This window comes from Kogia breviceps, chromosome X (genome assembly GCF_026419965.1).
Source record: "Kogia breviceps isolate mKogBre1 chromosome X, mKogBre1 haplotype 1, whole genome shotgun sequence".
NCBI classification, from domain to species: domain Eukaryota; kingdom Metazoa; phylum Chordata; class Mammalia; order Artiodactyla; family Physeteridae; genus Kogia; species Kogia breviceps.
Window position 1 is genome coordinate 1,444,690 of NC_081330.1, and position 245,765 is coordinate 1,690,454.

The following is a 245,765-nucleotide window of genomic DNA, read 5'->3' on the forward strand; positions in this document are numbered from 1 at the left end:
TCCTGCTTTGCCGGCTGGCCCCATCTTGGCTCTGCTGTGGTAGGGCGTCAGAGGGAGCCCGCAACGCCGGCAGGGGAAGAAGGCATGTGCGCCTTCCTGGGACCATCACCTCGCGAGTCCTCTTCATCCGAGCTGTCAGCAGCTCACTTGCATGGCGCCAGCTGAATCCAATTTTCAGATTTCCCAACACTTACAAAAACAGCTTTGTTGCATCCCACTTCTGAGACACCAACACCAGGCAACCAGTGTCCGTCCTCCTCACAGGTCTGGGTGCCCCCACCCCGGGGGCTCTTTTCTGAGCTCAGAGACCCCAGCACTAGCTAGGCTCTGCCCCGACTCAGACACTGAGCGTCACCGATCAGGGCCCCTGTCCAAGCTGCTAAGTTTGAGGAGTCGCAGCCCCTTCCCCCCCTTCCAGGCTTAAACAGCAGAAACGAATTGTCTTCCGGTTCTGGAGGCTGGAAGTCCGGGATCAAGGCGTTGGCAGGCTTGTGCAGGGCGCTAGGGAAGGACCTGCCATCGTTTCTGCTTCCTGATTGGACCTAGGCTGATGGAGAAACTGCTAACAGGGGTGGTGTCAGGAATCTCATCCTGAGAGGGGCTTTGGGGGTGGGTTTGTTTGCATCTTTCGGCTTGAAGGCACCTTTCACTCCTCCCCACCCACTGCCCTGCCTTTCACATGAGAAGCATGGAGAGGCTGGGAACTCATCTGACCTTGGGATTCTGCAACCCGCACAATGAAACGTTGTGCTTGATTTGCAGCACTTTCAGCTACACGGCTACAAAAAGTAAGAGAATTTTTAGGGCTGTCGTGGAAGCTCTCTGATGCTTTGCAAGGGGACACCTATTCTCCTCAAGACCCGTTGCCATTAGACCCATGACTAAGGCCCAATCTTAGCATGCTCCGGGGGGGACAGGCACGGGCAAGAACCAGGAGGAAACAGCTCATACACCAAAAGAAGAGCAAGAGTTTGGCTAGTTAATACTGGCAGAAATCTGGGAGAATATGTGTGGGAGTGGATTCTAAGGATGTTATACCAAGAGGATGCAATGTAACATTGGGTTAGACACAATTTATTGAGCTGGGTGCATTTATCAGAGAGTCAATATATTGTTAAAAACTTTTATTTATTTATTTATTTATTCTTTTTTTTTTTTTTTGGCTGTGTTGGGTCTTCGTTGCTGCGTGCAGGCTTTCTCTAGTTGCAGTGAGCGGGGGCTACTTTTCATTGCTGTGTGTGGGCTTCTCATTGCAGCGGCTTCTCTTGTTGTGCAGCGCGGGCTCTAGGCACGCGGGCTCAGTAGTTGTGGCTCGCGGGCTCTAGAGCGCAGGCTCAGTAGTTGTGGCGCACGGGCTTAGTTGCTCCGTGGCACGTGGGATCTTCCCGGACCAGGGCTCGAACCCGTGTCCCCTGCATCGGCAGGTGGATTCTTAACCACTGCGCCACCAGGGAAGCCCCCCAGAGAGTCTATATTTAATGTGAGCCATGCAGCTGGAAGGGATTCTAACGGCCTACTTGGTTGGTTGACTTAAACTTGGACTCAACTGTGGCCTAAGTTCAATGATTTCAAGATGCCAGAACAGCCGTGGCTTGATGTAGAGGAAGGAACACACAGATGTGTCCTGGGGGAGCTGCAGGTATTTGTGCCTTGACCTTGAAAGTTGCACTTGTGATAACATTGCTCACAGCCCCATTTGTCTGTTTGAGTCTGGGCTGAAGGTGGATGGATCTTGGAGAGTGACTATGGATCGATGTCAACTTTGTTTCTGCATCTTCCATAAAACCATGCTCCCACCCTCTCCCCAAAGAGGAGGGAGGCCGATTCCCAAGAGCCCCCCCCCCTTTCTTTTTAATCTTAGTTCCGCCACCAGGGATTGAACCTGGGCTCCAGCAGTGAGAACGCCAAATCCTAACCACTGGACCACCAGGGGATTCCCCCAAGAGCCTTTTTAATCATCTCTGATGGCAGCCACAGTGCTGCTGATGTTAATTTCTCCTCTATTCTTTTTTTTTTTTTTTAGTTGTATGCGGGCCTCTCACTGTTGTGGCCTCTCCCGTTGCGGAGCACAGGCTCCGGACGCGCAGGCTCAGCGGCCATGGCTCACGGGCCCAGCCGCTCCGCGGCATGTGGGATCTTCCCGGACCGGGGCACGAACCCGTGTCCCCTGCATTGGCAGGCGGACTCTCAACCACTGCGCCACCAGGGAAGCCCTTAATTTCTCCTCTAAATGTCATAGTTCCACTTTAATACCCTGTGATCCCGAGACTAAATTGTAAAGTTACGCATCAAAACAATTGCTATATAAAGTAATAAGGGGAGAGGAGAGGAAGCAGAGAATTATATATATATATATATATATATAAAATATATATATATATAATATATATATATATGTATGTATATATGTAGTATATATACCACGTCTGGGACAGTGGGAATCTCTGCTTTTGGCGGGCTAAGCTCTCTGCAGTAGTGAGGGCCAGGTCGACCTTGACCAGGGGAGGTCTATGTTGCTGAGTCCATGCATAACACAGCCCTGCCACCGCGGCCACTTTGTTCCGGGGCCTGCTGAGCGAGCGCTGGGGTTGCTGGGAAGGGGGCTGGCTGGCGTCCACAGAGCACATCATTTCAGTCTCATTTGCAGTGGATGCCCTTCTGAAAGGCCCACCCACATTCCTCTTCCCCAAACCTCTGTTGCCAAACTTCCAGCCCTGTTCTTTCCAAAGCATGATCATTCAGCCAAATCAGTAGCAGTTTCCTACGTACATTGGTGCAGGCACTTTGGAAAACAGCATGGAAGTTCCTCCAGAAATTAAACATAGAACTGCCGTAGGATCCAGCAATTCCACTTCTGGGTGTATTATATATGCAAAGGAAATCAAATCACTTCTGCACCCCTGTGTTCACAGCTGCACTATTTACAATAGCCAAGACGCGGAAACAAGTTAAGTGTCCTTCGACGGATGAATGGATAAGATGATGCAGTATAAACATACGACTGGATATTATTCAGCCATAAAAAAAGAAAGAAATCCTGCCGCTCGGGACAGCTTGGATAGAACTTGAGGACATTATGCTCAGTGAAATAAATCAGACAGAGAAAGACAAATGCTGTATGTAGAATCTCATTCCTGTGTGTAGAGTCTAAACAAGCTGGCGTGAGAGGGTAGACAGTTGGATGGTGGTTGGCGGCGTCTGGGGAAATGAAGGTCAAGGGCACAGACTTCCAGTTAGAAGAGGAAGAAGTTCTGGGATCTAAGGTACAACACGGTGACTATAGTTAATAACACCGTATTGTATACTTGAAAGTTGCTCTGAGCAGCAAAGTGACTCAGTCATACATGTACGTGCGTTCTGTTTCATAGTCTCTTCCATGATGGTTTATCACAGGATATTGAATACAGTTCCCTGGGCTCTACAGTAGGACCTTGTTGCTTACCCATCCTATAGATACTAGTCTGCATCTGCTGACCCCAAACTCCCACCGCTTCCCTCCCCCACCCCCCACCCCCTTGGCGACCACAGGTCTGTTCTCTAAGAGTAGATCTTAAATGTTCTCACTAACAACGACAACGACAAAATGACGATTCTGTGAGGCGAAGGGTGTGCTCACTAACGTTACTGTGGTAAACATTTTGCAACAAATATGTACCAAGTCGTTTCAGTTCCTCCAATGCCCACTCTTCTGCTTCCTGCTTAATAAATTCTCTGTATTAAATCCTCTCTGTTGAAGTACGTAGTGTAGTTTCCCTTTTCCTGACTTACAGCCTACTGGTTATATGTCAATTACATCTCAATTAAGCTGGAAAAGAATTAAAATTAAAATGTCAAAAACGGGCAAAGCATATGAATAGGGAGTTTACAGAAGAAAAACCCAAAATACTGAGAAGCATAAAAAGAAGATGCTCCAGCCCATGGATTATCAGAGAAAATGTAAATTAAATTCAAACAGCAATGAGGGCTTCCCTGGTGGGGCAGTGGTTAAGACTCCGCCTGCCGATGCAGGGGACACGGGTTCAAGCCCCGGTCCGGGAAGATCCCACAGGCCGCGGAGCAACTAAGCCCGTGCGCCACAACTACTGACCCTGTGCTCTAGAGCCCCCGAGCCGCAACTACTGAAGCTCACGTACCTAGAGCCCGTGCTCCGCAGCAAGGGAAGCCACCGCAATGAGAAGCCCGCGCACCGCAACGAAGAGTAGCCCCCGCTCGCCGCAACTAGAGAAAGCCCGCGCGCAGCGACGAAGACCCAACGCAGCCAAAAATAAATAAATTTTAAAAAACAACCAACCAACCAAACAAACAAACAAAAAAAGATTTACATGTAGACCCAGTGACATAAAGAGAGCCTCAAATCATGGTGCTGAATGACTTCTGTGGCCACCAATGATAGAATAAGCAATTTGAACCACAGCTCTCACTGAGAACAACAAGCTCAACAAAGTATGAAAAACATTTGCTTGAAAATGTCCAAGTGATAACAGGTGCTGAAGAATTGAGGCCAAAATATGGAAGAAAGAGGAAAGTGAAAGAGATGTGAGCTCAGCATTTAAGGGGACTTAAGTGTCCCCTAAGGCCACTTGCTGAGTCCAGGAGAGGCAGCTGAGAGTCTGAGAAGCTGAGCACAGCTGTTGACAGACTTATGTGGCAGGGGATCAAAACTTGGAGCTCAGGGCCCACCAGCTCTGTCCTGGAAGGGACTGTACTCAAGATCTGAGCTATTTAGGTCCCTGGAAACTGGATTAAGGAAATCCGGGATTTCTAGCGTCCCAACTGTCTGCCAGATGCAAATGTAGATTGTCTCTGGAGCAAAGACCTGAGTCCTCACCACGGGACTACCAGGGAATTCCCTATTTGTCAACTTTTTGGTGATGGCCATCTTGACCGGTGAGAGGTGATACCTCATTGGAGTTTTGATTTGCATTTCTCTAAAAGATTCTTTAAATTTGCCTATGACTTTACAGGATAATTGGTTGGAACTGGCTATTGACGAAAGATTGAAGGGACTTCCCTGGTGGCGAAGTGGATAAGACTCCGCACTCCCAATGCAAGGGGCCCAGGTTCAATCCCTGGTCAAGGAACTAGATCCCGCATGCATGCCGCAACTAAGAGTCTACATGCCACAACTAAGGGGCCCCTGTGCCGCAACTAGGGAGCCCGCCTGCCACAACTAAGGCCCAGTGCAACCAAATCGAAAAAAATCATGAAAAACAGAAAGATTGAAGATGAACTTTGAAAATACAGCATCACTTGCTTCATTTTAGAGAAAAGTGTAAAATGAATATCCTGAGCTTGTGAAAATTACTTTAAAAACTCTTCTTCCATTCCTGACAATATATCATTGCTTTGCTACCACGAGATTTATTAACATAAAACATTAAAACAGTTGAGATGATGGACATTATCCCCTGCAAGTAAATTGTTGTCAATCTGACCTAAATTCGATAAGATAAGCAAGAAGCAAGATAATTTACCAAACGAGAACACTTTAAATATTAGTGCATATGGTATTCACTCGATGATGGAAGGCGCAGCAACGTGGACTTCCGCTCACCGCGCCCAGCCCGGCTGCGGCCACCGCTGAGTGCCCCGTCTGCCAGCAACAGAGACCAGTACCGAGTCCCAATATGGTACCAATCCCCAGACCGATCAGCCAGCTCCCTGGTGGCGGGTTGATGACACTGTGGAAAGGGCAGCTGGTTTGATAGATGGGTGGCAGGGCCCCTTGCAGACTCACTTACAGTGCCAGCTAGGTGGAGATACCCTCTGGGGCAGGGGCAAGGTTCTCCAGAAGGCTGTATACACTCAGAGTCAGCGTTCAGTGTACGACGCTGTTTTTCCCACAGCCAGGATTCACGGTGCAGGCATCAGGGGCTGGAAATGGTGGTGGCACCACTCTCCGTTACCCCCAGTGACCCACGGGCAAAAGCTTTGCTTTCTGTTTCTGCAGCATTATGCTCTGCTGGCCTAGAGGTCTTAGCTCCAGAGGGCGGAGGCTTCCACAAGGAGACACAGCGATGATTCCATTGGTCCACACTGGAGGTAAGGAAAACTATGTCTGCAATGTCTGGAATACAGGAGATTTTATACACACACACACACACACACACACACACACACACACACACACATATACCATGAGATGTATTATAAGGAATTGGTTCATGCAATTATGGAGGCTCAGAGGTCCCACAATCTAAAGTCAGCAAAAGCCGGTGACATAAATTCCAGTCTGACTTCAAAGGCCTGAGAACCAGGGGACCTGATGGTGTAAATCCCAGTCCAAGGTCAGGAGAGACCACCAATGACACCAGCTCGTAGTCAGGCAGAGAGAGGAGATTCTCCCTGGGTCTTTGGGGTCTATCCAGGCCCTCAAGGGGTTTGCGGAGGTCCACCCCCACTGGGAAGGGCCATCTGCTTTCCTCAGTCTAACCGATTCAAATGTTCATCTCTTCTGGAAACACCCTCACAGGCACACCAGAAATGATATTGAACCAGATATCTGGCATTCCAGGGCCCACCCAAGTGGACACATGAAATGAACAGTCACAACCACCAACAATAGATGAGGGTTCCAGTCTCTCCACATCCTCTCCAACAATTGTTTTTTGTTCTGGCCATTCCAGTGGGTGTAAAGTGACATCTCATTTTTTAACGTTTATTTATTTATTTATTTATTTATTTACTTACTTACTTTTGGCTGCGTTGGGTCTTCGTTGCCGCGCGCGGGTTTTCTCTAGTTGCGGCGAGCGGGGGCTACTCTTTGTTGTGGTGCCCGGGCTTCTCATTGCGGTGGCTTCTCCTGTTGCGGAGCACGGGCTGCAGGCGTGCGGGCTTCAGTAGTTGTGGCACGCGGACTCAGTAGTTGTGGCATGTGGGCTCAGTAGTTGTGGCACACGGGCTCAGCAGTTGTGTCACAAGGGCTTAGTTGCTCCGCAGCTTGTGGGATCTTCCGGGACCAGGGATGGAACCTGTGCCCCCTGCGCTGGCAGGCGAATTCTTAACCACTGCACCACCTGGGAAGTCCTCTCATTTTGGTTTTAAATTGTTTCCCGAAAGACAAAAAAGATGAGCTTCTTTTCATGTGCTTATTATCCACTCATATGTTTTCTTTGGTAAAATGTCTATTTAAATCTTTTGTCCATTTTTTATATTGAACTTTTTCAGTTTGAGATAATTGCAGATTCACATGCAGTTGTAAAAACAACAACAACGAAAACAATACCAAGAGCTCTCCTGTCCCCTTCACCTAGTTCCCCGATGGCGGTAACATCTTGCAAAATTAAAGTGTGATATTACAACTAGGTACCGACACCGACCACGAGGTTCCCTCCTGTTCCCTTTTATAATCACACCCACTTCCCTCGGCCCCACCCCTTCCTTATTCCCGGGTAGCCATGATCTGTTTTCTTTTGTTTTTTTGGCTGCACCGTATGGCATGCGGGATCTTAGTTCCCCTACCAGGGATCGAACCTGTGCCCCCCTGCACTGGAAGCACAGGGTCTTAACCACTGGACTGCCAGGGAAGTCCCAGAATTGGTTTTTTACACTGAGCACAATTCTCTGGAGATTCTTCCAAATTATTGAGCGTATCACTAGTTCCTTCCTTTGTATTGCTGAATGCTCCCATGGTGTGGATGGACCACAGTTGTTTAACCACCCCTTATTGAAGGACAGCTGAATTCTTTGCAGTTCTTGGCTATTACAAATGAACTACATACTGCAGTAAACATTCATGTACAGATTTTTGTGTGAACGTAAGTCTTCCCGTCTCAAGGATACATACCCAGGGCTACAATTGCTAGGTCATATGGTTGCTGCATGTTTAGTTTTATAGGAAACCGCCAAACTGTTTTCCAGAGAGGCAGTACCGTTTTGCATTCCCATCGGCATGTATGAGTGACTCAGCTCTCTGCATCCTGACCGACATTTGGCTTTATCACTATTTTGTATTGTAGCTATTCTGACAGGCATGTAGTGATAATCTCATGATGACTTTCGTTTGCATTCCCCTAGTGCACAATGAGGTTGAACATCTTTTTATGTGCTTATCGGCCACTTGTACACCTTCTTTGGGAAAATGTCTTTTCATGTCTTTTGCCCATTTTCGAATTGGATTGTTTGTTTTTACTCTTGGATCTTGAATTCTTTATATATTCAGGATACTAGTCCTTTCTCAGATATGCGGTTTGTAAATATTTTCTCCCAGTCTGTGGTTTGTCTTTTCATCCTCTTACTTAACAGAATCTTTCAGAAAGCAAAAGTTTTTTAATTCTAATGAAGTCTAATTTATCAATGTTTTCTTGTATGGATCATGCTTTTGATGTCAAATCTAAGATCTCTTCACCTAGCCCTAGGTCCCAAAGTTTTTCTCTCTTTTTTTTTTCCCTAAAAGTTTTACATTTATGTCCATGATCCATTTTGAGTTAATTTTGAGAATAAAGTGTGAGATGTAGAGACTTAGGTCAAGGTTTGTTTTTTTGTCTCTGGATGTCCAGTTGCTCCAGGATAATAGCTTGAAAGTCTACCCTTCCTCCATTAAATTGCTTTTGTACATTTGTCAAAAAGCAGTTAGTTATATCTGTGCAGGTCTATTTCTGGGTCTCCCTTCTCTTCCATTGATTTATTTTACTTTCCCCTGCCAATAACATACCATCCTAATTACTGTAGCTGTGTAATAAGTCTTGAAATTGGGTAGACTGATTCTTCTCATTTTATTCTGCTTTTCAAAAACTATTTTAGCTACTCTAATTCCTTTGCCTTTCAATATAAATTTTAGAATACTGTTGTTTATATCTATAAGGAATCTTCCTGGGATTTTTATAGGAATTGCATTAAATCTGCATGTCAATTTGGGGAGAATTGAAATCTTTACTATGTTGACTCTTCCAATACATGAACAAGTTGTGTCTCTCCATTTATTTAGATCTTTCATGAGTTTTTTGTAATTTTCAGCATGTAAATCCTATATAAGTTTGGTTAGATTTATACCTAAGCATTTAATTTTTCTGAGCTCTTGTAAATGATATAAATGATATTGTAATTTTTTTTTGACCACGCCACGCAGCATGTGGGATCTTAGTTCCCCGACCAGGGGTTGCAACTGCACCCCGTGCAGTGGAAGCGTGGAGTCTTAACCACTGGACCGCCAGGGAAGCCCCTGATTAATTTTCAAATATTTAACCAGCCTGCATCTCTGGAATAAGACTCTCCTTGGTCATGGTATATGTCTTCCCATATTTTGCTGAATTCCATTCACTGGTATTTTGTTCAGCATTTTGGGGTCTATGTTCATGAGGGATGCTGGCTTGTACTCTTCTCTTTTTAAATGTTCGTTGTCTGGTTTTGGTGTCAGAGGAATACTAACTTCACCCTGAGCAAAGCATCATTCACAAAGAGTCATGTGCCACAATGTTCATTGCAGCTCTGTTTACAATAGCCAGGACATGGAAGCAACCTAAATGCCCATCGACAGCTGAATGGATAAAGAAGATGTGGCACATATATACAATGAAATATTTCTCAGCCATAAAAAGAAACGAAATTGAGTTATTTGTAGTGAGGTGGATGGACCTGGAGTCTGTCATACAGAGTGAAGTAAGTCAGAAGGAGAAAGACAAATACCATATGCTAACATGTATATATGGAATCTAAAACAAATGAAAAGAAAATGGTTGTGAAGAACCTAGGGGCAGGACAGGAATAAAGATGCAGACATAGAGAATGGACTTGAGGACACGGGGAGGGGGAAGGGTAAGCTGTGACAAAGTGAGAGAGTGGCATGGACATATACACACTACCAAGTTGTAAAATAGATAGCTAGTGGGAAGCAGCCGCATAGCACAGGGAGATCAGCTCGGTGCTCTGTGACCACCTAGAGGGGTGGGATAGGGAGGGTGGGAGGGAGGGAGACGCAAGAGGGAGGAGATATGGGGACATATGTATATGTATAAGTGATTCACTTTGTTGTAAAGCAGAAACTAACACACCATTGTAATGCAATTATACTCCAATAAAGGTGTTAAAAAAAGACAAAAAAATCCCGTGTACTCTACTGTTGTTCGGTGAAGTGTTTTACAAACGTCAGTTAGGCTAAATTGGTTGTTCTAGTCTACTATATCCTTGCTGATTTTCTGCCTGCTTGTTCTATTGATTATTGAGAAAGGGATATTGAAATATTTCCAAATATAATTGTGTATTTTCCTATTTATCCTTGCAATTCTATCAGTTTTTGATAGAATTTAAATTTATATTTTATTTAAATTTACAGATGGGTTTCGGCAGGCAAATATGTAGTTGAATCTTGCTTTGAATAAACAATCTGACAATCAAAAAAAAAAAGAAATACTCTCTCCTCTTCCATTTTTTGGAAGAGATTGTGTAGAATGGATATTAATTCTTCTTTAAATGGTTGGCAGAATTCTCCAGTGAAACCATCTATGACTAGAAGTTTCTTTTTTGGGGAGATTTTAAATCATCAATTCAATTTCCTTAATAGTTATAGGATTATTCAAAGTATTTATTTTATATCGAGCGAGATTTGGTAGTTCGTGTTTTTGAGGAATTTGTCTATTTCAATTTCTTTTTTTAATTTTTATTTTTGGCTGTGCAGCGCAGCATCTGAGATCTTAGTTCCCCAGCCAGGGATTGAACCTGTGCCTCCTGCAATGGAAGCGTGGAGTCTTAACCACTGGACTGCCAAGGAAGTTCCTGTCCATTTCCATTTCTATTTCAATTGTCACATTTATGTAAATTACTGGTAGAATTCCTTATGATCCTTTTGATGCCTGAAGGGTCTATGGTGATATCCCCTATTTCATTCCTGATACTCGTTATTTGTTTCTTCTCCCTTTTTTCTTTCTTTCTTTTTTAAAAAATATTTATTTATTTATTTATTTGGTTGTGCTGGGTCTTAGATACAGCAGGCGGGCTCCTTAGTTGCGGCACACGGGCTTCTTAGTTGTGGCATGCGAACTCTTAGTTGCGGCATGCGTGTGGAATCTAGTTCCCTGACTAGGGATCGAACCCAGGCCCCCTGAATTGAGAGCGTGGAGTCCTATCCACTGTGCCACCAGGGAAGTCCCTCCCTTTTTTCTTTGTCAGTCTTCTAAAGGTTTGTCAATTTTATTGATCTTTTGTTTCATTAATTTTCTCATTTGATTTTCTGCTTCCATTGTCCTTGATTTCTGGTCCTACCTCTATTGTTTCCTTCCTTCTGCTTGCTTTAGGTTCCTTTTGTGCTTCTTTTTCTACTTTCTTGAGGTGGGAACTCAGGTTATTGATTTGAGACATCGTCTTTTCTAATGTACGCATTTTAGTGCTATAAATGTCCCTCTCAGCACTACTTTAGCTGTCCCACACATTTTGCTCTGCTGTATTTTCATTTTCATCCAGCTCAATAGACTTTTAAAATTTCCCTCAGGACTTCCTCTTTGACCCATGGATTGTTTAGAAGTGTGTTGTTTAATTTCCGAGCGTTCAGAGATTTTCCTGTTGTCTCTCTGTTATTAATAAGGTGTTAAGCTGTTGGACGTCAGTACTGGAAAGGAGAGCAAAATGCAATATAATTCTACCTTTTTCTTGTCGCAGTGAGAGGAAAACGAGCTCTTCCTAGTTCGATGGTCAGCAAGGCTGATGCCATTGAGAAACTACCCAGGACTCTGAGGTCATCCACATGCCTTCCTGGCCACCTGATGTTACCATTTAAAGCCCCAGAAGTGGACGTCCCTGGTGGCACAGTGGTTAAGAATCTGCCTGCCAATGCACGGGACGCGGGTTCGAGCCCTGGTCCGGGAAGATCCCACAGGCCGTGGAGCAATTAAGAAACTAAGCAACTGATCCCACGGTCTAGAGCCCGTGAGCCACAACTACTGAAGCCTGCGTGCCTAGAGGCCGTGCTCCGTGACAAGAGAAACCACCACAATGAGAAGCCCGCGCACTGCAACGAAGAGTAGCCCCAGCTTGCCGCAGCTAGAGGAAGCCCATGTGCAGCAGTGAAGACCCAACGCAGCCAAAAAATAAATAAATAAAGCCCCAGAAATTGCTGAAGCACTTGGCAGCGTGAAGCAGTGTCAGTTGCTCAGCTGGAACTCTCTAAAGGGAGTGATCTCTACTCTGGCCAACCTGTAAGGGGGGAGAAAGGAAGAAAGACCCTGTCTATCTTTATCCTAAGAAGCCGAAGACTCCCAGGCAGAGGAATTTTGGAGAAAGAGATTGGAGGAGGCAGGAATTGCAGGGACCAGAGAATCAGGAGAGCCTAGAGGGCAAGACCCTCAGCTAGGAAACACTTGGCAAACGGCTCAAAGCTCACAGACTGTGGGACTTTGAGACATGGGAAGTGGGGAACCTCTGTGTCAGTAACGTTTGCTCCTTTCCTGGGGCTCATCCGTCCTTGCCTTTCCTGGCAGATACTTGTGCTGCTTATTCTGCAACTTCCTGAGAAACGTCTCGCTTCCCACCAATACGGGCTGCTGTTCCTTTCCCTCTGCAGTTCCCACACAGATACTTTTTCTGACCAAGGAATGTGTGTTCTCGCTGCCTCTGGAATCACCGAAGACCTGCTGGGGAGAGGGGCTTGCTGTGCAACTTAGAGGCTTCCATATTCTGTCCTCCAGAGGGAGTGTCTGTGTAGCTCCTGTGGGGAAAAACACCTGATCTGGTTACTCTGTGACTTCTGAAAGGAAAGGGGGATGACAGAAGTGGTCATGTCACACCGCGCTGAAACAAATTGCTGCATCTTTTGAACCCTAGAGAATAAAGATGTTAGTTAAAGTCGAGATATAGAAACAATACAAATAGTTTATTAAAGGGATAAGCCATAGTCATGTGTAAAACAAAATCCTTTGTGAAGAGCTCAACTAGAAGGAATATAACACACACGTTATAAAAGAATTCCAAAAACAAGGGATAATTTTTTTTTTGCGGTACGTGGGCCTCTCACTGTTGTGGCCTCTCCCGCTGCGGAGCACAGGCCCCGGACGCACAGGCTCAGCGGCCACGGCTCACGGGCCCGGCCGCTCCGCGGCATGTGGGATCCTCCCGGACCGGGGCACGAACCCGTGTCCCCTGCATCGGCAGGCGAGCTCTCAGCCACTGTGCCACCAGGGAAGCCCAGTATTATTTTTTTTGTTTATTATTTTTGGCTGCATTGTGTCTTCGTTGCTGCGCGCAGGCTTCTCACTGCGGTGGCTTCTCTTGTTGCAGAGCACGGGCTCTAGGCGCGCAGGCTTCAGTAGTTGTGGCGTGCAGGCTCTAAGGCGCGTGGACTACAACAGTTGTGGCTCACGGGCTCTAGAGCGCAGGCTTCAGTAGTTGTGGCTCACGGGCTCTAGAGCACAGGCTCAGTAGTTGTGGCGCACGGGCTTAGTTGCTCCTCGGCATGTGGGATCTTACCAGACCAGGGCTTGACCCCGTGTCCCTTGCATTGGCAGGTGCATTCTTAACCACTGTGCCACCAGGGAAGTCCCCAATATATGAAATTTTTTGAGAGACACATTCATCCCATAGTGGAAGGTAAATTTGGTAAAAATAATCAACCATTACATAGATTTGTACAAGAGCTCAAAGAAGTAAATACATTTGTTGTTTCATGAACTCCTGCAACTCCTCTGACTTTGGTGCCATTGTCTGCACAAGTTTTTCTGTATCTGATCATTCTCCTGCATTCTGTTTCTTTCTTTGTTGTTCCTCTAGCAGATGAGTCTAAATTCTTGTTTGCTTTTGCTTATGGAGAAAGTCTAATATTTATAGCAAGGGACTCCTTGAGGGTTTCACACTCTCTTATTATTATTATTATTATTTTTGACATATGGAACGCTTCACGAATTTGCATGTCATCCTGGCGCTGGGGCCATGCTTATCTTCTCTGTGTCGTTCCAATTTTAGTGTATGTGCTGCGAAAGCAAGCTGCACACACTCTTATTATTGTCTCTAGGTATTTATGGGAAAACTTAGAGACATGTGTCCACCAGAGAGCTCTAAGGTTATTCAGGATATAGATGACTTGCTGGCCAACAGGCAGTGCAGGACCGTGGCCAGAAGGAAAACGAACGTGGTGACCGCTACGAGCAGCCTGCCCTTCCACCTGGACGTACTTTCCAGAACATGGTGCACGAACACGGGGCTCCGGAGCGGAGCCAGTGGTCTCAGTTATGAGAGCTAGCAAGCCAACAGCAGAGAAAAACGAGAAGACCAGAAGTATTTGACTAATCCAAAGAATCAGGGGGCTTCCCTGGTGGCGCAGTGGTTGAGAATCCGCCTGCCGATGCAGGAGACACGGGTTCGTGCCCCGGTCCGGGAGGATCCCACATGCCGCGGAGCATCTAGGCCCGTGAGCCGTGGCCGCTGAGCCTGCGCGTCCGGAGCCTGTGCCCCCGGAGCCTGTGCCCCACAACGGGAGAGGCCACAACAGTGAGAGGCCCGCGTACCGCAAAAAAAAAAAAAAAAAAAAAAAAAAAAGACTCAGGAACAGAGGAGAAAAGGAACAAAGAACAGATGGGACAAACAGAAAATAAATAGCAAGATGACAGACTTAAACCCAACCATCGCATGTAAGTGGATTAAACAGACCAATTAAAAGGCAGAGATTATGAGAGTGGTTAAAAAAGTAAGACTGAGGGACTTCCCTGGTGGCGCAGCTCAGAATCTGCCTGCTTTGGGGTTTTCTTACAATTTCTCCCTGAATAAGCACATAAGCCTCACCAGACGAATTGCGGTCTTGCTAAACTCAGGTCGAATATTTAGAGCATCTGTTGTCAGTTGCCAGCCATAGAGGGTTAGAGTCTAGGAGTCGACCCATTCTGCAGATAAAACAGCTCACTCCGATGGAAAATAATTAGCCAGTTTGGGGGCTAGTGCAGTATAATCTGCAGTGGATTCACCCCAGCTTTTGCAGAGCAGACCAAACTTCAGACGGAGCAACTGCATGGACATTTTTCCGGTCTCTGCTTTGTCTCTGGAACCTGAAGAGGCTTTTTTTTTTTTTTTTTTTTTGTTTTTGCGCAGGCTCAGCGGCCACGGCTCACGGGCCCAGCCGCCGCGCGGCACGTGGGATCCTCCCGGACCGGGGCACGAACCCGTGTCCCCCACATCGGCAGGCGGACTCTCAACCTCTGCACCACCAGGGAAGCCCTGGAACCTGAAGAGGCTTTTAAACAACTGAAATTGGCTTCCACTCTCTCCCCCAGCTTTGGGGGTTCCAAACTGTGAAAACCCCAACCTGACTCTTCCGATATTCCTATTCCTATCGCACATTTGATGACGTTTACTCATGGGTCATGTACTTTGGATAAAAGTGGCCCACTTAAATCTAAAATATGACACAGATGAACTCATCCATGGACTTCCCTGGCGGTCCAGTGGTTAAGATTCCGCGCTTCCACTGCAGGGAGCACGAGTTCGATCCCTGGTCGGGGAACTAAAATCCCATATCCCGCATGCTGCGAGGTGCAGCCAAAAAAAAAAAAAAAAAAAAGAACTTCTCTATGAAACAGAAACAGACTCACAGACATAGAGAACAGCCTTGCGGTTGCCAAGGGGATTGGGGTGGGGGAGGGAAGGAGTTTGGGATTAGCAGATGCAAACTATTCTATACAAAATGGATAAGCAACAAGGTCCTACTGTGTAGCACAGGGAACAACTATAGTCAGTATCCTGTGATAAAGCATAATGGAAAAGAATATGAAAAAGAATGTATATATGTGTGTATATGTAAAACTGAATCACTTTGATTTGTACAGTAGAAATTAACACACCGTTGTAAATCAGCTGCTGTACTTCAGTAAAATGAATTTAGAAAAAAAAGCGGCCCACCTAAAGCTTCCTGTGCTGTGGTGACTTGTCAGGAAACCGTGGAGGTTTGTGTTTTGTCTGCAATTAGGCCTGCGCGAGCAGACAAGTTAACGTCAGTGACTAGGGCTGCAATTCTTGGTTCCGGACTTAAAGTGAATACATATTTTATATATACAGTTTATATACAATATATAAATAATAACTATATGTTTGGTATGAGGCCAAACCACAGGGTGACTTTGAAAAACTAGAGGATTTCTGGATTCCATGGGAACTAAAATATCTCATGGAAAAATTGAGAGTTGATTCGTCAGAGGCTTTACAACTGCCTGCTCAGATGTCAATAAATCATTGCAGAGCTCACGTGGGACAGAAGGAGGAAGTTGCCAGCGGGCAGGGGGGTCTGGCTAGAGCTGCCAAAGCTGCTGGTAAAGCGTGGCAGACTCCAAACACAGGGGCTCCGCTTTTTACAATAAGAAGCTTTTGTTCATTAAAAAAAAAAAAAAGCTCCACTGCAGGAAATGGGCAAATGAACTGAAAAGGGGGCTAAGAGAAGTTTGGGCTACGGGAATTCAAAATCATTCGTAGACCACAATCCCTATTAGCCCGCTTAGCGTTCTTGTGTCATCCACAAAAATCATCGAAGAGGGCTTCCCTGGTGGCGCAGTGGTTCAGAATCCGCCTGCCGATGCTGGAGACACGGGTTCGTGCCCCGGTCCGGGAGGATCCCACATGCCGCGGAGCAACTAAGCCCGTGAGCCATGGCCGCTGCGCCTGCGCGTCCGGAGCCTGTGCTCCGCAACGGGAGAGGCCACAACAGTGAGAGGCCCGCATACTGCAAAAAAAAAAAAAAAAAAAAAAAATCATCTAAGAGAGGAATTTTAAAGGTACTAGACTCTTACTATGTCCACTAAAAAAAAATAAAATTATTTGGGGCTTCCCTGGTGGCACAGTGGTTAAGAATCCGCCTGCCAATGCAGGGGACACGGGTTCAAGCCCTGGTCCGGGAAGATCCCACATGCCGCGGAGCAACTAAGCCCGTGCCCCACAACTACTGAGCCTGCGCTCTAGAGCCCACGAGCCACAACTACTGAGCCCGTGTGCCACAATTACTGAAGCCCACGCGCCTAGAACCTGTGCTCCACAACAAGAGAAGCCGCCGCAATGAGAGCCCGGCGCACCGCAATAGAGAGTAGCCCCCGCTCGCCGCAACTAGAGAAAGTCCGTGCGCAGCAACGAAGACACAGCGAAAACTAAATAAATTTTTAAAAAATGAAATTATTCAAAGCACATCAAAGAGATGTGCCATTTATCAGCAGACTCCTCTACAGGCAATTGCCATGTTAAGCGCAGGAAGTTCTCCCTGACCCACTTTACTGGGAACCTAGTAGAACTAATGCTTGTAAAAGGTAAGAGGTTTAAAAGTTGAAATAGTTTGCTCAACAGCGCTAATCATGACGGAAATGCATATCAACATCACAATGAGATATCACCTCACACCTGTCAGAAAGGCCATCGTCAAAAAGACCACATATAACAAGTGTTGGTGAGGGTGTGGAGAAAAGGGAGCCCTCCACACTGTCTGTGGGAATGTAAATTGGTGCAGCTACTGTGGAGAACAGTATAGAGGTTCTTCAAAAGACTAAAAATAGAGTTGCCATATGATCCAGCAATCCCGCTCCTGGGCATATACCCAGACAAAACTCTAATTTGAAAAGGTCCATGCACCCCCTATATTCATAGCAACACTATTCACAATAGCCAAGACATGGAAGCAACCTAGGTGTCCCTCAATAGATGAATGGATAAGGAAGATGTGGTATATGTATATATATATGTAGTATATACACATATACTACATATATATGACTATTATTCAGCTATAAAAAAGAATGAAATTTTCTGCAACTAGCGGTTATCATACTAAGTGAAATAAGTCAGAAAGAGAAAGACAAATACCATATGATATCTCTTATATGTAGAATCTAAAATATGCCACAAATGAACCTATCTACAAAACAGAAGGAGACTCAGAGACATAGAGAACAGCCTGGGGGGCGGGGGAGGGAGAGGGATGGAGTGGGATTCTGGGGTTGGTAGATGCAAACTGTTACATTTAGAATGGATAAGCAACAAGGGCCTACTGTAGAGCACAGGGAATTATATTCAATATCCTGTGATAAACCATAATGGAAAAGAATATTTAAAAAAAGAATGCTGGGGCTTCCCTGGTGGCGCAGTGGTTGAGAGTCCGCCTGCCAATGCGGGGGACGCGGGTTCGTGCCCCGGTCCGGGAGGATCCCACGTGCCGCGGAGCGGCTGGGCCCGTGAGCCGTGGCCGCTGGGCCTGCGCGTCCGGAGCCTGTGCTCCGCAACGGGAGGGGCCGCAGCAGTGAGAGGCCCGCGTACCGGAAAAAAAAAAAAAAAAAAAAAAGAATGTCTCTATGTGTATAACTGAGTCACTTCCCTGTACAGCAGAGATTGGCACAGCATTGTAAATCAACTAGACTTCAATTTTAAAAAAATTGGGGCTTCCCTGGGGGCACAGTGTTTAAGAATCCGCCTGCCAATGCAGGGGACGCGGGTTCGATCCCTGGTCCGGGAAGATCCCACATGCGCGGAGCAACTAAGCCCGTGCGCCACAACTACTGAGCCTGCGCTCTAGAGCCCACAAACCACAACTACTGAAGCCTGTGCGCCTAGGGCCCGTGCTCCGCAACAAGAGAAGCCCCCGCTCGCTGCAAATACAGAAAGCCCTCAGGCAGCAGCAAAGACCCAACGCAGCCAATAAATAAAATAAAAATTTTTTTAAAGAAATTTTTTTTTTCTTTTATGAAATTTTATGCAATTTTCTATACTTCAATTTAAAAAATTGGTTTTAAAAAAAGAGTGAAAAATTGTCATTTGCAGCAACATGGATGGACTTGGAGGGCATTATGCTAAGTGAAATAAGTCAGACAGAGAAACACAAATACTGTATGATCTCACTTATATGTAGAATCTAAAAACTACAACAGGAACTTCCATGGTGGTCCAGTGGTAAAGAATCCACCTTCCTTGGGCTTCCCTGGTGGCGCAGTGGTTGAGAATCCGCCTGCCGATGCAGGGGACACGGGTTCGCGCCCCGGTCCGGGAGGATCCCACGTGCCGCGGAGCGGCTGGGCCCGTGAGCCATGGCCGCTGAGCCTGCTCGTCCGGAGCCTGTGCTCCGCAATGGGAGAGGCCACAACAGTGAGAGGCCCGCCTAGCACCAAAAAAAAAAAAAAAAGAATCCACCTTCCGATGCAGGGGACACGGGTTCGATCCCTGGTCAGCGAACTAAGATCCCACATGCCTCAGGGCAAATAAGCCCGCAGGCCACAACTAGAAAGAAGGCCACGCACCACAACTAGAGAGAGGCCCGTGCGCCCCAACAAAAGATCCTGCATGCCTGGACAAAAGATCCCACATGCTCCAGCTAAGCCCCGATGCAGCCAAAAAAATAAGTAAAATCAATATTTTAAAAGTAGATAATTTAAAAACGACAACAAATGAGTGGGTATAACAAAAAAGAAGCAGACTCACAGATAAAGAGAACAAAGTAGTGGTTACCGGTGGGGAGGGAGGGGCAAGAGAGGGCTGGGGGAGCGGGAGGTACAAACTATTGGGTGTAAGGTAAGCTACAAGGACGTATCGTACAACACGGGGAATGTAGCCAATATTACGTAATAGCTGTAAATAGAGTGTAACCTTTAAACACTGTATAAACAATTTAAGAGATAATTACATTAAAAAAATTTGAAATAGTTTAATACTGGGAAAAAAATCATCCCATCAAGATCTCAGAGACCTTCACTAGAATAGTCTAGCAGCAATCAGCTATAAAAGAGCACTGAGATATCATTACTAGTTCAAAGTTCCAGGACTATTGATATTTAAAGGAACAGTTAGGTATTGGGCCACGACTTCCAAAAGAGATGAAAGGATGGTGTTGAGAAGAAAAGAATCTCATTAATAGACAAACAGAAATCTGGCATTTGCAGACAGAGGCTCCAAAAGACAGGTCTAATATCACTTGATTAACTTTCGGACACAAGCTCCCCCAATCCCAGTACGGAGGGATAAACAAAGGTTGGCTTTTATTCAGGGAGATGTAGTTGACTTAATGTTATAATACTATTGATTTGGGCTGATGCATGAAAAAAATGGCCCAAGGGACTGGTTTGTCCCAAGACTAAAAACAAATACGGCCATGGACGTCAAACACTGGAAGTTCCATCTGTGCCCTTGAATTGGTGCCACCTAAGACCTGGATGATGGCCATGGGTGTCTTTGTTCCACAGATGCCACACGGGGTTTGAGAACATAGAACAGTTACAGAACAATTGTTATCCAATCGTTCTGTAACAAGTGATGCAAATATGATGTTACCTATATATTTGATGAAAACTTAGGAGAAAGGTATTGGGCCTTACAAGAAAAACTCTTTTTTTTTTTTTTTCTGTACGCGGGCCTCTCACTGTCGTGGCCTCTCCCGTTGCATAGCACAGGCTCCGGATGCGCAGGCCCAGCGGCCGCGGCTCACGGGCCCAGATCACGTGGGATCTTCCCGGACCGGGGCACGAACCCGCGTCCCCTGCATCGGCAGGCAGACTCTCAACCACTGCGCCACCAGGGAAGCCCACAAGAAAAACTCTTAATTAAAAATGTAAATTCTAAAACTCCAGAGTTAAGCTACTCTAGACTTGGATTGGACAAGACTTTGTAAGGAACTTCAAAATAATACTCAAATTGTTAACCATTTGAAAGCTCAGTTAATAAAGAGGTCATAACAGCTACTAAAATTAATCTATGAAGAAGGAAAATGTGCATTGCTTCCCAAGAATCTGATTTAACCCTTCCCCACTGGTATGATATATTTAAAGCGTGTTCTCTTCCAAGGCAAATATGGTACTGAATTGTGAAATTCATCCTACTGTAATTTTTTTAAATTAAATTTTATTTTTTTTAACATCTTTATTGGAGTATAATTGCTTTACATTGTTGTGTTTGCTTTGTTGTGTCAATAACAAAGTGAATCAGCTGTATATACGTACACATATCTCCCCATATCCCCTCCCTCTTGCGTCTCCCTCCCACCCTCCCTATCCCACCCCTCTAGGTGGTCACAGAGCACCGAGCTGATCTCCCTGTTCTATGCAGCTGCTTCCCACTGGCTATCTGTTTTACATTTGGTAGTGTATATATGTCCCTGCCACTCTCTCACTTCGTCCCAGCTTACCCTTCCCCCTCCCCGTATCCTCAAGTCCATTCTCTAGTAGGTCTGCATATTTAGTCCCATCTTGCCCCTAGGTTCTTCTGACCATTTTTTTTTTTTTTAGATTCCATATATATGTGTTAGCATACGGTATTTGTTTTTCTCCTTCTAACTGACTTCACTCTGTATGACAGACTCTAGGTCCATCCACCTCACTACAAATAATTCAATTTCGTTTCTTTTTATGGCTGAGTAATAGTCCATTGTATATATGTGTCACATCTTCTTTACCCATTCGTCTGTCAATGGGCATTTAGGTTGCTTCCATGTCCTGGCCATCGTAAATACAGCTGCAATGAACATTGTGGTACATGACTCTTTTTGAATTATGGTTTTCTCAGGGTATATGCCCAGTAGTGGGATTGCTGGGTCGTATGGTAGTTCTATTCGTAGTTTTTTAAGGAACCTTCATACTGTTCTCCATGGTGGCTGTCATCCTATTGTAATTCTGATAATCGTTTTGCCTCACATTTTTACTTCTGGCTTTTTAGGCATCTGCAAATTGTCCCTTGCCCAGAAAAATTTAAAAGGACAATGGAGCTAATGAAATATTGTAATGTTACTATTTCATAGGAACACAGGGAAGCGATTGTAAGGACAAATACAAATTAAGAGTAAGAGCCTTAATTCTCCCGGGAGAAGATAAGGTGAGCGAGTCCCCTTCCTAGACATTTTCTTTCAGAATTTCTCCCTCTGTCCTTTTAAATGTATGTAAATCTTTTTAATGGCTGAATAAGCCTCTGGTCATTCTCACAACTCAGGAATGTTTCCCCCCCTCCAGGGTCTGGGAGTGTCTTTTTGAATTGTAATCAAGGAAGAGGCTGGCCCTGCAGACCTCCCGGCTTCCTGAGAGGAGAGGGGTCTGACTTCAGCCGACCGGACTCCAAATGGCAAAAGCTAGTGCGGGAGGCGGGGGGCGGGGCTGTTGTCCGCTACCCCTCTGGAGACGTTCCTTCTGTCTCCGCATCCCTCGGGCGGGGTGCCTGCGTTTGCACAGAGCATTCTGTTTTCAGGCTTTTTACACCCGTTTTCTATCTTTTCTGCTTCTGTGGAGAGGTGTTCCAGGTTGGGAGATTTTGCTTTTAGTTACGTTTCTCCAACACACTTCGCAGCCAGGGAGAAAGGGCAACTTTTGCTTCAATGGAGATGTGTTCATTGAATATCCACATGGAGAAAAAAACCTTCTCACTGACCTTTTCCTCGGTTGTGACCACCAGGCAGGAAAGTGAAAGGTCATAAATGTACTGGGCCTTTTTCTTCCTGAGAGCAGGAGCTAGCCCGCCTCCACGAAAGTGCCTCCGAGCACCTGGAAATCTGTACAAACCTTGTTAGTTTCACCCTAGTATTCCGAGTTGTTTCTTTACTACCTGCCGGCCAAGCCCAAACCCCTTTCTCTTGTCAATTCTTCACAAATGCAACATGCCTGTGCCTAAAAGGTAGAAAAGCTTCCCGTTCTGGTCACTTCTTCGGGTCTTCATTCTCTTGTGAAGGCTCCCAGATACATGTAAACATTTAGTGGAGTGTGTATGCTTGTCTCCTGTTAATGTGTCTTGTGTCAGTTTTATTCTCAGGCCCAGCCAGAGACCCAAAGATGGTAAAGAAGCATTTACCTTCCACCTCCCTTTGGGTCACCACCCTTCCCAAGAACAGAGGTGTTTTTGCAAAGCCTTCCCCAGCAGCAGCAGGAAAGAGTGGGCTGAGGGGACTTCGAGAGAAGGTGGGACCCAAGGCAGCAAGGAGAGGAAGGGTCAATTGAAGATCGTCAAAGCGAGAGAGTCCACAGCAGCCCCTCCCCCAGGAACTCACGAGGTGCATTTCCTCCAGGAAGGAATTGTGATCTGGCCCAGAGAATTTCCAAAGGCCCCCTTACAATAGAAAAATGGTCAATCCCCGATATGGATAAGCAAATGCCTCCGCCCTCAAAAGGGCTTGCATTTCAATGCACTTGAGTTCTTAGAGGAGTGGAGAGTAGTCAAGCTGAGAGCACCCACAACATCCCCTGCCCAGGAACTCGTGAGGTGCATTTACTCCTGGAGGACTTCGCTTAAAACTTAAAAGTGCCCGGGCTTCCCTGGTGGCGCGGTGGTTGGGAGTCCGCCTGCCGACGCAGGGGACGCGGGTTCGTGTCCCGGTCCGGGAGGATCCCACGTGCCGCGGAGCGGCTGGGCCCGTGAGCCGTGGCCGCTGCGCCTGCGCGTCCGGAGCCTGTGCTCCGCAACGGGAGAGGCCGCAACAGTGAGAGGCCCGCCTACAAAACAACAACAACAACAAAAAAACTTAAAAGCGCCCAAGACCCAGTCTGTAGAAGCAAATGCCCCACCGGCAAAGGGACTTGCATCTCAATGCTGTGTCCTTTTAAAGGAAGAGATTAGACCCTACAGAGCATCTTGAACCTGGAAGAGCCTTTTTCTTCTCTTTTAAGAAAAAAACCAAATCTTGACCACTGCCTGACAACATAAAAATCAATTTCAGTTGTACTGGAAATTAAAAATAAAAGGCAAAATAACAAGACTTGTAGAAGACGACAGGAGAACATCTTTATGATCTCGGAGTTGGGAAAGATTTCTTAGGTGGGACACAAAAAGCACTAACCGTAGGAGAAGATATTGATAAATTAGTGTTTGCTGAGCTCTGCCGGCACTGGGCCAATTTGCTGTTCTTTAACTCTTCTCCGCGCCCTGCCCCTCCCCCCGCACCGTGGCTTTCGCTCGCTCCTTTCTCTTGACCCCCATCTCCAAGCTCCTGCTTTAGGCAGGTAGGATCACTACGTCAGGATGAGCCCCTCACCTACAGAAGTGTATTTTGTTTCTGGTGTTTTCTTAGATTTTCTGCCCCTTGGCTGCTTTTCTCCGCTCTTTACCCTTTAATTGCACGTATCCCCTGGGTGGCTTCGGTCCGCCTCCTCCCAATGTCCCCCAGGTCCTATAGCTCTTGCTGTAGTTAGGGACATAGGGTTACCATCACAGAGTCAGCTCCCTACTCCCTGCTCGGACAGAGTGCGCTGGTCTATCTGGGACACGCCAGGGTGGGGCCGCCTCGCTGTGGACTCTGCCCGACGCGAATTCTAACTGCCTTGGGGCTGAGGAGATCTGTCTCTTAGTTTTGCTGAAAATGGAAGGTTTTTTTTTTTGGGGGGGGGGGTTCCATGCAACTTACTGCTTTTGTGACATCACCAGAAGAGTCAAAACGCTGTCTCAGTACCTTGAACTTTTAAAAAAAAATTTATTTTATTGTAGTTGATTTACAATGTTGTGTTAGTTTCTGCTGTACAGCAAAGTGATTCAGTTATACGAATATATACATTCTTTTTCATATTCTTTTTCATTCTGGTTTATCACAGGATACTGACTATAGTTCCCTGTGCTCTACAGTAGGACCTTGTCGCTTATCCATCCTATACATACTGGTTTGCATCTGCTGACCCCAAACCCCCAACCCTTCCCTCCCCCACCCCCCTCCCCCTTGGCGACCACAGGTCTGTTCTCTATGGCTGTGAGTCTGTTTCTGTTTCATAGATAAGTTTGCGTCATATTTTAGATGCCACGTATAAGTGATATCATATGGCATTTGTCTTTTTCTTTCTGTCTTATTTCACTAGTATAAGATCTACCTCATACTCTTCTTTAAAGGAATGAGCATTGAATTTGATCAAATGCCTTTTAGCACCTACTGATGTGATTAAGCTGTTTCCTCTAATTTGCTGGGTAATGATTTCTATGAAAAGACTTTCTCATGTTGAACTGATCTCCGGTGGCCTTGGCCTGCAGTGCCTTGAAGCAGGGCTTCGGTTCCCGGCCAGAGACTGAGGTCAGGCAGCGGCAGTGAGAGAGGGGAACCCTAACCACCAGACCACCAGGGACCAGTGGCCAGTGACAAGGCCCTGTGGCCCGTTAGCTGTGTAGGAATGAATTTCCACATAGAGGAGGAAAGTAGTGAAGCAAGTAAAGTGTTTGTTAGGAGGAAAAAGAGTACAGTACGTGTGGATAGACACACGGGCAGGCTCAGAGAGAGAGAGAGTCGCGCCCGCGTGGTGGTTTGAATCACTTTTATGGGGCATTTCTTCCGGGTTTCCTCTGGCCAGTCGTCTTGCTTTGCCTGGTTCTGAGTCCGTATTTGGTATAACTCAGGGTCCTCCCCTGTGTGCGTACACATCTCCTAGCCAAGATGGATTCCAGTGAAGAGGCCTATGGGTAGTTGGCGTTACTTACTATGGGGTGGCGCCCCCCCTTTTTGACTTCCAAGGAGCCTTTCTGAGCATGTGTAGCCGGGGAGGTCTCCTTGACTTCGGGAATGGGAATATGTGGCCTCTTATCTCTTATCTGGGCAGTGCCAGCCTCCTCCACCATCCTGTTTTAATGGAGTTGCTGCTATTATGGAGTTTCTGTCCACAGGGGAGAAACTGTTCAGCCTGGGGCCCATCTAGCTCCTGCTTCAGAACTACCTTTGTATTTCTGGACTAGATCCTACTTGGTCATACATAATATCTCGTTCTTTTGGTATATTGCTGGAATGTACTCGCTTATCTTTTTAGAATTTTTGCACTTGTCTTCAAAAGGTTTCATTCCATACTCTCTTTACTAGGTCTATATATTTGGTTTATTGTTGGCTTTACGGAACAGCAAAGGTCAAGGCTAGGTAATACACCCCGGAAGAAGATGAATGAGCAGGGGCTTCCCTAGCAAATAACAATTTTATTTATTTATTTGGCCACGCCCCCTGGCATGTGGGACCTTAGTTCCCTGACCAGGGATTGAGCCCACGCCCCCCTGCATTGGAAGCGTGGAATATTAACCACTGGACCACCAGGGAAGTCCCCAGCAAATAACAATTTAAATGTCAAAAAGGAAACTTTAAAATTCTTATAAGAAAATATAGGCAAGTTTCTTTTTGACCTTGGGGTACGGAAGGACTTCTTAAACCAGACATAAAAGGCATTAATCCTTAAAAAAAATTTTTCTGGGGGCTTCCCTGGTGGCGCAGTGGTTAAGAATCCGCCTGCCTCTAGAGACTGTCATACAGAGTGAATTAAGTCAGAAAGAGAAAAACAAATATTGTATATTAATGCATATATGTGGAACCTAGAAAAATGGTACAGATGAACCGGTTTGCAGGGCAGAAATAGAGACACAGATGTAGAGCACAAACGTATGGACACCAAGTTAGGAAAGTGGTGGTGGCGGGGGTGTGGTGGTGTGTGATGAGTTGGGAGATTGGGACTGACATATGTACACTAATATGTATAAAAGGGATAACTAATAAGAACGTGCTCTATAAAAAAATACATAAAATAAAATTCAAAAATTCAAAAAAAAAATAAAGAATCCGCCTGCCAATGCAGGGGACACGGGTTCGAGCCCTGGTCCAGGAAGATCCCACGTGCCGCGGAGCAACTAAGCCCGTGCGCCACAGCTACTGAGCCTGCGCTCTAGAGCCCGCGAGCCACAACTACTGAGCCCGCGTGCTGCAACTACCAAAGCCAGCGCGCCTAGAGCCCGTGCTCTGCAACAAGAGAAGCCACTGCAATGAGAAGCCCTCACACCGCAACGAAGAGTAGCCCCCACTCGCCGCAACTAGAGAAAGCCCGTGCTCTATAAAAAAATACATAAAATAAAATTCAAAAATTCAAAAAAAAAATAAAGAATCCGCCTGCCAATGCAGGGGACACGGGTTCGAGCCCTGGTCCGGGAAGATCCCACATGCCGTGGAGCAACTAAGCCCGTGCGCCACAGCTACTGAGCCTGCACTCTAGAGCCCGCACGCCACAACTACTGAAGCCCGCACGCCCTAGAGCTCACGCTCTGCAACAAGAGAAGCCCCCACAATGAGAAGCCCAAGCACCGCAAAGAGGAGTAGCCCCCGCTCGCCGCAACTAGAGAAAGCCCGCGCGCGGCAACGAAGACCCAACGCAGCCAAAAATAAATAAATAAATGTATTTAAAAAAATTTTTTGGTAGATTTAACTATATTAGAATTGAGAACCTCTGTTTACCAAAGACTCTTTCAAGAAAGTGAAAAGGCAGGCCACAGACTGAGAGAGCATATGTGTAATATTTGTAACTGACAAAGGATTAGTATCCAGAATATACAAACTCTTTTCTATTCCTATTAAAAGAGTTTTGGGCTTCCCTGGTGGCGCAGTGGTTGAGAGTCCGCCTGCCGATGCAGGGGACACGGGTTCGTGCCCCGGTCCGGGAAGATCCCACGTGCCGCGGAGCGGCCGGGCCCGTGAGCCGTGGCCACTGAGCCTGCGCGTCCGGAGCCTGTGCTCCGCAACGGGAGAGGCCACAACAGTGAGAGGCCCGCGTACCGCAAAAAAAAAAAAAAAAAAAAAAAAAAAAAAAAAAAAAAAAAAAAGAGTTTTGTTTGAGCCAAACTGAGGACTCTGGCCTGGAAGACAGACTGCTCCGGAGAGGCATGGTTTTCAGTGCAGTTTTAGAATTTGTCAGAACAAAGAACATCAAACAAGTCAAGGATACATTCCTTCGAGGTTTAAAAAAGGAAAAAAACACACCAGCACGTATACAGCGAGTCAGTATGGCCTTGGCACCTGGGAAGGGAGTCTTATCAAATCAAAGGAGTTCTAGGAGGGGAGGCATTTCATATTTTTATCACTGACATTCTTTACTTCTGGTCAATGCACCCTTTTCTTTAATGAAGCACATGGACAACGTATGTTCGATAGGCCACAAACAGGCTGTTTTAGCCGCAAATTCAAATGAACACATGCATAAGCCAGAATGACTTCCCCAGACCTCAATATGTGAACATTTCTTCCATCATCAGTAATCAGGGAAATGCAAAATCATAGTGATAGTGAGAGACCACTTCCACTCACAAGTCTGGCAAAAACGAAGTCTGAAAATACCAAGAGTTGAAGAAGATGTAGATCCCAAAGGATCTTTTATACCTTGCTAGTGGGAGTGTACACTGGCAGGGGCACTTTGAGAAACAACTAGGCCTCATCTGTTGGTCTGGATATGTGCAGATATTCAAGAGAACCTTCCATATGCTACACTAGGAGACTGCACACAGCCCACTGGGAGCAACTGAAATGCCCTTCAACAAGAGAATGAGTAGATAAATTATGCGTTACTACCTATTGTTACCTATTACCTATAGCTACAAACAACATCATGGGAAAAAGTCTTAGTTATATAATGTTGAGGGGAGAAAAGCAAGTCACAGAAGACTACAGATGAGATAGTTTTTGCATAAAGTTCAAAAATAAGCTAAACTGAAAGCATATATGATAAAACAAGGGGAAGCAACCCAAGCGTCCATGGAGAGAAAACTAGAGGAATAGATGTGGTCCATCCATCCGTACAATGGAATACCATTCATCCATAGAGAGGAATGAAGTTCTGATACACACACTACAACATGGACGAAACTTGAGGACATTGTGCTGAGTAAAGTAAGCCAGTCATGGGGCTTCCCTGGTGGCGCAGTGCTTGAGAATCCGCCTGCCAACGCAGGGGACTTGGGTTCAGTCCCTGGGCTGGGAAGATCCCACATGCCATGGAGCAACTAAGCCCGTGTGCCACAACTACTGAAGCCTGCGCTCTAGAGCCCGTGAGCCACAACTATCGTAGTCCACGCACCCTAGAGCCTGCACGCCACAACTACTGAAGCCTGCGCTCCTAGAGCCCGTGCTCTGCAACAAGAGAAGCCACCGCAGTGAGAAGCCTGCGCGCAGCAACAAAGACCCAATGCAGCCAAAAATAATAAATAAAAAAAATAATACTGGGCTTCCCTGGTGGTGCAGTGGCTGAGAGCCCGCCTGCCGATGCAGGGGACACGGGTTCGTGCCCCGGTCCGGGAGGATCCCACATGCCTCGGAGCGGCCGGGCCCGTGAGCCATGGCCAATGAGCCTGCGCGTCCGGAGCCTGTGCTCCTCAAAGGGAGAGGCCACAGCAGTGAGAGGCCCGCGTACCGCAAAAAAAAAGAAAGATAATAATAATACTAATAAACTAACAAATGTTATACAATCCCACTTATATGAAATATCTAGAATGGACAAATTCATACAGACAGAAAGTAGGTAGAAGTTACCAGGGGCTCAGGGACAGGAAGGGGAAGCTATTGCTTACTGGGTACACAGTTTCTGTGTGAGGTTATGAAAGGGTTTGGGAGAGATGGTGATGGCTGAACACTGTGCGTGTACTTAATGCCCCTGAATTGTACTTAAAAGCAGTTAAAGTGGCAAAGTTTGTGTTACACTTATTTTTCCCCAATTTTAAAAAGCAAGAGAATGATAAATCCAACTGTGGCCTATTGGTCACTGTGGGGCACATGGGGGAGGCGGGGTCAGCATGGTATACGGAAGTTGCTGGTAATGGGCCTGTGTCCGGGTTGGGTGTTGGCTTAGTCGGTGTTAATGAGCTTATTTTTTAAATAAACACAATGAAAGTGGGCCTTGAGTGGACAAATTTGGTGGATAGTGAGTAATCCAATTCTGTGCCTCTGAATTAAACAAAAACAAAACAACAAAACAAAACGAGAAGAGCAAACACCTTTGTTCCCATGAGGCAGGACGTGTTCTCATATAGAACATGAGAAGCTCCCCCCCTCCCCCCGGCCCGCCATTAGCTGCCTCCACGCCATCAACGGGCTTTCCGGTTTTGCCAAATGGAATCGCAGAAATAGTCCCTTACAACTACTGTCAACTGATCTTTGACGAAGAGCAAAGGCAATTCAATGGAGAATGGATAACCTTTTCAACAGATGGTGCCGGAACAACTGGACGTCCACATGCAAAAAAATGAATCTAGACGCAGACCTTATACTTTTCACAAAAATTAACTCAAAATGAATCGTAGACCTAAACATTAAATGCCAAACTATGAAATCCTAGAAGATGATAACCTCGAGGAACATCTAGGTGACCTTGCATTTGGTGATGACTTCTTTGGCTTACAACACCAAAGACACGAGCCGTGGAAAATAGAGCGGCAAACGCAAAGAATTAGGAGAGTGCAATTTCTTCATTCTAGGATGACAGACAACAAAGAGTCCAGACTCTCCAGAGATGAGAAGCTGGACAGTTTCCGGGTTGTGGGCTGGCCTCTGCTTCCCTGGGGGCTCCCTTCTGGGAATGCCAGTGGGCAAGGTTATGAGTGACCACCGGGAAACACGGCTTCCCAGCTGGGCATGTGGCAGGGCTGGGGTGGGGACCAGGCAGGGACCGTACATCCACTGGAAAAATAGGAGATTGGCTTCCTGACCTCTTTGCAGCAATCAGGGGTGAGCTGGAGTGCAAACTTCCTGTGGGGTGACATGGTGTCCTCAGCAGGACCAAGCTTCAGGGCATGGGGGGAAAGAAACACAGAGTCACAGGATAGGACCAGTCCAGATAAGAACCTGGGCTGGCTCACCTTGGTATTTGGTCTTCAGGTTAAAGAATGCTGCAGCGGCCACGGAGATGATGGCGGTGACTGCCCTCGCCACGTCTGTCTCTTGAGCCGCCTCTTATCGCAGCCTGGCTGCCTGCCATGCCTGTGGCCTTCCTGCCATGCTGGGGCACCCTTCCACCCTCCTCCTCGTTGCTGAGTTGCTGAGCTCAGATCAAAGTAGCTGCTCCTCGATCCATCAACTGTCTCCGATCTTCCTCTCCCACACTCAGGGGGTTTTGCATGTTAGGACTTTTTGATTGCAGGAAGAAACGGATTCTAACTTAAGCAAGAAAAGGGATTTATTTACCATGATGCTGGGTAGATCACTGAATCGGTAGAATGTCTATAAGCAGGTCTTGAGATGCACAGGTGTCACTGTTTTGAGAGTGGTCCAGAGCAAGAAAGGGCCCTGCAGAAGATCTGGGCTGCAGCGCAAGCTGCCAGGCCACTAGGGCTACAAGATGCAGCCGGTCTAAAGGCTCAGGGGGATCTGTCCATGGTAGATAATGATGCTGGTGGGAGTCTGTGGGAAGCCTCTGTAGAAGGATCCCAGTACAGACCCATAAAGTTCTGGAGCAAGGCCATATCTTCTGTGGCAGAGCTACTCACCACTCAAAAAAGCAGCTGCTGGGACTTCCCTGGTGGCGCAGTGGTTAAGAATCCACCTGCCAGTGCAGGGGACACAGGTTCGAGCCCTGGTCCAGGAAGATTCCACGTGCCGCGGAGCAACTAAGCCCGTGCGCCACAGCTACTGAGCCTGCGCTCTAGAGCCCGCGAGCCACAACTACTGAGCCCGCGTGCTGCAACTACCAAAGCCAGCGCGCCTAGAGCCCGTGCTCTGCAACAAGAGAAGCCACTGCAATGAGAAGCCCTCGCACCGCAACGAAGAGTAGCCCCCACTCGCCGCAACTAGAGAAAGCCCGTGTGCAGCAACGAAGACCCAACGCAGCCAAAAAAAAAAAAAAAAAAAAAGGAAAAAAAAGCAGCTGCTGTCATGCTACTGGGCCGTGGTCCAGACTTAGAGCCTGATGTCAGGATATCAAGTGCCTGTGTAACCAGAGCTGCCCATCACGAGCTGAGTATTGGCAGACCCACTGAGCCCTGCGTCCTGGCAGACACAGCAGTGATCCAATGGAGATGGCACCTTCCAGACCAGGCCCAACTGGGACCCAAGGCTACATGGGTCAGGTACATGGACAGGTAGTCAAGACCCCACGCGTCACCTGCCTCCATCACACTTTACGCTTCCTCAGCTCACACCTGTGGGCTCATGGGCGGAGGTTTCCTGTGACTAACCCACGCCAGGGAAGCACTCAGAGCCGGCTCATAGATGGGTCACCGCTGTCTCACTATGGCCCCATTCAGGGTGGCCCTTAGGGACAGTGGAGAGGGAAACCCCCCCAGTGAGCAATACATTTGCCGTCCACTTGGTAGAGAGAGCTATGGCCCGAGAGCAAGGTGCCCATGGAAAACAACGTACCTGATTGGACAGGGACGCAGGGGGAGTAAGACTGGGTCAGTAGAAAGGGTTCTGCACCCAATTCCAAGGGGTGGGGGTGGGGTTTTCCCGAGCACCAAGCAATTCTTGTACACCAGCTGGTGTCCTATAATTCAACTCAATTCTCACACTGTCTCCCTGGAGATAGCGTCACATTCCACAGGTTAAGGGCTCAGTCCCACGAGACTAGGAGAGTGCCCCGCCCCCCTCAGTTTCAGGAGCTAGTCAAAAGCCCAGGTTGATATCTGTGCTTCTGACTGAGCAGCTATAGAAGGGAGCTTCCCACGACCTCCTCTGAGGGTTCAATTAATTTGCTAGGGCAGCTCACAGGACTCAGAGAAACACTTCACTTACTAGATCACCGACTGACCATAGAAGGATATAACTGAGGAACACCCAGACGGAAGAGACGCACAGGGCGAGGCACGAGGAAGGGGCCCGGGGCTTCCGCGCCCTCACCGGGGGCCCCTCCCCCAGCACCTCCGCGTGTCCCCCGACCCAGAAGCTCTCTGAACCCAGTCCTCGTGGGTTTTCATGGACGCTTCCTCACACAGGCACGACTGATGAAATCACTGGCCATTGGCCATTGATCCAACCTGCAGCCCCTCTCCCCTCCCCAGAGGTGGATGGGGGGAGAAAGTGAAAATCCCAACCCTCTAATCACCTGGTTGGTTCCCCTGGCAACCAGCCCCCATCCTCCTTCATTTAATAAAGACACTTTTATAGCTCTCATCACTTAGGAAATTCCAAGAGTTTTAGGAGCTCTGTGCCAGAAACAGGGACAAAGACCAAGTATATATATTTCTTATCATGAATCACAACATCACAGTCAAAGACTAGGAGATTTGGAGAAGAGCGTGGGAGCTAGCTAGCACACCGAAAGGGGTGCGTGGGAAGACGGTGTGGGTCCTGTGTCTCTGCCTTGCGGAGGTCAGCTGGCTTTTCTCCACGGTGCCCTGGACCCGTGAAGGCAGTGGCCGTAGTGGAAAGGCTGGAGGCTCTGCAAAGGCCCAAGAGCTGGGGTTTCCTCTCCCCGAGGAGGCTGATCCGGATCCTGCCACCACTGAGTGCCCAACCCGCCGGAGCAGTGACCAGTACTCGGTCCTCTATGTGATGGCGTTTCTCCAGGGGACCAGCCAGCCGTTTGGAGGCAGGGTGATTACAGTGGGCTCCTTCCACCCCGGAAGGGGCGATAATCGGTTGTACCCCGGGTGTGGATTGGCCTTCCTGTGCGTACCGTGGCTGCCAGCAATCTGAGGGCTTACACAGCATGCCACGTAACAGTTACTCCATAATGTGACGAATGCACTGAGTTAATAGTTAATACACGGTGCTGTGGTGCTGTGTCCCCAATAGATAGAATCCATGGTGCTGTGAACCAAGGAATGAGAGTAGCGTTGGCTGCTCTCCCATTGATTCCCAGTGGCCCATCTGGGGAAATCTGTGTTCCCCATTTCTGAAATCTTAGGTCCTCCTGAGCTAGACGTCCTGGTTTCTGGGGTGGCGGGTACTGCTTCCATCAGGGCTCACGGTAAGGGCTCTGCAGAACTTGAAATGAAACCTACCATCTGGTCAATGGGAGCTCCTGGTACCCAGGGACCATCCACTCAAGAAAAGATTGCTGTATTGGCAGGGCAGCTGATCCTGAGTACATCACGAGCTAGCGCTGCTGCTCTCCAAGGACAGCAAGAAGTATGTCCGTGACACACGGATTCGCTAGGGTGTCTCTCGGTGTTTGTAAACAGGCGATTGCACGCTGGTGGCCTGACAAGGGGAAAGCAATGAAACGCTCTGACCTGTGGTGGATAAAGATCTGGTTCAGTCCTCCATGAAAATCACTTAGACCCATGGAGATGCCTTTTGAGGGTGAGGGAAATCTAGAATGGGTGATGGAGGAGGGTACGGTCAATGGCAAAATGTCCACAAAGCCCTCCCATGTGAGTCTACACAGACACTCACGTTCCTATCCAGTGTGACTTTGTCGCCCCTCCCACCAAGAGGCAGAGTCTATTTTTGCAGGCTCGGAATCTGGACTTGCTGATGTGTAGTGGGTAGAATTACTACGTCCTGCAAAAGTTCAAGTTCCAGTCCCTGGTACCTGTGAATGTGACCTTATCTGGAATTAGAGTTTTTGCAGATGTAACCAAGTTAAGAGGAGGTCATGCTGGATTTGGGTGGGCCCTAAGTCCAGTGACTGTTGTCTTTTCTTCTTCTTTTTTTTTTTTTTTTTTTGCCATGCAGCATGGCTTCCCACGGCAGTGAAAGCGTGGAGTCCTAACCACTGGACCGCCAGGGAACTCCCTGGTGTCCTTGTAAAGAAGAAGGAAAGTTGGACCCAGACACAGAGGAGGCACATGGGGAAGAAGTTCATATGAAGATGAAGGCAAAAATTGGAGCGATGCAGCTACAAGTCAAGGAACAGCAAAGATGGCTAAGAGCCACCAGGCAGCTAAGCACAGGCAAAGAAGGACTCTCCCCTAGAGCCTTCAGAGGGAGCATGGCCCTGCCAGCACCTTAATTTTGGATTTGGAGCCTGTAGAACTATGAAGAGAATACGTCTCTGTTGTTTTAAGCCACCGGGCTCGTGGTCCTTTGTGGTATGGCAGTCTCCTCTTTGGGTCCTGGGCAGACAATTCGATCCAGCCAGCCCCTAGCAGAGTCAAGTCCTAGCAGCTTCAAGTGCCGACCAACTTGATAACGTACCCTTAGAATGGCTCTCATTCCCCTGAGACCACTTTCGGACATATGCAACCTGCACACCAGCCCTTGTCTCAAGGTCTGCTTTTTGGAACACCCACATTCCTTTTCCTGACTCCTGGCAGGCCCACCGTATTTGATTCCTCTTCTCTAAACCAGGAGTCAGGGAGGAATGAAGGACTTTGGAGGGGCCTTCGGCCCTGTGTGGTTAATGATTCTATCACTTGCCAAAGCCTGGAAATGAAGCATGCAACAATTTAATCAAGTGATCTGCAGCCAGAGGGCTTGGGCTTTGCAGCTCTTCCTGGCACCCCATGGGAACCCAGCCCTCAATCCGATGTTGCTTCCCAGGCTTTCCCTCTCCAGGCTTGTCCAAGAAGAGAGCCAGGGCAGGTTGTGGGAGAGAAGAGGGAGAGATGGAGGGGACGTTAAAGCGGTGTGCCTGAGCGCAGGCTGTGGCTGAGAGAGACACAGGTAGGCAGCGGACCCAGAGGGCCCAGTCCTGCTCGCCAGGGCCCCAGGGCATCATCCCAAGCCGCTTAGTCGGCTATCCCCAGGACCCACCTCACCTCACGCTTTTTTCTTTTTCTTCTTCTCCTTCTTATTAAAAAATATTTGTTTGTTTAAAAATTTTAACAAAGGTGTCCATTTCAACGACAACGAGAGAACGGCTAAGTTGAAGGAGAGAAGCACTCATTACAGGGCAACCTGAGGGAGGGCTAGAGGCATTCGGGATGCGGCGCGGAGGAACTGGGAAAGGGACTGAAATCGCGCCCCCCTCCCGAGGCCCCGAGCTCTCCGGGGGATCCCGGGAGGCGCTCCTCCAAACAGGATCCCCGTCTCCCGGGCTGGCACAGGGCGGGCGGCACAAACTGTGCCGGGGGCTCGGAGACGGACGCCGGGGATCGCGGGGAACCAGGGACCCCTCCACCCCCGACAAGGCCCCGCCCCCAGCTTCCCGCGCCAGCTCCCGCGGCCTCCAGCCGCTCGCTCTCCCACCCAGCCCGGCTCCGCTCTCCCGCGCGCTTGCGCCCGGTGCCCGTGCCCCGCCCCCGCCGCCGCCGCCGCCGCCGCGGGCGCGCGCGCTGTGCCCGTCGTCACGGGCGGGAGCTGGAGACCGCGGGGCCGGCTGCGGGCCCGAGAGCAGGCGCCGGGAGCGCGGCCGGGCGAGGCGGGAGCGCGGGCGCGGGCCTGGGCCGCGGGCGGGGGCCGCAGCCGCGCCGCCGCCCCGCAGTCGGCTGGCCGGGCCGCGGCGTCAAGCGCGAGGGCCGGGCTCCCGGGGCTGGTGGCCATGGGCGGGAGCCGGAGGCGGCAGCGGCAGCGGCAGCGGCGGGCCCCGCGGGCGGGGAGGCGCGCGGCCTACGGCCCCTGACGGTCCCCAGTGGCCTGGCGCGCCCCCGCGCCTCCTGAGGGGCCGTAGCCAAGCAACGCCCGGCGCGCCCGCCCATCCCCCGCTGCCCTTTTTTTCCTGGCCGGGTGCGAGGGAGCATGCCCGCGCCTGGCCTCGGCCTGCTAAGAGTTAACCCGAGGGGCGTGGAGCTGCCCCCCCCTCGGGGGCGTGCCCCCCTCCCCCGCTAGGCGGCCCGCCCCCCACGCTAGGGTATGGCCCCCGGCCCGGCCCCGGGACCCGAGGTCCCGCGCACGGGCCAGTGAAAGGCGTTTTCCCGTTCCCGCCCTCCTTCCCTCGCCGGCCAGCACCATGGGATGTAATATGTGCGTGGTCCAGAAACCGGAGGAGCAGTACAAAGTGATGCTTCAGGTAGGGCGTCTGGGCAGCTGGGGCGAGGGGCGTGGGCGACACCTGGGGAAGAGCTGGCCCGGGGGGAGGGCCGGGGGGAGGGGCACGAGGGCTCGAAGAGGAAGAGGTAGGGAGCCATCCTCGCCCTCAGTTTCTGAGGCTGCTGGGTGTTGGTGCTCCGTGGGAACCAGGCAAAGATGGGGGGGTCCCTGCGCGGGGGTAGGGGTGCGGGGCGCATCCCTGGCTCGCCCGGGGTACATTGATTGGGACGCGAGCCCTGGGTCCATGTCGGCCCGGGTCGGGAAGTTGGGCTCAGCCCAGGTCCTGTGCGCATACACCCCGGGCCCGGGAGCCGGGAAACGCGTTGCTGCCGGCGCCGGCGCGGGATGGGGGTTGCATAGCAACGGCCTCCGTTCCCCGCACTCGCTGTAGCCCCGGTGGACCCAGGGCGGGGGAGGGAGCAGGGCGTCCGCGGCGCGGTGGGGCGGGGCAAATCCAGGTCCCCGTGGGCCCAGGGGTACTGGAGCGCGCGGGCCGCCCCGGGACCCCGCCGACGCCTGGCCAGGGTCGGGTATCTATTCCCGCACCCACTCTCCGCTCCGGCCCTGCCCAGACAAACGGTGGGCTCCCAGCCCTTGGGAGCCTCGGGTGAGTGGCTGTCGCCGGGTCTGCCAGAAGGGCCGTCTGCGGGAGTCGGTGCCCGGGCTGCCCTAGGCCCCGCAGGGCCTTGGGGTCTTGGGCGGCGGGGGGCGTGTACCGGGCAGTGCTCGGCGGGGAGGGAGGGGAGACTCCAGGTCGCGCTCTCGGACCCGGAGCTCGGCTTCCTTGCCTGTGCGTGGCGCGTCTTCGTGAGTGCGTGTCTGTGCCCCGTCTGCGTGTTCGCGGAGGCCCCTCCGGCCCTGCGTGTGTGTACTTTATGTGTGCGCGCTGAGCGGTGTCTAGAGAAACGTGCCGGATGGCGTGGTCTGAGACGCCCCCAGGGCTCTGTGGAGGGAGTTCAAGGTTAGAGGGTGTCGGGACCCAGGGGCAGGCCGGGCGCAGACAGGTATACGTTTCTACTCTGGGTTTATTGGTCCGGACTGGGGAGCACGTGCAGGTCGGAGAGGTGCTGGCTGGGGGAATGGGGTCTCCTTAGAAGCGTAGGGGGAACCCCCACAGGCATCGGCCGGGGCGCGGTGGGGACTGGGGAGCCCGCGGGGTGCTGCATTCGTGCTGAGAGCCTAGTTCCTCTGGCCGTCCTGGGCGGGAGCGGGAGGAGGGCAGGACGGGAGTCTTGCCCTCGCCTGGCGGCGCTCCTCAGCCGCTCTCTCGGGCCGGTCTCCCGGGACGCGCGGGCCCTCTGCTTTCCCCGCTCTCGGTCCTCCGCCTTCTTTCTGCCATGCACTCCGCCGCCCCCACCCCGCCTCGTGCCTCCTCCCGTCTCTCGTTCCAGCTGTTTGCATATCTTGCCTTTCCCCCTCGTGGGATCAGGTTCGGGAATGACCCAGGCTGGACCGCGGGCAGTCCCGTGGAATCCCGGCAGTGGGCCCAGGGCTACCGGCGGGAGGTGGGCCGCACTGGTTGGTTGATGAGGCCGTGGGACCCCGTCCTCATTGCTTCCTTTCTTGGGCTCATTCTATCAAATGGCAAAGCGGATTCTGAGAGGCTGGCTCTTGACTTCCTCCCAGAGGGATTGATGTAGTGCTTCGTTAAAGGCCCGTCCCTTGGGGATGTGTGGAAAGTGGAGGGCGACCTGCGCTGCGCTGCACTGCAGGCCCGAGATGAGCCATGGTTGGGAGGCGACGCTGCTGTGACCCTTCGGGTTCCCCATGGGCAGTGGCAGGGAGGCTGCCACAGGTCTGGCTGGGACGGCCTTCAGGGAGGCTTCATGTCGAAGGAAGGCTTGAGGCGAACCTGGGCTGGCAAGTCCCGGGCCAGGCTTTTCTCCTGGAGAGAGCCCCACGCCCTGGGCAGGTAGCTCCCCGGGAGGAGGGCGGCCTCAGGCCAGCCGCCTCTGCTTCTCCTCGTCTCCAGCCCTCACTGCCCAGTCCTTTTTAAAGCTAATGCACAAGTTTGCACAGAATCCGAGACTGGATGCAGTTTTATTTTATTTTACTTTTAAAATTTATCTTTTTAAGTTAATTTTTGTTGGAGTAGAGCTGATTTACTATGTTGTGTTAGTTTCAGGTGTACAGCAAAGTGAATCAGTTATACATATATCCACTCTTTTTTAGATTCTATTCCCATATAGGTCATTACAGAGTATTGAGCAGAGTTCCCTGTGCTATACAGCATGGATGCAGTTTTTTTTTTTTAAACGTGGACCATTTTAAAAAATTTTATTTATTTATGGCTGTGTTGGGTCTTCATTTCTGTGTGAGGGCTTTCCTCTAGCTGCGGCGAGCAGGGGCCACTCTTCTTTGCGGTGCGCGGGCCTCTCACTATCCTGGCCTCTCTTGTTGCGGAGCACAGGCTCCAGACGCGCAGCCTCAGTAGTTGTGGTTCACGGGCCCAGTTGCTCTGCGGCATGTGGGATCTTCCCAGACCAGGACTCGAACCCGTGTCCCCTGCGTTGGCAGACGGATTCTCAACCACTGCGCCACCAGGGAAGCCCATAGGATGCAGTTTTTAAAAAAGGAACTATCAAAAAAAAAAAAAAAAGGAACTATCCTTTAAAATTAAGGGAAGACAAAAGAGAATTGAATTTAAAAAAATCTGGAGAGCATGGAAAACCATTAACTATCCCAGATGACTCTGGGTCTGGGGGCTGGCGTCCCAGACGCAGCAGGGAGCTTCTCCTGGTCCCAGCCTCTTTTCAGAGGGGAGGGAAGCTTTTGTCTCAGAAGACCAGTCAGTTTCCAGGACCCCTTGCCTGCCCTCCGCTTAAACTCTGGTGCTTCCCAGCTTCAGAGGGGCTTCTCCATGGCTTGTCCACACCCACCTGTGGCCTCTGCACCTTACCAAAATAAGGAACCCCACCGGGATACAGTTCAGCCCAGAGAAATGCACAAGTACTCCGACACCACTTGCCATGTGGCTTCCTTATGCTGGGGCGCCCTGGGGTCCCTTCCTAGATCCTCAGAGGTCTCTGACACCCAGGTTAAGAAGTCCCAAGTCTCTTATTCTAGCCTTGAGTTCCAGACCCTTTTCTCCTGATAGTTCACAGGTACTTAAAAAAAAACCCAAACTTTATTGAGATATAATTCACATACCCTTGTAGATCATACAATTGAGTGGTTTTTAGTATATTCAGAGAGTTGTGCAATTAGTACCACTATCGAATTCCAGAACATTTTCATCACCTTGAAAAGAAACCCCATACCCATTAGCAGTCACGTTTCCCCCAGTACCTCCTAGGCTCTGGCAACCACTAATCTGCTTGTCTTTATGGGCTTTTGCCCGTTCCAGACATTTCATCTCAATGAAACCATACGATGCGTGACCTTTTGTTGTCCGACTTCTTTCCTTTATCGTGTTTTTAAGGTTCATCCGTGTTGTAGCATGTGTCAGTACTAAATTTCTTTTTATTACTGAGTAATTTTCCATTGTATGGCTGTACCACATAATATTTAGCTGTTCATCCATTGATGGACATTTGACTTATTTCCACCTTTTGGCTAGTGTGAACAGTGCTGCTGTGAACATGAGTGTACAAATATCTGTTTGAGTCCCTGCTTTCAATTCTTTGGGGTATATACCCAGGAATGGAATTGCTGGATCATATGGTAATTGTGTTTAGTATTTTGAGGAGCTGTCTGTTTTCCACAAGGGCCGCACAGTTTTACACTTTACGTTCCCACCAGCAGTGTATGAGTGTTACAGCTTTCCACACCCTCCCCCCACACACGGTTTTTTAAATTTTATTTTACTTATGTATTTGTGGCTGTGTTGGGTCTTCGTTTCTGTGCAAGGGCTTTCTCCAGTTGCGGCAAGCGGGGGCCACTCTTCATCGCGGTGCGCGGGCCTCTCACTGTCGCGGCCTCTCTCGTTGCGGAGCACAGGCTCCAGACGCGCAGCCTCAGTAGTTGTGGCTCACGGGCCCAGCCGCTCCGCAGCATGTGGGATCTTCCCAGACCGGGGCTCGAACCCGTGTCCCCTGCGTTGGCAGGCAGAGTCTCAACCACTGAGCCGCCAGGGCAGCCCGCACACGTTTTTTATTATAGCCATCCTTCTGGCTTTGCATTTCCTGAGGAGCATCTTTTCCCGTGCTATTGGCTATTTGCATATCTTTTCTGGAGAAATGTCTATCTTTATGCCTGTAACACATTGCTTTTACTAGAGCTTTGTAAGTAACTTTTGAATTGTGGGTCTTCCAACTTTGTAGTATGCAAGATGGTTTTGTCTATTCTGAGTCACTTGAGTTTCCATATGAATTTTAGGATCAGCTTGTCAATTTCAGAAAAACCAGCTGTGATTTTGTAGGAATTGCATTGAATTTGTATTGAATATTGCATTAAGTATGTATTGAATTTGCATTGAATGTTGCATTGAATCTGGGAGAGTATTACCCATGAACATGGGATGCCTTTTTATTTGGATCTTCAATTCCTTTGCCGCGCGCGTGCGCGGCTTGTGGGATGTTAGTTCCCCAACCAGGGGTTGGCCAGGGATTGAACTCCGGCCCTCAGCAGTGAGAGCGCAGAGTCTTAACCACTGCACCGCCAGGGAATTCCCCGAGTCTTCAATTTCCTTCGCCAATGCTTTGCACTTTTGTTAAATTTATTCCTGAGGACTTTATTCTTTATGATGCTATTGTAAGTAGAATTGTTTTCTTAATTTCCTCTTCATTTTTCTCATTGCCACTGTATAGAAATACAATCGATTTTTTTATATTGGTCTTGTATCTTGCAACCTTACTAAACTCATTTATTAGCTCAAATAGTTGTTTTGAGTGGATTCTTCAGGATTTCCTATATATAAATAGAGGATAGTTTTGCTTCCTTTCCAATCTGTATACCTCTCATTTTCTTTTTTTGAATTTTATTCTATTTATTTTTTTTATACAGCAGGTTCTTATTAGTTATCCCTTTTATACATAGTAGTGTACATATGTCAATCCCAATCTCCCAACTCATCACACACCACCACACCCACGCCACCACCAGTTTCCCACCTTGGTGTCCATACGTTTGTGCTCTACATCTGTGTCTCTATCTCTGCCCTGCAAACCGGTTCATCTGTACCATTTTTCTAGGTTCCACATATATGCATTAACATACAATATTTGTTTTTCTCTTTCCGACTTCATTCACTCTGTATGACAGTCTCTGGATCCAACCACATCTCTACAAATGACCCAATTTCGTTCCTCTTTATGGCTGAGTAATATTCCATTGTGGATACCTCTCATTTCTTTGTCTTGCCTGTTTGCTCTGGCTAGCACCTCCAGTACAATGTTGAATAGAAGTGGTGAGAGTGGGTATCCTTGTCTCGTTGCTGATCTAAGAAGCTTCCAGCCTTTCACCCCTGAGTATGAAGTGAGCTGCGGTTTGTCATAGATGCTCTTTATCAGGTTGAGGAAGTTCCCTTCTATTCCTAGTTTGAGTGTTGTTATCATGAAGTGTTGTCAGGTTTTGTCAAATGCTTTTTCTGTGGCTCTTGAGATGAGCCTGTGGTCTGGGGGCCCTTGATTCTACTGACGTGGTCTATCGCAGGCACTTTGAGTGCGGCATGTCAGAACCCCAGCTCCATTTCTGTTATCCCAGTCTTGTCCTCCAAGGATACTTAACCAAGTGTGGGTGCTGGGGGCGTGGGGGGGCACAGGGAGAGCTTGAAAAATCTGGAAATGACCCTGAGTGGGGAAGGATCATGCATGTTGTTAGGAAGAGGAAGAAGCCGGGTCATAAAGGGCAGAAAGGGAGGTAGCCTGGTCACCTAACACAGACACAAAAGCGCGTTCCGAGAGCCTTTCCCGGTGTCCCTGCTTGCCGGGCCTGTGTCCTTCGTTCTGACACCATGACCCCCATGACGTGGATCTGTCTGAGCCATTGATAGAAAAATTCTAGAAAATGCAAACTCATCTATAGTGACAGAAAGTATTTGCAGGGATGGGTGGAAGGGGGGGATGGCAGACAGGCGCAGGGGGACACTTTTGGGGATGATGGAAATGGTCACTATCTGGATTGTGGTGATGGCTTCACAGATGTATATGTACACCTTACATCAAAACTTTTCAAGGTGTACGCTCTAAATATGTGCAGTTGATCATATGGCAACGGTAATACCCCAGTAAAGCTTGAAAAACAAGAAACAGTTGTACACCTACCAAAGGAAGAAAAGCACTTGAGAGCACTTAGCCCCACCAGGAGCTCCTGGTGGGGCTGAGTGGGTCTTTCTTTCCTTCTACTTCAGGATCCCTGCCAGGGAAGACGGTGTGGTGTGGGGATACTCAACGGCTCGCTGGCTCAGTGCCTCATTTCTTCGCCTGCCCTGTGGGATTAAAGAGCGCCTGCCCCCCGGGGTCATTGCCATTGGGAAACCAGCGGCACTGGGTCCCCTGGGATCTCATTTGGGTGGGGGTGGAGTTGCTGCCACCAGGCCATTTGGTCAGGCGTTAAGGCGTGGAAATTGGATGGAGAAGGCATCCCTCATGAACATGGCACAATTAGTGTCCAGTGACAGAAGAATGTCCAATATCATTTTGAGGGTTTTTCTAGTAAGAAAGAAGGGGGAGGAAAGCAGAGGCACCCTGAGTTGTGAAGTGTAGTGAGGCCATGGACACGTGCCAAGGTGGAGGCACATTTGGTCCCTTTGCACGTGAGCCAAGTCAGAAGAAGAAAGATTGAGAAGCTGGGGCTCAGAGCTGGCTTTGGGTGTGACAGGCGTCTCCCCTCTTGGTAGTGCGATCTGTCTCTTCCTCATGCTCGCTTTGAGCAGTGGAAATGAAAAGCACTCCATAAAGGATATCATTTTGATTCCTGCGGGACAGGGTGCTTGCCTTTGGGCCACAGCCAGGTTAGCCCAGAGGTGGGTGGGTGGGAGGGGGTTTTCCATCATCAGCCCAGGTGCCTGGGAAGCTGTGAGCACACACCCAAAGACTGATCTTAATGATGACCTCCGGAAGTTCTTTGCTTCTCCATACTGGCCGCATGTGGGCATCCCTCATTCCCAGCTTCTCTCTCCAGGCAGGACTTCAGAGGCGCCCGAGAGGCCTGCCCTTCCCTGGAAAGGCAGGGGAGGCCAGGGCAGGTGGATCAGATTTCCGCTGGCCCCGTGGGCACCACCCACCCAGTCCCCTTTGTGGGGATGAGAGCAGGGAGGAGAGGCCCTTTGAAGCACTTGCCTGTGGTCTGAATCCTGTCAAGGTGTGTGCAAATCCTCCCTTGTTCCTCAAGGGGGTGCTCTGGGCCAGCACGACTCTACCCTGAGGCCCTTGTTAAAATGCAGGATCTGCTTGAGCAGGTCCAGGGTGGGGCCTGGGATTCTGCATTACTCACAACCTCCCAGGGGATGTCCGTGCTGCTGGGCCTCAGACTACACTTTGAGTAGCTAGGACCTCGCTCGGGACTTGCGATAAATCAGTGAAGCCCCAAATTATGTCAATATCACCTAGGAAGTGAGTTTATTACAAATAAGAGGGGTGAGGCCTCACCTCACACCTATCAAATCAATTTGCAGGGATAATTGCCCAGGTGGGGCCCCAAGGGACATAATCTGTTCTTCCGGGCTACGTGCAACTAACTGAGCCTCTTCCTATCACCCACATCCTTACCAACCTACAGGCAGCTCACCTGGGTACCCAGACACACACACCAGCCCCAAACTACTAAAAAGTCCTTTGAGATGAAGGCTTCCTGTGCCTCTTCCTTCTCTCGCTCCTGCCCCTGGGCAGAAAGAGTGGGCACAGAGTTCTGGGGGTGGATGGTATGGCCAGTCACATGTTGGTGTGTAGTGCTGTGTCCCTGCTAGAATTCTAACAAATTAAGGCATTTTGCAGCCACCAATGCAATTCATCCGGTTGGGGATCATCCTTGGACGGTAAAACCGTTAGATAAAGGTTGTTGGGGAAAAGATAGCCACTGGGTCTCATGGTGTCACCCAGATTACTTGTGCATTAGGGAGGGAAAATGCAACTTTACTAGGGAGACACCAGGTGATCAAACCGAGCCTCCCTAACAGTGGGCAGCCCGGCCCCCTGCCCCTCCTGGCCCTGCGCGGGGAGGGAGAAGGACACAGCCTGCCCTGGGCGGTGCTGTCCTCAAAACACCTAAGCTGAAGAATCTAACCAGGAAGGAAGCGGGCAAAGCCAGACTGGGACTTTCTACAAGGCGAGTGTCCTAGACACTTCCAAGAGGTCAGTGTCATGAAAGGTTTTTTTTTTTGTTTTTTTTTTAATGCATAGATTGTTCTAGATTACAGGAGACTGTAGAGACCTAATGACCGAGTGTGTGATCCTTGATTGGATCAAAAAAACACAGCTATAAGGGCCCGTGTGTGTGTGTGTGTGTGTGTGTGTGTGTGTGTGTGTGTGTGTGTGTGTGTGTGTGGCGGGGGTGGAGAGCTGTGTGTGTGTGTGTGTGTGTGTGTGTGTGTGTGTGTGGCGGGGGTGGACAGCTTTGGTGCCAGCATTCTGCTTGGGAATGTGTGTGTGTAGAGAGGAGGGAGCAGGTGCGGTGGAATGTGGACTCCGGGGAGAGCTGGGCCCGCGCTCCTGTGGGTTGACAATTTTTAAGCTCCAGAGATGCCAACACATGAATGAGGACTTCTGGGCCACTGAAAAGATGGGAGCGCACAGAGCCTGCCTGGCTTCTCCTTTCTGGGTCCCGCTGAGCCAGACACGGCTGCGTCCGAGGTGTTCCTTGGACACTCGCGACAGCAGAGCTGAGATAGCGGGTGGAACGGGGCGCCAGGGCAGAGGCTAACTCCCGGTCTGTGTTCTCACCTAGCCTAGGTTTCCCAATCCGCAGGGTGGGGTTGGGAGACTCACCCCAACCGTGGGCGCCCCTAGATTTGTGTCGTTAACCCCGTCCCCCTCGCGTTACCCTGGGTGAAAGGGGAGGTCCCTAGACCCCCCGGGGAGCCGTGAGGCCCGCGGGGCCCCCAGTCAGCCGGGCCAGGGCTCTTTTCTCAGCCTGCCCTCCCTCTTCTCGCCTGCTCAGAGGTTCCCGATCAGAGCATTTGGGAAGTACGGCGAGGACCTCCCACCCGGAGCCTCCGGCCCGGTCGCGCCAGGCCCCCTAGAGCGGGGTCCGGAGACCCGGGCCGGCCGGGAGGGGGGACGGAGGGGTGGGGGCGGAGGACTCGCGGCGGTCGGTCGGGCTGCGCCGGCTGCTGCCGCTGGAGACGCCGGCGCTGGAGATGCGGCCGCCGCGCGCTCTTTGTCTGCGGCTCCGCGCCCGGGGAGGCGGGACGAGCGAGCCTGGGCCCCGCCCCGCGCCTCCCTGGGCGCCGCCGCTTCGCAGCGGGGGTGGGGCCGAGGCCGTGCCTCCCGCTTCGCCCACCAGGCCCCGTCGGGAGCGCCGCTGCCCGCTGAGCTTCCTGCGTTGCTCTTGCCTGACCCCTTGTCCCCGAGTCCCCTCTTGCCCCCATATCCCCCTAGTCAGTCAGCCCCCATGTCTCACCTGACACCGATATCCCTTCTGCTGCCCCGCCCCGCCGTGTCCCTCCCTCCTGGCCCCGTGTTCCCCTCTCTTACTGCCGTACCTTCTGCAGGTCTTTCCCTCGCTTTCTTTGGCATTTAACATGTTTTCCTCTTCTGAACCTACCTTTCCCATCAAGCTTGCAGACGCTCTCAGGCGTGTGACCTGGTAAAACCCAAACGTAGTGCTCTCCCACAGCCCCAAGCCACAGCCCCAAGGCGCTTCCACGCCATTCTCTGCAAAAGCTCCCAAAGGCTGAGTCTATCTACACAGGTCGGCTGGGTGTCCCCCTCCCCGATTGCCCCCTTTTAGCAAATCCTGAGGACCCTCCTGCATCCTGATCCAGTCCATCCTCCCGGTCCTTGGTGCACTGCCTTTTTGCCCAGGTTCCCTCCTTAGCTTTCCTCCTCTCTGGCTCACTTCCGCTCTGTGTCTCCTCAGCTGCTCAATGTCAGGGTGCCTTAGGGTCCTCCTTGGGCCTCTTATCCTCTGCTACACTCAATCCCCAGGTGATAGCCTCCATTTCATGATTTTAAGTCAAGAACAATCCCTGCTTGAATTCAGTAGCAGTGGTCATATGACACCTGCTTTGGTGGCTTGGTTTGGGATACGTGTAAGTGGGGTGGGACACGGGGGATGTCTGCAGGTCTCAGGAACTTCAAATCAGAGACAAAGATTTGCAGTGATTAAACAAATTCCCCAGGCCCCGCCCCTCCCCCCACCCCTGTGTCTTTTCCAGTGGTTTTCACCTCTGTAAGGGCACCGGTGGTCTCTGGATCCGGGCGGCAGTTTTAATTTTTTATTCTGGGAAAAGATATATGACGTCAAGTTTACCGTTAGTGACATTGAGTACATTCACAGTGTGGTGCAGTTGTCACCAGAGAGGAATTTTAAAGGTACTAGACTCTTACTATGTCCACTAAAAAAAATAAAATAAAATCATTTGGGGCTTCCCTGGTGGCACAGTGGTTAAGAATCCGCCTGCCAATGCAGGGGACACGGGTTCGAGCCCCGGCCGGGGAAGATCCCACATGCCACCGAGCAACTAAGCCCGTGAGCCACAACTACTGAAGCCCGCACGCCCTAGAGCTTGCGCTCTGCAACAAGAGAAGCTACCGCAATGAGAAGCCCACACACCGCAACGAAGAGTAGCCTTTGCTCGCTGCAAATAGAGAAAGCCCACGCGCAGCAACGAAGACCCAACGCAGCCAAACATTAAAAAAAAAAAAAAAAAAAAAAAAAGAATAGTGTTGCTGGGAATTCCCTGGTGGTCCAGTGGTTAGGACTCAGCACTTTCACTGCTGGGACCCTGGTTCAATCCCTGGTCAGGGAAATAAGATCCTGCAAGCTGCGTGGGGTGGCCAAAAAAAAAAAGAATAGTGCTGCTATGAACTATTGTGTGCAAGTTTTTGTTTGGGTGCCTGTTTTCAATTCTCGTGGTACTGCTGGGTCATCTGGGGACCCTAGACAGTTTTCCACGTCCACTGCCATTGACATTCCTACAAGCAGTGTGTGAGAATTGAATTTCTCCATCCACATCGTCATCGACTGTTATTTTCTGTGTTTTTATTTCAGCCAGCCTAGTGGGTGCGCGGGGATATCTCATTGCAGTTTTGATTTGCATTTCCCTCATGAGGAGTGGCGTTGAGCATCTTCTCTTGTGCTTGTTAGGTGTCCCTCCTCCCTCACGGTTCCTTGGTCATTTTCCCCAGGCCAGCAGCGGCTCATGGCAGCCCGTCTCCACAACCACCCACTGAGCTGAGCCATTGCAGCTGCCTGCCGGTCTGTCCCCTGCCTCCGCCCTGTCCCCTACGTGCCTTATTCTCCAGCAAGCGCTAAGTCATTCCATCCTAGGGCTTAGCACTGCCTGCAATGTTCTTCGAAGTCCCTAGCATGGCTGGCTCCTTGTCATCTTTCAGGTCTCAGTTCAAATGTCACCGGAGAGGCTGTCCCTGTGCGTTCTATGTAAAGCAGCCCCTGTGCAAACTCAAGGCTCTGTGCGCTCACTTCTGCCCCGGCACCGGTCTCCCCAAACAACGTGGGGATCGCGTCTGTCTTGCCCGAGGTTGCTCCTCCTGGCGCTGAGCCAGCAGTGGACCTGTCCCCGACTGCCCTGTTCCGGAACACGTGCCCTCTTCCCCCCCGGTGGTTCCTGGCTGACCAGGGACTGCTGCACCCACACCCCATGTGCTGACCTCACCGCCTGGGCTCTGCCGTGGACCCTCTGAGCTGCAGCCTTGCCCCCCCTTTCCCTCCTACCTTCCCGCCAGGACCCTTGTGGGAGGGGCTGTGTGCTGGATCCCACCGGGCTCAAGCCTCTGCCCGCAGCTCGAAGCAGGCTGCCTCTCAGCTTCCAAAAGGGCAACCCGGCGTGGCGGTGGGGGGGGGGGGAATCGCACTTCCCCTCCCCTCCTGGGCTAGTCTCTCTGTTCCCTGGAGAAGCCCCGGGGAGACAGCACAGCCTGGGCTTGTGCCAGGAATCCCTTGTCCTCGGCCCCCTGGAGATAAGAGACGGGGCGTCCCCCAGGGCCCCCCTCAGCGCCTGAGCAGTGGCAAGTGGCCCAGGCACCCAGACTCCCTGCCCGGGTTCCGCCTCTGACGCTGGGGGCCCTCTGCGTCCTTGCTCAGCCCCACACCCTGGACTGTTCGAAAGGCCTTCGCACCGCACTGCCTCACGGCCCCCCTTTGGAGCTTGGGTTGAGCCAGTCCGTGAGCCAGCTGTGAGCCAGCTGTGTCTCGCCTCCTCTCCCGCACCCCTCCCACCCTCACCTCACTCCCGCCGCCACAGGCCCCTGCCCCCCGCTGGTGTGAGGGGCCTTGCCTACCTTGAGGGGCTGCGGTGGGCACGACTTCCCTCTGAAGGCAGACCTGGGGGCCTGCTGGCCGTGCTCCCCCCCTCGTAGGCTGGCACCTCGCGGGGCAGGGCCTCCACACCCAGGGGCCTCCTGCTGCCCTCTGCTCAGACACCGGGCCGGCGGAGCTCGGGGCCACCCCTTGGCCACCGCAGAACCCTCTCTGCAAAGGCACTCCTAGAGCCGGGGGTGTGTGTGTGTGTGTGACGGGGAGGGGCATGGGGGAAATGGGGGGTGGGAGGCTGTCTGCTCTGCCGTGTCCCAGGCCTGAGACCAGCTGGCAGCGCCATGACAGGGCCCTTCTCCAGCCTTGCAGAACCAGCTTCCTGATGCCCCGTGGGGTGGCCGTGGGACCCTCCTGGCCACCTCTTCTAGGGGCGGGGGCTGTGATTCATCTCCCCCACCTTCCAGGCCGGAGGTGCTGGAGTGAAGGCTCCGCCCCCATCTGGCCTCCTTCATTCCCTCCGGGGCTCCAGGCTCCTGGGAGCTGCCCCTTCCATTCTGGGGCCACCTGGGCCAGAAAGCACGTCCCGAGCTTCCTCAGATCAGATCTGGATGTGAAGCCTGACGTGACTTCATCGCCACTGCTCCCAAGGGGCCTGAGCCCAGAGGCTGTACCCCTGCAGGGGCTGCCCGGGGCAGGAGCGCAAAACAGCCCACTGCCCCCGAGCCTGGGGCCTCAGGGAAACTGAGAAAAACTCAGAACAGAGTGCAGGCTAGATTGTTTTATTTCTTTTTAATCTATTTATTTATGGCCGCATTGGGTCTTCGTTGCTGCACGCCGGCTTTGGGGGGCTACTCTTCGTTGCGGTGCGCGGGCCTCTCACTGCGGTGGCTTCTCTTGTTGCGGAGCACGGGCCCTAGGCGCGCGGGCTTCAGTAGTTGTGGCTCGTGGGCTCCAGAGCGCAGGCTCAGTAGCTGTGGCGCACGGGCTTAGTTGCTCCGCGGCATGTGGGATCTTCCCGGCCCAGGGCTCGAACCCGTGTCCCCGTCGTTGGCAGGTGGGTTCTTAACCACTGCGCCACCAGGGAAGCCCCTCCTTCCAGTCTTTAAAGAAAATATTGTGTGATAATTGATACTTACGCACGTACCAATGAATATACATAACGGGCACATCCATTCCAAATAGTTTTCAAAGTCCCGTGAGCGCCGTGGACCCTCTGAGCTGGCACATTTGTGGCATCATGAAGCGTCCGTGGGCTCACACCTCCCTCCCGGCCTTCACCCGTCAGCTGCCTCCCACGTGCTGAGATCCACGCTCTCAGAACTGGGGTCACCAGTGCTATTTTTTTTGAAGTTTGTAAACATTTTTTCAAAAAACAATTTAGCCATGGTATATAAAGTGTGGAAAACAGCAAATTCTCCGATTTCCATTTCCCTCGAACAATGTTTTTATATGTTCTTTCCCAGTCTTTTTCCATAAACGTATACTTTACATGGCGATCGTCATAGTTCACATGCCATTTTATATCTTTTTTGAGAAACCGGCTTGTTATTGGAAGACTCTGGTAGGGCAGCTGTACACTTCGACGAGGCAGACACACCTTTAAGAAAATTATTTATTTCTTTGGCTGCGCTGGGTCTCAGCTGCAGCGTGCGGGATCTTTAGTTGCAGCATGCGGGATCTAGTTCCCTGACCAGGGATTGAACCCAGGCCCCTCACATTGGGAGCTCAGAGTCTTAACTGCTGGACCACCAGGGAAGTCTCGAGGCAGACACTTGTGCTTAAGACTGTTGTAAAGTTTGGGGCATTAAAAATAATGCTGGTACCTCAATAAGTTCAATGTAGAATGACCTTATGGCCCCAAAGATTTGAAAACAGGGACTCAAAAACATGTACGCAAATGTTCACTGCAGCGTGATCCACAATCGCCAAAAGGTAGAAGCAAACCAATGTCTGTTGAGGGGTCAACGGTCTGTCCACACAATGCAGTAGTTTGGAATATGATGGAATATTACTCAGCCATAAAAGGAAGGGAAGTACCGATGCCAGCTGTAATATGGATGGACCTGGAAAACATGCTTGAGGAAAGATGCCAGGCACATCGGACCACCCGTTGTAGAATTGCACTTATGAAATGTCTAGAGGCAAAACCAGGAGATTGCTGAGTGCCGGGGCCTGGGGTGAATTTGCAGAGAATGGGCAGGGGGTCTCCTTTTGAGGGGATGAAACTGTCCTGGAATTAAATAGACGTGATAGTTGCACAGCTATGTGAATGCACCACGTGCTACTGAATTGTACACTTGAAAATGGTGAAAATGGTCAATTGTACGTTCGGTGTATTTTACCACAGTAAAAAAAATCATGAATGCTGCCCTGAACGTCCTTGTGATTCGTGTAATATCGATTCTGATTATTTTAGGATCTATTACTTACAGTCAATTTACTGGATCAAAGAGTGTGATGAACATTTTCAAGGTTCTGTATAGTTATTGCCAGGTTCCTCCAGCAAGTTTACGATTTTCTGCTTTGGGGTAACGTTCAGACTGAGAGTGTGTGGTCTGTGGCGGGGACGCAGTGCGGGGGAGTCTGGAGGCGGCTGCTGCTCCAGGGACCTCTCCAGCCCGCGCCCCAGGCCAGGCTCGCAGCTGCCTCCAGGCCAGGGATCTCCAGGTAAACGGGAATCAGGTCCTCAGCAGCAAGGGGAGCGGGAGGGCCACCCGGGCCACATTTGGGCGGAGAGGAGCCTCTGAGGCGCAGGTCCCCGCTCCCCGGCAAGGCACGGGCATCTTAATGCCGAGTCCTCAGTGGAAGCGAAGCGACTTGCAGCCCAGCTGGGTCTGGGTTGGAGCTGTGGTCCACAGGGCGGTCCCCTTGGGCAGCATCTTCGAATCGATTTTCCTGACCATGGGCTCAGCGAGCAAGCATTTGCTCTCCCTGAACTAGAAGGGTTCCTGGTGAAGCTGAGCCCAGGTCCACGTGAGGTGTGGTGTGAGTGTATCCGGCCAGGCCTTCGGGCGGCTTCCAGAGCCTGATGGAAGGCGAGTCACCCTCAGACCACCTGCTCTGCACTCTCCCTGGGTGGTGGCTAGGCCTTGAGTGGCTCTTGGGCTCGGAATGGACACGCCTGGGCACCTGGCCTTGAGTGTGGGTGACAGGAGGGGGGCAGGAGGTGATGAGCAGGTGTCCAAGCAGCAAGAAGAAGGGTGTGTTGAGGGGGCAGGAGAACGCCGAGGGGCAGGAGTAGGGGGCCCCAGAAATGAGTAAGCTTGGCTGGAGTGCTTAGGGGGAGGTGGCGAGGGGAGGGGGCCAGAGAAGACCCCCTGCAAGGAGAAGAGAGTCCAACGCGGGGTCCTAGACCTACCCCCACTGCCACCAAGCCATCCCATCACAGCCCACGCCCCTACCCAGACCGCCAGCCCTGAGCCCCCCACCTCAGCCGAAGCCCCGCCTTCTCACCCCACTCCTCCCCACCCTTCCCCCCCATGGGTACCCACCACCCACACGCCCCCAGCCCCTACTATATATACAGCAAGGAGGGGGCTTCTCGAAGCTGTCCCGGCGGAGCTGCTCCCTGCCTCTCAGCAGCCTGAGGTGCTGGCCGTGGTGGCCTGTCCGGGTGAGTCCCTTAACCTCCCCAGTTTCCTCATCTGTGAGGTGGACAGACCAGGATGGGGCACGCTTGCCCGTTAGTAAATGGTAGCTATTATTATTGCTTTGTAGCTATTATTGCTAATAATAGTGATGGCATCCGTGCCAGTGTTACAGCCACCCAGGCCAGAAACCTCTGCGCTCCCACGTCCCCAAGTCTCACCCATTCCACGTCCTAATGGGTGACGGCAGCAAGAGCTCCCCAGCTGGCCCCCCTCCCCCTGGCTGCCCCTCCACGTGGAGATATTCTGGAATATTTCCTGAGCTTGGGAAAGTATAAGCATCGAAAATGATGTCAGCACGCGCGGGTACTGCCGCCCAGCCTCGACGTGGGCCTTGTTGGCCTCGGCGTTTTTCCATCCCTGACCCCGTTCCTCTCCTTCCCTGTCTGTGCGGATTCAGGTGTGTTGCCCCAAACCACATGTATGACTACAGCACAATTTTTGCAGCCATTCTCCCGACGGCACACCCTCTAGTGCTCAGCTATTAAGGTGACGCTGCTTGCCTTCCGGCGTCCCGAAGGGGCATCAATTGAAGCTTAGGGGTGGGTTCGGGCTCCCTTTTCCTGGAATGCCCGTTTCCCTACTGAGTTCTACATTTTCCCAGTGTTTTGTAGGAGTTCTTTATTCTGGTTAATCCTGTATCAGTTCTGTGCATTTGTAAGGATCTTCTCTTAGCCTGTCCTATCTTTTCACTGTAGTTATGGCGTCTTCTGTTGTCCAGAAGTTTTACATTTTAACTTAGTCACATTTATCTTTTCCAATCTTGTTTGCCCATGTTTTTGTCTTAAGGGAATTCCCTGGCCATCCAGTGGTTAGGATTCGGCGCTTTCACTGCCAGGGCCCAGGTTCGATCCCTGGTCAGGGAACTAAGATCCTGCATGCTGCGAGCCATGGCCAAAAAAAAAAAAAAAAAGAAAGAAAGAAAGAAAGAATTGCTTCTCTATCTCAGCATCATAAAGACACTGTTCTCTCACCTCCAAGGTAGTTTTTAAAGCTCAGTCCGTTGAGGACTTTGATCCGTTTTGAATTGCTTGCTGTGGGTTTACAGCCGTGGCAGCCGGGTAGGGGGGGAGTGTGCCCCCCTGGCATGTGTAGACGGTGGCCTTAGCTTGAGGGGGACTCCGAAGGGACGCTGGGAGCAGGGCCATTTGAAGGGGGGCTTTGCCGGGGCACGCGAGTCTTTCTCTTGCCGTAGGCTGAGTGAGGACGAGGAGGGCCAGAACACCGGGTCCTTACCGCGTGCCTGGGCCCGTCGCCCCGCATTTCCCCATCTTCTTGGCAGCCTTCACCCTTCCTGGGAGGGCTCCTGTCTCACCTGTCCTGGTGCCACACACCTTCATTACCTCTTAGGGCCCATCGTGACTGCGGAGGAGGAGAGAGGAGGCTGAAGGAGCCCCAGGCGCTCTCTGCAGGAGTGGCCCAGGAGCTCCAGGCCGCCACACCCAGACGTCTGCCTCTGCTGGGCGCCACGTGGGTCAAGGGGAAGGCTGCTGGGCTGTCAGGGCCGTCACTCCGGTGGCCTCGATCTGCCCTGTGGTGTGCGCGCCCATCCCCCTCTTGACATCCCAGACCACCCTGCACTCCCCCCCCCCACTGCCTGGGCCCAGTTTCCATAGCAACGCGGTTGCTGGGTAACGTTTCCAGGGAGAAATACATCCCTGTTTCCCACCGTCACCTGAGCGTCCCACTGCACGTAGTGAAAGTGCGAAACGCCCCCCGCCCCCCACCAACCCCGGTCAAAGATCCTGAGCACAGCTCTTCGGCCCTTGGCCCTTCTGCTTCTTACAGGAGCCCTTGACTTAAGGGCAGTGGGGAGCCGGTAAATGTTCTGAAACCCAAAGCCCTCGTTTGGAGCCTTTGTCGATTTCCGTGGTGTAAATACTCCTACCATGGCCACCAGCGCCATGTCACTGAACGCGGGGATGGGAAGACATGCACAGTCGCACACCGTCCTAGGGTGTCTCCTTCCAGACACGCTAGACCAGATAAAAGTGTACTAAAATAATTAGAAAGCCATAAGCTTGGAGGACTCATTGCCTTTGTTTTTATTTTTTTTAAATTCACACGATGAGATTCTTTAATAAGTATTCCAAGGGACTGAAGAAACATGGTAGTTTAAGATACAAAAGATAGTCACTCTAGGATTAAAAACAAAAGAAAATATTTATAATGATGGTCACCATCTATATTTGGCATTTTATTTCAAAAACTGACTTCTCTCTCTCTTTTTTAACATCTTTATTGGAGTATAATTGCTTTACAATGGTGTGTTAGTTTCTGCTGTATAACAAAGTGAATCAGTTATACATGTACACATGTTCCCATATCCCCTCCCTCTCGCGTCTCCCTCCCTCCCACCCTCCCCATCCCACCCCTCTAGGTGGTCACAGAGCACCGAGCTGATCTCCCTGTGCCATGCGGCTGCTTCCCACTAGCTAGCTATTTTACGTTTGGTAGTGTATATATGTCCATGCCACTCTCTCACTTTGTCACAGCTTACCCTTCCCCCTCCCCGTGTCCTCAGGTCCATTCTCTATGTCTGCGTCTTTATTCCTGTCCTGCCCCTAGGTTCTTCAGAACGATTTTTTTTTTTTTTTAGATTCCATATATATGTGTTAGCATACGGTATTTGTTTTTCTCTTTCTGACTTACTTCACTCTGTATGACAGACTCTAGGTCCATCCACCTCACTACAAATAACTCAATTTCGTTTCTTTTTATGGCTGAGTAACATTCCATTGTATATATGTGCCACATCTTCTTTATCCATTCATCTGTTGATGGACACTTAGGGTGCTTCCATGTCCTGGCTATCGTAAATAGAGCTGCAATAAACATTTTGGTACATGACTCTTTTTGAATTATGGTTTTCTCAGGGTATATGCCTGGTAGTGGGATTGTGGGGTCATATGGTAGTTCTATTTTTAGTTTTTTAAGGAACCTCCATACTGTTCTCCATAGTGGCTGTATCAATTTACATTCCCACCAACAGTGCAAGAGTGTTCCCTTTTCTCCACACCCTCTCCAGCATTTATTGTTTGCTGATTTTCTGATGATGGCCATTCTGACTGGTGTGAGATGATATCTCATTGTAGTTTTGATTTGCGTTTCTCTAATGATTAGTGATGTTGAGCATTCTTTCATGTGTTTGTTGGCGATCTGTATATCTTCTTTGGAGAAATGTCTATTTAGGTCTTCTGACCATTTTTGGATTGGGTTGTTTGTTTTTTTGGTATTGAGCTGCACGAGCTGCTTGCAAACTTTGGAGATTAATCCTTTGTCAGTTGCTTCATTTGCAAATATTTTCTCCCATTCTGAGGGTTGTCTTTTCGTCTTGTTTATAGTTTCCTTTGCTGTGTGAAAACTTTGAAGTTTCATTAGGTCCCATTTGTTTATTTTTGTTTTTATTTCCATTTCTCTAGGAGGTGGGTCCAAAAGGATCTTGCTGTGATGTATGTCATGGAGTGTTCTGCCTATTTCCTCTAAGAGTTTGATAGTGTCTGGCCTTACATGTAGGTCTTTAACCTATTTTGAGTTTATTTTTGTGTGTGGTGTTAGGGAGTGTTCTCATTTCATTCTTTTAATGTAGCTGTCCAGTTTTCCCAGCACCACTTACGGAAGAGGCTGTCTTTTCTCCATTGTATATTCTTGCCTCCTTTATCAAAGATAAGGTGACCATATGTGCATGGGTTTTATCTCTGGGCTTTCTATCCTGTTCCATTGATCTATATTTCTGTGTTTGAGCCAGTACCATACTGTCTTTTTTTAAAAAAATAAATTTATTTATTTATTTATATTTTTGGCTGTGTTGGGTCTCCGTTGCTGCCCACAGGCTTTCTCTAGTTGCGGCGAGCAGGGGCTACTCTTCGTTGCGGAGCACGGCCTCTCATTGTCATGGCTTCTCTTGGTGCGGAGCATGGGCTCTAGGCGCGCAGGCTTCAGTAGTTGTGGCACGTGGGCTCAATAGTTGTGGCTCACGGGCTCTAGAGCACAGGCTCAGTAGTTGTGGCGCACGGGCCTAGTTGTTCCGTGACATGTGGGATCTTCCTGGGCCAGGGCTCGAATCCGTGTCCCCTGCATTGGCAGGCGGATTCTTAACCACTGTGCCACCACGGAAGCCCTACTATACTGTCTTGATGACTGTAGCTTTGTAGTAAGTATAGTCTGAAGTCCAGTACCCTGATTCCTCCAGCTCCATTTTTCGTTCTCAAGATTGCTTTGGCTATTCAGGGTCTTTTGTGTTTCCATACAAATGGTGAAATTTTTTGTTCTAGTTCTGCGATAAATGCCATTGGTAGTTTGACAGGGATTGCATTGAATCTGTAGATTGTTTTGGGTAGTAGAGTCATTTTCACAATGTTGATTCTTCCAATCCAAGAACATGGTATATCTCTCCATCTGTTGGTATCTACCTTTGATTTCTTTCATCATTGCTTTAGTTTCTGAGTACAGGTGTTTTGTCTCCTTAGGCAGGTTATTCCTAGGTATTTTATTCTTTTTGTTGCAATGGTAAATGGGAGTGTTTCCTTAATTTCTCTTTCAGATTTTTCATCGTTAGTGTATAGGAATGCCAGAGATTTCTGTGCATTAATTTTGTATCCTGCTACTTGACCAAATTCATGGATTAGCTCTAGTAGTTTTCTGGTAGCATCTTTAAGATTCTCTATGTATAGTATCATGTCATCTGCAAACAGTGACAGCTTTACTTCTTCTTTTCCGACTTGGATTCCTTTTATTTCTTTTTTTTCTCTGATTGCTGTGGCTAAAACTTCCAAAACTATGTTGAATAGTAGTGGTGAGAGTGGACAACTTTGTCTTGTTCTTGATCTTAGAGGACATGGTTTCAGTAAAACTGACTTTTCTTTTATTCAAAGTTCTGAAAGCAGCCAGATTCATTGGAGGTAGTTTTTCCTGTAGTCACATCTGCCCGACTTTATTAAATTTTCTTTTGTTAATGAATCGTGAGGGTTGAGTTAAATGTTAAATATTGGTGTTTATAGAGGGAACATGCATGTTTGCTTTTGCCTTGGTTTTTAATAAAATTCATTTAGCTGTAAGTTTGTTCCATGGAAAGGTCGATACCGGCTGTGTTGAATGCTGCCTCAAGCATTTCCTGGCAGTTTTGGCTCTGCTAAGGGCTTCAAGGCCAGTCCTCACATTCCCTTCGCACGCCTCCCCGAATACACATCAGCAGCCAGCCCTTTTCTCCCATGCACTCGGCCCCGCGGGCTCCGTTCCCTCTTCGCTTTATAGCTGCAGCCTCTCCGGCTATCCTGATCCTCTTGGGCTGTGCTGACCACATTCTTACAACTAATACTTTCGTGGTTGACAAGCTGTTTCCTTGATACCCTTTGATCCAATAGTTCCACTTTTGGAAAATTTCTCTAACATAACCACCATAGATTACACAAAGATACACATAGAAAATCGGTACAGAACATACAAAAAACGTTTGCAGTCACAAACGGAAAGAAAGAGCAGGAATGAAATATGCCAACACATTCACAGCTTTTACATCGCTGAGATGGTGGGTGATTTTTGTTTTCTTCCTTATGGTTTTCTGTATTTTTCAAATGTCCCACAATGAAACTGTTGTTTTTATAATTAGACAAGCCTGATTCTGATTAAAACAATCTTTTCTGACCATGCGAAGATTACAGAGAGGGGAACCTAAAAACTGAAACTACTATCTACAAGGACATAACCAAGTAGCAGCAAGGTGATCATTTGGGTTCCATGAATCAGAGGAGCCACTGGCTGGCCAGGGGTCCCTAGGACTCCTCGTGCTTTCCTTTGACAGCCTGTCTTCCTGGAACGACATCCAGGGCTGGCCTGTTCCTTGCAGCCCGGAAGACATGACTTTGCAATTGCACTGGGCATCTCTGTGAAGAACCCCTTCTCCGGAGAGTCCCGGGGAGGGGGTGGCATTGTGAGAACTGAAGACTGGGCAACAGTGGTCTTGTAAGGGCCACTTCCTCAGCACCTCTCTTAGGCTCGGTGTGTGTTGGCCTTTTCTCTGTGGTGAGTCGCTGCTGCCTTGAGGACAGAGACCCTGTCCTCTGAGCCTTCTTGCTCTTCCGGACTGCCCCACCTGAACCCATCTGTTGACTGACTCCACCTTGACGTGTTGGATGATCCGAGCAGATGCTCGGCCATTGCCAAGGGGGCTCCCCGCGATCTTCTCACACCAGCTCTGGCCTCAGTGCTGCTCGAGGGAGGAGGACGGCCGAAGGGGATCCAGGGCGAGGCTCGCCGGCCCTCGGGGCGTGGCACTGTGCGGGTGCAGGGCTGAGAAGTGGGGTTCACCTGGGCATGAGGGCGCCCAGGGGTAAGCAGGGCCTCAGCGGGTCCTCACGGGGACACGTCACGTCTCTGCCGCAGGTGAACGGGAAGGAGCTCTCCAAGCTGTCTCAGGAGCAGACCCTGGAGGCCCTGCGTGCCTCCAAGGAGCCCCTGGTGATCCAGGTGCTGAGACGCAGTCCCCGCCTCCGGGGGGATGGCCCCTCCCTCGACCTGCAGCTGGTGGACAGTGGCACTCAGACCGACATCACCTTCGAGCACATCATGGCGCTGGGCAAGCTGCGCGCACCCACCCCGCCCATGGTCACCCTGGAGCCGTACGTCCCGTCTGAGCTGTGAGTTGCCCTCAGGAGGGCCCCGGGCCCTGCCTCCAGCGAGGGCAAGCCACCTGGGGTGGCTGCCCCGTGCCACCCAGAGACCAGACTGTCGCAGCTCTGGGCGTGGCAGGGAGACCCCGACTGGCTGCCCCCGGGCAGGAAGCAGGCTCCTTGGCCTCCAGAGCTGACCGTCTCACCCCAGGGCTCAGGAATCTCCGGGCCTCTAGCCTCTGGCTGGACACCAGCTGGTCAATGGGCCTGGGGGTCCTGACACGCAGGCTCCCCACTGTATCTACCCCCAGGGCCAAGGGAGGACCGTCCCGGGACCTTGCTGCCGGAAGGTTGAGGTCCTCAGCTCCTCCTCCTCCATCCTTTCTCCTTCTCTGCCGCCCCATCATCTTCTGCCTCACAAGCATCACCCCTTGAATCTTCTTGCATCCTTGTCTGTCCCATTCCTCTCCCTGCTCTGAACTTCCTCCATTTCTTCGGCTTCTTTCTTTGGCCCGCTGGGAAGAAGGGCCTCTCATCCGGGCCTGGTGGCTCATGACTGTGTGAGCGCTGACTCATTTCGCTAGACTCAGCCCGGGCGGCAGGGAGGTCGTCCCGGGATCCCCTCCTCCACAGAGAGGTAGGCCTGGGGCCGGCAGTAGGCAAGTTTAACCTCGGGGCAAGGAGGGCCGCCCCCGGAGAGAGAGACTGGGCCCTCTTCTGCTCCCCAGCAATCCTCCAGGGCCTGGGTAACTCCTGGGCGCCCAGCAGGAGTGGGGCCGGTGCCAGGTGGGAGGGGCATGCGCAGTTGGGAGAAGTCGGTCCCTGCTGGCTGGCATGGTTAGAGGAGTCTGAGCTAGCGGACGGGATGGGGCGGGGCGGGGCAGGGCGGGGCGAGCTAGGCATGCCTGGGTCCTCGCTGCAGATGCCCTCGCACTCCTGTTCAAGAAACAGTCCTGGTCTTTGCATAGAGGCACGTAGCTCAGAAGGAGGGGGTACAGAAGAGCTGGGCCGCCGCCTCCCGCGGTTGCACCCCGAGCAGGGCTCCGTACCGCGTGCACTGGGACCCGCCAGCTGGGAGCCGGGGCTAGGGAGAGGGGGGAGTGGATGGCTGGCCTGACGCCCCGCTTCTCCTGGGCAGCCCCCCCATCGGCCACGAGTATTACGACCCGGCGGAGTTCATGGAGGGCGTCCCGCAGGAGGCAGACCATCTGGAAGAGCTGGAGTATGAGGTGAGCTGCTGGGCGTCTGTCTGTAGCCCAGCTCAGGCCTGGCTCCTGAAGCCCCACGCATGGCTCAAGGGCCAAACGGGGCTGAGCTGGGGAGGGCACGGGTGAGGTCCCTCTGTCGGTGTGTGCTGGTGCGTCCGTGTCCCACGCGTGTCTGTATGCTGTGCGTCCTGTGTGTGTCTCGGGCGTTTCCCAGCAGGGGACACCACAGGACGCATGTGCCATTTGGGATGGTAAGAGAGACCTTTGGGAACTCGGCCCAGGTGACGCGGTCCGGGGGGTTAGGCGGGGCCGAGGCTGCCGTCCCCGCAGCTTCTCCCCTCTGCTCGCGCACCCCCCTCGTGGCAGGAGGTGGAGCTGTATAAAACCAGCCACCGGGACAAGCTGGGCCTGATGGTCTGTTACCGCACGGATGACGAGGAGGACCTGGGCATCTACGTTGGAGAGGTATGAAGGCGGGACAGGGGGCTGGGATCTTCTAGAAGGCAGTGGAGCTCCGTGCGCCTTCCTGTGTGCCGGGACATGACAGCTGGACTTGGATGCCCATCTGTACGGCACCTCTGAGGGGGCCGGGGCACCACGTGAAGCCTCCCACGCCACCCCATCCCCACAGCCTTGCCGCGCCGTCCAGGGCTCTGAGGCTGCCCCCTAGGGGCCGGCCTAGCGTCACAGGGAGGCTGCCAGTCGGTGAGGCCGGGGCAGCCGGTGGCTTCGGGGTGTGTCCAGCCAGGCAGTCCTCCCCAGGAGACCTGTGCCCGTAGTGGAACAGTGGGGCCTTGCGGGGCAAGGCAGGCTGTGTTCTCCCGCCACGTCCGTCAGGAGCCCTCCTGGTAACCACGGGGGTTCTTCTCCGCCACGCGTCCGGCAGGTGCTGGGTACTTTCCCATACTTTGCCATGCTCAAAAACTCAGCCCTCCGTTCACGTCGGGGCCTCTGAGGCGAGGCTGCCCCTTCCTACCAGACGGGCACCTTAGGGAGGGGGCCGAGTCCCCATGCCGCGCGTGCCTTGCAGGTGAATCCCAACAGCATCGCAGCCAAAGACGGCCGCATCCGCGAGGGAGACCGCATTATCCAGGTGAGCAGGGCACGCAGGCCCCGCCGGCTCTCCTTAGCCGGTTCCAGCTCTCTCCTGCTCAGAGCCCAGCCTGACGCCGGGCTTCCCGCCGTGCCTGAGACCAGGGCTAGGACTCACCTCCCTCCTGCACAACCACGCGGGTGGCTCCCGTGTGCCCGTGGGTTCTGCTGGCGTCTCTGCTCGGGCCCCTTAGCAGCCTGGCCCTCCGTGCCCCATACGTGAGCGTGGGTCCCGTTGCACGCCGCTCTGAGCACGTGTGCTCTTGTGTGGGCCGGGCTGTCTTCGCCCCCCGGCACCTTCCACTTGTCTCCATCCTGCCAGAGCTCCCTGCCAGGGGACCCCTGTGGCTCAACTGGAGCCTGCCCCAGAGCCAGGCCTGGTGTCCTCGTTGATTGTCCCTTGGCCTGCCACAGATAAATGGCGTGGACGTCCAGAACCGGGAGGAGGCAGTGGCCATCCTGAGCCAGGAGGAGAATACCAACATCTCCCTGCTGGTGGCCCGGCCCGAGAGCCAGGTGTGTGCGCCCGGTAGGGCGTCCTGGGGCCCCTGACGTGGGGCTTGCTGTTTTGAAAGCTGCCGACTAGGCCACAAACGTGCCAACGACCTGGCACTGATGGAGGGTGGGGGGAGGTCCGGGGCCCATTTCCCTCTGTGGCCTCTGATGGCTGAGTGGGCTGGGCCTAGACGCAAGTGGGGCCACTGTCTGCGGAGGTCCTTCGGGCGGCGGGCACAGCATGGGTCTGTGTGCAGCTGGCGAAGCGGTGGAAGGACAGTGACCGCGACGACTTCCTGGATGATTTGGGCTCTGAGAACGAGGGGCACCTGCGGCCGCGGAGGCTGACGTCGCCCCCCGCCCAGCAGGTGAGGAAGGAGGAAGGGCGGGGGGCGGGGCGGGCAGCGCGGCATCCTCCTCCCCGCGGCGCCCCCACTGGTGGGTCCCAGACTGAGCGGGGCTCATCTTCCAGCTCCAGCTTGGAAATGAAGAGGAGAAAGGGACCCCTGATGCGGGCCCGGGCTTGAGCAACAGCCAGGAGCTGGACAGCGGGGTGGGCCGGACGGATGAGAGCACGCGCAACGAGGAGAGCTCCGAGCATGACCTGCTGGGGGACGAGCCCCTGAGTACCGCCAACACGCCCGGGCCCCTGCGCAAGTTTGGCCTGCAGGGGGACGCCCTGCAGAGCCGCGACTTCCACTTTAGCACGGACTCCCTGCCGGCCGAGGGCGCGGGGCCGGGCGGCGGCGACGTGCCGGGCCTCACGGATGAGGAGTGCGAGCGCTACCGCGAGCTGCTGGAGATCAAGCGCCACCTGGAGAACGGCAACCCCCTGGGCCTGCTCCTGCCCCGGGCCGCCGGCGGCCACGGCGCCCTGGATGTGAACCGCAACGAGAGCGTGGGCCACGAGGTGGCCGTGCTGGAGGAGGAGCTGCGGCACCTGGAGTTCAAGTGCCGCAACATCCTGCGCGCGCAGAAGATGCAGCAGCTGCGGGAGCGCTGCATGAAGGCCTGGCTGCTGGAGGAGGAGAGCCTCTACGACCTGGGCGCCGGCGAGCCCAAGAAGCACGAGCTGTCTGACATCTCCGAGCTGCCCGAGAAGTCGGACAAGGACAGCACCAGCGCCTACAACACGGGTGAGAGCTGCCGCAGCACTCCGCTGCTGGCGGAGCCCCTGCCCGAGAGCCCCCTGAGGCGGGCGACCGCCGGGGGCAACTCCAACCTGAACCGGACCCCCTCCGGGGCCCCTGCCGCCGCCCACCCCAAGGCTGCCCCTCCGCAGGGGAGTCCCGCCAAGTTCCGATCCCTCTCCCGGGATCCCGAGCTGGGCCGGAGACAGCAGTCGGAGGAGCGGGGCCGCCGCGGCCCCAAGGCGGGGGTGACCCTGGAGCGCGTGGGCCCCGAAGGCAGCCCTTACCTGTCGCGGCGCCACCGCGGCCAGGGCCAGGACGGCGAGCAGTACCACAGCTGCACGCAGCTGGCCCCGCCGCGCCGTCTGGAAGAGCTGGGCCACGGCCCCTTGAGTTTGGCCGGCGGCCCTCGGGGGGGTGGCGTGGCGGTGGCGGCGGCCACCGAAGCGCCCCGCATGGAGTGGAAGGTCAAGGTGCGCAGCGACGGGACCCGCTACGTGGCCAAGCGACCAGTGCGGGACCGCCTCCTGAAAGCCCGGGCCCTGCAGATCCGGGAGGAGCGCAGCGGCATGACCACGGACGACGACGCGGCGAGCGAGATGAAGATGGGCCGCTACTGGAGCAAGGAGGAGCGGAAGCGGCACCTGAGCCGGGCCCGGGAGCAGCGCAAGCGGCGCGAGTTCATGATGCAGAGCCGCCTGGAGGGCCTGAGGGAGCCGCAGAGCGGCGAGAGCAGGGCCGAGCTCAGCATCATCGCCCTGAGCCACCGCAAAGCCACGAAGAAGCGGAACAAGAAGATCCTGGACAACTGGATCACCATCCAGGAGATGCTGGCCCACGGCACGCGCTCAGCCGACGGGAAGCGGGTCTACAACCCCCTGCTCTCTGTCACCACTGTCTGAGCCCAGCTGGGCTCCGGGGCACGGGGCCTCCGCCTGGGCCCGGGGCCACTGAGCCTGCCGGGGCCCCGTCTTCTGCTCTCCCCTAGAAGCTAGCGTGCGTCTGTGTGTGCGCGTGGGCCTTCGTTACCAGACAGAAGCCCCTGAAGGAGGAGGGACGCTTCTCTCCATCGGTGACTTCCTTCTCCCCAAGTACAGCGACCACATCAACAGCTGGCCTGGGGGCAGACCCGTACCGGTCCCCCCTTCAGCCGTGCGCGCGTGTGCGTGTGTGTGTGTGTGTGTGTGAGACACGAGCCGAGACACACGTACGCACGCAGACACACGCACTTCCCTCCAGAGCGCTCTCAGCGCGGGCACTTGGGGACAGGGAAGCCGGCTGCAAAGAAGAGGCGAAAAAGACTGTCCTAAGCACAAGAGGATGTCCGTCACTTGTAGACAAAGGCAACCCTGAGTTTTGTGGTTCTTTTCCTTTTCTGTGCTTGTCAGTTGCTGTCGTTTTGGTTCGTTTGTTTTGTGGACCTGCTCCGAGGGCTGGCAGCTCCCTCAGGCAGCCTGACAGAGGTGGGATCCCCGAGTGATAGCTGGGAAGGAGGGGGGTGGGGGGAAGCAAGGGAGGGCGACGGGGGGAGGGGCGGGGAGGGGGGTAACGAAGGCAAGAACGGGAAGCAGCTTTGCAGGTGGCCTCCGCTCCGAGGTGTGGGGACTGGGAGCTTCCTTTGTGGCTTGCCGGGCTCACCTTGGAGGTCACCTCCTTCCCCGGCGACTGCGGGACTGAAGGGTCAGTGTCCGTCCAAGAAGGAAGCGAGCCCAGGGCTGTGCCGGACGCCTTCTGGAGCTCGGCTTGTCTCCTGAGTGCTGTGAGGGGGTCCAGAAGCCAAGTCCCACGAGTAGCAGCAGACCTTGGTGACACGACCCACGCGCAGCTAGGGAGCGGCCTGGAGCTGCGTGACAGGCGGGGGCCCTGCCAGGTGGGCTGACTGGGGAGAAGACGCCCTGCACCCCACTCTGCCGGTGTGGGCCGGGCGGCCCTCAGAGACCCGTGCATTAGTGAGAGCTGGCCTCCGGGGCCCTTCCCGGCTCACAGAGCCTCAGATGGAAGGCTGACAGGCTGCCCACCCCCGCCCCCTGCCGGCATCGCGAGAATAAAGCAAGCTGCCTTCGAGGGTGACTCCCGGCCTCCTCGTGTTCATTCTCCAGCACCGGGCGCTGGCGTGGGGCCGGGCGGGTCAGGGGAAAGCTGAGCAACAGCAAGGTGTTCTGAAGTCAGCCTCCAGCACTCCGGGAGGAGGGACAGAGCCACCAGAATCATTTCAGAGGTCTGCCACGGTCACAAGGGTGGTGCCCAGGTGCAGGAAGGATGCCAGAGACCTGTCTCGGGACTGGCGACTGAGCTTGGAGCTGGCGTGTGCATGAGGCCAACACCCCTGCTCTGGTCAGAGTCCTAGAGAAGCGGTTCCACCCTCTCCCTCCCCGCTCTGCAGCTCAGGGAGCGCCCTAGCGGGGGCAAGGGCCAACAGGCTTCTGGAAGGCACAAGCTTCCTTCCCTGTTTGGGGACCCCGCAGTGCCCAGCCCTCAGAAGATGCAAAGAAGTGTCTTTTGACCAGATGAGTACCCGGTGGCTGCGGGAACGCCCAGAGGTTCCATTCAGCACAGCAAACCACTGGGCATCTGCTCAGTGCCAGGAACCCTGTTAAGTCCTGGCTGGGGCCAAGGCCCCAAAGACAGCAACTCCAGGGGTACCGTCTGCACGGTGAGCCCTTGAGTAGGCGCTCAGTCTCCTGAAAAGACACAGGACGCTGCCAGCACATTAAGTGGGTGAGGATACGTTTAAAAATTCTCTTGGGGCTTCCCTGGGGGCGCAGTGGTTGGGAGTCCGCCGGCCGATGCAGGGCACGCGGGTTTGTGCCCCGGTCCGGGAGGATCCCACATGCCGCGGAGCGGCTGGGCCCGTGAGCCACGGCCGCTGAGCCTGCGCGTCCGGAGCCTGTGCTCCGCAACGGGAGAGGCCACGGCAGTGAGAGGCCCGCGTACCGCGAAAAGAAAAAAAAGAAAAAAAATTCTTGAAGGAGCAATGTAGATCTCGTTAATTTTGCTAATTTGCTGAGATTGGCGCGAGCAAGAAACCTGAGCCTGTGTTCCCAGAAGCGGAGTTCCCTGCTGTCTTAACAGCTGGGAGGGAAGACCCAGCATGTCACATAGAACAGCAGTGGCTTCAAGGGAGGAAAGGGCTTGTTGATGAAAAGGGGCAAACACGAGACGCCACCTTCTTCTTACCTCTCAGAGGCCTCTGGAGCTGGGGGCTAGGAGCGTCAACTTGTGACCAGCCCCATTCCTTGGGAGGGGACGCTCCATATAGGCCCCTGTGAAGGATGGGGTTCCAAGGACCCAGCCCATTGCAGAAAACTGGCTGGAGTTGGAGATTAAGGCCACCTGTTCCCTGAGCATCCCTCTCTGGCTGCTGGGGGCTCACTTTGGTGGCTCTAGAGGCACCTCACTTTTGCTCTGGGGTGGGGTGCCAGAGGCCCAGGATTCCCGGGGTGGGGACCAGGACAGGCCTGGATCCTGGGGTTCCTTGGCCATGTGAAAGCTGGTGCTGGGGCTTGGCTCTCACTGGCTCCGGGAAATGTTGACACCAGGAGATCTGGAAGCCCTTGGCAACCGGCGCACTGGACCAGTGACTTAACTGGGTGGAGTGGTGGAGCTGGGATCAAAAAGCCGCTGGGTGGCCAACAGCTGCCACTTTCCCCCTTAAAAGGAGGAGGAGCAGCGCCACGTGAGCCCCGCCAGCCCTGCCTGTCTGGGATGCAGAAAGCGACTCGGCCAGCAGCTCTCGCCTGGCCCCGTGGTTCCTGTTGTGCCGTTTGGGGGGGGCGGAGCGAGGACGGGGCTCCCCCCTCAGAGCCTCCCTATTCCTGCCAGTTGCCCCAGGCTGACCCGCTTCGCTCGGACCGAGGGTGAGGGGCAGGGAACAGCTGGCGCCCCCTGGCCTGGAGGAGGTCCCCAGGCGGGTCCCTCCACACTCCCGTGGAGGACAAGGCCAGAGGAGACCCCTGCCCACTCACGCAGGCTTCGGGCCTCCTTTTTGGGTGCAGCCTCCCCGGAGGCTTGTTGTTCACACAGCCGTGTCTTTGGTAACAGCTGATGGACGCTGATGCCAATGACCCCTCACCGACACTCTGGAGAAAGCCAGGTCACAGCTGAGCAAACCTGTGCAGCTGGGAACGGGCTCCCCTGGGATTTGCATGCAGCCCCTTTGAACCCCAGGCCCCCCACCTCCCCAGCCATTAGGTGGCAGCAGGGAAACTGGGCTGGTGGGAGGGCTGCGGGTTGACGTGGAGCATGGAGCCTGCACAGGGACGCCCGCCCGGTGTCTCAAGAACATCAGGTGCTCAGAGAGAGGCTTCGCTAGGAGGGGAGGCACACAGCCGGACTGGAAAGGGCTAACGATGGGCTCCTTGGAGGCCTGGGGGTCTGGGTCCTCTCTGTGCCTTTCTCCGTGCCCCACCCGACACCGCGAGGCGAGAGCATCCCGGGAGGCGCCACGCTGGAGCGGAGCTTGGAAAGGCCACCCCCAGCCCCAGGCAGCTACCTGGAGGACTAGCGTCGACCGCATAAGCTCCACGGGGACGTTCGCAGAGTCTCGCAGGAAAAGCACAGCGAATACTTCAGCGTGTGGTTCTCGCCCAGGGCTCCAAACACGGGAGCCCTTCCGAAGGCCAGGCGGGGCTGTGGCTACGTGCGCTGCTGACTGCTGGGTTTTGGGGAAGCTCCCCATGCCACTTGCCCTGGGAAGTTGCCCTCAAAATGGCAGGTGGTCAGAGGGCCCCTCCGTAAGCGGAGAACAAGGCCACTCTTTGCCAGAGACTGGGGGGCGGAGAGGAGAGACAGCCCCGTGCCCCGCCTGGAACCAGGCAGGCAGCCCTGGGAGACGGTGGCACTGGGTATTAGGTCCCAAAGGCTTCACAGGGGGCTGAGAAGGGAGCGCTAACAACGGCCAAGAGTAAAGTAAACGTACACAAGGAGGAAGGGGACCTCCAGACCTGCCCGCGCCTAGTGCCTGTGCCGTCTAGGCAGGTGGAGGGATGCCGGTCACCCAGCTCTGCCCGTGTGTGTGACACAGCCCTGGTGCTCGGGATAGCTGGTAACTGTTTATTGAAAGAAGCGAGGGGGGTGGGGGGCATCACCCTCAGGCCTGGATGTGGCTCTTGGCGCTGAAGGCCAGGTAGTAGATCACTAGGCCAATGGCAGCGGCCAGTACCTCAGTGGAGACCCAGGGCCCGTTCCAGGTGCCCTGCAAGAAAGGAGACCAAAGTGATTCTCGGGGGAGGGACGGGTGAGAAGGCCAGCCACTCCAGCCACCCTCCTTCTGGGGCGGGAAGACACACTGGTCCACTTGGCTCAGCCCCCAGCTCTCCCTAGAAGGCGAGGCTTGCCACCTGCTCCCTCCTTCCCATGGCGGGCCAGCCCCTTCCGGCCACTCACCCGATGGTCCACGCTGACTGTGAACAGAGGTGAGATGATGGAAATGTCCTCGTTATTTCTCTGAGCCTGTGCGGGAGGTGCTGGGGTCAGGGGGCGATGCTGGGCGGGGTGGGAGAGGCAGGCACATGGCCAGAGTCGTGGAAGGAGAAACGCGGGCGAAGGAGCGACACGGAAGGCACCCACCGGCCATCCTGCTCCAAGTCAGAGAGGGGATGGCAGGGTGGAGCCAGCTGGGGCAGTGGGCTATACCCCCCCTACCGCAGGCCTGGGTGGCCTTCGGGGACACTCACCTTCCTCAGGAGGCTGTAGGACTCCTCGTCAAAGAATCTGACCTCGTAGGTGCCTGCGTGGGCGCTCTTGTGGTCTAGGCTCCAGGACACCTGGGGGGGTGTGTTCGGCAGGGGGTGGGCACTACACGTGGCGCCACGGCCAGTGCATCAAATTCAAGAACCCCAGCCCTGCTGGCGCGGCCTTCAAGCCACACCCGTGAACGGGTGGCCTCCCGCCAAAGTGACCACCACAGCATCCCTTACCTGGTATCGGCCCACGTCCTGGCCCCGGGTGACAGGAAACTGTTTTCCACTGACGTCAGCATAAAGAGCCATGTTCTGCGGGAGGGGATAAAAGGAGAGTCACCTCCTCCCCTCTCTGGCTGCCGGCAGCAGCGCCCTTGGCCTGCGGGTAAGGAGGCCGCCGGGCACAGCCGGGGACTGAGGTGTGTCTGGCGGGGGTACCGTGCAGGAGCCACGGAGGCCAGCCTGCCACGACTCTCCACGTCTGTCTCCCTCCTTGGGGGCCACATCTCCCCTATGGCCTGGCCTCCCTAACCCACAGCAGGCCTGTTAACTGAACAGGGGCAGGATGAGTGAAGTGTTCTTGTTTCTTCTGAGCCTGGAAGAGGGTATCGCGGTGGCGGACACCCAATGAGCTGCCTAAGGAAGACCGTACCTAAAAGGGCCCAACTTCCTTCCTTCTCTGCGCCTTTAGGTTGCAGAGGCTGAGGCCAGGGCTGCTTGGTCTTGAAATGACGAAATACACGTGTACACAAAATTCGGCAAAGATCAACCAGTAAAGGGACGCAGGAGCCTGGGGGCTGAGCCGGGCTGTCTCTCCTTTCACACATATACTCTTTCCACACACAGCAAGGTGTCTGTCTATATCAGTGCACATAGATGCAGCAGAGCAGGCAAGCGAGAGGAATGTTCTTGCCCAAGGTCTCAGGCTCACTGCTCACCTCTCGCCCCCGCACCCTCCTGGCTGAACCCCCGCTGCCTCACCTGGACCCTGTTCTTGCAAGTCAGGGAGATCTCCACGATGAAGACAGTCTCAGTAGAAATGACAGCATCCGAGGTGGTATAGTAAGAAGGGGTGATCTGGGGCTCCACACAGGCCTCTGCTGCGGAGAGGCAGAGATGAATGGCTAAGGCCTGGCTTGTGCTTGCTGGGTTAGGGGCAGAAGGGACCACCCTAACCCCACTTCCCAGAGCTCATCAGCTGAGAATACAAAGGTCCTTTGGACCCTGCCAGGTAGGGTCTGGGAGACAGATCCAAATGATCAGTCAGAAGTACAGTGGCAAAGAGGGGTGGGATGGCCTCGAAGGAAGGCAGGGGAAGGGAGATGGGAAGGCTTTGTACAGGTGAAACCTCAACGTACAGGCAGAAGAACAGGTGAGTGTGTGTAGGGATGGGGCGGGGGCGTGCTGCCTGAATTCACTGCACAACTCGAGTCTGTGCCTGGACCTGCAGACGAGGAAGCCATGCAATGGTTTAGGGATGCAGCCTGCCCTGGAGGACCCCAGAAGCCCGGCGGGGCCAGGCTGACCTCAATTCAGAGCCATGCATGGCTCTGGACAGTTTACTGAAGGCGCCCACTGCAGACACAAAGCATGGTGCTGCTGGTAATCTACGGGAGGCTTTGATATGAAGGAAAGGGTCTCTACCCCAGACAGTTGACAGAAGGCCACGACTGGCCCCAGCATTTCCGGAGGGAAAGAAATGGCAGAGGGTCTGGGTCCATAAGAATAACTTGTCCCCTTGAACAGGGCTGCACTGAGAAAAAGGATGCTGCTGTAGTCATCTCCACACTGCCAGAGGCTAAAGGGAAGGAAAGGTGCCACCTAAATCACAAAGCGCCAACTGCTCTCCAAATGTGGTGTCCAGGCAGGGCCGTGACTTAGGCTGAAGCAGTCAGAGGAGGCTGTGGGACTGGAATGGCGGGAGGAAGATGCCTGGGAACGTGGGTGGGAGGTGGTTCTCAGGAGCCACACCCCCCCAGATCCTTCCACGCTCTGCTAGACTTGACCTTTTTCCTATGGACACGGGGGAGCACACAGGGGCTTTCTAGTTAGGTCTGTTCTTTCCAGGCATCACTGGCTATAGCATGGGGGAGTTCCTGAGCAGGTGAGCTGGGTGCAGGCGGGGAGGCCAGTTAGGCTGGTGAAACACTGCAGGTATCAAGGGCGCTGGCCTGAAGTAGGACAGGTAAAGTGGATGCACTGAAAGTGGCCCTGACCCAGTCCAGGCTCCCAGGCCCGGGGTGGGCTCCTGCAAGGACCTCCTCCTAAACAAACTTCTGGACTCCAGTCTGAGCTCAACCCTGCCACTAAGTGTTAAGAACCTCTCAAGAATGCGAAGCCATCTGACTCCGCTGAAAAACCCTATAAGGATATGGCAAGGCCTCAGGTGAAACAAATCAACCGCCTGATGTAGGCACTCTAGGCCCACTCATCTTTCCCTCTTCAGTTCCTTTCTAACTCACCCGCACTCCGGGCCCCTCTGCCTGGACCGTCCCTGCTCCCTCTTCACTCAGAGCTCTCTTCCTGGAGAGGCCTGGCCCCACCGCACCGGGACAGGTGGCTCCTCTCCACCGGCCCAGTTTCTCGCTCCGATAGCCCGGCGCTGCAGAGCTTTGCTCCTGTCCGACCCCCCTCCGGGACCGGGAGCTCCTGGAGTGGCAGCAGGGACGTGTGTCATTTTTCCTGCTGGAGCTGGGGCCAGGCGTACGGGAGAGGCTCTGGGACTCTTCCTCGCGGGAGCAGACGGGAGACAGACTAGGCTGTTTCTCCCAGCAGCCCGGCTGCTTGGTAAACGTGTGTGGTGCAGGAGCGCGTGGTGGCCTCAGCTGCCGCGACCAGAGACCACCTGCCTCTCTGAGGAAGAAAGCCCAGACCCCCGCTTCACCCGCACCCCTCCTCCCCCCACGCACCACCAGTCGTGGGTGAGAGGCTCGCCAGAAACGAGCTCCGGCCAGGCCGCTACCTGAGCAGCAGGAGAGGCCGGACACCAGGAGTAGCGCCAGGGCGCCGAGAGATGCCAGCGCCGCCATCGCCTCTTCTCTGCCGAGGGAAAAAGAGAGCGACTCCCCTGAACACGAGGAGCAGACGAGGAAGCGCGACGCGTAAGCGGCCGCAGCAGCCAATCAGGGGCCGGCGGGCCTGTGACGTCGCCGGCGGCACTGACGTGTCCCCTCCCCGGACCAGAGGCCCAGCTGGCTGCCCTCCCCCCCAAGATGGCGGCGGCGGCGGCGTCAGCGCCGGAAGAGAGCGTGAGAACCGGCGCGGCCGTGCGCATGCGCACTGCGGAACCACGCCCCTCCCGGGGCTTTCGCGCCCCGCCGAACTCTCGCGAGAGCGGCATCTGCGAGTCGGAACCTGCGGCAGTTCTCACTTTCCATCATGGCGCTGAAGGTGGCGACGGCCGCGGGCGGCGCTGTGAAGGCAGTGCTCAGGCCAGCCCTCCTCTGCCGTCCTTGGAAGGTAAGAAGCAGGAGCGGGCCACGGGAACAGCCGCGGCGCTCGCTGAGGGGTGCTTGCACCTCGCCGGGGTTAGGCCGGCGGCGGCCGCTCTCGGAGCGTCCTGGGGCCCGATTGGCTGCGGGTCCCGTGAGGGGAGGGGAGAGTGCTGCGGGCCAGGGTTGATTGGCCACCTTCGTTGTCGGTGAAGGGGTTAGCCAAAGTTGATTCTGGTTTGGCTTCTCAGGGGTCTGCATCTTGTGGCGGGGGAGCTCCCGACGGGCGGGGAGAGTGGACCCCGGCGGGCAGTGTTACCTCCCTAGTGTCCTTGTGGGACCCCCGCCTTGTTCTTGCCCTCTTGGGAATAGGTTCCTGGCCTCCCTTCCTCTTCAGGTTTCCCTTTTGTGGACCGCTTTGTCACCTCTTCCAGTGGAGGTGGCGAATCGGACTTTGCCGGTGCCCCAGAGCCTCCTCCCCGCCCCCCGCCACCCCACCGCAGGCGCCTGGAATGGGAAGGAGCTAGGATTCTTGAAGCTGGCGGGTTGGGAGGCCGCGAGGGCTTTGCTTCCGTTGTTCTTTGTTTAGGATCTTGGTTGGTTATTCGGGTCTGATTCCTCTCTCTTGACACGCTTGAATGAGGATAATTTAGTCCCTGGGTGGGTTGGAAGCCATCTGAAGCGTCATCGAGTCACGACTGGCCCTGAGGGACGAGAGGTCTGACCTCTCTGGGCTCCAGTGTCTTCTCTGTCTCAAAGGGTCCACCCAACTCTGACCTTCCAGAACTCTGTGACTCTGCTGACACTACTTGTGGACATGTCTTCGGCCATGCTTCCCCCCTCTGATCCCTGGGGAAGACTGCCCTGTAACAGCTTCTGGTTTATGACATTATGTTTAAAATGCTGACTTCTCCCACTTGCTCACCAGAGGCTTTCCAGAGGTCCCTGGCAGCTAGGCTCTTGTAGGATCTTGGTGGGGACATCTGTCTCCTCCCTGACTTCCCCTGTGTGTGTGCTTGTGTCCATATTGGGGCAGGGATGGGGGGCAGTAAAAGGTTGCTAGCTGGGCAACGCCTTGCCCTGAGATTGGTTGTCCTGGGTATGGCAACTTTTAGAGATGAAGCCCAGATCTTTGGTCCCACTAATTGGGACCTCGTGGGAAAACACGCAGCCACCATTGGTACTTGATCCAACAGAAACATGCTGAAGAGAGAAACCTCACTAGGATGTGGAGCATGGGAGCCCTTCGGCTGGGATGCATACCATTGTGGACTCCTTTCTTTCTGTGGCGTTATCAAAGGACGAGGGTAACAGTCCACCTTCCTGCTTGATGAGCAAGCTGGAGACCCATGCATATATCCCATCCTGCCTTATGCTGGGCTCCTTTGATAGGTAGCTTCACAGAACCTTTGTAACTTCCTGAAGGAAGGTGCCTGAATATGTCCAGAGCAAGGTCAGGGAAATCACTATCCTGAGAGCTCTCCGGTCTTTGGCCAAAGCTGGGTGGAACATCTAGCATTGGGACCAGGTGAGAGAGAGGTTCAGCCCTGGTGATAATGATGGGGTCCAGGGTCTGGTGGGGTGTGGTTGCGCAGATGCAGAGTCAGGCCTGATGTGAGCGCTGGCTCATCGGCATGGCCAGGTTACCTGCCGGGTGCCAGTAGACCTCAGAGGGCTGAAACCCAGGAGGAGTTACTGCTCGGAGCTGTAGGGGTCAGCCCAGCATCCCCTCACTGGCCAGCAGCCTTGAATACTGGCCTGAGGGGCTGGTGGGGTAAAGGGGGGGGCGTATGCTTTTGCACAGCCCCGTATGCCCTTCTAGCGACTGAACAGCTTGCATACCTCTTCTTGCTTAATGTTTCCAGCAGTCAGATAAAGTAGGCACCTCTATTCTGTGGATTTCAGGTAAGGGTGGGAAGCTCAGCAAGGTTAAGGTATTTGCCACCAAGAGTAGTTCATGGAGAGTTTGGACCAAGTTCTCCCTAGCCTCAAAGCCCATCATATCTTCCTTCATTTTCTGATATGTGCATTCATTCAGTAAATGTTTTTTGTGTCCCAGCTCTGGACCAGGCATTCTGTTCGGTCTTGGGGTGACAGCAGGGGATCAGACAGACATGGTGTCCACTCTCAGGGGCTTAGGGGTTGGAGAGGGAGCACAGCAGCGATAACCTAGGGAGATTGTGGTTGGGGGGAAGGGAGTGGGGTGGGTAGGGCTTTGGGAGCCCCGGGGGACCAACAGCTCAGCAACCTTAGGGCATCAGGGAAGACTTCTTGGAGGAAAGGCAGTCTCAATACAAACACCATCCACAAGTTTGTATTGAGAGCCTACAGATAAGATGAATCCACATACTGACAATTGCTTGAAGGGAAACTGAAAATTCCCAAGTGTGCATCCACGCGCAGACCCGGTGCCCCATGGATCAGCAGAAACCCCCAGGGCCTCTTGTCCTATTAGTCACCCCCTTCCTGACCCCTGTGCTGCCAGAGCCCTGTGCAAGTGGGAGCCTTGAGTGCCAGCCCGGGACACTCAGATGGGGCGGTCACCGTCTGCTTGAGCTTTCTAGACTTCTAGCAGGAAGGCACGGCTCTTTGGGAACTGGCCGCAGTGGCTCTGCCATTGGCTGGAACGACCTGCTGCTGCCCCAGCAGGCAAGTGGCAGGGCATTCCCAAGCGAGAAGGAGCACCTCGGCCCTGCCCCCGTCTCCGGATTGAAGGGCGCCCAGGTGGGGCACAACAGGGAGGAAAGTGTGTGGGCCTGTAGACGCGCTGCGGTGGGAGCTGGGACGTGGGCTTCTTCTTCCAGGAAAGTGTGGGGACTCCAGATGGGTCACTCTGAGCACCTGTCCCATTTGGCTCGGGTGGCTTTTGCTTGGAAGCTGTCAGGCGTGGCACTGATGTGACCAAGCGCGGCTGTTTCAAGTTGGGGGGGGCATCTGTCATCCATGTAGGCCACGAAGCAGTCTAGCAGTCCTTCGTGAAAGCCTTCCGAAAGATTGGCATCTGCTATTCTTCTGAAAATGGTTGCATTTTTAGATTTCTGATTCTAGAGGGCTGTTCCCCATGGTGGCAGCAGTGCTTCTCTCTGGGTGGACGGGGGCTGGGTGCTGTTTTCTTCCTTGTGGTCTTCGCGTTCTGTCCACATGCTGCCTTTGTAATAAGGAAACATGATTTTTAAAATGACGTAGATGATGGTCGTGGTGGCCCAGTGGTTTATCACGATTTCCCTATTGTACTGCGTTTGCCGTGCCACCCTTTCCAAGTCACAGACGTCACTGAGCGAGAACAGTTGGCTGAAGGAGACCAGAAACAACAAAAGGTGGGGAGGGGCATGTAAACATTTCTTAAGAAACTGACCAGGGACCTGAAGGAGGCATAAAGCGTCGGGAGGCCCCTCTGCGGTGCCCCGACGGGCCGGTCTGTGTGCTGCTGTGCGCTCGACAGTGGCGCACGGCTGAGGCACAGGGCCTGTCGGGGCGTGGTGAGGGCGCTCGCCTTCCCTGCCAGGAGCGTGGCTGGCCCTCGCCAGATTGGCTTTCTGGGCTAGACAGCAACCACTGGCGTCTGCGTTCTCTTTGCCAGGTTCTAGGTGCCCACGAAGCCCCCCGGAGGAGCTTCTCAGTAAGTACCCACCCGAGTGTGCGCATGCACGCGCGTGTGTTGATGTTCACGTGTGCCCGTCTGTGTGTGTACAGGTGCATGCGGGTGCATTCGCAGGCAGGCGTGGGTGCAGAGGTGTGTGTGCGCGTGCACGTGTGTCGTGCCTCTGGGCTCCGTGCCCTTCTGTGTCTCTCCCCCTGAGGTGCAGTCTCCAGAGCTTGCCCACCGCTTCTCCCCTGAGCCGTGCTAGACAGCGCCCCAGGGAAACGGCCCCATTCCCCAGCAAAGCCTTGTTCCTCCAACCTCGGCTCACCTGTGTCTTCTTCCTTCCTGTCCCGCGTCTAGCAACAAACAATTGTGAGTGTTCTTCTCATCTGCCTGTTAGGTTGGGGCTTTTAGCTGCTTTGGGACTGACCCGAGTCCGGGCGGGGGTGGGGCCTGCTTCTGCTGTTGTCCTCGTGGCCCAGGAGCGCCCCCCGCTGTGAGCAGCCCTGCCTGGGGTGCCTGGGGCAGGGTGTAGGGGTATGGCACCCCAAGCTGGCGCCTCCCAGTGGGCCTTCTGCCTGGGTCAGTGCTGGAGGCAGGAAGGGGACTGAAGGCCTCCCCGTCCTTCTAGCCCCCGTCGGCTAAGTATGGTGGGCGGCACACGGTCACCATGATCCCAGGGGACGGCATCGGGCCAGAGCTCATGTTGCACGTCAAGTCTGTGTTCAGGTACAGAGCCCCTGGGCCCAGCCAGGGGGACCCTGAGAACTTCGTGCCGAGAGGGGCAGCGAGCCCGTGGTGGGAGGCCCTTTGTCCCAGTGTCTGCGATCCTACCAGGCTGGCCCGAGCACGGGGAGGGTGGAACCAGGCCCACTAACGGTGTTGTGGAGTGTGAGCCCACACCAGCTGGCGCAGGTGGGCTCAGTCTCCCCTCAGCCAGGGCCAGGGCAGGGTGGGCAGCAGCAGGGGAGAGGCCTCTGCACCCAGTGGTCCGGGCAGGCTTCCCGGACGGAGGCCTGGGGCCGCCGCCCTGACCCTGCTCTGCCCCAGGCACGCATGTGTGCCTGTGGACTTCGAAGAGGTGCACGTGAGCTCCACCGCCGACGAGGAGGACATCCGAAACGCCATCATGGCCATCCGGCGGAACCGCGTGGCCCTGAAGGGTGAGCTCGGGGGCCAGGATGGGGCACCGCACGTGACTCCTTTCACCTCCAAGCTGACACTTGTCGCTGGGGCTCCATTGATGCTGCGGTTCTGAGGTCTTGGTGGCACTAGGCTCTGCGGGAGCCTGTCCAGGGATGCGCTCCCTTCCACCCGCTTCTTCCCTCCTGAGGCAGCCCTCTCTGCTGGAGTCAGCTTGGACTCTCAGAGTCTCTCTTCGCAAACCGGATGTCACAGAGATGCAGTTCTAACCCTCTGCCTGCCGCCTTAGTTCCAGTTGGCACAGCTGTGGATGTTACAGATGGGAGCTTTACCCTTTCTGAGTTTGCCTTGGTTTGGTCCAGGTCCTTAAACCGTTTCCATCACTCATTCTGTAAACTTTAGACCATTACCTGCTCTGTGTGAGGAGTGAGTGAGCAAAGATGAACCCGGCTAGAGCCCCAGGCCTTGGCAGTCACGTGGAGGGGCAGCCATGTCAACTACAGGGCGCCCAAGGCACTCCGGGTGAAGGAAGTCCGGGCGGGGTGTGAGTTGGAGGGCCGGCGGCCCTGGGGGCCCTGAGAAAGCCCTCCTCTACTTGGCACCCTCTGACTGCCTTCTCTCAGCAGCTGCTGGCCCTCTGGGTGCCCTGGTCCCAGCCAAGGTGAAGCTGTGGTCTTTTCCAGGCAACCCCTGCCTGCCTCTGAGCTGGAGCTCTTGTGCTTCCTCGACGCAGGCACTAACCCTGGCCAAGGTCCCCTTGCTGGTGCCAGCCTAGCCACCAGCCTGTTAGTAAGCAAGAGTGGTCACTTTCTGTCCAGCTAGACCCTGGCCTTGCCATTCCCCACCCAGGGTCTAGCAAGACCTTCTGGCCAGATGCCAACCCTTGTTCATTCATTCATTTGTTCAGTATTTATTGAGTGCATGCTACGTGCCAGGAGCCCATCAGTGAACCAAACGCACAGACACACATTCCCCTCTGCCCCCATGGGGCTTACGCTGCAAGTTACGCTAGAGCGTCCCATGAAACGCTTCTGCCGCCGGAAGCTGTTGTGTTCTCCTGTTGGAGTCACCCTTGGCACACGTCCCCTGGGTCAGAAAGGGGAATATGGTGGTACGGCTGAGCCTGGGGCGCCCTCTCCAGCCTGCTGGTCTTGTTCCTGTCCTGCAGGCAACATTGAAACAAACCATAACCTGCCGCCATCCCACAAATCCCGAAACAACATCCTTCGGTGAGAGCCAAGTGCGCGGGGTGGGGGCTTGGCGGGGGTGGGAGTGCCAGCAGAGAGGCGTTGCACTTGCTGGCTGCTTCTCCCTCTGTGCCCCTAGCACCAGCCTGGACCTCTACGCCAACGTCATCCACTGTAAGAGCCTGCCGGGAGTGGTGACGCGGCACAGGCACGTGGACATCCTCATCGTCCGGGAGAACACGGAGGGCGAGTACAGCAGCCTGGAGCACGAGGTGGGTGTTGGCGGCGTGAGCTCGGCCAGGGCAGCGGTCAGGAGGCCGGGCCCGAGGGGCGCCGCGTGCTGGAGGGCAGGCTCAGACGGGAACTGGCTCTCCTCCCTCGTCCCTGCTCAGAGTGTGGCAGGCGTGGTGGAGAGCCTAAAGATCATCACCGAGGCCAAGTCCCTGCGCATCGCCGAGTACGCCTTCAGACTGGCCCAGGAGACCGGGCGCAAGAAAGTGACGGCTGTACACAAGGCCAACATCATGTACGCCCCCCGCCTCGCCCCTCCGCGCTGCTGCCTGGGCCTGCTCTCTGGGACTCGGGGCCCGGGACTACGCCCCGTTGCCCGTGTCCCGGCTGTGGCCTCACCGCGGTGCACACGTAGGGGAGGTGGCGCGGGATTCTGCCCATCCTGCGCTTCGCACCGCTTAGAGTTCAGAACCCAGCCTTCTGTGGCGTCTGCATGCCCCATCCCTCCAGCTGACGGTTGCAGTGGCCAAGCTGGTGTCCTGCGTCCCCCCTAGGAAACTGGGCGATGGGCTCTTCCTCCAGTGCTGCAGGGCGGTGGCAGCCCGTTACCCCCAGATCACCTTCGAGAACATGATCGTGGATAACACCACCATGCAGGTAGTTGGGCTGCCGTGCCGCGCGGCCCCTGCCCTGGGCTCCCGGGGCTGCCCGTGCTCCAGGTGCCGGCTCTCCCCTCCTTGCCCCACAGCTGGTGTCCCGGCCCCAGCAGTTTGATGTCATGGTGATGCCCAATCTCTACGGCAACATCGTCAACAACGTCTGCGCGGGGTTGGTCGGGGGCCCCGGCCTCGTAGCTGGGGCCAACTACGGCCACGTGTATGCCGTGTTTGAGACGGTGAGTGCCACCAGCAGTGTCAGGGCCACTGGCTTTTGTGAACTGTAGCTCGCGTACTTCCTAGGTCACCCGTTGAAAGTGTACGATTTATTGGTTGCTGAGGTACTCGGAGATGTGCAACCATCCCCACTCTGTAGTTCCAGAATGTTTTCCTCACCCCCCAAAAGAAATCTTGTACTTGTGGCTGTCACTCTCTGTTCCTCCTTCCCAGCCCCTGGCACCGAAGTCACCTGCTTTCTATCTCTGGATTTGCCTGTTCTGGACACTTGACACAAATGCAGTCTACACTCGACGTTCTTGTGTTTCCCAGCCCCCTCCTTTTCGTCTCGCCTCTTCCAGGCTACAAGGAACACAGGCAAGAGTATTGCCAACAGGAACATCGCCAACCCCACGGCTACGCTGCTGGCGAGTTGCATGATGCTCGACCACCTCAAGTAAGTGGCTTCTCGATGCTGGGCCGTTGGCCCCCGGCCCGCGCCCAAGGTCGCGAGGACCGAAGTCTGCCCTTCTTCCTCAGGCTCCACTCCTACGCCACCTCCATCCGCAAGGCCGTCTTGGCATCCATGGACAATGAAAACGTGAGGCTCCCCCCATCTGCCTCCTGTCCACCTCCCACCCCAGCCCGGGTTGAGCCGATAAGACGACAGAGGGGCTGGAAATGGTGACCCGGCACTTTGTGCCGCCCCCAAGGTGGGGGGCTGTACCAGGCAGAGTGGGCCTTTGGGGCCTTAGCTGGTATCACTGCCCTCCTGGTGGTGCTTCCAGCCCCTGCGGGCCACGGGGCACTGGGCAGCCCTGGGCTGCCTGCAGGCTAGGGCGCAGGTATTGGCCGGGCCCCGCTGTGTGTCCAAGCTTGCCCGTCTCCTGCAGATGCACACCCCAGACATCGGGGGCCAGGGCACCACGTCGGAAGCCATCCAGGACATCATCCGCCATATCCGCGTCATCAACGGCCGGGCCGTGGAGTCCTAGGCCGTCCCCGGGACCGTCTCGGCCCACCCTTTCGATCCCCTTCACGCCCCTAGCACCCTAATTGGCTCGGTGGGTGGACCCAGAATAAACCCACTTCTGCGCCAGCCCTTGGCCGCGTGCTTCTGTCACTCCAGGACGCTGGTGTTTCAGTCGTCACACTTTATTAAGAAAACGGGCAGCACGCTTTCCATTCAGAGGGCCCTCTGCGAGGGTTGGGGGCAGAGCGAATTCTGAAAGGCGGGCCTGGCCCTGGTATCTGTCTGCCCTGCCGAGGGAGGGCGTGTGAGAAAGCTCGAACTCAGCAGGGTGGGTGCCCCCCCCCCCCCCCCCCCCCCCGCGGTGGGGCGGAGCCGTCCTGCTTTCCCGGAAGGCACTGAGGGCTGGGGGTGGGGCGCAGCCAGGATCGCCCCAGGCTGCCCGAAGCAGCAGCCGGGCCTAGGGATCGAGCCAAGGGTGCTGGAGGCAGTCGGCCGCGCTGGCCCGCTTCTCGGGGATGTACTCCATCATGGGCAGCAGGAAGGCGCTGAACTGCGCGGCCTGCTCCAGGGACCACTCGTATTTCTCCATGAGCACCTCGTACAGGCCCCAGTGCTTGAGGTTGTGGATGTGCCGCAGCTCTCCTGGGGGCAGGCCGGTGGCCTCGGGTCAGGCTCCACCAGGGAGGACTCTGATCTGGGACCCCTTGCTCCCCTCTTCCACAGCCCCCCGTCCCCGCCCCGCCCCCTACGTCCAGGTGGCCTGAGCCCGCTCGGGCCCCACCTCTCCGGTTGAAGAACTCCCGGGAATAGCGGCCCGACAGGGCAAAGGCCGGGGGGATGTCTCCCAGCAGCTCCACGATGTGGGCAATGTGGTCTGTGAATAGACAGGTGGCTGGGAGGGAGCCGGGCGGCCGCGAGACCCGAGGCCGAGCCCAGGGCCTGCCTCCCCCTACCCTCGTCACGACTGTAGTCCTCTCCGGAGTGTGGCTCGAACAGGTAGTCGCCAGTGGCCAACTCGAAGGCCTGGAAGCGGGGAGGGGGGAGAGGGTGAGGGTGTGGCCGGTGGGCCAGCCCTGGGTGGGGGTGGCCCGAACGGCTGTACCATGCATGCCGTGCTCCAGATGTCGGCCGGGGGCCCGTACTCGGCGCCGATCAGCACCTCCACGGCCCGGTACTGCCGCGTCTGGATGTCCTCGGTGAAGTGCTTGTGCTGCAGGCAAGGAGAGCCCTGGGGAGGAGCTGGGGCCATGGCTGGCCTCCCCTCACCGGCCCCCGTCGCCTCCCACCTCCTCGGGGCCGTTCACCCCAGGAGCACAGTGGGGCTCACTGAGCCTCAGCGTCCCCAGGTGCCCCGAGGGTCCGGCCACACGACCTGAGGCTGAGGCTGGCTGCTTCCCTGCGGCCCCCCACCCCCTGCCGTGGGCCCAGCTCTGCTGGCCAGGCGGGGCCGGTGCTGGTTTCGGTGCTGGTTTCGGCTCGGCTCTGGGACTGCGGCCCGATGCAGACACAGGGAGGGGAGGGGTCTGGTCGAGCGGGTCGCTCGGTGAGCCCTGGGGACAGGCCTGTGCCGCCTCCTTCATAGCAGGGTGCCCGCTCATACCACCCAGCAGGCGTTGCCCAGGTCTGCGATCTTGATCTTGATCTTGTCTGCATTTTGGGGCTCTAGGGGGTTCACCAGGAGGTTGGAGGCACCAAATGGTGCTGGGGAAGCAAGAGAAGGGAGAGAGACTGAGCTGGCCCAGAACTGCCCTGCCCGGCCCCGCCCGCCTGCTGCCTGCCGCTGCCTGACTTACTGCTGGGTGACAGGAGGCCCCCGGTCTCTCGTTGGTTGGACGAGCCTGAGAGGATGGAGCACGAGGCGGGGGAGAGGAGGGAGCCCGAGAAGCCTGAGGTCTGGGAGCTGGGGCTGAGGCTGCGGCTGCCCCCAGGGGCAGGGGAGGAGGAGGCCGGGGAGGGGCCGGCCGCGGCCCCCCCAGGGTGGCAGCCAGAAGAGGAGGTGGAGCCGCTGCCCCCCTCTAGTCTTGAGCCAGAGTCTGGGGAGACGGGCGGAGGTGGTGTGTGAGCAGATGCCGCTGCGGCACGTGCCAGGCGGCCCTGCGCCCCCCTGGTCCCTCACCCTCGGCCTGGGCCGCCGCCTCCATGGCCTCCAGCCTCTGCAGGTCCCGAAGCCGCTCCTCCAGCAGCCGCTTCTGCTGTTTCCGTTTGCGCCTCATCTTCTTCCTCTTGTTTTTGGACAGCTTACCCGTCTGCCGTTAGAGCTGGGGTCACTCCGGGGTGCCCGTCACCCATCCCCTGAGCAGCCCGAGCCTCTGCCCGCGGCCTGTGGGCCCGGGTGCTCCAGGGACACCAGACGTGGCACCGTCCCCTCACCCACCTCCCGTCTCCCCTCCTGCCCGCCACTCCCCAGAGCCTGAGGCTGGGGAGGAGCCAGCAGGCCTGCCTGTGGGTGCCAGCCTCCCCTAGGGGCAGCTCCGGCCCCTCCCAGCCTCGGACGCCGTGTCCTTCCGCTGAGGTGGGGCGAGCCCAGCAGCCACCCAGGGCAGTTTGGGGCAAGTGGCCCACTCTGCATATCAAACGCGTCCAGGCCACCCAGCCTCTTGGAAGCGCCACCGCAGGAGTGCTGGGGAGGGTGGAGAGGCAGGGAAGGGGTGGAACCAGAGAGGCTGAGGAAGGTGAGGCCCGGGAAGAGGGGTGCCCCCACTTACCAAGACCTCCTGGGGGGCAGTGCTGACTGGGGGGTGGGGCAGGCAGAGCGTGGAGTGACAGAAAGGAACCGAGACTCAGGCAGGGGCTGAGGCCCACGGGCCCCGCCCCGCCCCGCGCAGGCTCTTGGTACCTGTGGAGCGGGATGGGGGCGGGGCCCCGGACTGCTGCCACTCGGTGGCCTCAGCGGCCAGGCGCCTGATGTAGGCGTCACCCACGCACAGCAGGATGTTTTCGGGCTTGATGTCCGTGTGGATGATCTTGCACTTGGTGTGGAGGTAATCCAGGCCGTGCAGCACCTGGGGAGAGCACTCCTGAGCCCTGCCAGCCCTGCCCCGGCCGCCTCGCGGTGCTCCTCGTGCCGGACGCGCGCTGCTCACCTGCCGCACGATGCTCTTCACGCAGGGCACGGGCAGGCCCTGGTAGTTGGACTTGATGATCCACTTGAGGAGCTGGTGGCCTAGGACCTCCAATACCATGCACACGTCTTGAGCCGGGAGTGAAGGGCAGTCAGTCAGTGGGCAGTCAGCTGGGGCCCGGGCACTGCCCACCCTCAGCTGGGGCGGGGGAGCAACGAGCCTCAGGCGGCGCAGAGCTGGGCCTGGGAGGTCCCGGTATTGCTACCATCCCGGTGTCATAGTGTCCCTGTCGCTCTTCGGTGTGCCAGTTGGGACAGTACCTTCTGTGGTCACCCTAGGGAGAGGGCACTGGAGGAGTAGACAGCTTTCTCAGCCCATCCCCAGTCCTGCGCCCGAGTCTCCCAAAGAGCCTACGGACAGCCCCCCGAAAGGGAAGGCACTGCCACAGAGGTGGGCCCTCCCACTTGGGGGTAATCCAGCAACGCCCGTGGATAGCCAGTGTCAACCTGGTCACCCGCTCCCCGCCCCCCCCACAGAGACACATCCCCAAAGTGGTGGTGGGGCTACTTCGCAGTGTCACTGGAAGGGGTAAATCCCCATCGGGCAGATCAGCAAACTGAGGCCCCAGGAGCTGGGAAGGCGTGAGCCAGCTGGCCCCTGCACTGCCACACTGCTCGCTCAGCCGTACTACAAAGGATACGGACTCCATTAACCCCTGAGATCCTGAAGTCGTCGATGAGCTGGACAATGGTTTCTCTTTTGGGGTCACTGGGGTCACTGTCTCGGACCTGCAGCAAAAGCCAAGGGGCCACAGACGACTCCAACCTGCCGCTCGGCAGCTGCTCCCCGGTGGCCCCTCCGGGGTGGGGGCCCCCCCTCCCTCTCCAGCTGGGCCCGGGTGGAAGAAAGGCTGCCGGCCCACTCTCCCCCGCTCCCCGGGTCCTCTCACTCCGCGGAGCCAGCCGGAGCCTGCCCCTCCGGGAGCCCCGCCCCGCCCCCGCCCCTCCCCCCCCCCACGGAGCCCCGGCAGGCCTTGCACCCACATTGCCAGGCCCTGGGCGGCTCCTGGGGCGCTGGGAGTGGGTAGGGGAGGCGCCTCACACATTTCAGGAGCTTGATCTCATCCACAGCTGTCTCCGTGTAATGCCCTGCGCTCTTCACCACTTTGAGGGCCACGAAGCGCTTGCGCCTGCAACCCCGAGAGCCGCGTCGTCGGCTGCCTGCCGGCACCGGCCAGACCCGCGGGGCCATCACCGTGGCCTCAGCGGTGCCCGAGGGCAGGACCCCAGCGGGCGTTGGGCCTCGGGGGGTGGAGGGGTCACTCACTGGATGTCCCAGCAGAGCCAGACGGTGGAGAAGTGGCCCCAGCCCAGCTTGCGCACCACGTGGTACCGCCCATTGAACAGGTCCCCGATCTTCACGGGGTAGTAGCCACCTGGGGGAGGGAGCCCGTAGGGCGCGGTGCGGGTGTTGCCTTCCCCCGTGCCCCGGGACAGCCCAGCCCGCCGGCCCCCTGGCCCACGTGGGCCGGCTCTGGCCCCGCTCCGGGCGGGGGGCGCTGAGGCAGGCCTCACCCTTGCAGTAGTCCTTGGGATCCTCCTGCTCCTCGTCGTCGGAGCCCAGCAGCCCCTGCAGCACCCGGGGCGCCGGCACGGCGGGGGCCGGTTCGGAGCCGGAGGACTCGGGCCCACAGGAGGCCTGTGAGCTGTGGGCGCGGTGGGCGGGCGGTGAGCGCGCGAGGCGCCAGGGGCCCCGGGCGCCCAGGCCGAGCCCTACCTGCTGCTGCCGCCGCCGTCCGCGCCGCCGCCGCCCGCCGTGCTGGCGCTCATGCCCGCAGCGCTGCCCGCGGCTCCGGCGCCCCGGGCGGCCGCTCGTGTGGGGCCCGGCCCCGGCCTGCGCATTTATAGCCTCGGCCGCTGATCTCACCCGCCTTTATAAATAGCCTCCCAGCTGCTCGGCTGTGGGCAAGGTATGCAGCGGGGAGGGGGCGGCGACGGCGGCCTTGCAGGGACCGGCCCCCAGCACGAGCCCCCCCGCCCCCCCCAGGGCTGGCAGAGGGCACCACTCCAGGGATACGGTGTGACACAGCCTCCACAGCGAGCTCCCTCGCACCCCAGGGCCAAGGGGGACAGCCACGCTGGGACGTGATGGCCCGGGCCCCAGGCTAAGCGTTGAGTGGGCACGTGGCGGTGGCCTGGTCCTCAGACTGAATCCCTGTACTCCAGAGCCCGCTGAGGGGGGACAGCCACACAAGGGCACCGTGGGCACGGCAGGCCGGGCTTTCACCCCTTCTCGTGTGCCCTAGGGTGCCTGCGACATTCTGGGAACATTCTCTGGCTTCCTGCCCCCTCTCAGCTGGGTTCCCGCTTTTCCGATGGGTCCTTGATCCCCAAGACACGCCGGAGCCCTCGTGTCCCTCAGTGTAGCGTCGCTGGGGGCCCTGGCCAGGCAAAGGTCAGGGGCGTGAGCTGCGGGCAGCTCTTCCCACCAGAGGTGCCAGGCCTGAGTGACAGCCTGGAGACTGCCCGCCTGGGACTGTAGTGCTGCCGGTCTCTCCCGGCTCCCTGCGGCCCAGCCCTGCCTTGCTCACTGGCTCCAGCACGTGCACGTGTCCACGTAGGAGGCGTAGGGAGCTGTCCTTCCCGGCCCCGCGCTCAGGGGTCCTCGAGTGGGAAGCAAGTCAGCCCACAGCTCTGGTGGGCTAGTGGCAGACAAGTCCGGGTCAGGCAGAGAGCCCTTGGAGCTTGGGGCCTTGGGACCCCACCCAAGGGACCAGGAAGAATCAGGTCCCCAGAAAGGGGGTGGGCGGGGAAGCCTCCAGGGAGGCAGCAGGACGGGCTGGAGACCTCCGTGGCTGGCGTGGGTGGGGGAGACCAGGGGAGGCCTTGGGCGGCCAAGGAGCCCCCCGAGCCTGTGGGCACTACTGTGGGGTTCCGGCAGCGACCGGTGGGCACTTTTTGGCTCTTTAGAAAGAACACTGGCTGCTCCCAGGAGGGAATGGGGGGCGAAGAGGGGAGCCAGGAGGTCAGCTGGGGAGTGTCAGAAGGAAGCAGAGCGGCCTGGCAGCGATTGGGGACGCTTGGTTCTACGTCCCTGTGCCAAGGAAAGGGCCGGGAGGATGGGGTGGGCATAGACGGGGGCGGGAGGCCAGGGGCACCTTTCCCGCAGGGGTCAGGGGAGGGAGGAGAGCAAGGCCTCCGGAGTCCTCTTTTGCTCGGGTAGCACAAGTCGCAGCCGTGGGCCGAGGGGAGGGCTGTGCCGGGCACTGAAAAGACTCGCAGGGGAAGGTGGGGCTGGGCTTTGGGCTTCTTTTCAAAAGACGTTTCTATTTTATTCCCAGATGTGATGCTCCAGCAAGCACAGAAATACAGTGGGGGAGGGGCAGGGGGAGGGGAGGGCTGTAAGTTAGAAGACCAGGCGGGGAAGGAGGGAAGCGGAGGGGGCAGGGGGGTGGGCGGGGGGAGGCAGCAGGGAGCCCCTCCCGCTCTCTGCCGGCCACTCCCGCGTCGCTGGCTCCACCCAGGGCTCCTGGGTCGCGGGGAGAACACCCGCCGCCCGCTGAGATGGCAGATCCTGCTGCCGCCGACCTCACAGGTCAGTCACCTTGTTCTCCACCAGGGCGGCAATCTGCTGCAGGCGGCAGGCCAGTTGGCTCTTCTGCCCCACGGGGTCCCCCTCCAGGGCACTGATGATCTACCGGGGCAGAGGAGGCCGCCCCGCCTGAGGCCCTGGCCCTCGGCCCACCGGCCGCCCTGCCCTGGCTCCGTCTCAGTAGCAGCCTGGGCCCACATCGGGCCTGGGTACTTCCTCCCACCCCCAGGGAGACTCCTGGGGCCTCCCTCTGGGCTCCGGGCTCCTGGCCCCCCGGAGGCCTGCCCCTCCCCCCAGAGCGCCCCGGGCCTCACCTGGTCGTAATACCTGTGGATGTGGGTGTAGAGTTCTTGCAGAGCTTCCAGGCAGTGGGGGGCGGAGGTGTAATTCTGGGGGCAGCATGCGGCGGGTGAGGGCCCAGCCCGGGCCTCGAGCCAAGCCTCCCCCTTCTCCTCTGCGCGCCCCCCACCCCAGGTGTGGAAGGGTGCACCCTCTGGGTCGGGCCTCACCCCCGAGAGCTCGGCCAGAGCCGAGTTCATCTCCTGGTAGCTCGCCGGAGAGCTCTGGCGAATGTCCGAGTAGTATCTGGAGGAGGGGACAGAGTTAGGGGCCGCAGCACCCATTCCCTCATCCGTGACGCCCCGACACCTACCTCTCCACCATCTGCTTGTAGCGGGGGATCTCCCGGGCGTAGAGCAGTTTGTTCACGGGGGAATCCTGTTGCGGGCAGGGGTGGGCGTGAGCAGGGGCTGTGACTGCGCCACTCGTGCCCCCCAGCGCCCCCCCCCAGGGCTCTGCTCTGAGCCCCCGTGCCTCCCCTGCCAGCCTTTCTTCCTCGGCCCTCACCCGGCCCACTTTATGCTCCGACACGGTGCAGGAGTCCATGAAGGTCTGGGCGATGACGGCGAGGACGGCGTCCACGTTGTCCGACACCCGCACGTCAAAGATGAGCTGCGGGTTCTTCAGGGTGTTCACCCAGAACCGCAAGAGTAGGCTGGGGACACGGGCCGGCCGCGGCGTGAGCGGGCTGCCGCAGCTCCCGTCCTCAGCCTGGCCCCCCGCCCTGCTGCCCCTGCCCCGGCGGTGTCCTCTCTGCACCGGCGCAGCACGCGAGGCACCTGTTCGTCTTCCAGATGTGTAAGGTCTCCAGGTCCTCGATGCCGTGCTTCTCAGCCAGCTCGTCCAGGAAGCCAAACAGGTACTTGACGGCGACGGGCACAGGCCGGTCCACGCTGAGGATGGCCCGGAAGGCGTCGTCCACGAACTTCTGCAGTGTGCCCTGGAAGGCAGGGCGCGGGCGGCACGGGGGCAGCTCGCTGCGGTGCCCTTGCTGAGCCTCCCGGGGCCCAGCCCCCGGCCCACCTACCTTCATGGACAGCAGGCGGGTGAGGTAGATCTCCGGAATGGCCTTGGCCCGCGCCCGCTCCCGTTCACGCTCCCTCAGGCTGCTGCGCCGGGCCTTGGCCGCTTCTGGCTCGTCGGTGACTTTCACCAGGTGCCAGAGGCGGACCCCACCCTCCTCGCTGTCCTCCAGCATGGGGGCATCTGAGGGCACAGAAGCCGGGCCTCGGTCCTTTGCACCGTCGTGCCGCTGGCCGGGGAGGCCCAGCCTGCTTCCCTGGTGACGTGGGGCAGGGTGGGGGGCGCCGAGGGCCGCAGGGTAAGAGAGATGTGGAGGACAGGGTGGCGGCCCAGGGGCTCGCTCGGCCCAGCGCCCCGCGGCCCCGGAGCTCCCCGGCCCGGACGCGCTGCCGCCCTCGTCCGCCCCGGGCCCTTGGCTCAGCCTGGAGTTGTGGCTTTCCCCGCTGGCGAGGTCTGGGGAGACCCGGACACGGCGGACGGCGTGACCGGGACGCCAGCCTGCCCGCCTCGAACTCGGGGGCAGGTTGGCGCGGCCGGGCCACGGGACTCACTCTCCCCTGACGGGCGCCTCGGGGCCGGGCTCTGGGAGACGGCGCCTCCGTTGTGCAGCCGGGGAATGAGCCTCACCGTGGCTCCATCCGGGACCTGGCGGGGAGGGGAGCAGAGGCTGGGCTCCTTCCCCGGCCGAGCCCGAGGCGGGAGCTGCCCCCGACGCCCCCCTGCCCGGTACCTTGTAGTGCTGCAGGGTGTTGAGTCTCTTCCAGCGGTTCTGAGTCACCGAGGTCAGGTCCTCGTCCGACAGGGTTAGGTGGCCAGCCAGGCCTGAGCGCCACTCTTGGGGGGACCCAGGGAAGCCGGTCAGCCCACAGCCTGTTCCCGTAGGGCAGAGCCGGGCGGCCACAGGGGAGAAGAGCCTCGGGCGGGGCAGGGGGGGTAGGTTCTCACCGAGGTCTAGGGCGTGCACTGAGGGCCTCTGCGAGAAGGGGGTGCCCTTGTAGACCTGGTCCAGCACCTTCTCCTTGACCTGGGTGATGGTGTCCGTGTCGAGCACGCGGGCGGGCACGCGCTGCGCCGCGCCGCCCCCCGCAGCCCCGCCGGCCCCCGGGCCAGCCAGCAGCATCAGCGTCAGGGGCCGGAATTCCACGTCCTCCCGCAGCAGGCGGCTGTCGTTCAGGGTCCGTTTCGCCTTGCCTGTCACGGCGTCCACGGGGCCCTTGTCCACCTGGTACTGGATGGCCCGCAGGAGCACGTAGAGCGGCTCACCAGCTACCTCCTGCGACCGCCAGGAAGGGCTGGCGTCAGCCGGGGGGCCGGCGGGCGGGGTGAGGCTCAGAGGGTGCAGTGCGGCCGGGGAGCGAGGATGGAGGGCAGGCAACGCGACACCCCGCCCTCGAGCCCGAGGCCCCTTGGCGGAATATGGGGGCGCAGATCAGCGAGGCCAGAGGCAGCAGCCCCAGAATGGCGCGGGGGGAGAGGGGCCTCACCCGCAGGAAGGCGTAGAGACAGGTGGACACCCAGTTGGTGAGCAGCTTCTCGGCCATAGTCTCCGTCCTGCAGGGCGCGGGCCCCGGGTCAGAGGGGCCGCTGCAGGCCCCCCCCCCCATCTCCAGGCTGAGGCGGGCGGTAGCGGGTAGGCAGAGCGGCTCCGCCCGGCCACCCTTCGTGCCCGGCTCGCCGCTCAGGACGCCCATCTGCTTCCCCGCCAGCGGCTCCGGACCCAGCCCGCCGCTTCCCGGGGCTTCCCAGCCCCACCCACGCCAGGACGAGGCTGGACGGAGCCAGCGCCCCTGCTGCCGGGACGGTCAGGCCAAGGCCAACCTGCGCAGCATGAGCTTGGGGTTCTTCTGCACGTAATGGGCAGCCAGGTCTCCGAGCAGCGTCCTCACGATGTCGGTCAGGTACTCGAGCTTGCCGTGCAGCGCCAGGGACAGCAGCGAAGCCACGAGGCAGCGGTCCCGCTGGGAGAAGCTGGGCTGCTCCTCCAGGGTGTGGATGAGCTAGGCGGTGGGAGGGGGTACTGGCACTCAGTCCGGGAAGCCCTGCGCCCCACGCCTCCTCCCACGCCTGCGCCCACGCCTGCTGCCTGGCCCGCCGCCCTCACCGTAAGGAGGAAGAGCTTGCTGTTGAGCAGCTTGGAGAGCTGCACGAGGCCCTGGCGCACCGGCGCGCGGCGGCCCTCGCCCGCGGGCCCCTCGAGCGCCGGCTGCAGCGGGCAGCTGCCGCGCCCGGGGAAGAAGGCGCGCTCGGTGTACGTGTGGTAGTCTAGGAAGGGGATCCCGCTGGCCTCCAGGTCGCTGCTGAGGTCCGTCATCTCTGTCATCAGGTCTGTAGGCCAGGAGCCGCCAGGTGTGAGAGCTCAGGCCCAGGTCCGCCCTCTACCCCCTCCCCACCGCCCTCTCCCGACCTGTGAACTCCTTCCGGCACTGGTCGCCCACGCCGATCTCCAGGTTCTCCAGCTGCACCAGAACCTTCTGGTAGTCCCGCAGGGCCTGCTTGCTCTTGTGCCTGCAGCCCAGGGGCCAGGTGTCAGCCACGGGACCAGGCCTGCCTGGGCCGAGGCCACCGAGCCAAGGTGGCCGCTTGCGCAGAGGCCTGCCGTGGGACACCCTCTCCAAAAGCGAAGAGGGGAGTTCGCACGGGAGCGTGCGTGGCAGGGCGGCCCCCCCCCCCTCACCTGTACATGAGGGTCAGGAGGAGCACGGCGGCGATCAGCACGGCCACGCCCAGGCCCAGGCCCGCCTGGGCCTCCACGGGGAAGGCGGAGAGTGCGGGCTCAGCCTCGTACTGGACGGGGCCCAGTGGCAGCCGCACGTTGCCCATCTGCACCTGGGGTGGGGACACGGGGCTCTGAGCGCCGGCCTGCAGCGCTCCGCCCGCCCAGCCCGGCACCCGGGGCCCGGCCTCACCACGAACTGCGGCAGGGCCCGGGAGCCGTTGGTGGGCTGCGGGGCCCGCGGGGGCGGCTCGCAGTACAGGTGGGTGAGCGTGAGCGTCTTCACCAGGCACTCGCCGTCGCCGATGTGCACGCGCACCTCCTCCTTGCTGATGCCCAGGTTGAGACCCTCGCCCTGGAAGCCAGAGCCGGGGCCTCAGTCGAGTCACCCAGCCGCTGCCCGCAGCCCCCGCGCAGCGGCGGCCGGCAGAAGGCCTCACCTCCACGTCCAGGATGTGGCCTGGCTTGAGGCGGTAGGGGCGGGCGCGGCTGAGGGGGGCCAGGCGGGGGTTGGGCTGGTACAGGAAGTCCTGGCCCCCGCTGGCCTGGGCGAAGTCCACGTGCACGTTGTCCAGGGCGAAGAAGACGCGCCGGGGGCTCGCTCCATCCGGCACTGCAGGGCTCCGGCACAGGAGGAGGCTGGACGAGCTGACGGAGCAGGCGGTGGAGCACTGCGGGGCCAGGACGAGGCGGGCTGAGCTGGGTCTCCCCGCTCGCTCCCAGGGACGCGGGGGCCGCCCAACCCCGTCGCGGGGCACAGCGTCACCTGCTGGTGGGGCCTCACCTGCAGCAAGCCCCCCTCAAGCTGGGTGCAAGCCTGGGGCGCTGCGGCGGGGGCCTGACAGCTCCTCCTGGGGGTCGGGTCCCGGGGCTGCACGGCCACCGCCGTCTCCTCCGCGGCCTCCAGCCACACGGACAGCAGGGGCCGCTCTACCACGTCCAGGCCCGTGCCCCTGACTCGGATCAGCCGCCCGCCCCTGCGCCAGGATAGCACTCAGCAGGACCAGGGGCGGCGGGCAGCCCGGTCCAGTCCTGGCCCCCCGCCCTCCCGGCAGGGCGCACGGGTTGCCCCAGGTGGATCAGGTCCTCACCCCCGGAAGCTGACGCTGGGCTCCGCCGCCACGAGCTGGGGGTTGGTGGTGTAGTGGAAGGGACTGGCGAGCAGCGTGCGCTGGGCACGGCCGAAGACCACTCGAACCACAGCTTCTCCCGGGCTGGCCTGGGGCGTGGTGTGGCACACGATGGCCTCGGGACACACTGGCTCCCTTCTGCAGGGTGGGGAGGTGTCTGGCTTCTTGGGTTCTAGCCTCAGCCCGGCCTCCCCGCCAGAGGCCTGCTCTGCCTCCCTCACCAGGGGCAGAGACCCCTGGGGTGGGCACGGCAGCCGTGAACCTGGGACTTTCATGGGGGCCTCGGGGAGCCCCGAGTTCATTGCCCCCATTGTACGCAAGGGGACACTGGGGCCCACAGGGACCAGCTGGAACCAGGAGGAGATACTCACATACGACAGGGTTGGCTGCCCACAAAGGCACTGATGTTGCCTCCCGTCTGGAGGTGCTGCCCGTGGATGGTGAGCTGGGTGCCCCCTGCCTGGGGGCCCCACTGGGGACTCAGGCTCAGCAGGACGGGGTCCTGGGGGACAGGGCAAGCCGGGGCACGTGGAGGCCCACTTCTCAGCTCTGCCTCCTGGGCCGCGGCTGACCCTTCTCCTCTCCCTCCGGAAGCCCTGTGCCCCGCTTCTGCAGCCCCGCAGCTCTCCTGCCAGCCGCCCTGCCCCACCAGGGGGTGCTCTTCTCTCCTCACTGCATCTCCTCGTCCTCCGCCGCGGCTGGCACCACCGCTCGGGCCCCCCTCCCCGCAGCTCTAAGCCCTAATATCCAGTCCCCTCCTTGGGGCGCTGCACCTGCCCCTGCACCCACTGCTCCCACCCCGGGCTCTCTGGCCCCAGCAAGTCTCGAGGGCTCAGGCTGGCGCCTGGAGGCATCCCTGCTCTCCCCCATCCGCTTGCCCGCAGGCAGCCAGGTGGGCAGCTGCTTGCCTCCCTCCTGGACCGCGGCCGGCGGGCAGCGCCCTCGGCGTCCAGCCGCCCCCAGACCCCTGTCCGCTCGGTGGCCAGAACGATCACTCGGATTGCGTGGCTTCCCTCCTGGACGTGAGGCGACACTTCCCACTAACCTTAGGAACTTCTCACGTAGGCGTCACTGTCCTCCTGCCCTTTCTCTCTACTACCCCCTCTGTGGGGACCACCCCGGGTGGGCACTGACCTGGTAGGTGAAGTGCTGGGTTGAGATGCCCGGTGGCCGACTCTTAACGGCCACTTGGATTGGGCCCACGGTGCCGTTGGGGGCAGGAGATGTCACACACACAATCCTGGAGAGCGAAGGCCCGATCGCTGCTCAGGACCCCCGCGGGCCGGGCCCTCGCCCGTCGGGAGCCACAGGCCGCCTGCCAGCCGCTGCCCAGAGCCCACCCCTCCCCTCCTCTCGCTGCCGGCCCCTCCCTCCTTTCCCCCCGGGCTCATCTTCCTTCGGCGCATCTGACCCGGGCCGCGTTTCTTGGCCTCGAGCCTCCCTTCTGTCTGGGCGGCCCCTCTCCGAGGACCTCCCTGGGAGGCCGTCCCTCTGCCCCCGGCTGCCAGGATGCCTCACCGGGCAGAGGTGCGGTACAGAGAGGGGTCAGGGCTGCAGGGCCGGCCAGCCACGCTCACGGCGTCCTGCACGTCGGCAAAGTCCCGGCCCAGGTTGGAGCCCAGGATGGTGAGGGCCAAGCCGCCCTCAGGGGGGCCGGTCAGGGGCTCAATCTGCAACAGGGAAGGGTGGTGATGGATGCCCCCAACCCGCTCCTCCTCTGCGGTGGGGGGTGCCTGGCCAGCCGACCAGACCGGAGTGGGACACAGCTGCTAGGGCTTGGGGGCCTGGGGCAGGGCTGCTCTGACCCTGGTAAAGCTAAGACCGGGGGCGGGGGGCAGGGCGGGGCCAGGCCGACCGGGGGCGGGGATGGGGGATGAGGTGAGAGGCTGGGCCGTGGGAGAGGGCTGGGGGCTCACCGTGTCGATGCTGGGTGTGGGACACAGCGGCTCCACAGCCCCAGGCGGGCACAGCGGCCCGTAGCGACAGGTGGGCTGGCCGTGGCTGCACCACAGGCAGCCCAGGCTCCCGTTGGCTGCCTGGCAGTGGCTGCAGTCGGGGTGGCCCACGGCGCAGTCGTACAGGGTCACTAGGGAAGGTCAGGTGGTGTGCTGAGGCGCGTCCCCCCGCCGCACGCCCTGCCCCGCCTGCCGTGCCGCCGCCAGGCTCACCATGAAGAGTGCGGGCCTTGTCCAGCCTCTGGCCCTCGCCCCGGGTGACGTAGATGGGCACCGCGAGCTCCCGCTGGGCCATGGAGGGCTGGAACTGAGGGCGGGGGGCGGAGTCGGGCCCGAGCCGGCTCGGAACGCCCCTGGCCCCGCCCACCTCCCCCGGACGCTCCTCCCAGAATATGGGTGCCCTCGCTCAGGCCCCGCATCCGCCAGCAGGCCTCGTGAGTGACCACAGGCTAAAGGGGGCGAGCCCCGAGGGCCCGGGACAAGCAAGGGCTGCAGAAGGCGTCCAGCGGCAGGTGAGGCTATAGGGCAGCTGCCCACCTGCTGGGCCTGGCAGTGGATGAGGCCGGCGTCCCCGGCCACCTCCTCCAGGGAGGCCGGCAGCCTCCGCAGTTCTCCGGGCAGCTCCAGCCAGCAGTGGTAGGAGGCAGGCAGGCCCTGTGGGCGGGCTCTGTCAGCATCCTGGACACTGTCAGCCGCTACCACTACGCCTCCCCGGCTGTCCCTGTCCCCCACCCGCCGGAATGCTCACCCGGAAATGCTGAAGGTTCCGCACGCGCAGGGCCAAACGGCTCTCCCAGCCCACAGGCACCAGGAGGGGGCCTACCAGGCCCTCGACCCGGGGACAAGCCCCTGGGCCCCGCACCTGGATGTCCGCCTGGGGGAAGGAGACCCCCTTAGCGCTTCAGGAGTCAAGGGGCCTAGGCGGGCCCGGGGTAGGGTGGGTCCACGACGGAGGTGAAGAGAAGCCAGCAGGCTGGGCCCACCCACCTGCTGGGCACTGTAGATGGTCCTCTCGCCCTCCGGGCAGCGTTCCCCATACACACAGCGGCTGCTCTGGGGGCACCAGTGGCACCGCCAGAGGCTGCCCACGCAAGCACCGCACCTGGGGGACGGGGGGCTGCTCAGCAGGGGCGCCGTCGGGAGTCACCGCCCCTACCCAGCAGCCGGGCCCGGCACTCACGGAGCAGCCGCCTCCAAGGCCTGCACGGCGCTGCAGTCGTAGAAGGAGAAGTTGGTGGTGGCCACGACCACGTCCTCGAACATCAGGGCCAGGGGCAAGGTGATGTGCTCTGGGAGGGCAAAGGTGGTGGCAGGGGCGGTCACGTAGCTCCTGCCCCTCGGCCTCCCGCCCTGGGCCCCCGGCCCGGGGGCCCCTCACCTGTGCCTGGAGGGTTATGCGGCAGCTGGTCTTGGGGAGGGGTGACACAGGTCACGTGGGTCCCTTCCACGTGAGCCAAGCTGTCATAGGCCCCAAAGGCACAATGGAAGTATTCGTCCACGGTGAGTGCGGGCAGCCGGGGCACGGACAAGGTGACCTGGGACACATGCGAGGAAAGCCCAGCTCGCCGAGGGAGAGGGACCCAGGGCGGGGAGGGCTGGGAGCAGAGGCGGCGGGCGGCGGCAGGCGTCTGACCTGGCCCTGCTCCTGGCGGGGGCGCTGAGCCGGCAGCAGGCTCTGGACGTGCAGGCAGCGGCCGTCCTCGTAGCTCCATAGCCACTGGTTGGGCTGGGCTGCCCGCCCGCATTGGCCCCTGCGGGAACACCTGCGGGGCGGGGGCCTGTTGGGTCCCTGCGTGGGACTCGGGCTCCCTGGGTGATTGGCGGCAGGGGCTTAGCTGGAGCGCAGCGAGCAGGGGCGTGAAAGGGACTCTGCTCCGAGAGGAAGGGGCCCAGCACACAGGGCTTCGTGGCTGATGCGCGGGCTTTGGCCTTGCCTGTGAGCGAGGGGGGCGCCGCTGCTGCGGACGTGAGCGTGTGCACCTGACTTAGCGTTGCCGTGAGGGGTTCCTGAGGCTGCCGTGTGGGGCGTGGGCTGGAGAGGAGCTGGAGTGGGCCAGGGGACACCTGAGAGAGCGGGCAGAGGCCTGGCACAGAGGGGGCCGGGGGGAGGAGAGGTGGACAGGTTGGGCAGCGGGGGGAAGGGGATGCCCGCCAGATTCTCGGTTGGGCACACGCAGGGCAGGACGGGGGAACTCAGCGACGGCCCTGCGTCCCACCGCGGGGACACGACCCGGCCTCCGGGCCCACCTAGAAGTGCTCCCGGAGTGGCCCCTACTCACCTGCCCTGCAGGACGCACCAGCCGCACAGGGGGTCCCGGGCCTGGAGGCAGCTGCTGCAGTCGGGGAACTGGGGGCAGGCTGCCACGGGTAAGCGGTCCACCTGGACAGGCGGCGGGTGACGGAGGTGGTGGCTGCAGGGCCCCGGACCCCGTGTGCTCGCCCCCCTGGGACAGCCCTCACCTGCTGCGAAGTCAGCACGTAGAGGTGGCTGCCGCTGCTGTCCACCAGCAGGTCGGGGCTGATGGCCGAGCCCGGGGGCCCCACTTGCTGTGAGTGGTACACCTGGCCTCGGGTGCCGTTGAGGAAGACCTGGGGGGGTGACAAGGCCCGCTCTCAAGATAGCCGCAGGCTGACCGCTCGGGCAGGCGCGGTCCCGGCCGGGGTTCCCAGGGAGCGTCCTGGCTCACAGAGCTGTCTCCCCTTCCTGCCGGCCCAGGGCGGCCAGGCCGTGCCATGGAGGGTGCGGCAGGCCCACGGGCATCCAGCCTCACCCAGCTAGGGGGGCAGAGCCACGCTGGGTGGGGCCCTTGGGTGCCAGGGGGAGGAAGGGCAGCTGTGGGGAGACAAGCGGGTCACGAAAAGGCAAGGGTCTCCTGTTACCGGCTGGAGAAGTGGGGGCCGCCCGGGAGGCACCCTCAGCCATCATCACTGTGCGGCCTGGCTTTCCGACCCGCCAGCAGGTCGCGGGCCGAGAGGTGTGGAAGGAAACCGCGGCAAGCCGCCCCAGGGCAGGAGCGCGTCCAGTCAGGCCACTGAGGCCGGGCCCGGTCTGGCAGCCCTGAGGCTGGCACCGGGGATCTGGCTGAGGGCCGCCCCGACGTCCTCAGGCCCTTACCTTATGCAGCTGGCCCTGCACGTCCCCCAGGAACGCTATTGTGTGGCCGTCTGCCTGGAGGGCCGCGACTGCGCTGATGGAGTTTCCGAGCTGCAGCAGAGGCGCCGCCTCCAGGGGCTGGCGGCCCGCAATGGGGCTCGGGGTGTGCTCATCGCCACAGGGGTATGACTCGGGGGAGTCCTGCAGGGGTGGAGAGGGGGCGTCGGTTCCCGGAAGAGGCACGAGGTACCGTCCCCGGGCCCAGGTCTGCGGTCAGCACAGGGTGGCAAGGCAGCAGGCGAGAAGGGCCCGACGTTGCACCACAGAGAGGGAGAGACTGGCCGGGGAGAGTCAGACCGAGCGGGCCCCTCCTTGACATCCTCTAAACCAGAGGGCACAGGCGACTGTCCCGTGAGAGCGTCCAGCTGCCCTCGGCCAGGACCACGTGCTGCAGCCCCGGCCCCGGGCAGAGAGATGCGGCAGGTCCACGGAGGGGCAGCGGGCGGGGCTGCCCGCTGTTAGGCAGGCCGGGTAACACCAGGCCGCGGGCGAGGCGGGAGCCGCTGCCGGGTGGCGGTGCGGAGAGCCTCAGGCGAGAGGGCAGGGGTGAGGCCCAGGCCCAGGCACTCACGGGCGGCAGGGTGACGCAGCGCGACGTGACGCCGTACTCCACGGTGGCTTCCTCCGTGCCGCCGGGGCCCCGGCCGCCCGCGGTGTAGCAGAGGCGCCGGGCCCGCTCCATGGTCGCGTCCAGGTCGGCCAGGGGAAAGGCGCACAGGGCCGCCTGCGCCCCACTCGGGCCGGCGGCAAACGCCCCCAGTAAGGCGCCCGGGGCGAGGGACGCGGCCTGGATGAGGCCGTGGCCCCGGCAGGTGAGGGGCACCTCCACGTAGGAGTAGAGGTTGGCGTCCCCCAGGCAGACCCGAGCCACATAGGAGCGGTACTCGGCCTGGGCCCGGGCCCCGCGGCGGCGGAAGACGAAGTAGGCCGAGCGGGCGTCGGCGAGGGCCGCCACGTAGCTGTTGTTGTAGTCGGAGAGGTCGCCCACCACCAAGCGGCCCAGACCCTCGCTGGAGAAGGGCTGCGGCCCGGCCAGCTGGCGCACGGTCAGGGGTGGCACCCCGCCCGACAGCTTGCCCGCCAGGCCCCTGGCCACCAGCAGGAGGTCCCGGCCCGGCCCGGGCACCACCAGGCCCACCGTAGCCACGCCCGCGGCGTTGGCGGCCACGAACTGCCCGTCGCCGGGGTCCTCGGCCCGGTACAGCAGCTGCGCCACGTCCTCCAGGCGCCGCTTCTCGCACACTCCCTGCCGCACCTGCCCGCAGGCCACCAGCTCCCGGGCCCGGCCGCTCACCAGCAGCAGCTGGTTGGCGTTGTCGGTGAGCCGGGCCTGCGGGCACTCGGCCGGCTCCCGGAAGGGCACGCAGTCGGGGCTGTCGAGGACCGGGCCTGTGACGGCCACCGACTCGAGCCGCAGCGCGGGGCTGAGCTGGAAGAGGCGGTTCACCGCGCCCACGTAGAGCGCGCCCCGGCCTGGCGCCAGCGCCAAGCGGTTGAGGGTGGTATTGGGCGCCGGGAAGCGGTGCGCCCGCGTCGGGGCGAGCGGTGGGCACAGCAGCGGCAGCACGAGCAGCAGGCAGGAGCCCAGCGGAGGCCGGGGCGCCATCGCGGGGCCCTGGGGGAGGCCGGGCAGGAAGGCACGAGTCAGGGCGGCCGTGGGAATGGAGGACGAGGGGGCAGGAGGGAAAGGAGGATCCAGGAGAGACAGAGACGGAAGGGGCCGGAGAGAAGGGCGGAGAGGCGGAGAGACAGCGGCAGGAAGCAGGGAGATGAGACGCAAAGAGTCAGAGGCAGACAGGGACGGGGCACTGCACGGAGAGTCCCCAGGAGATGGGGGCGGGCCGCACGCATGCGCCAGGAGTTCCCTCCATCTTCTACTTCACAGGCATCTAGATTGTTGAAGGGGGCAGATCCTGAAAAGCCACAAGAACACCAACAGAAGGACTGAGTGACAGAGAGAGGAGAAACCACAGAAAGGGGAGCAGGGCAGGGGGGAGGTGAGGAGGTGGAGGCGGAGGGGTGGGGGGGCAGGCGAAGGGGGACAGGAGCCCAGAGACCAGGGCCTGGGGGCCAGCGAGGGTGGGAGAGAAAACCTGCCCTGGGAAGCCAGCGGAAGAGAGGAGAGAGCCAGACAGCCCGCTGCCTGCCCCAGAGAAAGCAAGGGGCCGGTGGCCCAGGGCCGAGGCAGAGGAGCACAGAGGGCCGGGAGGGCCCCAGACTGAGCTGGGGGAGAGCGGCGATGGGGGAGTTGGGGGGCACCGAGAGACAACCCAGGGTGCAGGGGCTTGGGGGAGGCCCGTCCCGTGCCCCATTAGCCCCGGCAGGCAGCCAGGGTCGGGGAGGGTTAATGTGGGGGGAGGGGAGGGGAGTGAGAAGAGGGCAGCCGGAGAGGGCGGAGGGGAGAGGAGAGCTTGAGAGGAAGTCCTAGCCAGAAGCCGGCATGGGTTCCCTTCCCCACCCACTTGGGGCCCAGCTTCCAGAGGAGGCTCCGATCCGGGGTTCTGCTGCGCCTCCCAGCTCACCTCCCGGCCAGGGCCGTTAGCAGCCGCTGCCCAGCAGCCTCCTGCGGTGCCCAGGTGACACGTGCCCTGAGTCCCTGGGCCGTGATGGCCCCTCACGCCTCCCTCCTCCTGACCCCGGCACAGAGCCACAAAGACAGGGTAGAAGCCAGGTCCTGAGTTGAGCCAAGGTCCCGCACAGCTGGGCGTGTGGGCGTGTGCCAGCCAGGAGTGGGCCCACTGTCATTCAGCAGCCTGCCAGCTCCGGTCCCCAGGGGCGTGCCAGCTGCGGGGAGAGCTCCGAGGACGGCCCCCGGGCCCTTATCTCGGGAATACAGACAGGAAGGTCAGGCCTGGCTCGGGGACAGGGCCATTTCCTCTGGACCCTGGTATCGTCGGCAGTGTCTGAGGCGGGTGAGGGGTAGACGGCCCACAGCTGGAGGCGCAGCGCAGGGGAGCCCGGGCTCCAGGCTCCCCTGCGCTCCTCACCTGCCTGCTGTGCCCCAGAGCGGGGCCTCTGGGGACGCAGGACTCAGGCACTTACCGCAGCGCAGGGCAGCAGCAGAGGCGTCTCCCGGGGCAGTGGTGACGGGCACAGAACGGCTGTGGGGGCGTTGTCCTGAGTAGGAGGGAGACAGTCCAGGCTTGGCTCCATTCACACTCAACCCGGGGGAGGACGGAGGCCAGGGGGGCCAGGGCCTGGCAGCCGGGCTCCGCCACAGCTGGCAGCTTTGTCAATAGTGGCCGGGCCAAGGCAGCCCTGCCTCCACGCCAACAATGTCCCCTCTGTCCAGAGGCCCAGGCCGGGGACCCGCTATCTGGTGTTCCTATTCCCCATCCAGGCTGTTCTGACCAGGGGGCTCCCTGCCTCTCCCCACCCCCAGAGAGACTCCCCCTGGGATCTGGGGACAAAGGGACAGGGTTTCCTTCAGCCAGAAAAATGAGACCCACACAGCCAGTCCCCCACTGCCGCCCCGTGCCAGCCAGCGTGCTCCTCCCCGTGTCCCCCCGGGGTCCCTGTGAAGGGCGGAGAGTGGGCCACGGAGCCCCCCTGCGAGGGCCAGGGCCCTGCGCCCCTGCATAGCCGGCCTCACCCTCGGTAGCCTTGGCGCCTGGCTGGAGGCGAGTCCTGACCCTCAATGCCTGCCTTTGTCCAGGCCGGGGGCAGGGGAGAGACTGGCCAAGGCAGCCCGCCTGGGAGACCTTCTCCCCGACGCCACCCCACCCCCAGGGACTGGCAAAGTCGTGCCAGGTACAGTCTGGTGCCAGCGGAGGATGCTTCTGGAGGGGGCGGGAACCCAGCCCCCAGCTTCAGACTTGGCGACTGCTCGCAGGCTGTCCCCCTCCCGCTCGCCCGGGAAATACCATCCCAGGATGGGTCTGGATCTCCCCCTTCACATGTGGGGTGGGGAAGGCAGTGGCAGCTGGCAGCCGGCTCCTCTGCCCCCCTCAGAGGTGCGGGAACAGGTGTGCTTGAGTCAGGCTCCCCGTTTCCTCCACGGGGTGCGGTAGCAGCAGGCAGGCTCCAGGGCTCGCTGCCACCTGGCTGGGCCAGTTGGGTGGCTGTAGGAGCGGAGAGCCAGGCGGGCCGCTTCCCTACCCCGTGCCCTCTGCCCCGTGGCCGGAGGCGCCAGCTCTCGCATCTGGGGGCAGCAGCCGCAGCCCTACCTCCCACAGCACTAGGGCCACCCCTTGGCCGGGGTCGGGGGGATCCGTGCCCCCAGGCATCAGGAGGTGTCGTCGCAGGACTGGGGCTGGTGCCTAAGCGCTTTTGCCTGATTCGGGCTAGTCGGCCTGCGGACCCCTGCACCCCGCGCCCTAGCCAGCCCCGGCTCCTGCCTACCTGAGCGGGCCGCCGGCCGGGCCGAGGAGCAGCTGGCGGCGCCAGGAGCGCGTCCCGGACGAGCCCCAGTCTCCCTCCTCACAATGCAGTCGCTCCCAGCCCGACTTGTCCTGGGTGGCCCCCGGACAGCCCAGCCCCTCCGCGCCCACCCCTTTGCCCGACGGCGCAGGGCAGGGCACTGCTGCCCCCTGCCGGCCTCCGTGGGCATGGCAGAGGGCCGGCCGCGCACCTGCCCGGAGGAGGTGCGAGGGGGCGGTGCCCTCCCGTGAGGGGGTGGGGGCAGGCGGGCATTCCATAGCCTTCCACGAAGTGCCCTGACCGAGCGCCAGACTTGGTCCTGGCACTGGCACCGGGTCTCAGGGGCAGAACTACTTGCCTACAGCCCGCTGCCAGGACCGCCCATTTGTGGAGGGCACTGGGGGCCACCAAGGAGGGGAGTCACGTCTAGGGGCGCTCAGGGTGTCACGGAGAGCATCACAGAGGAATGAGGTTTCAGCTGACCTTGAGCCACCCGGTGCTACTCCTACTGTCATCCTCCAGCGCACCAGGGCTGGTCTAAGCGTTCTGTGCACGTGAACTCATTCAGGCCTTCCAGTGACCCCAGAGGGGGTGCAGTTATTTCCCCTGGTTCACGGGTGGGGAAGCTGAGGCTCGCGAGGTTAGGAAACTTGCACAGAGTCACAGAGCTAGTAAGTGGCAAGGCTAAGGGTCAACCGCGGGTCCCTGCCCTTAACCATCAGGCCACGAGGCCCTGAACCATGAACGGCAGCAGGCGTTGGGCAGGAAGGGAGATGGGGACTGGCCGAGGCCAAGCCTGCAGGTGACACGCCCACAGGGCATTTTCCCCTACGTGGAGCACACGTTGGTCGAGGTGGGCTTCGAGGGTGCAGAGGTGAGCGAGTCTGGAGGAACTTGGACTTAGCTCGCCATGGACCGGCAAACAGGCTTGCATTTGAACAAGCGCGAGCTGGTGGCCCAGGGCTGGAGAGCACGGGGGAAACCTGGGTCGGGGTGGCTGTAGGCGTGGAGAGGGGAGCAGGACCCAGGAGACGTGGCGGTGGACAGGGTGTAGGCGGCGAGCGCAGAAGGATCCAGGAGATCCCTGGGCTCTTTCTGCTGGGGCGTCACTCCCTGTGGAGCAGGGGTGCCGGTGGAGGGGAAGACAGACTGAGGGGCCCACGACGCAGGAGGAGGTGGCCAGTGGGGCTGGTGGGGTCCGAGCGTGAGAAACTTGGCTCGGGGTGAAGGGCACTGGGGGTGGGTGAGAGTCACCAGAGGGAACTGGGAGACCAGGGAGACCAGGGGCGTCAGGGGAGGTGAGCAACCCAGAACCTGAAGGGCCAGCAGATCCGGAGGGTTACACCCCCCTCCCCCAAGGGGGAAGGCCAAATGCCCAAGAAGGGGCCAGGGAGGGATCTAGAAGCTCCCGGAGAGGCAGGCTGTCGCGAGAGTGATGGGGGGAAGGGTCTCTGAACACTAAGACTCGAAGGACGGTCCCCCCAGGGCCAGCTGGGCCCCTCCCCTCCGCCGTGTCCCTCCTCAGCCTCCACCCCAGCGCGCACGTGTCCTTGGTGGCCTCGGGAAAGACAGACACCTTCAGTCCCAGCGCTGGGAACATTTGTCCTACCTTTCCACAGAAGAAAATAAATCTGTCTCCAGGCCACACAATTTTTAAGAAGTACGTATGTGTATGGCCTGCGAGGGCCGCGTCCACCGGTCCCGGGCAGAAGACAGGCAGCCCCTAGTCTGAAGTCGGTGGCAACCGTGAAGGACCTTTGCAAGTGTTGTGAGTTTTAACATCTTACACAAAGGGAATCGTGTTGTTGTTTTCCTTCTGCCAATGGCTCCCGCCCCTCGCAGCTGGACTTTGGAGATGTATCTGTGCTGATCCATGTGGATGGCCCATTCGTCCAGCTGCATGGGATCCATCCATCAGTATCCCGGCGAGGGGGGGAGAGGCGGCCTTGCTGAGGGCGGGGTTCTCTAGATGCTGCAAGGGGACTCGCCGGGTCATAGGGCACGTGCGCTCCGAGTTTGCAGGGGTGGAGGAATCGCTTTCCAAGCGGGTGGCCCACGCGACACTCAAGCTGCCACTGTATAGACATTTATTTCTGTTTCTCCTCATCTTCGCCAGCACTTGGACTTAGTACTTTTACTTTGTGTTTCGTATTTGCGGTCAATACAATGGGTGTGAAATGGGGATGCCTCGCTGGGCTTTTCTTGTTTTTTGGCTCCGTCGGGTCTTCGTTGCCGCGCGCGGGCTTTTCTCTGGTTGCGGCGAGCGGGGGCTACTCTTTGTTGCGGTGCGCGGGCTTCTCATTGCGGTGGCTTCTCTTGTTGCCCAGCACGGGCCCTAGGCGGGCGGGCTTCAGTAGCTGCAGCACGCGGGCTCAGTAGTTGTGGCTCACGGGCTCCAGAGCACAGGCTCAGTAGCTGTGGCGCACGGGCTTCGTTGCTCCGCGGCATGTGGGATCTTCCCGAACCGGGGCTCGAACCCGTGTCCCTTGCATTGGCAGGCGGATTCTTTTTTTTTTTTTTTTAATTTTTGGAACTATAATGCTTTTATTACCAGAATGTACGAAACATCGATCCTTTTATAATTCTGCAATACTGCCTCAGATTCCCAGTTTCAAAACAACTCGTCTTTTAAATTTCCATAACATCTGTTTAGAACAAATGATTTCGTTGCTGTTCACAGTAGAAGACAGTCTTTAGCTTTGATGGTTCAGACCTAATTAAACAGAAATGGCTAACTTTGGGCCTAAGATAAATGTGGTATAGAGAGAAGAGCACAGAACCCTACCATACACATAAACCATACTCCATTCAAATAGTCCTGGGACCTCACTGAACGGACTTTCAAATAAGTAATTAAGCCTCCAATTAAAAAACATTTTAGGGCTTCCCTGGTGGTGCAGTGGTTGAGAGTCCGCCTGCCGATGCAGGGGACGCGGGTTCGTGTCCCGGTCCGGGAGGATCCCACGTGCCGCGGAGCGGCTGGGCCCGTGAGCCGTGGCCGCTGAGCCTGCGCGTCCGGAGCCTGTGCTCCGCAATGGGAGAGGCCACAACGGTGAGAGGCCCGCATATAGAAAAAAAAAAAAAAAAAAAAAAACATTTTAAAAGGTACTATCTGATAAACTCAAAATACAAAAAATGCAGTATCACCAATTTTGTGCATTTTCTAGCATTCATTTTAAAATTGAGGCTAATGTTTAACAACAGTATTTCAATTAAATTACGGCATTTGGAAAAGGTTATACTTCTGGGGAAAGAGCACATAAACATGCTTTTTGGGAGAAGATATGTTTGGAAAACAACAGTAATGAATAATTAATATTGCTTTAACATTTCTAAAATCATATAAAAATGATCATATTCGATTGCCATTTCAGTAAGTTTCGATACAGGGTATGTTACTGTCCACTTACTAGTAACCAAAACACACATAGAACAGACTTGTAACGAATATTCAGAATCAATTCTTTTCACGAGATAAACATTTCTGAGACTTTAAGATTCATGTTTGAGCATACAGTACTGCAATGTTGGCTACATAAAATAAAATAAATAGAAAATCTCTTTCAGAGGAAGCTCATCATTAATCAGAGGCTGTATTGCATTTAAGGATTTAACACTGGCTATATACAGAAGGGAAAGCATTTTACTTAGAAATACTTCACATTACTGGAGCTCTCTTTTTTTTTTTTAATTTTTATTTTTTCGGTACTCGGGCCTCTCACCGTTGTGGCCTCTCCCGTTGCGGAGCACAGGCTCCGGACGCGCAGACCCAGTGGCCACGGCTCACGGGCCCAGCCGCTCCGCGGCATGTGGGATCCTCCCGGACCGGGGCACGAACCCGCGTCCCCCGCATCGGCAGGCAGACTCTCAACCACCGTGCCACCAGGGAAGCCCCAAGGAGCTCTCTGTTTAATATGGCAACATATAGCAGCTTACCATTCTGACACTTAAAAATCAACAGAATAGTGCTACTCTTTTATCCTTTGGTTCCCAGTGACAAATAATGCAGTAATCACACCTCTGGTCTTCAGTTCCTCTCGAATAACATTTATTAACAGAGAGAAACCCGATGCTTTAGCTGAAATTTGGCAGCCCAAGAAGTGCACCAACTGCTCCAGAATATCCCTCATGCTCTAGAAACAGTGCTTTCAGTTGACCTTTTGACAGTAATCCAGTGCGTATGCCAAAAGTTTCATCGACAGAGTATTGACACATAAAGTTTCCAGCAAAGACAACGGTTTATTTTCTCATTAACAGCGCATATTCGTGCCACAGACCCAACGTTGTTGGGTAACTAACGTAGCTCTTGCTACGTCTTCCTTACTAACAGTTTCTCGCTTCTCCTTATAAATCATATTCCCCAAACTAGATGCTACAGCCCAACCACGCAGACCAAATCTTTCATAATCTCCTCCGTAAATAGCACGGACCAGCTTGTCAGCTTGGGTGCTGTCACCTTTGGATGCCATTTCAAGAGCCTCTTCAAAACTTTCCCAGCCAGTCAATAAACTACACAAACCCGGAAAGGTACCCCCTCCAGGTCTTGTCCCAGTTACTCGTTCACAGTTGCCTTTGGAACAGACTCTGCTAAAATACTGACCCCGGAACCAGTGTTTGCTACCGGCAGTGGATAGGGATCAGCCAGCTTGAAAGGCATATTCGGCATCTCTCAGGTTCTGAGGCATTAGCAAAATAATAGCGCTCTGCCTGGCCACGGACACCGACAGCATCCGTGCACCGCGCGGGCCCTTTGCAAGGCAGGCAGGTTCATCCGGTTTGTGCAGGGGGAGGTTTCCAGCTGTGCGAAAATCTTTTTCAAACTCGTCAGCACCACCTCCTGTAGCACAGAGCACCGTGTGTAATGTTGAGAAGTTTTTATCTCTTCCCGTCTGGATAAAAGTAGGCAGGTCCTGGGTTGGAAATCCGATAAAGTGCAAGTTCCCTCTCCGGCCAAAAAGTGTTAAATCTTTCAGTTCAAGGTGTACATCCCGAATACCGGTGGATCCGTAGGCTACATTAGAGGTCAAATATTTCCGGATACTTTTATTTATTTTTTTATTTTTTTGGTGGTATGCGGGCCTCTCACTGTTGTGGCCTCTCCCTTTGCGGAGCACAGGCTCCGGACGCGCAGGCTCAGCGGCCATGGCTCACGGGCCCGGCTGCTCCGCGGCATGTGGGATCTTCCCGGACCGGGGCACGAACCCATGTCCCCTGCATCGGCGGGCGGACTCTCAACCACTGCGCCACCAGGGAAGCCCTTTCCGGATACTTTTAAAGCTCTCAACTCCTTGATCTTCATGGCGTCGGCCCGAGGGGCGAGAGGCAGCCTCGGGTACGGCGCGCAGAGGGTTGCGGCGGCGACTCCGGAGGAAGCTGGGCCGCCCCAGCGGGGAGGCGTGGCCGGTTCTTCCCCTCGGGCCGGGCGGGGCGGGGCGGGGGGCGCCTGAGATGAGGCCCCGGCCCAGGGGGCGGCCGCCCCCACCCCCGCGAGGGGCGGCCGGGACCCAGCGAGCAGGGGAAGGCCGCCGGCCTCGCCGCTCCGGGGGCCCCCGCCCGGCAGGCGGATTCTTAACCACTGCACCACCAGGAAAGTAACCCCGTCTTATATTTTATTTTAATGTTTTAATTGAACCACAGTTGATTTACAATGTTGTGTTAATTTCTGCTGTACAGAAGAGTGAGTCAGTTATACACATATATACATTCTTTTAAATATTCTTTTCCATCATGGTTTATGCCAGCATATTGAGTATAGCTCCCTGTCTACCCCTGTTTTACTTACTACACTTTTAAAAACAAGTCTTTTTTTTTTTTTTTGTGGTACGCGGGCCTCACTGTTGTGGCCTCTCCCGTTGCGGAGCACAGGCTCCGGATGCGCAGGCTCAGCGGCCATGGCTCACGGGCCCAGCCGCTCCACGGCATGTGGGATCCTCCCCGACCGGGGCACGAACCCGTGTCCCCTGCATCGGCAGGCGGATTCTCAACCACTGCGCCACCAGGGAAGCCCTAAAAGCAAGTCTTGAAGACTAGTCATCTCTAAAATATCATTTCCCCATCTCTGAGCATAGCATCTCTGTTTATTAAGATCCTTTCAATACATTTTCCCCTAAGGACTTGAACATCACGTGTTTGTTAGAGTTATTACTAGGGACTTGCTTTTAAAAAAATATTTATTTATTTATTATTTGTTTGGCTGCGTTGGGTCTTAGTTGCCGCGTGAGGGATCTTCACTGTGGCATGTGGGATCTTTTAGTAGCGGCATGTGGGATCTAGTTCCCTGACCAGGGATCGAACCCAGGCCCCCTGCACTGGGAGTGCAGAGTCTTAGCCACTGGACCACCAGGGAAGTTCCAGCACTTGCTTTTTTATGGCACTATAAATGCTATCTTTTTTTTTTTTTTTTTTTTTTCCTGTATGCGGCCCTCTCACTGTTGTGGCCTCTCCCGTTGCGGAGCGCAGGCTCCGGACGCGCAGGCTCAGAGGCCACGGCTCACGGGCCCAGCCGCTCCGCGGCACGTGGGATCCTCCCAGACCGGGCCACGAACCCGCGTCCCCTGCATCGGCAGGCGGACTCTCAACCCATGCGCCACCAGGGAAGCCCCTGCTATCTTCTTTTTAATTCACTTTCTGATTGTGTTGCTGGTACATAGAAACACAACTGACTTTTAAAAAAATTGAAGTACAGTTGATTTACAATATTGTGTTAGTTTCCGGTGTACAACAAAGGAAACATAATTGACTTTGGCGTATGGATTTTGTATCAAGCAACCTCATAAATGCTTGTATTAGGTCTAATAATTCTTTGTGGATTCTTTTTATGTTCTTCCAAGGAAGGTGACTTTTAAAATTATTTATTTATTTATTTGGTTGCGCTGGGTGTCAGTTGTGGCAGGCGGGCTCCTTAGTTGTGGCATGTGAACTCTTAGTTGCGGCATGTGTGTGGGATCTGGTTCCCTGACCAGGGATCAAACCCAGGCCCCCTGCACTGGGGAGTTCAGAGTCTTACCCACTGCGCCACCAGGGAAGTCCCCTGTGGATTCTTTTTGATTTTCTACTTACACAGCCATGCCGTCCGGGAGGAATGACTGTTTTGTTTCTTATTTTCCAGTTCTTTTAACTACAGTTTCTTTTTCTCACTTTACTTCCCTGGACAAGTACAAAGTTGAATGGAAGCAAAGAGAATATTCTTAAGGTTTCATCATTAATTAAGATGTTTGCAGAGGGTGTTTATAGACACCTTTATGAGATTAAGGCAGTTCCCTTCCAGTCCTAGTTTGCTATATGTTGAATTTTATCAAATGCGTTCAGAAAAAGCACTGAGTTGATGACAGAATGTTCCTCCTCTCATCAGTTAATGTGTTAAATTGTGTTAATTATCTAATGTTAAACCACCCTTGCATTTTCTGGGCTAAACTCAACTTTGTCATGGTGTATTGGCTGGATTGGTTCTGTCGTTGTTGTTTTTGGAGCATGTCCTCTTTTTCTGTTCCCTGGAACAATTTATCTAAGACAAGGGTTATGAGTTCCTTAAAGGCTTGATGGAATACATCTGTAAAACTATCTAGGCCTTCCTTGTTTTTGCAGCCACCAGCCCCTCTATCCATACATTTTACATTCCCTGGTGGCGCAGTGGTTGAGAATCCGCCTGCCGATGCAGGGGACACGGGTTCGTGCCCCGGTCCGGGAAGATCCCACGTGCCACGGAGCGGCTGGGCCCGTGAGCCGTGGCCGCTGAGCCTGCGCGTCCGGAGCCTGTGCTCCGCAACGGGAGAGGCCACGGCAGTGAGAGGCCCGTGTACCGCAAAACAAAACAAAACAAAAAATTACATTGCCAATTTCTTTAATAATTATGGGACTGTGCAGGTTTCCTGTTTCTTCTTGAGTCAATTTTTTTTTTATTGTGGTAAAAAATACATAACATAAAGTTTACCATCTTAACCATTTTAAAGTGCACAGTTAAGCAGTGCTAGGTACACTCACATTGTTGTGAAACAGATCTCCAGAACTTTTTCATCTTGCACAACTGAAAATGCTGTATCCATTAAACAACTCTGCTTTCCCCCAGCCCCTGGCACCCACCCTTCTACTTTCTGTGTCTGTGAATTTGACTCTTCTAGGGACCTCACATAGATGGAATCATGCAATATTTGTCTTTTGTGACTGGCTTATTTCACATAACGTAATGTCATCAAGGGTCACCCATGTTGTAGCATCTGGCAGGATTTCCTTCCTTTTAAGGAGGAATAAGATTCCATTTTGTGTATAGACCACATTTTGTTCATCTTTTCATCAGTCAATGGACACTGAGGTTGCTTCTACCTCTTGACTATTGTGAATAGTGCTGTTGTGAACATGGATATGTAAATAGCTCTGCTTTCTATCCTTTTAGATGTATACTCAGAGGTGGGATTGCTGGGTCACACGGTAGTTCTATATTTAATTTTCTGAGGAACTTCCTTACCATTTCCTATGGCAGTTGCACCATTTTACAATCCCACTAACAGTGCACAAGACTTCTAATTTCTCCACATTCTTGACAGTATCTGATGTTTTCTGGGTTTTTTTTTTTAAACAGTAACCATTCTAATGGCTGTCAGGTAATTTATTGTGGTTTTGATTTACATTTCTTGATGATTAGTGATGTTGAGCATGTTTTCATATGCTTGTTGGCCATTTGTATATCATCTTCGGGGTAATGTCTATTCAAGGCCTTTGCACATTTTTAAAAATCTTTTTTTAAAATTAATTAATTTTATTTTTGGCTGTGTTGGGTCTTCGTTGCCACGCACAGGCTTTCTCTAGTTGCGGTGAGCGGGGGCTACTCATTGCGGTGGCTTCTCTTGTTGCGGAGCATGGGCTCCAGGCTTGCGGGCTTCAGTAGTTGTGGCTCGTGGGTTCAGTAGTTGTGACCCTTGGGCTCTAGAGCGCAGGCTCAGTAGCTGTGGTGCACGGGCTTCGTTGCTCCGCGGCATGTGGGATCTTCCCGGCCCAGGGCTCGAACCTGTGTCCCCTGCATTGGCAGGCAGATTCTCAGCCACTGTGCCACCAGAGAAGTCCCTTTGCACATTTTTTAATCAGGTAATTTGATTTGTTGTTGTTGAGTTGTAGGAGTTCTTTGTATATTCTGGATATTAACCCTTTATCAGATATGTGACTTATATTTTCTCCCGTTCTGTAGGAGGCCTTTTTACTCTGTTTATTGTATCCTTTGTTGCTACACGTGTCCCTACTGTCAACCAGAAGACAATATTCCCAATGACTTTGAGGCCCCCTTATACCCTGTTCCTCCCTTGACATAAACAACCACTAGCCTTTCCTTTTCTTACTTGTCCCATATATGCATCATCTCTAAACAATATATATAGTTTGGTTTTATATTTTTGGAATTTATATAAATGGAATCATACCGGATGTATTTTCTGTAACCTGTTGCTTTAGTTCCATATGACGTTTGTGACATGCATCCATCCGAGTGTGATACATCTAGCTGGACTTTATTCATTGTTATTGCCGAATGGTTTTCCATCATATGACTGCAACGTAGTTTGTTTATTCACCTGTTCATGGACGCCTGGGTTTTTTCTGGCTTTTGCTTATTATAAACAATGCTGCTTTGAACGCCCTGTACGTGTAATCTGGGATATTTGTGAAGGACCTTCTCTAGGGTGTGCTCAAGAGTGACCTTGTTAGGCCATAAATCTGTACATCTTTAATTCTACTAGACAACACGGAATTCTTTTCCAGAGTACTTGTACCAGTTTGTATACATACCTCCACAGCGCATGAGTCCCTGCTGCTCTGCATCACTGCCGACACTTGGTATTGTCTGACTTTTATTTTATTTTATTTTATTTTATTTTATTTTATTTTATTTTATTTTATTTTTTTGCGGTATGCGGGCCTCTCACTGCTGTGGCCTCTCCCGTTGCGGAGCACAGGCTCCGGACGCACAGGCCTAGCGGCCATGGCTCACGGGCTTAGTTGCTCCGCGGCATGTGGGATCTTCCCGGACCAGGGCACGAACCCGTGACCCCTGCATCGGCAGGCGGACTCTCAACCACTGCGCCACCAGGGAAGCCCTGTCTGACTTTTAAATTTCTGTCAGTCAGTGGATGGGAATAAAAAGATGTATCACTGTGGCTTTAATCTGCATTTCCAAAGACCCTCTGTTCTAACTTGCCAGAGAATAAAGTCTGGTCTTCTGCATGAGGTGGGGTAGAGATGTGAGCATCTAGCAGCTTCATATATATAAAGCGGCTATATATATATATATATATATATATTCAATTATATATATATATATAATTGACATATATGTGATCTAGCAGCCTCTTACACAGGTGTCCAAGCTCCCACGCTTAAGCCAGAGTCTCTCATTATGTTGGAAAGGGCTATGGTATCCGTCGTTCTACCCCTCTTTTCCTCTCCTCTCATTCTTGCCAGAGCCTTGTGTCTGTTTCACTAATTTCAAAGAACCAACTTTTGGTTTTATTGATCTCTGTTTTTTCTATTTCATTAATTTCTGCTGTCTCTGTGATTTCCTTCCTTCTACTTTCTTTGGGTTTATTCTACTGTGGTTTTTCTAACTTCCTCGGTTGAGGCTCAGCTTACTTTTTTAAGGCTATACATGTACTCTTGAGCTACACTCCACACGTTTTCAAATGTAGCGTTTTCATTGTTGTTCAGTTCTAACATATTTTTAGATTTTCATGATATTTCTTCTTGGACCAATCAGTTACTGGGAAGTGTATTTTTAAATTTAAATTTGTAAATTTAAATTTTCAAACATATGGGAGGACTTAATTTTAGCTTTTTTTTTTTTTTAAATAAGTTTTATTTGTTTATTTTTGGCTGCATTGGGTCTTTTGTTGCTGCGCGCGGGCTTTCTCTAGCTGCGGCGAGCAGGGGCCACTCTTCATTGTTGTGTGCAGGATTCTCATTGAGGTGGCTTCTCTTGTTGCAGAGCACGGGCTCTAGGCATGCGGGCTTCAGTAGTTGTTGCACTCAGGCTCAGTAGTTGTGGCTCACGGGCTCTAGAGCACAGGCTCAGTAGTTGTGGTACATGGGCTTAGCTGCTCCGCGGCACGTGGGATCTTCCCGGACCAGGGCTCGAACCTGTGTCCCCTGCATTGGCAGGCGGATTCTTAACCACTGCACCACTAGGGAAGTCCCTTAATTTTAGCTTTATTATCCATTTATGATTTTATTCTATTGCAGTTTGAGAACATGATCTGTATGATACCCATTCTTCTAGTATTTGCTGAGATTTATTTTGTGGATGAGAACATGGTGGGTTTTATTAAGTGTTCAAGGTGAACTTGAAGTGTGTAGTCTCTAGTTTGGGGATGTCTGTTAATGAAGCGTGTTCAATTTGTGCTATATTCTTCCTACTTCTGTGTGCTTGTTGAGCTACCAATTGGAGTGAGAGGTAGTGTGATTTACTGTGGTGAATTTACTATTAATTTTTCCTTTTACTGCTACTTTTTTGTTTGATGTACATTTGAGGCTCTGTCGTTAGGCAGCTACACACACATTTAGAATGGTTAATCCTTCTGAATGGATTATTTCTTTAACCATTGGGCATCAACGTCTTTTATTCCTAATAATGATTTGTGCCCTGAGGTGTATTTTGATGTTAATTTCTCTCCACTAAATTCCTTTTGAATGGTATTCGCTGGGTATGTCTCTTTCCATTTGTATCAATTAGGGTTTGGTGGCAGACCACAGAACCATTCTAGCTTTGTAAGTTGAAAAAAAAAAAGGATTTATTATCAGGTAGGCACGACTTGCACAATCTTGGGAAGAGATGGAGGAACAGCTCCTAACCCTCCAAACTGCCACTTGTCCTGTGTCAGGAACAAATCCTAACCTCAAAACTCAGCTAAGGGGCTTCCCTGGTGGCGCAGTGGTTGAGAATCGCCTGCCAATGCAGGGGACACGGGTTCGAGCCCTGGTCCGGGAAGATCCCACGTGCCGCGGAGCAACGAAGCCCGTGCGCCACAACTACTGAGCCCGCGAGCCACAACTACTGAGCCCGCGTGCTACAACTACTGAGTCCACATGCCTAGAGCCCGTGCTCCACAACAAGAGAAGCCACCGCAAGGAGAAGCCTGCACATCGTAACGAAGAGTAGCCCCCGCTCACCGCAACTAGAGAAAGCCCGCGCGCAGCAATGAAGACCCAACACAGCCAAAAATAAATTGAAAAACAAAAACAAAACTCAGAGAAAACGCAGTCTATCTCCCATCCCCCAGACGAGAGACCAAGCACCTCGTGTCCATGCGTCTCTTCAACCACCAGCTGCCTCTCTGCTGGCCAATGCATCCTCGGCCCACCTCCAGCCTGGAGCTGTCAGCCAGCCGCACCCTCCTAGCGCTTCCTCATCATTTCCGCTGGGGCCAAGGGCCTGGGCCCAGCAAGCACTTATCAGGCAGCACCTTCCCCCTGACCTGTCCCTTCTTCTGCGATGGATACCATCGCCCAACCGGCCACCCAAGCCGGAACCCAGGGGTCACCTTGACTCTCACTCCACCTGTCCCCTCCCCCAGAATCTGAGGTACCCCCCGCATGACCTTCTTCTATTCTCTCTAGTGCATCTGGGATTTCAGGCCTCAGCACGTCTGGCCTGGGGTGCGTCAAATGGTGTGCTCCTTCATCTATGTCTATGTATCTCTTTACCTGTGATCCATCCATCCATCCATCTATCATCACCAGTCTATCATCTCTCTTTATTATCTATCAATCATCGATCACTTCTACCTCTGTATGATCAATGTATCCATCATCAATTATCTAGTTTTTGAGGCGAAATTCACATAACACAAAATTAACCCTTTTAAAGTGCACAATCTGTTGGTATTTAGCATACTGACACTATTGTGCAACCATCACCTCTATAGTTCCAGAACATTCTCATTACCCCAAAAGGAAACCTTGACCCCAGCAGTCACTACCCAGCCCCTGGCACCCATTGGTCTGCTTTCTTTGTCAAGCTGAATAACACTCCATTGTGCGCACAGACCACATTTTGCTTGTCCATTCATCTGTTGATGGACATTTGAGTTGTTTCCACTTTTGCTTTACCATCAATAGTACTGTGAAGAATGTTCATGTATGAGGGTTTTTTTAAAAAAAATTATTTATTATTTTTGGCTGCGTTGGGTCTTCGTTGCTGCGTGCAGGCTTTCTCTAGTTACGGCAAGTGGCGGCTACTCTTTGCCGTGGTGCGCAGGCTTCTCATTGCGGTGGCTTCTCTTGCTGCGGAGCATGGGCTCTAGGCACGTGGGCTTCATTAGTTGTGGCACACGGGCTCAGTAGTTGTGGCGCACGGGCCTAGTTGCTCCACGGCATGTGGGATCTTCCCGGACGAGGGCTCGAACCCGTGTCCCCTGCATTGGCAGGCGGATTCTTAACCACTGTGCCACCAGGGAAGCTCCATGTATAAGGTTTGTTTTTTTTTTAAAGACTTTAAAAAAATATATTTTTGGCTGCATTGGGTCTTTGTCGCTGTGCACGGGCTCCTCATTGCAGTGGCTTCTCTTGCTGCGGAGCATGGACTCTAGGCGCGTGGGCTTCATTAGTTGTGGCACACGGGCTCAGTAGTTGTGGCTCGCAGGCTCTAGAGCACAGGTTCAGTAGTTGTGGCACACGGGCCTAGTTGCTCCGTGGCATGTGGGATCTTCCCGGACCAGGGCTCGAACCTGTGTTCCCTGCATTGGCAGGCGGTTTCTTTTTTTTTTTTTTTTTTTTTGTGGTATGCGGGCCTCTCACTGTTGTGGCCTCTCCCGTTGCGGAGCACAGGCTCCGGATGCACAGGCCTAGCGGCCATGGCTCACGGGCTTAGTTGCTCCGCGGCATGTGGGATCTTCCCGGACCAGGGCACAAACCCGTGTCTCCTGCATTGGCAGGCGGATTCTCAACCACTGCGCCACCAGGGAAGCCCTGGCAGGCGGTTTCTTAACCACTGCGCCACCAGGGAAGCCCCATGTATAAGGTTTTGATTAAACATCTATTTTCCATTCTCTTGGGCCTACATCTCCGAGTGGAAGTGCTGGGTCACACGGGAACTCTGCCTAGCTTTCCAGGACCCGCCACACTGTTCCCCAGGATGGCTGCCCCACCTCTGTCCCACCAGCAGTGGGTGAGGGCCAAGCGCAGTGCTCTTGTCTCCCTCCGAGCAACCCTCCACGCAGCCTCCTTTAAGCGTGAATCCCATGTTGTTTCCATCCTGCTGAAAACCCTTCAGTGGCTTCTCATTGCTTCTGAAGGCCAGGCTCTGGAAGTGAGGCCCCACCCTTCGCCCTGCACTTGGCATTGATATCCTGTATCTTGCTCCTGATTCACCCCTGGGCCTCTGCACAAGCGTCCCCCCCTCCTAGAAGGTCTAGAAGCACTGTGTCCCCACTGCTCCTTGCCTGGCTGGCTCAGGACTCTTCCTCCTCCGTGTCCCCTGCCAGCCCATTTGGCAGCTCACTGGTTTTCTCTCGGCATCTCTCTCGGAGCTCATCACGGGTGCACTGGACCTCGGTCCTCTCCTCTCCATCCTGGCACAAGGTCGGGCTGGGTCCCGAGTCCTCTCCGGCTCGGCCATTCTTTTTGTGAGGTGCTGCTGATGCCGCCTGCCCACGGCTGTGTCTGCCGGAGAACGCACAGGGCGGCATCTTTGGCTGGGGGCGGGGCTCAAGGCTCCTCTTCCCCACCCAGGCCACTGCTGCCCCTCCCGCCTCTCCCCCAAGCCGCGACCCACCAAGAGGCTGGGAGGCAGGACTGCACTTTCCACAGGAGGTTTTTACTGAGGAACTGAGGGAGGTTCCCCGACCCGAGGGCTGAGGGCCCGAAAGGCACACGGTGGCGCGGCGGCGGGGTCTCCCCCTCGGGTGGGGGCCGTCGTCGCAGAGACAGCTTCCCCACTGACCCCTCTTTGGCACTGAAGCGGGCGCAGCGGTGCCCCCACGCGTGGCAGCCGCAGCGTCCCCGCGCCCCGCCGCCGCCCCGGCGCCTGGCAGTGTAGCGCGCCGGCACGGTGCTCGTGTGGGCGACGGGCAGGGCTACGAAGAGGAAGCTAATCAATCAGCTTCAAGGAGAGGGCTCGGGGCGCAGCGGGACGGGGACTATATTCCTGTCATTGCTCGGCAGGAAACGTTGTGCAGCTCTTTCTCCCGAGGGCTCTTCGGGATGACTGGTGGGGAGAAGGGGCACAGATGAGGGGCCCTGCCTCATCGCGGGGCCCACCTGGCCGTTTTTATGGCAGTAAGGGTGTTCCGGGGGACGGGAGCCTCGGCGGGCCACTGGGATGACGGCAATGGAGAGGCGGGCCGTCCGTGAGGTCTCCAAGGGACCGCACAGGAGGGAATGGGGGCACTCCAGACGCAGGAGGCGCTGCCCCGCAGACACCACGGCTCCTGGGCACAGGCTGGTGCCGTGAGCTGGGCCGCGCCTCTGGCCGCTCTCCCCCCCCTCTCGCCCAGGTCCCAGTCTGCCGGGGCTGCGAAGCGGGCACAGGTTTCGCTGGCTGTCCTCTGGGAGGCCTGGGAGCACGGGCAAAGCATGCAGGGTGGGCCCGCGGCGGGGCGGGGCGGGGCGGGGCGGGGGAAGGCTTGGTGGGCAGGCGCTCCGTTTCCCTCCGTTTCCTTCCCGCGGCCGCAGGGCTCGGTGCAGGGCGTGGGCTGAGGGTGGAAGAGCCACGGCCGTCTGTCAGGTGGCTGCGGCCTGGAGGGCTCCGGGGCCGTGGCCCAGGACCTGGCGGAGCTCCTGGAGGCGGTGCCGCACCCGGGGCCCGCCCGCCAGCTGCTGCTCCAGACGCTGCCTTTCCTCGGTCAGGCTCAGGCGGGCGGCCGAGTCCAGCTTCTCAAACTTCCAGCCTCCCTCCCCGTCGAACTGTAGTAAGTGCGTGTGGTACTTCCTGGACCAGGAGAGGGAGTGGGAGGTTGTTTGGCGGCACGGCCCCCTCCCCAGCTGCAAAGCCACGGGCGGGCGCGGGCAGGGCGCGTGCCGGAAGGGAGGGCACCTACCACAGGGAGGGTCGGTGGGTGATGGAAAGCAGGGCAATGCCTGCATCCTTGGCCGCCTGGAAGATCTTGCCTTCCACGTCGATGCTCACAGCACTGGTACATTCATCCAGGAGGGCGTACTTGGGCCTTGGGGGTGGGGGCTGAGTGGGTGAGCCTGTGGACCCTCCAAGGCCCACAGCCCGGGCTGGCCCCACCCCCAGTGGGGGCGGGAAGCCTCATCTGCAGGCTGACCCCTGTCCTTGCGGCCCCATCCCTGCTGGGCCCTGGGGGGCAGGGCAAGGCCTCCTGGCGGCGCAGATGCCGAGCAGGCTCCTGGGAGCACCCAGGCAGCACCCCTGTCGCTGCCGCCGGCTCCAAGGACTCCCGGTGCCCGAGGGAGCCCAGCCGCTCAGGACAGCGTGGCTCACCTGTGGTAGAACATGCGGGCCATGCCAACTCTCTGCTTCTCGCCCCCGGACAGAACGTCCTTCCAGTCACACACGGCCTCCCAACCTGGCAGGGGACAGAGGTCGCCGTTCAGTTCAACAAGGGCCAGACAGCATGGGCTGAGGGCCGGGGCCCAGGCGCGGTGGCTGTGGTGGGAGGGGCCGGGCCACCAACAATAGCGGAACACAGCAGCGCACGGGACCTGGGGAAAGGCTGTCCGCTGGGGACGTGTTCCCTGGGTACCTGTCCGTCTGTGGGGACACCGGAATAGTTCAAAAGAGTTGGGACCAGAATTACATCCCCTTCAAGAAAAGATCCATGGGAGTCCTCATCCGCAGGACATGAGAATGCCACTGCATTTGGAGACAGGGTCTTTACAGAGGTGATCGAGTTAAAGTGAGGTCACTGGGGTGGGTCCGCATCCGATGGGACTGGTGTCTTTATAAAAAGGGGCCATTTGGAGAGGCAGACACGCACAGAGGAGAGATGACGTGAAGACACACGGAGCAGACGGCAACTACAAGCCCAGGAGAGAGGCCTGGAACGGACCCTCCCTCACGGTCCCCGGAAGGAAGTGCCCCTGCCCACAGCCCCCTGGATCTTGGCCTCTCGGCCTGCACAACTGGGAGACGAGACGTCCCTGTCGTTTGCCCCAGCCAGTCTGTGGCGCCAGCAAACTCACACAGGACCTAATGGGGTGCTAATGAGATGCCAGTGGGCATCAAAGGGTCATGGCAGAGCCCCAAGGATGGCTGCGATGGGCCCTCCGGAAGGCTTCTCGCCCACAAGCGCCAGGCCTGTGCGCCTCTGCCTGGTGGAGCGCATCAGCCGGGCTCAGGAAGCGAGTGCGAGACTCGTCAGAAACGCCTCCTCGCCTGCTCCCTCACTGCCTTTCCAGAAAACTAGAGATTTGGGCAGGGCACGTGGCCACACACAAAACAGACAAAATCCCCCAGCTTGCCTTGATGAGAGGTTTAACCACAGGACTGAATTCTGACCAATGGGGTGTAAGTGTTAAGTGTTACACACATGGCAGTTTCTGGAACTTTCTTTAAAAGACAGCCGGCATTCACTCTATGATTTGCACACTCCCCCCCTGCCCCTGCCACTTTCTCCATCCTATGGCCTGGGATATGATGTGATGCCGGAGCAGCCACCTTGGACCGTGAGGTGACCCTGGGAAAGGAAGCCACGTACAGCAGAGTGAACTGGGGGGCCTTCGTGGAGTGGGGCTTCCCCCACCAACTGCGGCCTGCCTTCCTCAGGACTTCTGTGTCGCGGTAAGATGAGCGTGGAAATTATTTCAGCCACTGTTGGCGGATGGTTCTATCACTGACAGCTGAACTCGATGCTAATGGGTGTGACAGCCGGCCTCACGGGCCCCAGGCACTCAGGGGTGTGTGGAGCCCCGGGGGAGGGGTTCGCTCCCAGGGCGAGCGAAAGAGGCCCGACCAGGCCAGGGGGAGGCTGGGGATGAAGCTTTGCAGGGACCACGGCAACCAGGGCAGGCCCGGGAGGAGCAGCCCCACCGAATCCACCGCCTGCGGCCCCCTTGCTGCACAGGGGGCAGCACCTGGGAAGGACGCTCGTGACTCATCTGCCATGTCCTGCAGAGCCCCCATGGGTCCTCACAGGCGCCCTTTCCTTTACTGCTGGCACTGAGGTTGAGACTGGTACCTGGCCCCTTCTACAGGCGGAAAGCATCTCAAGGTCAGGTTTTGCTCAAGGTCGAGCCGTCTGCCCCTTGGTAGCCTAGGTAGGACTCGGATCTCTGCCACTCAGCTTTCAGTCTGAAAATCCCAAATCTGGCAGCTGGGCCGCCCTCTCCTCTTCCGCCCCTCTGGCACAACAGGCAGTTAAAGACCAACCCGAGAAGCCCCCAAGCGATGTGTCCTCCGGGCCTCGGCCTGCCCCTCCCTCCTGCGTCCTCTTCCCAGGGGACACCCCTCCCGGGCCCGAGCCAGACACATGGGTGGGCAGGCGTCCCCTCCACCTCTGCTCCCGCCACGCCCGCTCCAGGCTGCCTGCCCACACCATGCTCTGCCCTCTCCATGAAATGCATCACTGACCTGTCGCTTCCCGGCCTGCCACGGAGCCCAAAGCCTGGAGAGGGCGCCCCACCGGATGGCCCCTGCCAGGCTTGGCTCCCTCCCGGAGTGGAGCGCACTCAGGCCGTCTGGGGCCGCCCGCTTCCTGTCGGGCCTCCCCAGGGGGCGGGGCCCTCGGGGCCACATAGCACTTCGGCCTCCCTCGGGCGCCAGGAGGGGGGCACGGGCAGGGGCGGCAGCAGGTTCCCGGCTGAGCCTTGGGACAAAGGACGGTCGATCGTCGGCTTCCCCTGTGGCACGGATGGGTGGGATGCCCCTTCCCCTACCTCCTTCCCGCTGCAGGATGTGGTTCAGGTGCACGATGTCCAGGATGGCCTCCAGGTGCTGCTCGGAAAAGCCCTTCCTTCGCATGTCTTCCACCGAGTCCGGGTAGATCACTTGGTCGCGCAAGGAGCCCACAGACATGTAGGGCCTGCAGGAGAGCCACGTGTCCACCGAGGGAAGGGCAGCCCGGCTTCCCTGCCGATGCCCTGCGCCCGAGCGGGCTCCGCGTGGGCCCCGCCTGCCCGAGGGCGGCTGGCCGGAAGGCCGCAGACGCCGCCACGCTCACGCACGCACGCGCGCACACTCAGCTTGCGCACACCCATCACGGCACATGTGCAGGTACGCGCCCCCACACGCTCACGCATGCACACGCACCCCCAGCTGTGAAGCTGCTGGGCGACTGGGTTCCGGCAGAGTGGCAGCACCTTGCCGTCCTCCGCCCAGGCCTTAGGCCCTGCCATCTCCGTAAGTCAGGTTCCGCAGGTCAGAAGGGGTGGGGGCGGACCTGGGGACCCTGGCTCCCTCCCTCTCTCCCCCCCCGCCCAGCCACCGTTGGCCCCATCACCCCACCCCTCACCTCTGGGGGACGTAGAACATGCGCTGGGGTGGGGGCTTGTAGAGCACGCCACCATAGGTGGGCCAGAGACCGCCCAGGATACGGAACAGAGAGCTCTTGCCGCAGCCGTTGGGGCCCGTGATGAGCAGGTGCATGCCTTCTTCCACCTGTAGAGGCAGCGGCCATGGAGCCCGGCCCGGGCTTCCCTCCCCTTACCCGTGGCCTGCCTGACAGCCTCGGAGAGGCCCCCACACCCAGCACATGCCGTCCTCCGTCTCTTGGTGAGGAATGGCAGGACCCCGAGGGTGAGCTCTGGTATCTAGAGCCCTAACCAGCTGCATGTTTCAGGTACTGCCTTGTCCCCTAGGGCCCCGACATGCACCAGAGAGCAGGGAGCCAGCAGGAGGAGGGTGTGCACCCCAGAAGGTCAACGTCAGCCTGCAGCCCAGCCACGCCGCTTCACCTGCAAGCCCAGCGTCAAGCGCCTGAGGCCCCCCCATGAGTCGATTACATCACGTCCACTGGCCTTCTGGAAACACCTGCTGTAGGACAAAGGCCGCCCAAGCAGGCGGGGAGCGTGCAGATGGCAGGGAGCCCGCCGTCCTCGGGGTGGGGGAGAGCATGAGGCACGGAGTCAGCGCACGTGGGGTACAGCTCCTGCCACCCGCTGCCATGTGTGACATCACAGCAGCACTAAGGGCCTCCAGCCGGTGCAGTTCTCGCGAGACCCCAGAGTGTGGCACATACGCGCGTCCGTCCGGTTTATCTCGGTCAGTGCCAGGGGTTGAACCGTGTCCCCTCAGAGAGTGCTGTGCTGGACTCCTAAGTCCCAGGACCTCAGAATGTGACCTTACTTGGAAATGGAGTCTTTGCGGATATAATGAAGTTTAGATGAGGAGCGGGGTGGGCCCCTAATCCACTGTGACCTGGTGTCCTTATAAATAGGAGACATTTGGACACAGAGACACGTGCACAGGCAGAGTGCCATGTGAAGGTGAAGGCAGGGGCTTCCCTGGTGGCCCAGTGGTTAAGAATCCGCCTGCCAATGCAGGGGACACGGGTTCGAGCCCTGGTCGGGGAAGATCCCACATGCCACGGAGCAACGAAGCCCGTGCGCCACAACTGCTGAGCCCGCAAGCCACAACTACTGAGCCTAAGTGCCGTAACTGCTGAGCCTGCACGCCTAGAGCTGGTGCTGCACAACAAGAGAAGCCACCGCAATGAGAAGCCCACGCACCGCAATGAAGAGTAGCCCCCGCGCACAGCAACAACAACAACAACAAAAAAAAAAAAAAAAAAAAAGGAAGGCAAAACACCAGAAGCGGGGAGAGACCTAGACACGCTGATCTGAACTTCTGTTGGTTGAGCCCCTCGTTTGCTGTTCCTCCTCCGTTAGACTATGAACTCCCCTGGGCAGGGCCCAGGCCTCCCTCTGTCCAGATGTGGGAGGGCTGCTTGGTCAGGCCCCGGCTGCTCTGTGTGCCCGGCTCCGGGGGAGCTGCCTTGGCCCCAGCCAGCTTCACGGCTGCCTCCCTTGTCTCCTTCCCTGCACCTCTCCGACCGCCCTTCTGACCCTATCACCTGGCTGATCAGGGCCAGGAACTGCTCCCCCTCCCCAACATCTCCCAGCCCCAGAGCCCAGCTCCGCCAGCGGCTCTGCCAGGACAGAGCCCTTGCTCAGCCCCTGGTCACCCGTTCCTCGCCTAACCTCGCTCTCTGACCAGCCACGCCCCTGCTCACCATGGCCTCTGAATTTTGCCCAGCTGGCCTTCCACTGGGCCTGCCTGGAAGCCATGCACCCTGCAAAGACTGGCCTTCAGTGGCAGCCCCACACCCCAAGGGTGACTGCTGCCAGGGGCGATGGGGATCGCACCACTGGCCTGCGTCCAGCCTCCAACTGGCTCTCAAGCCCCCCCGGCCCGTCAGCAGATCAAGGAAAGGAGCTCTAGGCGCTGGCCCTTCCTGCCTATTTCCTGCCTGGCCGTGGCTTCCACTGCCCTGGCTCCTCAGCGGGGCACGCATGGCCCCTGCAGGACCTGGGCCCGAAGTCCCTTGGCTCCCCGTCCATGCCCTCTTCTCCACCACGCTGCCCGCCCGCCCGCCCGCCCGGAGGCTCCTGGGTGAAGCTTCACGTGACCTCTACTCCCCCAGGGATGCGGACCTCTACTCTACGTTTCCCGTGGCCCTTGCTGGGCCCGGGACAGCCATCTAACCATGGATCTTTTCTGTTTTTTTTAAAGTTTATTTTGGCCACACTGGGTGGCATGTGGGATCTTAGTTCCCTGGCCAGGGATCAAACCCACGCCCTTGGCAATGGAAGCGTGGAGTCTTAACCGCTGGACCACCAGGGAAGTCCCAAATCTGGGATCTCTGTAACCCTTTGGGGTTCCCTTGATTTACCTGTGGTTTACAGTGTCCAGCCTGGAGCTCAGGGAACATTAGTCGAATGAATGAATGAATGAATGAATGACTCCGGCACCCAGGACTCCCCTTCACTCTATCACTCCCTGACCCTGTCCAAAGCTCTGGCTGGGGACACAGGTCACTGGTGGATGTCTGCCCCCAGGGCATCTTCTCCACAGACAGCTTGCGTAATGGCCGGGAGCCCTCCCAGTGGGCCAGGCTGCGCCCGGCCCACACCCACCCTGGAGGCCTCTCACAGCAGATCTGTGGGACCTCAAGCCCAGGTCGGTGGAAGAGAATCTCTTTCATCACAACTGGAGTTGGACCAGAGTCCCCAAGCCCTGGGCTACTCAGGGATAGGGGTGGGCGTGGGGTGCTGGCAACGGTAGGGCCAGGAACCTTTGGGTGACTCCAGCCCAATCCAGGTCGTCACTGGTCTCTCTTAATCAGCTCTGACTCCACTGCCCCAGAACTAACAGTCAGTCAGAGACACGCTGGTCTTTCACCTTGAGCTTAGCCTGCCTGCCACGTAGACCTGGGGTCAATGGCTACCGACAGTGCAAGCGGGCTGGCCAGGCTGGATGCTGAGGGCTGAGGTGGGTGCAGAAGGCCAGGTCCCGGGCCCCAGAGCTGGGCTCGGCCCCGCCCGTGCTTCCAGGTTGAGGCTGCCCTCCGCCCTTCGACCTACCCTGATGTTGAGGCTGGCCACCACGACCTCCCCCGTGGGCGTGACGACGGGGATGTTCTCGCACACAATGCCCTGCTCCACGTCCACCACTTGGCCTGGAGAGAGAACGCGAGGGAGAGACAGAAGGAGCAGAGCTCTCCCCCCGCCCTCCGGCGGGCGCCGAGTACCCCCAACCCGGACAGCACGCCGGCGTGTGGCGCAGGGGCCCTTGGGAATACAGCGCGGCTGCCCCCAGCTGACTACCGCCCCCTTGCTGTGCTCTGCGCGGCGGAGGGGCAAAGCCGGCTGCCTGGCCTCCGGAGCCCGCACGTGGCGTCCGCTCCTGCAGCCCCTCCGCACCATCTGAAAGGCGGCAGCGACGCCTGGGGCCTCTTGCACGGCGCCCCAGCCCCTGCTGGAGCTTCGGACTTTCTCTCGCTGCCGGCGGGGTGAGTGATCCCCTCCGCTCAGGGAACACGCCCCCCTCTCTCGCAAAGGGAAACCCTGGCTGGGGCACCTGGAAGGGACTGGACACGTGAGCATGGTGGCCAGCGGCGACCGCTCTGAGAGGGAGGGCTGCGGGGGCCGCGACGTGCCCAGGAAGCCCTCCGTGGGGCACCGGGCAGCCTGCTGTGGGAGGGCCGGGAGCAGGGCGGCCTCTCTGCGGAGGGCACCCTTACCTCGGATCTGCAGGGACCCCTCCACACGGACACCGGGCCTCACCACGGCCCCGGACCCTGCCTGAGCCTCCTCTGGCTCCCCGGGTCTCTTGAAACGGCAGTGCCGGACGTCTTCAAACACCTGGAACATCTCATGGACCCGGGCTGTGTAGCCAGCCAACTCTGTCACCTGCAGGGAGGGCGACCGTGGCTCAGCCCCTGCCAGTGGGGGCGGGGCGGGAGGGGCGAGGGAAGGGGCGGGGGCTGGGCGGGGGGGGTGGGGTGGGAGGTTACCTCCTTGTAGGACACCATGACCCGCTCGATGGCGTCCGCGGCAGCTGTGAGGAGGTTGCGGGCGATGGTGAAGGCTTCCGTGCGCTCGCTCACCATCTCCTCCTCCCTCGCCTCCAAGGCCGCCTTCTTCGCCACCTCCGAGTCTGCAGAGTACAGTGGGGCGGGGAGAGAGCAAGTCTGTCCAGCCAATGGTGCTCGGACAACTGGGTATCCATGTGCAAAGGAAGGACCCCTACTGCACACCACACACGAAAACTAACTCAGAGTGGAGCACCGGCCTGCACGGCAGAGCTAACATTACCCAACTGTCAGAAGAAAGCAGGGGTAAACCTTCGTGCCCTGGGATTAGGTATGGCTCCTTAAATACGACACCAAAAAGCACAAGTGAGAAAAGCAAAACAAGTAAGGGAGCTTCGACGAAAGTAAGTTTTGGGCACCAAAGTAAGTCATCCAGAAGGTGAAAACACAACCTACAGACTGGAAGAAAATATCTGCAGATCATGTATCTGATAAGGTCCCAGGTCCCAGAATACATAAAGAACTTTTTCAATTCAACAATAAAGAGACAAACGACTCAATTCAACAATGGACAAAGAATCTGAATAAACATTTCCTCTGTAAGATATACAAATGGCCAAGAAGCATACGGAAAGATGTTTATTGGTCACCAGGGAAATGCAAAATCAAAACTGCAGTGAGACACCACTTCACGCTCACTAGGATGGCTGAAACTGAAAAGGCAGTATAAGCGTCGGTGAGGGAGCAGGCGGCCGCATGAGACACCGCTGGTGCGGACGAACAGTGGTGCGGCTGCCGTGGAAGACAAGGTTGGCAGTGCTTCCAAATGATAAACAGAGGGTCACCAGATGACCCAGCAATTCCACTCCTAGGTGTACATATATCCCAGAGGAGTGAAGACAGAGGCCCACACAAAAAATGGTGCGTGAGTACGCGTGGCAGGTACCTGTCAGAGCTGAAAGGTGGAAACAACCCAAACGCCTGCCGATGGATGAGGGATAAGCACAGTGTGGTGGCTGCATACAGACAATGGAACGTTATTCAGCCATGAGAAGCAATGAAGGGCTGATTGATCCTACAGCGTGGGTGACTCGCAAAAACACGATGCTAAGTAAAAGAAGCCAGACACAGAAGGCCACATATTGTGTGATTCCATTTATAGGAAGTGTCTGGAGGACGCAAAGCCATAGCGACAGGAAGATTAGTGGTCGCTGGGGGCTGCCAGGTGGGGTGGGGAGTGACCACTCATGGGTCTGGGCTTTCTTGTTGGGGTGGTGACAACGTTCTAGACTTAGATAATGGTGATGGTTGCACAACTTTGCGACTATATCAAAACCCACTGAATTGTACCCGTTAAAAATGGCCGAATTGTATGGTATGTTAATTACGTCTCAATAACGCAGATATTGTGTCCTGCACTACAACGGCAGCCCCTCCCGAGCCTCTCACACAGGAATATCCCCTTTCAGACCTGCGGTCTACCCCGTGTCGCCCTCATCTCTCCCCTTGCTGCCGTATTCTGTGGCCATCCTCGATGCTATTTCTCCCTGAGAGCCTGCTCCTGTCTTGACTTGCTTTTTTCTTCTTTTGTGTCTCAGTTGAGACCCCCATGGTCGCTCACTTCAACCCTCTCTTGTCAATGGCCTTGAATCCCTTGATCGCTGGACCCCCTAGAGGGGCAAGGTTTTTACACAAGGAATGTTCTGGAAATGGTGATGGGGAGCAAGGGGGAGGCCAACTCTGAGGGCTAACTCTATCCAGGGGCATAAATGGATCTGAGGTCGGAGCCTCAAGGATGTGATGGTGGGGGTGGGCTGGGAAGCGCCCGGGAGTCAGGTCAGGGCGGGTGCAGTGTGGGGTGGATAGGGCCAGAAGGCTGGGAACTGGGCGGGGGAGTGGAGTGGTGATTCTGACAGTCTAAGGTCCTTAGGCAGGGGAGGGGGGACACAAACCCTCCTCCCCAGACGTCCTGAGAGCTGGAAAGGGACTGCGCACAAAGGGAAGGGGTCTGCGCGGGGGCCCTGGCAACAGTGGGCCCCTCCCGGGAGATAGCATAAACCTCTGCAGCTTTCCCCGGAGCCTTGGGGGCCAAGATGAGTGCCCCAGAGCCAGACACCTGCCAGCTCTTCCTGGCCAGGCCGCCATGCCGGCAGGCGAGAAAGGCAAAGGTAGCTACATCTTCCCCTGTGGATAATCGCTGGCCTCCTCACCCGGTTCCCAGCGCTCTCTGTCTCCAGTTACTGAGGACACAGCAGGGACAAAACAGATAAACCTCTGGCCTGCCTCCTTGAGTTTAAAGGGGCAGAGCCTCTATGAGGCAGCCGCAGACCTGGAGCAGACGGGCTGCTCAGCACTTTGAAGAGCAGCGAGGCAGGGGAGGGGGAGAGAAAGGCGGGCGGTGGTCTCACCTAGAGGGTGCCTGTGAGCAAAGCTCCCATAGAGGGAGGGAGGGGCCACGGGATGGCGGAGGAAAGAGTATTCCTGGCAGAGCGAGGAGGAGGAGCAAAAGCAAAGGGCCTGAGGCGGAAGCAGGCCTGGTGTTTCCAGGAAGGCCAGTGAGACAAGCGGAGTGAGCCGGGGGATGGGAGCGGTCCACATGTTCACAGGTGACTGGCTATAAGGGCCATGGGGGCGGGGACAGGAGCTCAGGGCTCTGAATCGCCCACAAAGCCCAACACAGCAGAGGCGCCAAAAAGCCTTAGGCCTTCAGAGGAGGGAGAGGCCTCGGGGACTAGACAGGCTGAGCTGTGCCCAGTGGCAGCTTCAGAGGGAAGCGGCCGCAGGCACTTCCTCACAGAAACCACGGCTTGGTTTCCTCCTGGGTCCGTTCCCATGCTCCTGGCCTAAATCAAGGCCACCCTTTGTGTAGGTCCATTGGTGGAAGCGACTACCCCCTCCAATTAGATCTTTCCTCTTGGGGGTCACCCAGAGAGGGACAGACAGCTGAGGTAGGTACGGAAGCCCCAAGGGAGAGACATCAACAGGGAGAGAATCAGAGAGACGTCTGGTTCTGAAAGATGCACGCCAGGCTCTCTCTCTTCACACATATCTGAAAGCCCTCTTACTACCAAGCTGCATAAAATAGAACACCTTTTAAATCAGAGCCGTGTTGCAAGAAAGCAAGGGAAGTTCCCAGGAGTGAGAAGAGAAGCCAGTAGCCAGGTGCTCCTGTGACATCCCCAGAGACGGAGAGGATTGGGCTCTAGGTGCAAGGACCAAAAGGTCTCCTCTAAGAATTTGTAATTATGTGTCTGGGCTGCAAATTAATATCACCAGCAAGTGCGGGGACCCCTCCTCCCCCAAGCAGAGAAATTAACATGAAAGTGGCCTCCAACTGGTTCATTACCGGGCAGCCGCTTGGCTAAAACTAAAGCAAGTGTGCGCGGGGGAACCCTACCCTCCAGTCAGGCTGCAGAACCCACAACGACCACAAACAAGGAAGACGGGCAGGTGGAAGATAAAGCCGGCTTAGACCCCCAAGGGTTCAGACAGCCGGACGGCTGCACAGAGACCATGGAATGAGCATGATTAAGACGGTCGCCGGCAGAACTTGACAGAAATAGCCATTGAAAGAAAGAACAATTCAAATTAGGGACTTCCCTGGCGGTCCAGTAGTTAAGGCTCTGCGCTCCCAATGCAGGGGGCACGGGTTCGATCCCTGGTCGGGGAGCTAAGATCCCTCATGCAGCGTGGTGTGGCAAAAAAAAAAAACAAAAAACAAAGAAAATTCAAATTAGATGCAGCGAAGAGAAAACTAGCAAATGTGTGAGCAGGAAAATCTGAGGAAACCTCCCAGAATTCAGCATAGACAGTGCTAGATGGGGAAAAGTGAAGAGAGATGGAGAGCCACAAAGGAGTGAGAAGCCCAACACGCTGTGAGAGTTCCAGAAGGAAAGAGTAGAAAGAATGAGAGAGGCAATGTTTGAAAAGATTAACAGCTGAGAACTTTCCAGAACGATGGAACAATCTTGAGTATTCAACGGCCATACAAGTCTCAAGCAGAATAGACAGAAACGCACAGGCAAACGCTTCCTAAAGAAACTGCAGAAAAAGAGAAAAGTCTAACCAGGGAGACCACACAGGCTGCGAAGAGCAGTGAAGCTGGTAACAGATTTTCCAACGGAGGCAACGGGATGTTGTCAGTGGGCTGAGAGAAACCGACCGTCCGTCTCAGCTCCCTCACCCAACTGAACTTCAGTTCGGGGGCAGGGGGAGGATAAAATAAAGACATTTCCAGACAAGAGAACAATCTCGAAGCTCCACGATGAAAGCCCCACAGTAAGGACTTCTGAAGGACGACTGTCTGAAGGAGGGTCACTGGGCCGCGGGGAAGGGCTGGGAAGCCAAGAAAGCACAAACTCACAGGTGAATCTGAACACGCACCAACCGGATAAAGCAACGCCAAACTTGTTGCTGGGGACATCAGCACATCAGGCGGGCTGGTCCTCTGGTCCACGCGTTCTAAGTAAGGGCCCAGAGGAGGAGGAGCTATTGACTAACCCAGACTGTTCTCAAGTAAGCACATTAACCTTCGAAGGGCAACCGTGAAAAGACCGCAAACAGAATAAATTCCTTGTAAACCAGTAGGGGAACAAAATGCAAATCCTTGCCAGTCCCCCCGAGGCCTTGGGGAAGAGGGCTCTGCCCTCGACAACCTGCAAGAGCTGCTGTAGGCGTGGGTGGGAAAGCCAAAGGCCAAGCCGGGAAGGGGCTCCCTCGACACACTTCCCCACCTTCCCACTTCCAAGATGAGCCGAGAGCAGGGTGAGATGAGCAAGGGTGCACGCGCCTGGAGAAGGCTGTTCCTGAGGTGCAGTCCCTGGGCTGGGCCAAGCGGGACCAAGAGGCGTGAGATGCTGTAAAGGGGAGCCGCACACACGCGGGCAGGCGGCGAGGAGCTCCGGGAGAGTGTGACCTGCCGGGTGCCCGCCGAGCCCAGAAGTAGAAATGTCAGGTGGGCCGGCGGAGCACTGGGGCCCCCCAAGCCTAGCCCAGTGGTGCAGGAGGACAGGCCCCTCTCACCTGCCTCTGAGTAGCCGGTGGCGGTGATGATGGGGACGGCCACCATGAGCAGTCCTGAGGCGCTCCACACGTACTTCATGAGGAACTGCTCCAGCATGACGTACCACAGGCGTTCCAGCAGAATGAGGTTGATCTGCGAAGCCAGGTCCTGGTAGGAGTGCTGCAGCAGGGCCAGCTCCACCTGCAGGGATCGGGCACCGGACACCCAGAGGCCTGGCGGTCAGTCCCACAGGGGCGACAGCGAGAGTCCCCGGGTGTCGCTCACAGGCCATGCTGTTTGATGACCTCAACAAGGTTGAGAGCCGGGGGTTAGGACGGGGCCGCGTTTACAGGGGACACAGGTCTCAAACTCGGGGGAGGTATGGGATCGCCACCGCAGTACTGGGGTACAGCGGCAGCGAAGGGGCTCACCCACCTCCCGAGGCCCCCGCTCATCCCCTTTCTGCTACCTCTTCAGTTGGAGTGCTCACCACACCCCTCTCTTCGCCCTGGGGAGCTTCTCGACATGGGCCGAGGGCAGCCACCTTGCCCGTTTCTTTGAGCAACTGCTGGGGGGGCTACCCTGAACTAAGCGAAGGACAGCACAGGAAAGCAAGAGGCGGTTGTTGGTTTTGAAGATCTGGGCTCAATAATCTCTACCTGCTTAGGCCCCGCCTCCCTCTACTTTCCCACAGTTCCTCTGGGTGAGAAACTTGTACTGCATTCTCCCACCAGAACCTGCAGGGCGCACTCCCAAGCTAGCTCGTGCAGGCATCGCCCTCAGTGGACAGCCCAACGCCCAAGCCAGCTGAGGACTCCGGCCCACCCGCTCAGCAGTGAGTGGCCCTCCCCTTCCTGCACTGGCCACTCCCTGCCATCTCAGGAGAGGGACCTGTGCAGGGCCTGGAAAAGAGAGAGAAGGAGAGGGAGTGGGAGAGAAAGAGGCTCCCCTGTGACGGCAGCAGTTAGACAGGTGGGGGGCTGGAGTGGTCAGGAAGCAGTCACAGCAAGGGGGCCATTGGGGCATAGATTTCTTGGTCGGGGGGCACATGCCCGAGCCCCGCCTTCCCACCCCTGACTGACAGTAGCTGCCCAGCCTGGAACCGTCTCCTCTGCCAAGTGGTTTCACAGCTGACCGTTTGATTCTCACCATGTCCCACTATGTGTGTATTCTCGTGTCCACTACAGCCCAGATAGGCAAAGTGACCTGCCCCAGCTCACACAGCCTGGAGGTAGCAAGAGGTATGGAATTTGGATCACACTGGCTGAGCCATTAGGAGGACCAAATTCTTGTAAACGATGCTTCACGCTTCCACTTATGAAGGAAGGTCTACCTAGGCACAAGCCAATAAGAGGTTGTGTGTGTTTGTAGGCACGTATCTAAATAAGCCTCCTCCTTGAGATCCCAGTAACAGCAGAATACCCTGCAGTCTGCCCTCCAGCCAGTCACCTCTGCCCCAGCCTGCTGACCTGAGCCTGGGCAACGGGACATCCGCCAATGGGACCGGGGTGAGCCACCTGCCTATACAGTAAGGGCGGTCAACCCACCCATGAAGGCCCATCACTCCACGCTGCTTCCAGGCCTTTGGCTGAGGCCTAAACAGACAGGCTGTGGACGCTCACAAGGTCCCTCCCGCCGTGGCCGGTGAACCGTCCCGGTGAGCATGCGACTTGCCGAAACTAGCCCAGAGGGAGTCCTTCAAGGAGCCAGTGATCTCTCTTCTACCCCCAGCACCCAGGTGTGCGGCACCGCTCAGTGGCTTTGCCTCAAGCTCATCTCCTGTTCCTGAAACGAGGACCCGGGCAATCCAGGCTCGTGCTGGGAGCTGGCAGGAGTGCTGGCTGGGGCTGACAATGTAGCTACGGGGAACGTGCCAAGTGCCTCACCCAAGGCCACGGCTGCCTGCCAAGGCCCTGCGGCCTGGAGGACAGGGGGTTGCAGCTGCAGACCGGGCACTTTTTCTCCTAACCTGGAGCCCAGCCCACGGCCGGGATGCCCCCTGTCTGCTCAGGAATAAACCCTTTTTAAAAATCAGAGACAAGCCCACCTCTGTGCCTGATGTGATGCGAAGCCAGTGAGACAAGGTCTGGGGCACAAGGCCACCTGACCCGGGGAGGACACATGGGCCTTCACGAGATGGACGCCATCGTGTCCCTCCCCCGAGAGGCACTGGGGAACCGAAACCAGAGTTGCAGAGAGCCTAGCCAGAGGCAGCCGCAACCTCAGGCATGAGGAAGGGGAGGGGCCGAGGCGAGATAAACGGAGCATTGGCCTGGAGTAACCTTTCCTAGGCCCAGGGCTACTGGCCGTAGCTGCCCCCCCCCCCGCCCCCCCCGCCCCCCCCCCCCACCCCGCCTGCCGGGAAGCTGCACGACTGGGACCCGGGCTGAAGGGCGGCCACGCTGGGGGCAGGGTGGCCGCTGGGCAGGCAGGAAGTGCGTCCTGCCGCAGTGGCGGCCTGGGCCCCGGCATCCTGGGCCGGGGCCTCAGGGAGGCGGCCAAGCCCACAGCCAGGCGGGCCTTCGGGCTCCGGATGGGAGAAGTCTTGACCTGGAGCGCTGAGCTCTGCCGCTGCTGCTGTGGCCGGCACGCTGCGCGCTGCTCGTTAACCTCCGCTTGGGCTGAGTCATATGCCCATAATGTCTGCCCGGCCGGCCGGCCAGCTGGGCCACAGGCCAGCCTTCAAAGGGTCTGGGGGCCCAGGAGGGGCCAGGCAGCAGGCCGCGTCCCCAGATGGCAGGAGCCTGCTCTCTGTTGGCTGCAGGCATGGGGCAACCAGGGGACTCTGGTCTCAAATCGCTAGGGTCCACAGCCCTAAGGCCAAGACAAGTGAGGCGGAGAGGAAGCAAAAGTGGCCCAGGGCAGCCCCCACCCAGCCTTCCTGCTTCTCTGTCACTGTGCCATCTGAGCTGCCCAAGGCCCTGGTTGGCCCCACACCTCTGGCATCAGCCGTAGGCAGCCCTGGCCCTCCTGCCCCTGAGCCCCCAGCTACATGCTTTCCGGCGCCCCAACCTGCCCCACCTCGTGGCCCCCATAGAAGGCAATCTCCTCCGAGTTGGCCACCACCCGGGAGTGCATGTAGCGCAACTCCCCCTTCCGCCGCGCCTCCTCTGCCACCAGCTCCCCGAACTTGGGCGAGAAGGCTCGCAGCACGTTGGCCGTGAGGAACACCACAAGGCCAGCGATGGCCGAGGGCCAGGCTGTGCCGGCCCCGCGGGAGCGGGCCACTCGAACCAGGGTGTAGGTGGTCACAGCCACGTCCAGGAGCGGCTTGGTCAGGTTGGAGTAGAGGTGGGCCACGGAGGCGGCAAAGGCCACCACGTCCTCCGTCAGGGACTGGTCCGGGTTGCGGAGCCGCCCGTCCATGTTGCTGACCCGGTAGTACGTCTGCTGGGAGAAGTAGAGGCTGTAGGCGTGGGCCACCAGCCGGCTGCGGAACGCCAGGGCCAGTCGGCCCTCTAGGTAGCGGATGGCACTGTTGACGAAGGTGGCAGGAAGCGCGATGAGGAGCCACTGCAGGAGCTGCCAGCCGAAGGCCCGGGGGTCCTTGCGCACGATGCAGCGGGCCAGCCGGCCGTCCAGGCGGGCCACGTACACCGACAGGAAAGTCCGGCTCACCAGTGCGGCTGAGTGCAGCGCCAGCAGCCCCGTCTCCCGGCACAGGATCCTGGGGAAGAGCAGCCGCAGGAGCCACAGGAGTCGCTGGAAGAACACCCGGTTGACACCGGCCTTGGCCGCTGCGCCCACCGTGGCCCCGGAGGCCTCCTGCGCGGACTCCCCAGCCGGCGTCTGAGGGCCCCTGGCCGGAGCCAGGCACTGCCGCACCAGGGGGTAGATTTTGTGGGCTCCATAGGCCGTGAGGGCCAGAACCACAGCTGTGCGCTTCAGCGTGGTCACCCGCGAGGGCCGGGGGGTCGAGAGCACCGTCATGTCACCTGGGCTGGACTCACGGGGCTGGGACTGGTGCCTGAGGCAGCAGAGGAAGCAGGTGGCTGGAAGGGTGGTGGCTCTGACCCCAGGCTCGTTGTCTAGGCAACTGGAAACCTCGCAGTGGTCCCTGAGACTGTCGCTTTAGGCCACCCGGGTGGTGCTGGGCCCCCTGGTGCGGTGGGCTCAGGGGCCTCCAGGGTCGCGGCCTCTTCAGGCAGCCGAGGTGGAGGAACTTGTCAGTCCCCTGGTCCCTGGGGTCAGAGCCTCCAGAGGTCTCGGGCAGAGAGGGCGTCTTCTCCTCTCCGCCTCCTCCTCCCCCGGGGCACCGGGCGCGTCCGTCCGCTCCGCAGCCTGGCTGAAGCGACTGCGACTCCGCCACCCGCGCAGAATCCCCACCTACCCACCCACCCTTCCCCAGGGGGGACTCGGGGGAAGGGGAGGAGGCGGAGGAGGGGTAGGAGGCGGAGGAGGGGTGGGAGGCGGAGCCAGGGCACGGGGCGCCCCACCCCGTTCTCGCCCCACGGTTGGGCCCCGCCCCCTCCCCGGACCACAGAGACGTGGGAGGACCGCTCGGGCTAGAGAAGCTGCACCTCGCCTTCCCGCCAAGGCCTCGCCCCGTCTCCCCGTGCGCCCGAGGCGCAGCTTCTTCCCCAGTCCTGGGCGTCGGAGCCTCGGCTCGGGGGCGGGGCGGAAAACCGCCTTGGGAGGGGCCTCCGGGGCCTCGCGGCGTTTGGGGGCGGGGCGGGACCCCGCGGGCGCTTCCGGTTCCGGCTGCGGGGAAGGGGGCGGGGCCGAGACTGAGGTGGGAGAGTTCGGCGACGACGAGGCGTGCCGGTTGACTGTGAGGAACTCGGTGAGCGAACCCGCGCTCCCGTCTGGGCTCTGGGGTCGCCGAGGCGCCCCGGCTCCTCGACGAGGCGGGGAGCGGCGGGCAGCGCGGCAAGGCCCGGGGCGCGGGACCAGTGCCGAGTCGGGAGTGCGAGGGCAGGGCCGGGCAGAGGGAAGTCGGGGCGGCGGCGGGTGGGGCCGTCTCCGCGGGCGGGGGGCGACGGCCTAGTCCAGCCGGAGGAGCCGCCGGGGTGGGGCTCCGGAGGGCGTGCCGGGTCGGGCCCACGTCGGGGTTCCTCTGGAGCGGGGTGGACGCCGTGGCCGACCCGGGCGGCCGGGAGGGGCTGCTCCGGCTTTTGAGGAGACAGTCTTCTAGAACTTTCTCTGGATGGGCCCGTGAGGTGCGGGGTCGAGGCCCGCGTTTGCCCTTGGCCCCGACTCCCGTTCTCTAGGAGTCGCTCTCCGGGGCTTTCTGAGGTACCTCGAGCCCTTCCGCCCCTTCGGAGGCAGACGCGGTGGTCGGGAGACCTTGGAGCCCCGCTCCTACCCCGAGAGGGGCTGCTGGCTCTGTGGGCCCCGAAGGGAGGGCCGCGGGCGCCAGGGCCCCTTGGCTTTCCCGGGGCGACGGGGGCGCCGCAGCCTCGGGAGAAAGCGCGAGGGCGTTGCGGAGGCGTGGGGGGCGGGCGCGTCCGGCGCAGCGCGCCCCTCGGCGAGGCGGGGGCGGGCCCGGGCCCGGGGCTGCGAGGGCGGCCTCCGGGCTCCACGAGTTTCGTGTCCGGCTCCCGACGCTGCCCCGGCTCCGCGGCGTGAGGAGCCTCCCGGACTCCACCGGGAAGGGATTGTCCGACAAGGCGGCCCTGGGTGTGCCAGCGCCCGGTCTGCCGGGGCTCGAGTCGGCCAGGCCTCGGAAGGCTGTGAGGGCGGGTGCGGGGGCCGCCCCGCTGTAACGACTCCTGCTTTTTCTCTGCTCCGTCAGGAACAGGCTGCCATCTCCCCGTTGGAAAGCTGCTGGCGACACGATGAGTCTGCAGTGGACTGCAGTCGCCACCTTCCTCTATGCAGAGGTCTTCGCTGTGCTGCTCCTCTGCATTCCCTTCATTTCTCCCAAAAGGTACGGCCCGTGCAGCGGGCAGGCGGGCCCGGGAGAGGTGCTCCGCAGCTTCCGCCTGCGGAGTTGGTGGGCCCTGGAACTGAGGCCAGACGGGAACAGGTAGAAGCCGTCTGGGGTAGGGGTGGCAAGGGTTGTGCTGGTCATCGCCCGCCTTCCCCACAGCTCTGCTCTGTCACATCTTGCCGAGTTCTCTTCTCGTGCGCCCTGCCTTCTGGGCTTCAGAATGTCCCAGAGGGGAGAAGACCTAGTTATGGCTCTGGGAACGATGCCCTCCTGCCGCCCCCCGGGGGCCGTGGCGTTCAGGGGATGGCATTGTGGGACCTGCAAAACTTGCATCACTGGGTCATGTTGCCGTTGATTTGGTGACTTCTGTCCTCTTAACTAGCCTCACTGGCACTGCGTAGCACCCTCGTGAGCATTACTCAGCCTCTGAAGGCTGGAGCCATGTTTCTTTTCAGTGAACAGAGCACTTGTAAAGGGTTAACTTGAAATTAATTTTAATTACATTTATTATGTGGATACGTTTACATTTAATCCGGGACATTACAGTTAAGGCTATGTTTTTACGGATATTTTTTTTAAAGTTCTGTTTTAATGAAAAAGTGTAGGCCCTGTTGTGACTTGATAGAAAGTACACAACGTTGCTTAAGGAATATTCTTGACAAAAGCGATATCTGAGTCACCTCGGACAGTTCACAGGAAATGCAGAACAGAGGTCCCCTTGGAGCTGCAAAGTCTGGGAACCTTTGTAGGACAAACAACCTGGTTTCTGCAAACAGTAAACTGGGAAAGAAAAGAGGGCAAGGGAGGAGGGAGCTTGTAGACTAAGAGAGACTTAAGGTACTTATCAGCTAAATGCAGAATCAGAATCTTGTCAGGATTCAAGCAAACCAACTAAAAATAATTGTCTCAGTTGGACTTTGGAGTTCTGGCTCTGGAGTTCTGATGATGAGAGATTCTTGTTGATATTTTTGAGGTCTGGTGATGGCATCGTGATTAGTAGTTTGGAAGGCTCTTCTCTGATAGAGCTGTATCCTGAAGTATTTATGGAGGGAAATGAAGAGAGGTCTTGGTGGGGGGGGGGGACTTCCCTGGTGGCGCAGTGGTTGAGAGCCTGCCTGCCGATGCAGGGGACGCGGGTTCGTGCCCCGACCCGGGAGGATCCCACGTGCCGCGGAGCGGCTGGGCCCGTGAGCCGTGGCCGCTGAGCCTGTGCTCCGCAACGGGAGAGGCCACAACAGTGAGAGGCCCGCGTACCGCAAAAAAAAAGAGAGAGAGAGGTCTGGGGTCTGCTTCATGCTAATGTAGGGTGGTGGGAGTCTAGGTGAACCACGATTGGTCACGGGGGAAAATAGTTTAAAGAAATGTGTACGTGGCAAGCATTTTGATACTACAGAGGGGAAAGTAAGTTTCCCATTTCCCTCCCCAGAGACTACCAGTGTTTAAGACTGGTTTTCTAGAAGTGTCTGTACGCGGACACGTATCGTTTTTTTCTTTTAACATTCTTGAATGGATGTCATAAATTGGAGAATCGCAAGCAGCTGAGGCTGAATCTGTATGAGATATTCAGCTGTTGGAGACGAGTGTAAAACTGTATTTCTGTTCTCAGGGCCCTGGATCCCAGGCGTGTGTTCTTTCTCTTCAGGCCTTAGCCTTTTTGTTTTCTTCACAGATGGCAAAAGATTTTCAAGTCCCGCCTCGTGGAGTTGGTGGTGATCTACGGCAATACCTTCTTTGTGGTTCTCATTGTCATCCTTGTGCTGCTGGTCATTGGTGAGTGAGCTGTGGCTGAGGGCAGCTACCTGACCTAGACCCTTGGACGTAGCCTCTGCTGCAAAGCCCCGTGCCATGTTCCATGAGCAGTGTACAGCTTTGGCTTCTCAGAGACAGACCACTGAAGTGCGCCTGTCTTTCTCCTGGGGGAGGAGGCTGACTGCTGGCAGGGCCTTCACTTTGACCAGCAGCCTTTGTGTGCCCGGTGATGGCCACCTCATGTCTCAGGCAGCTCCTCACATCCTTCCAGGGCTGAGGCCAAGAGAAGCTAACTGGCTCATGCTGACCTTGGTCTAAGTAGCACTGCTCCTTGGGCACTTAGCAGCGTCAGTCTCTCTCTCAGTGCCTGAAACAGGCCTCAAATAGGGGACTGAGCTACCAAGTAGATAGGGAGCCAAGCTGGGAAAGAAGCTGCCATGTCCTGAAGTATACGGGAGACAAGAGGTCTGATAGCATATCTAGGGGGCAAATCCCAGACCTCTCTGGATCTGGGTCAGACTTCAGGTTCCTCGAAGTCCTTTCACTTCTGGAGTTCTGTAAACCCTGCCTTGAGGTACACACCAGCAGGGGCTTGAAAGATGAACAGGGGTGGGGCCTGAGGCCAGGTGGTGGCATGATTGTTTGGAGACCAGAGGAATCAGTATAGCTCTCATCTGTCTGTTAAATGTGCCTTTTGCTGCGGTAAGTGATCAATATATTCCCCTGCTTGGTCTCCAAAGTATTGGCTCACCTCTGCCGTAGACAGTGGTCCTGTCTCCAAGGTGCGATGCCTGCTTAGACTCAGAGCCCTTCTGTTTCCCTGAGTCCCCAGCAGAAATGTGGCAGGGGGTGGGAGGCCAGGGGGCCATAGTTCAGGGGAACGTGCAGGGCTCTACCCACCAGCTGCAGCATTAGGCATGTCTCCTTCCTGATGTCTCAGTTCAGGCAGGACTGCCTCTGAACAGGTGAGGTGCAGCCTATCCATTCCCAGCCGTGGAGGGTGGGGGCCAGCTGCCCACAGACCTCACTGTTCTTGAAAATACTTGGTAAAGCCCCAAGAGGCAGCTCTTTCCAATCAGGGTTCTCTCCCTGAGCGGCCTCTGAGTCCAGAACAGGTAGGGATTATGCGTGTCTTCCCCTGAGCAGGAAAAGCCAGGCTGCAGGGTTTTGGAATTGGGGGTGTGGGCTGTGGGCAAGAATTGGGATGGGGAGGGACCGTGCTGAGGGTGTTCACTTGGGGCCTTGTCCCTCTGCAAACCAGACTCCACAAACTCTCCTAGTGTGGCAGAGTGGGCCGGGGGTGGGGGGGCGTTTGCAGAAGGCAGTAGTTGGCAAAGGTGCCATTCTTCTTTTTGGGGTGTCAGGGAACTGCTTGGATGTTCTAGAGAGACATCCTGCTATGATGACAGGCTGCTTTCTAGCCTAAGGGTAAGAAGCATAATCTAGACAAGCCTACCTAAATAAGTTGTTAGCTAGTAGCAAATACTGATGACATAACATAACCAGCTAGAAGCTGCAGGCCTGGCTGGCCCCTAGCCATCACTGGGAGGGGCCTAGGGCACATCTCACTGGGGGAGTCGGCTTAATGAGGGTCAAGTGCCCTGGGCTGGAGGCCTGAGATAGAGGGCAGCACTCTGCTGCGTGACTTGGGCTAGTTTGGCCCAACACCCCCATCCCCGGTCTGCTCTCTGCCATCAGCCACAGGTGGTCCTGGAGGTGCTGGGGTTTCTGGATGCAGAAGACAGTGTAGGAAAACATGGTTTTTGTTTGTTTAAATCACAAAAATAACACATCTTTAAAAATTCACAAATTCAACCTAGAACGCTAAAGTCCCCTATAATCCCATGTCTCACGGGTAAGTATTGTTAAAAGTTTATGGTGTGTTTCCACAGGCATTTTCTATGCTATCGTCTTTATTAAACTAGTAAATACTGTTTGGCTTGGATTCAGATCACAGTACACACTTACTGTATCTTAGGCTTTTTTTCTTATAGCAGTCTTATTCTTCGTAAAAATTGGGTAGTTTATTATATGGTTATACTGTAATTCCTTCTTTATAGGCATTCTCATATCATTGCACATATGTGCAAATCTTTCTGTAGGGTAAATTCATAGAGGTGGAATGGATGAACCCAAGGGCATGAACATTTAAAAATTTTTTTTTTTTTTTTTTTTGTGGTACGCGGACCTCTCACTGTTGTGGCCTCTCCCGTTGCGGAGCACAGGCTCCGGACTGCGGCGCAGGCTCAGCGGCCACGGCTCACGGGCCCAGCCGCTCCGCGGCATGTGGGATCTTCCCGGACCGGGGCACAAACCCGCGTCCCCTGCATCGGCAGGCGGACTCTCAACCACTGCGCCACCAGGGAAGCCCGAACACTTAAAATTTTATGTCTTAGTTTGGGCTGCTGTAGACCATAGACCGAGTGGCTTGAACAAAAGACATTTATTTTTCAGAGTTCTGGAGGTAGCAAGTCCAAGATTAAGGTGCTGGCAGATTCAGTGTCTGGTGAGGGCTCTTTTCCTGGTTCATAGGTGGCTGTCTTCTTGCCATGTCCTCACATGGAAGAAGGGACAAGAGAGCTCTCTGGGGTCTATAATATAAGGGCACTAATCGCATTCACGAGGGCCTCACGCTCACTTCCCAAGGGCCCGTCTTCCTAATATCATCTGGTTGGGGGTTAGGATGCCAGCTTAGGAATTTGGGGGGCCAGGAACACACAGTCCATAAAAAACATTGTTGTCCTGGTTTATGTCCCTGCTAACAGTGTTGAGAAAGGGCTTACTTCATGGTACAGATGTGACACAGAAACACCAGTAAAGGGAGGCAGATTTTTATAATGTAAGATCAGCTTAAAAAAACAAGCAGTCTCAAACCAGAAATTAAGAACCAGACAATAGCCATACAGTGATACTTTGACCCTCTCCCATGGGGGTCCATTAAGAGCCCTCTTTAGGTAGATCTTTACGTACTGATTTAAAAAGATGTCTCAGATGTTCGCTTTGGCAGCACATATCCTAAAATTGGAACAAGATAGAGATGATTAGCATGCCCCCTGCACAAGGATGGCACACAGATTGATGAAGCAGTCCATGTTATTAGCACGTTGTAGGCTATAGAGAAGTAGAAATAAAATGTTGTACACACGAAACTTATATAATGTTGCAAATCAGTGTACTTCAAGAAAAAAGAGATTTCAGGGTTGAGGGAGAAAAGCAGCAGGTATGGAATGGTTCCTTTTTTTTTTTTCTTTTTTTTAACATCTTTATTGGAGTATAATTGCTTTACAATGGTGTGTTAGTTTCTGTTTTATAACAAAGTGAATCAGCTATATGTATACATATATCCCCATATCCCCTCACTCTTGCATCTCCCTCCCACCCTCCCTATCACACCGCCCCCATCCCGCCCCCTAGGTGGTCACAAAGCACTGAGCTGGCCTCCCTGTGCTATGTGGCTGCTTCCCACTAGCTGTCTGTTTTACTTTTGGTAGTGTTTATATGTCCATGCCACTCTCTCACTTCGTCCCAGCTTACCCTGCCCCCTCCCCGTGTGATGGTTCCATTTCTATTCCACAAACGCGTAGATGTGAATATACGGGTGAACCAGAGGGCTGTGTGGCCAGCAGCAGCTCTCCAGAGCAGAGGCTGTTCACCATTCAACAGGTGTTTGTGTGTGTGTCCCTGTGCGCCTAGCACTATGCTAGGCCCTAGGGGGTGTAATAGAAAAGATTTCTGCTCTCGTGGTGTTTGTAGTCTAATTTGGAGGAGATGGACAATAAACCTGTAATTGGGGTAATTTCAGATGTGTGTATTGCAAAGAGAATGACATCAGGTAATGGGACTGAAAATGACTGCTTTTTAGCTGAGCTGGCCACATGTAGCAGGTCCTGCTGGAGGTGATTATGTTATGGGATTCTTACTCCTTCTGCATTTCTGCTATGTTTGAACTTTTGATGAGCGTGAATTTCTTTTGTAATCAGAATAAAACAGTTTAAATAATAAAATGGGTTATAAAGCTTAGAAATGAAAACCCTTGAATCTTTAGCAGGCATGCTTCAGGTCTTAACTCCTAGGCAGCTCATGCCTCCCTAGCGGGCATTTCCATAAACAGGAGTACCTTGGCTTATCAGTTGGATGGCCCATGGCCAGCACAGTTTGAGATAAACAGAACCAAACATTGGGGGCCCCATGGGAAAGGGGAGCTGCCTCTGTTGGCTGGCAACGTCTCAGATTCGGTGAGCATCTTGACACGGAGAGCAAGCTCGTGGCCTGGGTAGAATGGGTCCGGGGGGTGACGTGAAAAAAGCTGGAGGAGAGAGTAGATCCAAGGGCAGCGCTTCTGACAAGGCATCCCCCAAGGTGTGTATAGAAGGGGGATAGCAGGGGAGACAGATTCGAGGGAAGCAAGGTTGCCCCAGCTCATGCGGCCTGTCTTACCTGGACAGGCCAGCTTAGTCTGAGTGGGAGCTAAATGCCTGTATCTCTTCTCTGCTCCGCCACAGATGCTGTTCGCGAGATTCGAAAGTATGACGATGTGACGGAGAAGGTGAACCTCCAGAACAACCCCGGGGCTGTGGAACACTTCCACATGAAGCTTTTCCGTGCCCAGAGGAACCTCTACATTGCTGGCTTTTCCTTGCTGCTGTCCTTGTGAGTGGGGAGGGGTGAGGGACTGTGAAGGGACCTGTGGGCTAGCCCATGACTTTGCCTCCTCAGTCTGTGGCCTTGAACTGGAGGCCCTTTCTGTGTTAGGGGAACCACTCAGTTTCCCTAGAGGCCTCTGATTTTTCTCCTGACCTCCGGAGGCAGCATGGAGGGTGGGAGAGGGCTGACTAGAAGGTCAGAAGACCATGTTTTGGCTTTGCTGTAACCTGCAACACGTTCTTTTAGGACAAATGTCTTATTACCAGCTTGCTTTCTGTACACAGAGTCAAGTAAATGACAGGTGTTACCCTCCTCTGGGAGAGGCTCTTTGGAGCCCAGCTTAAAAGGGACCAGTTGAACAGGGGCTTTTTGTGTATGGGGTCCTGTCCTGAGAAGAGTGGGCAGAAATGGCACGAAGGGGCTGAGACCGACCCTGTCCCCAGGGCCTTCCCAGATGTAGACCTGTCACAGGAGCATGAGACCTATTGGGGCCTGGGGGCCAAGGGCTTCAGGAGTTATTGGGGAGAGCCTGCTGTGAGGTTACTGAGAAGTAGGGTGAGTGTATGGATTCTTGGGCATTGGAATGACTGTCTGGATTTCAGTTATTCAGAAAAAAAGTCAGTTGCTCAGCTGAGCCTGGCCTCTCTGGGTCAGAGTTGGAAAGTGGCGGGTGGTGGAGCTGGAAAGGGCTTTTCAGGGGGATACATTTGCTCACAGGAGTGATCTGCAAGGTTGCTGTCTTCCAACTTCTGAGAGTCAGGAACTGGGAAGGCTGGGAGGAGTTGGACACATACTTTAGAGTTTTAGGGTTTCAGAAAGCTCCAAAAAAGAAGTATGATCTTGTAGACTGAGACTCTCCTGACTGCTCTGCTTTTGTGATCTCTTCCAGAAGGAGATCTCCAGGGCAGGTATTATCTGACCAGGCCAGGGGACAGTGGATAGCCAGGTGTACCAGATGAGTGAGTGTGTGCTCAGCTCTGTCCTCTGTGACGCTATGAAGCGAGGTGTTCCTTAATTCCTGCAGTTGACTTTAAAAAACTGACATATAGCACAAATCGGCATCTGGTTCTGTGAGTGTTTGACAAATGCAGAGTAGAATAACACCACCACCCGTCAGGGTACAGAGCAGTTGGCAGGTGAATTCAAAGAAGAGCAGTCCTCATTTCTACCTCCCCTCTTCCCGAAGGGACGCATGGAGGCTGAGAGAGGAGAGTGATATTTGGGCCCACCGGTCTCATGCTCCCTTGCAGTCCCGCTCTGTGCTCTGTCGTGTCAGCTGCCTCCTTCACTTTGCTCTGACCTCTCCATTTGGCAGGCATGTAAGGAAGGCTTCATCGAATTCCCTTTGAAACATGTCGGACATAGTAACTTCTTGGGCCTGGTTGTTCCAGCAGCCATACATCTGTTGCCTGTCCATCTTAGCTTGCTGTGCCTGCCATACCCTCCCGTGTCCCTGGCCGGTAGCTGATCAAAAAAAGGATGTGAGGTTGGTCTTGTGTGACTTCTTAGAAAAGGAAACAGTGACCCCAAGGATCAGTGTGGATTCATCAGTTGGCCACAAATGAGCTGTTTAATTGTTTCTAGAATTTCCTGAGATGATATACTCCTCCCTAGTGTAGGGGTCAGATCCTGTATGGTGGCTCTGGCCCTTGAGGAACTTCTCTATTTGCATGACATTAACCATCTAAGAAAAAAAGATTACCTGTGAATTCTCTGGCCGTGGTTAGGACTCTGCGCTTTCACTGCCGAGGGCCTGGGTTCAGTCCCCGGTCAGGGAACTATGATTCGCACAAGCCGTGCAGCATGGCCAAAAAAAGAAAGAAAGAAAGAAAAAAAAGCTTATCTTGAAGACTGGATGGCCCGGTGGCCTCGCTTGTGTGCGTGTGAGCCGTTTGGGTTCTGGTTCTGCTTGAAGTCAGTAAGGACTTTAATAATCCTTCGTAATTCAGTGGGCCTTTATAAATGGAAAGGGGCAGCCCAAGAGAGATGGAGCGGCCTGAGTTGCACAGGTTCTAAGTGGTCAGCCCGAGCTCATGCCTAGTTCCAACCCTCTGTTCAGATGCCAGCTAGTGTGCATTGGAGTGAGCAATTAGTGCCAGATTGTTGGTGTATAGCCTGCCTCTGACCGTAGACTGGATAGTGGGCTGCTTTTTTCCCCTGGATTTTGGTAGGAAGATGCCTGGATCAAGTACACGATCTGTACATCAGCCTTATTAGTCTAAGTTTTAGGAGTCCAACGACTTTAATCTCTTATTTCCATTTGTACATGTGAAGATTATTAAGTAATCTGGTAGTACAAAACCTTTGGAGGAAGTTGAGGCTTTAAATAAACAAATAAGAAAATACATCCTCTAAAGTACTATCGTAACCACTGTTGACACATGCGTTTGTTAAATATTTTTCTAGACTTTTCTATGCCTAATAGCAGCTACCACTTGTTAAGCATTCAGTGTGCGAAGCACACGTTGATTTTTATAGTAGCTCTGCGAAGAAACAACTGAGGTTCAGAGACCCCCAGTTTCCAGAACTAGTCATCAGCAGAGCTGAGAATTCAGACTTAAAGTGATGGAACCTCAGCAGCCATGAGCTTCTTCAAAACAGGGTCAAGTTGTAACTACCAAGTGGGAACATGGGTCTTCCACTTTGTCATTAACATTGTTCTAGGATAACCCATCTGTTGCCAGCATTCTTAGGTGTCTACCAATTCCCCACTGGTGAACATCAGGCCGATCTCCCCATTTTTCTGATATCATGAACAGGGAAAACCCCTCTCAATTGTCACTTTGCGTGCCTCTCAGCTAGACCGCCTGGTACTCTTCAGAGTGTCTCTGCCCCTCTTACTGTCTGTCTCTTTCTCATCCGTATTTGTGCAAGTCTCACTTGCAGGTACTGGCTCAGTCCCTGGACCCCGTAGGCTGTTTGGGAAAGGGCACGTGGATCAGGGTGGATGGGTGAGGAGTGGCCAGAGAGAGGGTGGAGGGTTTTGAATGCCAGTTTCAGAGTTTGTACCCGACCTCTGTGTGGTAGAGCACTGAGTTTTTCCACTGGTGCTGCGCCATGGTCAGAGTTGCGTGTTCATACTTGGCGCCTGGGATGGAGTAGAGCAGGAGAGCCTGCAAGCAGGGGGACCAAGTCAGAGGTCGCTGAACTGAGAGATGCTGGTGGCCTGAACCAGGTTTCAGAGGTGCTGGTGGAAGAAAAGGGAGGAACTAGTGGCGATGCCAAGCCTCTGAGGTTGAGGTGGTGGTGGTTCTCCTGTGGGCGCCCGCAGAGTGGCAGCTGTGGCAGAACCCAGAGGAAGGCTGCACACCCACCCGTGTGGAAGGAAGGGAGCCGGTGAGGCCTGCTGGAAGGAAGGAGGAAGCCGGGGGAGAGGAGGGGGGTGACTTCACTGAGGGGTCGAGGAATGGGCGACAGGGCGGTGCTGGCCACTCCCTGGAAGTGAGATGGAGGGGAATGAAAGCAGATGCAGGGAGAGGCAAGACTGGGGGAGAGACAGCAGGTTAGTGGGTGAGGGGACCACAGAGGGAGAGAGCAATGCTCAGAAGAGAGGCTGGGGTCAAGAGCAGGGAGAATTCCTCTCCAAGGGGAGAACTCCCTAGCTGTCCGGTGGTTAGGACTCCGCGCTTTTTCGCTGCTGAGGGCCCGGGTTCAATCCCTGATTGGGGAACTAAGATCCCACAGGCTGTGTGGGGCGGCCAAAAAAAAAGCACCGGGGGGGGGAGCCTTGAACAGCCCTCATAATTGAAAACAGGGGCCCCAGGCTTAAAGGACGCATCATGTCCTTAAACAAGTCTGTACTTCCCTGCAACAGTCTGCTGGGGGGTCAGGGGGGCAGCATCTGGGCTTTTGTCTTGTATCTGCTTCGTGGTCGCTCTGATGTGGGGCAGCTTGCTACCTTCTCAGGTCCTCACGCTCCTTTGTCTGTGGGCTGGGCCCCAAAGTCTGAGAACAGCTGTCTCTACTCAGAAGCCTAGGGGTGCTCTGCCTCTTTTTTTTTGGCCCATGTGATCCCCTGCTCCTGTGTTGTTGTTTTTTTAATTGCGGTAAAATGCATTAACATCAAGCTGATCATCTGAACCATTTTTAAGTGTACAGCTCAGTAGTGTTGGGCCCGTGTGCACCATTGTGCAGGCAGCCTCCAGAACTCTTCGTCTTCAAAGCTGAAATTCTGTCCCCACTCCACAGCCAGGGATCTCACCTCCTGAGCCTCTCTTCCTCATTACCCAGGGAAGTGCTGCCACAGTGGGGCTGCATCATCCCAAGTAGGCTTCCTGCCTCCGGCTTTGGTCTCCTAGCCTGTCCACCCTGCCCCAGTCAAGTGACCTTTCTGGCATGTAAAACCGACTCCACCACCCCCTGCTTCCAGTGCCTTCAGAGCACCTTTGGCATCAAGGCTTGAAACCTACATCCTGCAGCCCTCTGCAGTCTCTGCTTCGGCCTCCCCGTGTTGTGAACCAGCCTTGTGGGTCCCCTTCCTTGAGTATTTCTGTGGCCTCTGCCTGGAACCCCCCAACTCATGCCTGCCGGTCTAGCCAAGACGTCCTCTTCATGCTTATTTGGGCCTTTCCTCCTGATTCTGCCGTGCAAGGCCCATGCTGTGCTGTGGGCTGGGCTACAGAGCTGTCCTCCAAGGGCCCCAGCGGTCTGTGAGGGGCTGCGTGGGGACCTGGGCTCACTCCCTTTAGTCTGGTTGGCTTTGTGCCGCCTTCACCTTAGGGACTGGAGTGTCCTGGGCAGACAGGGACAGCTTCAGGCCTATGTCCAGGTTGAACTCATCGAACTGCTGTGTTGAGTGTTTTAGGCTGGATGCCCAGCTCTTCAGGTCTCCTGAGCTCTGACAGCAGGAACGCCGGGGGGGTGGGTGCTTGTGAAGACGCACGTGTCTGGGTGCCCCGAGGATGTGGATGTGGATGCCGTTGGTCCCAGCACTGCGTAGTGGGCCTCTGGTCTGTGACGGGTGTGGTGCAGGGCCCATTTAATGTGGACTTGGGCAGCGCGGGCGCCGTGTCGCATGCTCTTGCTCGTCCGTTGCCTTAGCGCCTACTTCTCTGCTCCGGGACCGCCTCTGGTCAGCATCCCTCCGGAGATGCTTGGCGTCCCTCTGGAGCTACAACTGTGGCTGCACAGCAGCTCTCGCTGGGCTGAGTTTTGCATGTTCTGAGAGCAGTGCTCTGTTTTCTCCGCCTTTGCTAAAATGTTACTGGTCAGGACCCAAGTAGTGGTCGTCATCCAGACCCAGGAAGGTCCACCCTTGTGCGTGAGGCTCCTCGATCTGTAGTGACCTGAACTTGGTCCACAGTTACCTCTTGTTTTCTGCCTACCTCTCTGGGGCTGGGTTGTGTCACCACAGTCAGTCCAGATGGAGTTGCCTGTGCTTTGCTACAAAGTTCCTCTGCTTAACCGCCGGTGACTTGGGGGCTGGGTCATCTCCTGGAAGGGTGATTGTGCCCTTCAAACTGCTGGTGGGGCGGAATCCATCCAGACCTTCTGGGGTGAGCGGGACGTTCTTCTCTGCTTTCTTTGCTTTTGGGTCAGTCCTGTTTGCTGCCAGCGTTCAGCTCTGCAGATAGTTGGTGCCCAGGCGACTGCTGGGGCTTGTGTCGATGGCGAGACAAGCCAGAGCCACCGTGTCCACGGAGGCCACATGGGCCTAGCAGGCGGGGATGAACGTCCGACCTGGGCTCGGCCGCCTGCAGTGGCCACGGGGCGCTTTCTTCCCTTGCCCAAGGGAGTATAACAGCTCATGGTGGTCCTGAGAAGACAGATGGGCATAGTGAGAGTGGACTTTGGAATTGGCTGGGTTTGGATTCTGGGTCTGTTAACTGTCTAGCTGTGTGATCTCGGGTAAGTCACTTACTCTCTGGAGCCTTTTTCCTTACCTGTTGAGCAGGAGTTGAGGATGCCTCTTTGGAGCACTTGCTGTGAGGATGGAGGTGACTTGGGTTATGTTCTCAGCATCACGCCTGGCACGTGGGGGGTGCTTAATAAACGGTAGTTGTTACCGGTATCACCCCAAGTAGTGAGAGAGTTTTGTGGGATTTTTCCCACTCGTGTGGTAGGCTGTGCTGGGCCTAGCTAGTGAGTTGAAGAGAAAGCTGGTGTTGGCCTTGAGGGGTCTTACATTCCAGGCTGGGCACAGGGTGGGGAGAGTGGGGACGGGAGAGCAGAGTGGGACAGAAGGACAGAGAGGATGGGTACTGCAGCCAGAGCAGAGGGTGGGGGGAGGGCTGCCCCAGGGAGAGGCCGAATAAGGGTTGGAGGCGGCCAAGCCGAGGAATCCTCAGGGCCCTGGACATCCGGTTCTCAGTACTGGAGGCAGCATAGAAGAGCCAACCCCCTGTGGTGTCACTCAGCTTCAACAGTGAGCGTCTCCCTGGCCAGTCTCATTTGATTGCCGCCTTCCCCATTATTCTCTGGATTATCTTGAAACCAATCCCAAATATTATGTTTACAGGCAAAATAATATTTTAGATTATGGCTTTGAAAAGAGAGGGACTTTATTAAAAAATCATAAGCATGCTAGCATCTTGCTTATTACACGAACCTTACAGTAACTCCTTAGTAACCAACTCAGTAGTGATTGCTCATGTTTCCCAGATTACTTTGCAGGTTTTGTTTATGCTTTTTTACTGTTTGTTTAGATCCATGTCTAGATAAGGGAACCTAAGGGGTTTTTAAAATCTGATGCTCGGGGCCAACCCAAAGATAAAGTGATTTAAGTGGAGGACTGACCTTAGAAGGCCAGGTAAAGGGATTTTTGACCTTTATATCCTCTTGATCCAATGATCCATCCATCAGCTGCCATCATTTTCTTTCTTTTTAAAAAATAATTACTTACTTTTTGGCTGCGTTGGGTCTTCGTTGCTGCGCGCGGGCTTTCTTTAGTTGCGTCGAGCCAGGGCTGCTCTTCGTTGCTGTGCTCCGGCTTCTCATTGCGGCAGCTTCTCTTGTCGTGGAGCACGGGCTCTAGGCGTGCGGGCTTCAGTAGTTGTGGCTCGCGGGCTCTAGTGCACAGGCTCAGTAGTTGTGGCGCACAGCCTTAGTTGCTCCATGGCCTGTGGGATCTTCCCAGATCAGGGCTCAAACCCGTGTCCCCTGCATTGGCAGGCGGATTCTTAACCACTGCGCCACCAGGGAAGCCCTGCCATCATTTTCTAAGACTACAAAGACTACAAATACAGTAGTGTTTCACAGCTCAGCACTGGGTAAGAGCCTTTTTGATAAGTCCGTTGATTTCTAGTCCCCCGCCCCCCCAGCCAAACTCACTCCAGCTAGTAGTGTGCTGGTGTCCTGTGGGTGCTGGGCCCAGGAGGGGGCTCTGATAAGGGGGGACTGTGTTAAAGCAGGGGGAGTTGCTACGAAGAGGCCACGGAAGACCATCTGACATGCATCGGCTTCTTTTAAAATATGGATTGTTTGCTCAGCTAGTGGATTTTGGCCTAAGAATTCTCTTCATACTCTAAAGGCAAATGGTGAATGACCTCTTTGGGGGCAGGGTGCCAAATTACAGGGGTTCAGTCTTCCTGATTCCAAGGTCATCGGAAGCCTGATGTTCCAGGAGGGCCCCTTTCTCTGAAGGCAGAGGGTAGGGGGAGCGGAGAGCAGGGCTGGAGATGGGAAGGGTGATTGGCTCCTCCAGCCCAGCGCCGTGTGACAAGTTGCCTGCAGGCTGGAGACACTCTCGCTGTGAACAAATGGGGCTGGTGTGACTGAGGAGCTGGATTTTTCATTTAACGTAATTTAAATTTATTTGAACTGAAAGGGCCTCTGGTGACCTCTGTATTGGACGGCATAGCCAATGCCACCTCTCGTTCTTTGCTTTCTTGGTTCCCCAGCCCGGGCCAGACCTGTTTAGTGGGGCTTTTCCCACAGCACATCGCCATCGCCTGCTGGAGACACTGCCTTGTTGCCTTTGGACTAGAGTACCGTGTGGGGCACATCTGGGGGTCGACAGCTCCCTCCTTCCCATTCCCTTGAAATAGCCGGGGGGCCACCAACATATTTTAGCGCTGGAACATCTGCCTAGTGTCTGGTCTCTTTGGGTTGCTCTCTGTCCCCCAGTTTATACAGAATCCCCCTCTGCCCCCTGCTTTCAAGAAGGCAACGTGACAGGCTCGCTCCTGTTCGCTGCTTCTCTTCAGCTCCAGAGGGCCCCCCGCCCCCGCTCCCTCTAGCTGGCCTTGCTGTCCCCAGGGTGGACAGGCACCACCTGGGCTTAAGCTGGAGTTGCTGCAGGGCCTTGGCCTTTCCTCAACCCTGGCCCCCTCCCATTTTGTCCGACCTCAAGGGTTAAGAGGAAGGCCGAGCGCATGTGCTGAGATGTACTCCTGAGACGGACGGGGGCAGCCCTTGGAAGATTTTCCCTGGATCTTTCTGAGTAAGCTCTCCTTCTTCCCATTCGGCTGCCTCCTTATCTTCATGACTCCAGACTCTGTTAGGGTGAGAGTTTCCTGGGGCGGCTTCCAGCCTGTTATTACCGGTCTGCTTTGTCCGAAGTTTTTGCTGGGGCAGCACCTGGCTTTTGGTTCCTCGCCACGGTGGCCACCTCCCCACACCGCCGCGCCGCCGCCTCCTCAGTGTGTTTTGCTGGCGAGCTGGGCCAAGTTCACCAGGAGTCCCACCTGCCACCCTGTGGAGTGGCGCCGGAGGCAGAGCTGTAGTCGGTCCGGAGAGTCAACAGGTGGCGCTGTGACACCAGCTTCCCGCTTCCCCAGGGCAGCAGGGTGAGGGGAGTTGCCTGCCCACCTATCTTGCTGCGGGGCCCTGAGGGCTGAGTGACCTGAGGGCGTGGCACCTGGGAGATGCCTGGTAAATGCTAGTGGGCAGGATTGGCAAGGGGGGCGGGCACAAGCATAGAATATTCCATTTGGGACTTGGGAGGATCCTCCCCCTTGATCTCATCCCACTTCCTGTTAAGTCCAAGTCTGTCTCCCCCTGTTCGCCCACAGGAGGGAGACAGGATCGGTGTAAAGCACATGTGATACCACGTCTCCATAGCTTGATATGGTTGGCTCTGTTTCTCCTGCCGATCCTTGTTTACTCAACCTTTTATAAAAGCATGAAAGCCCCACTCAGCGTCCAGAAACATCTTACCAAGAAAACCCAGTTGAATTCAGGTATTTGGGGATGACATTTGTCTGCCAAGGACACATCTGGATTCTCTTATGGTTCGTGCACTGACTTCTGTCTCAGTTGCTGGGTGCATTTAACCCAGACTCTGGCCCCTCTACCAGCCCTGAACCTTAGGGAAATCCCTTCGGCTTGTGGCTTCTCACCTGTTGTCCAGAAATGGCTAGGAATAGTTACCTGCATAACAGTACTTGGGCAGTCAAGCCGAGCACGGTGGAGGATGGCTAGGAGGAGTGGGGACAGCAGTCCGTCAGCCTTCTCTGTAGGCTGACGTCTCTGGGCTGTTGAGAGTTGGAGCTTCTGAAGCTCAGCACCTTCCACTGTATGCCCTGCTCTGTCGTGGGTGTCAGTGGAGACTTAGAACACTGAGGGGACAGACACAAAAAGGGCACATTGATGTGCCTGGGAGAGGGTGGAGGCTCTCGGGGAGTGTTGGAGCTGGATCTTTGGTGAATTGGGGGCAGGCACAAGAGCATGGGGCCTAATGTGTGAGGGGCATTAAGAAGTTCTAGAAGGCCAGCTCCTGGGCAGGCCCGGTCGGCCGTGCTAGGGAATGCTGCTCTTGGCTTAGCCGGGGGCCCTGCAGGGGTACTCTTTGGACTTGGGCCGGGGCACTGGGCTTTGCCCCCAGCTTTGGTGATGAGTGTTTTCCCAAGTGCCTACTCAGCTACTGCTGCAGTCACAAGCCTGGCTGGCTCATCAACACGGGTCTGACATGGCGCCTTCCTGCTGCTGATTCTCGTCACCCTGTTGCTCAACTGACTGGCAAGCCCCGCCCGTGTCTGCCTGTGTCCCCCTCTGTGCGGCTGGGCCAAGGGAAGGCTGAGTCCGGGGCGAGGGCCCCAGACTTAACATTCTGCCCTGGGCATCACACGCGTGGGGGACGGGGGGAGTCATCTGCAGGGTCCCTTCCCGGTGGACCAGGTTGCGGGGGGGGGTGTAAGGATTGAAGGTGCATTCCCTGGTCTGAAGACGTTTGTGGCTGGGCAGCCAGTTGAGGAGCAAGTGTGATGCGGGGAGATGATTGGGAGGAGGAGAAGAGAGCAAGAACCGTGCAACCAGATGAGGGGGCACAGGGGCTGGTGCTGGAACATGTGGAAGGGGGACCTGGGAGGTTCAGGAGAGGCTTTGAGGGGAGAGTGGTGATGGAGCTAGGTCTTTTTTTTTAAATTAATTAATTTATTTGGGCTGCATTGGGTCTATCGTTGCTGCACATGGGCTTTTCTCTAGTTGCGGCTAGCGAGGGGCTACTCTTTGTTGCGGTGCGCGGGCTTCTCATGGTGGTGGCTTCTCTTGTTGCTGAGCACGGGCCGCAGGCGCGCGGGCTTCACTAGTTGTGGCTCGCGGGCTTCAGTAGTTGTGGTGCACGGGCTTAGTTGCTCCGCGGCACCTGGGATCTTCCGGGACCAGGGGTCGAACGAACCTGCGTCCCCTGCACTGGCAGGTGGATTTTTTTTAATGTCCCCTTTTTTATTTTTAAATTTTACTTATTTTTAATTTATTTTTGGCTGCGTTGGGTCTTCGTTGTTGCACGCGGCCTTTCTCTAGTTGCGGTGGGTGGGCACTCTTTGTTGCGGTGCGCGGGCTTCTCATGTCGGTGGCTGCTCTTGTTGTGGAGCACAGGCTCTAGGCACGTAGGCTTCAGTAGTTGTAGCACGTGGGCTCAGTAGTTGTGGCGCACGGGTTCAGTTGCTCCACAGCATGTGGGCTCTTCCCGGGCCAGGGCTCGAACCTGGGTCCCCTGAATTGGCAGGTGGATTCTTAACCACTGCGCCACCAGGGAAGTCCCCTGGAGCTGGGTCTTGAGTCATCAGTGAGAGTTCTCAAAGAGAAGGGGAGACACCCCTGCAGACCGGTGGGCTGACGTGCAGTGACAGGAGATGAGGCAAGTGAGGACTGGCCTGTTCAAGAGCTGCCAGTGGTTTGGTGTTAGTAGAGCAGAGGGCCGTGCGGGTGGTGAGGGGACAGGAGCCAGCTCGCAGAGGGCTGTGTGCCAGCCAGAACAGTGGGCAGGCGTCAGAGGGATGGAAGCAGAGTAGTGACATGATCAGATTGTCTTGGAGGAAGATCACTGGCTTTCCTTGGGGGCATGGATTGCAAAGCTGTATGGTGAAGGGTGGGTAGGGAGGAGTCTGCTTAGGAGCTATTAAAGTCATCCGGGAAAGAAGCAGTGAGGCCACAGGGCTGACTGGGGCCCAAGGTGGCATGCAGGCCCAAGAGCTTGGGTAGCTCAGTGACGGCGTCCACCACAGCGCGGTGCAGGGGCAGTTGGTCTGTCATGGATGGGCTAAGTCGGGCATGTCTCGGGGACACGCAGGAGCAACCGGTGAGTAGGCAGCTGGGTGTCAGGATCTGGCTGAGATAAACCCCTGTCGGGCGATGGGATTGGTGGGCGGTGAGGGTTGCTTGAGGCAAGCGTAGGGGAGAGTTCCAAGGGGGTGACCCGTCAGCTGTGCCAAGTGCTACAGAGCGGGTGTCCCAAGGGCTCCAGGGTGCTCCTTGGATTGGGCGGTTAGGGCACTGGTGATCATGCGGGTGGTGTGGCCAGGGCAGGGTATAGGTTGGTGTCGGTTGAGGAATGGAGGAAGAGAAGAGGGACTTGGGCTGGTGGGAGGCAGAGCCTTGAGGGGGGAGGTTCCTGGAAGGAGGAATTACCCAGAATCGTCTGGGGCTGGGTTGGAGGAACAGGTCTAACAGGAAGGGAGAGGACAGGGATGGATGGCGTGGGTGGATGGTGTGAAAGACATGTGGTCGGGGAGGGGCATCTACCCTGGAGGCTTTTGCCCTGCACTGAGGGGGAGACCCTGAGGGCAGGCGGGGGGCTGAGCAGGTTGAGGTGGCGGGAGGCCCCCTGGACAGCTCTTGTGCTGGGTACTGTGTGTTTGCCTGGGCTCTTGTGGGCAACCCTGGTTCTCCATAAGTGGGGAATGGGCTGGGACGGCACCGAGGAGAGCTCGGCCCCCGCTGTACTGCTGTGGTCCTCACTGCCACCACCATCCTGGGCCTGGCCTCCCTGGGTAACTGGGGCGACAGCTGTGGTCGCTCACAGTGCTGCTGGAGTCCCGCCCCGTGTCAGCCGCCTGCCCAGCCTTGTCGGGGGGGCGGGCAGGCGAAGGGGGAGCGTCACCTTTGGCTTGCCTGCTCCATCTTTGCTGGCTGGGTCTGCCAGGTGGCACATGTGCCCTCCCCACCAACCCAGTCTCCGACTGGGAGGAGCAGCCTCCTCCACGTCGCCAGGATCCGCTCAAGAGCTGCCTGAGCGCCCTGTGCCTGCGAGCTTGGGGCCTAGTCAGACTTGCCTTTCTTTCTGGGCTCCCCCGGTGACTGCCACTCTGCCTGTGTGACTCAGGCACGTTGCTTCTCTCTGGCTCCTGGGGCACTCGGGAGCTCCCTCCACCTCCAGGGCTTCAGTCTGGTGGGGGGCAGGCTGGTGGGCAGTTGCGGCTGAGACGGGGAAACCTGAGCCCTGGGCCACGAGGTCTCGGTCGCTAATTTTAGAGAGCACATGTCACTGGAAACTCTCCCTTCCTGCCAGGAACCAGTAGCCTGCCTCTCCCCATCCTGACAGGGGCCCCTGGAGCTGCTCCCTAAACCAGGAAGCGTGATGGGTGCCTCACAGCCCCTGCGAGCCACTCCCCCTCAGGACTCATTCCCAGCAGGGGCTCTGCCAGGGTCTGGCCAGGGAGAGCTGGGTGCCTTGTTTGCTCTCCCGTCCCTCCCTAGTCCCCTCGTCCCCTTGGGCCTGATGAGTAGCAGTTGTCCACAAGAACCCTGCAAAGGCCAGAGAAGACGGCTCGGGAGCAGGCGGCTTCAGCTGCTTTGTCTCCTCTGAGCGAGCACTTTGTTGTGGAAACACCCTGGACATGCTGAGTCCTCCCCTCGCCCCCGGGGCCTGCCCATTCTGTACCCTCCTCAGGGCACTGGCTGGCCAGGCCCATCCCAGGCATGTAGGGTAGTGCCCCCGCCACCCCCCACTCTGAGTCCTCCCGTCCTCTCTCCTGCCAGCTAACATCTCAGGGCAGGGTGACTGTCAGGAAACGGAGCAGCGTGTGCTCAGCTGCCACGTGCTTGCCTCTCGTGGCTGCTCTGAACCTGAGATGTGTGCCTGGGCCCTGATTTTTTTATTTTCTGTCCCCCTTGCCTGGGGAAACCTCAAGCTGGTGATGTTTTCTAACAGGTGTGGACTGGCAGCTGCCTGTAGACTGCATTTGGGAAGGGGGTGAGAAGAGTTGTTTCCATCTCTCTCATTTGGCCCGGGTAGTGGTTCCCTGGAAATCGAGAACATGTAGTGGTTGGCAGCTCAGGCCTTGGGGTCAGACAGTCAGGAGTGCGGATTCCAGCCACATTCGTTTCTGGCTCTTGACCAGTTGCTTCAGCATGCTGAGCCTCCATTTCCCCTCTGTGAAACGGGGTCAGTAGTAGCAACTGTCTCACAAGGTGGGCTGGAGGATTCAGCTGGCCCTTTGGAAGCCCCCGCAGCACTGGCTGCTCTTGTGTGGTGTTTGTTTGTTTTGCTGCATGGCATGTGGGATCTTAGTTCCCCAACCAGGGATCGAATCCACACCCCCTGCATTGGAAGCGCGGAGTCTTAACCACCACTGGACCACCAGGGAAGTCCTGGGCTGCTCTTGTTTATCAAGGCGAGCCCAGCCTTGCAGCGAGGAAAGTGGCAGCATGGCTGCTTTGGCACGTCTAGGCCCTGCCCTGTAAAGTGCCGCGTTCTAGGCCTTTAGGCTGTATCTAGGCATGGCCCCTTGTGTCCTGTCAGGCTCCTGCTTCCTGTGCCTTCTGGGTTGGAGGAGAGCCCCAGGGCTGTGAGCGGCCTTTTGGGGGCACTAGTAATTATTCTGGTGGCAGAGGACAGCTCTTGGCTCCATCTTTTCCCCTCACGTTGCCAGGTGTGTTTTGCTTCGCCTCCCTGGCAATCCAGAAGGACAGGTCTAGGCTGCAGGCAGGTGTGGGGTGGGAGCAAACAAAAGAAGTTCATGCTAGCCATTTTTCCCTCTTTCTTTTGCTCACTTCTCCCTTCTTTTTGTAAACAATTACAGCTTGGTTAGACGCCTGGTGACTCTTATCTCCCAGCAGGCCATGCTGCTGGCCTCCAATGAAGCCTTTAAAAAGCAGGCAGAGAGCGCTAGTGAAGCGGCCAAGAAGTACATGGAAGAGAATGACCAGTTAAAGAAGGTGAGGTCGGCCTTCCCAACCCCCCCATGTGACATTCTTTATGGGCCACAGCAGCTGCCGTTAGCCTATCAGGCTGGGAAACGTGCAGCACTGCTGTTGTCTGAAAAGTGGAGGAGTTGGGTGGAGGGACGAAGTTGGGAGGGGTCTGGGGGACGCGATGGGAAGGGGGGGCGCCCTTGCTGCTCTCTTGCCTCTACCCGCTGTGCATCCAGGCCAGACTCTTCCCTGATAACCTGATTCCCTAAGGAGTCGAGCCCTGTGCTGTGAACATTGGGCAAGTTAGCACAAAAGAACAAGATAGGATAGGAGCAGTCCTGGTCCCCTGCGGATTGCTATCAGCTGGGGACGAGGCGGGCCAGTCCTAGAAGGCTTGTTAGAGGAGGTGAGGTGTGAGCCAAGCTGGGAAGGAGACGGATGGACTTGGATTCATAGGCAGGGTAGAGTTGGATGGGCAGGGGGTGAGTTGGGGGCTCCTCGGCTGGAGTGAGCTGTGGAGCTTGGGGAGAGGAAGTGATGGCATTGGTCAGTTGGGGGTCACTGGCAGCAATCCACAGATGACAGCAAATGGAGGCGTTGGATGGACTGGTCAACTTGGAGGAGCTGCCGAGAAGGAGGCAGGGCTGGGGGCCAGGGCAGGCAGGGCGTGTGGCCTGGGAGCTGTAGCAGGTGGCCCTGCTGGCCTGGGCTTTGCCTGGTGTCTGGGAACAAGCAGTGGCCCAGTTCTGTGCTGACATTTCTGAAGGGGCAAGTGCCCAGGGCAGCTTGAGGAATCACAGCTCAGTGGGGAGGGCGGAACTGTACTCCTTCCCTCCCTCCCTCCTTCCCTCCCTCCCTCCCTCCCTCCTTTCCTTCCTTCCCTCCTCCCTCCTCCCTCCTGAATAACCCAGGCCCTTGGCACTGTTCCTAGGAAGCTGCCAGTGGAGTCAAGTTGGATGGCAGGGATGCTGAAGTGAAGTTGGAGGAAGAGAACAGGAGCCTGAAGGCTGATCTGCAGAGGCTGAAGGACGAGCTGGCTGTCAGCAAGCAAAGTGAGCACTGTTGTCGGGTTGCCCCCAGTCCCCAGAACTCGGGAGCCTCTGCCGGTGGCTGCCACACTTCTCTTGCCAAAGTATTAATAACAAACTCAACACGCAGGCTCAGGAGCTGCGTGAAAACAGAAATGGCTCCGTGCTCGTCCAGCCCAAACACAGCCGGGCTCGGCCCCAGCCAGCGGGGCTTAGTGGTTTAGCAGTGCACTCAGGGTCCCACCAAGGAGGGCCCAGGAACCCCAGAGGCCCATGGGCTGACTCCAGAGCATCTCATCCAGCGCCAGGCGTGGGGAGTGGCGCTCTGTGCCTTGTCACCAGGGGCCTGGTGGGTGGGGAAGGAAAGGCTGCATCAGAGCTGCTTGAGATGTTCCCATCTGCTCCCTTCCTGAAGGCCTCTCTCGACACACCTCTCGTTCTCAGCTTTGAGGCTGGGGTTCTGCTCCCTGCCTCCTGCACTCACCCCCAACCTTTTCACAATGTTTGTCCCATGCTGTCAGCCTCCCTGCAGTCACCCCTGCTGAGAGCCATGCAGGGTCACTCCATTAAAGGGGTTGCGGGGCGATCCTCGGTGTTCTCCTACTTGTCCCAGCTTTGTTGGCCAGCCCTTCCCCACTTTTGGAGGCTTTCGAGGCAGCTGGCAGAGGAGCATTCTTGAGAGGAGTGGTCTCCCAGACACCCTCACTGGGGACAGATTTGGGGCGGCTGCATCTGCTGTCTACAGCAAATGGTGTTTTTCTCCCTAATCCTCATCTTTTAATTTTCCTTCCTTCACCACTTGCATCATCCCCAGAACTGGACAAAGCTGAAACTGAGGCTCTGGCCATGCGGAAGCAGTCTGAGGGCCTGACCAAGGAGTACGACCGCCTGTTGGAGGAGCACGCGAAGTTGCAGGTCAGCATGCTCAGCTGGCTCTGTTGGAACCGAGCCCCCCCGCCCCACCCCACGCAGGCGCAGAGCAGGCCTGCCACTCCCTTAGCCTCAGGGCCAACGTGTCCCCTTCGAGAGGCCTCGGCAGCAAGCTGGCTGCTTTCTCTCCCAGTCCCCCTTTTTCCTTTGTTGCCGCTCAGTCTGGGGCCAGCGTGGGCCCAATAGCCGGAGCCCCTTCTGGAGCAGGAGGGGTTTGGCCTGGCCGATGGCAGCCACTTACTAAGGTCTCCTTGGCAGTCAGGTCAGCCCTCTGCACTGTGGGCCTGCCCAGCCTTGTGCCCAGCATCAGTGCCCTTGAGAAGAGCTCCTTCCCTTACACGTACCCCTGGTCCATGGTGTGGGGCTCCTGACTCTCATCCAGGTTTACTGAAGGGCCCCATCAAGTACCGGCCAGAGACGTGCAGGGGAAATTCCACTGCTGGCTGCTGGCCTTCCCTGCATAGGGGCTGTGGGGTGATGTGAGGCCGAGAGCTGGGGACATCACAGCCAGCCCCCACCCAGTAGGTCCGAGTCACTGCCACCACCTACGCCCACAGGCCCAGTCTGAGTCCCCAGGCTACCTGCGTCTGGCAGCTCAGGTGGCCTGGAAATTGGGCATGAGGGCTAGGTAAACACCCCTGAGTTCTGATGGTTGGATTCAGTGCTTGGCGGCCTGCGTTTGGGCACCGTGGAAGGTGGAGAAGGAGGGCCCAGCCCCCAAAGGGGGGGACCAACAGCTTCAGTGCAGGGTGGGCTCACTGGCAGGACCTGTGGAAGGTGTGCAGAGTTGGGAAGAGCCTGAACTGGGACTTGGAAGGGACTCAAGTTCGGAGGCAGCTGTGGGCACGAGGGTGGGGGTGAGTGAGGCCCAGGAGAAGGTGGTGCTGCGGGGTTGGGGCTCTGAGAAAAGAGCGACGGCAGAGGCTTGTCTTCCCTCTGCCCCTCACCCCACGCCCCCGCCCGGCTGGAGTTAGGGTTACAGCCCTCGTGGAGTGGGGCCACTCCCACCCTGGCAGACTGTGAGGTGCTAGTGAGGGGTGGGGGTCTCTTGCTCATCTGACCGCCTGGCATCTGGGGAAAGGGGCACCCCACTGGGCCTCTGTGGTGGAGGGGCTGGAAGGCGAAGGGGAAGAGTGTGCCTGCCAACCCACTGCTTTGCGATTTCTGTCCTCTTTGCAGGCGGCGGTAGATGGCCCCATGGACAAGAAGGAGGAGTGAGGGCCCCCGCTCCCCGCCCGTGGCTGGCTGCTTCCCGAGAGCCCGGCCTCCCTCGGTACTTCGGCTCGCTCCCTTCCTTCCGCTTTTGTTCCCTCACGCGGCTTGCAGTTCCATGCCCTCCCAGCATTCTGTAGGGGACTCAGTTCCCACCCAGGATGAGTAAGGCTGCGGCAGGTCTCGCTTCCCGCTGTGTTAAGCCCCTTCATGTTCCCGCTGTGTTAAGCCCCTTCATGCCCCTTCATGTTGCGCCTTGATGCTCGGGGCTCCAAGGCCTCTTTTCTCTGGTCCTGCAGGAGGGTAGGTGGAGCAGGAGGAGTAGAGTTTCTCTTGGGGCAATAAACGTTGTTGTGTTGTGTCCGTGTGCGTGCGTATAACTGAGGCTGCAGGGAGGCCTCCTTGTGATCCCTCTCCCTGGAGTGGCTGGGAAGATGGTGGCAGGCAGCTCGGACAGAGACCCCCGCTCCAGTCTTTGCCCTGGAGGCCTTCCAGACATTTTGTCTCCATTTGTTCAAACCCCTAAAGGCTCCCTCATCCCAGGCTGAGCGCAGGCTCACACTTGCCCTCTCTGCCCCTCTGCCTCCTGCTCCCCAGGCCAGGCCCCGTTTTATGGCCACATGGGGCGTGTCCTCCCTGTCGGTCTTCCTGGGGGTTGGCTGCTGGGCCCGGGGAAGCTTGGGAGGCAAGGTAAACCGCTGGGGCTTCCGGGTGGCAGGCTCGCCTGCCTTCTCTGGGTCCTGTTCATCACATCTAGGACAGATAGAGCATGGCAGAGTGCCACCAGTCACTCCCTGCCCCGCCCCCTCCCGAAGGTTTGCAGGATGACCTCTGACTAATGCTGGCGAGAGAGGAGACTTGCCCTTGGCAGTGACCTGCGACTGGCCCAGGGCAGAGCGAGGCAGTGGGGAGGGCCTCCGGGCCGGTAAAGGGCTCGTGTCTGCCACCTGCAGCGGCCTGTGAACATGTAGGTGCACCGCCCCGATCTCTGGCAGGCAGGCTCCCCGTTGGCGGCCCCCTGGGTTGGCTTTAGCAGGTGGCCGCCATTGGGCAGGCCCTAGTGCTCATCCTCCGCTGGCCCTGAGGGCGGGGCGAGGGGAATTGGGGTCAGGCCGGAGGTGTTTTCCTTTGGAATTAAGGGGCCCCTGAAGATGTTGGTGCTGACACCCAGCCTCACGCACCTGTTCCTCCTGCCAGGCTCAGGCTGGTGGCTCCCTTCAGGGCTGCCCTTTCCCCACGGTCTCATGAGGAACGCCGCCCCTTTCTGGGCAGCCTCCTAGGTGGTGTGTGCCGGGGAGGGAGCCCACAGGTGACGCTCTCTGGTTGCTATGCCGAGGCTGAGGGCCAGTCCCACTTTCCCAGGAAGTGTTCCCTGACTACCTCGGCCTCCCTGAGCTCGCTCTTCTCTGAACTTCTACAGGCCAAAGTCCAAACTGTGGCTTTAGGTTCTTCCCTGTTCAGCCCCAGGTGGTCCCTGAACCTCCTTGGCATCAGGCCCCGAGCTGGGCAGAGGGGAAAAAGCTGCACAAGGCCACTTTTGGAGCACCCCATCTAGCTGGCGATGGGAAGAGACAGTGACAGGGGCAGCAGACTCTCACAGGTGAAAAGCCAGTTGCTCGCCCAGCCTAGACTGGAGGGCCGCCTGCAGAAACTGGCCCCCTCTGGCCCATCCTGAGGGCTGTTTTCCTCCAGCCGCCTCCATTCCAAGTGGGACTGCCCGACAGTACCCCCTGTCTTGCCTCCAGCTCTGGTAACCCCGTGGGCTCCATGGGTCTGGGCCTGTTCCATTTCCTTGCCTGTCTCCCCCGCTAGGCTGCTGTTCACTGGGTTCTCAGCCCCTACTGGAGGGACAGATCCCCAAGTGAATGGGGCCAGCCCACTGATCTCGGGGCCCTGGCCAAGCAGCATGACCTCTGTCAAGTTCCCCTTTTTGTTTTTTTAAAATGTTTTAAGATTAATTTATCTGGCTGTACAGCATGGCTTGTGGGATCCTAGTTCCGCGACCACGGGTCGAACCCGGGCCCCCTGCGGTGGAGCACAGAGTCCCAACCACTGGACCGCCAGGGAATTCCCTAAGTTCCCTTTTTTTGTGCTGTTGATGTTTTCTGAGTCTGTCTTGGCCTGTGGCAGGTGGCTTGGAGGCCATTTGGTAAGAGGTGATGAGGAGCTGAGCCAAGGCATGGCGGTGGTGGTGGTGGTGGGGGGAGGGGACGGAGATGTTAAGGAGTTGGTATGAGTCAGGGTGGGGAGTGGCGAGGGCCTGGGGGTGACAGCAGGCCCAGCCACGGGGGAGGCAGGGACTGTTGATGGAGGAGTGGATGCAGGGTGGGGGCTGAGCACCGTGTGAGGGGGCTGCTCAGGAGAGCCAGGCTGCAGGTTTGGGGAGCTGCCAGCACACGGGGTTCTTGGAGATGTGGGCGTGGCGAGAGCAGAGGTTTGTAGGGTGAAAAGTCTTTTAAGAGAGGGTGGGACGGGGGTTGGGTGGAAAGAACGGTCGTCAGGTGTTGGCACTGCAGGGCCTGCAGGGCCTGGGCTGCCGTCTCACTGCTGAGGCGCCTCTCTGCGCCAGCAAAGGCTCTAAAGGCCCAGGTCAAGTTGGGGTTGGGCCTGCTCAGCCGATGTTCCTTCCCAAGCTCTGCGGTGACCTGCGCTCCATCCGGGTTCTTCTTGGTGACCATCAGAGCATGGGCTGATGGCCATGTCACAAGCCGGAGCCCATCTCCTGCTGTACAGTTGAGGGCTAAAGCCCCCTCCTAAGGGGACTGTGCCTTGCTAAAGAGAGGGACTGGCCTGGGAGGGACTGAAGAGGAGCAAGTTGTCACTTTTCTCTGAAGGGCCACCCCCTCCCTTCTGCCCAGGCTGGCATTCAGAGTGGGAAGCAGGTTCCCAACCTTGACCCCCACCCCAGGCCTACCTCAGATGATGTCCATGCCTTTCTCCAGGTCTTCCCCATCCCTTCTCTTACACTGGGCTAAAGTGTGTGTAATCTCAAACTTCTGCTTTAACCATTTTTAGGATTACCATTGAGTGACGTTAAGTACACTTACTGTGTGTGGCCTCTCTCGCCATTAAACACTAACTCCCCTTCCCTCTCCCCCCATCCGCAGGCACCCACCGTTCTGCTTTCTGTTTCTGAATTTGACTCCTAGGGCCGTCATAGAAGTGGAGTCGCACACTATTGTCTTTTTGTGATTGGCTTCTTCCCTTCCACTGAGCGTAATGTCTGAGGTTCATCCGTGTCGTAGCAGGTGTCAGGATTTCCTTTCTTTTTAAGGCTGAATATTGTTCCATCGTGTGGATGGATCACATTGTTTTCGTCTGTTCCTCTGTCGGTGGACACTTGGGTTGCTTCCACTCCTTTCCTAATTCCACTCCAGTCAGGCTTTGGCCCTTCCTCCCGCACCAGACCTCTCTCATCCAGGTCTCTGCGATCTTGTCGCGGATCTTCTTGCCAAACGCAGCTGGCGATCTGGGGCCTCACCTTCTGTGACCGACTGTGGGCAGCACCCGACAGAGCCCGTCGCTCCCTCCTCCCTGACGCCCAGGGCGGGGGTGGGGGGATCCTCACATGTGTTCCAGGACCCGTCTGGCACTCGGGGCCCCCACCCGAGCCTCCTCAGACTCTGCAGCCGGTCCCCCCTCTTCTCTGCCACCTCTGAGAGGCCCTGGGACACTCAAGTGCTTGGGCCACGTCTCCCTCTCCAGCTGCCCGTGGCCCCCCACCCGCCTTGGGGAGCTCATCCAGGCTCGGGGCTCTGGGGGCTATCTTTATGTAATGAGAACTTCCAAAATTCTGTCTCCAGCCCAGACTCTTTCCAGAACTTCAAACTCCTTGTCCACCTGCCTACTGGACATTTCTATTCAGTTGACACCACTGGCCCCTCCAAACCTCCTTTTCTCCCTGGTGCAGGGCCTGGCAACTGCCATCTTTCCCAGCATCCCAGCCATCCAAAAGCCTGTTGGCTCTGCCTTGCAAACAGGTCCCTAACCCGAGACTTCTCACCTGCACTGCTAGTGCCCTGGTCCCACCCAGTGATCACCTTCCGGGAGCTCTGCCGGGGCCTCCTCCCCAGCCTTCTACCTCGCCTGCCCTCGGAAGAGCACCTGTTCAGTGCAGCATTTGGGCAACCTTCGCAAACCTCAGCGCCCGGACTTCACACCCACCTTCCCGCTCGGCGTGCTCCTCGTCAGCACACCGCTCTCCTTGCTCCCCAAGTATGTCAGCTCCGTGGGGAAAAGGCTTCCTGCCCTGTTCCGTTCCAGGTTCCCAGAACAGTGCCGGGTGCAGAGACCCTCGGGGCGAACACTTGCCCAAGGAAGCTACTAGCTGCTCGAGGCGGGGAGGCCTCCACCCGCAGCCCCGGCACCTGACAAACAGAGGGGGGGCCAGGAGCCAGCTTTGGAAAATGACATGTTTTTATTGCTACGTTTGCAGTGGCTTTTTGAGCACAGTAAGGGTGCCCCCGCTGGACGGCCGCCCTCACCCGCGCCCCCCCCCCCACCCCTCCAGCCCACGTCAGGGCGCGAGGGAAGCCTTTCTAGGGCCCCCTCGGCCGTCTCGGGATTGGACGTGACACAGACGTGGGTCGAGTGAAGCCGCTACGCGGAGGACTTGAGACGTGGAGAGCACGTCGGCCTTAAGCTCGCAGGTGGGAGCCGCGCGCAGGATCCCCGGGGCGGGGGACGGACGCCCACCTCAGATCCCTGCCGCAGGGGCGCCCGGCTCGGGGCGCAGGGTGCGGGCCAGCCCGAGCGTGCCGGGTGAGCCGCCCCGGGTCCGGATCCCCCCGCAGAACCCTGCGACCCGCGGGCAGAGCGGGCGGTGTGCGGACACCCACAGAGGTCCCCACCGTGCACTTTTCCGCCGCCCCGGTCGGGGGCCAGGGACTACACGTGCGCATACCCACGCGACAGACTCACACTCGACAGCCTGAAGCTTCTGTTTCGCCTACGAAAACGAGATCTATAAATTCACACTCCTTGGCTGGGGCAGAGGTGTAAGAGGGGCTGAGAGGGATGGGGCGTGGCAAAGAGAGGGACGTTGGGGTGTTTCTCTTAGAAATATACAAGCAGAAATCTCCTCAAGTTTTTATAAAATGTGCAAAATACAAGCCTCGTTTGCCCACAGGCACAATTTACACCCGGGATTCACCTCGGCTGAGAACTAGAGACCTACGTCTATCCCCTACGTACTCACGCACACACGCACTCAAGCTCACACAACTGATATTGGCGGCAACGGGCTCAGGAACGGAAGGTTCCCTTGCTGGCTGGCTCTCTAAGCTTCTAGAGTAGGGACGGGGAGAGGGGTCTAGCCCCGCTGAAAGGTTCGCCGTGGCCCTGCCGCCCCTCCCTCGCCTGCCCCCACCCCCCACCCCCGCTCTCCAGTCCCCCGTTCCCCGAGCTGCCCCCGCTGCCCCTGGGGTGAGGGGCCACCCAAGGGTGCGCTGGGCAGAGCCCGGAGAGAGGCGGGCGGAGCCCGGTGGGGTCAGGTGAGACGTGACCGTAGCGGGCACTGGAGGGCGGGCGGCAGGGCCTGGGAAGCAGCGTGTGCACCAGCTTGGTTAAGGGGGGTGGGGTGGGGGAGGCATCTATTTTTGGTGGGTCGTGACATTTTTGGCATTTTATTAAAAATGGAAAAAGTTATTTTAGTTATAAGCACTCTGGTGCTTCCTCCCCTCCCCACCCCCCAGGCAGACCCCGTAGGTGTCAGGGAAAGGCAAGCCCCCTGGGGGGGTGGGGGGCTGGAGCAGGGGCTGCTATGGCTACGAGAGGGTGAGCTGGTGACGTGAGCCGGGGCACCTGTCACATGACGCTCTCCACCACCACCACCTTGCTGCTCTCAGACACTGGGGTCAGGGTGGTCAGGCCCCTGACATCCGAGTCCTGAGCTCTGTACTCCAAGTGGTGGAGGCCCCAGACGGGCTGCGTCAGGTGCTGCCAGCGCTGCGGGAGAGAGGGACACGCTGAGTCCCCGGGGAGGGGCACCCGCTTGTCCCCGGCCTGCCTCCGCTTCCCGACACCTGCCACCGACTTGGGGCCCGGGGCCGCGCCCCTCCTGACCGGGCCCCGCTCCCCACGCTAGGGAAATAGGGGGTTCAGTGGAGGGCCGAGTGGCGGCTAGAACGGAGGCTAGGGACAGGCCTCTCCTCCTCCGCCGCCACCACCTGAGCGAGGCCCTGGAGGGCCAGCTCTCCTCCCGTACACCCCCCCCTCCGAGCTGGCCCAGAGGCTCCGGGCACGACGGTCTGTCCCGCCGGCGGTGGCGGCGGTGGCGGGTGGGAGAAGGGGCGGGGCGCCCTGGAGGTCATGTCTCGACCCAGCGGGAGGGTGGGGTGGTGTGCGGGAGACAGGGCGCGGGGAACTGACCTCAGCCACGGTCCCCTTGGCCCTGAGGAGGCGGCCCAGGAGGTGGAGGGGCACACACAGCATGGAGGAGAGCGCGAAGCCCCAGCCCACGGCCTCGCCCCACCACGGGTACACGTAGGTGTTGTTGTAGACCAGCGGCTTGTAGTACACCGTGTTGAAGATGAAGATGCCCTGCGGGCGAGAAGCCCCGCGCTCAGCCGGCAGCCCCCCCCCGCGGGCCCTCGGCGCCCCTCGCCCTGCCCAGCCTCTCCCGGCCCTTACCATGCACACCAGCGGGGTGAAGAAAGACCAGCACCATTTCATCCAGGGGCAAGGTCGGTACCCGATCATGCAGGCCACGTCGTCCATGAAGCGGTCGGCTCCTGGGGTAACGTGAGGCCGGGGGGCCAGGGCTAGAGACGCGCCACCCCTGACCGCGCCGCGCCCCCGGCTCGCCCGTCGGCCCAGACCTACCGTACACCCAGGCGATCACCACGCACTCCCAGAAGGCCTGCCAGAGCAGGGTGGTGCCGCTGGCCGAGTAGTAGTCAAACAGCTGGAAGACATACATCCCGCCCTGGGGACGGAGCCCGGTCAGGGAAGGTGGCGGCCGGCGGCCTGAGGCCGGGGGCATCCCTCCCCCTGCCCCCACTCACATCGGTCACCATGGAGAGATCAATGACAAAGCAGAGGGCGCAGCAGAGGGCCACGGAGATCTCTCTTTGGAAACGGAAGTAGTAGGAGGCCGGGAGGAGGTCCAGCAGGCCGGTGATGAAGCCTTCCACACCTACAAACTGTGGCCGGGCAACTCAGGCCGTGCCCCTCCCACCCACCTGCCATCTCCCGTGGCCCGGTGTGCCCTCGGCCCGCCAGCCCCCCTCCCCGCCACCTCCCAGCCCCCTCTACCCTGTCCCGCCTCGCAAACCTGGCTGTCGAGGCCAAGCAGCAGCAGCATGAAGAAGAACAGGGCAGCCCAGAGCGGGGCCACGGGCATCAGCGTGACGGCTCGGGGATAGGCGATGAAAGCCAGGCCAGGCCCTGAGGGGGAAGGGGCAGGGCGTGGACACCTGGAGCCCCCCACCCACATCCTGTCCCCCTCCACCCTGCACCGCGGCACCGGAGCAACGGACGACGCCGGGGCACCCTGTGGCCAAGGGCCTTTCCAGTTGCGTCAAAGACACCGCCGGGCCGCTCGAGCCCCGTGCGCGCGCGCGCGCGCGTGCGCCACACCAGGGGCTGGAAGGTTCCCGCAAGCCCTCGGTAGAGCCCTACCCATGAGAGTGGCGTGTCTGGCTCGGCCTTCCGGACCTGGGCTCCAGCAGCTACTGTGGTCGCAGATCCCCACTGACCCAGAAAAGGCCGACCTTTCCCTCTACGACACTCGGGCAAGCGTGAGGACATACCCCGAGGCCCCTGGATACAGACGGACCGGGGCTCGGGGCTCCACGTGGCCTGGCCCGAGATGGCTGAACAGCTGTGCCTCGCAGCTGCTCAGCCAGGCCCCCCGGCCCAGAGTGAGCGACGTGACAAATTGAGTCGGAACGGGTCTCGTTTCTCAGAACGTCATCCCGTGCGCGTGCACGTACACGGTACGTGACGACAGCAGCTGCTGCTGGTCCGGAGGCCGGGCTGGGGCTCGCGGGGGGCTCTTTACCTGATTCCGCCACCTTGGAGATGTGCACGCCCTGCTCCGCGGCCATGAAGCCCAGGATGGAGAAGACCACGAAGCCAGCGAAGAAGCTGGTCCCGCTGTTGATGAGTGCGAGGATGATGGCATCCCTGGGGGCAGAGGGGGCCGCGCGGGCTGGTGAGACTGCCTGCCGCCCACGGGCAGGCGGGGCAGGGGTGGCAGGGCTGCAGCGCCTACTTGTAGCAGTTGTTGTTGAAGCGGTTGTAGCTGCCCAGGGCCGTGAGGGCCCCCAGGCCGATGGCGTAAGAAAAGAAAATCTGGGTCCCGGCGTCTATCCACACCTGGAGGTGAGCGAGGGGAGGGCAGGTGTGAGGAGCCCCGCCGGGCCGGCCTGCTCCCGCACCACGTCCCCCCACCTCACCTGAGGGGACGCCAGCTTCGACCAGTCAGGCTTGAGATAGTAGACGATGCCGTCCAAGGCTCCAGGCAGCAGCACGCCACGCACCAGCAGCACGACGAGGACCACGTAGGGGAATGTAGCGGTGAAATACACGACCTGGGGGGCGGGGCTGCTCAGAGGGCTCCTGCGGCACCCACCTCCCCCTTAGGTGCCCTCGGCCCGCGCAGGGCTGGCTGCCGGGAAGGCCACGGTCCCCGGCCCCACCCCCACCCCGCTGGCCGCTGTGCTCAGTGGTGAGGAGGGAGGCCAGCCAGCGGCACCCCCGTCTACTCATCACAGCCACGACTCCTCCCGAAGGAAGCTGGCTGCTCGGCCGGGGCACCGGCAGCCCCACGGCAAGCACAGGTCAGCTGCAGAGGGAGGGAGAGGCAGGGCCCTCCCCTGGCAGCGGGTGAGGCCACGGCCCGCAAGGCAGGTCCCGCGCCTCCCGTGCCGACTCCAGGTCCTCGTCTGCAGAGAGGCGGGGGTCCTCGGTGCCGAGGATGAGAACCCAGCTAGCCAGAGACAGAGGCAAGATCAAGACGACGGCAAAGGCCTCTGCCTCCCACCCAAGCGGCACCAAGCGGCTGCTCTGCGGACCCTGCTGGAATGCTCCCGCCCTCCTCCGGAGACCTGGCCGCGTCCCGTCGGCACGCCGCCTTATTGTGTGTGTGTCTGTTCACACAGCCGTCCCCGTAACCTGACGGGGAGCCCCTGAGGGAGGGATGTGTCCAGGCTCCCCGCCGGGCCCCCCAGGGCAGACAGGCAGGTGAGAGAGACAGACCGAGACGGTCAAACACTGACTCAGGGCCAGAACCCAGAGAGACCGGAAGGGAGGGAAGGCGAGCCAGGGACGCCCCCCACCCCAGGGAAGGGGCAGCCGCTGCCGGGGCCCCTCCCCCTCCACTCGGGAGGGAAGGCTGCCGGGCCTGGAGGCGCAGGGTGGGTTAGACTCTCCAGCCAGGGGGTGCGGATCAAGTGGCCCGGACTGAAGTCCCTGCCCCTCCTCGGGCTCTGGCCCTGCTCCAGTCTCCTCCTCCCGTTGCAGCAGTGGTCGCTGGCAGACTCCCCCACCCCACCCCCAGGCAGTGCTGCCCCCAGCCCTGCCGTCACCCCGGCTGTACCTTTCCTGTTGACTTGACCCCCTTCCAGACACAGAAGTAGACCAGCACCCAGCAGGCCAGCAGACACAGGGTCACCTCCCAGTTGAGGGCCCCCGGAGCCTCCAGCCCCCCAGAGAGCCGCAAGACCTTGTTCCTGGGGGAGGGAAAGCCCATGAAGCTTGTGCCAGCGAAGGGCCAGGAGGCTGGGGGAGGCCCTGGGGTGGTGCCCGCCGCCTCCCCACCGCCGCAGCCCTTGAGTCCAGCCGGTCTCCCCCGTGCACCTGGCCAGCCCGGGCCAAGCCTGCAGCCTGGAGTCGCTGCGGTCTGTGTCCCCGGAGCCTCGGAGCCCCTGGCGGCCCGGCCCGGCCCGGCCCCACGCCGTCCCCCGCGGGCCCAGCGGCAGTCCCCCGCTTCCCTCCCCAGGCGGGCAGGCACCGCCCGCTCCGCATCCCTGGCCTCATCCTCCCAGGGCCGGACCCCGGCACACGCACACACATGCAGACTTGAGCTACGTGTGGGAGGCCAGAGAGACAGGCCGGGCCCGGCCCAGAGGTGCCTGACTCACTCCCAGAACTCGATGACAGGGGACCGGCGGTCAGCAAGCTGGTCACAAGTGAGGTTGGCCAGGGTGGCATTGGCACAGTCTTCGTGGCGGAAGATCTCCACACAGTCGGGAGTGTTCCAGGTATGGCCACACGTGGCCCAGGGCAGCGTGGTGGTGAAGGACTTCACCAAATAATAGAAGCCCCAGGCCAGCACCATGATGTAGTAGGTGTTGCAATAGAAGACGATCACCATGGAGGCGTAGCCCAGGCCTGGAGAGGAGCAGAGTTTCCATGCAGGCTCCTTTCTGGCCAGTTCCCCACCGTCCCCACTATCTACCTGGCCAGGCACTGCCAGTGGCCCCTGCCGGCCCCCTAACATCCTGCTCCCTGCATCTGCCGTCCTCCCCCTCCCCCACCATCCGTGCAACTAGATCCTTCTCTGTTGCTGTCCAACCAGACCTCTCCAAGTCCCCCTGGACTCTCCCTTGCGCCGTGTCCCCAGCGCTAGGCTAACTCCTCAATCTGTCCCCCCAGATCAGCCCCTGCTCCCTGCCCCCGCCCTGCTTCACCTCCTGCATCCTCCCAGGCCCCAGAGCAGAGCACACATCCTGCCCCCATCTGAGAGTCAGGTCGTCTTGTTTCCCTAGTCTCACATACCCGTCCCCTTCTCCTGGGTCGCACCACCACCATGAGGGTTGAAAGAAGGCCATGCCTCCACCTGCCCCCCACCCAGTGGCCTCCCAAACCAGCAGCTGGAGGGTTTTCTGGGGACCTGGGGCAGTGTGGGAGACAGTCACCCTCTCAGCCGGCAACCTCGGCCAGTCACTTACTTCACCTCTCTGTGCCCCAGCCTCCGAGGACGGTAACAGTAGGACCCGCCTCCTAGGGCCCTGAGCTGATGGGGGAAAACTGCCCACACACAGAAGGGGCTTGGCGGTAACCCTGGCCACTGGTCCTTCCCTTCGGACGCTGAACTTTCGATGGCTCCCGTCCCAGCTCCTTAGGCTGGCCCTCTGGCTTCTCCTGCCATCGCGTCTCACGCCCAGCCACCCTCTTTTCAGCCCCAGCGAGCCAAGTATACTCGGCAGGGCCTGTCCTGGGCGCTGCTGGGACTGGGCTTTCTCGGCCCGGTGGACAGGCCCATCCCCCACTCTAGCCTCCACCTCCCCAAGGCCAGCCGGGTGGTCTGCGCGCCCTCCACGTTCTCCCTCACAGCTTGGGGGGCCATCCCAGGCCTGGTGCTCAGACAGGAGGTGCTCAGACTTGAGGCTTCTCAAGTGGGTGCCAGCTTTGCGCCAGTGGCGGGGAAGGGGAGAGGTCCCGGAGGGAGGGGCTGCTCACCTTTGAACAGGGGGCAGATATTCCACACGTTGATGCTGCCGGCTTTCATGAACTGGCCCAGCGAGATCTCCAAGAAGAAAATGGGGATTCCTCCGACCAGGGCGATCAGGATGTAGGGAATAAGGAACACACCTGGGGGATGAAGCTCCAGGTGGCCACTTGCACAGGGCGGCCCCTTAGCCAGGTGGGGACTTGACCCAAACTCCTCGGCCAGGCCAGGCCAGGCAGCCGGGCTTTCAGAAGCCCTGGGAGGCGGGTGGGGCCCCAGCTGCAGGCTCCACCCGGGGCCCCATCATAACTTCCCACTGAGTGAATCAGTGCAAGGGGTGGCTGCTGACTCAGGGGTCCAAGGTGAACAGTCTTGGGGAGGTGGAGTGTCAAGGGGACTACGGCAGCCCCTGGGCCCTTAGAGCCCCGTTTCCTGGGCTGGGGGTCCCCTAACAAGACTTCTGCCCCTACTCACCTACGGTGCCCTAACTAATGGGCACGGAGGACACATGCACTTGTGGACACAAGCCACTCTGTGGCCGGCGCTCAGGCCCGGGGACCTGCCGAGCTTGGGCGAGGGGAAGGGAGCCCTGGCCTATCCCGGCACCCAGACTCTTGCCTGCAAGTGTGAAGGTGCAGGGGAGAGGGTGGGTGGGTAGGTGGGCAGCAGTCGTCTGCCAGTGGGCAGAGTGGAGGGTGTCTGAAAGGGCATGTGAGCAAGGACACAGGAGACAAGGTTGGGGGTGGTGGGCAGGGCCCTCAGGCTGGGGCTGGGGGAGCCCTTATCCTCTCCGGGCCCCCTGCCCTTGCCCCCGCTCGGCACTCTCCACGACTCAAAAGCTCAGCTTGGTTGCAGCCTGCTTGGCTTCTGGTCTCAGCATCCTTCTTGCTTGTGACCTTGGGCAAAGGCCTCCTCTCTGGGCCTCAGTTTCCCACCCGTCATCTAGTCACTGCGGCTTCCCACCAACCCCGGTGCTGCTTTGCAGTCACAGGACACACGCGTGCCCATCACTGTTGCTAAGCTGGGCTGGGGCGGGCGGGCGGGCATGGGGTGTGCATGCAGTGTGTCCAGCGGCGGCGCCAGGCGGCCCAGGCTGCAGGCTTCCCAAGCCTGGCTCAGGCACCCAGTGTTCCAGGCCCAGGCTAGAGGGGAGGGAGGGGAGGGGAGGGGAGGGGAGGGAGAGAGGGGAAGAGAAGAGAGGAGGGAAGGGAGGGGAAGGCAGAGGGAGGGACAGAGTGGCCCATTGTGTGTGTGTTCGTGTGTGCACACGTGGGGGGCCCACACAATGTGCCACTTGTGTGCCTGACCTGCGGGGGCACGCCAGGGCTCCTCACCTCTGGAAGCCCCCCCTCAAGGGGGAGGCCTCGCCTGGCCACCTCGGTGGCCAATCACTTCGGGGCCGAGAGTCTGTGGGGGCAGCTCGGCGGCTTCGGCAGGAGGCTCGCCGGCCCCCTCCCCCCACACGCTGCCAGGCACATGACCGGCCGGGGCGGAGGGGGGGGGGGCGGAGACCGCCTGGCCGGGCCACCGCGCGGCGACGGCGGGCGAGGGGCAGCCCCCGGCCGTCCCGCGGGGGCCTCCCCACCCCTTGGACTTCGCGCGGGCGCCCCGGCGGGGCCGGCGGCAGGCGGGGGAGGGGCCCGCGCTCACCTCCGCCGTTCTTGTAGCACAGGTAGGGGAAGCGCCACACGTTGCCCAGGCCCACGGCGAAGCCCACGCAGGACATGATGAAGTCCATCTGGCGCGTCCATGTCTCGCGCGGCGGCACGGCCAGGTGGCCGCCGGGCGCCCCCAGGCCCGCGGGGCCGTCGGCCTTGGCCGGGGCCCCGTCGGGCCCGGGCGCGATCAGGGGACCCTTCTTCTCGTCGCCGGACACGCTGTAGATGCCGTTCTCGGCGCTCTTCTTTGCCATGGCCGGGGGCGCGGCGCCCCGCGGGAGCGGGCGGGCGGCGGGGGCGCTGGCGGCACTGGGGGGGGGGCCCGAAGGTGCGGGCCCGCCGGGGGCCGGGGGCGGCCGGACCGGGGGTCGGGGCGGCGGGCGGGCGGCGGGCGGGGTGCGGGACGGCGGGGGCGGCGCGGTCAGAAGCAGTCCACGAAGCACTTGAAAGTGAGCCTGAAGAATCTCATGTGTGTCGGGGGCCCGGGGGCGCGCGGGCGGCGGCGGGGCCCGGCCGGGCGGCGGCGGCGGCTCCCGAGGCTGCTGCCCGCAGCTCCCGCGGCCGCGGCGGCGGCGGTGGCGGCGGCGGCGGCGGCTCGGCCGGCCCGAGGCTCAGCCTACCGGGGCGCGGATGGCGCCCGGAGCCCACCGGAGCCCACTGTCTGCAAGCGGCGGCCGGAGCAGGGGCCTGCGGCCCGCGCCCCCCGCCCCGGCCCGGACCCGCGCGGCTGCTCGGCTCGCCCGCGGCTCCCCCGGCGGCGGCCTCGGCGCGTTCGCCCCTCCTTCCCGGCGGCGGCGGCTCCAGCCGCTCTGGGGGCCGCGGCGGGCTCAGCGACTCACCACTGCGCTGCGATCCTGCCTCTCCTCCCCGGGCCGACCGGCGGCCGCTTAAGAACCGACTCCGGGATGATGTCACTGTCGCCCCACCCCCACGACTGGACTGCTCCCCCTCCCCCTCCTCCGTTCCTCCCTCCCGCCTGCTCTCCCCGTCACTCCGCCCACCTCCTCCCGCCCTCCTCCCGAGGAGGCGACGCCGCTCCAGCGGGAAGCTGGATGGCTGCTACGTGGGGCGCCGGCCAGCACCTCCTTCCCAGCGGCCGAATCGCCCCTGACCCCAGGTTCACCTGGGCCTGCTTCACGTCGACCCTCCTAACCTGCCCTTCCCGGTTCTAGGCCAGCCACTACCCTGGCTGCCTCGTCGACATCCTTGCACCCCCCCCCCCCGCGCGCCTTCCCTCCTCCTCCTTCCAGCCGGTCCCATCTCGGGCCCTTCTCTGACTCCCAGCTGCGGCTTGGGCCACTGTTGGGTACCAATGCCTACGTCTTCCCAGCTCCCCTGCACCAGATGGGGTGCAGGGTGCTTCGGCCTCCTGCAGGGCTGGGCCCAGCTGGCCAAATCGGGGAACGGCTGGGGCCGGGGTGTGGGTGGATATGCCTCCAGGTGTGTGCTGTGGGGCTTTGCCAAGACCCTGTCTCCTGCCATTCGGCGCTCCCTGACGGACACAGCCCTGGTAGCTGGGGGTCAGGGTCCCAGCTCGCGGAGTGACAGGTCTCTGTGAGTCTCCTAAGCGGGCAGAGGGGAGCCCGCCCAACCGAGGGACAATGCTACACCTTTTCACCGAAGTGGAGGGTGGTAGGGGTTCCTGCCGCCCCTAACCCTGCCTGACGTGCCTGAGACTCTGGCAGGAGTAGGGGAAGGCTGCCCCCTGGTGCTTGGTAGGTGCACAGACCCTCCCCCAGAGGCCTCAGCTAAGAGGCCCCAGCTCCGCACCCTCTATGCTTCTCTCCCCAGGGACCTGCAGGCCTCCCCAGCAAGGGCAAGGTTGTTCAGCTGTTTCCCCACCAGCAGCTGAGCAGCGTGTTCGGAATTTTCCAGGGCCAAGAGCAGCCAGAGGATGGGGAAGGAAGGGGTCATTCTCCTGGCTGGAGATGTGAAGCGTGCCACCCCCAGTCGCCACGCTGCGGCCCCCAGATGGCTCATCCCGTTAAGCTAAACCCTCAGCCATCCGGGCGGCTTTAGGAAGAAAAGCAGTTCCGGCCTGAGCCAGCTTGAACCTGTTAGGTGAGGGAGGGGCAGCCTTGACGGGCCTGTGTGGGAGACAGGCGGGGTCTCCAGTGTTTGGGCGGGGCGGGGGCCCAGGAGGCTCGGGGACCCTCGAGGGGGCGGAGTCCCAGTGCTCCTCGGAAGACCCAGTCTCGAGTCTTCCCTGGCCCAGCCTACGGGTGACCCATAGACAGCCTGGGGAAGCAGGGGCCACCCTCAGGGCGAGGACTGAGGGGGAACGGGGCCGGCCCAGTGAACCGCAGGCACCCCTGTGCAGCCTGAGAGAGCAAAGAGGACCCAGTGGAGTAGGCGGAGGGGAAGGGGCAGGGCGTGCTTGCAGGCCGAGGGTGTGACGCCTGCGGGGGGGGGGGGGGGGGAGGGCGTTCGTGAGCTGTGGCCGTGACCTGGGTGAGGGCTGCTTCGATGCAGAGGCCGGATGGCGCCAGGGGAAGCTCAGGGAAGTGAGGCCGTGGCCGGGGGCAGGAGACTCAAGAATTTAGGAACTTGCTTGTCCGAGGAGCTTGGTGGGGAGAGAAGGCAGGGGCTGGAGGAGGATGTGGTGAGCTGATGGCACTTTTGAAGAGGGCAGAGGGTGAACCGAGCAAGGCCGAGGGAGCCTGAGAAGCGTGGCCAGAGCCAAGGGTGGGGACCTCGGCTGCCGTGCCCAGGAGGGGAGGGGACGTGTTCCAAGGCCAGTGGCAGGACCGGGAGGGAGCTGCCACCTGCGGCTGCCATTGTCTCTGTGGGGTCAGAGGCCGCAGAGGGCGAGGCGGCTGGGCCGGAGGTGGCTGAAGAGGGCTGCGAAGGGCGAGCCGGCTGCAGAGAACGGCTCCTGCCGCCGCATGGGGGCCACTCGGAGCCGGGCGCGGGGCGGGCTCCGCATCTGGGGCTGCGACAGGCCCCCAGGCCGGACTCGACTCGACAGGGCCGCACCCTCGCTCCCTCCCCCTCGACAGCCTTTCCCAGTGGGCAGTGAGGCCACCCCCTGCCTCCCCAGACCCCATGTGCTCTCCTCCTTGTGGCCCGTGCACCACGTGCTTCTCTCAGCAGCACAGATCTGACCGGGCCCTCCCCATATGCTCTCCCTTGTGCTTTCCTCTATGCTAAAGATCAACCTACGTTCTCCTCCGAGGCGTGCGAGATCGGGCACGAGCTGGCCCACGGGCTCTCCAGAGCTGGAGGGCGCTGCGTCTCCCCGCACCTCCTTCCCATCCCGTGGGATTCAGCTCAGCTGCCACCTGGCCCAGGAGGCTAAAGAGGAAGACTCCGGAGCCCTCGACCCCTGCACACGGCTGCACCGCCTCCCGTGTGCAGACGGGGTGAGCTGGGCTTTGGAGATGCAGGAGGTTCACGAACCCATGCTCGCCTGTGGCGGGACGATCCGGCAGGAGTTTCTCAAAGTGGCAGCTGGGGTCGCAACTCCGGCCTCTGATGCGTTGACCCGAGCAGTCCTTAGGACTGTCTCAACTGATAGGGGCGTCTACGGTGTTCAAACAGAGGCAGAGGGGTTTCCAGCCCTCGCTGGGTTCTCAGGGCTTCGCAGAGGTGTATTTGCCAACACCCCCTCCCCCTGCAGCAGAACCTCAGCCGAGGGCAGGAGGCTGCCCCCCGCCGGGCCCTGGTCTTGATGGCCCTTCGAGGCCGGTCCCCAAGCACGTGCACCAGGGGGTGGGTGTGCCCTGCCCCCCCCCCCCCCCCCCCCCCCCGCTCCGGGTGAGAAGCAAAGCGTTCCCCAGGCAGAAGCCACAGTTAGGCTGGGGGTGAGAGTCGGAGCTGAGGAGGAAGGGGAGGGGAGGAGGGGAGAGCTGGAAGCGGGGCGGGGGAGGGAGGGCGAGCCGGAGGGCTCCCATTGTCCAGGGAGGCCTGCGGATCCGGGGGCTGGGGATTGGCCCCAGTGCCTGCAGCGCCCCTGGACCTCGGAGTGGGCGGGGTGGGAGGGCGTCCGGCCGGGGTCGACTGGTTATGCCTAGAGGACCTCGCAGCTGGAGACGGGGTGGGGGGGGTGGGGGGTGCCCTCCTCCTTGGAGGCTGCCAGGCCCGGGGGAGCTTTGCAATTAGAATTAGCTGGGAACAAAGGGCCGGCTGGAGTCTACCTTGAAGGACTTTGTGCTTCCAACCGCTGGGAAGGGGAGGAAGGCGCGGGCTGCCCGGGAGGCTGCGGGGAGGGCGACCTGAGAGGCCCGGGGGGCTGCTCTCACCGCCGGCCCTGCCCAGGGCCCCTGGTCTGCCAGCTGTGTTCATCCACGCAGAACCCCCAGCAGGGGTTCGGAAATTCATTTCTATGTTTTTCTTTTTTAAGATTTGTTTTGATGCGGACCATGTTAAAGTTTTTATTGAATTTATTACAATATTGCTTCTGGGTTTTGTTTTTTGTGTTTTTTTTTTTTTTTTCTGTTTTGGATTTTTAGCCGCGAGGCGTGTGGGATCTCGGCTCCCCGACCAGGGATCGAAGCCGCACCCCCTGCGTTGGTTGGAAGCGCGGAGTCTTAACCACTGGACCGCCAGGGAAGTCCCCGTTTTTATGTTTTAAATAAACTTTTTCTAACAGACTAGCCTTAGATGCACAGACAAACTGCAGAGAAAGGAGTGGAGTGAGAGTTCCCACACACCCACACCCAGCTTCCCCTGTTACTAACACTCTCCATTGTGTGGTCCGTTTGTTAAAATTACCAACCAATATTGTACACTGTCACCAGCTAAAATCCAGAGTCTTTTTTTTTTTTTTTGCCCTGTGTCCTGGAGCTTGGAAGCTGCCAGTACCGAAGACATGACACCGAGGGGGACAGAGTCCTTACGTCACTGGACCAAGACCGCACGCCTCATCCCTGCCAGGAAAAGGAGGGTTGAAGTTCATATGTCCTTGACTTTCCCCTCACCTCTATCTTCTGCCCCAGGATCCCACACTGCATCGGCGTTGTGTCTTCTTAGGCTCCTCTGGGCTGTGACTGTCCTGCAGCCAGTGTTGTGGCGGAGGTCGTGCAGGACCCCTCAGGGTTTTTCTGGTGCTTTCTTGTCATGAGTAGACAGAGTGCTGGTTACTGAGAGGAGGGCCACGGAGGTGGAGCGCCCTTCTCGTCACATCCCAGCAAGACTCCATGCTTTGAACACGACTCCCATTGTCCGTGTCGACCTGGGTCACCTGGCTGAGGTCCTGTTTGTTCATCAGGTGTCTCCACTTTGAACTTAATCTTGCCCCTTTCCATCCTGTCCTCTTGGGAACAAAGTCACCATCCAAGGCCCACACTTGAGGAGTGGTGGTTACGTTCCTGAGGCCAGGGGGCAATGCACAACCCTGAAAGAATGACACAGCCACTGAGAAAAACAGGATATGACAAAAACTGGTTAGAACCAATTAGGCCCAAGATGGTGGAAGATTCCACTTCCAGTAGACCTTGGGCCTCATTGTAATGCATTAACATGCTAAGTGACACACCCACAGGTGCCACACCGGTCCCAGGCTGACCATAAAAGGCCAGCAAGAGGGCGATGGCCCAGTTCCTGTTGCTCTCCACCCCTCCTCCAAAATAGTTGGAATAATCCTCATGCTTACAAAGAACTCCCCACTAAGATGCATGTTAGCTAATTGGGGAAAATTTAGACAGGACGGTTTAAGAGAAAAGAAATTAGTTTTCTTTTGCAATACTACACGGCCCCAGTACAAACTAGGGGACCAAGAGATCTGTCTGGAAAATGGGCCACTGAATTACAATACCATCAGCTGGATCTATTTTGTAAAAGGAAAGGTAGATGGGGTGGGAATCGCATGTGTTCAAATGTTCATGACGCTATTCTAAGATCCAGGTCTAAAGAGCTCCTGCCCGGTGTGCCTGGCTCGCGTCCCTTCGAAGTGCCTTCTTCCCCCACGGGAGCCTGATGTTTTAGATGAGCCCCTTATGAGTCCACCTCCCCGAGGTCCACAACCGGGAACTCCTACCCCCCCCCACAACCAATTCTGAGGAGGGATAGTCTTCCGGACTGTTTACCCCTAACGCCACATCTGGGCAGCTACGGGACCCCAAACACCCCTGAATCAGCCCGCGGATTTGCCCTTTGGAGTATTAGACAATAGAGATAAGGTTGAAGAGGTGAAAAGGATTCAGGGACAACAGCGGAAAGCACAGTGATTGGCGGCAGCCCTGACCCCTGCACCACCTCGGGGTTACCCTCCCTTACAAAAGCCCATGGCATGGCGAGGACAGGATCCAGAAAGCCTGGATCAGAGCCACCGTCTCGCCAAGAAAGGATCTGTTTTAAGTGTGGCCAAGAGGGCCACTGGAAGGACAAATGCTCCCTGTATGGGAAAAGTCCACTGGGATCCTGCCCGACGTGCAAACGAGAGGGCCACTGGAAGCGGGACTGCCCCTGGTCCCGATGGGGGCTCTGGGCCCCCAAACCGATGATGGCCAAGAGGACCGAAGGCTGTCAGGGCCTGGGACCCTCCCTGGCTCCCCAAGGGCACCTGGTCCTTTCTCCGAGGAGCTGAAACTGAGCGGGGCCCTGTGGGGCTCCCGGGCACGGAGGCCCTTTTGTCCCCCGTTTCTTGTAGGCAAGACTCCAGCCTCCGTGACCTTCCGTGAGTTCCAAAGGGCAGATTTGAACAGTTGCTAATCAAGGGAGGAGCAGCCAGGAAACCACCTGAGGTGAGATTCGAGGGAGTGAAAGCCCTACACACACACCCATCTTGTCAGGAACCCCGACTTTGAACCATTGTTATAAAACCCCTCCTCAAATCCTCCCCGGCAGGGGACACGTGGTTTTTCGAGGCAGGGGCCCGCTGTGGCCCACTTTGTCCGGCAGCGCGATACAGCTCTCCTTTTCTACTTCCCCCAAAACTCTGTCTCCAAGCCTTGATTGGGCACCGGTGCAACAGAGGCCGAGCTTTCGATAAAGAGCCTCTGGGAACCCCCGACGCGGCCGGTAGGAAGCTTATTTTCTTACCAGCTCTGGGGGCCGCCTCGTCTGTGCTGCCTGATGGCTCGGGCCCGCGTCCTCCCAATGGCTTAGGGTAAGAGCCAGCAGTTCAGCGGCCCTCCCCGCGCATCAGTTCTGCTCACGCCTGAGTGCGTGCCCCCTTTTGCCGGGAAGGGACTTGCTCGCTCAATTCCAGACAATAGTCCAAGCTGCAGAGCCTCATGGAGAAGGCACCCGCCAAGAAAAACGAATGCTCTTGCCTGCGGGAGCCTGCCTCAGTGCCAAGCCATAGGGGTCTCCCTTCCACCCCAGGCGGTTTCTCAAGTGAACCCCACTGCCTGGGACACGGAGGTCCCTGGCGGAGCTGCTATCATCAGGCCACCTTTAGAAATGGAACCCCGTGGGGCTGTAAGGGCCATGGTCAGAGAGCTGCTTAAACCCAGGGAGGATGGTCAAAAGTGTTTATAAATAAATACCAAATGGGAGGCCACCGGTCTGACTAAACTAACCATCGCTGATAGGAATTTGGGGTGAGGGAGGCCCTGTCCCCTAAGCTAGACGAGGGCGAGTAAAACATTCCAACAGAGGCGAACGAGGTGAATGAGCGTGTCAGTCTTTTGATATCATGCAGGTGGCCACCCAATTCCTTGAGGGGAAAAAACTCCTTGTTTTATAAATCTAGTCTGTGCAGGGTCAGAGGTGTAGCTCCAGAAATAATCCAAATGCCACCAATCCTTTACCACTCCTCAAACCTCCCCTACTTATCTTAAGAGGCTTGTAAGTATGGAGGGAAAAAAAGTTTTTTTTCTGGCCTTAAGGGAACAAAGTCATCCTAGAAGGAACGTGCCTTGCTCCTCACGCCTTTGAGATACAAATGCTCTACCTGGTCTTCTCCAGGAACCCATAGCTCTGCCATCTTTTTTTTTTTTTTTGCGGTACGCGGGCCTCTCACCGTCGCGGCCTCTCCCGTTGCGGAGCACAGGCTCCGGACGCGCAGGCGCAGCGGCCACGGCTCACGGGCCCAGCCGCTCCGCGGCACGTGGGATCCTCCCGGACCGGGGCACGAACCCGCGTCCCCTGCGTCGGCAGGCAGACTCCCAATCACTGCGCCACCAGGAAAGCCCTGCCATCTTTTTCAAATGCACATTTTGAGCGGCAGAAACTAACACATTCACCTAATGAAGGACAGCTGGGTCGCTTCCAGTTTTTGCCCATTCTGAGTAAAGCTGCTATGAACGTTTTGTGCTGGTTTTTCTGTGGACATAAATTTTCAAATCCTTTGAGTAAAATACCAAGGAGTGTGGTTGCTGGATTGTATGGTGAGACTATGTTTAGCTTTGTAAGAAACCGCCAGACTGTCTTCCAAAGTGGCCGCACCATTTTGCATCCCCTCCAGCAATGAATGAGAGTTCCCGTCGCTCCACATCCTCGTCAGCATTTGGCATTGTCAGTGGTCCAGATTTTGGCCATTCTCAGAGGTGTGTAGTGGTGTCTCATCGTTGTTTTAATTTGCAATTCCCTAATGACATATGATGTTAAACATCTTTTCATATGCTTATTTGCTCTCTGTATTTCTTCTTTGGTCAGGTATCTGTTCAGATCTTTGCCCCCCCCCCTTTTTTTTCTAAATTTTTGAATTTTATTTTATTTATTTTTTTATACAGCAGGTTCTTATTAGTTATCCATTTAATACATATTAGTGTACATATGTCAGTCCCAATCTCCCAACTCATCCCAGTACCACCCCCCCGTCACTTTCACGCCTTGGTGTTCGTACATTTGTTCTCTACATCTGTGTCTCTATTTCTGCCCTGCAAACCAGTTCATCTGTACCATTTTTCTAGGTTCCACATATATGCGTTAATATACGATATTTGTTTTTCTCTTTCTGACCTACTTCACTCTGTATGACAGTCTCTAGACCCATCCACGTCTCTACAAATGACCCAATTTTGTTCCTTTTTATGGCCGAGTAATATTCCATTGTATATATGTACCACATCATCTTTATCCATTTGTCTGTTGATGGACACTTAGGTTGCTTCCATGTCCTGGCCATTGTAAATAGAGCTGCAATGAACACTGTAGTCCATGCCTCTTTTTGAATTATGATTTTCTCAGGGTGTATGCCCAGTAGTGGGATTGTGGGGTCATATGGTAGTTCTATTTTTAGTTTTTTAAGGAACCTCCGTACTGTGTTCCATAGTGGCTGTATCAACTTACATATCCACCAACAGTGCAAGAGGGTTCCCTTTTCTCCACACCCTCTCCAGCATTTATTGTTTGTGGATTTTTGATGATAACCATTTTGAGTGGTGTGAGATGATATCTCATGGTAGTTTTGATTTGCATTTCTCTAATAATTAGTGATGTTGGGCAGCTTTTCAAGTGCTTCATGGCCATCTGTATGTCTTCTTTGGAGAAATGTCTATTTAGGTCTTCTGCCCATTTTTGGATTGGGTTGTTTGGTTTTTTAATATGGAGTTGCATGAGCTGTTTATATATATTGGAGATTAATCCTTTGTCAGTTGATTCATTTGCAAATATTTTCTCCCATTCTGAGGGTTGTCTTTTCACCTTCTTTGTAGTTTCCTTTGCTTTGCAAAAGCTTTGAAGTTTCATTAGGTCCCATTTGTTTATTTTTGTTTTTATTTCCATTACTCTAGGAGGTGGATCAAAAAAGGTCTTGCTGTGATTTATGTCATAGAGTGTTCTGCCCATGTTTTCCTCTAAGAGTTTTATAGTGTCCGGTCTTAAATTTAGGTCTTTAATCCATTTTGAGTTTATTTTTGTTCATGGTGTTAGGGAGCGTTCTAATTTCATTTTTTTACATGTAGCGGTCCAGTTTTCCCAGCACCACTTATTGGAGAGGCTGTCTTTTCTCCATTGTATATTCTTGCCTTCTTTATCAAAGGTAAGGCGACCATATGTGCGTGGGTTTATCTCTGGGCTTTCTATCCTGTTCCATTGATCTATATTTCTGTGTTTGTGCCGGTACCATATTGTCTTGATGACTGTAGCTTTTTAGTATAGTCTGAAGTCAGGGAGTCTGAGTCCTCCAGCTCCATTTTTCGTTCTCAAGATTGCTTTGGCTATTCGGGGTCTTTTGTGTTTCCATACAAATTGTGAAATTTTTTGTTCTAGTTCTGTAAAAAATGCCGCTGGTAATTTGACAGGGATTGCATGAAATCTGTAGATTCCTTTGGGTAGTATAGTCATTTTCACAACATTGATTCTTCCAATCCAAGAACATGGTATATCTCTCCATCTGTTTGTGTCATCTTTGATTTCTTTCATCAGTGTCTTATAGTTTTCTGCATACAGGTCTTTTGTCTCCCGAGGTAGGTTTATTCCTAGGTACTTCATTCTTCTTGTTGCAGTGGTAAATGGGAGTGTTTCCTTAATTTGTCTTTCAGATGTTTCATCATTATTGTATAGGAATGCAAGAGATGTCTGTGCATTAATTTTGTATCCTGCAACTTTACCAAATTCATTGATTAGCTCTAGTAGTTTGCTGGTGGCATCTTTAGGATTCTCTATGAATAGTATCATGTCATCTGCAAACAGTGACAGTTTTACTTCATCTTTTCCAATTTGCATTCCTTTTATTTCTTTTTCTTCTCTGATTGCTTTGGCTCATTTTTAAATTGGGTTGTTTGTGTTGTTATTGAGTTTTAGGAATTCCTTATATATTTTAGATGCCAGTCCTGTATCAGATATGTGTGTTGCAAAGATTTTCCCCCAAGCTGTGGCTTGTCTTCTCATTCTCTCTCGTTTTTTCTCATTCTCTTAACAGTGTTATTTACAGAGCTAACACGTCACATTGTGATACAGTCCAATTTATCATTTCTTCTTTCATGGACCATGCTTTTCATATTGCATCCCCAAACTCATCACCAAGCCCAAGGTAAGACAGATTTTCTCCTATGTTTTCTTCTAGAAGTTTGGCATTTTACATTTAGGTCTGTGATCCACTTTGCATTCATTTTTCTGTAAGGCATCCCCCGAAAGGATTTTGAAAAGCTCTGTATCCGCCACCATCTAACACACACACATGTGTTTTTCGAAGTTGACATCTACAGTATTTCAACGGATGCTTCAACAGTCGTGAAGGGTGTCATTTCCAATGTATTGTAAATACTGATTTAAAACAAAAACTGTGAGATCACTTTTTACACTTCCACTTCCTGATTTTGATGCCACAGGCTCACTTTGGAAGTGGGTCCTTTTCCTCCTGCCTCCACTTTCCATCTGCTGCCCCCCAGAGCAGTCTCCTTTGCTGTCCTTCTCCGCGTGGGAAGCCTTTTATTACTCACGCATCATCGTACTTCTCCAAAACACCAATTACATTTCTTGTTAGGACCTGTGACCACAGGGCAGTGGATTAGACATGTGGATGCATAATTATGAAAGAAGCAGGTAAGATGGGGCTTTGGTTTGTGTCAATTTGTCCAAGTGTCCATAAACAAATAGGACTTACCGCCAGCATGAGATGGGGTTCACTGTCGGTTCCATTTTTTCTCTTTTAGATGTAAAATCTAGGAAACCCTGTTCACAGATTTGAGCAGTTGGGAGTGGGGCCCATGCTTCCGAGTGCTGAGGCCCCTGGAGCCTTCTCGAGGGAACTGGGAGGGGCGGTTGGGAAAGGGAACCTGAGGGGGCCTTCTCAGATCCGCAATTCTGAACAGAGGACATGTAGGAGCTGAGGTCTGGAGAGATGATTTTTAAAAACCTTTGCCTGCCCCGTGGACCCTCTTGAAGATTTTGTGTCAGTCCGGGGGCCTATAGACCCCTGCAAAGATAGATTCAGCAGCTTACTCCCGGGCTCTGAGAGTCCATGGAGCCCCTGCAACAATGGGCCTGTGTGGATGTGCTCTTGGCAACAGCCAGGACATCTGTTGCCCCCATCCTTGGTGGGACCTGGACCCCCTGGGAGGGGCGCCAGAACCGAGACGAGACTGGATGGGACAAATCCACTAATTGTTGGATGAAGGATTGGATTCGTTCACCAAGCACTTATTTCCTGAGTGATTCTCCTGGGCCAAGTCGACAGAGACACTCTCTGGGAGTGGATGCTTTGCTGAGGAAGACAAGCCAAAGAAGGTGATTTTGCAGAGGTGCATGCTCTTCAGATGGGGCAGGCGGAGTGTTGGAGGGGGACAGCTGAGGCCTCTTTGAGGAGGTGACATTTGACCTGAGACCTGATGGAGTGAGGGAGCAAGCCAAACAGATACCTGAGTGAAGAGTGTTCCAGGCAGAGGCAGCGAGTGCAAAGGCCCTGGGGCGGGTGCATGTGTGGCGTGCTTGAGGACCAGTTAAGAAGCCAGTGTGGCTGGAGCTGCTTGAGCAAGAGGTAGTGGGGAGTGGGTGGAGAGGGGCCAAAGTGGTGAGGGGGAAGAGGGGCCAATCATGCAGAGATCTTCGGCCCCTGTAAGTTTGCTTTGGCTTAGGGTGACACGAAGAGCCGTGGGAGGGTTTGGAGCTCAGGGGTGACATGATCTCAATAAAAGGAATGCTCTGGCTGCTCGGTGGGGAAGAAACTGCCGGTTGGAGAGGTTAAGGGTGCAGGCAGAGGGCAGGGGGAGCCCAGCAAGGAGGCTGTTGCTGCCCTCCAACTGAGTGCTGATGGGGGCACAGGCCAAGGTGGCAGAAGCGGCAGTGGCAGGGCTGGGGCTAGGGAAGAAGGCTGTTTTAGGTCAAGTGGCCTGGATGCCCTGTCTGCGGAGAGGACATTAGAGCAGAGACCCGAAGGCACCCAGAGAGCCAGGTCAACATGTGGGTGAAGAGACTTCTGTGTGGAGGACACCGGTGGTGCAAAGGCCCTGGGGCCGGCCCAGTCAGGCCGCCGGGGGGAGCTGGAGCCGGCGGGAACCCGCACGAATGACAAAGGAGGGAGGCGGGGGCGGCCGGCGCCGGCCGATTGCCTTACAAGGCGCCCTGCAGTGCCGCGGCCGCGCTCGGCCACCGCGTGCTCGGCCGCCAGCGGGCGGCGGGGGCGCGCGCGGAGGGGGGCGGGGCCGCCGGGGCGCGGGCGGGGGGCTCGGCGCGGTGGCTACTGCGCTAGGCGACGCTGCGGCTTCGCTTCGGCTCCAGGTCCGCACCCGGCGCTCCGGGGCGCGGGCGCGCGCTGGCGGGGGCGTGCAGTGTCCCGGGCCACGGCAGGCCCCGCGCACACCTGTCACGCCCGGCGCGCCCCTGGCCGGCACGCGCGCGGCCCACGCAGCTCGGGACGCGGGAGGCCCGGGCTGCCGAGTCCCTCCCGCCGCGAGGCGCCGAGGGCTGGGCTGAGCCGGGCGGCCGCGTGGGTGGCCGTGGCGGGCGGCTGTGCGCGGGAGTCGCAGGTGCATCTCGGGCGGGTCGGTGGCCTGGGGGGGCGCGTGCCTGTGGGCGCTGGGCCGTGGGTGGCAGGTCTAGGCTTGGGGGCGGCCGGGGGCGCCTCTGGGCGCTGCGGATGGGGGTGAGCCTGGAGGGGCCCGGGGTGGGGGCACGGAGCCTTCTGGAAGGCGGCCAGTCGCGGCTGACTAGGTTGTGTGGGGGCGGAGAGGGGGTCTCTGGGCGCTGATCGCCGTCGGGGTGCCAGGTCGCGGGGCGTCGGATCGTGGCCGTATCTGGGAGGGGGAGGAGTGTTTGCGGCGGCCTCGCTGGAGGCGTCCACCTGGGAGTGCGGACCTGGACAGTGGGGGAGGGGCGAGATGTAACGGGCTGGGGGAGGGTGTGTGGGACCTGTGTTCCTGAGTGGGGCTGTGGCTGAGGGTGGCTGAGGCACTGCCGGATCTGGGCTTTGGGGGACGGGGCTGCCCCTCGCCCAGGGAGCTTCCCTCCACCTCTCCCTGCACCCCCAGACATGCTGCTGCTCAAGAAACAGACGGAGGACATCAGCAGCGTCTATGAGATCCGGGAGAAGCTCGGCTCGTGAGTGTGTGTGTGTGCGCGCGCGCGCGTGCGTGAATGAGAGTGAGTGTGTGTATCTGTGGGGGGGGCTGGGTGGCATGGGACGGGGAGGGCTTCCCCATCTCCTTCGGCTAAGGGGGCCCTTCTCCCTCCCCGCCTCTGCTCTCGCGCCCCGCCCTCCTCCTCGCCTTTCCCCTCCCTTCCTGCCTCCCCGTCTGCCGCAGGGGCGCTTTCTCCGAGGTGGTGCTGGCCCAGGAGCGGGGCTCCTCACACCTTGTCGCCCTCAAGTGCATCCCCAAGAAGGCCCTTCGAGGCAAGGAGGCCCTGGTGGAGAACGAGATCGCGGTGCTCCGCAGGTGTGCGCCCCGCAGTGGCTGGGAGCCTCCTCCGTGTGCCCAGAAGGGCCTGGCCGGGGTCTCTGCCTCGCTGGACCGGCAGGGGCGGCCCGTGGTAGGGTAGGGGCAGGGGCGGGAGGAAGAGAAGAGGGTGAAGGGCTTCCCTGGGGGTCCAGAGGGGCCGTGGCGGCCCGTAAGGGGGTTTCTCTTGCTGTTGCAGGGTCAATCACCCCAACATCGTGGCTCTGGAGGACGTCCACGAGAGCCCTTCCCACCTCTATCTGGCCATGGAGCTGTGAGGAGGGCGGGCTCAGGCGGCGGTGGGCTGGGGCTGGCTGGCCGGGTCAGCTGAGCCCCTGCTCCCCCCAGGGTGACGGGGGGCGAGCTGTTCGATCGCATCATGGAGCGCGGCTCCTACACGGAGAAGGACGCCAGCCACCTGGTGGGCCAGGTCCTCGGTGCTGTCTCCTACCTGCACAGCCTGGGCATCGTGCACCGAGACCTCAAGGTGCCTGCCCTCCTGCCCGCCCGCCCGGGCCTCGCCCCGAGTCCCTGTGCACCACGGGTCTGGGGGACTTGAGGGCGCCCAGCCCTGGGGACCACGCCAGGGCTGACCCGGTGTTCTCTCTGGCGTCCGTGTGTCACAGCCTGAAAACCTCCTCTATGCCACGCCCTTCGAGGACTCCAAGATCATGGTCTCTGACTTTGGCCTCTCCAAAATCCAGGCTGGAAACATGCTAGGCACCGCCTGTGGGACCCCGGGCTATGTGGGTAAGTGAGGGGGGCGCCCCGAGGCTCGCCGGGGGCCTGGGGGCCGGGGGACCCTGTGGGGGCCGAGGTGCCAGGGGCAGGGCAGGCGGCGGGCCACTCCTGGGCTGGACTGCGCTGAGCCTGGCAGCACTGAAGGCGTGGTGTGCGTGTGCGCGGGTGTGCGTCTGTCTGTCTCTGGCCCCCAGCCCCGGAGCTCTTGGAGCAGAAACCCTACGGGAAGGCCGTAGATGTGTGGGCCCTGGGTGTCATCTCCTACATCCTGTGAGTGACCACTGGGAAGGCTCTTCTTCTGCCTGCCTGCCCCCTGCTGGGTTGGGGAGGTTTGGACAGCCGGGTGATTCATCTGTGGGTGCCAGGCTGTGTGGGTACCCCCCCTTCTACGATGAGAGCGACCCCGAACTCTTCAGCCAGATCCTGAGGGCCAGCTACGAGTTTGACTCTCCCTTTTGGGATGACATCTCAGAATCAGGTGAACTTGAGGCTGACCCCAAGCTCGGAGCGGGGAGGGACGCCGGGCCATGGGGACAGGGCGGGCTGACCTGGTTTCCTTGTCCCAGCCAAAGACTTCATCCGGCACCTTCTGGAGCGAGATCCCCAGAAAAGGTTCACCTGCCAGCAGGCCTTACAGCATCTTTGGTGAGCGGGAGCCCTGCTGAGCTGTCCTGGGACCAGAGGGTCCACACCTTCAGAGACCCCACCCCACCCCTCAGTGACCTTTGGCCTCGCCCTAGGATCTCCGGGGATACAGCATTTGACAAGGACATCCTGGGCTCAGTCAGTGAGCAGATACAGAAGAATTTTGCCCGGACCCACTGGAAGGTCAGTGTGGGGAGGGGCCTGGGGACCCGGCTCAAGGCTGCCCGCCCCGTCCGTCAGCCCCGGGAGGATGGTCTGGGCCGCCGGTGGCCTTTACGGTCCTCGAAGCCTTGGGACCAGGGCCGGGACATGGCCCGACACCCCTGTCTCCCTGCAGCGAGCGTTCAATGCCACCTCCTTCCTGCGCCACATCCGCAAGCTGGGGCAGAGCCCGGAGGGCGAGGACGCCTCGGGACGGCGGGCGATGAGCCACAGCCAGCCGGGCCTCCACACCGGCCAGCCCTCCAAGTGGTGACGCCCAGGTGCGTGGGGCCGCGCCCCGCCCCCGCTGCGAGCTGGCTCCTCGCTGAGCTCGGGCTGGCAGGCCCCATGTGGCCAAGGGCTCAGCGGGGCGGACCCCACGGGGCATCGGGCTGAGGGCAGAGAGCACAGACAGAGGGGAGGAGCCGGGGTCCCCAAGAAGTGGATGAGACAGAGGGGTGGGGGGCAGGCCGCGCCGCTGGCGGGGAGCGCGCGGGTTCTCGAGGGGTCCAGTGCCAAGACCCAGTGAGTACCTCTGCTGAGAGCCTGGGCTGGGAGCAGGGGGCACAGGGCAGGCCAGGGGCGCCTCCTGACTGCCCCCTTCCCTGTTCTTCTCTCTTCTTCTCCACCCCAGGCTGAGCGCATGGACCCCCAGACTCCCTTCCAATGGACCCTTTCAGTCCCCCCCCACCCCCCCCTCCCGCCCCGGGGCACCTCTGCGGGAGAGCCGGAGCCCTGTGGGTGTGGTGCAGGGCACTGGGGTGGGCGCCGTCGGGGCGCGTCCACAGACTTCCCTCCCCTGTCGCCGCCACACCCCGTCTAGAAAGCAAGAGGTCCAGGGGCTGTCCTTCCCGTGCTGTTCTGTGCTTTGCTGACTGTGGGTGGTCCTGCTTGTGTCGTGGCCCTCCAGCCTCCCTCCAAGTCTTCCCCAAATCAATAAAGACAGACAGAGCAATGGGCTGTGGTGAGCTGCGCGGAGGGAAGAGGGCTGGGAAGGAAACCAAGGAGGCTGGCCAGCTCGCCCGTCGCTCCCCGACCTGCCGGCGAGAGGCAGCCCCGCCGGCCAACTCTGCCACCCTCAAGGTTGGCCTGCGTGTGGCTCTGGGGCCCTGGGCCGGGCTCCGGGGCGAGTGGAGGCCCGGGTGCTGTAGCCGGGAGGGCAACCAGAGTTCCGGGCTGTCTTCACCCCACTCCCTGCCTCCCCGCCGCCGCCCCGCCGTCTCCCTTCCTTCCCCTGCTTCCCGTGGCCGTGGCTGGACAGAGCATTCCCAGGGCATGCCTTGCCCCGAAAAGCTCTGCGGCCCGTCTCTGAGGCTGGAGGAGGGGCCCCTCGGACAGGAGAGGGCGCTGCTGGGGCCTCAACCCCTGTGCTGGGTCGTGGCTTTGGCACCGCTGGGCTCCAGGCCCTGGGGAACCCGGGCTGGGTGGGTCGTGGCTTCTGGTCTGTGCAGCCCCTGCCCCTCACAGCCTCCGTCTGGATCGGGTAGGGCTCCAGAGCCCGGCCTTGCCGGGCCCCAGGCCTTTACTGGCTCTGCTCGGCCTTTTTCCCGCGCGCATGAGGGGAAGGCTCCCAGGGCCTCTCCTTGGCCCCAGTCAGGGTAGAAGGAGCGCCCTCAGAGTTCTGGCTGAGCTGGCCACCCCTTTGTCCCACCGTCACCCCTGCCCACTGGCCCCTGCCAGCCTGCATCGCAGAGCCTGCTGCAGAAGACACCTCTCCACGTCGACCTTTGGGACCTGAAGGGAGACAGCGAGGCCCAGAGCAGGGCTGGCCTGGGTCTCGGCAGTGGGGCCGGGCTTCCACCGAGGAGGGCAGCCACGCACAAGACCGTCTCCGGAGTTCTCCTCCTCCCAGCATCCTCCCACCCCCTTCCACGCACAGCCGCGCAGGCCCCTGAGCCCGGGGCAAGTCCTGAGGGGTGGGCAGCTTACCCCTCTGTCCCCACGGCCAATTCTAGGCCATCCTTTGCTCTAGGCTTTGGTGTCACGCGATGCGGTCCCACCACGCCAGCTCCCCTTTCTCTGTCCACAGCCCGGGGGACCTCAGGCTGCCATAACCTTGGCCGGTCTCTACAGCTTGGCCTCTTCACCTCCAACGACCTGTCCCGCCGCCCCTTAGCCCCCCACTTGGGGCCTTGTCATCTCCTGTCCTGCCACCTCAGATGTCCCCTTCGCTGGCTCTCCTCCCCTCTTCTGGTTGTTCACGTTGGCCTCCCAGCACACTCACGTTTTCTCGCTTTGCCATCGAGATCGATTGGGCCTCTACTCTGTGCCGGGCGCTGAGCCCACTGGCCAAGGGGCGCCCACCGTCATGCGGGAGGTCCTGCAGGGGAGGGGGAGGGCTTACTCAGGCGGTGGGAGTGGTCAGCCCGGGGAAGGTAGCAGCTGGCTGCTCAGGGAGGCCCGAGCAGGAGGCACCAGAGCCAGCCTTCCAGAAGGAATCACACTCCTTCGGAGACAGCCAGCTCTTCCAGCCCACGCTGCAGCCACATCCTCGCTGCGGAGTCAGAGTCGGGCCCCGGCTCCGGCCGCGGTGACACGGGGTGCAATTTGACCCTCCGCCAGCAGGGGCCGCCACAGTCGCATTTTTCCACGTTCATCAGCCACCTGTTGATCCTTCGGCACCTGGGGCAGCTGCTCAAAACCATTTCTCCTCCCCACCCCCAAATGCTGCCCCAAGGACGACCTAGCCTCGGGGAGAGGCCTACCCTGCCCGTCTGGGAGCAGGGAGACGGGGGACCCCCAGGTCGGGCAGTGGCGTCACCGTTCATCCCTCTGAGCCCTTCCCATCTGGGGGGGGGGCCGTTTGTGAGAAGAAAGCTTTGGGTGACCCAGGCCGTGGGAGCATTTCGGACTCAGGCGAGAGCAGGTGCTCAGGTACCGAGGCTGCGCCGGAGGGACGGGTCAGACTGGAGCCCGGTGAAGTGAGAGCCGGGCCTTAGTCTCTGAGCTGCGATGAGCTGCTGGCGGGGTGGGAGCCCGAGGGCGCCCTTGTCCGGGCTGCGGAGGTGCTGAGCTGCTGCGAGTCTGGAGCCCCGGCCAGAGGGCTGGCCTTCCCAGGTGTCAGGGACCAGACTGGATTTGAGGGGGGGGGGTCCCCTGTGGGCGTCACGAGACGAAGCTGTCTCCCTCATTCTGGGCCACACAGGGTGGGTCACACGCTCTGTCCTGGAGCGAATCTGTGGGTGTCAGAAGGGTGAGCTCAGTGGTGAGTCTTTTAAAAAATGTTCTGGCCGCGCCGCCTGGCATGCAGAATCTTAGTCCCCAGACCAGGGATCGAACCCGCACCTCCCGCAGTGGAAGCGCCGAGTCTTAACCACTGCACCGCCAGGGAAGTCCCGGCGGTGAGTCTTTACTGAGCACTTACTGTGTGCCAGGCACCCGTATTAACTCCAAGCCCGACTGCGAGGTCGCGGCTCTCGTGATCACCAGCCCCACTTTGGATCCTGGGAGGCGGGGGCACAGAGGCCGCGTAACGGCCAAGGCCACGCGGCCTCGGGCTCTACCTCCTGCCGGTCTCTGTGTAAGTGAGGGGGGCTCGCTGGGAACTTGCAGGTCGCGTGGGCACTTGGGGAGAAGGCAGGGGAGCTCTCCTCCACCCTTCTCTTGGTGAGCGCAAGCTGGGCTGGTTGGGGGGCACCCTGGATTTGAGTTTCAGCCTTGCAGGTGGTTTTGTCGCCTTTAACACCCCCTGTGTCTCTAGCTCACTGAGTCAATTCCCTGTGAAATGGGAACTGGGGTGTTGGGGCGAACCCCTCTGGGGCTCGGTGTGAGGGACTGGGGTGGCGTCAGGGACACGTCTGGGGGCCGTGTCGGAGGGCAAGGTGAGAGAGGTGTCCCGACGGGGGAGCTGAAGAGGGGCTGCAAAGCTGGACGTTGGTCGTGGTGGACTGAACGGGGGCGCTGGGAGGGAGTCTAGGGGAGAAGCAGGCCTCTTCAGGGCCCGTGGCGGCCACGTTCTCTGCCCACCCCCACCTCTGCCCAGGCATCCCGTCTCCGTCCCTGTCTCTTCAGGTGGGCAAGACACGAAGTGCCGAGTGTTTGGGAAAAAGCTGGATACCCCGATTGGGTTGATTGAAGGTATTTGGGACAAGTGGCTGGAGATTGCCCAGAAAGGTGAACTTCCTCAGGAGGGCAGTGGGGAGCCACTGCAGGGCTGGAGGGAGGGTGCGGGCAACATGAGACTTTTGCTTTAAGACAGTTTTCAACCCTATCTGGCCCCTCTTGATAAATATAAAAATCTCATCTCTAGATGCCGCCCCACCCAAGCCCCATGGAGATTTCAACAGTTCCCCTTAGGCCAGGCAGCCCAGCCTGCCTCAAGTGATGTCCCGAGTAGAGGCCCAGTTGTTTTTCCTCAGTTTATCCTTCTAGTTCTTTCAATTATTGCCTTATGTATTTTTTTTTTTTTTTTTTTTTTTTTTTTTGCGGTACGCGGGCCTCTCACTGCTGTGGCCTCTCCTGTTGCGGAGCACAGGCTCCGGACGAGCAGGCCCAGCGGCCATGGCTCACGGGCCCGGCTGCTCTGCGACATATGGGATTCCCCCCCCGGACCGGGGCACGAACCCGTGTCCCCCGCATCGGCAGGCGGGCTCGCAACCAACGTGCCACCAGGGAAGCCCTGCCTTACGTATGTTTAAGTTAGGTTATTAAGTGCACATGAGTTTAGGATTGCTACGTATTTCGTAAGTTGCACATTTGGTCAAAATGGAGCAACATGCATTAGTACTAGTAAAGCTTTTGCCTTAGAGTCGACTTATACAGTGATAGTAGCCTAGCAACTATATCTTTCTTTTGGTGAGTACTTGCCTGGCATATCTTGTTCAATTCTTTTTCTTTCAAACTTAAATTTTTCTACTGAGATGTAATTCACACGCCATAAACCTCACCCTTTAAAATGTACAATTTATTGTTGTTTTGGTATACAGATGTCCCTGACTTCAGATGGTTTGACTTAACGATTTTTCGACTTTTACGATGGTGCGAAAGCATTACGCGTTCAGTCGAAACTGTGCTGCGGATTTTGGGTTTTGATCTTTTTCCGGGTGAGCCGCATGCGGTGCAGCCCTCTCTCGTCACGCTGGGCAGTGGCAGCCACACCCGAAGCTCCCACTTGGCCGCCTGATCACGAGGGTAAACAATGGGTGCACTGATGACCATTCTATACCCAGACAGCCAGTGTGTTGTTCACTTTCAGTACAGTATTCAAGTACATGACATATCCAACACTTTATTATAAAATAGGCCTTGTGGGGCTTCCCTGGTGGCGCAGTGGTTGAGAATCTGCCTGCCGATGCAGGGGACACGGGTTCGAGCCCCGGTCCGGGAAGATCCCAGATGTCACGGAGCAGCCGGGCCCGTGAGCCGTGGCCGCTGAGCCTGCGCGTCCGGAGCCTGTGCTCCGCTACGGGAGAGGCCACAGCAGTGAGAGGCCTGCGTACCGCAAAAAAAAAAAATAATAAATAAAATAAAATCGGCTTTGTGTTAGAAGATTTGGTCAAACTGTAGGCTACTATGGCTGTTCGGAGCATGCTGAAGGTAGGCTAGGCTAAGCTACGATGTTTGCTAAGTTAAGTGTATTACATGCATTTTCGACTTAGGATATTTTCAACTTATGATGGGTTTATTGGGATGTAACCCCATCAGAAGTTGAGGAAGATCTGTGTTTACAGTTTACGTCATCACGAGCTAATTCCAGAATATTTTCCTCACCCCACAGGAAAGCCCTGTACCCGTCAGCGGTAACTCCCCATCTGGCCCGCACCCCCCAGCACCTGGCAACCACTGATCCACCTTCTGGCTCTGCGGACTTCCCTATTCTGCTATGTTACATGAATGGAATCACAGTGCGTGGCTCTCTGTGGCTGCCTCCTTTCACGCAGCATCATGTTGTCAAGGTTCATCCACGTTGTAGCATGTATCAGAACTTCATTCATTTTTATAGCTGAGCAAGTTTCCATTGTATGGATAGACCATGTTCCTTCCGTCTAGCCATGCATCCATTGGTGGACATTTGGGTGGTTTCCACCTTTTGCCTCTTGTGAATAATGCTGCTGTGATCATTTCTGTGCAAGCTTTTGTGTGGACATACATTTTCAGTTGTGTTATTTGATAGAATTCACCAGTGAAGACTTCTGGGTTTGGATTTTCTTTGTGGGAAGATTTTCAGTGACTAATTCAGCTTGTTATAAGTCTATTCAGATTTTCTATTTCTTTTAAAGTCAATTGTGGTCATTTTTATCTTTCCAGGACTTTGTCCATTTCATCTGAATTGTCTAATTTGTTGGCATAAATTTGTTCAAAACATTGCCTTATAACCCTTAACATTTTTATAGGTCAGTAGTAATGTCCCTCTTTTCATTCTTTTTTTAAAAAATAAATTCATTTATTTATGGTTGTGTTGGGTCATTGTCGCTGCGCGCGGGCTTTCTCTAGCTGCGGCGAGCGGGGGCTACTCTTTGTTGCCGTGCGCGGGCTTCTCATTGTGGCGGCTTCTCTTGTTGCGGAGCACGGGCTCTAGGCGCGCGGGCTTCAGTAGTTGTGGCTCGCGGGCTCTAGAGCGCAGGCTCAGTAGTTGTGGCGCACGGGCTTAGTTGCTCCGTGGACTGTGGGATCTTCCCGGCCCAGGGCTCGAACCCGTGTCCCCTGCATTGGCAGGCGGATTCTTAACCACTGCGCCACCAGGGAAGTCCCCTCATTTCATTCTTGATCTTGGTAATCTATTTTTTTTTTTTTTTGACAGTGCTGTGCAGCTTGTGGGATCTTAGTTCCCCGACCAGGATTGAGCCCTGGCCCGCGGCAGTGAAATCGCTGAGGCCTAACCACTGGACCGCCAGAGAATTCACAGGTAATCTTTTTTTCTTTCTTTCTTTTGTTTTTTTAAGTATTATTATTTTAAAAGTTATTTATTTAATTTGTTTATTTTTGACTGCGTTGGGTCTTCGTTGCTGTGCGTGGGCTTTCTCTAGTTGTGGCGGGCAGGGGCTACTCTTCGTTGCGGTGCGCGGGCTTCTCATTGCGGTGGTGTCTCTTGTTGCGGAGCACGGGCTCCAGGCACGCGGGCTCAGTGGTTGTGGCTTGTGGGCTCTAGAGCGCAGGTTCAGTAGTTGTGGCGCACGGGCTTAGTTGCTCCACGGCATGTGGGATCCTCCCGGACCAGGGCTCGAACCCGTATCCCCTGCATCGGCAGGCGGATTCTCAACCACTGCGCCACCAGGGAAGCCCGGCAGGAGGATTCTTAACCACTGCAGCGCCACCAGGGAAGTCCCCTCTTTTCATTCTTGATCTTGGTAATCTTTTTTTTTTTGGCCGTGTTGTGCAGTTTGTGGAGTCTTAGTTCCCCTACCAGGGATTGAGCCCAGGCCCACGGCAGTGAAAGCACTGAGTCCTAACCACTGGACGGCCAGAGAAAAGAACAGGTAATCTTTTTTTCTTGATCAGTCTAAGTAAGATCAACTTTGCTGGTCTTTTCAAAGAACCAACTTTTCACTGATCTTCTGTATTGTTTTCCTGTTTTCTATTTCATTCATTTCTGCACTAATCTTCCATCTGCCTGCTTTGCATTTAGTTTGCTTTTCTTTTTCTAGTTTATTAAGGTGTATCATTTGGCCATTGATGTGAGACCTTTTCTTGTTGTTGGTGGTGCAGGCATTTAAAGATAAATTTCTCTTGCAAACTATATGTAGTTAGCTGAATCTTGCTTTTTTGAACCTCTGATTTTTGACTGGGGTGTTTAGACCCTGCATATTTAATGTAGTGATTGATATGGTTGGATTTACATTTGCCATTTTGCTATTGGTTTCTCTATATTGCCTTGTCTTTTCGTTCCTCTCTTCCTCCTTTTTTTTTAATTTTATTTTATTTATTTTATTTTTAATTTTTATTTGTTTTGCGGTACGTGGGCCTCTCACTGTTGTGGCCTCTCCCATTGGGGAGCACAGGCTCCAGACACGCAGGCTCAGCGGCCACGGCTCACGGGCCCAGCCGCTCCGCGGCACGTGGGATCCTCCCGGACCGGGGCACGAACCCGTGTCCCCTGCATCGGCAGGCGGACTCTCAAACACTGCGCCACCAGGGAAGCCCCTCTCTTCCTCCTTGACTGCCTTCTCTTGTGTTAAATATTTTTTAGTGTACCATTTTATTTCTGCTACTGATTTTTTAACTATGTATTTTTGAATTATAGTTGCATTACAGGGACTCCCCTGGTGGTCTAGTGGTAAAGAATCCTTCCAATGCAGGGGACGTGGGTTCGTTCGATCTCTGGTCGGGGAGCTAAGATCCCGCATGCCGTGGGGCAACTAAGCCCGCACACCACAACTACTGAGCTCACACACCTCGAGAGAGCCCACATGCTGCAAACTACAGGGCCCATGCGCTCTGCAGCCCACGTGCCACAGCTACTGAGCCCACGTGCCCTGGAGCCCATGCACCACAACTAGAGAGAGAAAACCCACAGGCCACAACTAGAGAGAAGCCCTAGCAGACTGTGCGCTGTAAAGAAAAAGATCTTGCATGCCTCAACAAAGATCCTGTGTGCAGCAACTAAGACCTGAGGAAGCCAAAAATAAAATAAGGAAAATAAATAAATAAAATAAATATTTTAAAAAACCCACAAAGAACAATTGCATTACAATATGGATCTTAACTAATCACAATCCACTTCATATTAATACTCATTTAATTTTTGGTAAAATGTAGAGACTTTGCTCCAGTCTAGCTCCATTCCTTCCTTCCTCTTTTGTGCTATTAATGTTATGTATATTACATCTATATATGTTATAATAAACTCAACCATACAGTGTTATAGCTGTTGCTTTATACAGTCTTATGTCTTCTAAAGAAGTTAAGAGAAGAAATAAGGAAAAATATATTAAGAGAGACATTTATATTAACCCAGATATTAATCATTTTTGCTGCTCTTCATTTCTTCTTGTGAATTCAAGTTACTAACTGGTGTCAGCCTGAAGGACTTCTTTTAGTATTTCTTGTAAAGAAGTATACTAGCAATGAATTCTCCTAGTCTTTGTTTATGTGGAAATGTCTTTTTTAAACCTTCAGTTTTTTTAAAGGATAGGTTTGCTAGATATAGAATTTCTGATGGACAGTGTTTTTTTCCTTCGGCTCTTTTTGATTATGTCATTTCACTGTCTTTTGGCCTTCATTGTTTCTGATGTTAATTTTATTGTGGTTTTCTTCTACGTGGGTCATTTTTCTCCTATTGCTTTCAAAATTTTCTATCTTTGGCTTTCAACAATTTGACTGTGAAGTGTCTATGACTAACTCTCTTTGTTTTTTTTTTTTTTTTTTTTTTTTTTGTGGTATGCGGGCCTCTCACTGTTGTGGCCTCTCCCGTTGCGGAGCACAGGCTCCGGACGCGCAGGCTCAGCGGCCATGGCTCACTGGCCCAGCCGCTCCGCGGCATGTGGGATCTTCCCGGACCGGGGCACGAACCCGCGTCCCCTGCATCGGCAGGCGGATTCTCAACCACTGCGCCACCAGGGAAGCCCAACTCTCTTTGTTTTTATCTTATTTGGGGTTCATTGAACTTCTTGGACCTGATTAATGTTTCTCATAAAATTTTGGACATTTCTGTCATTGTTTCTTCAAATATTTATTCTGAGCCTTTCTGTCCTCTTCTTCAAATCCGCCCATTACACGTATTTTAGAATGTTTCATGTTGTTCCACAGGTCTCTGAAGCTCAATCATTTTTCTCTCTTTTCTCCAGATTGGATAATTTATATTATTGATCTATTTTCAAGTTCAGTAACAATTTCTTATGACATCTTGAACCTACTCTTTAATACTTCTAGAGGAGTTTTCATTTCAGTTATTATACTCTTTAAATCCATTGTTTCCATTTAGTTATTGTTTCATAATTTCTGTATCCCTATTGAGAATCTCTATTTGTTGATTCTTTGTTGTCCTACTTTCCTTTAACTCTTTAAAAAGGATTTATTTATTTTTTTGGCTGCATTGGGTCTTAGCTGCGGCATGTGGGATCTTTGTTGAGGCATGCAGGACCTTTAATTGTGGCACAGGCTCTGCGTTGTGGCGTGCGGATTTTCTCTCTCTAGTTGTGGTATATGGGCTCCAGGGTGTGTGGGCTCTGTAGTTTGCAGCACGCGGGCTCTCTTGTTGAGGTGCACTAGCTCAGTAGTTGTGGCACGTGGGCTTAGTTGCCCTGCGGCATGTGGGATCTTAGTTCCCTGACCAGGGATCGAACCCGTGTCCCCTGCATTGGAAGGCGGATTCTTTACCACTGGACCACCAGGGAAATCCCATTTTCCTTAACTCTTTAAACATGGTTTCTGTTAGTACTTTGAAAGTACTTATAATAAGTGCTTTGAAGTTTTCATCTGTTAATTCCAACATCTGGGAACACTCAGAGACAGTTTCTTTTTTAAAAAAATATTTATTTATTTATTTATTTGGCTGCATTGGGTCTTAGTGGTGGCACGCGGGATCTTTGTTGCTACGTGCAGGATCTTCTTTGCGGCATGCAGGATCTTTAGTTGCAGCGTGTGGGATCTAATTCCCTGACCAGGGATCGAACCTGGGCCCCCTCTATTGGGAGCGTGGGGTCTTAGCCACTGGACCACCAAGGAAATCCCCAGAGACAAACAGTTTCTATTGACTGTTTTCCCTGATGTGGGTCACACTTTGCTGTTTCTTTGCATGTCTTGTAATTTTTTTTTTGCTGAGAACCGAACATTTTATTTTATTTTTTATTTTTTTAAAACCATTTCATAGTTTTAAAAAATTAATTAATGAATTACTTTATTTTTGGCTGCGTTGGGTCTTCGTTGCTGCGCACGGGCTTTCTCTAGTTGCGGTGAGCGGGGGCTACTCTTCGTTGCGGTGCGCAGGCTTCTCATTGCGGTGGCTTCTCTTGTTGCAGAGCATGGGCTCTAGGAGCGGGGGCTTCAGTAGTTGTGGCTCACGGGATCTAGAGCACAGGCTCAGTAGTTGTGGCCCACGGGCTTGGTAGCTCCGCGGCCTGTGGGATCTTCCCGGAGCAGGACTCCAAGCCGTGTCCCCTGCACTGGCAGGCGGATTCTTAACCACTGCGCCACCAGGGAAGTCCGAAAATGGAACATTTTAGATAATATTTTCCATCAACTCTGGATTCTGATATTCCCTTTCCCCCTGGAAGTACTTGTTTTGGCGTGTGTGTGTGTGTGTGTGTGTGTGTGTGTGTGTGTGTGTTTTAACTTGTTTGTTTCTTTGTTGTGTGACTTTTCTGGACTAAGTCTGTGAAATCTGTCCCCTCCCCACCCCACAGTGTGCAGTCAGCGGTGTCTCTGCTGAACGAAAAAACAGTCCAGTTTAAACTTTAAGCCTGGTTTTCTAGGGGCGGCCCCTGTATCTGCCCAGCTTAGTGGCCAGACAATGATTGGACAGAAACTGTGCTCGAACACCTCAAGCCATTACGGCCTGTGTGCTCTGCTGATGGATCTGTGTGTGGGAAGGGGAGTTCTTGCAACGTCCAGGGTTTCGTGTCTCCTACATACACGCGCGCAGCCTCAAGGTAGTCAGGAGGGCGTGGGCGGCTTGGGGCCTCTCCTTTCTCCAGCTACGCAGGAACATGCTTTGCCCCAACAAAGCACTTTCACAACCTGCCTAGTAGAAATGAGCTATTGGCCCTTCCCCGTTGTCTGCCCCGGAGAAGTTACTTCAATGGACAGCGCCCCCTGGTGGGGATAATGCCCACCACTCCCAATCGACTTGGCCACCTGCAGACCCAGGCAGGGAAGCTGCCGGCCTTCACGAGCTGCCTCGTCCTGGCAGAACCTCCACGCAGTGTCGTATCTTCAAAGCTCTCTGGCTCCGACCCCTGTGTCCATCACCACATCTCACCTCACTCTCTCGCCTCTCTCTTTCCCTTATAAAGATGCATGTGATGGCATTTAGGGCCCACCTGGAGAATCCAGGACTATTTCCCCATCTCAAGCATCCTCACTGTTTCTGACCTTGGAGACTTTCTCTTATTTTCCCACGAGCTCAGCCATTCATTGAAAGATGTTTTTAGACTTCATCTTACGTTTTAGAGGTTCTGGACCAGGAGGGCTGCTCTGGACACGTGGCCCACGTTGCCCCCGAAGCCTCCACTGCCTTCTCACACTGCGCTCGTTTCCACCCACCCTCCAGCTTCCCGTCGCTTCCTGCCGTGTCTCCATCACCGGGAACCGTGGCTTTAGAACGACCGCTCTGGCTACAGTGTGCAGAGGGCTGGGCGGCCGGAACCCAGGCCTTCGGAGGCCAAAGTCCACAGTGTGAGCCAGAGGGACACATGCTTGGATGTGCCTGGCACCGGGGCTTGGGTTCGACTCTGCGCCGAGTCTCAGGGCTCAGCTCCCACCCCCCAGGGTCGCTTCTGGGGCCCTGCTCCCCTCCCTGCCACAGCGGGTACCCGGCGTCATTGGCTGCTTCGCAGGGTCCTAGGCCTGAGCCATGGGCCACAGAGTAGGAGCTCAATGGGTGGCGAGTGAATGGATGGCTCAGCCAGAGGTTGGGCCCACGGGCGGTGTGGAGCCCGATGGGAAGTGACATGCGGGCGGGTGGTGTGCGCGCCGAGCAGCCCGGCACACCCCCCTGCAGGTCTCCCTCCCTGCCTTCTCCCCCAGACTCTCCAAGGTGCTCAGGAAGCTGCTTCCCTGTTTACGATCTTACAGAAACCATTTATTCAGGAACAATGAAAGAAAGCAGCCGTGGTGTGGATTCCCAAGGGTGAGACGGCCCTGGGCCGGGTCCGGAAGCGGGCTGGTGCGTGAGTGGTGACGCACAGACACACACACACACACACGCACACACACGCACACGCGGCGCCCGTGAGGGGTATATGTCCTGCAATGAATGACCGTGTGTGTGTGCAGCTCGGCCCCTTCCCTGCCCCCCAAACCAACCACCGCTGTGTGGGACCCACAGCAGCAAAATCCAGGCCTTCCTCGTCCCCTCCCCCACCCCCAGCTCTTGCTTTGAGACCCCATCTCCTCCGGAGGCACTTTGACCACCCTCAGTCACAAAGAGCCCCAGTGATCCTGTCAAGACATCTGGGGGAAGAGGAAAAAAAGCATCTTTTCAAATGTCAAGTGGATAAACAGGGCGCCAGATGTGCGGCCGGGAACCGCCCAGCGGCTCCCAGGCCGGCGCCCTCCCCTCTAGTGCTGCCCAGCGAGGAGCCGCCCAGAAAGGGGCCGTCCCTGTGGACGCTGGGTGGCCGCTGCGCCTCCAAGGCCACGTCCCCGGGGAGGCCCCCGGTCCCAGGGGGCCCAAGCCCTCCGTGGAGGAGCAGGGGGTGACTACGCTGGTGGCGGCGGCGCACCCCCCCCCCCAGTAGCCATCGGGAACAGGGCTGGGACCGGGAGCTGGTCCCCGTGGCAGACGAGGCGGCGGGACAGGCCCACGGCCCTCCTGAAAGGGGAGACCGCGGGGGGCTCGGGGCCCCGCGCGGCTGGCAGGCACCGGGAGGCGTCCCTGAGGATGGGGCTCCCCAGCCCCGCCCCGCGAAGGACAAAGTAACAGTCGCAGAAGAGGCAGGTTCTGGAGCGGGGTTCCGCCCACGGGCAGCGCGGGCCAGGCCGGCGGCCCCAGGCCCGGCCCATAGGCACGTTTAATAGGATTCCCGCGGATGTTGCAAGTGGGTAGGACAGGCCTGTCCCCACCGCCACCCTGGAGGGGCTCCCGGCTCCTGCCTGGTCCCACAGCTCCGCATGAGGTATTGCGCTCCCCCCGCCCCAGGCCGAGCCCCTCGCCGCTGCCCCAGCACGCGGGTGGCTGGGCTCGCGCACCCGCTGGGGGCGGCCCGGGGCCCTATGTGGCGTCCAGCTCGAAGACGCCGTCGCTGGTGGGCGTGGTGAAGAAGGAGGGCGGGTCGGAGGCGGCCGACTCGTGGCCCCCGCTGCCCCCATCCCGGGCACGCCGCTCCTCCAGCCGCAGGCTGCGCTCGAAGTCCAGCAGCTGCCCCATGAAGTTGAAATTGGGCGAGATGTTGGACTTCTTCCGCTTGACCAGGTCGTAGGCGTCGTTGAGCGAGAGGTGCAGCTTCTGCATGAGGTAGGCCACGGTGACGGTGACGGAGCGGCTGACGCCCGCCAGGCAGTGAACGAGCACCCCGCAGTTCTGGGACAAGGCCTCATCTAGGTAGGGGCAGAGGGGGGCCCGCGTGAGGTGCGGGTGGTGGCCTGCCGGGGCTCCCTGGCAGTCCCCGCCCCGTCCTCCGAGCTGGGGAGCTGCTGCAGTGGTGCCCGGCCCCGCAGGGCCACCCCGGCCGGGGCTGTGGGGAGGCAGCTGGGCCTGGAGGAGGAGCCCAGGTGAGGGAGGGGGGAGACGTGGGAGAGGCCAGCAGCCAGGCCCGGGGCTGGGGAGGGAGGGGGGAGTGCACAGCGGCCTCACCAATGAACGCGATGGCCTCCGGAAAGAACTGGGACAAGTTCTGGCTCCAGTGGTCCGAGATGGGGATCTGCTTGTAGTGAAAGTCGCCGTTCTTCTCGAAGAGGTTAGGCAGGTTTGGGGTGACATTGAGGATGTAGCGGATGCCCAGCTTGGCCAAGCTCTCCACGTTGGCCGAATCCCGGGCACTGCCCAGGTAGAGGTTGGGCAGGATCTGGACGGGGAAGGACGGCAGCGGCCCCGCTGGGGGGGGCGTGGCGCCCTCCGAATCCAGGCCACAGCTCATGGAGTCACGGTCGGGCTCGGACTCCGCGTCGGAGCAGTCGGAGCCCAGGCACAGGCCGCCGAGCCCCACCACTGGGCCGGGCACCGGGGCTGTGCTTGGGCCCCCACGGCTGTCAAGGCTGGTCTCACATAGGTGAGGGCACTCGGCCTGGAATCTGCTGAAGCCACCTGGGAGGGGACAAGGGGAGGATCCCATTGATCGGGCCTCCTGGGTAGCCGAGTGCCCTGGCTGGGGATAGGGACCCCGACCCTGGACAATCCCGATGCCTGAGGGGGCTGGCAGATGTCTCCAAAGGGAACTCGAAAGCCAGCACTCTGACCTATACTGGTCTCCCGTGTGGTGTGCTCAGCACTGTTGGCTGCTCCTCCGAACGGCAAGTGCCCACTGCAGCTGCAAGACGCCAGGCTGGGGCAGAGCCACCCAAAGATGATCTTACACCCCCCACCCCCCACCCCAGGGCCAAGCCAAGGCAGGCACGAGGGCTCAACAGAGTTTAGAGGCATTGCCAGCCTTGGGGAGGACAGCGGCCATCAGTTAAAGGAGAGGAAAGGTTCAGATGTGAGTTCTCTGCCTGGGTGTCTCCCGAACCAGGTCGACCAGGAGCACCCCGAGGTTAGGGGCCAGGTCACAGCCATGTCTGTGCTCTCCTCAGGGATGAGGTCGACCCCAAGAGGCAGAGAGCCTGGGAGAGAGTGCAGCATTCCACCTGAATGGTCCCGAAGTCCCAAGAACTGAACATCTCCAAACATCTACAAACAACTACTATTTCCTTGGGGATGGGGGTGGGGGCCTGGAAATTGGACATTTTATGTACTTCTATGTCCCTGTGCGTTCAGAATGGAGCAAGGGACGACAGGGCAATGACCCTCCTGGATGGGGAGGTGGGGACAGCTGGCTCTGTAGGTTCATGGGAATCTCGTCCCTACCCTGGATCTCTGGGGGTGTTTGGCTTGGCAAGGAGCCAACATGCCTGTATCAGCCCATCTCCCCTCCACTCCCAAGGCCTGCCACGACCATGGCAGGCGGGGGAGCGGGGGAGGTCTCTGCCTCCTCCTGCTTTCACTGCTTCTCTCCCTCTCTCTTCCCCTCCCCCTTCCAGACCCTTTGCTGAGCGGGATTTGTCCTCTTGTGGCTCCAGCCTCCTTCACCCATGGCTGAGCAGCTGGGGGAGGGGGGGATATGATGGGATGGGGGCTGGGAGCCCGAACTGGGTATGCCATTCTCGAGCATCCAGGGAGCCAGGTCAGGGCAGATTCTCCCCATTTTCCAGACTCAGAAACCGGGGCTCCCAAGAGTGAAGGACTTCCCCCCGGTCATGCTCAGGGGAGGGGACTCTCACCTCCACTTTAGACAAAATGAGGTCAAATGAATCATGAAATGTCCTCAGAAAGCGGGGCCCGGCCCTCCCTGGGCTGGGGTCCTCCCCAGGCTGGTGCCCGCGGGCCACCACCCGCACCTACCCTGTAGGTAGTAGGCCAGGTAGCCTTCCTCCCGCAGCTTCTGGAGCAGGGTGCCCAGCACCGACTCGGCCTCCCACTCCTCGGCCTCGGCCTCGGCCTCCCCGCGCCGGTGCCGGCCCCCGCCCTGGTCGTACAGGAGCACCGGGGCGGGCGGGGGCGGCTGCAGCGGCGGCCCAGGCAGGAGCGCGCGCACCGACAGGCTCCCCCGCCGCAGGCGGCGCAGCAGCAGCGCGGGCAGGGCCACGCTCAGCGCCCCGCCGATGCGCGCCGACTCGTACAGCTCGCGGCTGCGGCAGTCCAGGAGCAGCAGCCGCGGCCGCGGGGGCGACAGCTCCCGGCGCAGCCACAGGCACGAGCGGCCCAGACCCTCCATGGGCTCGCGGCTCCTGGCACGTCGGGCCCCGAGAGCTGCAGAGAGAGGGAAGGCGCGCGACGTGAGCCCGCGTCCTTCGCGCCCGGCCGCCAGCGGGCGCGGGCCCGGGGGCCAAGACGGGAAGCCAGGCCCGGGTCCTGAAGGCGGGCTCCGAGGGTCCCGCACGGACGGCCCTCTACTGCCTGGTTCTCTTCTCGTACCCCTCCTACAGCAAGGATATGCACAGCAAGGATATGCAGAAAGGCGCCCCTTGCGCCCCAAGCAAAACGCCCCAGGCAGCCACTCGGCGTTGCTTCCCGTCCCGGGAAGGGAAGTGTGAGAGGTCCCCCAGGAGGGGAAGGCTGGGGGCCCAACGGCCCCTTCGAGAGCCGCCGTGGGTCCCTTCCTGGCCCCTCCTGGGGGCCCAAGGCCGCAGCCATCTCCCCCCCCCACCGCCTTTCTGCGTCTCTCACTCTGCGTGCCCGCGGTCACTCCCCACGTTCGAGCTGCCGACTTGGGGGGCGTGTGCGCGTGAGAGGGGGTCCAGGCCGAGATCTCCCCCATGGCCAGGCGGGCCCGGGTAATAGAGGTGGCGCCGAGGTGCTGGACCTCGGCCGGCCCGACCTCTCGGAGCTGCCCTCCTCCCCCCCGTAGAAAACAAAAGGAGAGACCTGGAGCGTGATCCCGCGGCGAGCGGCCGCGCGCGGACGTCCGAGCCACGGCCACCGCGGGACGAGGGGCGCCGGCCGCGGGCAGGGAGTCCCCGAGCCCGGCCACCGGGAAGAGGGCGGGGCAGCGGAGCAGGCGCGCACGTGGAGGCCGAGTCCACCGCCGCCCGCGCACCGGCCGCTTCCTGGCAGTGGGACCCAGCTTCCACCTTGGAAGCTGCTGCCTTTGGACGTGGAGTTGCCGTTTGGAGGGGCGGGGCGGCGGGGGCGGGCTCAGGGGGGCCGGCGAGCCAACGGGTGCCCTCGAAAGCAGTTGAGTGGGCCCTGCAAGTGGCGCGCTGAGCCGGGGCTTCCACCGAAGCGGGACTGGGCCAGGGCAGAGGCCAAGGGCAGGTCAGGGGCCCAGCAGGGGACCAGCTGCAGCTCCCCTGGCCGGCGCCAGTCAGGCCCCTGGAGGCAGGGGGAGGGGTGGGGACAAGAGCCCAGTGGCCCTGCCCCGGAGGCTGCCTCCGGCCCTACTCATTTGGGGTGACCATCGCGTCCCCTGACTGGACTTCAGTGGCCCCATCTATGTAACAGGCCCCTCATAGCCACCGCCTCGGCTACCATGGGATGCTGGTGAAATCGTGGAGGGGAGGGGGAAGCAGGACCAGAAACCCGCTGCTGCCTTCTGGCCAGAACTCTGCCCAAGGCTAGCTGCAGGGCTGGGCAGGCAGAGGGCAGCTTCTGGGCACCACAACGGCTTCCTTCGTACAGGCCAGGCCAAAGGCCCCAAGAGCTCTGTGCTCTCAGCCCTGAAGTGGGGTGCTCTGCTCTTAGCACATTATTGATCCTGGGGGTCACCCCTGGCTCCTCGTTTTGTCAAGAGCCAAGTCATTTCCACCTAAATGTCTCTCACGTCTGGGCATTCCCCTCCGCCCCCTGCACCGGCCTGGGTCACCATCATAGCTTCCAAAGGCCTCTCCCTACCTCCAGGCCTGTCTGCCTCAACCCTGCTCAGCCCTGCCCTGCAGCAAAGGCCCACGGTGTCCTCCATACCTTCCATGGGCCCAGGATGGTGAACAGGCAGGACACACCGAGCCCCTGCTTGCACGGCACCCCCAGGCCTGCAGGACAGATCACTAATAAACCGAGGGACCGAACAAGAGAACACCAGGTGTGATAAGTGCTGAGACAAGGCAATGAGCTGGGGGAGGTTTCTGAAAAGTCTGGTCTGTGTCCCTTCTCTGCTTAAAGCCCATCTAAAGCAAATAGCAGAGTTGAAGGAAAATGTACAGCAGATAAGATAAAACTCAGACAGCTTAATCAAAAGGTCAAGTAAGACTCCGACAGATCAACGGGCAAGGAACCAGGAAAGACCGCGTGAAGAAGGAAATGCGATCGGTCCAAGGCGTCTGGGGGAGCGTTCGACCTCAGGCACGGTGACAACGACAGAAAACAAGGTAACATTTCCCACCGGTCACATTAGTGACATGTTCTCAGCATGCGAGCTCCCAGCGCTGTGGCAAGGGTGCTGTGAAACTGGCCTGCTGCTCTATTGCTGGTTGCTAGAGGGTTCTCTGTTGGTATGGCCCTTTTGGAAGTTAACGTGGTAATATGCGTGCAGAGCTGGGAAGGACACCACACCCTCTGGCCGCTTTTGGTAGTCTACCCCAAGGAACTAAATAAAAGAAGGCGGAGCTGTGCACACAGGGTGGGCGCCACAAGACGGGTCACTAAGGAGTGAAGGGCGCAAAGCCGCCGTTGAGGACGGTTCAGTCCCGCGTGGCTGCCAAAGGCTGCCCTCACGGACCACAAAGTAAGATGAGAAAACTTGGGAGGCGATGCTGGGGAGAGAGAGGGCAGCTTACAGAGAGCCAGCTTTGCCTCGAAGGGGCCTCCAGTTGCGCCCTCCCTCCCTCCCTTCCGGGCCCACCACATGCATCCAGGGGCCTCAGGCAGCTGGCCTGGGTCCCCTTTGCCCCTAGTCCCGGCCTCCTCCTCTGCAGCCTGTCCTGATTCTGTTCCTTCTTCAGCCATTCCCCCCCCCCACCCCGCACCCAAGGTTTCTGTCTCCCTCCTCTGTGCTCCAGGGCTCAGTTCCCCGAGGTTTCCGGCTGGGCCAGAGCGGAGTGTGTGTGGGGGCATTTCCTTTCCCTCACATCCTAGCTCCCAGAGACAGAGGTTGGCTGCCACGTGCCCATGGACCCCAAGCCTGGGAGCTCCCTCCAGGCCTGCCGCAGCTGTGGGCAGGAGCCTGGGGTGGGCAGGGGTTGAAGGCACCAAGGGGTTCTGCAACGTGCCAGCCTGGGGTGTCTGGCTTGGCGGAGTCGTGGGCAGTTGGGGTGGCAGCACCCGACAGGGAGGTGGAGAGATACGTGTCCCCACCCGCCCTGTCCTGAGGGCTCAGTGTGGTGGGAGAGACGGTCGCCAACCCCGCTGGAGGTAGGAGCTCCTGAGGTGCCTAATCCTGCTTTCTGGAGAGGGCTCCCTGGGGGAGGTGACCGGAGCCGGGCTGGGAAGCGGAGGATGAGAAGGGAGGCGACTTCTGCAAGGGTGAGGGGAGAGGAAGCTAGGCTCCAAGAAACCCTACCTAACCCCCGCCCCCGGGCTGGGGTTCTGCGGGGCCTGCGCCTCGCAACGCCCGAGGAGGGAATCCCCTGCGCCTCGCTCCGGACCCCTGCCGGCCAGCCCTCCCGCCGGGAGAGAGCGCTCAGGAGGGGGATTCAATCTCGAAAGTGAGCGCTCGCTGCCCGGCGCCAGCAGCGCCCGCTGCGCCAGCAGCAGGACAGACTGGAACCTGTTGCCACCTCCGCACTGCAGGGCTGAGCCCAGCCAAGCCCCCCTCCCCCGACCCTCGCCCGGCCCGCCCGCACTCGCGCTCGGGCCCCCGCAGCGCCGGCCCCGCCCCGCACTCGCTCCCCGGGCGCGCCGGGGCCTCGGCAGGCCCCCTCCGGCGGGCGGAGCCAGGCCGCGCGCTTCCCGTAGGGTGGACGCTGCGCCCGTCGCCCCAGCTCCCGCCGGGCGCCCCCGGCCCCCGCCCGGCCCAGCCAGTGCCCCTCGGAGGCCGCGGAAACGCTGCTGCCCGTAGGCCTCGCGCGCGCCGCGTGCGCCTTCTGGTCCCTGGAGCCTCCCGAGAGCGGCGCCCCGCCTCCCCCTCCATTCCCCCCCCCCCCCCCCGCCTCCCCGAAACACACGGTTCCCGCCGGGCCGAGGGGCAGAATTTCGGCTGTCACGGCCGGGTCACATGGCCAGGAGCAGAACTCCCAGCAACAGCGTTCCTGCCAAATCCACTGTCTTTTCCACCAAATCCACTTTCCGCTGGGGATGGCTTTCTGCTTTTCCCGGTCGGCCTCCTCGCGGGACTGGGAGTTCCTCCAAGGCAGGAGCGGGGTGTGTGCCCGGCCCCAAGCTGGCCCCAGCCCCCAGTGAAGGGTCTGGCACGCGGCGCTCACGGAAGAAATGCTCGTTAACAAAAGAAGGCATATGAATGAATGAAACCAATTGTTGCGTGAGGGAGCCCAGGAGGGGACCGCTCCTGCTTTTTTCCTCAGCGGGTCACACACTCGCCCCCACCAGACAGGCACAAGCACACGTGCGCACACGGCCCTCCCCCCACCGCACAGGCAGAGGGGCACACGCGGCCCTCCGACTCCTGCCCCCAGGAAACCCACCTACTACGTGCGTGCCGGCAACTGGGGCCCCTTTGGTCCCAGCTGGGCCGCCTCCATTTCAGTGCCTGCCTCTCCCTTCCTCTTCCCCGCCCCCCTCCCCCCCATCTAAGTACGGTACCTTGCACCCCAAGTGCCTTCCTTATCTCTTAGGGAAGAGGCCAAGCCAGTCGCCGGCGAGCCTCAAGGTCTGTTTAGGGAGGCACCTGGGGGGTCTCAGGATGGTGAGCCGCTGCTGCGAAGGCGAGCCAGAGGCGCCTGGCAGAGATGCCACCAAATGCTGCAGCCTCCAGAGCCCGCGTGCCAGGTGTTGGGACTCGGGATGTGCTGGGGGACGTTGCGGGCTATTTGCGATGGGGGCGGGGCAGGGGGCTGGAGAGCATGAATGCAGCAGGTGTGCATATACATGTTGGGGTGCATGGGAGTGCGTGCTGGGGATGCTAGAGGTGTGTGCCTGGGGACTGGGGAGGGTCGGCCTCTGGGGTGGGGGTTAGTGTTGGGGTTTGTTCAGGGCTGCGCGGATTGCAGTGTCTCTGGGCTGGGAACGTGGGTGGGGTGTCTGTACTGAGCATATGGGGAGTTGGAGATGGTGGGGCACGGTGAGGAGAGCTATGTTAGTGCAGACATCGCAGGGATGTGTTTGGCGTGTGTGTGTGTGTGTGTGTGTGTATGTGTGTGTGTGTGTGAACGCGCGCGCGCTCGCGCTCCCGCGCCTGGGTGTGTACTGAGGCGTGGCAGCGTCTGGGATGGGTGCTGGCCTGAGTTGGGGACAGTAGTGGATGGTGACTTAGCGGCTGCTGGTGTGTGCACCGCAGGGACCTGGGTCCGCGGTGCATGGTTTGTGCACGCGCGTGTGTCAGGGGGTGTGCGTGGCCACGGACACGGGAGGTGAACGGGCAGGATGCGGGGGGTGTGCGGTGGTAGCACTGAGTGGGTCTCCCAGGGGCGCGTGCCTGGGTCTCCCAGGGGCGCGTGCGTTGGCCCTGTGGGGTGCGCTCTGGCAAGACTTTGGGGGTGCAGGGTGGAGGAGCGCACGTCGGGGGGCGGCCAGGCAGGGTGGGGGTGGGGTGGGTGCCCGGGCGCCGCGTGCTCCGCTCACCTCCGCTCACCTCCGTTCCGCTCGGCTTCCTGCGCCGGCTCCGCGCGTCGCGGCCGGGAAGTTTCCGAAGCCCGGGCGGCGGGAAGCGCCACAGCCTCTGCCGCCGAGCGCCACCGGAGCCTCGGGCGGCGGCCTCGCTTGGAGCCGAGGGGCCGCCGCCGCCGCCGCCGCTGCGGAGGGAAACTCCAAATCCCGCCTCCGCCGCCGCCTCCTCCTCTCCCGTCGCCGTCTTCTCCGCCCCCTGCCCAGGAGGGGCAATGTCGCCGGCGGCGCGCAGGGAGGGAGCGGGGAGGGGCCGCGGCCTGCCCGGCGTCTCCCTCCACCTCCCCCGCCCGCCTTCCTCCCACCTGCAAGCTCTGCCCACTCTGCCCGGTGTGGCCCCTCTCAGGGATGTCCCCCGCAGCCCCCGGCCCCCAAGGGCCCCGCTGCCTGGGGTCTCCGAGCTTGGGGTGCTGGAGTGGGGTGGGGGGCCCTGACCTAGGTAGGGCCTGGGCTGGGAGACGGCTGCACCGAAGAGTCTCTGCTGGCACCCCTGCTACCCTCAAGAGAAGCGAAGGGACCCATCGAGGACCATGCACAGCTTGGCCCCCAGAGCCACCTCCTGCCGCCACAGGGGATAGGGCATGAGGTCCAGCTGACGGCACTGCAAGTGCCCCCGACCACCGGTTCCCCTGGCACTATCTTTTCTCCCTTTTTCACGTATCGGATTCTGCCTAACGGTCATAGCATTTGGGCTTCAGTGCCTGGAAGGGATGGAGCCAGGACATTGGGGGTGGGGCTGGGAGGGGGTGCTGTCACCAGGCCCGGTTCGCTTTCCTCTGGACCCAAGGCCACCAGGACCTCATTTGGTCCTTATATCAGTCTGGGAGTCGGAGGAGACCGTTCCCATGCTATAAGTAGGGAAACCGAGGCAGTGGTTTCCTGGCGATCACACGGTAGTGCAGTGACAGGGCCCGAGCGGGCTCAAGGCCGGGAGAACACGGAGAGGAAGGCAGGCAGAGCCGGGGTGCCAGCCGCCCCACGGATGAGGGGCAGCCGAGGGAGGCCAGGCTGCCTGGCTCGTGTCTGCAGCAGCCTTGAATCCCCCTGAGTCAGCACCCCTGGAAAAGAGAGGAGAGGGGCCGCTTTGTTTCCTAATCCGTACATTTGGGGAAAGGGGCAGACCTCATGACCTCCAAGGGCCCTCCTAAGCTTTGCTGCAGTTTCTCTCCAGGTTGTGGGAGCTTGGCATGCCCACCCTGCCCGCTGCCCCCTTCCGGCCTCAGCAGATGCCCGCCCTTACAACCCTCCCCCTGCTTGAGCCCCTGCTGGCAGGTGCATCTGACAGGCAGGCCTGAGGTGCCCTGGGCTGGGCTGACCTTTCACCTCCTCTTCAGCGTCAGGGTCCCAGGGTCCAGCGTGGAATTGAACCGCCAAAACGACACCACACGGGCGAGCAAACGAAGCTGTGTGTGGGTCGTGCTGCTCGACGCCGTGCTTCTGTGACACTCCACGGTGCCAGCTGTCCTGAAGTCAGGGGGCCTTTGCTAAGAAATCAACGTGTGCCAAAAGCCTGCCGTTCATCAGTTGGACCAGTTTATCTGTCAAAACGTGAAACTACATGGAAACCAAGAAAGATGGGGCTGGCTCCGCTGGCCATCCTCCCATTTGGAGAAGACGTACGGCAGCCGTGTCGTGGCCCTGGGCACTCAGCTGGCCCCCTGCAAAGGCTCGGTGAGCTGACTCACAGAGGAGTATCTGGAAAGGTTGAAGAACCAGCCGCCGCTCCCCCCCCCCCCCACCGCAATCCTGCGCTTAGTGACTCAGGGCTGAACGGCTGGAGGAGGAACATTTGGATTGAATGATGCTGCCCCCCACCCCTGCAAAGCTCCTACCCCAGCCCTCCCACAGGGCCTCTGCTCTCCAGGCAACAAGACCCACCCAGCTCTGGAAGAGAAGAGACTAACACAGAGGGCCGGGCCAGTCCTGGGAGCTCCCAAGGCACAGATCCGCTCCCCTCGGGGAAACGGTGCCTTTCTCCTCGTCCCCGGGGACTTGTCTTAGGTAGCCAGGCCTGACCTGTTCCCTGTTGAGGAATAAAATGGAGAATCTTCTCGAAGAGCAATCGTGGTTGTTCTGCAGATGCAGCTGGGCCTCCGTCTCCGAAGCAGCCAAGCCCACGTGCTCAGATCCTGTCTGCTCCTAACAGAAATCTCGGGTTGGGCTGATGGGCCAGCTCCAGCCCTCACCCTCTCCTCTGTGGCCCTGCCCCCTCTCCCGCCAGAACCTCTGCTGGCAGCCAGGCACTCAGCAGGAGCTGCCTGCGCGCGGGCCGTGCCCCGAATGTGCCAGGGGCGTGTGCCACTGTTGGCCTTGGGCTGAAGGCGGCCATAGCTGCGCAGGTGCAGCTTTTTCCGGTCCGATCTGGGGTCCCTTTCTAGGCAGCTGGAGCTTTGAGGAGAGGCGCATCCCACCCGGTCCTTGCGTGGAGACCCTGCTCCCCCCGGGCACTGGCATTTGGGTGCACACGCATGCGAGCTCACGTGGCAACACCCCCCAGCCCACCGTCGCGCCTCCACCACTGGGAAACAGGCCTCGCTCTGCCCCTCCCCCATCAGAGGCGCTTGAGCCGGCATCCTTTAGATGCATCTCGCTACCAGTTGCCATGCCTTCAGGAACACATTCTAGAAGGCCCTGTTCCGGAGCACCCCACCTGCCTGCAGCAGCCCCTGGCAGAACCGCATCCGGACATTTGAAACCAAATGGCCCAGGGGTTGCTCTCACATGGGCACTTGCAGCCCAGGTGAAAGGGTGAGGGTGAGAGCCAGGCGGGGACAGGGGGGAGCTGAGGGGAGAGGAGGGGGGCAGGGCCAAGAGGCAGCTTGTGCAGCGCAGCGGCGATTGATTTCCGAGGGTCCGGGACCTCGGGAGCCATTAGCAGCCCCGTTCCGGGAGGGCTCAGGTTCAGGTTCGATAACCTGCTTATAAACCCCCTCCGGCCAGCTGCGCGGGCTTCCCTCTCCTTGTCTCGTCCTCCCAAGAAGCAGCGCGCGTGTGTCTGGATATACATTACAGATGATATAATCCTTTTACCGGGAGAGAGCCAGACACCCACGCCCATTGGCTGGACAGGCAAAGGGTGGTGAGATGGAAGAGGGGGGGAGAGAGGGCTGAGCGGGCCGGGAGAGGGGGGCCAGCACGGGTGCAAGGATAGGCCAGGAGGCTGGCAGCCGGGCGCTCCAGTGAAGGCCTCTGTGAGCGGGCCCCCGCAGCTCCCAGGCCACGTGTCTCCGTTCCCCCACCAGGAGTGTGTGCCTCTTGAGTTAGGCCATCTCGTCACAGGGAGGAATGCGTGAAACAGGCAGTGCAGCCAGCCCAAGGCGGGAACTCGTTCCAGCTCCCTGGCCCTGGCTCAGTTGTCTCTGGGGGGCGGGGAGGGGGTCCTGGGGATGCTGTGGGTTTTTCTCGTCTCCATCCTCAGGGGTCGCCTTCCTGTGTGACAGACTGAGCACCTTGCTTCCTGCTCCTCCCCCCAAAGCTGCAAGGCCCAGCCTGGGCCCCACTGGCTCCTTGTACGCAGACCAAAGCATGCCACCACGCTGGCTGGGTCGCTGCTGCTCTGGGATCGGGGCCCGTGAGCACCTCTCTGCACCTCTCCTCCCGCTGCGGGAGCTCTCCACCCTCTGGCCTGGTCTGGGGGCACTTCTGCAGGCCCAGCTCTGGGCCCGGAAGCCCCAGTCAGCCCCGGACAGTGACAGGAGGGAGACAAGGCCCAGGGCGGGGACTCGCCCATGGCCCTATGGCGGCGGCGGCGGCGGTGGCCGCGGTGGTGAAGCTGCAGGACCCAGCCACTTGGCCGCTGGCAGGGAGACTTGGGTGGCGCCCCGCCACGTGAGGTCACACAGCCAACTCGTCGTCCTTTGAAGCCCTGCTGTCGCCAAAGCCTCCAGCTCGCAGGTCACAAAGTGTGGAGCCGTCCCTCCTTGCTCGCCAGGAAGGTCCCCTCGAGGGACCCTTAAATGATGAAAACAGTAGCTCCTGGTCACCATGCCAGGAGCGAGGGCCACGAGCCTTCCGTATGAGGAAACCGAGGCACAGAGAGACGAGGCGGACGAAGCCGGGGCCCAGCCTCCAGAGCGGCCGCTGCCTCTGCCGTCGGGGCTTTTTGGGCCCAGGTCGCTCTTTCTCGTAGGTTTGGGGGCGGCAGGGGCGGGGCCGGGCGCAGAGGGGCCGTGGGGAGCCGTCCACACAGTCCAAGGTGAGGACTTCTCTTCCGTCGCTGTCCCTTAGCCCACCGCTGTCCCCACGCAGCCCCCGTCGCTGCCCCCTCCCGACTTGCGCCCTTGAGAGGCGGTCCACGAGAAGGATGCTTCTGCCAAGTCTGTGGGGTTTCCGCCTCTAAAGTTCGAGAGTAGCTATTACCCCTCAGTACCTGCTTCCCACAGAGAGCAGAGCACCCCCAGGCAGAGAGACGGCGAGAGGAGGGAGGGGAAGGCCACGGCCCCCCGCGGCAGCAGAGACGCCGCAGGCAGGAAGGGGTCAGCCACACACCCGCGCCTGAAACCGCCCCCTCGGCCGGAGGCTGTGGGGAGTCGGAAGTTCCTTGCAGGGGTCCTCAGAGCTGTCTCCCTCCGTCACCACGTGCCTGGGCATTGTGGGTGCCCAGGGCAGGAGGGAGGCACCAGCTGGGTGCCCCCTCCCCCTTCCAGCGCCATTCCGTTATCATGGAGAGAAAAGGCAGGGCCTGGGTGGGGCACAGGGGCTCACGGCTCAGTATGAGTCACTCCGGGGTCCCATTCGTCTCTGCCGTGACAAACCCGGAGCAGCGGCCCGAGGCTGGTTTCCTAGCAGTGGCAGCCTCTCTTCACTACACCTCCACTTTGGGAACGTCTGTTGGGCTGGCATGGGCGGAGACCATGAGGGTAACACAGAGCCCAATGTGTCAACCTGCAAGGCTTGACTCTTGGGACCTGGCCAGAGCCACAGGCACTGTGACCGACTTCGGCCTCCCCACGGCGCCCCTGACCTGAGCTGCCTGTTCTCTGCAGCCCCAGAGGAGAAAGGGGGCATCAAAGATGGAGTCCCCAAGTCTATAAGCCTTCCCAGTCATCAGAACGAAGCCACCAAGGCCCAGATGCAAACGTCCTGTGCTCCGGCTCTCAGTGACGGCCCCATTCACCACGGCAACAAGGGAGACAAGTGTCCAGAAGCTTCTTCATCTTCAGGCAGGGGGACGTGGGCAGCTCGGAACGCTGTCTCCCTCGTAGCCTCATGGCTCCCATCGCTCCCATCTCGCCCACCACAGCTGTCCTGGATTTGGACAGCTGAGGGGGGACAGTGAGTTTCCCCAGGGCACACAATGCATCCGAGGGGCCGCGGGTCACCCAGGTGGCAGGGGGGACACTGACGTCACAGTCATCGCCCAGGAGAGGGGCTGAGGTCATCCGGGGGAACACACAGAGGGACAAGGGGACCTCAGAGCCTGAGACATGCTTGAGAGACATGGCCAGAGTGGTGGGAAGCAAACCGGGAGGGCAGAGAGGGCCGGGTTTCCAGGGTCTGAGGGAGAGCAAGGCAAGAGGGCACCTCGGCCGGCGGCACCTGGGGCAGTGGCTGCGGGGATGGGACAGCGGGCTGACTTGGGAGGGCAGAGGACGCCACCCCCTCTGAGGCTGGACTGCAACTGTTGGTGGCTTTGACTCAGGAAGGGCAGAAAGTCCAGGGAGCTCTCACCCGAATGGTCTGAACGTGCTTGGTCGCTTGGGTGGTCACCTGCGAGGGTGAGGCCTCAGCTGGCCTCCAGGAGACTGATGGAGCTTGGGACTGTCCACCGAGCATCATGGGAAGGAAGGTAGCCAGGTGCAAATAAGGGATTCGACAGGTGGAAAGCAGGGTACCAAGTGGAGAAGGGGCCGGGGTCACCAGAGAAGCACTGAGAAGCAGGGGTTCCAATGGGCCGCCCAGACCCAAGGCCCCAGGAGTGGATCCAAAACCAGGGAGTGAGAGGTGGGGTGGCTGAGAGGAAGAGCCTTGAGGGCCCTGGAGTTCGACAGGAAGGTGGACAAGTCACATCTAGAAGCCACCACCTTGTGAGGCAAGGTGATGCCAAGCGGCCCTGGGCTCCGGGAGTGGGTGCAGGAGAGCACGCAGGGGTGTCTCCACTCTGAAGACACGAAGCGTCGTGGAAGGACTTTGACATTTTGTGTTATTTGCCAGATATATATTTTTTAAAATTTAACAAAGCATTTAGGGACTTCCATGGTGGCCCAGGGGTTAAGACTCCGCCTGCCAATGCAGGGGACAAGGGTTCGAGCCCCGGTCCGGGAAGATCCCACGTGCCGCGGAGCAGCTAAGCCCGTGCGCCACAACTACTGACCCTGTGCTCTAGGGCCCACGAGCCACAAGTAATGAGCCCGCGTGCCTAGATCCGGTGCTCCGCAACAAGAGAAGCCACCGCAATGAGAAGTCCACGCACCGCCACGAAGACCCAACACAGCCAAAAATAAATAAAATAAAGAAACTTTTTAAAAAAGCATTTATTCATTCATTCATTTTATTGAAGTATAGTTGATTTACTAGTTGTGTTAGCTTCATGTGTACAGCACAGTGATTCTGTTCTATATACATTCTTTTTCAGATTCCTTTCCCTTATAGGTTATTATAAAATATCATGGAAGGACTTTTTTTTTTTTAAATTTTTGTCTGCGTTGGGTCTTGGTTGCTGCGCGCGGGCTTTCTCTAGTTGCGGCGAGCGGGGGCTGCTCTTCGTTGCGGTGCGCGGGCCTCTCATTGCGGCGGCTTCTCTTGTTGCCATCTCTTTGCGTTGACAGGACATTTGGAGGACAGGGACCACCCAGCCTGGCTCTGCGATGGGGCTCCAGTAATGTGTCTAGACCCCAGGAGCAAACAGATCCAAGAGCCTGGCTAGAATTGCTAGACAAGTGAACAGGATGGCCAAACCCTCCTGATTAAGAAGCAGGAAAACAAGGCAGGCAAGCCAGGGAGGGGCAGGTAGATGCAGACGTCGCTGCTGGCCATGTCCACGCCGGCCGCCGTGGACCTCAGAGGCGGGGCTTCGGTCCTCGTGCTGTGCTTTGGAGTCACCTCCCTGGCCGGCCCTGCACGAAGGTGGATGCCGCCGGGCCGCTGCGGGCACTTCTCCCCGACCGGCCCGGGAACGTCCTCAGCGCCGCGGAGCGCGGGACGCTGGTAATCCCGGCACGCCCGCGCCCTGACACAAAGCGCGGACCGGGGAGCGGTGGCGGCCTCCCTGCCGAGCGTCTGTGCGCACGATCACCGGGCACGATGGTGCCACCGCGCGGGGAGGGCCCTTCTCCGCGAAAGGACCAGCCCCGACCGACCGCAAGCGCGGGGCGCCCTCGGCGGCGGCGGCGGCGGCCGTGCCCAGCGCGCGGAGGGCCAGGCGCCCGCTTCCCCGCCGTGCGCGGGCCTCCAGCCGCCACGCCGGGCCCGGGGGAACCTTCCCTGCGCCCCCCCCACCCCCCGCTCCCCACTTCCGGGCCTCAGCTCTGTTCCTCCCGGAAGAAGCTGGCCAAAGCGGCCCATCTTGGTTTGGAGCCCGGGGCCTGGGAGGGAGGCACGTGGCCCGGGGCCGGGCCGTCCGGGCCCCTGGGCGCTGCGCTGCCGGTGGCCCCGGGGCCGCCGCGGGAGGCTCCCGCCCGATGTGGCCCAGTGCCCGCAGCAGGCCCGGAGGGAGGGGCTGGGACGCCGGCGCCGGCCATCCTGGGCGCCCCCCAGCCCACCTGACCCCTCCCTCCTGGGCCCCCGGCCGCACGGCCCTCAGCGCCACGGCCGGTGGCCGGGCTCTTCCGCGCGGACACCTGTGTCCCGGGGAGCGGAGCGGAGCAGGACCCTCCGACCCTGCCATCCGTCCGGGCGGCCAGAGGGCTGCTGCCCGTGACCCCTGCCCCGGCGGCCCCAGGGGGGCCCACGTGGCTGTGCCTGCCGGTGGCACGGGGGCCGCACTTTCATCGCGTTGCACGTGGCGGCAGGCCCGCCCATCCCCCCGTCTTATCCCCCATCACCCCCCCCCCTTCCTGGCTCTTGGCCTCACTGGGCATCTGGTCGTGAGCAGGCCAGGGAGGGGGTGCGGGGCATCAGGAAGGAGGGGGTTCGGGACCCAGCGGAGGGGCCGGCCCGGGTCCCTGATGGGCTGTGGCGTGGGGCGCACTGAGGGGGCCACTCTGGCCCTGCGTGTTGTCGCTGGGGCATTGCCTCCGCACGACCTGCACCCACGCCAAGCTGCTTCTTGGCTCGGGTGTCAGCCGCCTGCCCTCATGCGTTGCAGGGCTTCCCTGTTTGTCGTCTCCTTCTGTGCCCGGCAGCTGGCGAGCCCAGCGACACTGAGGATGCCTCTGGCTCCAACTCTCCTGGCATCGGGCCTGGGCACCGCAGGCACTCCACCGACGTCTCCCGAGTGAACGATGTCGAGTCAGGGCAGCTGTGTAACCCCGCACGGACCTTCCAGGCACCGCACTCTGTTAGGGCACAGAGAGGACTGGGCCCTGGCCAGCCTCTGGGAGACCCCTGCCCACGTGTGGGGCTCCAGGCACATCCTGGCGCCCCCGCACTGGCCCGCAGCCATCCGAGCAAATCCCTGCCCGGGGTAGCCCTTCACTTTTGGCATATGCGTCGCGCAGCCTCCAAACGAGGACTGTGAATTCCTGGGGCTGAGCTTGGATGACTGCCTCGATTCCTTCTGTGTGCTCGGCTGTACCCCACAGCCTGCAGGCACCACCAGAGAGCCCTCCAGCCTTCTCTCAGAGGGCCGAGCGGGTGCCTTCCGAGGACGGAGACAGGCCTTGGTTACTGCGGAAACCAGAGCCTCGTGTGAGTGCTCGTCGTCAGGGGATGAGGGACAGGCGCCCACGAGGCTGCACAGAATCCCACTGGACGGACCCAAAGAGGTGCCCCCAGAGCCTGGCTCCCTGCGTCGGCGCTAAAACTTGCTCCATCAGCAGCGCAATGTGCACGAGCCTTCACGTGGCATAAATTCACCTCTCCAGCCATCCAGGCACGCTGGCAGGGCGCCGGCCAAGGTTGAAACACAGGCTCACATGCACACACTCATACACATCCAATTAAGATTGAATTGGACCACATAAGCTGTAGCCAACAAAAGGGACAATAATCAAAAAGACCAAACTATTCTAATACAAGATTAGTGTAGACCTGGTGATGGGCTGGATGGCCATCCCACTCACATGTTGAAGTCCTAACCTCCCTGTACTTGTGAATGTGGCCTTATTTGGAAATAGGGCCATTGTACATGGAATTAAGAGGAGGTCATACTGGAGTGGGGGGAGCCTCTAATTCACGATGAAAAGGGGACATTTATTTAGTTATTGGCCACGCCGCGCAGCATGCGGGATCTTAGTTCCCCGACCAGGGATCCAACCCGCACCCCCTGCAGTGGAAGCGCGGGGTCTGAAGCCCTGGACTGCCAGGGGAGTCCCCAAAGGGGACATTTAGACACACACACACACACAGAACGCCACGTGAAGACGGAGGTAGACCTGTAAAACCAAGGACATCAGAGGTCACCCGGCAGAAGCCAGGGATGGCCCCTGGAGCAGATCTTTCCCTAGCGCCTTCAGAAGGAGCAGGACCTGCAGACAACTTGATCCAGGACTTCTGGCCTCCAGAGCTGTGACACAATAAAGGTCTGTTATTTTAAGCCACCTAGTTTGTGCTACTTTGTTATGGCAGCTCTCTCATCTGTTGTATCATTTAAACCTAAAATATCCTTATGAGGTAGATAGTCTTAGCCTTTCACAGATGAAGAGACTAAGATTCGGAACATTTGAATGACTTTCTCAGAGTAATTCAGTCAGTTTGAAGCAGACCCAGGGCTCAATGCAACGCATCTGGTTTAAAATCTATATCCAGTGAAACATAAGGCACTAAAGTCTCCCAGCTTCTTGATAGAGTCAGGTTTTAAATTTTATTTTAAAGGGTATATTTCTGAAGCTTTGAGCCTGACAGATATTGTCGATTGAATGAGTCGAGGCAAATTGTCCATCCATACTCTTTTTTGGGGGGTTGTACTGCACGGCTTGTGGGATCTTAGTTCCCCGACCAGGGATCGAACCCGCTCCCCCTGCAGGGGAAGTGCGGAGTGTTAACCACTGGAGCGCCAGGGAAGTCCCCTTAGTTTATTCTTGACTAATGGCATTCCTTTAAACCCTGCTCTAAATTATAGCTTTTCCTAAATATGCATCCCAACCTAGTAATTGATAATTAGTTATGTTAGCTAAGAGCTTATCTTTAGGGAGGAAGCATAATTTAGTTGGCGTCTAACAAATCTCTGTGGAATGAATGAATGAACCAATTTGATTGGTTTCCAGGGGTAATCTAGGTCTGGTAGTAGTTACTGAGATGGCAGCTGAGAACCCAGGAGGAAGTGGACTGCCTTCAACTAGTGGCCAACAAAATCCACAGATTGTGGAGGACCAGGGAAAGCTCTGTAGAGGGTGGGCCCTGGAGCTGAGTCTTTTTTTTTTTTGGTTTTTAGTACATTTATTTATTTACTTATTTATGGCTGCATTGGGTCCTCGTTGCTGCACGGGGGCTTTCTCTAGTTACAGCGAGCGGGGGCTGCTCTTTGTTACGGTGTGTGGGCTTCTCATTGCGGTGGCTTCTCTTGTTGCGGAGCATGGGCTCTAGAGCACAGGCTCAGTAGTTGTGGCACGTGGGCTCAGTAGTCGTGGCTCACGGGCTCTAGAGCGCAGGCTGAGTAGTTGTGGCGCACGGGCTTAGTTGCTCCGCGGCATGTGGGATCTTCCCGGACCAGGGCTCGAACCCATGTCCCCTGCACCGGCAGGCGGATTCTTAACCACTGCGCCACCAGGGAAGTTCCTGGAGCTGTCTTGAAGTAAGACTTCACCAGGTGGAGCAGGGAAGAAAGTGGTACCATGCGGGCACAGCATGGGTGAGAGCGTGGAGTCATGAAAATGCTTCGCCTCTTCCGGGACCCAGAAAGACTCCCTGTGGCACGTATGCATGTCTGTCTATTTGGGGGGAAAATGAAGCTGGAAGCATAGAAGAACTGGACGTGTGCAACCCCACGGCGGCCTCATCAGGGGAGGGGGCTATGGGGAGGCCAATGCCAAGGCTGCCCACTTTGTTCAAGAGCCCGAGGGTGCTTCCCGGATGCCAGCTTGTCTTCCAGAGCCCCTGGGACACACACACACACACACACACAGCTCTTGGCCTCCGCTGAGTGGAAAGCAGCCGTGGTTGTCCTTGGGGGAGCCCCTTTAGCTAGCTGCCTCCGGCAGAGCCTTCCCCTTCCCCCTCTATGCAGGCTCCTGGCTCTCTGTACCCTCCCAGTGGTGGGTGAGGGGAGGCTGGGCGGGGCAGGGCAGGCCCAGCAGGTCCGGTCTTGATGGAGTGGGAAGGGGTGGGCCTACTGGGGGGGGAGGGAGGGAGGGAGGGAGGCTTCCACTGACCCACAGCAGTGCCTGCTGCGGCCCTGCCAGCTGAGTCCTCACCTGGGAAGCTCACCTCTGGGACCAGCCACCTTCCCGGGCCAAAAGGAAGGTGACCACAGGACAGACCCCTTGATGTGCTGCTCTTCCAAGATCTGGCCGTGCGGAGAGCCCCGGGACTGCAGGGCCCAGCCTCCTGGCCGGCCTGCCCGGGGGATCCAGTGATTTTCACCCGTTTGTGCAAGGCAAAGGCAGTTGTGCATGCCCGCGCGCGTGTGTGTGTGTGTGTGTGTGTGTGTGTGTGTGTGTGTGACCCTTCACTCAGCCCCCTCAGAGCCTTTCAGAACCCCCAAACAGCCTGTATTCGTACTAAAGGGAGTGGGCCTTTAGGGCAACATGGCCATCGCCCAGCCCCCGGGCAGGAGGCCTGTGTGTCTGTATGCTTGTGGGTGGGTCTGGAAGGAAGAGAGGTGGACAGGCCAGGAAGATATCCAGGAGGAAGAAGCGATTGCACCTGGAGCTGCATCAGACACGGTGGCTGGGCGGCTGGGCCCACGGATCTGGGGCTTGGTGGCGAGCCTGGGCCAGGCACCGCAGGCCGCGGACAGTGGGGGGAGCGCCCCGGGCTCGGTGCACCCGGCCCCCTTCCTGCCTGCCCCTCGAGGCTCCGGCTCCGGTCACACCTGACCTTTGCACTGAGTTGACGTACATTCTCTCTCTTCTGGTTATAACCTGTTTCCCCTCGACTCTCCCTCCTTGTGAGTGTAAACGCCCGGGGCGATTGCTGTCTCGGCTGCTCCCATCCCAGGACCCTGCTTTCCGCCCTCGCCGGCTTTGACCTGGTCCCACCCGTGGGGCACCAGGGGCTGATTTGTGAGCTCAGGGTTCCTGGGCACCCCCCACTCGGCAGCCGGAGCCCAGCTTAGGGCACCCCTGCGGGCCAGCCCCCTGCCCTGGCTGGCAAAGGCATGGGCCGAAGTTCCCGGGGCTGCCGTCCCCGCCTGTGGCGGGTGAGGCCACCTCTCTCCGAGGCCACCGTAAGGGGAGGCGGACGGAGCAGGAGAGCCCCGCGTGGAGCTGGCTGGTGCACCCGTGGACTCTCTTTCCACCGCCCCGCCCAGTGGCACCGACGCTGCTTCCTGCCCTCTGCAAAGTCGGCCCATGGCCTCCTTGGGCCTGGCCTCTCACTGCTGGCCCGGCCTCTCCCTCCTTCCCAAGGGGCTGGCGCACTTCCCACTGATGGCTTGGCTTCACCCAGAACAGTTTCTCTAGGTTCCTTCCCCGGTGGGGTCCCGGGGCCCTGCCCCCAGGAGGAAGCCGCCTCTGGTCCAGCCAGTGCCCCAAGCGCCCGCACCCCCGTACCTCAACTACCTTGACTGCGCGTCCTGGGCCAGCCTCAGACACGGGGAGGAGGATGGGGAGAGTGCCAGCCAGGGGGCCCAGGGTGGCAGTGGCCCCAGCAGCTGTGAAGGGAGGGGGCTGGGCTCAGGCTGGCACGCCGCCCCCGAGGCCCCCGCCCCCGCAGGGGAACCTCTGGGGCTCTCCCCTCCTTTTGCCTCTGGCTGAATGAACATTCTGTCTCACTTGGGTGCGACGTTCACTCCTGCCTGCGGCGCTGTCCCCGGGTCTCCCGAGTCTCCCCGTCTTGACACGTAAACCCGAGGATGCCTCAGAGAACCGGCCTTGTCGGGCTGTCCTGGGTCTCTCCCGCTCCCCCCCCCCCCCCGTCAAGGCCAGAGACCATGGAGCTAAAGCTGCAGACAGACAGATAGACGGGCCATCAGGCCTGCAGGGAGGATGGTCATTGCTGAAAGAAAGGAAAGGGCCGAGGACGGTGGGTTTGGTGACATGGAGGGCCTTGGCCAGAGCAGTGACAGGAGAGGGGTGGGTGGCCATTGAACGGGCAGAAGCCTTGGAGCAAGGGGGTCACCCAGCTCCACGGTCGTGGGAGCGTGCTGGGTGCCGCGCTGGCTCCAAGACCCTCACTGCTCGAGGGCCGCCGGCCTTGCCCCTTGGCTTCGAGGGGCTCTTTCTCACAGCCCTGTCTCCCCCAGAGGAGTGTCCCGGGGCTGCCCTCGCCGGCACCACGACGGCGTGATGACCTTCCTCCTATTTCTCTTCTGTCACTTCTGAGGACTCCTGGATGTGGGCCACCCTCGTAGTCCAGAATGATCTCATCTCCAGAGCCTTAACTTTATTACATCGGCAAAGGCCCTTTGTCCTAATAAGGGCACATCCACAGGGGCCAGGATGTGGACCTATCTTTTGGGGGCTACTATTCACCCCACCACGCCCATGGTGCATTGCACTCTCGGACACCCAACTTCTGAGGACAACGGCTTGCGGTGTTCCTGGGTGGCCCCAGCCAGGCTGGAGGGCAGGGGCCTCAGTGAGGCTGTGTTGCGCTCTATGGGGGGCTGTCACCTAGACACTGTCCAGCACGTAGCCAGATGCGAGTTCAGCCCCCAGAGGGGCCTGGTGTGTCTGCAGCTGGGCACGTGCACAGTTTGCTGTCTGAGCGGTCTCAGCGTGTGACCGAGGGAAGGCCGGTGGGGAGGGGCCCGGGGCCCCGCGGAGGGGCTGACCTCACATGGGAGCAAGGACAGGCCATCTGGAGGGACGGGAGGGAGTGAAGGGCAAAGATGGGTCATGGAGATGGCCAGGGTGGGGGAAGAGCGAGCCTTTTGGAAGAGGAACCAGCTACATCTTGAGAACTTTCTCGTAGGCTTTCCGCCGTCCTGCCCCCAAACCTGTGCTCACAAGGTCGCCCGACCGCAAGGCCCTGCGCCCTTGCACCCCCTGCCTGCTTCAGGGCTTCTGTGCAGGCCCGGGGTTCTGCTCTCCACCCCCCCGCTCCAATCCCACCAGCCTTGAAAATTATGCGGCTACGTAAATGCCATTCACAGTTAAGCCAAGCAAGCCATGGTTACTTTTCTTCTCTGCACAGCATTTTGTTTTCCCAGGAGTTAATAATTGTCCTCTGGCTGACTGTTTGCTTAGCTTCCCATGCACTTATCACTAATTCAACCCTAGACTCGTCCTGGTGTGTAAATGTTCTCTCAAGACGTTCAAACACACCACGCATTCAAGTGATTTCGTCTTAAAGAAAATCTCGTGCGGCGCAGCGCCCTGCGCCTCCCACGTTGTAGCCCTCAGTTTATGGTCAATTCCTGCCACCTTCCTTTTTTTGTTTGTTTGTTTTTTGTTTCAATAACAAGCGCGTGTTTGGGTACTGCTTGTGTAAAGTTTAAAAAAAAATGTTTTAAAAGAGTGAGACTGGAGATCAGAAGCCCTGGCTTTGAGGCCTGCCCTCTGCGATCCCATGTGGCCTTGAGTAGGCCTCCCTGAGTCTTGCTTCCATGATCTATAGAACCGCAGGTTTTGACTGTGGTTATTCATTAATCCTTCATGTATTCATTCAACAGACATTGGTTTAGCAGTGACTCTTAAGAAAACTGTTTATTGCGGAAAATATCAGCCGTTAAGCAAAGGTGGAGAGAATCGTTAATGAGGCCCTGGGGACTGACCGGCCAGTGTCAACAGTTATCAACTGGCTTGTATTTTTCCTTTAGACCCTTCTTTTTTTCATGGAGTATTTTGGGGACTTTATTATTTTGAAATAATTAGATTCACAGGACGTTGCAAAGAAACGGACAGGAGGCCGGGGTCCCACTCCCCAGTTCTGTGTTGATTTCTGCTGTACAGCAAACTGACTCAGTTATATGTGTGTATATATATATATATATATATATTCTTTTTTATATTCTTTTCCATTATGCTTTATCACAGGATATTGAATATAGTTGTTCCCTGTGCTACACAGTAGGGCCTTGTTGCTTATCCATTCTGTATATAATAGTTTGCATCTGCTAACCCCAAACTCCCAGCCCATCCCTTCCTCAGCCCCTCTCCCCCTTGGCAACCACAGGTCTATTCTCTGTGTCTGTGAGTTTGTTTCTTAGATAAGGTCATTTGGGTCATATTTTAGATTCCACACAGAAGTGATATCCTACGGTGTTTGTCTTTCTCTGTCTGACTTACTTCACTCTGTATGATCATCTCTGGTTGCATCCACGTTGCTGCAAATGGCGTTATTTCCTTCTTTTTATGGCTGAGTAATAGTCCATTGTATATATGTGCCACATCTTCTTTATCCATTCCTCTGTCGATGGACACTTAGGTTGCTTCCATGTCTTGGTCATTGTGAATACTGATGCTATGAACATTGGGGTGCATGTAGCTTTTTGAATTAGAGTTTTCTCCAAGTATATACCCAGGAGTAGGACTGCTGAACCGTTCGGTAGCTCTATTTTTCGTTTTTCAAGGAAACTCCATACTGTTCTCCATAGTGGCTGCACCAACTTACATTCCCACAAAAGGCATAGGAGGGTTCCCCCGAAGTGAACCTTTGACTGTGGAATAATTTTACTTTTATGCAAAAGTTGCAAAGATACTACAGAAGCTCCCGGATGCCCTTCACTCAGCTTCCCCTAATGTTAACACCTGGCCTTCCCAAGGTACGTTTGTCAAAACTGAGAAATGAACATTGGTACAATATCAGTAACTAAACTCCAGACTTCATTTAGATTTCGCCAGTTTTTCTACTCATGTCCTTTTCTGTTCCAGGAACCCATCCAGGATCTCACATTGTTTTTAGTCTGGAGCATTTGAAAATAAATGGTAGGGCTTCCCTGCTGGCGCAGTGGTTGAGAATCCGCTTGCCAATGCAGGGGACAAGGGTTCGAGCCCTGGTCCAGGAAGATCCCACATGCCGCGGAGCAACTAAGCCCGTGAGCCACAACTACTGAGCCCGCGAGCCACAACTACTGAAGCCCGCGCACCTAGAGTCCACGCTCAGCAGCAAGAGAAGCCACCGCAATGAGAAGCCCGCGCACCACGAAGAGTAGCCCCCGCTCGCCGCAACTAGAGAAAGCCCGTGCGCAGCAACGAAGACCCAATGAAGCCACAAATAAATAAATAAAATAAATAAATTTATGAAAAAGAAAAAAGAATTAACACATGAGACAAATAAATGTCTCTTGGTTAAGCCACTATTATTATGAGTTTTTTCTCATAAGTGTAACTGAACCTAATCCTGACAGAGGAGAAAACAAAACAGATGTGGTCCCTGTTATTATCTATTGTGGGGACAGCCATTTGATGGCACATTATTATTATTATTATTGCAAAACTGTCTATTAAAGAAAAACACAAGGCCACCTCTCAACAAAAAACCAATGAGAGAAAGAGAAATTCATCTTAGATGAATGTATCCAGATTTTTGCAATCAGAAAACCAAGAAGGAAGCCGTTTTTATGTCAGTGTGGATGCAAGGTTTGTGACCTTTCAAAACGTACACGTTTATTTCTGTTTCTTTCAGCATTATAAACTAGATGCTCTGCATGACCTTTCTGATGAAAATAACTAAAATTGCTGAATAAAAGATTTAAAAATCATCCTTTTAAATGAACGAATTAGATGGTGAAAAAGTAAGGAATCCAGAGTCGAAAAATTCAATCAAGACAGAAACCCAGAGAGGTAAACAGAACACTGAGACCAATCTTGAGAGCATTTGTGGACCCTGGTGACCTTGAGCTTCAGTTTTCATGGCCTCATAGATTGTGACTCCAGATATTGGAATGATCAAATATAAACTTTAAAATAACTAAGCATACGCTGTTCAAAGATATAAATGACAGCATTGATAATTATGGCAGAGAACTGGAGCTATAAAAAGGAGCTTCTTAAAAATTCTAGAACTAAAAATGACACTAACCAAACTTAATAAACAAATGGATGGGCATAATAGCAGAATACAGCTAAAGAGAGTGTCAATGGACTGGAAGATAAGTCAGAAGGAACTATGCAGAATAAAGCAGGGAGAGACAAATGGCTGGAAAATAAAAAAAAGGGAGAAAGAGACAGGATATGTGAGAGCTCAACATATGTGTAATTAGAAGAGGAGAGATGAAGGGGGCATAACCAGTATTCAAAGGCATAATAGCTGAGAACTTTCCAAAAATGGCGGGGGGAGAACCTCAAATGATCACAAATTAAAGAGGGCTTAGAAACTACACGCAGAATATATGAAGAGAAATGCACACTTAGGGATATCAGGGTAAAATAGCTAAAAACCAAATTACTGAATTGTGAAATGTTGAAAGCATTACGTTTGAGATCAGGTATAAGATAAGATTACCAGCTAATTCTATCTGACATTGTACTTGAGTTCCTGGCTAGTGCAGTAGGGCAAGGCAAATTTTAAAAAAAGAAGATTTAGAAATTATTTGCAGATGGTGTGATAGTTTATGTAAAAAACCTGAAGATTCTACGGATAAATTATTCAAATTAATAAGAAAATTTAGCATAGTTTCTGGATACAAAAATTAATATCTACAAATAAACAGGGACAGAATTTATAAACAAAAGAAACATAACATTTACAATAGCATAAAATATCTATCTAGGAATAAATATTTTAAAAGGCATGCAATAATTTCTAAATTATGTAGAAATTTACAGTCATTTGAAAGACATTGAAGGAAAGATTTTAAAAACCAATAGAAGTATATGCTATGTTCATGGATTAGAACACATAATTTTTTCCCTTTAACTCTTTTTTTTAACGTAATTTCAAATTTGTGAGAGATTGCAAGAATAGTAGAAATAAATGGAGGGGAAACTTCTTCCACCTGATGAAGGGCATGTAGGAAAAACCCAGAGCTAACATTATACTTTCTGGTGAAAGACTGAAAACATTCCCCCTAAGGTCAGGAACAATACAAAGTTGTCTGCTCTTGTCACTTCCGGTCAACATTGTGCTGGAGGTTCTAGATAAGGAAATTATGTAAGAAAAAGAAATACAAGGCATCCAGGTTGGAAAGGAAGAAGTAAAACTATCTCTAGTCACAGATGACATGATTTCGTATCCTAAAGACTCCTAAGGAATCCACTAAAAAACTGTTAGAGTGAATAAATGAGTTGAGCTAGGTTGTAGGATACAAGGTCAAGGTACAAAAATCAATTGTGTTTCTATACACAGCAATAAACAATGGAAATGAAATTAAGGAAACGTTTTATTTATAAATCACAAAAAAGAATAAAATGCTTAGGAATAAATTTAATAAAAGAAGGGCAAAGCTTGTACAACAGTATTTTGTTGAAGGACATTAAAGAATATCTAAATAAGTAGAAAGATATCTTATCTTCATGGATCAAAGGACTGATATTAAAGTGGCAGTATGCTTCGAATTGATCTACAGATTCAATACAATGCTTATCAAAATTCCAGCTGGGATTTTCACAGAAATTGACAAGCCAACCCTAAAACTCACATGGAAATGCAAGGGATCCAGAACAGCCAAAACAAGCATCTTGAAAAAGAAGAACAAAGTTAGGACACTCACACTTCCTTATTTCAAAATTTCTAACAAAGCTTCAGGAATCAAGACTGTATGGTACTGGCATAGGGATAGACTTATAAATTAATGTAATAGAATCAAGAGTCCAGAAATAAACCCTTACATTTATGGTGAATTAATTTTTCGACAAGGAAGCCAAGACAATTCAATGGGAGAAAAAAATGTGCTTACAACAAATGGTGCTAGGACAACTGGATATCCACCTGCCAAAAAATAAAGTTGGAATCCTACCTCAGACCATACACAAAAAGTAACTCAAAATGGATCAGAGATCTGAATATGAGAGCCAAGACTATAAAACTCAGAAGAAAACATAGGTGTAAATCTTCACGACCTTGGGTCAGGCAATGGTTCCTTAGACATGCCACCAAAAGCAGGAATGACAAAAGACAAAATACGTAAACTGGACTTCTTTTAAATAGTTGTGTGCTGCAAATGATACTATCGAGAAAGTAAAAAGACGATCCACAGAATGAGAGAAAATGTTTGCAAATCATATATTGGATAAAAGGGGGTATAGCTCAGGGGCAGAGCATTTGACTGCATATATTGGACAAAGGACTTGTGTCTAGAATATAAAAAGAAACCTTACAACTCCACAATAAAAAGACAAATTACTCAAATCTAAAAATGGCAAAGAATTTGAATGGATGTTTCTCCAGAGAAGATGTACAAGTGGCCAATGAGCACATGAGAGATGCTCAACACCATTAATCATCAGGGAAATGCAAATCAAAATCATCATGAGATACCACTCCATACCCACCAGAATGTCTGGAATCAAAGAGATGAACAGGGACTTCCCTGGCGGTCCAGTGGTTAACATTCCTTGCTTCCACTACTGAGCCTGCGAGCCACAACTACCGAGCCCGCGCGCCACAACTACCGAAGCCCATGTGCCTAGAGCCCGTGCTCTGCAACAAGAGAAGCCACCGCAATGAGAAGCCCGTGCACGCACCGCAACCAAGAGTAGCCCCTGCTCGCCGCAGCTAGAGAAAGCCCTGCAGGCAGCAACGAAGACCCAACGCAGCCAAAAAAAAAAAAAAAAAAAAAAAAGAATAGTAGATAGATTTCTTCTATACCTTTTGTGTAGATTCCCCAAATGTTGACATTTTACTCTCTTTGCTTTATTCTTGTCTCTTACATCTACACACACACACACACACACACACACACATCCACACACACACATTTTCTGAATCTTTCAAATCAATTAAGACACGATGGTCCTTTATATCTAAATACTTCAGTGTGTATTTCCTAAAAACAAGGAACATTCTCTAAGCATAGTACAATTATAAAAATCAGGAAATTAACATTGATACACCACTATGATCTTATGCTTGTCCAGAGTTTGCCTATTGTCCCAATAATGCCTTTTCTAGAAAAGGAGCATCTCTGCTCACGAATTGCATTCAGTTGCCATATCCCTGGAGCAGTTCTTTGGTCTTTGTGTTATATGGCATTGACATTTTTCAGGGGCGTAGGTCAAGTATTTGGTAGAATATCCTCTGTTTTGGTTGGTCTTGATGTTTCCTCGTCAGTAGATTTAGGTTTTGCACTTTTGCTGAATCTGGAGGCACACAGCGGCGGTTCATCCCGTTACTGGTGAAGGTTACTCTGATGGCTTAGTTAAGGTGGTGTCTGCCAGGTTTCTCCCCTGGTGAGTTGCTATTATTTCCCATTTGTGTGTGTGTGTGTGGGGGACATTTTGAGACTACTTAAACATCCTGGTCCTTGTCAAGCTTTCACCCACTAGTTTTTTCAGTCATTGATCATTCTTGCTTGAATCAATCATTACCACGATGGTTGCCTTTCCAGTTCTATCATTCCTTCTACATTTATTCTTTGGCTTCTACTGCGAGGAAGAGCTTCCTTTCTCCCCATTTACTTATTTATTTATATCAACGTGGACTCATGGATTCCTTACCTTATGGAGGAACAAGATGTTGTAAGCTCTTCCAGACCTTCCCTGGGCCCCATTCTTACAATCTTACAATTTATCCTAGGACCCTTCGTTCATTTTGAGTGGATAATTATTGCAATTAGAAACCTATTAGGAAACTACACACACACATACCCCACGTGCATATCAGTATATATGCACACATTCATGCATATATGTAGATGTATATCTATGGATATATGTACACTTCTGCACATCTGTATTTATTTTCTATCATCTATCATCATTTAATGTCTATGTGTCTATCTCTCTATCAATTATCTATCTGTCTGTCTGTCTGTCTCTCTCTCCACGAGTTCATAGTGACATCTCTAATTCCAGATCCATTCTAGCCTTCTTCCCACATGCTTACTTGTAACTTCTTTCTATCATTGAGAAAGCTGGCTCCCGTCATCCACAATTCATTTACGTATTTGCTCAGCCCTTGAATACTCAGAATTGTCAACTCATGTCTCTGCAAACAAGAAAAGTACTCTCTGGAGTTCAATATTTGTTTCTAGTTCTTTGTCTTTAGCTTAAGGGCAGATAGGCCAAGGACTCCTTTCAAAGGTTACCTGGCTTGGTTCGGTTCCTCCCCTCCGGGGTGGTTATACATTGTTTGATGTATGGTTTGGTTCATTGGTTTTTGTTTGTATTTCATTTTTAGGATACTCCCCCCCCACCCCCCGTCCTTGTGATTTTATTTATTTTAGGTAATTTGAAGTTTGGATGCTGTCTGTCTTCTAGTTATGCTGAGGGCATGGGTTTTGTGTGGTTTTATTTGTTCTTGTTTTTTTAATTGATTTTTGTTTGGAAGCTATGCTGAGAGTTCCAGATATATGGACCCCTCTGCCATTATCTTGGCTACCCAAATCAATGTTTTGAATACGCCAGTCCTTTCCCATTTGATTTATAGATCGAATACAGTAGTCATCTAAATGCCATTAAAAGAAAAACCTCAATGCTATTTTTAAAACGGAGCTTGACAAGGTAGTTCTTAAGAGCAAACGGCCAGGCGGAGCTGAGACGCTCCCGAGGAAGGAGGTGGAGGAAGCTGCCTTAGCAGATTCTGAGATGGATTCTAAAGGTCCAGCGTTTAAGCCGCTGCAGTGTTAGCAAAAGGACGGACGAAGAGACCAAGGGGGCAGAAGAGAGAAAGTGGAAGCAGACGAGCCACGTGGAGAAATTCAGTGTATGACGAAGCTGGCATTGCAGGCCAGTGGAGAGAGGAGATGTTTTTCAATGAATAATCCTGGGACAATGGGCTATCCACGTGGAGAATAAAGTCTGACAACGTCAGGCGTTGGCAAGCCTGCGGAGCCACGAGCAAAGTCAGGTACTGCGGCTCGGCCTGGCAGTCGGTGCAAGCCTTGGGAATGCGATCTGTCCTTCCTTAGCAGAGCGGGGCCCCCACCTGCGTGTGCTCGCCAGAGAAACTTGTGCCGAGCCTAAGGACGCCTGTCCACAAACGTGCAGGGCATCCCTGTTTGTAACAGCACGGAAGGCGGAATCAACCCCACCCGTCCATTAAGCTGACAAAGGGACGCGACGGGTGGAGGTCAGCCCCGCAGGTGACATCGTTCTTCCTACTCACACGTGTTTTGTCACTATTCTCTTGCGTCTTCTCTACATCTAATGGAAACACTTTTAAAGACTAAGAGTTCTGCTGAATGACCTGAATGACGTCTGGCGAGGCACCAGGATCCTGTGTGGGCTGGAAACCTCAGAAGCTGCCCTCGGGCCCTGGCGTCTTCCCAGGGAGGAGGGCTGGGCGCCCTGACCCTGCAGTCCCCGCCACAGCAGCTGGGACCCCGGGAAAGGCGGTACCCGCCGTTAAAGTGCTGAAGGACTCCTGCACCCATCAGGAAACTGTAGCTCAGATGCTCCCTGCCTGCTGCCCCCCTGGCCCCCATCTTGATCTTGTACCTAGCGCTTGTGCCAGGCCCAGCAGAGGCCCCCTGAGACCCTGCTCTCGCCCGGCCCCCACGCCTGGGCGCCCCCCACCCCAGGTCGAGTGCAAGGAACATTGGAACCGCCTCCTGGGGCCTCTGCTGTGCGAGGACCCAGCACCCCTGCTCTGGGGGGAGGGAAGAGTCAAGGTTACCTCCGCCCACCGGATCCATTTGCCACCCTGTTCACAGCCAGTTTACCTAACGACCAGTTCACCAGTTCCCCTAATTACCAGGTCACCTCTGAGCCTGAATTTGGAATTCAAATGAAGGAACTTATTTTCACCTTTTATGCTAACAGTGGCTCCAGCTTAATCAGTTCTCTAATGATCAATTTGCCCAATTAAAAAAAATTCAGCATTTTGAAACCAGTTCACCGACAGCCCTTCTGTCTCTGTGGTGTGTTTCCGAGGATTGCTTTGCGCTGGGTTAGGGGTGACTGGCTCTCCTGGGGGCTCTTGTGCTTCTTCTTTCGAAAGTAGACGTGTCTATAGCTGTAAAGCGTTTCCTAGAGCTGCCCGGCCCGGGCCTGCCTGTTACGTCTCACTATATCCAATCCACAAAGGAAAACAGGATCAGGAGACAGGAAGTGATGTACAAAATACCTTAATAAAATATACTTATTCCTAGAACAAAACAACTTTAGGGAAAGATCTTTATATCAAAAGGCAAAAAAGTCCTTAAAGCGCTCCAGAGATAAGAAAAGAGCAAAGGACCGGTCTGGACCCAACGGCTCCGCTGTCCCCGGCCAGGGCAAGAATGGCGTGTCCTTCGCACAGGCGAGCAGTTAATCGGGTTAATCCCTTCACTGTTTACCCTGGAGCTGGTCTGGAGAGCCACTTTAACTGCTGTAGAAACACAGATTAACGCGAGCTACTCTTAGAGGAATGCTTTGCTTTCTTTCCTTTTTTAAAATTCTTAAAATGCTAAAAATCTGGGAGGAAATCAGGCCCGATAGCCGCAGATGCAGCCTAGCAGTAGCTTCCAAGCGCAACCTCGCTGCCTCCCCATGACTTCGTTCTGCTTTTCCCTCAGCCTGAAGAGCTCCACCCAGGCCTCTAGAGCCTTCTCTCCATCAGCACCCTCCCCTGGAAGGCTTCCTTGAGTCCCCTGCCCCGCACCCCACCATGAGCCTCTGCCATCTTTGGAGGGCAGGGCCTGTGCCCCTCTTGCAGCCTCCCCCTCCCCCACTCAGAAGCTCTTAATGGTCTAATGGGAGGGATAATCCCTAGTCCAGTGAGGGGTGGCTCAACGAGTGTCCCCTGAGGAGAAGGACCCCCCTGCTCTCCTCAGCTGCCTTCCAAGCAGGGAGTGAGGTGTGGGGAGAGCTGGGTACGTGGCCCCGGGAATGTGGGGTGCACACTGGACTCACAGCGGTACCTCTATCTCTCCACTGGGATTTCGGGAGGCAGGAGGCTGACTGCAGGGGCCCCCCGCTGGCCCAGGAGGGACTGAAGGTGTGTGCTGAGAAGCAAAGGCTGGGTCACCTGTACCCCGCTCTCCTCTGCCTTGACAGCCGGAAGCTTGGGGGCCAGAGGGCCGAGGTTGGGAGAGGAGGCTGCGCTGTGGACACGGGGGGGGGAACCCCAAGAGGACAGGGCTGGCCGGCCCCAGACGGTCCTTAGCAAGGAGGGGCTGAGCCCACCCTGGGAAAGGGGAGACCCCCTCGGCAGGAGCTACAGTCAGGGATGGAGCACCCCTCCCCCCTTGACCTTGGGCTGGTGGCACAAGACGAGGCTGGCGGGCCCCGGCCTCAGGAAGGGGGGTTAGGACGGGAAGGGAGGTCAGAGCACCCTTGTCTCCATTCCGGCCCGTTCCAGTCCCGGGGATCGGGAGCTTCACATGGGACGTGAGCCTGGGCTGAATTTTAATTGCCCCAAAGGACCAGAAAAGTTAATGGTCAGGGGTGAGGGGCTGTGGGTGGGGGGAGGTGCCAGAACACACCGTGAGCGGCATAAACAAACCCTTCAGGCGAGTTACACAAGCGGGGAAAGGCCTGCACTTGCCGGTGGAGCTCCAGGAAGTGCCAGAGGGGCTGCAGGCCCAGGCGGGGCTCCTGCTCCGGGCTCTGGGTGCCCAGCCCCAGGCCGGGCCTGGAGGTGGCCTCCTCCCCCTTCCCCTTAGATGGGGCCAGCGGGTGGGCCTCGGCTCACGTCGGCACAGAGCAGAGCAGAAAGCAGCAGCCAGGACGGGGGCCTGGGGGCAGGAGGGCAGCACCCCAACGGGCCCTCGAATTTCTGAAAGCCGAGCCTGGTTGACCGCGGTCCCTTCCTACCCCCAGAGACCTTTCCCAGAACTGAGGCTACGGGGTCAGGGTGGGACCCCTGAGTAGTCTCAGAAAACTGAGTAGAGAGAGGGTCCCTGAGTCAGCACGGTGGCTGCCTGCAGGCTTGGGGACCAGAGGGGCTCAAATTCTTACCCACTTTCCTGAGAGGGTGGCGGGCTACCAGGGATGGGCAGGCCTACAGGGCATCCTCCGGCCGGTGGAGAGCAGACCGGGCCCAGCAGGGAAGCTGCAGCCCACGGGGCTCCCAGCTCAGAGGTACTAGCAATTTCCTGGGTTCCAAACTGCAGGGTGCGGAGGAGAGGGACCCCAGAGTCAGTGTGTTCTTCTGGCCAAAAGAGAAATGGGCTCCTCCGTCCCAAGGGCCCATGCCCGGGGCCCAAACCAGCGGTGCCTTCCGCCCAAGTATGTGTCGGCTTTGGCATTTCCATTTTTTTCTGTGTACTCTTTCTGCAAGGCCCCTCGATCTGGGCTCACCCAGGCAGCGCCAGTATCCCATTGCAGGAAATGGCTTCCACCGCACCCGCTGCCTGGTAGCCGAGTGGAAACCATGGCAACAGGAAGCAAGGAGGATCTTCCCGTCACCCCGTAGAAAGGGCAGCCTATTTCTGGGACCTGAGCCCAGTTATTCACTAGTTCTGCATTTTGATGTGCATTTCAGTTCTCGAGAGCTGGCTTTGAGGGTGCTGGGCCTGAGTTTGGGGGGCTGGGTAAGTGACCTGCTCCCCTTCGTTCTCTGAAGGAGACTGAACTCCCGGTCCCCAACAGGGCCATTTGTGCCGCCACAAGACTCAGTCTGTAGCATCCAATCGGATCCCTTCTTCTGCCTGAACAGGGGAAGATGGGTGCTTTGGGCCTGACGGGGGTGTAACCAGGACCCGCTGAGGGGGGTCCCCTCACTGCATGAGCTGTTTCCATCGGAGAGGACCCTTTGAGTCGCCCTGGCAGCGGGCAGGAGGCTCCGACATGGTTGGGGAAGAGTCGAGTTTCTTCAGCCCAGGAGTGAGCATGTCCCCAATACTCCTACACGCGCACACACACGCGCGCGCACACACACACACACACGCACGCACAAACGCACATGCACACTCCAGCGGTGTGGACTTTGGTGTAGTCGACTCTGCCCCCTAGCGGCAGGCTGTGGCCAGCACACTGGGCTCGGGGGCGGGGCAGGCTGCCGCCCGACTCACTGGGATTCCTTCCAGCCTTGACTTGGGAGGGGGGTCTTTGGAGATGAAGGAGACAGAGAGGAGACTGGTCCTTCGATGCTAGGTTCAAGGAGAAAACTGCAGGCTACGGTTGGGGTGAGAGAACTTTCGAGAACATCCCAGGAGGGGATCGCAGCTGGCCTCCACCAGGCCATTCTTGCCACCTGCCACCTGCCACCCTCTCCTTGGGTGACCACAGCCCCTCTCATGGCTGTCCAGGCCTTTCCCCTTGGGCTGTCCCAAACTGGGGACAGCTTCTTGATGGCTCCCCTCCTCCTCCCCAATACCCAACTCCTCACCCATCCTGGGGGGTTACATCCCAAATAGATTTTAAATGATCCACTGCGACAGGCAGAATTGGGGCTTTTGTGACCTTGGCCCTCTGATGTCACACCCATGAACATGTTACGCTGCATGGCTGTGGGGACTTTGCAGATGTAATTAATGCTACTAACCAATTGGCCTGGGTTCTTGGCTGGGCCCAGTGTCGTCACAGGAGCCCTTAACGAGCAGAGCTCCGCCGCCTAAGGCCAGAGCGGAGTCAGAAAGAGTCAAAGATAATGAGAAGGACTCCACTCGCCACTGCCAGCTTGAAGATGAAGGGGCCACGAGTCCAGGAAGCAGTGAACTCCATCCTTCAGCCTCAAGGAGATGGATTCTGCCAACAACCTGAACGAACTTGGAAACAGAGCCTCCAGATCAGAGCCCAGCCCCATCGGACATCTTTTGTTTTTATTTTGAACTTATTATAGATTCACAGGAAGTTCCAAAGACGGCACAGGGAGGTCCTCCATACCTTTCCCCCAGCTTCCTCCATGCTGACATCTTACATAGCTACAGCGCAGTAGCCAGCTGGCTCCGAGGTCAGGGTCGGGGGTCTTCACTCAGGACAACCTCCTTTACCTTCCAGGCAGAGTTGCCTTAGGGCAGTAACAATTTCAGGGTTCTCTTCTGGCTTTCATTTTAAAAAAATACAGCTTTATTGAGATATAATTTACATACCAACTCACCCATTTAAAGTGTACAATTCAATGGTTTTCGCATCTTCATTGCCACTCCTTTAGCCCAGAACGTTTTCATCACTCGCAAAAGGAAGCCCACACTCGCTGACTAGTCACTTCCTAGTCCCTCTCCCCCAAGCCCCTGGCAGCCATGACTCTCCTTTCTGTCTCTATGGATTTGCCTATTCTGACCCTTCATACAAATGCTATCATACAGTATGTGACCTTTTGTGTTTCGCTTCTTTCACTTACGATGCCTTCAAAGTTCATCCATGTTGTAGCCTGTATCAGTATCTCACTCCTTTTCATGGCCCAATAATACTCCATTGTATGGATAGACCACGTTTTATTTATCCAGTCGTCTGTTAATGGGCATTTGGGTTGTTTCCACTTTTTGACCATCAAGAATAAATCTGCGGGCTTCCCTGGTGGCGCAGTGGTTGAGAGTCCGCCTGCCGACGCAGGGGACGCGGGTTCGTGCCCCGGTCTGGGAGGATCCCACGTGCCGCGGAGCGGCTGGGCCCGTGAGCCGTGGCCGCTGGGCCTGCGCGTCTGGAGCCTGTGCTCCGCAACGGGAGAGGCCACAACAGTGAGAGGCCCGCGTACCGCAAATAAAAAAAAAAAAAAAAAAAAAAAGAACAAATCTGCTGTGAGTATTCATGTACAAGATTTTGTGTGGCCATATGCTTTCAATTCTCTGGGGTAGATACCTAGGAGTGGAATTGCTGCGCCGTCCGGTAGCTATGTTTAATCTTTTGAGGAATTACCAAACTTTTCCGTATTGGCTGCACCGTTTTACATTCCCACCAGCAATGTAGGAGGGTTCCAGTTTCTCCACATCCTTGACAATTCTTGCTATTATCTCTTTCTATTTATAGCTGCCCTAGCTGATGTGAAGTCGTATCTGGTGGTTTTGAGTTGCTTTTCCTTAATGTCAAGTGATGAGCATCTTTTCATAAACTCATGGCGCAGTGGATATAGTCTTCAGAGAAATGTCTATTCAGACCCTTTGCCCCTTTTTAATTGGGCTATTTGCCTTTTAATTATTGAGTTGTAATCGTTCTTTATACATTCTAGACACAAGCCACTTGCTGCTGTCTGACTTGCAGATAGGTTCTCTCATTCAGTACACTGTCTCTTCACTTTCTTAGTGGTGGACTTTGAAGCACAGAACTGTTTAATTTTGATGAAGTACAATTTATCCACTTTTTCTTTTTTTTTTCTTTTCTTTTTTTTGTGATACGCGGGCCTCTCACCATTGTGGCCTCTCCCTTTGCGGGGCACAGGCTCCGGACGCGCAGGCTCAGCGGCCATGGCTCACGGGCCCAGCCGCTCCGCGGCACGTGGGATCCTCCCGGACCGGGGCACGAACCCACGTCCCCTGCATCGGCAGGCGGACTCACAACCAGTGCGCCACCAGGGAAGCCCCACTTTTTCTTTTGTTGCTTTAATTTTTATGAACAATGTGTCTACTTTTTCTTTCATTACTTATGTTATTTATTGGTATCATATCTAGGAAACCACTGCCTCATCCAAGTTTGCAAAGATTTATGTCTGTTTTTTAAAAGAGTTTTACAGTTTCAGCTCTTTTGGGTTTATGATCCATTTTGAGTTAATTTTTCTCTATGGTATGAGTCTGGGGTCCAGCTTCATTCTTTTGCATGTGGCTACTATCCAGTTGTCCCAGCACCATTTGTTGAAGAGACTATTCTTTCCCCATTGAATGTCTTATCACCCTTGTTGACAATCGCTGAACCAAAGCAGTATGGGTTTCTTTCTATTCCATGGATCTTTATCTCCATCTTTGTGCCTGTACTACATAGTCTTGATTCCTGTAGCTTTGCGGTAAGTTTTAAAATCAGGAAGTGTGAGTCCTCCAACTTTGTTCTTTTTCGAGATTGTGTTGGCTAGTTTGGGTCCTTTGCATTTCCATATGAATTTTAAGATGGCTTGTCAATTTCTGCAAAAAAGCCAGCTGGAATTTTGATAGGGGTTGCATTGAATTTGTAGATCAATTTGAAGAACATTACCATTTTAACAATTTAAATCTTTTGATATATGAACATAAGATGTCTTTCTATTTAGATCTTTTTTGGGGGGGTGGCTGCGTTTGGTCTTCGTTGCTGCGCGCAGGCTTTCCCTAGTTGTGGCGAACAGGGGCTACTCTTCGTTGCGGTGAGTGGGCTTCTCATTGCGGGTGGCTTCTCTTGTGGAGTACAGGCTCTAGGCACGCAGGCTTCAGTACTTGTGGCATGCAGGCTCAGTAGTTGCGGTGCACGGGCTTAGCTGCTCCGCAGCATGTGGGATCTTCCCGGACCAGGGCTCAAACCTGTGTCCCCTGCATTGGCAGGCGGATTCTTAACCACTGTGCCACCAGGGAAGTCCCTAGATCTTCTTTAATGTCTTTCAATAGTATGTTGTAGTACAAGTCTTGCCCTTCTTTTGTTAAATTTATCCCTAGGTATGTTATTCACTTGATGCTTTTATAAATAGAACTATTGTCTTAATTTCATTTTGGTTTGTTCATAGGTAGTGTATAGAAATACAGTTGATTCTTATATACTGATCTTGTATACTACAACTTTGCTGGACTCATTTATTAGCTCTAATAGTTGTGTGTGTGTGTGTGTTTCTTTCTTAGGATTTTCTCTATATAAGATTGTGTCATCTGTGCGTAGAGGTAGTTTTATTTCTCCCTTTCCAGTCTGGATACACTTTGCCGTGATTTCATTTGCTTGCCTTCAGCCTAATACTGTAACTCTTCTGATAGTTGCCTCCACATCACCAGACAACTGCCTTTCCCAGCTATTTCTTCATCTAGCAATTTAGACCATCTCTATTGACTGCCTGCCCAGAGAGTTGAGGGCTTGATTTCCTTGCCCAGTGGACAAATAGCAAAGACAAGATCTCTGGCTGACCTCACCGATCCTTTTCCCTGAGTCCCTTTCTGGGTATATGGGGGTGGTGCACAAAGTGTGACACCTGAGGCCGTGGGCTAAGGCGCCCTTAGAGCGACCCTGCCAAATGGGTGTCCCACACTCCTTCCAACGTGAACAGACATTGGACACCTCCCTCCACCCCTGCAGCTGATTTGACCAAAGGTGGCTTCCTGTTTCGGAAGGGTGTGTTCATAAATGAGGCTCATCCAGTCAGATTCTCCCTCTGGACTTAGACCCTTAGAGACAGAGTTGGTCAAAGGATGGTGGGCACGTGAGTAAAATCTGGGCTGCGCTGTCCCTATGGCCAAAAATACGGCAGCGAGGAAGGCAGCTGGAGGGTGGGGATGGCAGTGGGTCTGGCCCTGAGCCTCGGCGATCCCAAACACAGGAAGGGCTCTGCTGGCAGTGACCCCGAGAGGGTCTGGTAGAAACACCTAGAGGGCTGGAGCTAGGGAGGCATACGAGAGAGAGGGGCCTGGTAAGGACAAGAAAAGTGGTGAGAATTTCACTTTCTAACCTCAGTGGGGGCCACTCAGGATGGCAGGGAGAGAACTGCTCCAGGAGCTAAAAGCCCTCCAGTCTTTTCATCTCTTTTATTCCCCAACTCCCTGGGGTAGAGATTATGCCTCCTCAGGCCTTCTTCCCTCCACCAGCAGAGCCTGTGAGGGGCCCACAGATGCCCACAGCCTCGGTGACTTCAACAACAGAAATGGATTCTCTCCCATCTGGAGGCCAGTCATCTGAAATCAAGGGGCCGGCAGGGCTGTGCTCCTTCCGGAGGCTCGTGGCCGCATCACTCTACGCCCTGCCTCCATCTTCCTCTGGCCTGTGGGTTAAGGAGGTCACCTGTGAGATGGACTCGGGTCAAGATGCCCCCGTAAGCCTGCACTGTGGCCGGCGGATCCCGGGCGTGTGGAAGCGTGAGAGCGCCCAGGCCTGGGTGCCCCCCGCTCTGCAACAGTCCGCCCAGCTCCCCTCCCCAAGGGGGGGCAGAGCTCCGTGGCCCAGAACTGGCGTCCTTCACCCCATTCCGGGGCTTTGAGGGTCTGTGAGTTCACTTGTCTTCGAAGAGCTCCCTGGCTCTTCAGTTTGGGGGGAGGGCCAGCGACAGCTCTGCTCTGCCCTCTGACTTTCTTTGCGGGCTCGTCTTCCGGCTCTCGTTCGAAACCCCTTCTCCCCACCAGAGGGTTTGTGCTTGCCGGCACAGTCGTGCACGGTAAGTTTGTAAATAACACCTTTATGGGGCTATGAGTCACATACCGTGGCGTTCACTCATTTAAGCTGTGCAATTCAACAGGTTTTAATACATTCGCAGAGTTGGGCATCCATCCCCGCAATCTCATTCCAGAACATTCTCACTACCCCTCCAAAGAACCCTCGTGCCCGTTACCAGTCACCCCCATGGCTCCCCAGTCCCTGGCCCCCACTAATCCACTTTCTGTCTCTTGATTCGTGGCATCTGTCTGTGCCCTCTGTAGCTGGGAGGCATCTTCTGACCCTCACGCCCACTCTCAGGCCTTCTCCCGAGGCCCAGCTTGGCCACACATGAGATCTCATGGCTGCTCAGAGCTCCCTCCGTTTTTCTCTCCATTGAGTCTGTCTTTACTCAAAACTCGTTTAGTCAAAAGGAAATAATCCCAGGCAGTAGGTTAAGCAAGAACCAGTGTCCGCACTTGTGAGGTAAGTTCCACCTTCTTTAATAAGACCAAGCCCTGAGTTGCCAGGTAAACAGAGCTGCGTTCTGGCAGCCAGTATGGCTCTTGCAGGCTCGGAGAGGGAAGCGCACCGATCAGACTTCGCTTTTACAGAAGTCGCTCTTTCTGGAGAGGGAGGGGTGGGGGGAGGGTAAGGCTACAGGCTCACCAGGCGCTCTGCTGACGGGGGTTGGGGGGGCGGAGAAGAGGAGCCAGGAGAAGAGGGTTGCACAAGGAGAAAGCGTTTGGGGCAGGAAGGAGTGTGCTGGGGAGACAGGATGGACCCCCACCCAGATTTGGTTTGGATGTGGAGACTGATGGCCCACACTCATCAGGAGGTCATGAAAGGTTCCTTACTCAGATACTGAGGCCGCCAAGGTGGTGGGAGAATGGCTTGCGAGCACGGAGAGGAGACTGGTGGGGTTCTTTGTCATGGTTGGGGCTGGGGTGAGGGTTCCTGGGTGGGGTTTGAACTCCCCTCTGGTGCCAAAGGAGGGAGCCCCCCGGGTTTTCTGATCAGCTTGCCCAGTCGTGGGGCACGAGGGCACAGGGAGGATGAGGCTTCAAAGCTGTTGGCGGTGAGGCATCCAAGTACGGAGCCAGACCCCGTACTGAGCGGTCAGCTGCAACCAGTGCTGCGTGTGGGAGGCAGCTCGGAGGTGACGCTCGGCGAGCGCTATGGTCCGAATGGGCCCTCCCCCACACTGATATGGTAAAGTTCGAAGGCCCAAGGTGATGGTAGCGAGAGGTGGGGCCTTTGGGAAGTGACGAGGCAGAGCCCTGTGGAATTAGTGCCCTTAGCTCTGGGGACTTCCCTGGCGGTCCAGTGGTTAAGGATCCGCCTTCCAATGCAGGGGGCGTGGGGTCGATCCCCAGTCGGGAGACCAAGATCCCTCATGCTGCGGGGCAACTAAGGCCGCCCGCCGCAACTAGAGAGCCCGTATGCCGTAACTAAGAACCGATACAGCCAAATAAATAAATATTTGAAAAAAAGAGGCTCCAGAGAAGTTGGTTATCTGCAACCCAGAAGAAGCGCTTCCCCAGAACCCGACCATGCCGGCACCCTGACCTTGGAATTCCAGCCTCCAGAACAGTGAGCAATCAATGCCTGTGGTTTATAAGCCCCCCAGTCTGTGGCGTTTTGTTATGGCGGCCTGAACGGACTGATAGGAGGATGGCGTGCAGGTGGGGTGGGAAGACAGTCTCCTGCAGCAGGGGCCATATGCAGGGCGGGGGCCAAGGGCAGAGTGCGGGATCCAGGGACACGAGTGGCTTCAGGGATGTGGAGTTGAGAAGGGTGGGTGAGCAGAGGACGGTGGGCCTGGGGAGAGGGGCCCGGGGGGGCTGCTGGGCTCGCCTATGGGGAGAGGGAGACTCGAGCACCTGCCTGCACCGGCCCGGAAGGTGCCAGTGGAGAGGCGGGAGGGAGGGATGAAGTGGTGACAGTGGAAAGAGAAGTTTCCGAGGACAAGTGGACCAGGCTGTGCTTCCACTGACCGCTCCTCGGGTGGAGGCCCCTGGGGATGAGGTGGGCGGGGCGGGCACTTTGGAGACCCCGTGGGCTTTCCTGAGGTCCCACCTGGGCACAGGCTTTCCTCTGCACCCTGAACACCTCCACCCCTTCTCTGCCTCGTCCTGTGAGCTTCAGCATGACCCACTCCTCATTCACTCCCTCATTAGGTGACAGCACCATCGGGAGAAGGAGGCTGCGGTTTACTTAGTGTCAAAGCGCACAGTCAGGGGGTAGATAAGGAGGCGCTGGCAAATATCAGAATCCTCTTCTGAGATCAAGTCCGCCCCGCCTTTATTTATTATTTATTTATTTATTTATTTATTTTTTGCGGTACGCGGGCCTCTCACTGCCGTGGCCTCTCCCTTTGCGGAGCACAGGCTCCGGACGCGCAGGCTCAGCGGCCACGGCTCACGGGCCCGGCCGCTCCGCGGCACGTGGGATCCTCCGGGACCGGGGCACGAACCCCCATCCACTGCATGGGCAGGCGGGCTCTCAACCACCGCGCCACCAGGGAAGCCCCCGCCCTGCCTTTATTGATCATCTCTGTGCAGGGACTGGAGATGATCCCCAGGTGAGGTCAGGGGAGGGGAGATGAGAGTGGAGATGCCACCTTTGGGAGTGGTGACAGGTGGCAGGGAAGGGAGGGCCCCCGTGGTGGGTGTGGCTTGCCCGTGGGAGAGGAGACAGTGCCTCGAGGCTTGCTGGCTCCAATTGGTGGCTAGTGAATGATTCATTTATCAACCACTGTGCCCAGGCTGCCTGCCAGGAGGGCGCCCTGTGACCCAGTGCTTTCAAAATTAATGTGTTCTTTGAGTCATTCCCTCGAGTCACATTCACAGGCACCTATTGCTCGCTGAGCCCAGACTCCTCACACTACAGAAGGCCCACGGGAGAAGGAGGGGTGCCAGCAGGGCTGTTGAACAAGCAAACAGCGGGCCAGAAGGTGGCAGGCAGGCCGCTGGGCCAGGGGCCATAGGGAAGAGTGATACGGTCTGGGTGCGTGTGTGCGTGTGCACATGTGCACCTGAGTGTATGTGAGGGGAGTGTCTGACTCGTGTGTGTGCATCTTTGTTTTTGTTTTTTTTTTTTTTTTGCGGGCCTCTCACTGTTGTGGCCTCTCCCGTTGCGGAGCACAGGCTCCGGACGCGCAGGCCCAGCGGCCATGGCTCACGGGCCCAGCCACTCCGCGGCATGTGGGATCTTCCCGGACCGGGGCACGAACCCGCGCCCCCTGCATCGGCAGGCGGTCTCTCAACCACTGTGCCACCAGGGAAGCCCAGTGTGTGTGCATCTTTGTGTGCGTGCGTGGGGTGTGTGTGTGTGTGCGTCACGCACAGATGTGGGGAGCTCGGAGGCACTGGCCCCGTCTCCCAAGCCCACAGCCCCTTTAGGAGGGGAGAGGGTGGCGCTGCTCCCGGCCCAGGGACAGATAGCAGTGACAGAGTGCTCAAGGCATGACAGGGGTCAGCAGCCCAGGAGGCTGGGGCCCCCAAGCCCCTTCACACGCATGCACACGCACGCCCACACAGAGGCACTCAGCCCAGAGGGCCTGCCCCTTGCCCTGGACAGAGACAGAAAAGGAGAGACACAGACACAAGGGAGGAGGCCACGTGAGGAGGGAGGCGGAGACTGGAGTGATGAGGCCACAAGCCAAGGGACGTCTGAGGCCACCAGAAGCTGGAGGACGAGGAAGGATGCTCCTATAGAGCCTCTGGAGGTAGTATGGCCCTGGTGACACCTTGATTTCAGACATCTGGCCTCTAGAATCGCGTGAGGATAAAGTTCTACTGTTTTAAGCCGCCTAGGCTGCTGGTCATTTGTTACAGCCGCGCCAGGAAACCAACCCAGCTGGTGTGGAGAGAAGGCTGGGGGAGGGGGAGCTGAGTAGGGGGATGGGGGCTGAGGAAGGAGATTAAGGTTGGCCTGAGTGAGTGGGTGGGAAAAGGTGGCTTTTTTCCTCTCAACGTTCCCAGCTCTCTCAAATCATAGAAATTGTCTGACTGTATCAGAACTCCCAGAGTAACTGTCTGTCACTAGCTTGGGGGTCCCTTTGGTGTTCTACATCCCTGACTCCTGACGCACAGTTTCCTACTTGTGGAAGACACAAACGAAACGTGGGAAATCACTGTGAGC

General features: G+C 57.1%; 10 protein-coding genes, 1 long non-coding RNA gene, 4 other non-coding genes and 1 pseudogene across 31 annotated transcripts; 7 read left to right on the forward strand and 9 right to left on the reverse strand.

Annotated features, from left to right (window-relative positions):
• Window positions 1–13,801: 13,801 nt before the first annotated feature.
• LOC131749130 (U6 spliceosomal RNA) lies at window positions 13,802–13,904 on the reverse strand. The gene has a single exon (XR_009333237.1). It is a non-coding gene; the product is annotated as a U6 spliceosomal RNA (small nuclear RNA).
• Window positions 13,905–35,990: 22,086 nt separating this feature from the next.
• PDZD4 (PDZ domain containing 4) lies at window positions 35,991–65,016 on the forward strand. Of its 4 annotated transcripts, none has more exons than XM_059049603.2 (8): window positions 35,991–36,431; window positions 58,795–59,030; window positions 60,160–60,250; window positions 60,596–60,694; window positions 61,260–61,322; window positions 61,736–61,837; window positions 62,074–62,184; window positions 62,289–65,016. In XM_059049603.2, the coding sequence occupies exons 1-8, from the start codon at window positions 36,372–36,374 to the stop codon at window positions 63,846–63,848; spliced, it is 2,322 nt and encodes a 773-aa protein (XP_058905586.1). In that variant the 5' UTR covers window positions 35,991–36,371; the 3' UTR covers window positions 63,849–65,016. The 4 variants fall into 4 exon arrangements, with proteins under 4 accessions (XP_058905586.1, XP_058905585.1, XP_066879017.1 ...); XM_059049602.2 differs by having other exon boundaries at window positions 35,992–36,431; window positions 58,795–59,048; XM_067022916.1 differs by lacking the exon at window positions 35,991–36,431 and adding an exon at window positions 59,333–59,581 and having other exon boundaries at window positions 58,964–59,048.
• On the forward strand, window positions 47,229–47,300 carry TRNAE-UUC (transfer RNA glutamic acid (anticodon UUC)). The gene has a single exon. It is a non-coding gene; the product is annotated as a tRNA-Glu (tRNA).
• Window positions 65,017–67,984: 2,968 nt separating the features above from the next.
• SSR4 (signal sequence receptor subunit 4) lies at window positions 67,985–71,729 on the reverse strand. 3 transcript variants are annotated; one of them, XR_010838543.1, is made up of 6 exons: window positions 71,590–71,716; window positions 69,609–69,727; window positions 68,865–68,939; window positions 68,622–68,711; window positions 68,332–68,522; window positions 67,985–68,140 (listed from the first exon to the last, which is right to left on the reverse strand). XR_010838543.1 is itself a non-coding variant. In XM_059049613.2 (6 exons), the coding sequence occupies exons 1-6, from the start codon at window positions 71,654–71,656 to the stop codon at window positions 68,036–68,038; spliced, it is 519 nt and encodes a 172-aa protein (XP_058905596.1). In that variant the 5' UTR covers window positions 71,657–71,729; the 3' UTR covers window positions 67,985–68,035. The 3 variants fall into 3 exon arrangements, 2 of the variants coding, with proteins under 2 accessions (XP_058905596.1, XP_058905595.1); XM_059049613.2 differs by having other exon boundaries at window positions 68,332–68,397; window positions 69,609–69,724; window positions 71,590–71,729; XM_059049612.2 differs by having other exon boundaries at window positions 68,332–68,397; window positions 71,590–71,703.
• Window positions 71,730–71,936: 207 nt separating this feature from the next.
• Window positions 71,937–80,173, forward strand: IDH3G (isocitrate dehydrogenase (NAD(+)) 3 non-catalytic subunit gamma). 4 transcript variants are annotated; one of them, XM_059049606.2, is made up of 13 exons: window positions 71,949–72,086; window positions 75,639–75,677; window positions 76,002–76,013; window positions 76,273–76,370; window positions 76,692–76,804; window positions 77,953–78,013; window positions 78,111–78,243; window positions 78,364–78,497; window positions 78,757–78,859; window positions 78,951–79,097; window positions 79,437–79,531; window positions 79,615–79,675; window positions 79,968–80,173. In XM_059049606.2, the coding sequence occupies exons 1-13, from the start codon at window positions 72,006–72,008 to the stop codon at window positions 80,067–80,069; spliced, it is 1,179 nt and encodes a 392-aa protein (XP_058905589.1). In that variant the 5' UTR covers window positions 71,949–72,005; the 3' UTR covers window positions 80,070–80,173. The 4 variants fall into 4 exon arrangements, 3 of the variants coding, with proteins under 3 accessions (XP_066879021.1, XP_058905589.1, XP_058905590.1); XM_067022920.1 differs by lacking the exon at window positions 76,002–76,013 and having other exon boundaries at window positions 71,937–72,086; window positions 75,639–75,695; XR_010838542.1 differs by lacking the exon at window positions 76,002–76,013 and having other exon boundaries at window positions 71,946–72,086; window positions 75,639–75,695; window positions 79,309–79,531.
• Window positions 80,174–80,213: 40 nt separating this feature from the next.
• Window positions 80,214–84,978, reverse strand: SRPK3 (SRSF protein kinase 3). The gene is made up of 15 exons (XM_067022919.1): window positions 84,886–84,978; window positions 84,684–84,814; window positions 84,436–84,544; window positions 84,211–84,298; window positions 83,810–83,897; window positions 83,131–83,237; window positions 82,884–83,049; window positions 82,753–82,778; window positions 82,164–82,293; window positions 81,841–82,080; window positions 81,648–81,748; window positions 81,150–81,257; window positions 81,001–81,070; window positions 80,829–80,921; window positions 80,214–80,689 (listed from the first exon to the last, which is right to left on the reverse strand). The coding sequence occupies exons 1-15, from the start codon at window positions 84,936–84,938 to the stop codon at window positions 80,505–80,507; spliced, it is 1,695 nt and encodes a 564-aa protein (XP_066879020.1). The 5' UTR covers window positions 84,939–84,978; the 3' UTR covers window positions 80,214–80,504.
• Window positions 84,979–85,034: 56 nt separating this feature from the next.
• On the reverse strand, window positions 85,035–98,708 carry PLXNB3 (plexin B3). Its single transcript, XM_067022912.1, has 34 exons — window positions 97,586–98,708; window positions 96,976–97,155; window positions 96,321–96,449; window positions 96,140–96,240; window positions 95,494–95,623; window positions 95,239–95,395; window positions 95,041–95,149; window positions 94,848–94,962; window positions 94,609–94,734; window positions 94,398–94,514; window positions 94,074–94,167; window positions 93,822–93,991; window positions 93,424–93,575; window positions 93,040–93,145; window positions 92,277–92,407; window positions 91,867–92,043; window positions 91,560–91,752; window positions 91,216–91,446; window positions 90,969–91,130; window positions 90,737–90,888; window positions 90,467–90,567; window positions 90,164–90,387; window positions 89,881–90,059; window positions 89,547–89,613; window positions 89,008–89,335; window positions 88,793–88,896; window positions 88,614–88,707; window positions 88,067–88,245; window positions 87,819–87,979; window positions 87,547–87,694; window positions 87,353–87,417; window positions 87,210–87,285; window positions 87,015–87,089; window positions 85,035–86,802 (listed from the first exon to the last, which is right to left on the reverse strand). The coding sequence occupies exons 1-34, from the start codon at window positions 98,618–98,620 to the stop codon at window positions 86,698–86,700; spliced, it is 5,673 nt and encodes a 1,890-aa protein (XP_066879013.1). The 5' UTR covers window positions 98,621–98,708; the 3' UTR covers window positions 85,035–86,697.
• A 6,739-nt stretch (window positions 98,709–105,447) lies between these two features.
• Window positions 105,448–116,921, reverse strand: LOC131748838 (pantothenate kinase 3-like; annotated as a pseudogene).
• On the reverse strand, window positions 116,141–134,318 carry ABCD1 (ATP binding cassette subfamily D member 1). Of its 2 annotated transcripts, XM_067022918.1 has the most exons (11): window positions 134,301–134,318; window positions 132,802–134,061; window positions 129,801–129,981; window positions 124,761–124,903; window positions 124,488–124,656; window positions 123,829–123,923; window positions 120,759–120,904; window positions 120,184–120,329; window positions 117,791–117,875; window positions 117,384–117,509; window positions 116,141–117,274 (listed from the first exon to the last, which is right to left on the reverse strand). In XM_067022918.1, exons 2-11 carry the CDS (start codon window positions 133,708–133,710, stop codon window positions 117,067–117,069), a joined length of 2,208 nt encoding a protein of 735 aa, XP_066879019.1. In that variant the 5' UTR covers window positions 133,711–134,061; window positions 134,301–134,318; the 3' UTR covers window positions 116,141–117,066. The 2 variants fall into 2 exon arrangements, with proteins under 2 accessions (XP_066879019.1, XP_058905588.1); XM_059049605.2 differs by lacking the exon at window positions 134,301–134,318 and having other exon boundaries at window positions 132,802–134,087.
• Window positions 134,226–159,870, forward strand: BCAP31 (B cell receptor associated protein 31). Of its 2 annotated transcripts, none has more exons than XM_059049609.2 (8): window positions 134,226–134,563; window positions 135,515–135,649; window positions 137,322–137,422; window positions 141,904–142,051; window positions 156,226–156,361; window positions 157,269–157,389; window positions 158,180–158,280; window positions 159,475–159,870. In XM_059049609.2, the coding sequence occupies exons 2-8, from the start codon at window positions 135,558–135,560 to the stop codon at window positions 159,511–159,513; spliced, it is 738 nt and encodes a 245-aa protein (XP_058905592.1). In that variant the 5' UTR covers window positions 134,226–134,563; window positions 135,515–135,557; the 3' UTR covers window positions 159,514–159,870. The 2 variants fall into 2 exon arrangements, with proteins under 2 accessions (XP_058905592.1, XP_066879026.1); XM_067022925.1 differs by lacking the exon at window positions 134,226–134,563 and adding an exon at window positions 134,766–135,015.
• On the forward strand, window positions 140,395–140,499 carry LOC131749034 (U6 spliceosomal RNA). Its single transcript, XR_009333157.1, has one exon. It is a non-coding gene; the product is annotated as a U6 spliceosomal RNA (small nuclear RNA).
• Window positions 159,871–165,115: 5,245 nt separating the features above from the next.
• SLC6A8 (solute carrier family 6 member 8) lies at window positions 165,116–172,882 on the reverse strand. The gene is made up of 13 exons (XM_059050017.2): window positions 172,553–172,882; window positions 170,914–171,045; window positions 169,593–169,842; window positions 169,049–169,181; window positions 167,907–168,041; window positions 167,723–167,826; window positions 167,510–167,634; window positions 166,781–166,893; window positions 166,512–166,649; window positions 166,330–166,432; window positions 166,138–166,238; window positions 165,877–166,047; window positions 165,116–165,453 (listed from the first exon to the last, which is right to left on the reverse strand). The coding sequence occupies exons 1-13, from the start codon at window positions 172,812–172,814 to the stop codon at window positions 165,313–165,315; spliced, it is 1,908 nt and encodes a 635-aa protein (XP_058906000.1). The 5' UTR covers window positions 172,815–172,882; the 3' UTR covers window positions 165,116–165,312.
• A 1,322-nt stretch (window positions 172,883–174,204) lies between these two features.
• Window positions 174,205–177,306, forward strand: LOC136793351 (uncharacterized). Its single transcript, XR_010838544.1, has 3 exons — window positions 174,205–174,621; window positions 175,713–175,922; window positions 177,012–177,306. It is a non-coding gene; the product is annotated as an uncharacterized lncRNA (long non-coding RNA).
• A 26-nt stretch (window positions 177,307–177,332) lies between these two features.
• LOC131749064 (small nucleolar RNA SNORA57) lies at window positions 177,333–177,445 on the reverse strand. Its single transcript, XR_009333177.1, has one exon. It is a non-coding gene; the product is annotated as a small nucleolar RNA SNORA57 (small nucleolar RNA).
• A 6,834-nt stretch (window positions 177,446–184,279) lies between these two features.
• On the forward strand, window positions 184,280–189,303 carry PNCK (pregnancy up-regulated nonubiquitous CaM kinase). 5 transcript variants are annotated; one of them, XM_059050020.2, is made up of 12 exons: window positions 184,280–184,617; window positions 186,357–186,426; window positions 186,630–186,761; window positions 186,961–187,035; window positions 187,110–187,248; window positions 187,388–187,511; window positions 187,697–187,772; window positions 187,868–187,980; window positions 188,069–188,147; window positions 188,243–188,330; window positions 188,485–188,629; window positions 188,983–189,303. In XM_059050020.2, exons 2-11 carry the CDS (start codon window positions 186,359–186,361, stop codon window positions 188,620–188,622), a joined length of 1,032 nt encoding a protein of 343 aa, XP_058906003.1. In that variant the 5' UTR covers window positions 184,280–184,617; window positions 186,357–186,358; the 3' UTR covers window positions 188,623–188,629; window positions 188,983–189,303. The 5 variants fall into 5 exon arrangements, with proteins under 5 accessions (XP_058906003.1, XP_058906002.1, XP_066879025.1 ...); XM_059050019.2 differs by lacking the exon at window positions 184,280–184,617 and adding an exon at window positions 185,529–185,607; XM_059050021.2 differs by lacking the exon at window positions 184,280–184,617 and adding an exon at window positions 185,724–185,855.
• A 12,580-nt stretch (window positions 189,304–201,883) lies between these two features.
• DUSP9 (dual specificity phosphatase 9) lies at window positions 201,884–210,316 on the reverse strand. 3 transcript variants are annotated; one of them, XM_059050018.2, is made up of 4 exons: window positions 210,250–210,316; window positions 204,481–204,888; window positions 202,738–203,187; window positions 201,884–202,481 (listed from the first exon to the last, which is right to left on the reverse strand). In XM_059050018.2, exons 2-4 carry the CDS (start codon window positions 204,851–204,853, stop codon window positions 202,156–202,158), a joined length of 1,149 nt encoding a protein of 382 aa, XP_058906001.1. In that variant the 5' UTR covers window positions 204,854–204,888; window positions 210,250–210,316; the 3' UTR covers window positions 201,884–202,155. The 3 variants fall into 3 exon arrangements, with proteins under 3 accessions (XP_058906001.1, XP_066879023.1, XP_066879022.1); XM_067022922.1 differs by having other exon boundaries at window positions 210,260–210,314; XM_067022921.1 differs by lacking the exon at window positions 210,250–210,316 and adding an exon at window positions 209,272–209,421.
• Between the last annotated feature and the right edge of the window lie 35,449 nt (window positions 210,317–245,765).

Coding starts and splice junctions, on each gene's coding strand:
- PDZD4 (XM_059049602.2), top strand. CDS start 36,372: ATGGGATGTAATATGTGCGTGGTCCAGAAACCGGAGGAGCAGTACAAA. Junction 61,323..61,735: donor AGGGAGACCGCATTATCCAG/GTGAGCAGGGCA, acceptor GGCCTGCCACAG/ATAAATGGCGTGGACGTCCA. Junction 61,838..62,073: donor TGGCCCGGCCCGAGAGCCAG/GTGTGTGCGCCC, acceptor GTCTGTGTGCAG/CTGGCGAAGCGGTGGAAGGA.
- SSR4 (XM_059049612.2), bottom strand. CDS start 71,656: ATGGCGGCGCTGGCATCTCTCGGCGCCCTGGCGCTACTCCTGGTGTCC. Junction 69,728..71,589: donor CGGCCTCTCCTGCTGCTCAG/GTAGCGGCCTGG, acceptor GCCTCTCCGCAG/CAGAGGCCTGTGTGGAGCCC. Junction 68,940..69,608: donor CTTGCAAGAACAGGGTCCAG/GTGAGGCAGCGG, acceptor CCCCTCCCGCAG/AACATGGCTCTTTATGCTGA.
- IDH3G (XM_067022920.1), top strand. CDS start 72,006: ATGGCGCTGAAGGTGGCGACGGCCGCGGGCGGCGCTGTGAAGGCAGTG. Junction 78,498..78,756: donor GTACACAAGGCCAACATCAT/GTACGCCCCCCG, acceptor CGTCCCCCCTAG/GAAACTGGGCGATGGGCTCT. Junction 78,860..78,950: donor TGGATAACACCACCATGCAG/GTAGTTGGGCTG, acceptor CTTGCCCCACAG/CTGGTGTCCCGGCCCCAGCA.
- SRPK3 (XM_067022919.1), bottom strand. CDS start 84,938: ATGAGCGCCAGCACGGCGGGCGGCGGCGGCGCGGACGGCGGCGGCAGC. Junction 82,081..82,163: donor GGCGGCGGCCCAGGCCGAGG/GTGAGGGACCAG, acceptor CCGTCTCCCCAG/ACTCTGGCTCAAGACTAGAG. Junction 80,922..81,000: donor GGACTACAGTCGTGACGAGG/GTAGGGGGAGGC, acceptor GTCTATTCACAG/ACCACATTGCCCACATCGTG.
- PLXNB3 (XM_067022912.1), bottom strand. CDS start 98,620: ATGGCGCCCCGGCCTCCGCTGGGCTCCTGCCTGCTGCTCGTGCTGCCG. Junction 96,450..96,975: donor TGCAGGGCCAGCTGCATAAG/GTAAGGGCCTGA, acceptor TCACCCCCCCAG/GTCTTCCTCAACGGCACCCG. Junction 88,708..88,792: donor ACACCCTGCAGCACTACAAG/GTACCGGGCAGG, acceptor CCTCCCCGCCAG/GTCCCGGATGGAGCCACGGT.
- ABCD1 (XM_067022918.1), bottom strand. CDS start 133,710: ATGACGGTGCTCTCGACCCCCCGGCCCTCGCGGGTGACCACGCTGAAG. Junction 124,904..129,800: donor CACCGGCTACTCAGAGGCAG/GTGAGAGGGGCC, acceptor TGTACTCTGCAG/ACTCGGAGGTGGCGAAGAAG. Junction 124,657..124,760: donor TCATGGTGTCCTACAAGGAG/GTAACCTCCCAC, acceptor CCCTCCCTGCAG/GTGACAGAGTTGGCTGGCTA.
- BCAP31 (XM_059049609.2), top strand. CDS start 135,558: ATGAGTCTGCAGTGGACTGCAGTCGCCACCTTCCTCTATGCAGAGGTC. Junction 137,423..141,903: donor CCTTGTGCTGCTGGTCATTG/GTGAGTGAGCTG, acceptor GCTCCGCCACAG/ATGCTGTTCGCGAGATTCGA. Junction 156,362..157,268: donor AGAATGACCAGTTAAAGAAG/GTGAGGTCGGCC, acceptor CACTGTTCCTAG/GAAGCTGCCAGTGGAGTCAA.
- SLC6A8 (XM_059050017.2), bottom strand. CDS start 172,814: ATGGCAAAGAAGAGCGCCGAGAACGGCATCTACAGCGTGTCCGGCGAC. Junction 167,827..167,906: donor CGAAGCTGGCGTCCCCTCAG/GTGAGGTGGGGG, acceptor GCTCACCTCCAG/GTGTGGATAGACGCCGGGAC. Junction 166,048..166,137: donor TCACCCCGCTGGTGTGCATG/GTAAGGGCCGGG, acceptor TCTCGCCCGCAG/GGCATCTTCATCTTCAACAC.
- PNCK (XM_059050020.2), top strand. CDS start 186,359: ATGCTGCTGCTCAAGAAACAGACGGAGGACATCAGCAGCGTCTATGAG. Junction 186,762..186,960: donor GAGATCGCGGTGCTCCGCAG/GTGTGCGCCCCG, acceptor TTGCTGTTGCAG/GGTCAATCACCCCAACATCG. Junction 188,331..188,484: donor TTGCCCGGACCCACTGGAAG/GTCAGTGTGGGG, acceptor GTCTCCCTGCAG/CGAGCGTTCAATGCCACCTC.
- DUSP9 (XM_059050018.2), bottom strand. CDS start 204,853: ATGGAGGGTCTGGGCCGCTCGTGCCTGTGGCTGCGCCGGGAGCTGTCG. Junction 203,188..204,480: donor CCTGGCCTACTACCTACAGG/GTAGGTGCGGGT, acceptor GTCCCCTCCCAG/GTGGCTTCAGCAGATTCCAG. Junction 202,482..202,737: donor GGAGGCCATCGCGTTCATTG/GTGAGGCCGCTG, acceptor GCCCCTACCTAG/ATGAGGCCTTGTCCCAGAAC.